This window comes from Chlorocebus sabaeus, chromosome 17 (genome assembly GCF_047675955.1).
Source record: "Chlorocebus sabaeus isolate Y175 chromosome 17, mChlSab1.0.hap1, whole genome shotgun sequence".
In the NCBI taxonomy this organism is placed as follows: Eukaryota; Metazoa; Chordata; class Mammalia; order Primates; family Cercopithecidae; genus Chlorocebus; species Chlorocebus sabaeus.
In genome coordinates this window covers 3,118,053-3,406,410 of record NC_132920.1, presented here as the reverse complement: position 1 = coordinate 3,406,410, position 288,358 = coordinate 3,118,053, and the positions used below count along the sequence as shown (strand labels likewise).

Below are 288,358 nucleotides of genomic sequence, written 5' to 3'. Positions count from 1 at the left end.
AAGTGTTCTCATCATCAAAAAATGGTAAACACATAAGGTAATGCATATGTTCATTAGTTTGATTTAGCCAGTCCACAATGTATACCATATATAAAAACACCACATTATACATCATAAATACATACAAGCTTTATTTTTCAATTAATTTTTTAAAAAAGGAAATGGTTGTCAACCAGTGGGCAGCAACCCCTAGGGGCTGCAGCAGGGCCAGGTGTGCCCTGAGAGAGGTACTTCATTGAGGCTTCTGGTCACAGAACAGCAGAAATTGCATGCATGCACATTCGACGGCCTCCCTTGGAGTTCTGTGCAGTGGGGCCCAGTACCCCAGGACCTGTCAAATGCAAATGTTTCTAGCTTTGCAAAGGAGGTGAGGAGGGGTGCAATGCTGACACAGGCCCACTCCACCACCACCAAAACACACACAGAGCTCCCCCAGGCCGGCCAGCTACCCCAGGATCCCAGCTGACTTTATTCCGCCCAAGACGCCAGAGCCTAACTCAAGGATTGAAACCCTTACATTATAACAATCATTGGCCGTCCTCCCCCTAGGCCTTAGAGCATCTGGTAGAGGTGCAGGAGGACGCCCTGAGTGCAAACGGAGACAGATCACCTCTGAGGATCCTTAAGACTCTACAATTCTTTCCTCGCAGAGATGCACCAATCAAACTGATTGCAGCATAATATTTGATCATGCGAATCTGATTCTCCCACTAGCTTCCCTTATAAAATCTAAGATGTGTCCCCACACAGCCAGAAACTGTCCCCATAGACTGCAATGAAGGCACTGATGAGAAAATCTTTGTCAAGCAACTGCCCTTTCTAGGAGAACTTGACCACGAGACATGTGCTTGGCTTCCTCCAGGACCCCTTCCCCTCCCTGACAGGGAAGAGCTGGCCTTTTGCCCATTTTTCTGTGGTACCCATGCCCAGCTGGCTGCTTCCTCTCATCAAGAAGTCTGACTTCATTTCTCCACTGCAGTCACCACTCTCTCTCCCCACCTTGGGTTCCCCAGGGCCCATCTGACCCTAAATCCAGGTTTTAGCCCCTGCCACACTCCTGCCTCCTCACCAATTTCAAATGCACATATTCTTCATCTAAAAATAGAGCTGATTTTAACATTGGCTTATTCTGCCCGTCTATTTTAGCTTCTAAGTAAGTCTAGAACACATGTCCCTGTCCCCACCTCTGGTGGTTCCAGCCTCAAGCCACCATCGTCTCTCTTGGACTGATGCACAAGTCACGCTGATAACATCCCCTGCCCTGCCAGTCTTGTCTCTGCAGCACAAGTTGATGAATTTTTCTTCACATGCAAAGCTAGTGATGCCACTTCTCTCCATCACCCTTAGGACGAAATTCAAACCCGTTCAGTGGCTTCCCAGGCCCTGCAAGCCCTCTCCTCTCTGCCCAGTTCATCCCTCACCACTTGCCCGAGGATTCGGTGCTTCAAACCTCAACACTTCTTTTCTGTCTCTCAAATTCATCCTCTTCGCTCAGATGGTCCCCTTTCTCCTCTCCAGCTGTCCTCCCTGGACAGCCTGGCTCACTCTCCCTCTTTCTTCCAGCCACAGCTCTGTTGCTACCTCCTCCAGGAAGCCTTCCATGACCTCTCAGCTCTAGTGTAGAAAGTCTTTCTCTGTGCTCATCTAGCCTCACACAACCCCATCCCAGGCTTTTCAGGTGGTGTTGTGACAGCCTTTCATTTATCTGTGCCTTCCACTGCACCTGACTAGAAGCTTCATAAAGGGAGGACTGTGCCTGTTTTATTCACCATTTTACCTCCAACACCTAGCACAATTGTTCATTTTAGTGTCCACTTGACTGGGCTAAGGGATGCCCAGATAGCTGGTAAAACACTATTTCTGGGTGTGCCTGTGAGGGCACTTCCAGAAGAGATCAGCATTTAAATCAATACACGGAGTAAAGAAGGTGCATCCTCAGCAACATTAGTGGGTGTCATAGATAGACGCCCTGCCTGGTGGGTGCCCAGATAGAACCAAAAGGCTTAGAAGGAGCTCATTCCCTTTCTCTCTGCTTGAGCCGAGACGTCCATCTTCTCTCGTCCTCAGACATCAGCACTTCTGGTTCGGGCCTTCAGACTCCAGGGCTTGTTATTAACTGATTGATGAACTAATTATTAACTGATTTATACCACAAACTTCCGCAGTTCTCTAGCTTACTGACAGTAGATCAATGGACTTCTGAGCCTCCATAACTGCCTGAGTCTCCTCTTTCATCTCCCCATAATAAGTCTCCTCCTTCATTTCTCTTCCTATATATGTATCCTATTGGTCTAGATAACCCAAAGTTCTCCAGGTTTTGGAGAACCCTGATTAATACAACAGTGCTCAGAGCATAAGAGGTGCTCACCGAAAATCTGTTGAAAGAATGAGTGACCATTGGGCAGATTCAGTAAGATGATATGTCTGAGAGAGCTTGCTGTCATTTAAGTGCCACGCACAGCACCCAGTACACCACGAGTGCTCAGCCCTATCTTCATTCCTCTCTTCACTTCAGCCTTATAAAGTAGGGATAATTCCCTGCTTCACCGGGATATTAGGAACATTAAATCAAATAAAGGATATGGCAAACTGTGGAGTGCTCTTGACATGTTAATGAGTATATTATTATAATGCATGTTTGTCTTCTTAGCTCGGCTAGGCGGAAGTTTCTTTAGGACTGACAGTCTTAGGGCAGCGAGGATGCCTGGAGTACATGCAGTGAGGGGCAGAGGAGACCAAGAGGCCAAGCGGAGACTTGGAGGGAAGCAGCGCAGGGGGAAGTGGTGAGGGTGAGGATGGAGACAGCGGCCACATCAACAGAAGACACTGCATTCACCGTAGTCACTCTGTGCCCGCCACCATGTTGTACCTGGCATTGAGGATACAATGATAAACCGGAGAGGTGGGACCTGCCTTAAGGATTTACATCGAGTGGGCGGAAGACACTGAGCGCCAGCCACCTGTATCCACTCACTCATTCTCACTGCAACCCCACAGGAGAAGTGGTGTTAATTTTTTTCCTTTTACAGAGGAGGAAATGGAAAAAGGGAGAGGCTAAGCAAAGTTCCAAAGGAAGGCCACACCGCTAATAAGTGACAGAGCCAGAATTTGAACTCAGGCAGTCTTGCACCAAGATAAATGATAACATTTAGAAGAATAAGAATACTTACCAGCTGAGAAAAGCATCTTTGAATCATTTCCTAGCAGAGGCAAACAGAAGAGGAACCTGGGAGCCTGTTGGGCACGGGAAATGATGAATGCTGGAATAACCCCCGCTCAGAGGAAGACGATGATCCAAGCTCCATGGAGCTGCAGCACTTCTGAGAGGGTGTTTGGTTTTGATGAGATTTCTGTGTATCTCACCCTAGAGAACAAACTGCCTATTAAGAATATGTGCTATGTATCAAGACTCAAAACCTTCTGAAGGAGTGCAGTCATGTACTTAACAAAGGGGACACCTTCTAAAATATGTGTCGTGAGGCAATTTTGTCGTGTGAACATTATAGAGTGAACTTACTCACACCTAGATGGTAGAACCTGTTACACACCTAGGCTGCACTGTACAACCTAGTGCTCCTGGAATACAAACTGAACAGCAGGTCACTGTACTGAATACTGTAGGCAATTGTGACACAATGGTAAATATTTGTATATCCAAACATATCCAAACAAAGAAAAGATACAATAAAAGTGCGTTTTAAGGCTGGGCATGGTGGCTTACGCCTGTAATCCCAGCACTTTGGGAGGCTGAGGTGGGCGGATCACCTGAGATCAGGAGTTCAAGACCAGCCTGACCAACGTGGAGAAACCCTGTCTCTACTAAAAATACAAAATTAGCCGGGCATGGTGGCACATGCCTCTATTCCCAGCTACTTTAGAGGCTGAGGCAGGAGAATTGCTTGAACCCAAGAGTCAGAGGTTGTGGTGAGCCAAGATAATGCATTACACTCCAGCCTGGGCAACAAGAGTGAAACTCCCTCTCGAAAAGAAAAAAAAAAAAAGTGCAATGTTTACTCTTATGGGACCACTGTCCCATATGCAGTCCATTGTTGACCAAAACATCAATATGCAGCACAGGACTATATAAGTCACAGTCTAAATCTAAGATCAACAAACCATAGGCCTCTGTAGTTTGGTCTCTCATCATAGGCCAAATCCGGCCCACAGTCTGTTTTTGTAAATAAAGTTTTATTGGCACACAGCCATGCCCATTGGCTCACGTATGGTCTATGGCTGCTTTCCTGCTTTGACTGCAGAGTTCTGCTATTGTGACAGAGACCATCTGGCCCAGGAAGCCTAAAAGAATTACTATCCATCCCTTTGTGCGAAAAGTTTGACACTCCCCCACCCTACTCCACCCACCAGCACAAAAAGGTCTGACTCCAAAACAAGAAAAAATGTTTCTCAGCCTGGGCTCCACTGTGGGAGCCCTCGCCCAGTTAACTCACTCCGCTACCTAGGGATTTCTTTTGTCTACATTATCTAGATAATCTTAGCAACTATCCCCTCCTTAAGATCCTTGGCAGTAAATCTCTCAGCTACGTGGAGTTAATTAACCCTTTCAGGCTCTGTAATGGCCCTGAGAACCCCCTTACCTGGAAATCTAACAGCAAAACTTTTGTTGGAAATTTTTTTAAAGGTGAATTCAACCTTACGTGGCCCCCAGACAAGGTTTAAATCACCTTAAAAAAATTCAAACAAAAATAAAGCCTGACTGTCTCATGTCCCCCAGGCCAACAGACTCGAGGCAAGTCCCTTAGCTAGGGGCTCAGGGAGGCCTGGGGAACCCGGGGTGAACCCATAGCTGAGTAGGGGTTAAGAGCAGTGGACCTCAGCACCTGGATGCTCACTCACAGCTCAAAGCTGGGCGAGTCCCTGCACCAGGAGCCGCATGTCCACCTCTGCCCATGGAACGCACAGGAATGTGCATGTTGGGACCAGGGTCGATATCCAAACTCCCCCTGGAGAATCCTGCCCTCGGCAAGTTTTGTTTCCTGGTGTGAACAGCCCTCTTCAGCAGCACAGAGAGAGGGGCGTGGGCTAGAAGGAATTGTTCAGCAAATAAACTCAAGACTGGCACAGGCAGAGGGGGCAAACAGTGGCATTCTCACTCCCATTTCTCACACACCTGCTCAGGGTGGGGTGAAGACAAGGACCTGTTGAGGCAAAGATAGTGAAGTCCCTGTTTGATCTCTGTGGGCAAAAAGCACAAGAACGAGATGCAATTCCGTGGCTATTAAGTTCGGGAAGAGGTTTTCCCAAGTTGAAAGGACAGTGTATCACCCACTGATGCCAGACACAGGCTACAGTTGGTTCTAGTGTGTTTGTGGGAGATGGGGAGTGTTAGTTTTGAAGTGCCAGCTAGTACCCATAAGGTTGCTTGTGTTTTGGGTTTTTTTTTTTTTCCCCCCCACTTATTTTGCTATCTGTCTGTTTTTTTGCCATGGGTGTGTTTTCCCTATGAACGGTCTCAGATCATCAAAATATTAAAGGTGCTAGAAGCGTAAAATGGGAGTAGCAAAGTCAGGTGGCAGGGAAGCCTGCACGCTCCCCTCAGCAGGCAGCTGGAGCCCTCCTAGTAAAACAGTGGTAGATGGCGTGGGTGGAGCATTTGCCATGGCTGCACCTGTGCAAGATGTTTTCCGGGCATTACCTCAGTTGGCCAGGTCATAGGGATTCTGCAAAGTAACTGTGAGTGATGCATGTGCCCCCATAACACAGGTGAGAAAACCGAGGTACAGATAAGTGAAGTAACATTCTGAGTCCGGGCTCCATCCAAAGCAGAGCCTGAGACAGACTTGGGTACAAGTAGGTAACTTGGGAGTTGATCCCAGGAAGCATGAGGGACAGGAAAGCAAGGGACATCAACATAAGGGTGTATGAGATGCATGACGTCCCCAGAATTGTGCAACTAAAGGAGAACACGTCTGCACCAGCTTTCAGTCTGGTGTTACCTCTTCAGGGCAGAAAGTAAAAAGGCCTGCAGGACACTCTTAAGGCACAAGATGACCACATCCTCCTGGGCTGCAGTCACAGGGCTGAGGTGGTAAAATGTGGGAGCAGCGGTGTCTGTTGCTGCAACACGTGGGGAAGAATTCAAATTTGGGTCTCTAACTCAGAGATTATTCTCTCCATTACCACCCTCCCATTTGGCTGGCCCTGGGGAGCAGAGCTTTTGCTGGGCTGCCCAGAGGACAGGAGTCCTCTGCCTGATCTTGCTGGGCTCATCACCTGCCTCCTTGGGCACTTGCTTCCAACTGTGGTGGAGAAGTCTGGCCTACATGCCCCCATGAAAATGCAATTTGTCCTGCTAGCAGGGTGAAGATTGGCCACCTTGATGAAGTGAGACCTGCAGAAGTCCAAAGCTGCATGGTTCTGCAGGCTGTGCACTGTATGACCCCAGAAACACTGTTCCCTGTACAGCAAAGTGAATGGTGCCCCCTAGAGTTGTGCAGTGAACAACAAGAGACTCGTATAAAGTGGTTCTGGACCCAGGACTTTCACAGCCAGAGGTTTCCAAAAGTGCATCTGTTCTCAGAGGCTCTTGGGGCCACTTGCTCTTGGATGGGGCCCGTCAGCATGGCGCCTTGGCCATGGGCCCTGCCCACCCTTGAGGCTCTCAGCACTTGCTTAAGTCTCAGTTGTCTGCTGTTTTCCATTAGTTGTTGAGACCCTGTTTCCAAGCAGCAGTGATCACCCATTTGCCTCCCATGAACACCCTTGGAGTTTGCAAGAACGGCTGCATAATGTGACCACCACCACTGGAGAATGTTCTGCCGTTGGACAGCCCTCTCTGATGAGAATCTTGATGGTCTCAATGCTCAGTGGAGTTAGGGGCAGCTTTGCTGGGAGCATCACATTATTGGTTGTTGGTTGTCCCTCTCTCCACAACCAGCATTAGAAACTGGCACCAAAGTGAAGAGAGGTAGGAATGTGAGTATCAGGGATGCCTTTGCCTGTAACCCACGTGTGAGACCAAAGGCCATCTGCCTCCTTCTCTCAGAAATGTAATAACTATGGTTCAGGATCTATAATTTAATTATAGATGTCATAGGATGTAAGAGAAACATGAACACTCTTCTCAAATGCCAAAGTCTGTGCCTTAAGTAAAAGAACTTTCTAAGAGACTTGAAAGGTAAAAACGAGAAGCTCATGCTGCAAACACTTCTGTGCTGTTTCTTTTCTGCAAAATTTCAGTTAATCTCTGTGACCTCACTGGTGGGGAATAAATGTGCACAGTTAATGAAAGACAAGAGGTTGTGGACCTAACTGTGCGATGGAATCAAACCTTTTCCTAGACACCCATTGCCTCACTGATTATCTGACCATCCTGGAAATATTCAGAGAATCTGTGGATGCTCACTTTCATGTCAGAGGATAGTCACTCATTCACTCCTCAAAGGTCAGGTGCCTTGATGCAATTCCCACCCTCAGGGGTTCACAGCTGAGAGTCAGGAGAGAGAACAAACCACATAACAGTTACAACACAACGGGATGAATGCTATGATGGAGAGAATTTTGTTCTATGTGCAACAGGAGCACAGAGAAGGGGACCCACTTGTACTGCCTGGGTGGGTTGCGAAAAGAATGAGTCAAGAGATAACATACTAGTTGAGTCTTAAGGAAGAGTAGTTTTCCAGGGGATGAGCTGGAAGGGGCATTTCAAGCACAGCAGGGAGAATATGCTAAAGTTTAGAGGCTTAAAGCGTTGTGCCATGTTCAGAGGGCGTATGCGGTTTTCTGTGACTGAAGTATGGGGTGCAAGAGGCAGGTGAGGAGAAATCAGAAGAGGCTGCATGAGCTGAGGCTGAAACTAGGCTGGAACCCCACCACGGTGACAGCTTTAGGATGCTGCCTCCAGGGACCCTTGCATTAATTGTTTTGCGGAGACCAGGATTAAGCTTAATGAAGTGCTTAGTTTAGCCAAGCTTGCAGCCTTTGCCTCCTTAACCATAAAAGGAGGTAATGTCTCTCACTTGATGAGATTTGAAAAGTAAGGGACATCTTGCCCAAAATATCTTCTCTACTAGCTTGACACAAGACAGGAAATGTCACTATATGAATGTCATCCCCTTGGATCAGAAAGGCCTCTTGGCCTTCAACATCCCTTAATAAACATACAAATACCCTAGGAGGAGAGAACACCCTGAATCTTGTAGTTTACTGTGCATTTTCCTGGTTACTAATGGGATGAGCATCTTTTCATGTGTTATTGGCCACTCATGGTCCCAATTCTCTGAATGCTTGTCCCATGCTTTCCCTAACTTTTCTGTTGAGTTATTTCATATTGGCTTGTAGCAATTCTTTATGTCCTTTGGTTGCTAATCCTTCATCAGGCGTATGTGTGACAAATATCTTCCCCCAGTTTGGCAGTTTGTCGTTTTATGAACACCGGAGAGACGTGTTAGTGTATCTCTCTGCTAACACCTGCCTGGGAAAATTGATCACGTTTGTGCCAGACAAATGGTCAAGAGCTAGGTTAGGACCCAAGACAGAGTCTGAAGAGGAGGGAGGAATGTGACTCTAGTGAACAGGGTAGGGCATTGCAGAGGGAGGATAACGTCCCAGCACTTGGCTTACATTCCTTCCAATGGATCAGGCAGGCACCTGTTACTGCGTCTGCCAGCAACCTCCTCCGCCCGCATGGTCCAGCCATAATAAACCACCTTTCAGATCTCAGGATTTGCCATGATCTCTGCCTCTGGACTTTTCTCATGCCATTCCCTCTAGAAGGGTTCCACCTCTAACCCCTTTCCAGCCTGCTCTATCCAGAAAATCTTGCTGGTCCTCTAGCCCTCTCCTGGCGTCCTCACCTTTGGGGGCTTCCCAGTCACATCAGGACCCAGTTAGATCCCAGTTAGAATCCCTCCCCTAGGCTCTCATGGGAATCTTAACTCAGCCCTGCCAAGACTCTCACCTTTTACTCATCACAAAACTATGTGTTTGTCCAGATAGATCCTTAACTTTTGTGGGCAATGCCTTCTACATTCCACACATTGTCTAGCACAGTGCTCGATGCCTAACTATGTGACACATTTTTTAAAGAGTGAAATGACTTGATAAAGGCAGTTTGGAATGCAATGACACTTTTTAATTCGGCTTCCCAGATCTAGCATAAATATAGTCATTTTTAAATCAACATTTGCGTGGTAAATCTAGCATTTTTTGTATAAGACACAAGATACTTCCAGTTGAAGTTAGAACTTCCATAATCTGTGTTTCACTGTGAGGAGGACCTCACAGACAACCACCTGTGGCTGGTGCCCTGACAGCACCAGCCCAGACCCAAATCACTGTTGGAGGAGGTCCACTCTGGGCCCACACCGGACTATGATGTAATTGCAAGGCAAACCTTGATTATGTTAAGCCTTTATCACAATCAGTATTCATTTATTTCATTTCCCTTGTTAAAACAACCTCCTTTTGGAATTGGCTTTGAAATCTGTTTGGAATATATTCAGTGCTATCCAACTATTATCCTTTGAATATGAATGAACTGATCCAGTCACTTCAACAAATATGTGTTAAGCACCTAGTATATTCTAGGTAGAATGACAGGGGCTGGGAAACATACCAAGAAAAGTCTCTGCTCTGCATGAGCTCACAGTATGGTGCACACAGTAGCGCTTCTGCATCCAGCAACTCCTCTAAGGCTGGGTGCAAGAAGTGGCCTACAATGGCATCAAGTAGAAAAACACTTGAGTTTTAAGTCATAAAGCTTTTTCCTTGGAAAACACTGTAAACAAAAGTAACTGCTATCCTGTCAGTGGAACTGCATGTTAAATCCATAACCGTCCAAACAACAATACTGAATAGCTCCGTTCTCTGACGGAGAGGCCCTACTTCCTAGCTTTGGATGAGCTGTGACGAGCCTGCCGGAGGAGCTGCACAGTCTGCAGTGGGAAGTGACACGCTTGGGACTCTCGGTGTCTCAAGATGATTCCTGGGTTGAGTTGTTGAGTTGTTCAGTTGTCGAGTGTCTTTTTGGTAAGCAATAGGCCTCTTTTTGTGCTTCTATCTCCCCATGTATGACCCAAAGAAGAGGATAAACACCCTTATGCTGTGATATGGTTTGGATCTGTGTCCCCGCCCAAATCTCATGTCAAATTGTGATCCCCAATGTTGGAGGAGGAGCCTGGTGGGAGATGATTGGATCATGGGGACTGATTTCCCCCTTGCTGTTCTCATGATAGTGAGTGACTTCTCACGAGATCTGGTTGTTTAAAAGTGTGTGGCACCTCCCCAGCAACTTTCTCTTGCTCCAGCCATGGAAGATGTGCCTGCTTCCTCTTCGCCTCCTGCCACGATTGTAAGTTTCCTGAGGCCTCCCGAGCCATGCTTCCTGAATAGACTGTGGAACTGTGAGCCAATTAAAACTCTTTTTTAAAATAAATGGCCAGTCTCAGGTACTTCTTTATTGCAGTGGGAGAACAGAATAATACACGCTGCTTCACCAGGCTGTGTAAGGATAACACGAGGATGACAGCAGCAGGCAGTGGGCTCAGAAGGTCTGTTGTGATGAATAAATCATGGTGAATATTTATGATGCTAGGGCCCTCATGGCACTTACTTTACTAGGTTTTAAAAACATTCCTCCCCCGAATGGCATATTTAGGGAGAGCGAGAAGGTCAAACTAATGGAGAAATGGGTTAATACGAAGACTGCCCTATTGGGATAAAGAAAACAGTTCACACAAATAGAATTGTCTTAGGGTAAAGGCTGAAGCCGCCGACTGGTTTCAGACCCTGTTTTAGACACTGGCTGTGGCATCCCCAGCCAGCTCTGACAACTGTGTTTATCAGATGAAATGTAACAGACTTGCCCGACTCAGACTCACAAGCACACTGCACAGTGCCGTGTGGTCTGCAGTCCCACTGCAGGGTCCATGTTTCCACTCTGGGCACCATTCATAAATCCCATCACCTCACTCTCTCCTTCAAGGCAGGCCGAGCTTTTCTGGGCTCCAGTTCCATGGTTCCTGTGTCATACATAACATAGGATCAGACTGATTCTAAGCTACCTTCCAGCTCAAGCATTCTAAAATTCCAGTCATAAGGAATTTCCCAACAACAACGGAGAAGAGCGTAACCACAAAAAGCACATTTCAAAAATCAGTAGCCAAAGAAAGAAGCATTAGATTCTGGAGTGGGACCAGAATCCCAGCCCGGCACAGCAAGGTCTTCAGTAGTCCGCTTCTCATCCCCAGAAGTCCCACTGGTGACCCTCCAAACCCTGAGAGCCAAGCTCAGAGGAGAGCTTTGTCTCACTCCTCTTCTGACCAAGGAGCTGGGGAATCCCTTGTGAGGACCAAGTAGTTGCATCAGGGAAGAGATCTGAACCTCGAGTTTCCCCATGGGAATGGGGTCTGCTCTTGGGAGACATAGAGCTGGTCCCAATACTGGACACATAACAAAATTTCCTTTCATGAAAGAAAGTCCAGATAGACGAACAAATATATCAAATCGGAGTGACTGAATTCTTTCCTTTTATCTTTGCAATTCCCTAAGCCAACAGAAAGGAAAACAGTCTTCAGACTGCTCATAGAGAAAAACAGCTTGGCCTCGAAGGAGTAATGTCAAATTACTCTAACTCAGAGCAGACAGAATGTCTGGAGAGAGCCACCCAAGCATATGTTAGATGCAAGGAATGGCTGAGCAATTATGCAAACATATAGCCAAGGAAAGGGAAGAAGGAAAGGGGGGGGGGAGGGAGGAAAGGAGGGAGCGAGAAAGGGAGTGGGGAGGAGGAAAAGGGAGACTGTAGACCTAAGGAAACAGGTGGTGAGCAATGAATCTATTGAAATATACAACATACTTACATGCCAATAAGAATTATAGTTCCCGAACTGAATGTGATCAGTCATGTAAACCTGGTCAATGTGAAAATGTCTGTTTTCATTCCCTAGGGCTGCCATAACAAAGCACCACAGACAGGGTAGTTTTAAAGTAACAGAAATTGATTGTCTCACAGCTCTGGAGGCCGGAAGGCAGATCAAGGTGTCGGCTGAGTTGGTTCCTTCTGAAGGCTCCAAGAGAGAATCCGTTCCACGTCTTTCTTCCAGCTTCCAGCAGTTGCTGACAACGCTTGGCATTCCTTGGCTTGTAGCTGCATCACTCCAACATGGCTTTGTCTTCATGTGACTTTCTTTCCTCTGTGTGTCTGTGTCCAAATTTTGCTGTTATAAGGACATTAGTCACTAGTTTAGGTCTCACTTTAATCCAGCCTGACCTCATCTTAACTCAAGGACTTCTGCAAAGACCCCGTTTTCCAAATAAGACCACATTCACAGGTCTCAGGACTAGAATTTGAGAAAATCTTTTTGGGGGATTGAATCCAACCAGCTCTAACATAACTTACTAAAATTGAGACGAAGAGGAGGGGAAACGAAAACACATGAGAATGCCAGTATCCTCTTCTTTCTTTGGAAGGAGACAATTGCTTTGTTCTAAAATTGAGACGCACATTGTATGTGTATGTGCATGCATGCATATATAAAATCCCAAACTGTTCATGTTATCTGTAATCTCTTTCCTTTGTAGTAAAGAAACATTTACTTAAGACTCAACGGCTTCAGTTTATTTTTGGTCTTTTACAAAATAAATAAAATTTAAATGTAATGATTTTTATTCTTTTAGAGGTTATAGTGACTATTTAAGCAGTTATTCAATGAAGCAGTTACAATATTGACTTTCTTCCTGAAAACCAACAAAATCATCTGAGAGCATATGACCATGTCAGTCTTAGTCAGAATGAAAGCTCCAGCAATGGGCCTGGCACATCATTTCTACTTAATAAATGCTTGCTAAATTGGACTATTTTCTTGCTAATTACACAGAGCACACACATCCAGACCCCTTCAGAATCTTGCACCTGTTGAGTTAAATATCCTAAAACTGCATTTTTCATTTATCTTTTGCACCAAACAGCCTAACTCTGGGAGATTAATTCCAGACATAGCTGAGGGGGAGAGGGCACACTTCTCCTCAGATGAGCTGACCCTGTACTGAAGGGGAAAATGAATTCCTTCTTTCTGTCTGGAATGTATTTAGAGCCCTCTGCTTTAAAGCCATGTACTCTGGCAAAATAGTAATTTTGTCCTTAGACTACAGGATCTGCTGGTGAAAATCTGAGGATGGCGTCTGCCAGCTCCCTGGGCTCAGCTCCTTTCCCTGCAAAGGACACAGTGGTTGCTGACGAATGCAGCCTGGCTCAGAAAGGAACGAGTGCTGCTGCTGACAGCTGTGTGCAGGTGTGCTGGAGGGTCCATAGCCCACCGCCAGCTTTGCACCTCCCCATCCTCCCTGCTCCTCCCATGCCCGCTCACCTCCAGCCTATTGGAGGGCAACAGCAGTGACTCAGGGTGTAGTGAAAAAACAACGTGCACACCTGAAGACTGGCCTTAGCTCTTACTATCAGGCTCTTGGAAGGGAAAATCAGGGCCATATGCCTCCTGCCTCTTTCTCTGCCTCTGTCTGGTGTGCAAGCCTCTCTTTCTCCCCAGTCCTTCTCTTTCATTTGCGCCCCAGGGCAATCAACATTCTCCATAACAGGCCCACGGCCTGCCAGGCCGTGTTTGCCGCTCCCCTGCTGACTCATCCACAGAGCCCATTCCAGGCCAAACATTCCCTCTGGCTGGAAATGCAGCTTGGTGTATCCTTGGCTCTGGCTCATGTTTGCCCCGGTCAGTTTCCTATTTCCTCTTCCCCAGATGGCATATGGGTCCTGCGCTGTGCCCTGCCACCCTGGGAGTCATAGAGAGATATTCACATAGGCTTGGGGTCCTGCAGGACCACCTTTGGGAGGGGCACAGAACAGCGCTGTCCTTTGGAAGTGTCAAGAAGCAGCTGCTCTGGGGCCAGGTCTAGAGCCAGGCTACACACTATAGACAGCTGCAACCCCAGGCTGGTACTGCCTGGGTCCAGGTTTGGCTTAATTGCCCTATTCTGTAACCTAACTAGAAGAACTAGGTGGGCGAAAAACAATAAATGCTCATTTAAATTCTGTCCTAGCTGTCCGTGATAGAGGTTTAGAGCTGCTTAGACCTCAGAGATCACTGTTTTCAATTTCCTCTCTCCAAAGAGGAGACACGGATGCCTGAGATGGGCTATGACTCCCTGAGGTCACCTGGGAGAGCAGAGTTCCAGGGTTCTGGTCAAGGGTTACTTCTTTGCCTCCTGTAAGTGCAATCTGTGTGCTACCATGTGAATTTTGGACACTATCAAGTGCTTTGCTCCAAAAGGCTGTGTCAGGGTCCACTGACAGCCATGCCAGTAGAGGAACTTGTTTAGGAAGGGAAAAGCCACTTCCATGTGGCAGCGATGGAGTATTATACCAAGACAGGTGCTCTGGGTAAGCCAGGGAAAAACAGCAGGATAGACCTGGACGGAGCTTCATAGTGGACAATTCCCTGGGGATTACAGGGATTAGCTCTCATAATGCCTCTCTATGACAGCTCAGTGGCAGAGGACAGAAAAAAACAAACAAACAAAAAAAAACAGCTTCACACAGGGAGATTTTGAAAAGGTAATGAGCAAGGTGGCATTTTGAAACACGGGGTCACAAAAGCAACATGACTTCTACTAAAAACATGTATTTTGACCTCAAGGAAATCTCTGCAGACACACTTGCTCCCTCAGCATCCGTGAATTCCACTCAGCTGGACGGCAGTGAACCACTGCAGAGAGGATGTTGAGAGAGTGGAAGGAGATGATGGGGACTGGAGGAGATGATGGAGAGTGGGGGAGATGATGGGGAGCGGGGGAGATGATGGGGAGCGGGGGAGATGATGGGGAGCGGGTGAGATGATAGGGAGCAGGGAAGATGATGGAGAGTAGGGAGGTGACGGGGAGCAGGGGAGATGACGGAGAGTGGAGGAGGTGACGGGGAGCGGGGGAGATGACGGAGAGCGGGGGAGGTGACGGGGAGCGGGGGAGATGATGGAGAGCGGGGGAGATGATGGGGAGTGGGGGAGATGATGGGGAGTGGGGGAGATGATGGAGAGTGGGGGAGGTGATGGGGAGTGGGGGAGGTGATGGGGAGTGGGGGAGATGATGGGGAGTGGGGGAGATGATGGGGAGTAGGGGAGGTGATGGAGAGTAGGGGAGGTGATGGGGAGTGGGGGAGACGATGGAGAGTAGGGAGGTGATGGGGAGCGGGGGAGATGATGGAGAGTAGGGAGGTGATGGGGAGTGGGGGAGACGATGGAGAGTAGGGAGGTGATGGGGAATGGGGAGATGATGGGGAGTGGGGAGATGATGGAGAGTAGGGGAGATGATGGAGAGTGGGGGAGATGATGGAGAGTGGGGGAGATGATGGGGAGTAGGGGAGATGATGGAGAGTAGGGGAGGTGATGGGGAGTGGGGGAGATGATGGAGAGTAGGGAGGTGATGGGGAATGGGGAGATGATGGGGAGTGGGGAGATGATGGGGAGTGGGGGAGATGATGGAGAGTAGGGAGGTGATGGGGAATGGGGAGATGATGGGGAGTGGGGAGATGATGGGGAGTCCAAGGCACTGTCTTCAAAGCTGGGAAATCATAGGACTGTGACCTCAAATCTGAGTCACCTTAGTGGCAGTCTGCTCATTTATGCAGCCTGTGTCCCAATCTCCACTGTCAGACCTTGAACAGACCAGGAGAGAGAGCTCCCCTCCTCCAAGATCCGCCCTTCCATCTGAGGGAGCTCTAACTGGTCAAACATCCATGCTACACAGGTCACAGCAGCCTCCCTGTGTCTTTTCAGCATTGTTTAATCCTGCCATAATTCTCAGAAGTCTGATTATTACAACTTGGTAACACATTCGAGAAACTGTGCACAGGTGCACACATGTGTGTGTGTGTGTGTGGTGAGGGGGAACTTCCACATTATTTAGATTTAATCTTGCTAATTACAGACAGTTACCAAGGAAGCCAGTGATTTATTCAGTTAGAGGTTACCAATGACAAATTCTAAACCCCATATATTTGTTTCATAAGTCCATTTGAATTTACAAATCCTGAATTTCACACTAGGAAAACAAGCTTAGTCAACTTTCAGATGCTAACACTGCAAATATTAAAAGTAGAAGCCTGGCACAGTGGCTCACACCTGTAATCCCAGCACATTGGGAAACCAAGGTGGGAGGACCTCTTGAGGTCAGGAGTTCGAGACCAGCTGGGGTAATATAGCAAGACCCATCTGTACTAAAAATTTAAATTATCTGGGTATGGTGTCACACACCTGTAGTCCTAGCTACTCAGGAGGCTGAGGCAGGAGGATCATTTGAGCCTAGAAGGTCGAGGTTGCAGTGAGCTATGATAGCACCATTGCACTCCAGCTTGGGCAACAGAGCAAGACCCTATCTTAAAGTAACTAAATGGCCCAGGTGCAGTGGCTCACACCTGTAATCCCAGAACTTTGGGAGGCCAAGATGGGAAGATCACGAGGTCAGGAGATCGAGACTGTCTTGGCCCACATGGTAAAACCCCATCTCTACTAAAAATACAAAATTTAGCTGGGTGTGATGGTGCGTGCCTGTAGTCCCAGCTACTCAGGAAGCTGAGGCAGGAGAATCACTTGAACCCAGAGGGCGGAGGTCGCAGTGAGCTGAGATTGTGCCCCTGTACTCCAGCCTGGCGACAGAGCAAGACTCCATCTCAAATATACATACATACATACACAAATACAAACAACATACATAGAAGTCAACCTTTTCCAAAGATGTATGCCCATCTTTGATAATGACACTTTTTTCACTGTCCCTGTGTCCAAAACTTGGAGTCACCTTCAGTGCCTGACTTCCTTGCATCCCCAGCTTCAGGCTTGCTGGACACCCCTTGCCCTGAGACTTTGCCCTCCTTCCATGTGACTGCAAGTCTCCATCAGCCCCTAACCGTGCCCTACTTTCCTGCTCCAGCATCCAATTCCCCTCCATCATCCCTGGCCCTTCACAAAAGCCGCCTGTTCCATCACCAGTGAAAGGCCGACACCCAACCCTCTGGTCAGCAGCCCCAGCTTCTTGCTGTGCTCCCTCGCCTGCTCCCTCTCACTCCCTGCTCCTCAGGTCCAAAGCCAAGGTCATTGTCCAGTTCGCCCAGTGAACACGGCCTTCCCCCAACCTCCCCTTGAGCCGTCTTTGGGTGTCAAACAGTCTTTCCTGTGCAAGAGCCATGCCGTGCCTTTAACCTGCCTAAGTCCTTCTTTCAGAGCCTCAGCTTGACGATGATGGGACCCCTCCCTCGCCTCAGGACATGGCCCCCCTTGCCCTGCACTGGGGGGTCCTCACTTGCCTTCTGTAATGCTCATCCCAGGGTGAGATCCCAGCAATGCCTGTCTCCTTGTGGGCTGAGATCTCCACTAGGACGGGGCCCCCTGTGTCATCCCTGCCTCCTCTCCTGTATCTAGCACAGTGCTGGGTCCTAGGAAGCACTCAGCACCTGCTCGAGTGAAGAAAAGTGGCCCGTGGTCTACAGAACCCAGCTCCAACTCCCCTAATGCCCGGCCAATGGCATCCTGAGCTTCCTCTGCACGCTTCTCTCCACTCCAGGTCCCTGTGCACACAGCGGACTGACTGCTCTTCTCATCCCCACAAATCTGGAACACTCCCATCTCACAGCCCCTTGCTCATAATAATGTGTACTATGTGTTATGCATGCTGCAGAACATATTGATATGTGGTAATATTCAATTTGACAAATTGAAAATACTTGTCTGTTAACTTAATATGCAGTATATAAAGTTTAGTAATATTGGATATGTATTTCATAATAAATAATAAATTATTAGGCAGGGTGCAGTGGTTCACACCTGTAATCCCAGCACTTTGGGAGGCAAGGGTGGGAGGATGGCTTGAGTCCACGAGTCTGGGACCAGCCTGGGCATGGTAATTATCATACATACCATTATAATTACATATAATGTATTAATGTAATACATTTTATATATTGTTGTATATTATTTAATAGTGTATTATCAATTATAATAATTATTTATAGTAACTAAATATTTAAAGTGGTCTGTAAAATTCTCTGTGTGTGTATGTGCATCTACAATAATACAATATGCTTTTTCTCTGGATCGGTTATTCTTCCAAACACCTGGCAATCAGTATCTCACTTAATATTCACAACAGCCCTCTGATGTGAGTATTGTAATCACTGCCACTAATGAAACCCATGCTCCCATTCTGCCTCCTCATCATCCTCTGAGTCCCTGCGGCAGGCCGCTCACCCAGTGCTCTGCCAGGCAGGAGTGGCTCTCATCCTCACCTTCACCCCACCAGCACTTTCTTTCTGCCTCTCTGCCACTGAGCAGGTCTCAGAGCCTGCCTTCTCCAGCCGTCAGGGCACATTCAGGACTCTCCAATACACAAGAATCCTGGCAGGGCAGGACAGAGGCAGGCCTGGCTCCTTCTGTGTACCTGCAGCCCAGGGGGACGTCCACAGCTGGCCATGTCCCCTCCTAGCAAGCCAACACCGAGTCTTGAGAACTGGCATCCACACAGATGGACGGGTCATAAGCCTGGCCATTTCATTGTTCCCTGCAGCACAATTTGCTCAGCCACGTCTTCAGCACAACTGTTAAGACCCACTCATCAAATGCAATGTGGCCTGTGGATTTCCCCATGACACAGAAGTTCCACCAGAGCACAGGCTTAGAAGACAGAGTGGGCAGTGGCTGGTGTGGAGGGGCTGGCTCCTGATTTGGAAGCCCTTAAGCTTCTCAGGCTGCCAGGTGGATGGTCACGGCCTGCCTGAGGCCCCAGGTGTGACTTGTCCTGCTCCAACCAGGGAGAGACAGCTCTGGCTCCACCATCCAGTTCTCCCCCAGGCCATCAGGAAAGGAATCCAGAACATCCTGCCCTGCAGCCTCTCCCCTCCTTCAAGGACACCTCAGTGCCACACACAGGGCCTTAAATCCTGGCAGCCTATTCCTTTCCTAGTTCCTCTTCAGCAGGCCCAGCAAAAATCCCTCTTCATTCTCACTAGGAAGCAGGTCAGTTGGAGGCAGTGGGTACCTTGAGAAAGCTGCCATCTTTCACAAAATGTAACGCTATTCGCTATCTATTTAGAGGAGGAGCCGAGTGCCACGCCCAGCTCTCCTCCTCCCTTCCCCTCCAGCCAAGGCTCAAACTCCACACTTTCATCCCAAGCAGTTCCACTGAGACCCCCAATTTACATATTTTGACCAGGAAACCAAAAAGCCCACAGGTGACTGGACTTGCATTCCTTAGAGGGCACTTTGGTCAATTTATTGGAGAGGAAAGGGCTCATCCCTTGCACCAAAGTCAGTATCCAAGGATTCTCTCCAGCCACATGGGGTCATCTCTCTGAGCCATGATCAGGTGGATAAATGTTGCTTTTCTCTTGCCCATTACATTTCAAGGACTGTGTTAGTGGGTGCTGGAGATCAGTCTCCTCAGAAGCAGACTTTGAGACCAGAATTTTTGTGCAAGCAATTTCTTCAGGCAGTTCTCCTGGGAAAACTGATAAACAGGCAGGAACGGCATGGCAGGAAGGGGAGGCACCCAAGCCAGGTGGTGAAAGCATTTTCTGCCTGAGCCTGCAGCGGAATTTGGAGTGAAAATTACACCTCCTCAGAGTTTGTCCTGTGTCATAGCAAGGAATCTGGGCTTCCACATTCCTTCATCAATTAGTCATTGCCAAGGGCCACCCTCAAGGAGCTGTCACTCCTGGATACTTTCAGAACTCTAGGAATGGAGGCAAAGTGGATGTAGTTGGGACACAGAGCAGTTGGGACACAGGTGCTGGCCATCAGAAGCAAAGCACAAGGATGCTAGGTGTCTTCATCCATTTTTGCATTGCTATAAAGGAATAACGGAGGCTGGGTAATTTATAAAGAGGTCTACTTGGCTCACAGTTCTGCAGGCTGTACAAGAAGCACCAGCATCTCCTTCTGGGGAGGGCTCAGGCGGCTTCCACTCATGGCGGAAGGTGAAGGTGAACCAGCGTGTGCAGAGAAGAAGCAAGAGAGGGGAGGAGGTATCAGGCTCCTTTAACAACCAGCTCCCTCAGGAACTAACAGAGCAAGAACTTACTCACTCTGCTCCAACGGAGGGCATTATCTACTCCTGAGGGCTCCAGCCCCAGACCCAAACACTTCCCATTACGTCCCACCTCCAACATTGGGATCAAATTTCAACATGAGGTTTAGAGGAGTCACACGTTTAAGCCACAGCCCTGGGGCTTGGGCACACAGAAAGCAGGAGAGGGAGCCAAGGGGAGCTAGGTGGAGCACAACAGTGCTCATTGCAGTAACCCATGTTGAGTGGCGCTTTGGGCAACTGCTGTCCACTGGCCACTCCTTAATCTGGCTCTGCCTAGGGTTGGGGTTTAATAACCTAGTAGAATCCAGTTAAGAACCTGGTATCATTAGGTTAACAAGATGAGCCCCAATCTCATCTCTCTTTTTTTTTTCTCTCTCTCTCTCACACACACACACACACACAGAGCACAGCAGCAGAGCAGTCAGGAAACACAGGGCTTCATTTATAGATGGGATCCAGAGAGCTGGCCCAGGTGGGAGGCACCTTCCTCTCCCTGCTCAGTATCATAGCACCCCTCAGCACCCTCGCCATCCCACAGCTCCTTCCTGCTCCCACTTCCCAGTGGTTCCATGTTTGTTTCAAAAAGAGCATCTGTTTCCTTTTGTCACCGACCCTCTGTCTTCTGAATCCATGGGATTTGTGAATCCTTTCCTGGAGCATGCATAATTTGTGTACCAACCCTTCTCCCAGGCTCCCAGAGGCTGTCTTCCTCGCCACCCAGGGTACTGGCTCTCACAGGGCATCAGTCTGTGCTTTGTAAGGCAGGAAGGACTCTGTTCCGAGGATTATTGGTGTTTCTTTCGGTTTTGTTGTGGCTAGAAGCCGGACATCCTACTGGAGATCGCACTGTGGCACGAGCCCTGAAGTGCACTGTGCAACCGTGGGCATTGCAGAGATTCCACTGGGCACACAAGGAGGTGCGCTCTGGAAGCAGCCAGCCAGCTTTGAGTCCCGTTGCCACCACTCACGAGGCGAGGATTAGTTCATTTTCCACATCTGTCAATGGGGTTAGTAATAGAACCTCCATATGAGCTTGGTCTGAGAACACAAGGTCATGCGGACAAATAGCACCGCACCTGCCTGGTCACCGGGAGCACTCCATCAGTGGTGGTGGGGCCCTGGCAGCAGCAGCCAGTGTCGTTCCTATCATTGCCGGCATGAACCCAAGGAAGAGGCTTAGGGAGAGTCCCTCTCAGCTTTGAAAGTCAAAATCAAACCTCATTTTCTGGTCGCTGACACCAGGAAAACCCCAATAACAGCAGCAAGCCCTCTTCCGCTGCATGTACCCTTGGTCTTTGTAAGAAAGAAGCGCTCAGCCCATGGCAAACACCCAATAAAACTGGCTGCCTGGACCTGCTGCGTGATGAAGGGAACTTGTGACTGTGACTGTGTGTCATCAAAATAGTGATGATTAATTAAGGGAATAAAAAAATAAGATTGACTTCTATGGATTAATTAATAGATTGATATTCTTCTGGGTTTTTGGACAATGTGTTAAAAAGCAGAAATCAAGCTCAAATGGCTAAAAGCAGGGAGGAATTCGTATCTTTTAACATCTCTTCTCCCTATTCACTCACACAAACTTTCTTTTGTTTTAATTCTATTCATGAATAATGTTATAGCTACAGAAGAATTGCAAGAATAATATCAAGAATTCCTATATATTCTTCACCCAGATGACCAATTGTGAAGTTTTGCCACATTTGCTTTATTATTCCTCTCTAAACACATGTGTGTATTACTATTTTTTGAACTATTTAAAACTTAAGAGCAGACACCATGCCCTTACTCCAAAATAGCTCAGCATGAATTTTGTAAGAACAATAACTCTTATATAACCACAGTACAATGATTAAATTTAGGTAACTTAGCACTGAGACAATACCATGACATCATCTACAGTGCATATTCAAGTTTTATCAATTGCCATATCCATGTCCTTTATAGATATTTTTTCTCTGATCCAGGATCCAAAGGGGACCACACAGTGCATGGAGCTGTCATTTCTCCTTCGTCTCCTTTCATCAGAACTTCAGCCTTTCATTGTCCTTAAAGATCCTGGAAGTTCTGAAGAATACAGGCCACTGCTTTTCGAGAATGCCCCTCAATTTAATTTTGCATGACATGCTCTCATATTAGATTCAGGGCCCGCATTTTTGGCAGGAATCCTGCTTGAGTGATGTGTTCACAGTGAATCCCTGAGTCTCCATGAGTCAGGAGGCATCTGTCTCACTCCATTCGTGCTGCCATCACAACATACCTGGTACTGGATAATTTATAAAGAACAGAAATTTATGTCTCATAGTTTGGGAAGTTCAAGATCGAGGCGCCAGCAGTTTCAGTGTCTGTCAAGCGCCTGGCCTCTGCTCCCTTGTTGCCGCGTCCTCCAGAGAGGACGAACACTGTGTCCTCATGTGCTGGGCAGAGGGCAAAAAAGCCCAGCTTGCTCCTTCCAGCCCTTTTATGAGGGCATTAATTCCATTCACAAGGGCAGAACTTTCCTGGCCTAAGCAAAGGCCTTACCTTCTAACAGCATCACCTTGGTGATTAGATTTCAACATACTAATTTTGGAGGGCTCCATTATACATTCAAGCCATAGCAGGGCCTGATACTAGTTAATCCCATTGTTGTGAATGATAATTTCTCTTACTTGGTAAGGTAATGCCTGCCAGGTTTCTTCAAAAATCACTGTTTTAAAGAAGAAAACAACTATATTATAAAGATTTGAGTCTTCCAGAAACAAATATACAAATTTAACGCAATCTCTTAAAATTTCCTGGCAAGTTTCCTTCCTTCAGAAGTAGACAAGCAGATGCATTCAAAAAAAAATACAAGCAGGCATAGCCCAGGAAAACTCTAAAACAGAAGAAACATGAGGAGGGATTTGTCTCCCCAGCCTATAAAACTCATCATATGGCCTCAGTAATTAGTACCGAATGGCACATGAATAGACAGCCCAATGGAACAGAAGAGAAAGTACAGAAATAGACCCAAATGTGGCCGGGCACAGTGGCTCATGCCTGTAATCCCAGCACTTTGAGAGGCCAAGGTGGGTGGATCACAAGGTCAGGAGTTCAAGACCAGCCTGGCCAATATGGTAAAATCCCATTTGTACTAAAAATACAAAAATTAGCTGGGCGTAGGGGTGCACGTCTGTAGTCCCAGCTACTCGGGAAGCTGAGGCAGGAGAATCACTTAAACCCAGGAAGCAGAGGTGGCGGTGCACCGGGATGGTGCCATTGCACTCCAACCTGGGCAACAGAGGGAGACCCCGTCTCAAAAAAAAAAAAAAAAAAGACCCAAATGTATGTGGGAAATTAATATATGGTAAACATAGATACTCTCATCAGTGCATAAAGGTGGACTTTGTAATAGATCGCACTGGGACAATGGATAGCCCTTAGGGAAAAGGCACAGTTACGGCCACGCTATACATAGTACATCAGGATAAATGCTCACGGGTCAGTTTCAAATGCAAAAAAAAAGTAAAACCATAGAAATACTACCACCAGAGGCACCTCTTGCAATTCCCCCTGACCACCATAGAGTTCAGGTCCACTCTCCCACGTCTTCAACCCTGGAAGGCCTCCCTAAATGGGGCCAATGTTGAGCCACAACAATACAGGGGAGGGAGCGCGGGAGGCGAAGGTGGGGTATTTATTTTCCTGGGTTTTTCCTGCAGGTCTGTATTTTTCCTGACAGATGCCCTGCTCCTCTCTGGGTGCCCTGGTCTACACAATTCTCTCTCCTTCCAGGCTGCAGTAACGTCTCCGTGCCCTGGGGCCTAGGAGTCATGACTCTTCTGTTGCTGCTGTGTCTTGATTTTAGCACCACCCCCGGGAGTCCCCTAAAACTTGTCCACACCCTTGCCATAAACTTTTGTAGGGTTTATTAATTCATCCTTTTGTCTATAAACCTCTCTTGAATTATCCTAACTCCAGTGTGTCATTTGCTTCCTGTTAGAACTCGGATTGATAGAATAACCTTGGAGTAGATTGGCATATTTAACTCTGTCTCAAAATCTAAAAGCCATAAAGGAAAGAGTAACAATTGTGAATGTAGATTAAAAAACTAAAACCTGTATAGAAAACAAAAACCAAAGCACAACACAAACAGAAAAGACAAAAACTAGGGAAGTGTGTATAGCTCAGGACACAGAAAAGTACTTTTCTCCAAAATACACGAAGAGTTCCCAGAAATGAAAAATAGAACGACCACAGATTAATTTTTTTAAATAGGCGAAAGTCATGAACTGTTTACAGAACAGGAAATACAGATGATCTGAAATCCTGGCAAGCATTCATAATTAGAGACATGAAAAATCAAAACTACACTAGGAGATGACTTTTCCGTAATCAGACTCATAAAATTCCAAAAGTTTGACGAAACCCTTGGTTGGCTAGGCACTCAAAAGGCAGGCACCAGTGTCCGTTCTCAGTGAGACTGCAAAATGGGGCATTCCCTACAAAGGGCAATCATCATCAAAATTTCAAGGGTCCTCCCTCTGACACAGCAACCCCACTCAGAGGATTATATCTGACAGGTATGAACTGATACATGACAAGATTATTCACTGCAGCCTTGTTTGTGATACTAAAAACTTGGAAACCACTCAAGCGTCCATGTCTAAGGAACTGTCTAAATAAACCTATGATTTGCTCACACAGTGGAAAGCCCTGGGAATCTCAGGTTTTGGAATAAAACTGAGCTTGGTTTGAATCTCAGTGTTCCTTGTTGGACAAATGACAACCTCACTGAGCCAGTGTGCATACACATACACATACACATACACATACACATACACATACACATACACATACACATACACAGGATGTCAGCGGTGTTCACTTCATAATGTTATTGTGAGGACTGAGTTAGGTACTGTATGCCCTTTGAAAGTGCTGGCTCATAGGAAATACAAGACATTGTTATTATTTTTACAGCTTTTAGGCAGATACATTGAAAGATAAGAATTTAATGGCCGATGTAAACCCTTTTTACTAAAAATCCTCCCTGGAAAATGAAATTACTGCCTTCCAAATAAATACCGAGCCTTCTATTTTGAGATGCATTGCTGAGGCCTCTTCACTCTGACGTAGTTCTGGCATTTAATAAACCTCCATCAAGGATATAAAACATCAAGGCATGTCCTTTATTCTCAACAAATACAGCACTGGGTTTTCTTCTGTCTCCCCCTGTTTTTCCTCTTTCTTATTCTCTCTTCAGTTCCTCCTTTCCCTTCTCTCCTCTCTCATTTCTGTTTCCTCTTCTGCTTTTGCCTCCCTTTCCCTGGGCCCCTGTGGCCATACATGACCCAAATGTTAAAAACAGAAGTGACCTTGGGAGGCCACCAGTCCAAGCCACTGGTGTGGCAGATGAGCAAATCAAGCTCCAGAGGAAGCCAGGGTTTACCCAAGGCCACCCCTCCAGGTGGTGGCAGACAGGACCAGAGCCAGCTTCTGCATCAGTGTCCTTGTCACTCAGCCTCTGGAGGTCACCTCCCATCAGCGTTGTCCACACCGTGTCCTGAAGGGAGACACCACTCCTTAATGTCTCCTTCCATGTTCAGAGAGTAGACAGGCAGGAATCACTTTTTCACTTAGGAGTGTGAGATCAAACACATGATACTTTTGCAACTTCAGCAGTTAAAGTGTTTTTCAAGGTGATGGATACAAAGCACAGGGCAAGAGGGTGCTCAGGTCTCCAAGGTTCAAGGGTGTGGACAACTGCATCTCATGGGGCTTTCCAGCTTTATGCCACAAGCAACAGAAGCATTTTCCCAGCACCATCTCCTCTCCCTAAAGACTTGGCTACTGTATCTTGAGTGCTCAGCCTGGAAGCTGTGGGACAAGAACCAATTTTAGAGTAGAGAAGGGAATGAAGAGCAGCCGTAGCGGCCACGTCTCCAGACCAGACAGTTTCTCCCTGCCAGCCACTAGGCTGTGGGTTTTACACAGACAGCAGGTTACAGTGTCACAGGGCACAAAAAGCACATGTGCCAAAAGGTCGCATTTTCACTTTAACTGCATTTCATTTCTACCTCGAGCCTCCATTCTGCTCAGAGGCAAAAAACGCAATGACTCCCCAGATTTCTCAGTCATTTCACGTGAATGCAGCCAATCCAGTGCTGACTCCTTCTCTCCCAGCATATGTCAATGTTCTGAGCGAGCAGGAAGCATTCAGCTTTTGGGAGAGGGGTCTGGTTGAGCTCATCTCCCGCTCTGCTCCCATGCACACTGGGGTGTGTTTCTCCTGATTCACCCTTGGGAGCTAGAATCCGTCCCCACTGGCATCTCCCAGCAAATCTGAGAGCCTGGCAACCTCTTACATAGCAGCCTAGGCGTTCTTCTGTTTGCTCTCCCCAGCCTGCAGGGGACTGTGGCTTTGAGAGGTGAAGTCAGCTGGACTTCCTGGGTCTAGTGGGGAGAACTTTTCTGTCTTACAAGAGGATTGTAAAACGCACCAATCAGCGCTCTGTAACTAAGATTGTAAAACGCACCAATCAGCGCTCTGTAAAATGCACCGATCAGCAGGATCCTAAAAGTAGCCAATCACAGGGAGGATTGAAAGAAGGGCACTCTAATAGGACAGAAAGGGAAACAGGAGGGGACAAATAAGGGAATAAAAGCTGGCCACCCCCTCTCCCCACCCAACCGCAGCCAGCAGCAGCAACTCACTGGCCTGCCCTTCAGTGCTGTGGAACTTTGTGCTTTGGCTCTTCGCAATAAACCTTGCTACCGCTGGGTTTCTACCATTTTTTATTATTTATTTATTTATTTATTTATTTATTTATTTATTTATTTATTTTTTCTGAGATGGAGTCTCGCTGTGTCACTCAGGCTGGAGTGCAGTGGCTGGATCTCAGCTCACTGCAAGCTCCGCCTCCCGGGTTAACGCCATTCTCCTGCCTCAGCCTCCCAAGTAGCTGGGACTACAGGCGCCCGCCACCACGCCCGGCTAGTTTTTTGTATTTTTTAGTAGAGACGGGGTTTCACTGTGTTAGCCAGGATGGTCTCGATATCCTGACCTCGTGATCCGCCCATCTCGGCCTCCCAAAATGCTGGGATTACAGGCTTGAGCCACCGTGCCCGGCCTCTACCATTTTTAAGAGCTGTAACACTCACCGCAAAGGTCAGCAAGACCACGAACCCACCAGCAGGAACCAACTCCGGACACAGCTTCACCAGCTCTCACTCAGGCTCACTTCCAGCTCTCCTCTTCTAGGTACATAGATGACACTTCTCTTTGAAGTTGGGTGACCTTATGTCATGTTTGGGCTGATGAGACATGAGCAGAGACATCTCATCGACCAAAACATGACATAAGGTCACCTAACTTCAAAGGGATAGGAAATGTATGTGTGTGACTTCCAGGTAGAAGCCTGTGAGAACCAAGGAGTAAGCATCCACCTTCCTTTCCCTGTGTCTAGGGTATGCAGCGGCTCTTCTAGCTTCCTAGGTCTTTGGATGAGGACAATGTGAAGCAGACACAAGATGTAGCAGGAGCAAGAAACAAAACCTCATTGTTTCAAGGCACATGGGATTTGGGGGCTGCTGGGAACCACCTAATATGGGGGATAATGAAGTGTTCAAATGTTCTCCTGTGCCTTTTGGGGCCAGGGGAGATAGGAGAGTTCTTGGGGACCCTCCATACCCCAGTTACATGTCCATCTTGTACCCTCTGCTGCTACCGAGGGGCAGAGGTCTTCTCTGTACAGTTTACTGTGATATTCAACTTCTGAGGTATGGAACACAAGGCCCCCAGACTCTCAAATTCTGAAAGTCTTCCGAGGCTTCAATTATCATTTACCACCAGTGGCAACTTGGTCTACAAAGTGGAAAGATAGGCAGGGCACTGTGGAGTCCACCCTCCTGGCAACACCGGGACCTACCCCTCTTGTTCCCTCTCCACCAACTTTGTCTCAGACATTGATCTAGATCCAAAGGGTGCGTTGGGCTGCTAGCCATCGATTCTCTTTCTAATGCGTTGTTTATGGCATGAACTTTATGGCTGTCTTCTCAGAGGGTAACCTTTTTAGATTCTCAAGCTTATGTTCTTGCAAGTCCAAAGCATTTTCTCTCAAGACTGTCCGTTTCCTTTTTCTTGACAACTTATTTTTTAAAATCATCCAAAAAATACATGTACATGATTAAAACCAAAGAGAACCACAAACCTTGTGATGAAAACAGACACTTTTACCTCTTTGCCATTTTAGTATTTACAGCCTTAATTCTAAATAATATTATTAAAGCATTATTTCTTGATTTATCCATTTTAGACATCATCCAATGACTTTTCACTATGGAAAATGAGCATTTAGTATCTTGCATCTTCTCAGTCCCTCAGTCTGCAGTCCCTCCTCCTCTACCTCCCCAATGCTGACTAGATCAATAGTCTTCACTTAACCGTATGATGGTCAGGAACTGTGATTTCATTTATTCCTTACTTACAATTTTAATTTTTCCCCTGAATCTAATAATCTAATAACACTAATAGTTACCATTTGGGTAACTAATCATTTTGTTTGTTTGCTTGGTTTGTTTGTTAATTCTTCCTTAATCCTTCAACAGAATTATAAGACCCTTCTGAATATTATTGTCTACCTACATGACCAAACACATCAGGTAACTGATCCATTCCATCTTTTTCCAGTATATTTCTCTCCTAAGCCTTCAGTCCTTCTACCGAGAAAACTGAGAATGTGCTTGTCCCCACATGCCTCTGCTGGGGTGGCCTGTGCTTCTGTCTGCTTTGGGATGCTCTGTTCCCTGGAGCCCCTGTCTTCCTCATTCTGGGTATACTGCTTTATTTTCCTCTAGTAACTCAGTACAGGAGAGTAGATGTTTTTAAATCATGCCTCACAAGACACAGGGCTAAAGGCTTCCTCTGTCTGGATGGATAATTTAGTAAGATAAGAGTCATTTTCCCCTGAATTTCTGGCTTCCATTATGGCTTTGAGAGGTCCCTATGAAGTTCCAATTCTCTTGCCTTTGTATGTGACTTTTCCTTCTCCCTTCTGGAAGCCTTTAGTACCGTGTCTTGTTATTAGTGTTTCAATATTTCAGCAATGTGTTTTAGTGAAGGTGCTTTCTCATCCACTCTGTTGGGCATTCTGTGGGCCTCTCAGTTTAGACATTCATGTATTTCATAATCAAGCTGTGCACTTCAGATTTGCGCATAGGATTTGTATTTGCATGGCATTGTATTTGCGTATCAATAACATTTTTAAGAACCGGAAACGAGAAAGCCTACTTGGAGCTCAAGAGCTGAACTGTTAACCCTTTTGTATCTCTCCCCCACAAATCCCTCCCCCAAGGCCATACACTTTGAGAGAACAGAAGGCAAAGGTGGTAGAAATTGTGGTTAGCAAGGAGCGTGCATATGGGGAGAAACTTGGCTAATATGGCAGAATTATGTCTTGCCATGCTTACCTGGCTTAATTAGGCCTTACAGTTGCTTATTTAGGCCTTACAGGTGTTGGTGTTATTATCCCCAGTTTACCAATGAGAAAATCAAGACTCAGACCATTTGAGGAACTTCTCTAAGATCCCACTGCTAACTCAGCTTCAACCTGATTTGGAGTCTTGCTGACCCTGAAGCTCTTCTTCTTCTTCCTCTTCTCCTTCTCCTTCTCCTCCTTCTCCTTCTCCTTCTCCTTCTCCTCCTCCTCCTCCTCCTCCTCCTCCTCCCCCCTCCCTCCTCTCCCCCCTCCTCCTCCTCCTCCTCCTCCTCCTCCTCCTCCTCCTCCTCCTTCTTCTTCTTCTTCTTCTTCTTCTTCTTCTTCTTCTTCTTCTTCTTCTTCTTCTTCTTCTTCTTCTTCTTCTTTTCTTCTTCTTCTTCTTCTCCTCCTCCTTCTCCTTCTCCTCCTTCTCCTCCTCCTCCTCCTCCTCCTTTTTCTTCTTCTTCTTCTTCTTCTTCTTCTTCTTCTTCTTCTTCTTCTTCTTCTTCTTCTTCTTCTTCTTCTTCTTCTTCTTCTTCTTCTTCTTCTGTTTTTGGCTGAAAACGTTTCAAGTTTTATAAATCCACAGATCAAAGGCACTGAATAAGCAGCCTAAGCACATAGTGTAAACACAAAGAGAACCTCACCAGGGCACTTTGTAATCCAATTTCTGAAAACCAGTGACAAGGAGAGTATCTTCAAAAAGAGCCAGAGAGGAAAAAAAAAAAAAAAAAAAATCATACTGAGGAGCAAAATCTCAGGCAAGAGGCTGCTTATCAGAAACTAGCAAGCCAGGGGACAATGGAATGATATATTTTGTTTGCTTTTTAAATCTCACATTCTTAATCAATAGAAAGAAGAGGCCACCAGCTGCTGAAAGGAATGTTCTGTGAGCACCACACGTCAAACCCCAGACTTGAGATCCTTTTGTTTTTTATTTTCTCTCTTTCTGTTCCCTTACAAGGATGGTGAATCTTCTAGGTAGACTCAGATGAAAACCTAAGCTCTCTGAGGCCAGAAAAGTATTGTTCTCTTCCACAGAATCCAGCAAAGATTAGTAATCTAGAGAGTACATTTTTAATTGACTAAGAATGATCTTGTTCTCCTGTCCCCTGTGATTCTAAGCTTATATTGTATCGGCATTGACTACATCTCCATAACTTCGGAGGCTGGCAGAGAATACCCCGTTGTATCCCCTTCCTTTTTAAAAACAGATTTCTTTTGGGGGGTGATCTGGGACTCCTTCACACAAGCAGGAAGCAGGAACGAACCTGCTGAGTCCCCGTGGGTTTTCCCCATTGGGCTGGTTGTCATTTTTTCAGCTGATTCCCAAGTAATCTGTCTGTTTCTTTTCCAATTCCATGGTGAAAAGTAAACTAAGCATTTTGATTTCTCTAGTAACACAGAAGTCTCAATGAAGTAGGACTATTCATTAGTGTAATAAAAATCCAACGGAAATGGAGGTAAATATTTCCCTGATAAATGAAACCTGCAATTGGATTCTCTTTCCACAATTAAATTTGCTAGCTTAGTATCCTGGTTTTGCAACATGGTGATTAATACATTATACCCATTAAATCCTAAGTCACTCTTTACATCTGTTTGCATTTTTTTTTTTTAGAAGCGCACACAGAATTAGTCTGAACCAAAGGTGTAATTTATTTGTCTGCAGTCTGAGTCACTGAGTTCCCTCAGGGTATCTTTCAACTTGGTTTTTTTTTTTAATCTCATAGAGTACTTTTTTTTTTTCAAACCATGTGATCTATTTAGAAACAGGCTACCCAGCACAGAACCAAACCTGTTCTATTGTTTTCTATCTCAGAATTTGCTTACATGACTTAAAAAATTTTAAGGCTCTGTATTTTACATGTTTTCACAGCTCTGAATTGAAAAAAGTAATGCAAGCTTGCCTGACCCATGGCCCACCGGCCACATGCAGCCCGGAACAGCTTTGAATGCAGTCCAACACAAACTCGTAAACTTTCTTAAAACACTACAAGATGTTTTTGCGATTTTAAAATTTTTTTTAGTTCATCAACTGTCGTCAGTGTTAGTGTATTTTATGTGTGGCCCCAGATAATTCTCCTTGTTCCAGTGTGGCCCAGGGAAGCCAAAAGATTGGACATCCTTGAAGTAGTGAACGTTGATACCATGGCTGCTTTATGGCAGAAGTCAGAAATGGCCTCCCTCCCTTGATGTGCTTGTCAATATTGGAAAGGCAAATCAAGAAACTAGGAGAGGTTGTCTTTACACAGCCTTTCAAATGTATGAAGCGTTATGGAATTACAGTGTTAGATAATATTTTACTTAAAGTTCCAAAAGAGTTTTCTTCCTATTTACTTAGCATTTAGCCTTGAGTTGAAAGAGAATCAAAGATATACACAATTATTAAAACCCAGATATAAGACCGCAGTTTTTTTGCAGACAGTTCTAGAATATTCATGCAACCCTGTAGTGTGTGGCCAAGAAGACACCAGAACTCAAGCTGTAGGTTCATTACCAACTTACCCTCTCTGGGCCTTAGTTTCCTCATGCAGAAATGGGGATAACACCTGGCAGGTCCCTCTGCCCCCAACTTACCTTGGTGCTTCTCTATGTGGCCCCTATCGCACGGCATGCCCCCTCCTCTTAGGAACTGTGATATAAGCTTTGCTTTTTTTGTTTGTTTGTTTGTTTGTTTGTTTGTTTGTTTTTGAGACAGCGTTTCGCTCTTGTTGCCCAGGCTGGAGTGCAGTGGCACTATCTTGGCTCACTGAAACCTCCGCCCCCAGGTTCAAGTGAATCTCCTGCCTCAGCCTCTTGACTAGTTGGGATTACAGGCACACACCACCACGCCCATTTAATTTTTTTTTTTTTTTTTTTTTTTTTTTTGGTAGAGATTGGGTTTCTCCATATTGGTTGGGCTGGTCTCAAACTCCTGACCTCAGGTGATCAACCCACCTTGGTCACCTAAAGTGCTGGGATTACAGGTGTGAGTCACCCGGCCAATAAGCTGTCTTTTCAATGCCAGTTGTCTCCTGATCTGTTGTTCTAATCCAGTTGGATCTGAATCAAGTCTTTGATTTCATCTAATTTCAGTCTTTTGCTGCTTTCCAGCTTCACCTGAGGTGGCTCGGAGACATGGAGCGGGTGGTGGGGGCACAGGCAGCCTCCTGACCAGTTCTCAGCCTTACTCCTCCACTTTCTCCACTGCCCTGACATGAAACAGAAACACAGTGCCTTCCATCAGGAGGGGAGGGCGAACACACAGCCCCCACAGCTCTTGTTGGAAGCCCTCTCCCAGGCTCTTCTCATTTTATCACCACCTGAATAGGGCAGGAAGTGGAGTTGTACGAAATGGCAGAGTAGAAAAAAAGCTGTTCTCTCTCTGTCCCTCTGTGCTCCAACCTGGCTCATAAGAACTTATCCGTGTGTGTGTGTGTGTGTATGTGTGTGTGTGTGTGTTTGCTTGATTTTTTGTTTGTGCCTTTGGTTTTTCTGGTTTGGGGTCAGAAAAATGAGAAAGTAGGAAGAGTGGTATTTCAACATGTTGTGATATTACAATCTTTTGCTCCTAGCTCAAAACACTTTAATGTTCTTTCACAAATGTATTTTTCTGATAATTCTTGGAGGTAAGCAGGTTCTTGTATTCATATAACTCCTATTTTTTCTGTGAAGAAATCCAAGGCTAAGGGAACTTAAAGGACTTGCTGGAGATTACCTAGGGAGTTATTACCTAAAGCTCATTTGCACTCAACATTTTTGCACTTCATTTTAATAATCCATACCTACAAAATAATGTTGCCCTTTCAATGTGGAATATTGCGCTGGTGTAACACTATCAAGATATAAACAAGATTGGGAACGGGTTATTGTATTAGTCCATTTTCACGCTGCTGATAAATACATCTTGGATACTGGGCAATTTACAAAAGAAAGAGGTTTAATAACTTACAGTTCCACATGGCTGGGGAGGCCTCACAACCATGGAGGAAGGCAAGGTGGAGCAAGTCACATTCCACGTGGATGGCGGCAGGCAAAAAGAGCTTGTGCAGGAAAAATCCCCCTTATGATAACCGTCAGATCTCATGAGACTTACTCATTATCACAAGAACAGCACAAGAAAGACCTGCCCCCATGATTCAATTACCTCTTACAGGTCCCTCCCACAACACATGGGAATTCAAGATGAGATTTGGGTGGGGACACAGTCAAACCACAGCAGTTATAAACATTGCTCATAGCATGGTGTGTGGAGACATTGCTGCCAATTATGACAGTTTTTGCTGATTTGTAACCCAAGCCAGCTTGTGTCATGCTGGCCTTTAACCTTTAGTATGCACTGGCCCAAATCCCTGTTCCAAGACTTGTCAAAGGCAATGCCACCCCAGAAGTTTCCATGGTTATCTCTGGTCCTGAGTGCCTGTGCTTTCCAGGCATATTGATCCTGGAAATAGCTCCCACCTTCTGGACCCATGTCAACCTGTACGTGGGTGTCAGGCCCCTTCTGTGACTGTTATCAAAGAAACACCATTCAGACTAAACCTTTGTGTCTACAACACACTTTCTGAGGATTTGAGGACAGGGAGGAGATTTCTACCAGAATAAAGTTAATGTTCCCATTTCTGAAGTCCTTTCAGCCTCTTCCAGACCAGGCACTGCCAGCTGGCTGCCACTCCATGCCGTGTCCCAGGCTCCCCAGCCACCTGGTCAACTCATCTTATCTCTTATCTCTTCTCCCATTTTGCCACATCCTGTCCTCTTTGGTTGTTGCTGGTAACTCTAAATTCTTCCCATTCCATGTTTTAGACGGTGCTTCTGTAATAAAATACCTGATACTGGGCAATTGATAAACAGCATGAAGGTATTGCTCAAGTTCTGGAGGTTGGGAAGTTCAAGATCAAGGCACTGGCAGGTTTGGTGTCTGATGAGGACCCTGTCTCTGCTTCCAAGATGGCGCCTACTTCCTCCACTGTCTTCACATAGTAGAAGGACTAGAAGGGCAAAAAGGCCCAGCTAGTTCCCTCCAGACCTTTTATAAGTCATTAATTCCATCTATTAGGGTAGAATCTTCATGACTTAATCACCTCTCAAAGGCCCCGCTTCTTAATACTAGTGCATTGGGGGATTCAGTTTAAACATGAATCTGAGAGGGGACACAAACATTCAAACCATAGAATTCTGCCCCGGCCCCCAAAATTCGTGTCCTCCTGACATACACAATGCGTTCATTCCATCCCAATGGCCCCAAAATCTTAACCCATTCCAGCATCAACTCAAATGTCTAGGTTCAAAGTCTCATCTAAATGTCATCAACATCAGATATGGATGAGACTCAAGGTACACTTCATCTTGGAGAAAATTCCTTTCTAGCTGTGAACGTGTGAAACCAAGCATGTTATAAACTTCCAAAATACAGTGGTGTTAGATATTCTCATTCCAAAAGGAATAAATAGGAAAGAAGAAGGGAGTAATGGGTCCCCAGAAAGTCCAAAACCCAACAAGTCAAATAACATTAAATCTTGAGGATTGAGAACAATCTTTAACTTTATGTGCTGCCTTCCAGACAATTGAGGTATGGATCGGGCCCCCAAGGCCCCAGGCAGCCTCACCTTCACGGCTTTGCTGGGTTCAGCCCATACTGAAGCTCTCAGGGGTTTGAGTTGGGTGCCTGCAGCTCTCCTAGGCTGGCATTACTCACTGATGGCTCTCTGGGTCTGTTTTCTCGGGGGTGGCCTTGCCAACAATGATCCACTAAGCATTGCCCTACTGGGGTCTCCCTATGGCAGCCCCACCTTTGTGGCAGTTATCTGCCTGGGCTCTGTGGCTCCCCAAGGCATCCTTTGAAATCTAGGTGGAGGTAGCCATGCCTCCACAACTTATGTACTCTCCATGCCTGCAGAGTTGACATCATGAGAATTTTGGCATGGTTTATGTCCTGTACCTTCTGGAAGGGCAGCTCAAGCCACACCTGGCCCCATTTGAGTCATAGCTAGGGCAACCAAAGAGTGTTGTGCTTGAACAAGGGAGCAGAGACTTGAGGCAGTGCAGGGCAGTGAATGCTGAGTTCCCATGCATCCTTGAGTCCTCTCTTTGGACATAGTTCTGTCCCCTAGGTCTTAGCACTCTGGACTTTGATGAGAGAGGTGGCCCCAACAATCTCCAGATTATCTTCAGGGTCATTCTTCCATTGTCTAGATGAATAGCATCTGGCTTTCTTCTATCGATACTAATGTCCTTATCAAATTCTCACTTGGTTACACCCTTAGTGTTTTCTCCTCAAAATACTTCATAATTTGGGCAGGCTGAGAATTTTCCAAATCTTTAATTTCTGCTTCCCTTTTAATTATAAATTGCATCTTTGACTTGTTTCTCTCTTTTCACATTTTACTATAAGCAGCCAAGAGAAGCCATTCTGAATATTTTGCTTAGAGGTTTCTTCCACCAAATATCCTAGTTTATTGCTTACAACATATGCCTTCCACAGGGCATTAAGACATGGTCATAATTCAGCCAAGTTTTCTTTTTGCCGCCTTATAACAAGGATGGCTTTTCCTCCATTTCCAGTACTTTGTTCCTCATTTCTGTCTAAGATCTCATCAGAATTTCCTTTATCATTCATATTTCTACCCACAGTCTGATCACAAATTCATGCTTTCCTTACAGCTCTCCTCTTTTTCTGAGCCATCACCAGAATAGCCCTTTATGGTCCAGTCTCTACCCATCACCCAGTTAGTTCCAAAGCCACCTCCACATTTTTAGGTATTTGTTGTAGCAACCTCCCCCTTCTGGTAAGCAATATCTTAATCCATTTATGCTGCTATAACAAAATGCCTCACACTGGGTAATTTACAAACACCTTAAATGTATTCCTCACATTTCTGGAGGCTGGGAAGTCCAAGATCAAGGCACCAGCAGGTTTGGTGTCTGGTGAGGGCTCTATCTCTGCTGCCAAGATGGTGCCTTGCATACTACTTCCTCCAGAGGGGACAAATGCTGTGACCTCACATACAGAAGGGACAGAATGTCAGAAAAACCCAGCTAGTTCCTTCCAGCCCTTTCATAAGGCACTAATGCCATCCATTATTAGAACCTTCATGGTCTATTCACTTCCTAAAGGCTCTACTCCTTGATATTGTTGCATTAGGGATTCAGTTTCCACATGTATCTTGGAGGAACATAAACATTCAAGTCATTGCATAGAGCTACTATTCAACTCTTCCAGCCTTTGTGCCCAAAGTAAGCTCTGAGCTCTCATCTAGAAATCCAAAATCAAAAGACTCAGTGAAATAAAGGGAAGGAGGTTTTTGCTTTAACAGTACAGCATTTTGTGTTCACTCTCTAATGCATCCTTTAAGAGAGTCTCTCCTCCTTAAAAAGCAGATATGACTTAATTTCAAATAGCCATTTGTTTCCTTTTTTATATACATATGGACGTAGGCCCAATGAGATATCTACTTGGAAAGATTTTATATTTCAACGGGTAAGATTTATGTGAGTGTTTTAAATTAAGAAAGCGAAGACCCACCCCTTACCCCAGAAATTAATATAACATTGTTTAATTTGCTAAGCTAGTCTACAGATATCCTTAACTTTGTCAAGATGCTACAGCTAACGTCTTATCAACTGTTCTTAAAGGAAGGATGAAGATTTTTAAGGAGAGACATAATAAACAGAGTAAAAGAAAGTAAATTTTATTTTGTATTCATCCAGACTTCATTGTGCTCACGAGTCTCCCTCTCACCTCTGATTTGAGCCCTGTTTATTGAATAAAGCTCCATTTTTCACTCTTCTCTCATGTTGCCTCTCAGCAAATTCCCTTAAGACTTCCTGGGGCATCTCTTATAAGCTGGAAACAGCGTATCCTATTTTGTTGTTAGTCAATCTACTCCCCTATAAGCCTTCAAATTGGTTACTCAAGTTTGCACACTTTAGGTGTCGGTTTTCCTGGTAGACACCGGAGTTCACTCATATACAATGGTCATTCTACAGTACAAATCTGCTTTGCTGGTGACTGTCAAGATGGAAAAAAGGGTCAAATGTTTGAGAAGTCAACTAGCTAGCACATGATCTCTTCTTTCTTTCATTCCAGGTTTGGGGGGTTTTGCTTTTGTTTTTCCTGATTCCAGTTTTCATCTCTGCTCTTGAGATTAATTCCCCAAATTAGTGTCAAGTGTCTTCTTTTAGTCATTTCAAAAATAATGATACTAATGAAATTGGAATGCTGAGAAGGAAGGAAGGAAGGAAGGAAGGAAGGAAGGAAGGAAGGGAGGGAGGGAGGGAGGGAGGGAGGGAGGGGAAGGGAAGGGAAGAAGGAAGGAAGGAGAAGGGAAGGGGAGGGAAGAAGGAAGGAAGGAAGGGAGGGAGGGAGGGAGGGAGGGAGGGAGGAAGGAAGGAAGGAAGGAAGGAAGGAAGGAAGGAAGGAAGGAAGGAGAAGGGAAGGGAAGAAGGAAGGAAGGAGAAGGGAAGGGAAGGGAAGAAGGAAGGAAGGAGAAGGGAAGGGAAGGAGAAGGGAAGGGAAGGGAAGGGAAGAAGGAAGGAAGGAAGGAAGGAAGGAAGGAAGGAAGGAAGGAAGGAAGGAAGGAAAGGAGGGAGGGAGGGAGGGAGCGAAGAAAGGAATAGAGAGACAAAGGCAGGGGGTGAGATGGCCAAGAAAGTAGCATTAAAGCAAGCCAAGCTTTGAGTGTTTCACTCGCTCATCATGGCACAAACTGCAATCTCCATCCAGAAGGCCTTTCCCCATCAGTGACCCATTGCATTCAGGCTATAGCTTTGTGTGGAAAACAAGTCATTTAGGGGCCGCATAAAAGCTTATTGATCATTAATGCTCCATTATGTGCTAGGTACTTAGACAAGGGGGGAAAAGGAAAAACATAAATAAGCCCCAAATTTACCTCTGCAGAAACAAATGGATGAAATACCAATACGGCACCTTCCCAGCTTAGATCTTCTCTTATACTCATTAAAAAGCAGTGGTCCAAGTGTGTCCTCCAGGAAGCTTCCAGTCCCCCTAATGGATCTTCCTAACCTTCCTAACCTTATTCCTCCACCTCCAGCAAAAGTTATCTGAGACATGGAGGGAAAGAAAGGCAAACACCGAAGGTAGTGGTTCTCAACCTTGGGCATCCATCAGAATCACCTGGGGGACTTGTTAACACAGCTCTGGGCCCCACTCCGGTAGGTCTGAGTCAGCCCAATAATGCATTTCTAACAACTTCCCAGGTGTTTTAGTTTATTCGTGCTACTGCAACAAAATACCACAGACTGGGTTATTTATTTATTTAGAGACAGAGTTTTGCTCTTGTTGCCCAGGCTGGAGTGCAATGGCACCATCTCGGCTCATGGCAACCTCCACCTCCCAGGTTCAAGTGATTCTCCTGCTTCACCCTCCTGAGTAGCTGGGATTACAGGCATGCACCTCCACACCCAGCTAATTTTGTATTTTTAGTAGAGATGGGGTTTCTCCGTGTTGGTCAGACTGGTCTTGAACTCGCAACCTCAGGTGATCCACCCGCCTCGGCCTCCCAAAGTGCTGGGATTGCAGGCGTGAGTCACCACACCCAGCCCAGAATGGGTAATTTATAAACAATAAAAATGTATTTCTCATGGTTCCAGAGGCTGGGAAGTCCAACGCCAAGGCACCAGCAGGACTAGTGTCTGGTGAGGGCAGCTGTTTCCTTCCAAGATGGTGCTTTCTTGCTGCAGCCTCTGAAAGGAAGGTACACTGTGTCCTCACATGGCAGAAGGTGCCCTCATGACTTAATCACTCCCAAAGGCCATACATCTTAATACTGCTGCATTAGGGATTAAGTTTCAACATGCATTCTGCAGGGGACACTATTATTCAAACCACAGCCCCCAGGGATGTGAGGGCTGCTGGTCTGGGGACCACTCTTTGAGAACCACTGGTTACACTGGTTACAAGGCAGTAAACCATCATGGTGATGAACACAGACTCTGAAAGACCACCTCTATCCAAACCCTTGCTCCACAGCTCACTAACTCTGTGATGCTGGGCAATTACTTATTGGTGCCTCATCTTTAGAATGGGAATAATGGGAGCCCTTCATAGTACTGCCTACTTCATAGATTGTAAAGAGAACTGACTGAGTTAACAGGGATAAAGCACTTAGAACGATGCCTGTCACATGGTAAAGATAATGTACAAACATTAGCTAATATCTATAAAGTTTTAACATTTTTGTTGTTTGTTCTATGATTCCTTCCTCGCCCTGAGTGAGCAAACCTATTCTTCTGAATGTCTTTTGTGTGAACCCGCATTGTCCTCTCAGCTCTGCAAATTATTTGCTGAGTGACTGAGACAAGTCAAAGCATACCTGGGCCTCAGTTTCCTCATCCATAAAATAGGAGGGTTGGCTGGCTGACTTTCAAGGTTCCTTTTTATAGTAAATATGAGATGACTTCTCTAGCTTACTGGAGACCCATTGAATGTTCTGGGCTGTAACAAGCTTCTGAGTCAGCACATCTTAAGGAGTGCTGCAGAGCTGATTGTGCGTGGATTGCTCCTGAGTGTCCCTTCTCCCTTTCAGGCATGTTCCTTGCCTCCCCCATAATCATGGAGGAAGGAAAGGAAAGAGGGCTGAGCCAACTGCTGTGAAAGCCCCTGACAAATTCCTTAGGGCATCGCTTGTGGGCGGGTGGCATGGTCCCATTTTCCAGATGAGTAAATTGAGCTTAGGAAGTCGCCTGCCCAGAGTTAACCAGCTGGCATGGGATGGAGCTGAGATCTGAGCCTGTGAAAGGTACTGGGGGTGGAGAGTTGAACATACAAACAGCCAAGACCAGAACACCCCCAGAGGATCCATCCAGAGTGCACACACTCCCAGGCCAGCTGCCAAACCAGTTCTCAGTGCCTATTTGTCACAGTCCTCCCAGAATAATCGACATTTTATTTTCTTCCATGGTCTTGGGAGGCCAAGTTCTCCTCTTCTTCTTCTTCTTCTTTTTTTTTTTTTTTTTCCTGAGATGGAGATTCACTCTGTAGCCCAGGCTGGAGTGCAGCGGCGCCATCTCAGCTCACTGCAGCCTCCGCTTCCCAGGTCTTGATTCAAGCAATTCTCTTGCCTCAGCATCCTGAGTGGCTGGGATTGCAGGTATGCACCACCACACTCAGCTAGCTTTTGTATTTTTAGTAGAGATGGGGTTTCACCATGTTGGCCAGGCTGGTCTTGAACTCCTGATCTCATGATCTGCCCACCTCGGCCTCCCAAAATGCTGGGATTACAAGTATGAGCTATCATGCCCAACCGGGAGGGCACGTTCTTAGAAAGCTCAGGATGACAGGCAGTTCCTATAGGTAGGCAGTACCCAGGTGTGGAGAGCCCAGAGTTCTGTTAACTTCCCCAAATTTTACAGGGAACAAGAGCACCAGCTGCTCCACCTGTACTTTCCTCCACACACCTATTTCCCCTTCTCATGGTTAGGACACCTCTCCACTGCCCTCCCCCAGCCCCTGTGCCCAAGCGAGTCATCACTCATCTGTGATGACTTGGCCCATCACTGCCCCTCCAAAAATTCTGAGACCTGTGTTCTCATTCAGCAATGCCTGCTCCTCCGTCCTTGCACCCTGCAGAGCACCCTACCCATCTCTACCTTAGCCCTGGGACATCTTAAAGTACTCTTACCTCCTCCTGTATGATTCCATCTATGATATGAAGCTGTGTTTCACGCCCCAAATTCATGTGTTGAAGCCCTAACCCCGAGGGTTAATTAGGATTAAATGAGGTCAGCCAGGTGCAGCGGCCCACACCATAATCCCAACACTTTGGGAGGCCAAGGTGGGTGGATCACTTGAGGTCAGAAGTTCAAGACCAGCCTGACCAACATAGCAAAACCCTGTCTCTACTAAAAACACAAAAATTAGCCACGAGTGGTTGTGCATGCCTGTAATCCCAACTACTCGGGAGCACAAGAATCGCTTGGACCTGGGAGATGGAGGTTGCAGTTAGCTGAGATTGTGCCACTGAACTCCAGCCCGGGTGACAGAGTGAGACTTCATGTCAAAAAAAAAAAAAAGAGGTCATTAGGAAGAACTCTTATCCAGTCAGACTGATATCCTTATAAGAGGAGGAGATTCAGACACAGAGACACACACAAATACAACCCCTTCACCCCGACACCACCAATACTTGTAGCAAACAGCTTGGCATCTTAGAGATGGAGTAGTGTTCATCCAGGAACCGCTCACGCCCAGGGTAGCCCAACTCTTAGGAGGCCTTGGGAAAGGCATCCTGGCTGAACCAATGCGTGGGTATCCATCCTGCTCTTTCATTATAAAGCCCCTATTGTATGCCCCTTACCTGATACAGGGGATGCATGAGATAAACTGAGACCCCTCACCACAGCCTACAGCTGTGCATGAAAAATAATAGGTGAATGAAATTGGCTGAATGAATTGGTTTTTCTTTAATGGGATGCAGGGAAAATGAACAAATTGCAATCCCTGACATCCAGAGACTGGCCTGATACTCACAGCTGGGCATACGCTGCAGCACAGAATATCAACCTCAGATGCCATTCTGCATCCACGACACAATGAGGCACAGCAAGGCAACTGCATAAGCATAGACCAAAATCTAGGTCACCATGCCACCCACAAAAATATCCCCCGCAAGCCCTTCTTCTGGCTAAAATGAATGACTACCACTTTGCTGGTGACAGCTCTGTCTTGTTCTCGTCTCCCTTCCTTATAGAGAGTTGTTGAGACGCCCAGTCATAGACTTGCCCATCTTTCTGACCGCATCCAACCTAGAGCCAACCTCCACTTCCTGACAGCCTCCCCAAATCATCCAACCAAATCCCAAATCCTATCATGGAACCTTCCTAACACCCTCCTATGGAGACACCCCATGGCTCCCATGGTGGGCGTCATCCCCTGCTGCAACTCGTGATAAACCCAACTTGTTCAGTGGCAGGGGTGCTCCAGGGCTCTCAGGCTGGGCCTCCCTGACAGTGCCATTCAGTTGGTTTCTGTTTGATGACCCACAGGCCAGCTGCCAAATTTGTGAGAATGGGTGTCAAAAGGATGATAAAAAGGAGGCCCTGAAGATGAAGAAGAGGGTTTGGGTGACTCCTGTAGAGAAAGGGAGAGCGGAGTTTGGAGGGTGTGTTGGCATAGGTTTCCTCTGTAAGGCAAGGCAGCCCTTTCCTCCATCTCCCAGCCTTCGGCAAAGGACGGATGGTTCACTAAGCTCTTGAAGAAAGTCGGGTGTGGGGCAGAGAAGGGCTGGATCTTCAGTGGGATGAAGAGATTGCACTACAAGCTGATACCACAAGAGCGGTAGATGGCCCCAGAATGCTCCACCTATCAGGTTACCAAGATTTTCCCTTCACCATTCAGTCTGCAGATGTCTACAGGGCAGACAATTTAATCAAATTTAGTCCTCACATACCCTATACTGTGTACTGGCCGTGGTGGGTTCTCAAGACTTGGGTTCTAGGTGAGAGGGCCTCTGTGAGAGGAAACTCTCCCTCCTTCCAAAGAGAGCTGGCCATGTGACCCACTGCCACCCTGTCCACAGCCGGAGGAATTCACTCTGGGCTCCTGACCCGAGGAAAGCCCATCAAAAGGCTCCTGCCAGTAATTCTGCAGATCAGGGATGACAGTGGCTGATGGGCCCATTCTGGGCCTTTCTCAGGGCGTTGGCAGTAAAATAGAGAGGAGACAGTGTGAGTATATTCATTTCCAGTGGCTGTCAGGAACTAGCACAAACTGGTGGCTTCAACACCAGAGATTATTGTCTCACCATTCTAGAGAAAAAAAGTTCAAGATGAAGGTATTGGTGGAACTGACGCCTTCTGAGAACCACAAGGGAAGACTCTATTCCAGGCCTCCCTCCTTGGCTTGTGGGTGGCCATCTTCAGTCCACATGGCACTCTCCCTACACGTGTGTCTCTGCATCCAAATTTCCCCTTTTTACATGGCGTGTTCATACTCATGTATGGAAGCTTTTAAAAAGTCGATCTCATAGATGTAAAAAGTAGAACAAAGGATACTCGGGGCTGAGAAGAACGAGGAAGAGAGGATTAGGGAGAGATGTATTAAAGGATTGAAAATCACAGCTAGATAGGAGGAATAAGTTATCTCATCCCATAGTACTGTAGGGTGACTATCACTAACAATGCTCTGTACTTTCAAACAGCTAGAAGGAGAATATCAAACGTTCTCAACACAAAGAAATAATACATGTTGAGCTGACAGATATGCTGATTACCCTGATCTGATCACCGTACACCACACTTCCCCAATCTTTTTGGCAGCAGGGACTGGTTTCATGGAAGACCTTTTTTCCATGGATGGGGTGGTGGTGGATGGCTCCAGGATGATTCAAGTGCATTCCATTTATTGTGCACTTTATTTCTATCATTATTACATTGTGATGACATATAATGAAATAATTTTACAACTCACCATAATGTAGAATCAGTGGGAGTCCTGAGCTTGTTTTCCTGCAACTAGATAGTCCCAGTGATGGGAGACAGTGACAGATCATCCGGCATTAGATTATCATAAGCAACTCGCACGCACAGTTCACAACAGGGTTCATGCTCCTATGAGAATCTAATGCCGCTGCTGATCTGACAGGAGGCAGAGCCCAGGCAGTAATGAGAAAGATGGGGAGTGGCTGTAAATACAGACGAAGCCTCACTTGCTCACCCACAGGCTGCTCACCCCTTACAGCCTGGTTCCTAAGAGGCCATGGACCAGTAGCAGTCCGTGGCCTGGGGGATGGGAATCCCTGCTATGCACTATATGTATTGAAACATCACTATGTACCCCCCCATGAATATGTTCAATTATTACTTGTCAATTAAAAACATACAATATTTAAAAACCAAATTTCCCCTTTTTATAAGGACACCAGTCGTACTGGATCAGGGCCTACCCTAATGACCTCACTTTAACCTGATTACCTCTGTAAAGACCCTGTCTCCAAATAAGGTCAGACTCTGAGGTACTGGGGGTTAGAACTTCAATATGTAAATTTTGAGGGACACAATTGGACCTATAGCAGTGAGCCATCAGCAGACACCCAGGGCAGACCCTGAAAGACATCATCTGGACTGTCTCTTTCAAACCTTAGCGCACGCAGATTCTGATTTCTTCGTTCTGGGGAGGGCTCGAGGAGTCTTTATTTCTAAAACAAGTGGCCAGAGGATGCTGAGGCTGGTCCTGCTGGTCCCTGAATCCCACTGGGACTAGTGAGGGAGCGGGACCTCTCCTGGGGTCCCTACTGCCCCCTTGAACAGGACTTATGGACCTAAAGGACTAAACTGTTCTCAGCAGCTCCTTGGATTCTGTGAGCTTGAGGCAGCTATTCTCAGCTTCACAGCTCATTGGAACTACCCTGGGAGCTTGAAAAAAGTCATCATGGTTACCTCCCAGAGATCCTGATTTCGCATTGTTAAAAGCTCCGCAGGGGATTCGACCACTGATTTCCGGGATCCTTTCCGCAGGTCATAGATTTACATTTTAGCGGGCACACCTATTAACCAGTGACCCTTATTGTAGGAATTTCAACCACCGGGTTTCAATGGTGGGAAAATATCTATGGGCAGACAAGTCTTTTGTTCTTCAAATAACAACAGAATGAGGTCATTTTAGTGCTTTGTAAGATCACCCTTGTCAGAAAGTATGGGGTGGGGGGGTGAGAAGGGGCTAGAGTCTTATTTAGAACAGAGCAATGTATTAAATGCTTATTTTCCAAGAATGCATTGAGCACTCTCGAGGCGAGAGAAAGCTCTCACCTGTAACTGTCCAGGGACAGGAAAGAGGCTCTCAGTTGTTGATGATGCCTTAGCAGAATGAGAGTGTCTGGATGGGAGGGGCCTTCTGAGACCAGTCCTCTAGGGACTGTGACTCAGTAGGACACCTCCAAGACTAAGTGCTTGGAAATCATGAAATATGCTTATGAGACGATTAGCATATGTAGCCTACAGTGTTGGCCGTGAAAGCAGGAAGCTGCGATTGGGTAAAATAGGAGAATGTCATTTCAATGACACTATGAAGAAGGTTTTTTAAACATCATAAAAAATTTGAAAAAATAAAATAAAAACAAGCCGGGTGTGATGGCTCACGCCTGTAACCCCAGCACTTTGGGAGGCTGAGGCAGGTGGATCACCTGAGGTCAGGAGTTCGAGACCAGCCTGGCCAACATGGTGAAACCCCCATCTCTATCAAAAATACAAAAATTAGCCGGGCGTGGTGGTGGGCACCTGTAGTCCCAGCTACTCGGGAGGCTGAGGCAGGAGAATCGCTTGAACCAGGGAGGCAGAGGTTGCAGTGAGATGAGGTCACACCACTGCACAACAGTCTGGGCAACAGAGTGAGACACTCTTTTAAAAAAAATGCCCCGTTAAAGAGTTTTGTTTTCACTTTGTCCAAACGTATGAGCATCAAGTTCTAAATACTCATCGGTGTGAGTGCCACCCTGATATTGTAAATGCCTGCATACAACTCTTTCTTCCTGACCACAGTCCCTTGTCCGGAATCCTGTGCTGTCTCCATCAAGGAGTCTTTGGTGTCCAGCATGATCCCTGGCACGTCAGCCATCACAGACATGATGGACTCTGTTTGTATGGTTTGCTCCCTGCGGTCCCAGTGCCCTGCAGAGTGCCTGCACACACAGGTGCTCAGTGAGTATTTGATAAACAAGCATCAGCCCATGGAGAAGTGGAAAGTCAAGCTCTCACTAGCCAGAGGCATGCTCTCTGATTTTTCAGATTATTTCATTCACCCAGATTGGTGCAGCATTAGCAGGAGGGAGGGTGGGAACGGTGAGAGGTGGAGGCCGTGAGCGGCAAGCAGTAGGGTGATCTTTGACCCTGATCTTTACTCTTTTCCCTTGGAGACAGTCTGGGTTGCAGCAGCCCAGCCTCCTACCTCCCTGCTCACCCCCGAGTTCAGCGTCAGGAATCCAAGCTGCCTTTCCACAGAGCACTGTTTCTTCAGAAGATGCCTGCAGAGTCCTTGTTGTAGACACCGCCTCCGTCTCACACTTTTCTACTGCTTCCCACGCAGTCCTGCACCCAGCTCGCCACACTCCCAGCCTTGCCCTCAAATGACCCTGAAAGCTGCTTTTTTCCAAATGTGGAGACCCAGCACTTCTTAGCCACTGTCAGGACTCTCAGACCAGGACTACACCCACCAAATAGATTTAAAAGAGCACAGCTGACATGTGAAACTGATTAGCACTGTGACATTTGCTCAGCCCAGCTGCCTAAATTGAAATCTATTCACATCAATCAAGGAGTAGCTGTTGAATATCTCCTGGGAGTTTAAGATTGTGCTAGGTCCTGCTGCAGGAGACACAAAAGAAACACAAAATGGTCTGTACAGGGAAGCAATGTCCTCCTTTTATGGGGTGGTAAGAGTAATGCTGAGGAGAGCGGCCAGGAGCTTCATTGTGTTTTGATGTGGATGCTGAAGGTACAGCAGTCGAGGGCCAAGAAGAGGACTGGGTACAGGAGTAGATGGACAAGGTAGGGTTGGGACTTGAGCAGACAGAGTACAGAAAGAGGGAAGCATCCTTGTGTGGGTGATTGTGGGAGCAAAGGTACAGAGGTGAGAAAGAGCATGGTGTCTTAGGGGACGACAAGGAAGCTGGCCTACTTGGACGGAGGGCATGTGTTGAGACTTCTGACCAACCGGGTCAACTGGCTGGGGCAGGGCCAGTTGATGGGGGATGTGGAAAGCCTTGCTGTATAGAGCATGAGGACAGTACTCAGGGAAACCAACTTCCTCAGTAGGCCAAATAGGAAACAGACCAGAGGCTGCAGGGCACCAACCAGAGAGGAGCATGGCAGGCATGACGTGGTGCAGGCCTGGGCTGCAGTAGCAGGACTGGAATGGGGAAGGAAGGACCACTCTAAGCTAAGAATGAAGGATTTGGCGACACATTAAATGCAAAGAGCAAAGAAAAGAGAGACTTTAGGGTGCCAGGAGATAACAGGTAAAAAGTTTCAGGTAAATTTTAATGGCATAAGAATTAGTTGGAGAGCCGTTTTTCTTCTTTCTTTTGTACATTATTATTTACTAAGTTGTAGTAAAATGTATATAATATAAATTCACAATTTTAACCGTTTTAAGGGTGCAGCTCATTTCACCATGTTTTGAGACGGAGTTTTGCTCTGTCGCCCATGCTTTCTCCCACAACAAGGCTGACACCCACTGTGGTTAAATGCCTTCCCAAAGGGGCAGGACCAGGATGGGAGGAGAAATGGCATGTCTGGGTGCGTTCGCACTGCTGTGCAACCATCACCACTATCCACCTCTAGAACTCTTCATCTTGCAAAACTGAAACTGCATTTCCACTAAACAGTAACTCCTCATTTCTCCCTCTCCCCCACTTCCTGGTAACCATCATTCTCCCTCTGTCTCTGTGAATCTGACTACTCTAGGTACTTCATGTAAGTGGAATCATGCAGGGCTTGCCCTTTATGACTGTCTTATTTCACTGAGCATCATGTCCTCGTGCTTCATCCATGTGCTGGCATGTGTCACAATTTCCTTCTTTTTATGACGGAATGACATCGCACTCTATGTATTTTGTTCATTCATTCATCATTGATGGATACTTGAGTTGCTTCCACCTTTTGGCTGCTGGGAATCATGCTGCTATGGACATGGTGTACAAATATCTCAAGACCGTGCTTTCAATTCTTTTGGGCGTAGAGCCAGAAGCGGAATTTCGGGATCATATGGCAATTCTCTGGTTAATTTTTGGGGGAATCACCAAACTTCTTCCACAGAGGCTGCACCAACAGGGTACAAGCATTCCAGTTTCTCCACGTCCTCACCATAGAGGGCCTTTAAAAGGCAGATTCTCGGGACCCTTGGATTTTTGGTTCCAGAGTAGTGTGAGGGCCCACAATCTGAATTGCTAACAAGCTCCCCAGCTGATCCTGATGCTGGTGGCCCCCCAAACACACTTCGGTTGGGGTTCTATTAAGGTTCAGTCACTGGCAAGGCCTTCGGAAGGAGATTCCATCATGTGTATCCAGGGTTTGCTGAGCCTTGCACATGCCAGGCAGTTGGAGGTAGTCTGAATTGAGCCCTCTATTCCCCAACTCCAATTGGTGTCAATACAGCTTAGGAAGAATACATGTGACATTCCCTTACAGACTCTGATGTGGCAAGTGCAGGGCAGATAGCCTGTGGCCCTCAGGTTGGGAAGCTGTGACATCCTGGAATGGGTGCTGCATGCAATTTCCCCACCCATCCTAGTACTGCCCCTTTGGGCAGGCATTTAACCACAGCGGGTCTCAGTCTTGTTGTGAGAGAAAACGTGACCTGTTCTCAGTTGTACAAAGCGCTCTCTGATGAAGAATGTGGAGGCAGCCGGGTGCAGTGGCTCATGTCTGTAATCCCAGTACTTCGGGAGGCCGATGCAGGCGGATCACCTGAGGTCAGGAGTTCAAGACCAGTCTGGCCAACATGGTGAAACCCCATCTCTACTAAAACTACAAAAATAAGCCAGGCATGACGGTGTGTGCCTGTAATCCCAGCTACTCAGGAGGCTGAGGCAGGAGAATCGCTTGAATCCGTGAGGCGGAAGTGACAGTGAGCCAAGATTGCTCCATTGCACTCCAGCCTGGGCATCACAGGGAGACTGTGTCTCAAAAATAATAATAATAATAATAATAAAATAATAATAAAAAAAATAAAGGGGAGACACTTTCACACCCTGCATAGTTATGGAATTCCTAGCCACAGCTTTGCAGGCCGCCCTAAGTGGTCTAACAAACAACTGAAGATTCCCTGTTCTCTCCTCATCCTTTGGCAAATGTCTTTCATACTTGTCGCTTGCCTGCTATGAAGTGTGGGAGGATTAGTGTCCTCTTTGGGTGGCATTGTTTTGGAACAGAGACCAAGATTGGCAAATATTGTATTGCAAAGGATTCTCAGCTGTGCGCAGTCTCTGTATGGACAAACGCCTGATTGGGTGGCAGTGTCTGCCACGGGCATGAGTCAGGGGATATAGGGTGACAGAAATGTGTGATTCCTAACCCAGGCTCTGTGGGACTGTGTTCTTGTTTCTCAATTGATTAGGCTTTGGTGACCCTATCACCACCCTTCAGGATGGGAATCTGTTGTCCGAGGATATAGAGTCATAATGCCAGAGGGCAGGAAACCTACTTAATGATGAAACCCAAAACTACCATCCTGTCGATCTTCAGTATTTGCAGAAGCTAACACAGTGCCTTACACTAACTGAATGTTTGATGAATGAATGTCTGCGTTCACACGAATGCATTGCTATGAAAGCGTCCCTGGCATTGCACCTCCAGCAGCATACCTTGGATCACAAATAAAATAGAACAGCAGAACTCCACGTTTCATCTCAGATGAGACAAATATGTAAGACAGTTAGCTAACCAATACATAGTCACAAGCAGATTCACTTAGGTTTCCAGGCATCCCCCTTTAACATGTTCCAGCAACACTCTTTCCACTCTGCCATTGTATTATAATTACATGACTATGCTGTCGCTGTCACTACAGAATAAGCTCCTTGAGGACAGGGAGCCCCTCTTATTATCCTTAGTTGCCAAAGCCTGGCACAGAATCTCCCATATAGTTGCGGCTGCATGTGGGATGACTCAACAGATGAAGGAGGAGGCAAGCTGTGAAGCCTCCAGAGCCGGAGATGCTGGCGACGGCTTCCTTGTTCCCATTCCTTTTCCCATATCTCACCTAAGGGTAGCAGAGCAGGCATCACTTCATTTATTTTGGTCTTTGTGTCTGCGAAAGCGTACGTTAGCTGGTTTTTTAGAAAGAGTGGTTATTTGAAAGACTGGAATGAGATGTTTTGAATGCTTAGAGAGCTAATAATGGGATTAGAAAAATGCCCTCACCCCAAATAGGAATTGAGATGCCTTCTGTTTTTTGATGTAAAACATGAAATCAACATAATTCACTGTCATCTTTAATGCCCGTGCACATTAGAGACCCATCTAAGATAAATGATTCTCAAATGCCTGATCAGTCTGGTTTGAAAGCCTCTATGGAATTAATGTGATATAACGTATTCAAAGCATTTTCAATGCAGGCCCTGCTTCAATATTTGTTGCCCGTTGTCATCGTTGATGGAAATATAAGTCCACATAAATAGGACATTGCCAATGGGATGTGTTCTGCCCTGACTCAAACACTGGCCTTTAATCTGAACGCTCTTCCTCTAGCTCAACCCAGATGAATGGTGAGGTCACAGAATAAGCCTCTGGAGATGTTTATTGTGACCCACATGCAGTGAGGAGGGACAGAGGTGAGTGGCACGACAGTGCGTGGTTGTGTGTGCATGCGTGTGTGTTTAGTTTCAGATGATTGTATGTACCTACAGGGGCGAAATTTTAAAATCTGTTGGATGCAACAAACAGAAGTATATGCATGAAAAACATCTGATTAAAAAATCTGTACATTGAAAAGTTATTCTCCCACCTCCTATTCAGTAATTTCTAGTGTGTCTCTCCAACAGTCCCTTATGAATCTGTAGACATATCTTCTTATTTTCCCCCATAAAGGATATTATAAAGGAGAAAAAGTAAGGGCAGGTTATATGTATTAGTATTTACGACAGGCTGTAAGTATTCATTTGCTCCTCGAATCAATTCTAAGAGTATTAGTATTATTCTCACCTCATTTTATAAATGCAGAAACTAAGGCAAGTAGAAACTGAGTTAAGTAACTTGTGCAGGTGAGTGCGGAGGCAGAATGTGAACCAGGCAGAGTTGGAACCCCTGATCTCCGCTCCCTCCCCTCTCAGACAGAGAGAAGACTCTTTGGAGCTTCTGTTCTCACCAGTGGTGGAGTCTTCGCAGTAGCTGGAAAATGCTAAGGATCAAATAAACCATTGCTCTCCAGGTCCTAGAAAAGAGGCCAAGAGGTCCCTGGAATGTGAGAGGCAGGAGCTGAAAGGATGATCCTCAGCCCAGAGCCACCGTGGGATCAGTCAGTCCTATGGACACCTCAGTGTCTATGAAGGAGACTTGCGCTGCTCCAAGGCGTGTCCAGGGTGTGACAGAAAGCCAGCTCCACCTGGGTGGCCCTTCTGTCTCCCCAGCATGGTGTGTGTGCCACACAAGAGTGCCAGAGCCTAGCAATGACTGGGCACCGCTCTCTGTGTGTTCAGCACCTAGGGAAGTCTCTGACATACAAGGTGCTGAATGAATGTATGCCCAGAATAAGAGATGCAAACATTCACTGATCCATTTAAAAAAACTGTTGCCAACGACTATGGGCCAGGCACCCGGCTAGAATGGTGGAGATAACAGGGGTGACCACGACATGTTTCTGCCTCAAGGAGTCCATGGTTTAGTGAGGAACGTGAGCAGTTCACAGAAAGCTGCGATGTGGGGCCGTAAATGCTGCAATGATGGCACCACATGTGGGCACAGAGGACGGCCCGCTGTGTCTGCCAGCGTCCTGCTGGGAAACAAATTGCACACAGGTGACTTGTCTGAAAAGGTGTGGGTGGAGAAGGGGAAACAATTGGGGGTTGTGGTGTAAGAAAACGTGTGTTTGGTCTTTGTCCCCTGGTTCCTGGCACAGCGCTCCTAAAACCCTTGGAATTTCCTGAGTTATCGGAGTGTATTTTGTTGTACATAACAAGCCCCTTCTGACTATATCTGAGTTTTATGCTAATGAGGTAACTATTGGTGGGTCCCTGGATAGCTTTAGGGGAGAGGCTGCTAGCCAGGGCAGCCAACAACATGATTAAAGGGTTGGAAATTTCAGACCCACCACTGACGTCTAGGATGTGAAGGGGGCGGGGACTGAGTTCAGTCACCAATGGCCAATAATTTAATCAATCATCTCTAAGTAATAAAACTTCTAGAAAAACTCTGAAAAATGAGACTTGGGGGTATTTTCTGGTAGGTGAACATATCAATGTACTGGGATAATGGTGCCTCTCAACTCCATGGGGACAGAGCACCTGCACTCGGATCCTTTCTAGACCTTGCCTTATACATCTCGTGATTTGGCTGTTCTTTATATATATTGTTTATATTCTTTATAATAAAAATATATTATATTATACTTTTACATTCTTTATAATAAAAGTGTAATTGTAAGTATAGTGCTTTCCTGAGTACTTTGAGTCGTTCTAGTGAATTATGGAAGTTGAGGTGGGGCTGGGAACCCCTGAATTTGTAGCCAGGTCAAACAGAAGCGTGAGTCACCTGGAGACCTGGAACTTGCGGCTGGCATCGGAGGTGGAGGCAGTCTTGTGAGACAGAGCCCCTTAGGCTATGGGATCCGTGCTAACTTTGTTAGTGTCAGGATTGAATTGAATTTCAGGGCACCTACTTTGTGTGGGAGAAGCGGGACATAGGGGTGTCATGGCACCCAGAGTCTGGCGGCAGAGGGAAGCTGTTACCACCCCCAGGGGTGGAGGTTCAGAGGAAGGGAATGGCAACCAGGGAGAGCAGGAGACGTGAGGAGGAGAGAACCCAACAGGAGCTGTCATTGTGTGTGCAGCTGGAGCTGTACTCAGAGTGCTGAATGCAAAGCAGGGAAGCAGCAGAGATAAGACGTCACTTGATGCTGTGGAGAATGGAAAGCAGGCATTGAATCTGGAAATATCAAAGGCTGTCAGGTTGTACCAATGGCTCAGCTGACGGTGATTTGTAGTAACACCCACCTGGAGTGCTTTCTCCAGCAAAGCTTGGTAGTCTAAGTTTAGGAGCATGAGGAAGAGAAAAAGATTGATCTAGGGATAGGGTTTTGGAAGAATGGGGCAGAGCAGATTAGAAGAAGAACAACAACAACAACAAACACGGGGTTTGGGATATTAACCAGGTTTTGTGAAGGTGGTGGGCTGCAGAATCTAGGTCGGGGAGGAAGTGAAGGCAGCAGGAAGGGGGTGATAAAGAAAAAGGGATGCAAAGAGGAGATGAGCTACTCCAAACCCTGGTGAAGGTGAAGACAGGTAGAGTGGGTGTAACTGAGAGGATGATCTGGAGGAGACAAAGTTGTATTTAGAAATGAGATAATTGGTCTCAGAGTTTGGGGTAACAGTGGCATTAGGGCATTGCTATACACTAAAGTGTGACCCCCCCCCCAAATTCATATGCTGAAACTCTTTCAATGTGATTGTATCTGGAGATAAGGTCTTCGGGAGGTAATCAAGACCAAATGAGGGCTGGCCACGGTGGCTCACGCCTATAATCCCAGAACTCTGGGAGGCCGAGGCAGGTGGATCACTTGAGGTCAGGAGTTTGAGACCAGCCTAACCAACATGGTGAAACCCCATCTCTACTAAAAATACAAAAATTAGCTGGGTGGTAGTGGCATGTGCCTGTAATCCCAGCTACTGGGGAGGCTGAGGCAGGAGAATCACTTGAGCCTGTCAGGTGGAAGTTGCAGTGAGCCGAGATCGTGCTGCTGCACTCCAGCCTTGGCAACAGAGTGAGACTCCATCTCAAAAAAACAAACAAACAAACAAAAAATCAAATGAGGTCATAAGTGTGCTGCTTTAATATGATAGCAGTGTGGCCTTATAAGAAGAGGAAGATATAGAAGTATATCTCTCCTCGCCTCCCTCTTCCCCTCTTTCCCCCCTTCTCCTTGTTGTGTGAGGACGCAGTAAGAAGGCAACTATCTGCAAGCCAGAAAAAGGACCCACACTAGACCCCAATCCAACTGGTACCCTGATCTTGAACTTCCAGCCCCCAGAACTGGGAGAAAATAAACTTCTATTGTTTAAGCCACCCAGTCTGTGATATTTTCTTATGGCAGCCTGAGCTGACTAACACAGATTTTGGTACCAGAAGTGGGGTGCTGATACAAATACCTAAACACTCGGAAATGGCTTTGAAACTGGATGATGGGTAGAGGCTGGAAGAGTTTTGAGGTACCTGCTAGAAATATGAGCGTTAAGGGCAATCTGCTAAGATCCCAGATGGAAATGAAGAACATGTTATTGAAAACTGGAGGAAAGGTGATCCTTGTTACAAAGTGGCAAAGAATATGGCTGAACTGTGTCTAGTGTTTTGTGGAAGTATAACTTGCAAGCAATGAAATTGGATATTTAGTTAAGGAGATTTCTAAACATAGTGTTGATTGAAGGACAGGCTTGGTTTCTCCTTACTGCTTGTAGTCAAATGTGAAAAAAGGAATTGTAGGCTGGGTTTGTGGTAGCTGATGCCTGTAATCCCAGCACTTTGGGAGGCCAAGGCAGGTGAATCATGAGGTCAGGAGTTCCAAAACAGCCTGGCCAATACAGTGAAACCCCGTCTCTACTAAAAATACAAAAAATTAGCCAGTCATGGTGGTGGGCACCTGTAATCGTAGATGCCTGGGAGGCTGAGGCAGGAGAATGGCTTGAACCCACGAGGCGGAGGTTGCAGGGAGCCAAGATCACACCACTGCACACCAGCCAGGGCAACAGTGTGAAACTCTATCTCAAAAAAAAAAAAAAAAAAAGGAAAAAGGAATTATTAAAAAGGAACCAGAACTTGAAGGTTTGGGAAATTCTCAGCCTATTCGTATTACTGATGACCCTTCCAAACAGCTGTGCCAGTGGGTCTGGAAGGCAGGGCACAAACTAGAGGATTATTCTAGAGCCTTAAGATATAATGGGATTTGCCTAACTAGGTTTTAGACTTGCTTGGTTCCTGCTGTCCCTTTCTTCGGTTCAATTTCTCTCTTTTGGAATGGAATGTCCCTCCTATGCCTGTCCCACCATTGTATTTTGGAAACAGATAACCTGTGTGAGTTCACACATTTACAGCCAGAGAGGAATTTTGCCTCAAGATTCATCATCAAATCTCACTCATATCTGATTTAGATGATATTTAGATAAGTCTTTGGACTTTAGACTTTGGAGTTGATGCTGAAATGCGTTAAAACTTTTGGCGCTGTTGGGATGAAATGAATATATTTTGAATGAGATAAAAACATGAATTTGGGGGAGCTGTTGGGATGAAGTGAATATATTTTGAATGAGATAAGAACATGAATTTGGGGTGCAGGGGTGGAATGCTAGAGACTGAATTGTGTTGCCCCCCAAAAATTTGTATGTTGAAGCCATAGCCCCCAATATGACTGTATCTAGATATAAGGTTTTCAAGGGGTAATTAAGGTTAAATGAGATCATGAAGATGCATCCCTAATACAATAGAACTGTGGCCTTACAATAAGAGGAAGAAAGAGAGAGCTCTCTCCTCACTCTCCTAGGTATGTGACTCAGTGAGAAGGCAGCCACCTGCAAGCCAGGAAGAGGGCCTTCACGAGAACCTGACCATGCTGGCACCCTGATCTTGAACTTCCAGCCTGCAGAACTGGGAGAAAATTAATTTGTGTTTCTTAAGCCACTCAGTCAATAGTATTTTGTTATGGCAGCCTGAGCTGACTACTAGAATCATGGCTGTGGGAAAGATGGAGTGGAGAAAAAGGTTACAAGCTGAGGAAGTCAAGGAGCTGAGAAGTCAGGATATCAGCTGGGTCAGCCACACACACACCAAAGGCACCAGAATAACAGTTGGACTGAGAGTGCTGATGACAAGGGGCAGTTGCCAAACACTTTAAAGCACAAATGAGGGGGACTGTCCAGGAGGGTGTCAGATGACAGCACATCAGAGGGATAGGATTCGTTCTGCCTGGGAGCAGCAACGTCTGCTGATGGAGGGAAAGAAGACAGGTTCCAAGACCCCAACAGTGGGGTCCACAAGGGAACAAGGAGGGGAACAACCCACCTCAAAGGACAGATGATCTAAGAACATTTATACTATGTTGACTCCACTACCCAGATATTTAGTTCAGTACACAAATGCCTCCCACCAAACGCCCAAAATGTTTCTCTAAAGTTTCTCTGTATAAAAGAGACTGAAAGGAAAGGCAATCATTAACACAAGTGATAGAAAGTTACCAGAAAGAGAAGATGCCTAGGAGAGCGATGGTGTTTCTGAATGTGGGGATTCACAAAGAGCTCCAGGTACATCCTTTGGGGAAAATAATCTGATCTGCAACATAAAGCAGATGAACAGTGCACAAAATGGGGGAAAGATGCACTGTCAAAGAAACTGACACAAAGCCATGGATGGGAACAACAAGTGTGCCGGGTCAGAGGGAAGGCAGCCCAGCACAGGGCAGGTGTTTGGGCACCTGGGAGTGAGTCCACTCACTGTCCTCAGGAATCCCTGAGAAAATTCCAAGGGAGTTAGCCAATCCTCCAACCTCCCAGTGAGTGGGTACCAGTCAAAGTGGGCAATGCACTTAAAACCAGAAGAAGATTAAGAAGTAAAGAGGACCGCATCAAGACTTGCCTCTGTTTCTAACTGGAAGAATCTGCCAGTCCTTAAGAGCAGGGGTCTAACCCCTGGTACCGGTGTGTGGTCTGTTAGGAACCAGGCCACACAGCAGGAGGTGAGCGGAGGGTGGGTGAGCGTTACCACCTGAGCTCCACCTCCTGTGACATCAGTGGGGGCATTAGATTCTCACAGGAGCACAAACCCTACCGTGAACTGTGCATGCGAGGCATCCAGGTTGCATGCTCCTTACGAGAATCTAATGCCTGATGATCTGAGGTGGAAGTTTAATCCTGAAACCACCATCACCTCCTGCCCCCCGACCCCCATTCCATCAGTGGAAAAATTTTCTTCCACAAAACTGGTCCATGGTGCCAAAAAGGTTAGGGACTGCTGCTTTAGAGAAAGAGGGACGAAACAGGCCCACATGTATGTGAAGAGACATCTGTGTACTAATAGTTCAGAAAATTGTTAAGAAAACTGCAGTCAAGTTCACCCACAATATTGTATTAATTCTTCTCCACTGATTCTTATTGTTTACAAAATCCTGAGTTAGAATGCATCTTTCTGATTTCTTAAATAAGAGAAGCATAAACCACAACAGAAAAAGATTGATAAGCTTAACAAAATGAAAATGTAATATCTTTGTATAACCAGAGACACCAGAAACAAAGTTAAAGCCAGTATCAAGGACAAAAGGAGCCACAGATTGGAGGAATATATTTGTAATGCGTGAAACCGATAGAGAATGAGTATATTCAGGATACACAAAAATCCCTGCAAATCATTGTTTCTGAGAATGAACAATTAAAAATAACTTTCATATTCACCAGTAAGTAAATGAATGAATAAATTGTAATAAATTCACGGAAATAATGCAGAAATAGATGCTCAAAATGAATACACTAGATCTCCAACTATCAACTGAGACAAGTCTCGAAAACATAGAACTGAGTGAAAGTGTAAGTTGCAGAAAACTGTATGAAGTATAATTTGTATAAAATACAAAATATTACTAAATGTTGATTATGTACACCTATGCATGGGTAGAGGAGATACACGGCAGTATCAGAATGGGGGTTCTGCTGCAGAGCAGGTGAGGCTGGGAGGAGGGAGGAGTAGAAAGGAGTTTCCACCACAGTATCAGAAATCATGGAGCAGGCTAGGTGCAGTGGCTCATGCCTGTAATCTCAGAACTTTAGGAGGCCAAGCCAGGCAGATCACTTGAGTCCAATAGTTTGAGACTGGCCTAGGCAACATGACGAAACCCTATCTCTACAAAAATACAAAAAATTAGCTGGGCATGGTGGCACATGCGTGTAGTCCCAGCTATTTGTGAGGCTGAGGTAGAAGGATCACCTGAGGCCAGGAAGTTGGCTGCAGTGAGCCATGATCATGCCGCTGCACTCCAGCCTGGTTAAAAAAGCAAGACTCAAAAAAGAAAAAAAGAAAAGAAATCATGCAGCAGATGTGGTTAGAAACCCACATCTGTCAAATCTGTATAACAATTATTCTCTGAGCTTTTCTGCATGTCCAAAATATCTCAGAGGGAGAATCAAGCATCTGGAACAAGGTGACCTGAGCCCCTTTCTGAGTCATCTGAGCTGCTTGCAGGTTCATAAATGCCCACATCACCTGGCAGCATCTTGGAAATAAATGCACGTTCTCAGGCCCCCGCCCAGACCTACAGAACCAGAATCTGCATTTTCACAAGCCCCAGGCCATTTCTATGTACAGTAAAACCTAGGTAGGCTACACAAAACTGCTCCTGCTGCCTCGTCCCTCCTGTCCACTGGCCCTATTATTACCTAGATAACTCCAAAGGCTCTACCTGGATGGAGTTTAAGGATTGCATGTTCTAAGATGGCTGTGAACCCCTATCTAGGGCAGGAGTTATCTGTGTATACTGGACACTTTATTGTATCAAGATCTGCAGCATTGTTATCAGCTCCTAACCAGAGAGTGAATTCCATATTAGTCCCATTAACCTTTGGGGGGTTGTCCATCATCTTACATTATACAGCACATGGCATGAGTTCAATGAATGTTTTATGAGTAAAGGAGGAATCCACATTTTTAAGACACTGGTAAGACCATCGTCTATACTAAAAATGTTCACTTAGGGAATGGAATTTCTGATTCCGGAACACTTTAATATATGGAATTAATTTCTTATCATCTTTTAAAGTTCTAAATCTAAAATAAATTAAATTTATTTTAAAATTATTGGCATTTTTAAAAACTGTGCATGTTTAACATTTTGTAGCAAAGTACTATTTTTTATGGCACATCTTAATAAATTGATGTAAAAAATGTCTCCACTTCAGGAACTCTTCATCTTTCAAGGACTATTGGCCCCATTTGAAAGCCTAATGGCAGATATAGACCTTTTCCCCAGACAAATGCACATAATCAGCAATAGATAATTTCAGTTTTCACAAACCCGAGGCAAAGAGTATCTGCCCTAAATTCAACAAGGCTGTAGATGACACCCTTATCTTACGTCGTTCCAGAGTTTTCTACCGTGTCACGCGAATGAAGATGTGTCAGGCAGATCCCACCACATGACACCTTTCATAGCCACTTCATTCCTCTTGCTGTGAAAACAATCCCCAAAATGATGACCATCTTAAAAAACTCTTACGATCATTGACTAATAAAGTGGTGGTCAAGTGTTTCCGTGGCTGGGCGCGGTGGCTCACACCTGTAATTCCAGCACTTTGGGAAGCCGAGGGAGGTGGATCACGAGGTCAGGATATTGAGACCATCCTGGCGAACACGGTGAAATTCTATCTCTACTAAAAATACAAAAAACTAGCCAGGGGCGGTGGCAGGCGCCTGTAGTCCCAGCTACGTGGGAGGCCAAGGCAGGAGAATGGCCTGAACCCGGGAGGCGGAGGTTGCAGTGAGCCGAGATCGTGCCACTGCACTCCAGCCTGGGCAACAGAGCAAGACTCTGTCTCAAAAAAATAAAAAACAAGAAAAGAAAAAAGTGTTTCCTTTTGAACGTGCCCTCCCCACCAGGTTTCCACCTGTGGATGTAGAAGACGGGAAGTCCAGAATCCATACCGCTGCTCAGAGGCCGTCACACAGGGTACATGGGCCTGAGTGAGTGACCGCACTGCCCTCATTACCTGGATTAAATGATATTTTATCACATTTTGTTGCTGTTGTGTTGCTTTTTTTTTTCTTTTTTTTTTTTTCTTGAGACAGTTTCATTCTTGTCGCCCAGGCTGGAGTACAGCGGCACAATCTCAGCTCACTGCAACCTCTGCCTCCCCGGCTCAAGTGATTCTCCTGCCTCAGCCTCCTGAGTAGCTGGGATTACAGGCACATGCCACCATGCCCAGCTAATTTTTGTGTTTTTAGTAGAGATAGGGTTTCTCCATGGTGGTCAAGCTGGTCTCGAACTCCTGACCTCAGGTGATCGACCCGTCTGGGCCTCCCAAAGTGTTGGGATTACAGGTGTGAGCCACTGCACCCGGCTCTTGTTGCTTTTCTTAAGAGACATTTAAAAATGCCGTGGTAGCAGGTAGGAAAACAGCAGAAATATTTTATTCTATTTACAGGCACCATCAAACTACCACATGGTTTTAAATATAAACAACTATCAATAAATAAGTAACACCCACAGAAATCCAGAGCTAGGAGGAGACACCTGCATTAGGCTCTGGCGCTGAAAGAAGCCTCCATCACCAGGTCAAGCTTCCTTGAGTTTATTTGCCAAAAAGAAAAAAAAATAAGTAAGTCCACCATCCCATCCCTTCCGGAGCAGCATCCTTTTCCCTCCCCCTCCACGTTCAGTCACTGGAACTGGAAGTCACTTTCATGCCAAATAATAATGACAGCCAGGCACGGTGGCTCATGCCTGTAGTCCCAGCACTTTGGGAGGCCGAGGCGGGCGGATCACGAGGTCAGGAGTTCGAGACCATCCTGGCTAACACAGTGAAACCCGTCTCTACTAAAAATACAAAAAATTAGCCGGGCGTGGTGGCGGGCACCTGTAGTCCCAGCTACTGGGGAGGCTGAGGCAGGAGAATCGCTTGAACCCGGGAGGCGGAGCTTGCAGTGAGCCGAGATCGCGCCATTGCACTACTCCAGCCTGGGCGACAGAGCAAGATTCCATCTCAATAACAATAATAATAATGATGACGATACTAATTCATTATTAATGTCATTTAACAAATAATGAATTTGCACCACTTTTAACTTTGCAAAGCTCTTTCACTTTTGTTAATGTAGCATTTTAATTATGTTACCAGAAAGGAAAGAGTGAGCTGGAAGCTGGACCGCCTTCCTTCACTCAGCCCCACAGCCCATCCCAAACTCCTCCAAACAGCTCCTGCAGAGCACCCGCAGAAACCACCCACTTGTGTGTGTCTAAATTCGTGCTGAGTCATGGGAGCCAGTGTTGTGCATTGTCTGCTTGGTGAGGAACTCTCAGATGTTTGTGAAATGATCCTTGGGGGACATGAGTAAGTTCTTCCTAGACTCTCAGTGCTGAGGTCAGAGATTGATTTAAAAAGAATTAGAAATTTTGAAAAAGGCTTAGGAATTCCAAGCAGGGCAGAATTCCTAAGAGAGACTAGCCTTTTTAAAATTACTGACTCTCTTTTGAGGACTCATATCATTCAGGATTTGGAGATAAAGAGAAACTTTGGATGAGTAATACTTTTATTTTGAATTTTAAATATTGCACTGATGTTTTTAAAATAAAGCAACCTCATCAAAGTAATAGAAGTACAAGATAAGCTTCCCATAGTGGAACTTGCTTCCACCTGTGGCTGTTAACTACATTAGTTGGTTAACTAACAGGTGAGTCAATTTGGTCCTTGGTGGGATAGCTGGTTTCTCCTTTCTTCTTTCATTCACCATTTATTGAAGGCTAACCCTTCATTCGCACCATTTACTAGGTGCTAAATGTGAAGGAAGCACACTTGGACCTTCCCAGAGCTTAATGTTTCATGGAAGAATGCAGAGAAAACCCATTTTAATAGATTTAAGCCATCTGTTTCCAGAGAGAGGAAGCTGGGGATTGACCGTGTAACCCATCATCAGTGCAAGAGGGGAAAAGTACCCTATTGTCAGTCATTTCACTACTGATAAAATGAAGGCGTTCTACACAGATCTGGTTTGCAGGGAGGCAGCACGGAGAATGTATTGGCTGGGAACCAGAAGAAAACTGAGCTCTAGGACTGTGTCACCCTGTAATAAACTTTATTTTTTATTTATTTATTTTGAGACGGAGTTTCACTCTTATTACCCAAGCTGGAGTGCAATGGCATGACCTCAGCTCACCACAACCTCCACCTCCTGGGTTCAAGTGATTCTCCTGCCTCAGCCTCCCGAGTAACTGGGATTACAGGCATGCACCACCACGCCCAGCTGATTTTGTATTTTTAGTAGAGACGGGGTTTCTTTAGGCTGGTCTCAAACTCCCGACCTCAGGTGATCCACCCACCTCGGCCTCCCAAAGTGCGAGTATTACAGGCGTGAGCCACCATGCCCAGCTGCCTCTACTAAACTCTTAAATTTAGGTAAAAGGATTCCACTTTCCTAGGCCTCAGTTTCCTTTCTTAGAAAACAGTGGGGGCAGGGGGCTTCAGTAGATGGCTAGAGGCTCCATTTAGCTTCATTATTTGCTCTCACTCAAAAACCTCACTGTCCTGAGAAAGGGAGCCACGATTAATTCCTCGTTGTCTTGGAAGAGAACGAGTTGTGGTGCACTAGCCAACGCACAAGCAAGCTCAGCCCTGAGCCAGCGGCTGCCTTCCCTCTTCTACTGTGACTAACCACCACTGGACCTTAAGGCAGTTGTTGGAACCAATAAAAAGAATGTTCCTCCTTGCCCTGGCCATAAGTACAAGTGGTTATTTGCAAAGCTACATCATAGCCTTAATTAGTGAGAGTTCACACTTGGGCTTGATGTAAACAGACTCTCCTAGTAACGGAGAACTTCAAACAGCGAGGCTGAATTCCAGTGTAGACACTACCTAAGCAAGCGAAGAATCAATTTTGAGGGGAAAATTAGAGACATCGGGATGGAGTCCAGAAACCATGGGGTGGGGCGCGGTCATTGGAGGAGGGAGAGGGGCCACCTGAATAATTTTCCCTGAGCAGCTGATGAACACATTAATCTGGGCAACTGAAGAGCCCTAGCAAACTATTGGTACAGCTGTGTTTGGGCCCAAGTGTGCTGAATCTGTGCCAGCTCTTCACGACCTGAGATCTAATGAGTTGGGGACAGGAACTGGAACCTGACCCTTGTGGGCTCCTTTGAAGGAAGAGGGGGAGGAATCAAAAGTGGAGAAAAGACGGCTGGGCATGGTGGCTCATGCCTGTAATCCCAGCACTTTGGGAGGCAGAGGTAGGCGGATTACCTGAGGTCAGGAGTTAGAGACCAGACTGGCCAACATGGCGAAACCCAGTCTCTACTAAAAACACAAAATTTAGCTGAGCGTGGTGGTGCACATCTGTAATCCCAGCTACTCGGGAGGCTGAGGCAGGAGAATTGCTTGAACCTGGGAGCTTGCAGTGAGCCAAGACCACACCACTGCACTCCAGCCTGGGTGACAGAGCGAGACTCTGTCTCAAAAAAAATAAATAAATAAAGTGGAGAAAAGAGAGCCCACGGGAAGGGACACTGTTGCGACTTTGTTTTCTGGTTCTTTTACCTGCATTCGAAAGCTGGGCCTATCAGACTGGCAGCAAACATAAAACGTACCTTTACAGAGAGGACATATGGGTAAGGAATGATTTAAATTCTTAGCCAATTCCTCTTGGGGTTTAGACACATTGTCACTCTCGTTAAATGAAAATGTGAAGGATAAATTCTTAGCCAAGATCAAAAGGGAGTGGCGTTTCAAAGTAGCAATAGGCAAGAAAGCGGGCTCCCCCCCAGTCAGAGGCCTAATCTCACCCCGCCTCCACCCCGCACCCGGATGAGGGTTCCTTCCTGGAAGCTTTCATGTGTCTCAGAAGAAAATAATTACCATCAGAGCCACTTGAAACACAACAAAAGAAATCCTTCCTTCTTATTTTATAGTCACGGGTTATTTTAAACCCCAAATGGTATTTCTCAGTTTAATCGCTAAACTTGGTTTCAATTGACTTTTAGTCACTCTTCTTGAAGTCGAGAGCATAAAACATTTCTCACAACTGAGTATATTCAAAAGAATGTGTGGCAGACTCCAAATGCAATTTCAGGAAGAGAGGGCCAGAGGGGTTTAGACAATACAGCACCTTTTTCAGAAGTCTATTGTCCTCTGTTGAAGAGGTGAGGCATTTGTCTGTAAAAGTCCAGGCCTGCTTATTTTAAAATATCTAATTTTATACATAACATTCTTATCTGGTAGGCAGCATTAAGATCATCTTAAAATGAACTAGGTGGAGAGAAGGGGCAAAAACATGATATACAGTCACAGGAAACAGTTTAGATTTTCCTTGATTGGATTCCTTCTGCAGAGATTCCCTAGGACCTCCAGAGCCACACCTGGCTCCTTTCATGACTTTCCAACTCACTCCAGCCACCAATGGTCAATCCCCAAGGGGCCTCAAATAATGGTGGGTGTCCAACGAAAGGCCAAAGTAGTTTACCCGAGTGTCTAGTGAGTTCTGTTTCCAATAGTGGGGTTTTCTGAACATCTCACATAATGAAGACAGAGTGGAAGTTATAGAATTTTATACTCAAGAGGCTTTGAGACTATCCCAGAACCCGAAGCAAAAGAAAGTCAGGCAACTTTATAAGAAGCCCTCACTGTCTGAGGGTCTGTTTTGTTCAGGGAATAAGGGCTAATGCTAAAATGATCCTTCTGACTTTATAAATGATTTCTAGATAACTCAAGGGCTTAGGGATGTCTCCAGGGAGTACGCAGCAGATGACAGTATCGGCCTGAGGAGCTGGAAGTGGACATGTTCCTGGGAGGAAGTGATTTGGGGTTTCCCAAGGTCACTGGTATTGGGGCAGAGAGGAAGCCAGTTCCAGAAGCAAAGGTATGAGTCACAGAAGCCCACTGGGCCCAACTCTTGCTGAGAGGACAGGGAGAGGAAGGGGCAGCGGGCATGCATCCAGCTGGAGATGAGCCTTGTCAGATGTGGACATCTACCCCATGGAATCAGAAAGAGCTGGCAGAAGTTCCCCAGTCTTTCCACCCAGGAGAGGTGGCTAATTGTAGTGGATGAGAATCCTGGGCATCGGCATGAGACAGGTCTGAGTTTCTGTTTTGAATCCTGGTTCTGATACTGCGTGACCTTGGGCAAGTTACTTAACATCTTTTAAGGTCTGTGTCACACACATCCGTGTGAAGAGAGTCCAACAAACAGGCTTTGTGTGAGCAACAAGGCTGTTTATTTCACCTGGGTGCAGGCAGGCTGAATCCGAGAAAGGAGTCAGCAAAGGGTGGTGGGATTATCATTAGTTCTTATAGGTTTGGGACAGGCGGTGGAGTTAGGAGCAATTTTTTGTGGGCAGGGGGTGGATCTCACAAAGTCCATTCTCAAGGGTGGGGAGAATATTACAAAGTACCTTCTTAAGGGCGGGGGAATATCACAAAGTACATTATCGAAAGGGCGGGGTGGGTGTATTGCCATAAGGTCAGTTATGGGTGGGTAGGAACAGATCACAGTGGTGGAATGTCATCTTTTGTGGTTCTTCAGTTGCTTCAGGCCATCTGGATGTATACGTGCAGGTCCCAGGGGATATGATGACTTAGCTTGGGCTCAGAGGCCTGATAGTTTGTATCCTCATCTCCAGAATGGTGCAATGATCCCTCCTTCGCAGATGTGTAGGGTACTTTAAGTGAGATGAGATATGTGGAAAGGTGATTGCGTGCTCAAGAAATGCTAACTGTGAGGATAATTAAGGTTATTAGGAATGTGTCACGTTTCTGGTTCTGTCCAAGAAGCAGAGCAACATGTTTGCAGCAAGACAGGGCAAGCGGGAGAAGGTGGAGCCAGGACCTACCATTAGAGCTGCTGGGTGGATGAAAACAGGGACTGCCCCTTGTGGGGGTTCTGTGGGGTAGACAGGACACTGCTGGAGTGTGGCAGGCCTTCACTCCTGCTGCCCTTTAGCCTAGGGGACCACCTAGAAGGCCGGATCTCCTGCCCCGGGGCAGCAAGGTATTCAGGACAGCACAGGCCTGGCCTGCAGACATTCGCTACCAGGAAGTCTGATCACGGCAGCAAATTCAAGCTCTGGGTCGATCGGACTCTACTGTAGAATTATTTAGTAGAGCTAATGGAATGAAATGCCGCTGGGGATTCCAACCTCTTTATTTGATTGACAGTGGAATCTGGCCCCAGGTTTGTGGTGATAAGGAATCAGATAAACTCTACAGAGATAGTTTGAGTGGTTGGGGTCAGGATGACCACTTCTGATAGCAACTCAATGATACCGAATTCATTCACATTATCTCATTGGTTCTTCAAACCAACCTGTGTGATGGGCAGTAACTCAGGTGTGATGGTTATTCCCATTTTACAGATGAGGAAAGTAAGGCTGGCAGAAGTAATGGGACTTGTTCAAGGTCACACAACCAGAAGGTCGTGAGGTCTGGGCAAAGATACAGAAGGTCTGACTTAGATGGTCTACTTTCCCCACTAGGTCCTGTGAGGTGTTTCTTCGGACTTGAAACTTTATCCTCATGAATGTAGGCTTTTATCTTTAGAAGCAGATAGTGAAATAGGGTTTCATGTGCAAGGAAGCAGGCAATGCATTTGGGACTTTTGTCATCCGTGCTCACCTGTCCCAGGTTAAGGGGGAACTAAACTCCCAGATACTTTTTTTTTTTTTTTTTTTTTTTTTAAGACAGTTTCACTCTTGTTTCCCAGGCTGGAGTGCAATGGTGTGATCTCGGCTCACCTCTGCCTCCCAGGTTCAAGCGATTCTCCTGCCTCAGCCTCCCGAGTAGCTGGGATTACAGATGTGCACCATCACCCTCAGCTAACTTTGTATTTTTAGTAGAGACAGGGTTTCTCCATGTTGGTCAGGCTGGTCTCCAACTCCCGACCTCAGGAGATCCACCTGCCTCCGCCTCCCAAAGTGCTGGGATTACAGGCGTGAGCCATGGCGCCCGGCACACTCCCAGCTACTTCTTACTGTCCTGCAAATCGGCCAAGACAGTAGTAATCAAAGAGCAATGCTTTGAAAAGCAGGTTTGAAGTTGGGGGCTGATAGAAGTAAAAGCCCTTGAAGCTGGCCTCCTTTCCCCAGTCTGCAGACCCCCAAACTTCAATAAAGAGCCAGGAGGGAATGTGGACAAAGCAGCAAAATCAGGCCCTCCAGTGTGACCTTGGCCAGGAGGGCTTTGAAGTGCCCTGCATCCCAATCACATAAAGCTGGGTCATGTTAATAGCAAATCTTGGTATTTTTGGTTATATGAGCTAATCAAGTTCCTTTCTTGCATAAGCCACTTTACCTTGAGTTTCCTATAATTTGCATGTGAAAAAATACTGATGCTGATGCACTCACAGTACAGGTAATTTCCTGTAGATTTCTTGCCATGAAGTATGAGAACCTAATATGCCATCTAAAACTAATTTTCAAGCAAAGATACGTAAAGTATTCCCTTTAGCTTCAGACTCACTAACCAGCATACTGTGCCATCTCCCCATTGTTGCTGTGTCCTCAAAGAATGCGAACATTATTCAAATTTCCTAAGGTCGTAAGCTGTTCCTTGCCAGCTCAGATGATGCTCTTCCCAGCCCTGCTTTCTTTGTTCTATCAGCAGTCATAAGGACAATTTTTGTGGATTGGTGATCCACAAGGTGTCATTTTCAAAAAGTGAGAAATGACTTATCATACATCAATCCTACTCCTAGATATTTATCCAAGAGAAATGAAAACATATTCTACACAAAGAACTCTATATGAAGGTTTCTAGCAGCTTTGTTCATAGTAGCCCCAAACTGGAAGCAACCACAATGTTCATTAACATGAGAATGCATGACAAACTAGGGTCTATGCCTACAGTGAGACACTGCTCAAAGGCAAAAAGGAATAAAATGTTGACAGCAACCACATGGGCAAATCTCACAAGTGTTATGCTGAGTGAAAGAAACCAGGTGCAAGAGAGTGTGAGCTGCCTCGTTCCATTTAGTCCAAGTTCTAGAACAGGAGAAACTAATCTGTAGTGAGAGAAGACCTAGGGTGCTGTGTAGCGGGTTGAATGCAAAGAGCACAACAGATCTTTTTTGGGGAGAGTGAAGTGCTGTGTGTCTTGATTCAGGAGATGTTTTCAAAGGTGTATACATCACTGAACTGTACATTTAAAACGCATGTATGTAAATTAAACCTCAAGTCATTTTTTAAAGGTGAGGTATTTTGGGATTTTCTTAACTTCCTTTTAAAACTTGTAATGTTGCTGGGCACAGTGGCTCATGCCTGTAATCCCACCACTTTGGGAGGCCGAGGTAGGCGGATCACCTGAGGTCGGGAGTTTGAGACCAGCCTGATCAACATGGAGAAACCCCATCTCTACTAAAAATACAAAATTAGCCAGGCATGGTGGTGCATGCCTGTAATCCTAGCTATTCAGGAGGCTGAGGCAGGAGAATCGCTTGAACCTGGGAGGCAGAGGTTACAGTGAGCAGAGATCGTGCCATTGCACTCCAGCCTGGGCAAAAATAGCAAAACTCCATGTCAAAAAAAAAGTAAATAAATAAATAAAGTAAAATAAAACAAAATGTGTAATGTTTATACTTAAAACAGCATTATCCAATTTTCCTCTATAAATACTATAAGTAAATCATATTATGGAAATGCCGTGTACCAACTACCACAAACATGCACATCTGGTTCTTACCTTTGCGTTTCATTCTCTCTATTCCTTCTATTTGAGATATACTGTTCCCTCTTCTCTCCCTGGCAGAATCCTGTATAGCATCCCATCCTTCCTTTGTTCATTCATTCAGCAAATGTTTATTGAATGCCAGGCCCTGTGACCAGCGGTGGAGCTACTGAGACACATAAATCAGGGGCCCCGCTCTTTAGGGACACCTACTAGAAAATGGAGTTTTACTTGAATGCCCTTAGATTTATATTCCAAGCATTTTCCGGCTAATAAAAAGACTCCGTCAAAGATTGTTAACCTAGAGGGTCCAGCCTGCTCTGTTACATTACCTAAAAGTAGGCTGGTTACTCCATACACATGTATTTCACAGCCTCCCTAAAGGTTCTATGTTAACTTTTAAGACATGGAATCACTGAGAAAGTTAACAAGGCAGAAGAAAAAGCTCTAAGAAACCAAAGAAAAATTGGCTTAAATGTATTTCTAGGTCAATGATAAAAACACAATAGAATATGGAAATGTAAACACAAATGGAACAAGAGAACTTTAAAATAAAGTGATAGCTACCATGTGTCTCAGGGCTGGAGGACTACCTGACCTTGCTGGCCTCTTACACCAGAGCCTAGGCCATAGCTCATAATTTTGCTGATATTGGCATCTTTTAACCTTTGGAGTGTTTTTAAAAATCAGTTACTATAACAATCTCTCATAAAAATTTATTTTTCAATCAATTAAATTTTTGTGTGCCTCCCATCAATTTTGGGTTTCAAACCATTAAACCTTTACTTGGTTAAAAATGTCATCATATCTGGGTGCAGTGACTCACGCCTATAATTCCAGCACTTTGGGAGGCCGAGGTGGATGGATCACTGGAGGTCGGGAGTTCACGACCAGCCTGACCAACATGGAGAAACCCCGTCTCTACTAAAAATACAAAATTAGCCGGGCATAGTGGCTCATGCCTATAATCCCAGATACTCAAGAGACTGAGGCAGGAGAATCACTTGAACCCGGGAGGCAGAGGTTGAGGTGAGTTGAGATGGCATTGCACTCCAGCCTGGGCAACAAGAGCGAAACTGTGTCTCAAAAAAGAAAAAAGTCATCACAGAGATAAAAATCTATACAGAGAGATTACTGATTGTATTAGTTCATTCTTGCATTGCTATAAAGAAATACCTGAGACTGGGTAAATTATAAAGAGGTTTAATTGGCTCTCAATTCCAGAGGCTGTACAAGCAGCAGGATGGGCATCTGCTCAGCTTCTGGGGCGGCCTTGGGAAACTTACAATCATGGTGGAAGCAGAGAGGGAGCAGACATTTCACATGGCCAGAGCAGAAACAAGAGTAGGGGTGGGGATTCGGCTTCTGCTATGTTCAGAGAAGCCCAAAACACATTTTGAGTGGAGGGGTTGCTACACACTTTTAAACAAACAGATTCCAAGAGAACTCACTTTCTTGAGGACAGCATCAAGGGGATGGTGCTAAACCATGACTGAGAAACCGCCCCATGATCTAGTCACCTCGCACCAGGCCCCACCTCCAACATTGGGGATTACAATTTGATGTGAGATTTGATGGGGAAACATATCCAAACCGTATCACTGATTGACAACTTGAAATGAAATATTAATGTTTGAGATGTCATTTTTTTACAACAGTAAACTTTTAATTTTAGAATAGTTTTAGACTTATAAAAAATATTACAAAGCTAGTACAGAGAGTTCCCTCATACCTCACGCTCAGTTTGCCTTCTTAATATCTTACATTAGTCTGATACACGGTCACAATTGATGAATCAGTATTGATACATTACTATTAATCAAGGTCCATTGTTTAGTGCAATTTCCTTAGTTTTTCCTTAACATATTTTCCTGTTCCAGGATCCCATCCAGCACAGCCCATTACGTTTAGTCATCCTCTCTCCTGTAGGCTCCATTTGGACATGACACGTTCTCAGAGTTTCCTTATTTTGTGATCACCCAGACAGTTTGAGTACTGCTCAGGTATTTTGCAGACTGTCCCTCGATAGGAATTTGTTTGATGTTTTCCTCATGGTTAGACCAGGCTATGGGGGTTATGGGAGAGGTAAAGTGCCATTCTCACCATATTGTATCAGGGGTACACAGCGTCAGCATGGTTCATCATTGTTGATGCTAACCTTGATCACTTTGCTGAAGCAGTGCTTTTCACTGTAAAAGTTTTTCCACGGTAACCTTATTTTTCCCCGTTTCCATACTCTTTGGAAGGAAGTCAATTCGTGCAGCCCCCATTACAGAGCAAGGACTTCTACTCCTGCTTGAGGGCAGAGAATCTACGTAAATTATTTGAAATTTTATGCATGGGAGATCTATCTCTTCTTCCTCATTTATCCAATCATTCATTTTTCACATACGGACACATAGTATAGATTTTATAATTTGGGTTATTTATTATTCAATAGCACTTTATGTTTTGCTCAAATGGTTCCAGCTTTGGACTTTGGGAGCCCTTTCATTTGGCTCCTGTGTCCCTTCCACATACCCCATAATTGTGTGTGTGGAGGGGTGTGGAGGTATTCAGCTCTTCCTTACTTCTTGGCATTACACAAGATGCCCCAGGATCACCTTGTAGATTTCCTGCCCTGTCCTAGAATCAACCATTTATCTCCAGTGGGTCCTGGTTCCTTATATTGGAGAATGGTATTAGATACCAAGATCTGGGTGCTAGGTGTGCTTGTTGATACTAGGGTGTTAAATCACCTTATAAATAGAAAAAGTGCTTTCCTCAAAGTTCAAAATTCAAAACCTTAAAAATCTTGTTAACTTAGAATGTTTTAGTGACTTTATCCATATATTTACATATATTTTGCTATAGGAATGATAAATTTTAATTCAAAGCCCTCTTAGATGGCCTAGAATTTGGACTGAAAATAATATACATACACAGCCAATTTTTTAAATATGAAAAGTCATTTATGACTATCTAATGGTAATAAATTCAAACCAGCCTTATTAAAGAAAGAAGTTAAATAAACCAATGTATTGGTCAAAACAGCTTGTCTCAGAAAGTATATTCTGGGTCTAATAATCTGCCTCCTTCAGGAATATTCATTCCTCTTGTCACCCGCTAGCTTCCAGTCACAGAAAAAAAAATCCATTTAATAACTTTAGATTTGGTTACATCCATCTGTGAGTTTTTCTTCACCTCCATTTAGAATTAGTAGGAAAAGCATTAGGACAAAAAGGTTGTTTAAAGAACATTAGTTTATCTCTTTTGAAAAGTGAAACTTCTTTCCTCTAAGCCCTGCTTACTTCATTGTTCTTTCCTCAAGTCCTTCTAACAATGATTATCTGCAGTTAGCTCACCCATTGTCAAGAGCTCAGCATCCATACTTGAAACTCAAGGTTCATATGCCAACTTTGGGATGATTCTCATCAAACAGAAGAGGCTGTTTCCATGCTGGAATAAAACATATAATATTCATGTATAAGTCTTATCATTGTGTTATTTTCCTGTGTGTGTGTGTGTGTGTGTGTGTGTGTGAAAGAACATTCTTTTTTTCTTCTTTTTTGAGACAGAGTCTTGCTCAGTCACCAGGCTGGAGTGCAGTGGCATGATCTCTGCTCACTGCAACCTCTGCCTCCCGGTTCAAGCGATTCTCCTGCCTCAGCCTCCCGAGTAGCTGGGACTACAGGTGCGTGCCACCATACCCAGCTAATTTTTATATTTTTAGTAGAGATGGGGTTTCACCATGTTGGCCAGGATGGTCTTGCTCTCCTGACCGCATGATCCCCTCGGCCTCCCAAAGTGCTGGGATTACAGGCATGAGCCACCATGCCCGGCCCAAAGAACATTCTTAAGTACAGTAAGACAAAGATGACGTCTATGATTTTCATCAAACAAAAGCCAACATCAAATTTTAGATCAATTTGCTTCGCTAATTTTTTTAACTCAATACAAGAGTTCAAAATTAAATTTTGAGCAAACTTTGAAAGTAACTGGACCCTAGCCATCACATTTACAATGGAGTACCTTTTTGCATAGAAGGCTTATCTTCACTTTTTCTGTTTTCACTCAGCCTTTTGATGAATTTTGCTTGTATAGATGAGTAGGTAGTTTTTCTCAAGATATTACCTGTAGCTTTCCTTAGGATAGATTATGTGACATTTTTATTACTTCTGTCACTTAACCAAAGTTAGCATTTTCATTTTCATTTATGATAGGTTTTGTAAATGTCAAATTTCTTGTTAAAGAGTCAGACTTGACATTCCAAAAGGCAAAGGATGATATAAATAATATTCAAGTATACACAACTAGAGTTGGAAATAATTTTAATCACTTTCTCCCACCCTCCCAAAATCAAGGTAACCTACTTTTCAAATATTTATTTGAAAGGAATAAATCAAGCTTCAGAAAAAAAAAAAAGAATGACATAGGGTATTCTAAAATGTGATATATCTATCCATAATTCAAGTATAAAGACCATGCATAATCAGAGAAAACCAATGTGAAATCCATTTGGTATGACTTGTAGCATACATTTACAGTTAATTAACCCTGACTTGAATTCCTTAGAATTAACTTTTACAGAATTATAGAGGATTTAAAATTAGGTTTCCATCAATTTTAGAGGTAAGCTAAAAATTTTGTTCTTCTGTTATTTCCAAGGAAGTAGAACTGTTGAAGTGTATTGGTGATCAGGTTATGACTTTCATTTCCTTTCTTTATTTTCTCAATTTTTAGGAAACTATAAACTGGTAGATTCTTTAACATACTTTCAAAGGAAAAGGGAATGACTCAGCTTCTTTATGAAGATCACTGGGTTCAGGATACTCACACAAACTTAGGGTCACAAACACAGCTACTTTTGGGGGCAGGCAAGCTGGAGAGTGCCTGCTCATTTACTGCAGTCCAAGAAAGCACAGTCCTGCAAACATGGGGCATCAAAAGGACAATGGCTTCTGCTATGTTCAGAGAAGCCCAAAACACATTTTTTTTCTAAGTATTCAATCTCCCAATTTTGAAATGTTAGCAATTATTTTCCTGAAAACATTGCCTATGGTCTGTGAGCTGCATTTGGCCTATAAGCCACCATCTGCAAGCCAGTACTGCCCAACAGAAGATCATACTGGGAGCTAATCCGGTAACCACAATGCTTTACAACAAGACATATAATTGTCAAATTCATTTCAAGTCTCCTGTAGGCTGATCTGAGCACCATCTTTGAGAGACAGAACAAATACGAAAAGGTTGCTTGATGATTTAAGAATCAAAGTAAACAGTTTTATGATTTGAATAGACAGTATCGTCAAGTGATTAATAAGTTGATACACTCATTTATTTGACAAAGATGTATTGAGTGCCTTGCATGCACCAGGCACTGTTTTAGCCACCAGGCATACAGCTCAGTACAAGGCACCTATCCCCGAAGGTGCTTACATTCTAGAGGCAGAATGTAAATAAATACAGAGGTAATAAATAACTAAGCAAACAAGAAAAATAGCAGCTGATGATAATGATCATGCAGAAAATTAAAAACAGTAATTTGTCAACAGGTGTCTGGCTTTCCTATACTGGTCCATGGATCTCAAACCTCACCCCCTGAGACTGTCAGAGTGTCAAATTCTTCCTCTTTACTCCTTTTGCTCAGGTTATGAGATCACTTGTGGTATGTTTTAATAAATTGAAGGCCACTTTATTTTAAAGTAGTTACATTTTCATCTTCTTGACTAGATTTGGTGGAAATATCAATCCAGGAGGGATTTAGGGAAACCTCTAATCTAATCAACAGCTTAATTACAATGCCTGGGTCAGTGCTGCAGACGGTTAATTTCAACCATTTTATGTTGCCTCCTTTTAGCTTCAGTTTTAGAGGACACCATTTTCCAGTGTGTCCCTAAATTCTAAGAATGTATCATTTGAGGATTTTTACCACCTTTTGGGAACAAAGACTAATAACATCTTCATAGTGAAACTCTTTTCCTAGGGCCAGGGCTTTTCCCACGTAAAAATGCACACTAACAAACATCTTTGTAAACTCTTCCCTATAGTTGCCCCTGTATGATGAAATGGAGATATCCTGGAATGTCCAGTCAGAAAAACTGGGTTCAAAACCAGATGTTTGGCTCAGCTGTGGACCAACTCTTTGATCTGGTAGTCAGTCACCTGATCCTTGCTGTTTCTCTTTGAAAGCCCACTTCTTGGGGCGCTGAATGTGAGGACTGAGTGAGAGTGTGAATTTGAAAGCCAACTCTGAAACGCTGGCTGTGATAGTTATTCTGATTGGAAGGGCCATTAAGGTCAATGGCAATGCTCCTTTTGTGATCAGTTACAAGAAAACAAATGGGTCCTTGTGACTGTGGGGGAAGGAGGCAGAGCCAGACACAAAGTGGATCTCTTCTGGAAAATCAGCCGCTGAAAGGAAAACAAATAAAATCTGTAAAGTTATATTTCAATTCAAAAAGAAATGTGAATTGTATGTAATGGCAAGAGGAGCACTGGTAATAATACATGGCTAACATTCATCGCGAACTTACTCTGTTCCAGACATGGAGGTCATAACTTTGCATGTATTAGCTCTTCAAATGAGGGGAGGAGAGGGAAGGAAAAGAAAAGTTAAGCTAATAAATAATGTGAAGTTAAAAAAAATTACCGCGTACATAACGTGCACTATTGTGTCACCCCCAGCGCCCCCGCCCCCAGCTCTTTATACATGTGGTTTCCAGACCCATGTCTCAGAGGTTTGGTGTCTTTTGCAGCCCTTTGGGCCCCTTCCGCCCATTGTTATCTAATCTCCCCTTCTCGGCCACGCAGGAAGGTCCACAACCTCCCCTGTCCCCCAAGACCCGCCCCCCAGCAGCCTTCAGAAATAGTTCTCTCGTACGTAGGTGCCAGCATTTTATGCGGTAAACACATGTGGCCCTTAACACTGAACTGCAGGTTAAAAATGTGTTTCACTAAATTATGTAGCGGTTAGCTGAGCAAATAATGAAAATGCAAAAGAATACATTCAGTATATGGAGCTTAGAATATATCCTTTTGGAAAGCTAAACATTTTTTATTTTTATTTTTGCCCCAAATAAGACTAGAAATGGATTGCTCAATTTAAGACTTCCATTAATAAACTTCTCAGAATATGAAATGTCTCCAATATGTGGGGACGCTGGGGTGAAAGGTGCCGGATAATTCCCATTGGTGCGTGCGCTGGGTGCAGGAGGAAATATGCTAATGTAGCCGTTTGCCGCAGGGTTGGTGTTATTTATACAGCGCTGGCTGGGCAAGGTTGGCGCTGGAGCAGGAGAGGAGGGAGAGGTTTGTCTTCTTCTGTGAGAGTATAGATGTGTGCGCCTGTGCACACGGCGTTCCAAACGTGAATACAAGATCTTAGGGAGGGGGTGGGGAATGCCATCACGTTTATACCGTGTGTATTATAACTTGTGTTGGAGATCTATCCCAGCATCGTGCTTACATCGCATTCACTTAGGAGTGGGGGAAGAAATGGCGATTTGGGAGTGGGTGCGGCGGGTCGCAGGGGGCCAGACACTGCGGGGGACTGGCGACCTGAAATTGGCAAAGGCGCCTCCTTGACCCTGCTCCACGGACACAAAAATCAACCTTATTCGCTCCTGGAAAAAGCGCAGAGGGTTGTTCCCGAAGGCTGAAGACCCTCGGGCTTGGGACTGGGAGCGGGGCGCGGGCGCGGGACGGCCGGGCACCTCTGAAGAGACAGAGGTCACGGAGACCGGGCGCGCGCCGAGTGGGTGGGGGGCCCGCGCGGCTGCGGGAACCCAGCCTGATAGAAGACCCGGCCCACACGTTCTCAGCGCATGCCGACTTCGCCCGGACCCCTCGCCGGCCGGCGCCCCCTGCTACGCCCGCCTCCTCCTCCCCCGCCCCGCCCGGCGCGAAACGGGCACGGGCAGGGGATCCTCCAGCCAGGCGGGCCCGGGGTGTCCCGTTTCCCCCGCCCCCCCTCCTGTGGATCCCGGGCGGCGGCGGAGCGTCCGGGCTGGAGGGGGCGCTCGCGCGCAGGAGCCGAGCGCAGCAGGTGCCGCGGTTACCTCCACCTCGGCGGGGGGAGAGGGGGCGGGCCGGGGGGCAGGGAGGAGGGCAGGAGGAGGAGAAGGAGGAGAAGGAGCGGGGCCGGCTCCAGGAGCCGGAGAGCGCGGCCGGCTCGGCAGGCTGGGTCCCAAGCTCGCGGCTTCCGGGAGGCGCCCGGAGTCGGAGAAATACAGCGCGGCCACCCCGGGAGCAGCAGCAGTTGCCCGCACCGCCGCCCGCAGGGCCCTGAACCGCCGGCAAGGGCGCGGGCCGGGCGCGGCGCCGGCTCCTCCTCCTGCAGCGGCCGGCGCGGAGCAGCGGAGAGCGGCGGGCTCGGCAGCCGGCGCCCGGGCCGCGGAGCCGATGAGCTGCGGCGGCTGAGGGCCCGGCCGGCCTCTGCCCGCCTCTGCCCGGCGCCCGAGCGGGGCCACAGCGCCCGGGGCGCGGGGTCCGGCGGGTGACATGGGGGCGGCCTGACGCACCCGGAGCCGCCGAACGCTCTCTCTTGAGCCGTGGGCCCTCCTCGGCGGCAGCGGCTGCAGGCGCCTGGCCCGGCGCGCTGTGCCCGGGGCGCCCGCGGAGCCTCCGCCGCGCTCTATGCGCCTCTGCGGGAGCCGCGGGCCCGGGCCATGGCCATAGACCGGCGGCGCGAGGCGGCAGGCGGCGGGCCCGGGCGGCAGCCGGCCCCGGCCGAGGAGAACGGCTCCCTGCCGCCCGGGGACGCGGCGGCCTCGGCGCCCCTCGGGGGACGCGCGGGCCCCGGCGGCGGCGCGGAGATCCAGCCGTTGCCTCCACTGCATCCTGGAGGCGGCCCGCACTCGAGCTGCTGCTCGGCTGCTGCGGCCCCGAGCCTCTTGTTGCTGGACTATGACGGGTCGGTGCTGCCCTTCCTCGGGGGCCTGGGCGGGGGCTATCAGAAGACCCTCGTGCTGCTCACCTGGATCCCGGCGCTGTTCATCGGCTTCAGCCAGTTCTCGGACTCGTTCCTCCTGGACCAGCCCAACTTCTGGTGCCGCGGGGCCGGCAAAGGCACCGAGCTGGCGGGGGTCACCACCACAGGCCGGGGGGGGGACATGGGCAACTGGACCAGCCTCCCCACCACCACCTTCTCCACTGCCCCCTGGGAGGCTGCGGGCAACCGGAGCAACAGCAGTGGCGCGGACGGAGGCGACACACCACCCCTGCCATCCCCTCCGGACAAGGGGGACAACGCCTCCAACTGTAACTGCCACGCGTGGGACTACGGCATCCGCGCCGGCCTCGTCCAGAACGTGGTCAGCAAGGTAAGGCCCGCGGCCGCCCAGTCCCTCCGACCCTCTCCATGCAAATCGAGGTCCAAGCCCGAGACAGCTGGAGACCTGAAGTCCCCAAAGTGGTGGTGCTAGAGTGTGTGTACGGCATTCCGCACTGGCTTAATCTCCTTCCATCCCCCAAACCACATCCCTTTACTTGGGTGTAAAGGGAGCGCCATAGCCTTTACTAGTTTGCACCCAAACTCCTGTCCCAGTACGCGGATGGAAAGCGCGCCCTTCCCCCACCCTCGGGGCGAGGCAGCTGACCTGTCACCAGCCCGCTCTGGAGGAGTCGGACTGGCGTCGTTCAAGGTCTGCTGGGGGAGCCGGGACCACGGCCCTGTTCTGCCCGGTTAGTTGTCCCTGCGTCTCCCACAAAGCAATAGTCTCCCATCTCGCACTTGATTTTGACAGAGGTAAAGCCCACTAAAGAACTGGAGAGCCAGAGAAGCAAAGACTCCTGCAAATCTCCAACCCGCACCCGTGCTCAGTCCTCCCCCAAAGATATCTGACTTTAGACTTTACTGCCCCAGTGTCTCCTCCAGTGTTTTCTCAGCACTTCAGTAAACATCACTACAGTATAGGAAGGACGTGGAGAATATGTCATTTGGCTGTTTCTGGGCTGTTACCGCTCTTACACAGCAGCTGCTTTGGGCTGAGGCACTGAGAACGGGGTGTGCTTTAGCTGCAACATGCACCTTGTCCTCTGAGTCCTGTAGCTAAAGCTCCCTTGCAGAGGTATTGCATGGTGTGAAATGTAGCAGAAGGGAGTTGTAAGACAAGTGTGAGGGCCTAAACACAGAGTGGGCAATGGTGGACACTCAAAGCCCTAGGCAGCTATAATTTTATTCTTAACATACAGGAGATATCAAGACATTTGTAGTTTTGCTCCTTGTGTCTAAAATAATTCACATTTTAAAGTAAATATAGACTCTCCCCCACCCCACCCCCCTACCCATTCTGGGCAGTTCTGGCAGTTCTGAGTTTTAAATGCTTTGTCGAAATGTATGAAATGGGACAGTTTTACATAGTCAGTGTGCATGTAACCTCCTCCCCCCATGTGCATTGGTTAACAGTTGTAGCTCATGGATGTGTAAGATGAAACTCTTACATCATCATAATCATTGTTTTAATCTTGTACCAACCTGGCCAGAAATGCTCTGTCCTGTGGGAACTGTCTGACTGAGCTGCCCCTGCTGCCCTGCAAGGTAATGGGGTAACGTCCTTCTAGCTGGGTTCACCTTGATCCCATCCACCTCCTACCCCCTGCTTTCTAAAGGTGTTTCTGTGACTGTTTTCATTTCACGGAGGGCAATATTTCTTTTTTGGTTTAGCAGCACAGAAAAATTAAGAACAATGACTATTTAAATCACTGTGTATGTCTGACAGGCTGAGGATTTGGCAACATTGTTAAGTATTTTAAGTCCCTTTCTAGAGCAGAGGGAGAATAATGGATCAAAGTGAGTATGTGTGAAGAGTGCTGTGTCCAGGGGTCAAAGCAGAGGTGAACTTGAAAGTGACGAGGTGGGATAGAGTGCCATTACCTTGGCAGTGAGGACCCAGGAAACAGCTATTCACACTCAGCCATGCGTGGTGGGAGGAGAGAACAAAAATAGTTCTTAAAAGCAGACTATGGAGGCATATTGGAGAGCTGGGCAGTTTTTCTAAATTAGCGCTCGAGAGGGGCACAGACAGCACTCATGTGTGTGGCATGTTTTGGGTGATGCTTGATGACAGTTGCAGTTACTGGGCCAGACTGAGAGGGAAAACCTGGGAACAATAATTAGACACACATTTTCTTATACAGTAAAGCCTAGAAAGGACATATTGATTTTCACAGACAAAAAAGATCTAAATAAAGGACTGCCTTCCCAGTGTTCTGTGTGTTTCAAGCACATAACAAATGCTTCAAAGAGCTTTTCAAGCACATTTTGGCTTGTTGGAAGACAGACGTTTCCTGTGCTGCTGTGTATGTTGAATTCTGTAGCAGATGCACAAATGTGGGCTATACACTGTGATGAGTGCAGAAGTTCTAGGGGTCAGGTGCTTGTCAGCCTGTGTCCCAAGTAGAAGCAGAAGTGGAAGGAGCCTTTGCCTTCTCTCAGCAGATAAAAGCTTCGGGTTTGAGAAGTTGCCTTTTGTGCCTCTTTCCTGCTCTGTTCCATGATCTTTCCCTTGCAAATAAGCCTCATGCTGTCTTCAGCATGTATCCTGTATCTAGCATGTATCCTCGTGTGTGTGCCCTGCAATATATGCACTGTTTTGTCGCTAGGTGCCAGATAGGGAGAGGAAGACAAGAGCTACCAGGCACAGTTCTGGACCTCTTTCCCATGTGGCGGCTGGTATCCTAGCACCTACCTACACACGTGAAACTGTCAAGCCAGTTAGAATCCCAGGTTATTGTAGTGAAGAGGGATCTTAGGGCTAAGCCTCTCTCGCCTTCTGCGTGATGTCTCTGACATGAAGTGATCCATCCTAGTTTGAACACTTCCATCGATGGGAAGGGAGCACTTTGTTAACAAGGCAGCTAGTCCGTCCCGTAGTTGCTCTTCCTTGCAGGGAGGTACACTTTTTGGTAAATAAAACTCAGGTTAACTCATGCCTATTTGTGCCACTTGCTCCTCAGAACAATTGTGTTTTTTTAATTATTTCTTAAATAAAATGTGCTTTCAATAGCTTCTTTCCTGGCTGAAAAATCTACAGTAGTTAAGCTATTCTATACGTACAAAAATTTGCCATACTTATTGCTGTAGTTGGCATGCGTGTCTCTTACGCATGGCACCCAGAAAGCAACTCAGCCAGGCCCTGTGTGTTCTAACCCAAAGAGGGGATGGATGGATCCTGTCCTTCCCCTACTGCAACCTAGAGTTGATGCATCAGGCTTAAACTAGACATGACATACTTCAGCTGCCAGACCGTGATCACCAACCCCCACCAACTCCCACCAGTGCTGGTTTCCTGGGAGTAGTGGATGAAGTCAGGATTTTCTCAGTTTTAGGCTCATGTAGCATGACCATGACTTAGGTTTCATCTTAATCATTTTGAGTTCCTAGATCTCTCCTGTTAGGATCTTTTTGTTTTTATTTTTTGCCTTGGCCTTGGTATTTGTTATCGGTACTAGAATTTGCATTGCAGAATCTGCAATGCCTTCAAAATAATGACAACGCTAATGTCACTTTCTTTTGTGCAGCCCTTTACAGTTGATAAAACATTTCATATACATTATTTTCTTTAATTAAGGATAATAACCCAAGGCCAGTCTCCGGTGGTACGATCACAGTTCTCTGAAACCTCCCCCTCCCAGGCTTAAGTGATCTCTCTGCCTCAGCCTCTTGAGTAGCTGGGACTACAGGCATGCACCACCACACCTGGCTAATTTTTATTTTTATTTATTTTTTTATTTTTTTTTGTAGAGATGGGAGTCTTGCTATATTGCCCAGGCTGGTCTTGAACTCCTGGCCTCAAGCAGTCCTCCTGCCTCGGCCTCCCAAAATGTTAGGATTACAGGTGTGAGCCACCAGCCAGACTAATAGCAAGTGATAATCATGGATTTTAAGTCACTGAACACACATTTGAGTGTGCCATGTGTTCTGTACAAGAACGAGGTACAGATGCTCCTCTGCTTAGGATGGGGTTGTGGTTGTGTCCAGATAAACCCCTCATCAGTTGGAAATATTAAAGGTGGAAAATACATTTAATACACCTAACCTATTGAATATGCTGGCTTAGCCCAGCCTACCTTAGATGTGCTCAGAACACTCATATTAACCCACAGTTGGGCAGGATCATCTCACACTAAGCCTATTTTATAATGTGTTGAATATCTCATGTAACTTATGGAATGTAACTGTACTAAAAGTGAAAAAGAGAATGGTTGTATACTTCAGATACTCACACAACCATTGTGTTTTTCACTTCTGGTGAATAAAGCAGCCCTTATTGATACAGTTTCTACTGAATGTGTATTGTGTTCACACCATGATCAAGTCAAAATATCATCAAGTCGAACCGTTTTAAGTCGGGGACCATCTGTGTTCAACTTTCTGATGACTTTCATAAGCTCTGCATTTTATCTCCCAGCTCTGTTGAAAGGTATTGTCAGTGCCTTGCAGAAAAGAATCAAATTCCTTCCAAGTCACATAGACAGCAAGTTTTGGGGAACTAAGGACAAACAGGTCTGCAGCTCAGCTCAGTTGCCTTCCCTCTCCCACACCAGCATTCCCTGTGCAGCCCAAATTCTCAGATACTTCTGAGATCTTAGTCAACAAAGGTAAAACAAACAAAAAGAAACTCCATGGACTTACAAATATTGCTCTTAATGATTTGCACAGGCTGGGTGCAGTGGCTCACACCTGTAATCCCAACACTTTGGGAGGCCTAGGTGGGTGGATCATCTGAGATTAGGAGTTTGAGACCAGCCTGGCCAATATGGTGAAACCCCATCTCTACTAAAAATAGAAAAATTAGCTGGGTGTGGTGGCACGCGCCTCTAATCCCAGCTACTAGGGAGGCTGAGGCAGGAGAATCGCTGGAGCCTGGGAGTGAGAGGCTGCAGTGAGTGAGACAGCACCACTGCAACTCCAGTCTGGGTGACAGAGTGAGACCCTGTCTCAAAAAATAATAATAATTTGCACAGTGTATCCTTCATTGTTCTGAGTGAATCAGTTGGTTTCTAATACTCATCACTTTCTTGAGTAATCTCTGGAATTTTTGCCAATAACCAATGCCAGCTGAACTTCCCAAGCCCAGTTTTTTTCTGTATTTGAAGTGGAGGATGTTTGTCCAGCTCCAATCTTCTGGTAGCACTTCCTCTGTTCTCATGAATTTGTGACGATTTCTGACCCTTATCCTGAAAGTTGCTTAAATATCCTGGGAAGTAATTTGTATCCTTTTTCTAGGGCTAAAGAGTAGAAGTTATTTAAAGTGACTTTAAGTACAATTTAATTAAGACTAGAAATAATTATATCATTGCAACAGTAACACTTTTAAAAATAGCCCACAATTCCATGATCCTGGTTATCATATGATAACTATTTTTCACTTTTGAAATGCCTTACACACAAACCTGTTTTTACAGTTCTAATCAAAGTGTTCATTTAATGGAATCTACTATTTTCTTGATACCTTATCAAAAGTATTTGTCCAGTTCTTCCGAAACATTTTAAATGCATGATATTTTGCTGATTTATTAAAAGTTCTTAAATTCTTTACCTAATACTGAACTGACGGCCGGGTGCAGAGGCTCACGCCTGTAATGCCAGCACTTTGGGAGGCCGGGCCAGGCGGATCATGAGGTCAGGAGTTCCAGACTAGCCTGGCCAACATAGTGAAACCCCGTCTCTACTAAAAATACAAAAATTAGCCGGGCGTGGTGGCTCACACCTGTATTCCCAGCTACTTGGGAGGCTGAGGCAGGAGAATAGCTTGAACCTGGGAGGCGGAGGTTGCAGTGTGCCGAGATCGCTCCACTGCACTCTAGCCTGGGCAACAGAGCGAGACTCCATCTCAAGAAAAATAATAAAATACTGAACTGACTACCCTGAGGTCATCCCAGTGGTGGCTTTTGTCTAGTATATGCAACAACAGTGGATATATTCATGCATATCTACTTGAAAAAATTGACTATAGTAGGTAATACATGTACATCATACAGAAAGCATAGAGTAAAAGTAACATTTCTTTCTGTTTCTGCCCCCAGTTTCCCTCTTCAGAAGCAACCATGGTTAGCAGTTTCTCACACACCCTCCCAGAAATGTTCTACTTTCATTTCTATATTTTGTCTCAGAAACACTAGCGTACCCTAACCACTGTTTTTTGCCTTTTTTTTAAACTTATGCTGGAGATGAATACATCAGTACATAGAGGGACTCATTCTTTTTTATGTCTGCATAGTATTCCATTGTCAGACTGGGCTGTCATTTATTTAACCAATCACTCACTGAGGAAGCATTGAGTTTGTCTCCAGTCTTTGCTGTTATATTCACAAGATATCTTGAAATCTTGGCATACACAGACATTTGCACATGTGCAAGAAATTTTAGAAGTGGGAGGGTCAAAGTAGGCTGCATTTTTACATTGATAGGTACTGGCGGAGTGTTTCGTGTAGAAATCTTAGCTATGTACAGTTACACTAATAATGTGTGTAGTCCTGTTCCCCACACCCTCCCTGACCCAGGGGGGTTATCAAATGTTTACATATTTTCTAGTCCGATGTGCAAAAAATTATATTTGGTGGTTGTTGTGATTTGCGCTTCTCTTATTGTGAAGGAAGTTAAACATCTTTTTGAAAGTTTTTGAGCCATCCATATTTCCTGTTCTTTGAACTGTCTCTTCATTTCCTTTGCCTTTAGGTCTATGTATATGCTGTAAGAAGCATTATTTTCTTTTTTTTTTTTTTTTTTTTTTTTTTGAGACGGAGTCTAACTCTGTCGCCCAGGCTGGAGTGCAGTGGCCGGATCTCAGCTCGCTGCAAGCTCCGCCTCCCAGGTTTACGCCATTCTCCTGCCTCAGCCTCCCGAGTAGCTGGGACTACAGGCGCCCGCCACCTCGCCCGGCTAGTTTTTTGTATTTTTTAGTAGAGACGGGGTTTCACCGTGTTAGCCAGGATGCTCTCGATCTCCTGACCTCGTGATCCGCCCGTCTCGGCCTCCCAAAGTGCTGGGATTACAGGCTTGAGCCACCGTGCCCGGCCAGAAGCATTATTTTCTTATGTATTTATAGGTGCACTTTATGATGTGAATTAACCCTTCTGGATGACTCGTAACCATTTTCCTCGAGTTTGCTGTTTGGTTCTTTAAATTATGTATATTTTTGTTATGTAGAAACTTACGGTTTGGTTAGAGTTATATGAATTAATCTTCTTTTTTATTATTTCTTATGTTAGATTTAAGGCTTGGAAGATTCCTGGAAGAATGGGGGGAAATCCTATGTTCTCTTCTAATATTTTTATGATTTTATAACTTCTTTATTTTGGGGTTGGAGATATCTGTTTTGCTTTTACTGAGCTATTAGGATAAATTGCCAGAAAGGTCAGAGGATATAACCAGCATTTCATGCAGACTTTGACTTGGTCATGACAACATCCTAAACATTTAATTTGGCAGTGGCCCTTATTAATGCAAGGACTAGAGGCTAACCAGCTGTTAAGCAGCCTTTCCACCTCCGTTTAGGAGATAGCAGTCTTCCCAGGTCATAGGTCTCCCTTTCCTTCTTCATCTTCCTGTTCTGAACCATCTGCAGATCTCTCCCTCTCCCTCTCACTCTTTATCTTCCTCTCCCTCTCTGTCAGTAACATTTTTTGCAGGTTGCCTTTACTTTGGTCTTAGTCCAAGGTAGGATTGAGTCAAAGGTTGGTGTCATTTAAAAACATGGTGGACTTTCTGAATCTTTGTCCTGAGGTTGCCACAAACAGGTGGTGTGTGGGAGCCAGCTTGGCTTCTGCTGACTCTGAGCCCACTGCACGTGTCTATCCAACTTCACATTCATTAATGTCATGCTGGCAGCTTGACATTCACCATGGTGGGAGCATTGACACCACAGGAATTGGCAAACAGTACAGATCAGGGTTTGTTTTTTTCTTCATAGAGCCAGTTGATAAACATTCATCACACTAATGAGTGTGACCCTGGGCCACCTAAAACAATTTTTTTTTGCCCAGCGCAGTGGCTCACGCCTGTAATCCTAGCACTTTGGGAGGCCAAGGGAGGTAGATCACCTGAGGTCAGGAGTTTGAGACCAGCCTGACCAACATGGTGAAATCCCGTCTCTACTAAAAATATAAAAATTAGCTGGGCATGGTGGCAGGTGCCTGTAATCCCAGCTACTCAGGAGGCTGAGACAGGAGAATCACTTGAACCCAGGAGGCAGAGGTTGCAGTGAGCTGAGATTGTGCCACTGCACTCCAGTCTGGGCAACAGAGTGAGACTCCATCTATCTCAAAAACAAAAAAAAAAAGGGAGAGAGAGACCAGGTGCAGTGGCTCACGCCTGTAATCCCAGTACTTTGGGAGGCCAAGGTGGGCGGATCCAGATCACGAGGTCAGGAGATCCAGACCATCCTGGTTAACATGGTGAAACCCCGTCTCTACTAAAAATACAAATAATTATCCGGGTGTGGTGGCGGGCGCCTGTAGTCCCGGCTACTTGGGAGGCTGAGGCAGGAGAATGGCGTGAGCCCGGGAGGCGGAGCTTGCAGTGAGCCAAGATCGCGCCACTGCACTCCAGCCTGGGCGACAGAGCGAGACTCTGTCTCAAAAAAAAGAAAGAGAAAAAAGTTTCTTTCCTCTCTCCTCCTTTTCACAGATTTGAATGCCTGTTTTGAGCTGAGCGTTGTGCTATGTGTTGAGGATACAATGATAGGTGAAAGTAGACAGCTCAGCTTCCATAGAGCTTAGAGACTTCTGGGGAAGGCACACCCAAACTGATCAAGTAATAATCTTTTAATTACAAACTGAGTTAAGTGTGTAGAAAGATTGAGAGACTAGAAGAACAACAACAACAAAACCCTGACCTAGACAGACTGGTCTATGTAAGAAAGTGACATCTGAGTTAAGAGCTGAGGTTTGAGTAGGAGGTAGAGAGAGAGGCAAAAGAGGAGAGATGTGTGTGTTTTCCAGAGACAGCAATGGCATTTGCAAAGGCCCTGTGCATGCGGGGCCTGGAATTGATAGCAACTGATATGGGAATGGGGGGTGGTGACAGCTTATAAACTGTGCTAAGAACTTTTCCTCTAATTTCAGAGCAAAGAAAAACCATCAAAGAGTATTAAGTGGGATAAGGGATATGATGCAGTCAGAATTCATGTTTTTGAAAAGACCTCTCTGGCTGCAGTGGGAGCTCGTGTGGTGGGGGAGGGGAGGCTGTGCTGAGTGCACAGGAGAAAGCCAGCGAGGCCTGTAGAAGATGCTGGGTTATCCCAGGGCTGACGGGGAGGCAGACACTCTCGGGAGATACCAAGGAGATGCCCGCAGCCAGCTGAGGTGAGGCCTTGGGAATGGAGGGCTTCGAAGGAGGGCATGTGGAATGAGAAGACAGCCTGGGCCCAAACACTGCACATACGATGGACACTTGGGGCTCTGCAGCCACCCATAGGCAGAGGGGAGGGAGGAGAGCTTTTGACAGGGAAAGGCAGCCTGACCAGAGGTTCTGGAGGAAGCTGGGCCTATTTGGGAAGCAGACATGCTGGTCTGCATGGGGGTCCTGGGAATGAATGATGGGAAGTCCTACTGGAAGCTCAGAGGCCAGACAGGGGGGCCTAAGCCTGTTCCTAGGGCTGTCGATAGAAAACATGGAGCCTTTGGAGTGTTCTGGCATTTTCTCTTGCCCTCCTACTCAACAAGGGAGGAAGCTAATTAAATTTCCACACAGTTGAAAGACCCAGATATGTGAAACCACGGGGCTAGAATTTGCCTTCCAATTCAGCCAGCTTTGCCTTTGCTAATTGCTTAGTCTAGGTAAAAGATTGTCCTGGGCATGGCCATGTTTAATATGATCATCTAGTCCAAGCCTTCAGTTTAGATGAGAAGGCTGAGCTGGAGGGCCATTGGCTTGTCCAAAGCCACCAGCCTATTAGGGTTTGAATCCAGTTCTCCTTATCCTCTGCTCCAGAGTGGCCCTTACCATGGGAGAGGGGCCAGGAAGGGCTGCCAGGGGCTCCCACCCCTTGTGACTTCTCCCTGGCACTGGCCTTTCAGAGGTGGCCCTCCCGTTGTTCTTGAGAATGGTGGTTGCTGTATGTTCGGGTTTCTGGACAGTTCTGCTGTGGCTTTGCATGGGCTGGCTTCTGCAGAACATCTCTCTGGGCAGATTTCTCTACTCTCTGCCTTCTTAGTGCTGCTAGCCAGGCCCCCTGTCTTGTCTTGCTGCTGTTAACACCACAGGCCCAAGAGACAGAAAATAAGATGGAAACCTGCCCACATCACTCCCCTGCTTGAAGCCTTCCACAGCTCCCAATCACTTCAGCACCCAGCGAGGGTGCCCTCAGACCTGAGCCCCACGTGTCTTTCCTCTCCTCCCCTGCCACTCCTCCTTGTTGTAGGGGGCATCTTGTATACAGTTCCCAGCCCAGGCTCTCTTACTGCCTCGGTGCCTTGCTAATGCTATTCCACTTGCCCGAGCCCCTTCCCTCCTTCCTTCAGCCCCTTGGTTCCTGCTCATCCCTCAGGTCAGCTCAGTCTCCATCTGAAGGATGGCAACCAGCTGTCCCCTTATCCAAGCCCTCACTGGACCCTGATTAAAAGGATGTCTGGCCTCTCCCCTCCTGAAGGTCTTTGACTTTATGAGGTCAACACCATAAATGTCTGAACTCACCTGAACTTGATGTCATGAAAAGGGCAAGTGTGGCCGGGTGCAGTGGCTCATGCCTATAATCCCAGCTACTCAGGAGGCCGAGGCAGGAGAATTGCTTGAACCTGGTAAGCGGAAGTTGCAGTGAGCCAAGTTGGTGCCACTGCACTCCATCCTGGGGGACACAGTGAGATTCTGTCTAGAAAAAAAAAAAAAGGGCCGAGTGGCAGGCCCGGCTTGCAGCCCCGACGCTGCCGCTTGTCATGCATCTGTCTCCTGGAGCATTACTGTACCTGTTTCCTCAACGGTAGAATGGGGTCAGTGCTGCCTGACCTTGAGGGGCATTGTGAAGACAGAGGCAGAACGCTGGGAAGCGTGCCCCACCCCCACGTGCCTGGCAAACAGCCCCCACCCTGGAAGCCTCAGGTGCTTTTCTTCCTCCCCTTGGTGGGGTGAGGACGACCGGGGTGAGTCACCTGAGAAGTGCTTTGAGGGGGAGGAGCTGAAGGCCACACCTGGAAGGGCGATTTATTCCTTAGGCGCTGCCAGGTGTCTGCTGCCTTCGCCCAGAAACTGGTGATATTCAGAGCTAGGTATGCCCTTCAGACAGGAAGCCTGCATCCAGGGTGATAGGAGGAGCCCCACCAAAAAGCACCCTCCACAGGGTTTGTTTATGTGCTGAGTTCCAACCTGGAAACAAAACGGGTCACTGGGCCACAGGATTCAGAGAGAGGCCACGATCAGAAAGGAGGGACCTTCCTGGGGAGGCAAGGCCTGGTTAGCCGAGGCCGGGAGAGGGGGGCTCTGCCTGGCTCTTCACTGCCTCCTGGAGTTCTCAGGCCAGAAATCTGAGTTTATGCCATTTAGTGGAAGGTGAGCTTCATGTGTTTGCAAGCCTGGCTTGGGTGTGCTGCGTGAAAATATGGCTGAGAGAGAGTGGAATTCGAGAGAGGAGTTGATGGTGACGTTGAGCTCGTGGCAGCAGAGCTCAGAGAGCACACCTAGGGGAAAGCTGAAAACTGGAGACAGGGCTGGGGCCCCTTCCCACTTGCAGCTGAGATTTTATGGCAGGCCATGGACTTTGACCTCAGTATTGTAAAAACCTTAATCTTCTGCAGGCTGGGGTTTAGTTGTTTTGTTCTTTTGGTCACTACTGATGGGCAGATCTCTCTCCACACAAGTGACCTAGAGATTGACAAGGGCCTATTTGTCTAGGAAAGGGCAGGGGCTGTTGAGTGCATGAAGTGGATTCCTCTCAAATAAACCACTGCTGTGAGAGGATACCGCCAGCACTCGCCCGTCCATGGCGTCTGCATGGTATTGTATCCTGTCAGACCTCTCTTGGGACTCTCTTGGCTACAAGTAACTAAAACAAATTTAAATTACATTAACAACATATAAAAGGAATTTCTTGGAAAGATGCAGGGCAGGGGTGGAGGGTGGGATCTGAGATCCCAAAGTGGGGTGGGAGTGTCTTTTAGGACACTCAGAAGCCATATCATCTCATCCTTTTCTCCAGAAGTGAGCTCGGTTCCCGCTTCAAACTGGCTTCGCCTGATGCTTCTGCTCATGTGATCCCCGGTCAAGCAATGGCCAACACAGAGGCCAGCATCTCTCTGTCCGACCCCAGCTTCCTGGGTGCAAATCTGATGCCCAGCATGGGTTGGGGTGAGGAAAAGGAGGTTTTGGAGCAGGGAGTGAGGTTACCCGGGGCTGGGGACTCCTTCAAATGGTGTGACAGGATATGGTTCCGGCTGTTCTTCAAGCTGGGGTGGACGGGTTTATAGGCAGATGTCTCTGGCAATTAATTGAGGGTAATTGAGTATTGACGATTTAACCCCTAAATGCTTTAAACAAAGTATTCTCTTCTCTCCCAGAGACTCAGGATGTAACTGACCTGCTGGCTGCTTGAGCTGAGTGTGGAATTAGCAGGAACACTAACCTTCTGAGGCCTCTCTTCTAGGAATCATTAAACATGGCCTTAGATATTAGCTCCAGATCACCCAGGAAGCTTGGGAGGAGCCGTTGGACAGTCACCAACACAGTGTTGCCAATTGTCACTCCCACCCCTGCCTTCACACAGGGCCAGTCTCCTGCTTTCCAAACACTTCTTCTAGTCAGGGCCAGCTACATAATTCGCAGGTCCCCGTGGAAAATAAAAATGCAGAGTCCCTTATTGACAGAGCATGTTGTCACCACTGCAGAGCTAAGCAAGGGTTTCCCCAAGCCTCTCCCAGTCTGTCTTTCTTGTTTCTCAGTAACTTCTCTGCCTCTCCTTCATTGTATTTTGTATCTTTTTCTAGATTTCTTTTGGTCAAAAGCGAAACACACTTTTGGAGGGCCTGCTTTTCCCAGGGAACAGCTTTACAAAGCCCTAACCAATTTTGTTTGGGATGTTTGGTTAGCTCAAGGTGTGCAGTGGCGTGAAGGAGCCAGGGAGCCGTCTTCCATTTGAAAGTGCCGCTCTCTCAACGTTGAGACAGTTGTTTTACTTATCTGAAAGGAGAACCAAAGAGCTGAGTCACAGAGATGTCTGGTTAAGGTTGTTAACTCGTAAGAATGCAGTTAAGTGTTTATCAGGTGTTTTTTTGGTTTGTTTGCTTTGTTTTGTTTTTTATAAAGTGGGGAGGGGGGTCAGTCCTTTATATAATTTAATTCAACTAGCTAACAGTCATGCTTTATTTCTTGGAAACATTTTTTAAATAGGTGCAAAGGAGATAATGCTGGCTTAAAACAACCACAAGCATCTCAGTGGTCATATCGTATTATGGACGGGTTATGTACTTAGCATCGTAATTTGCACTATAGAGCGTTTCCTCCCAGATTAGATGAAAAGCTGCCTTTTGTGTGTGTTTACAAGATGCTTTACAAATTGGGTGCCCTTGATTGCTACGTGTTGAAGAACTCCACTGTTCTCAAATGGATATACTTTAGCGTCTGCAGTAAGTGGGTTGTCTTTGTCCTACTCTTTTAAAAAGTTGTCCCTATTCGTAATTGTGGTAAAACTATAAATTATAAAATGTACTGTTTTAGCCATTTTTCAGGGTACAGTTCTGTGCCATTGGGTACATTCTCATTGTTGTGCAGCTGGCACCGTCATTCATCTCCAGAACGATTCCATCCTCCCAAACTGAAACTGTCCCCATGAAACCCCAGCTCCCTGTTCCCCTCCTCTGGCAACCCCAAGCTACCTTCTGCCTCCTTGAGTTTGCTTACTCCGGGTACCTCATATAAACAGAGTAACACAGCATTTGTCCTTTTGTGACTGGCTCGTGTCGCTCAGCGTGATGTCGTCAAGGCTCATCCATGTGGCAGTGTGTGAGCGTTTCCTTCCTGCCTTAGACTGAGGAATACGCCATTGTGTGCCTGCACCACATTCTGTTTGTTTGTTCACCCATCGGCAGACACCTGGGTCGCCTCTACCCCGTGGCTGTGGTGCGTGTGTGGCTGGGAACTTGGGTGATGCCCTCCTTCTTGAAGACAGTCTGGACAATCCTTCCATCCCTCCCCTGCCCTCCCCTTCAGAGGCAGTGCTGCAGCCGCTCGCGTGGTGTCCCTGATCTTCCTCTCAGAACATCTGCCCTGGGCTGGTGTCACAGATGGGGTAGAAGACCATGTCTGCCCTGGAGAAGGGAGCTCTTCATATAGCCGGAGATGGTTGGGAAATTGAATATCCCTGGCATGCGGCATAGGACGAGCGGGGCAGGGAATGGGAGCCGAGGGTGTGGGGGTGAACTGAGCACATCCTAGGAAGGCAGGTGTGGCACACCATGAGGTGCCTTGGCCCAAGAACAGGACAAGGTGCAGGGGTGCAGAGGAGTTGCTTCTGTCAGTCGCAGGGAAGCCCGGGGACTGAAGGATTGAGAGAGGACCTCTTCTGTGAGGAGCTGGTGAAGACGGGGAAGGGACATGTGCAGGGTGCAGAGAGGATGTGGCCTAGAGGAGGGTATGAGTCCTGACCCCGCAAGGCCCCCTACAAAGCCATAGTGTCAGCCTTGGGCATAGCTTGATTTTTTCCTCTAGTAGACAATGAGTCTCCTGAACTTTGTAAGTAAGGAAATGATAGAAGAACGAGATTTTAGGACTTGATGGGAGAGATCCAGGAGAGAAGGGCTCGTGTCCACCCAAGGGGTCTGTCTACAGCCCCTCAAGCCAGCCCCTAAGGCGCTGTACCTCCAGGATATACCCATGTTACTCAGTGCCTCTTGAAAAACACCTGAACGAGTCCCTATCACAAAACACGGCCATCGTCCTACCCAGGGGCCACCGCCCTCTCCCTCTCGACATGTCTGAGCTCCTGCAAAACACCTCCTCTGCCCAGCGCCCAGTGCTCCTGCCTCCTACAGGCCCCAGCCCAGCACTGCATGGTCTCTCCCCTGCAGGGGCTGTCAGGCTTGCCTGATGCCAGACCCCACACAACTGCTCAGGGATTTCAGTTGACCTCCCTGGGTAAGTTTCTAGGGCTTCAGAGTACCACAGACGGGCAGCTTCAATAGCAGAGATATATTGCCTCACAGTTCTGGAGGCTGGAAGTCCAAGACCAAGGTTCAGCAGGGTTGGTTTTCCCTGAGGCCTCTCTCCTTGACTCGTAGATGGCTGTCTTCTCACTGTGTCCTCACACGGTTTTCCCTCTGTGTGTGTCTGCGTCCTCATCTCCTCTTCTTATGGGGACCCCAGTCAAATTGGATCAGGGCCCACCCTAATGGCTGCATTTGACCTTAATACCCTCCTTAAAAGCCCTCTCTTGAAACACAGTCACATTCTGAGGTCCTGGGGGTTACAGCTTAAACACTGGAGCTTTGAGGGGACATGACAGCAGAGCTCCAGCATGCACCCTGAGCAGGGTAGCTCTGATATGTATCTGCAGCCGGGATGTTTCCCTGAAGCCCTAGGCCTGTGCGTTCCCCAACCTGCTGGACTGGCCCTCTCCTGTGGCACCTGATCTTATCTATGCCTTTTCCCTAAATCCCAGTGTTTAGTTGTTGGACACTGTAGCTGAGCGGTTCTTTATCACTCCCTTGCTTCAAATCCTCCGTGGCTCTCCATGACCTTTAAGATGAAGTTGGGCCTGGGTAGTAGGTTTCAAGGTCTCTGCCTGCCTCTCCTGCCTCCGTCCCCATCATCCCCACAGGGACCTCAGTCCATCCCCATCATCCCCACAGGGACCTCAGAGCTCCACCCACCTATTTGTTGATTTCCCAAACAATGCTCTGTATTCCCCCATACTCTTCTTTCAGCCCAGAGTCAACCCCTCCATCCTGTTGCCTCCTTCAGACCTTCTTGGCTCCCTCTTCCTCCCTTCCCATTTCCCACCCCTGCTGTCCTGGCCCGAATATATATCCTCAGCCCCTGGGCCTAGCAAGTACTCTGTAAACACTTCCTACATGGTGCCAGTAAGGAGGTGGCGAAAGGATTTTGCTCTCATCTGGGTGAGGTTGGATGGTTTAATTCTGGGATGACAAGAATAAAAGAGGACAGATTCATAAGTCAGCTCAAACCTGAAGTCACATTTCAGTGAGCTATTGAAGATTAAGAAGAGTTATGTAGCTTATCTGAAATGGCAACTAATCAAACTTGGGCGGATCATACTGGGCTCTGGAGTCGATTATGTCTTTAAACCACTGCTGTTCAGAACTTTAGGTAGGTCACAGAGCCTTTTCTTCACGTGGAACTGGCCCATCTTCGGCCAGGGCTGCGGTGGCTCCAGTGCACTTAGAGTCACCTGGGGAACTTTCGGAAATGCCTGTAGGACCCCAGCATCCATCGTTTAAAGGAAGTTCTCTGGACGATTTCCACGTGGTATGATTTTGCTCCCAGAGGACACTTGGCAATGTCTGGAGACATTTGTTGTTGTTGTCACACCTTTGGGGGCATGGGGGTTGGGCGCTACTGGCATCTGGTGGGTAGAGGCAGGGGTGCTGCTAAACATCCTACAGGGCACTGGACCGTCCACATCACAAAGGATGATCTGGCCCCAAATATGCCAAGTTTGAGAAACCCTGGTCTAGACTAATAAAAACATTCATTGTATTTCCTGACCACACCCAACAGATGGCCAAGCCTGTGGGGAGGGACAGTGGGACCTCTGCTCTTTAACCCGCCGTATGGGGCACATGGGCGTTCAGGCCGAGGGCGTTTCATCCTGCTGGGAATGCCCACGAGGCAGCCAGGGTTCCCCGCCCTCTGTGAAGAAAGGGCTTGCTGAGCTCCTTGTGGGATAAACAAAGCTCAGCCCACCTGGGAAAGCATGTTTGGGAAAACGGCCATAGTGTATTTACGCAGGAATGAATGTTGCTAATGACCAAGTCACTCCTTGAAGTAGGTCCTTTGAACCTCTACTTAGAATAACAGTTAATTACTAGAAAAGGAAACGTCTGTTTGGAAGTAAAAGGTACTTATTTTCAAAATGTCTCTAATTCAAACTAGCCTTTTCCATAATTAATTCCTATTACGGGGGTTTTATAGTGTTGTCAGCAGCAGGAAACTGGAGCTCTCCCGTGGGACACAGACTCCAAACGCTGGAGGCCAGAGCTGAACATAAGCACTGTTTACATTTGCTGAGTAACAGATCGGGCTGGCTCCCTCCAGGGACCCAGGCATCGAGCCTGATGGATCATCTAGTCCTAGCGAAACATCTGCTACCTGTGCAGAGGCAGGCACCTCGTGGCTTTGCCGGCTCCGAAAGTGAGAGTGCTGGGTATTAGCTGGACCCCCTTAGGTCACCAGAGCGACCCCTTCCCCAGCAGGATGGGTCCTGCTTATGTGATCACAGCACTGTCTGCCTGTCCCACTCTCTTGGCCCTGGACTTGGTAGCGTTGTCTTCCTTTTTGAGTGTTCTTGATGCTCTTGGTGCCTCTAACACAGGGCTGTCAACAACGGTGGTGGCAGGGGAGACTTAGCTGGGTGTCCTGGCAGGGGCCCATGTCTGACTCTCAGAGCTGCTTTCAAGCATGCAACAAAGATGTTCAGTTGGAGCCCATCTGGCCAGAGGGAGTGAAATGCAAGAAGGTGATGGGTTCCCACAGGAGCCCGTCTGGGGCTTAGTGGTTTCTGGAGCTCTGTTTCCTGGAGTCATCAAAATCTTCATGAAAAATTAGCTGTGCGTGGTGGCACATGCCTGTAGTCCCAGCTACTTGGGAGGCTGAGGCAGGAGAATCATTTGAACCCTGGAGGCAGAGGTTGCAGTGAACCGAGATGGTGCCACTGCACTCCAGCCTGGGCAACAAGAGCAAAACTCTGTCTCAAAAACAAAACAAAACAAAAAAAACTAGTAGGTTCCAGAGTGGTTTTTAAAATTATGATTTCATTTTAAGAGAAGATTTATTTGTAATATTTTTCTGGGAAGTCCCATAAGAAACAACTTGTCAAAAATGGATATCATCAAGACTGAGGGAATTTCGACGTATGTGGTTTGGTTTTGTTTTGGGTTTTTTTTTTTTTTTTTTTTTTTGGTTTTATGTGTTTGTTGATAATGTGTTTAAGTATAAGCAAGTGGTTTCTCTGTTTAATTCATTTCTCATTTGCCTTCTTGTTGTTCATCGTTTATAATTCTTTTGGGGCAGAGTCTTAGATAAGTGACCAACGGGAGGGTGGTGAGGAAAGCCAACGGCAACTTTGATGATGAATCTCATTTTTAATAGCAGTGTTTGGGAAGCTGAAATGACCTTTGACAGCCAGAAGGTTACCAGGGAATTTGCAGACTGAGGATCTATGGATCATCTTACTGAAAAGAGGTCTTCAAATCTGCAGAAGGCATTTTCTCCTTGAGGGAAGCGACGACATACAGCAGCCTTTCTTTTGCGAACTGTTTGAATCTATATAGCAAACACTGCGGCCTCATCTCATAGTTCAAAATTATATGGGGGAAATACTGCACCAGGCATGTCCGGAGCAGCGTGTAATGTTCAGATGTTTACTGAGCCACCAGTTTGTGCACAGCACTGTGCTGGGGGCTGCTGGAGACGGGGAGGATGGATCTGTGAGTGTGTCTGGAGAACAGGAGGGGGTGGGGAGGGGCAAAAGAGTCAGCCTGGCAGAGGGGTGCACTGTGCATGGAGATAGGGAAGAGAGTGAGATGGGAATCCCTGGGATGTGTGCCCTGTAATGGGAAGGAGTGGGAGAAGACATTTCTTTCAGTTAGGAGGAGAGAATGGTACAAGGCTGTGAAGGGTTTGAAAGCTTGAGGGGGTCAGTCAGGATGCTGCAAGTAGCAGAAAACCCTGCATCAAACTGGCTTTAAAAAAATACAGAAGTGGCCAGGCGTGGTGGCTCACGCCTGTAATCTCAGCACTTTGGGAGGCCAAGGCAGGTGGATCACCTGAGGTCAGGAGTTCGAGACCAGCCTGGCCAACATAGTGAAACCATCTCTACTAAGAATACAAAAAATAGCTGGATATGGTGGTGGGCACCTGTAATCCCAGCTACTCGGGAGGCTGAGGCAGGAGAATCACTTGAACCTGGGAGGCAAATATTGCAGTGAGCTGGTATCACACCATTGGACTCCAGAGCAAGACTCTGTCTCAAAAATCAAAACAAATAAAAACACACACAAACAAAAGTATAGATGACATTTCTGGAAGTCCAGAGATAGGATGGGCCGCAGTTTCCAGTTCTTTCTAGTTCTCTTCTAGGTCATCCTCTGCCCTGGCTTCATTCTCACACTGTATTAGCTTGCTGGGCTGTATAACAAGTACCACAGAAATGTATTCTGTTACAGGTTTGGAAGTTGGAGGTCCTAGATCCAGGTGTGGGCAGGGTCAGTTTCTCCTGAGTTCTCTCTCTTTGGCTTACAGATGGCGTCTTCTCCCTCTGTCCCCACATGGTCCTCCCTCTGTGTGTGTCTGTGTCCTCATCTCTCCTTGTAGGGACATCAGTCATGTTGGATTAAGGTCCTCTCTAGAGACCTACTTTAACTTAATAATCTCTGTAAAATCCCTATTTCCAAACAAGGCCACAGTTTGAGGGTCTGGAGTTCGGATTCCACCACGTCTTGTTAGGGGCAGGGCGGACACAGTTCAGCCACAGGGCCCTTCAGGGAGGAGGGAGGGAGTTGCATCCCTGGAGCATGAGCTGAGTGTGTTCTCACGTCGCTGCTGCGGTAAGTGGGCTTTCCATCCAGTTTGTCTGTTGTAAATCAGAGATGTGCAAGTGAAGGCAACTGCTGGCACTTCCGTGGGAGTTGGCTGCTGTGTTCAGAATCCAGGTGGTGACAGAAGGGTGCAGGTACTAGAGGGAAGGGCAGGTTCCACCACTGTAGGAGAGGTCGCTGGGAGCAGGGGTGGGAGTGTGGATACCTGTCACAGAGGAGGAGGAGGGAAAGGAAAGGGGGAAAAGGGAGAGAGGGGGAGGGGAAGGGGAGCGGGGAAGGGGATCAGGGATGGTGGAAGAGAGGGAAAGTGGGGAGAAACAGGCGGAAGGGAGGGGGAAGGGAGAGGGAAGGGAGGGGGAAGGGAGGGGGAAGGGAGGGGGAAGGGAGGGGGAAGGGAGAAGTAAGGGAGAGGGAAGGGAGAGGGAAGGGAAGAGGGAAGGGAGGGGAGGAAGTGTTCGTTGCTGCAGGTTGGCTGGGCTGAGTGTTTTACAGATGCCGCGGCTGAATCCTGACAGCCCCCTGAGAAGTGGGCTTCTCTGTGGCTTATAGCAAAGCTAAGCCACCTGCTGGAGCTGAGATCTAGACCCCAGCAGCCTGAATCCCAGCCCCTGCACACCGCCCCTCTGGGCAGGGGACTTCCAGCATGGGCCCTTCACTCCCAGCACCGCTCCCAGTGCCCTTGCTGCCTGGGTTCTCCGCCCGGGTTTCTACGGAGCAGTGCGGATGGGGCGGGGCTGTTTTTCTTGCCTTTGGTAGAGTGACAGTGAGGCTCCTGTTTGGAAGTGACAGGCAGCCCATAAGCACACCTGTTAGGAACCTCAGGCCTTGACACAGCATCTGTGTGAACCGTTCACATCTCTTTTTTGAGCTCTCAGCCTGGAGATCTACTTCCTAAGCACAAGGGAAGATACGAGCAAACGCCCCTCTCCTGGAGGTTGATCCAGGCATTGCAGTTATTCTGTTGGTGGATTGGCCACACCCCTCGCATCTCCTCTCTTCTGCTGTCTGACCTTGTGCTGTTGGAGGAACAAAAACCGATGCTCCTCGCAATCAGATATTTCTGCCCTGTCTTTGAGACCCATTTAAAACAATTTCACAGGTTTTTTTTTTCTGAGGTGGAGTCTTGCTCTGTTACCCAGGCTGGAGTACAGTGGCGCGATCTCGGCTTGCTGCAACCTCCACCTCCCAGGTTCAAGCTATTCTCCTGCCTCAGCCTCCTGAGTAACTGGGATTACAGGCACCAGTTACCACGCCCTGCTAATTTTTGTATTTTTAGTAGATATGGGATTTCACCATGTTGGCCAGGCTGGTCTCGATCTCTTGACCTTGTGATCCAACTGCCCTCCCAGAGTGCTAGGATTACAGGTGTGAACCACCGCACCCAGCCCCTTTTTTTTTTTTTTTAAACAGAGTTTTGCTGTCTCGCCCAGGGTGGAATACAGTGGCATGATCTTGTCTCACTGCAATCTCCGCCTCCTGGGTTCAAGCGATTCTCCTACCTCAGCCTCCCAAGTAGCTGGGATTACAGGCATGTGCCACCACGCCTGGCTAATTTTGTATTTTTAGCAGAGATGGGATTTCACCATGTTGGTCAGGCTGGTCTCGAACTCCTGACCTCAGGTGATCCACCTGCCTCGGCCTCCCAAAGTGCTGGGATTACAGGCATGAGCCACCATACCCAGCTTTCACAGAATTTTTTAAGTGGAGGCATAATGACCACATAGTAAAATGGACAGTTGTTAACTGTATAGCTTAGTGGGTTTTCACTTGTATATATGCCCATCAACCACCCCCTAAATTAAGGTATTTCCCTCACCCTAGTGAATTCTATGCCACGCATCTCCAGTCAGCCCACCCCTTAGGCAACCACTGCGTTAATATCTATCCCCATAGCATGGTTTTGCCTATTCTGGAAGGTCATATGAAGGAAGCCTGTGGTCCACCGTGTCAGTCTCATCCCTGGATTCCTGCATGGTACTGTGTGCATTGACAGTTGTCCCTGTTTGTTGCTGAGCCGTATTCCACTGCATGGGTAGACCACACTGTGTTTCTCTCTCCACTGGTGACGGACACTGGGCTGTTTTCAGCCTGTGGTGATTATGCATAGACTGCTGTGCACATTATAAGCTGAACATTGTCAATCCTTTCTACTCTCGGCTACCCCTCTGTTCTCATATTTAAAAGTTGATTGGCAGAATCAGGGCAGCCAGTGAAAAGTCTTGACTTATTTATAAGCTAGGCAAGTTTCCTTCTTTGTCTTTTCAGAATTTTTCGGGTAGGAAGCAGGAGTGATGGGAGGAATGTGGGGAGGGGATTACCATTCGTTAGAGGCAGGGATCCCTGGCCCTAGAGTTGTGGCCCCTGTGTGACCCCACAGCTTCTGGGACTCACTCCCTAGGGCTGATAAGGCGGCTGTGGGAATGGTGCTAGTACCATTTGGGCGGGGAGCAGCCACCTGGAGGTGGCACTACCAGTCAGCTGCTGTTTGTGTCCCAAGGGGGACTGAGCAGCTGTTCTGAGGAGTTTCCTCCTGTCCCTGCAGCACACGAGAGTGGCTTTGGCAGCCAGGCCCTCCACCTCTCTGTAGGCATCTCTTGCATGTGAGGGTTTGAGGGAGACCTCTTTATCCTCCCTTTCTGTAAGAATGACCTGGGCAAGCCTTTTGAGCGAAACTCACACAAAACAGGTGGGGCCTCTGCTGTCATCCAGCCCACAGCTAACTGCAAAGAGCCACAGAGGCCCAGCTTGTAGGGTTTCAAGCCAAGGAGGGGAACTATTTTCTGATGGAACCTGCCCTGCAGAATGGTATGTTCCCTTCACAAGGTTCTGGAGGCCACTGGGGAAGTATTTCCCAACAGGGGTGAGTTAGTGAGAGAAGGAGGGCCAGGCCGTCTGATTTGCCTGCTCCTTGCTAAAAGCCTTAAAAAGAGCAATGAATTGTAGGCAGGCATTTCCACCACATTTAAACATACGAAAAGCTCAGTGATTTTTGTAAGATTTTCCCAGGGCTAGCCGGGCGCGGTGGCTCAAGCCTGTAATCCCAGCACTTTGGGAGGCCGAGACGGGCGGATCACGAGGTCAGGAGATCGAGACCATCCTGGCTAACACGGTGAAACCCCGTCTCTACTAAAAAATACAAAAAACTAGCCGGGCAAGGTGGCGGGCGCCTGTAGTCCCAGCTACTCGGGAGGCTGAGGCAGGAGAATGGCGTAAACCCGGGAGGCGGAGCTTGCAGTGAGCTGAGATCCGGCCACTGCACTCCAGCCTGGGCGACAGAGCGAGACTCTGTCTCAAAAAAAAAAAAAAAAAAAAAAAAAAAAAAGATTTTCCCAGGGCTTCAAGTTTGCGAGCCACTCTGCACTTCATCAGGAAGCATGTTTGTACTTGCGTGCGTGTGTCATCCTGAGACGAACTGCATTCCTCTGAAAGCAGGTTAAACAACTGATGGTGCGCTTTTATTAGGGGAACAGTTTAGAAATTCGAAGCCCCCAAATGTTCCGCATAAGTGATGCATTTATCATGATGGCTACTGAAATTACTGAGCCAAAGCGGAGAGCTAGAAGGAGATGCCTTCCTGGAAGTCCTTCCTCTGCCTAGTTTTACAGTGAGCTGAAGAGCAGTTGTACACAACGGCAAGGAAGGTTGGTTCTTTCAGGTTCTGCAAAAGCAATTTCAGAATTTGGGGGAAAAAACATTAAACATTTATTTTAAACTTAGGCTTCTTCAAAGTCTCACAGCCAGCCTACCCTCCAAGCCTGAGTGATTGTGGAAGGAGCCAGCGTTCACTCGGCAGAGGAACAGAGCTTTCCTGCCACCAGGGAGTAGAGGCGCGGGCAAGGAGCACTGGGCTCAGATGCAGGATAACCGGTTTGAACCCTAGCACTACCGCCTCTTCACTGAGGAACCTTGGGGATTACTCAGCCCCCTGGAACCTAATTTCCAAGGTGGAGATGACACCTATAGCATAAAGCTCTGTGGGGATTACAGGAAATGATGGAAGTGACGCTCCCTCTCAGCAGAGTGTGTGCTTTGAGATATGCATTTAATCTGAGCCCTTTTCTGCAAAGAGCTCCCAGTGGAGCTCAGAGGACAGTCATGTAACCAACAACTACAATGCATTATACAACGATCTGCAATCTTCTAACCATTAACTCTAGACTTCTAAAACAGAAGCATGGAAGCTCAGAGGAAACGACCGAGGTCAGCCCTGGCAAATGGCGGTCTTTGTGGCCCCCAGCTGGCCACCTGAGCTGTGGACACGTTTGTCTGCCGTGTGCCCTCACTGTCAGAACCCCTCTTTCTGTGGCCTCATATTGTCCCCAGCTATTCGACGTCTCCTCATTTAGGAGTGCTTCTCAGGTGCTCTCAAATGACCTCTTTTTCACAATTTCCTCTCTATTCCTACTTTCCAAAACCAAAATATCTGGGCAGCTAATTTTAGCTAAGAGATGAAAGCAGTTCACACTAAGGTACGAAGGACTGATAGGATTGACCCTACTCCCTCTGAGCTCATCCAGAACTTCAGCCTGTTCATCAACGACTGGCCAATAGCCCACACACTTCATGCCCACCCATAGGTGGTTTTGAAAGGCTGAACCTTTAACAGCCCTCCCTCTCATTCTCCCCTCCCTGTCCCCTACAGAGCCAGGCTCAGGAATTTGGTCCTCCTTTTCTGAAAGGCTGTGATCTTTGATCAGGATATTTCTAACAATAATAGCATCAACCGAAAGTCCCTAGTAAGGTTTGATTAACTTAACATTTCAGTTGCATTTTAAGGCTAGTCCTGATTAGCATTCCCCTCTGTGACATGGGAGCAGGATGTGCCCTCACAGGACCTGCCCCCACGCCCATTCTTACTCAATGTCCAGCCCAGGTGCAGGTCTCCCTCCTGGAAGCCTGCCTTGAGCCTGCCCCACATTTTTAAACCCTCCCACTTGCTGTGTTTTCTTTTTCTTTCTTTTTTTTTTTGGAGATGGAGTTTCACTCTTGTTGCTCAGGCTGGAGTGCAATGGTGCAATCTCGGCTCACCGCAACCTCCACCTCCCAGGTTCAAGTGATTCTCCTGCCTCAGCCTCCCAAGTAGCTGGGATTAGAGGCAAGTGCCACCATACCCAGATAATTTTGTATTTTTAGTAGAGATGGGGTTTCTCCATGTTGGTCAGGCTGGTCTCAAACTCCCCACCTTAGGTGATCCACCTGCCTCAGTCTCCCAAAGTGTTGGGATTACAGGCGTGAGCCACCACGCCTGGCCACATGCTGTGTTTTCTAACACAAAAAAACTCCTCTCCATTCCCCTCCAGCCTCATCCCTTCTAGTCTTCCTGGCATGGATAGGGCCGGCCAGGGCACACGCACAGCGCCTTCTATGTGTCTGCTGCCACTACTCTTTACCCCTCAGCATCGTCCTTTCTTAGACCTGCCCCAAACTCTAAAGAGCAAGGACAGCACTTTTTGCACTATTGTTTTCTTGGGGTCTGGCACTCAGTAGGTGACCAATAAATAGTCATGAAACACTTAAGACTGTGGCACTGCTCTGCAGTCCCTCCTGGGGCCTGGCCCACAATACTGGGGACTGGGTGGTGGCATGAATGAAGAAAACATATTTACACAAGGCCAGGACCTAAGAGCTTGGGGTGGCCTGCCTTGAACGTGTGAGAAGTCAAGGGGGTTGGTGACTGAGGGAGGGGGGACAGTCTGGTCACTCTTCCTTTTGGCTGGCAACGTTCCTCAGTCCTTTCACCCATTGACAAGCTTGGGGAGAAAGGATGTCTCGCTGCCAGCAGACATGAGACGTCAGATAGAGAGGCCTGCACCCTGGGGATTTTCTCGCGAAGATAACCCACAAGACGACAGGCAGGAAGACCGTGGCTGCTGTGTGCTTTCTGCTGCCCAATCCAGGATCCTCTTCCAAGTGCTCTGCCATCCATGTTTAAGTGAATTGGGATACTGGCTAGCCCATTTTCTGAAGATAACACTGTCTTTCAACTTTTTTGTGTGTGCATGTGGGAAAACATACGTAACATAAAATTAACCATTTTAAGTGTACAGTTGAGTGGAAGCCATTCACATGGTTGTGCAACCATCGCCACCATCCGTCTCCAGAACTTTGTCATCTTTCCAAGCTGAAACTATATCCCCATGAAACTATAACTCATCCCCCCTCACCCCAGCTCCTGGTAACCCCCATTCTACTTTCTGTGTCCATGAATTTAACTGCTCCAGGCACCTCACGTAAGTGCAATCATACCATATTTGTCCTTTAGTGATGGCTTATTTCACTTAGCATGTCTTCAAGGTTCATCCATGTGTAGCACGTGTCAGAATTTCCTCCGTTTTTTAGGCTGAATAATACTCCATCATGTGCACGCACCATGTTTTGTTTCTTTGTTCATGCATCAATGAACACTTGGGTTTCTCTCAGCCCTTGGCTACGGTGAATACGGCTGCTATGAATATGGTGTGCAAATATCGTTTTATGTCCCTGCTTTTGCTTTTGGGGGTCTACAGACTCTTTTTTAAAGAATAACATAGTATAAATCATTGCCTGTGTACTTCCTAGTCGGCCCCGGACTTGGGCTAATTGAGCAATTGTCCTTGCACAGAGAGGTGGGGACAGGCAGGGCAGCGATCTGTTCTCAAGGAAGTGGAATTTTACACAGTTGACTGCTTCTTGCTGTGGTTGACCTTTTGCAGATCATTTCCTTAGAGTTTTCAATGTTTGTCCATATCTTACCAATTAGCAGTTATAAACTCTCGAGAAGCCAGGAAAATAGTTATTTTTATTCTCTCGGATTAAAGGCAGAAAAACATTCCTCTGGTTCTTTTGAACATCCTTTGATGTACATGCATATCCCCCTCTCTTCCTTCAGGTGGATTGTCAGAGGTGACAGGACTGTTTTACCCCAGCCTTTAAAATCCCAGAATTTCCACGTTTATAATTTGCATTGTGTTCACATATTAGTTCGTGCAGGGCAAACAAAATATACGTGGCAACGTCTCTCGTACTCTGCAGCCCAGACGTGCCCTTGAAAGCATGTAGGAGGGAGAGGGTTTCTGAGGCCAAATACGTTTGAAAAATGCATTTTACAGAACCCCCTTTTCAGGATTCATGATGCACATGAACATATTAAAGGCTCTGAGAAGTCCTACAAATGAGACACCAGCTCAACGTTGTTTCACTGAATGTCATCGCTAATTAACTAGTTATTCCCTTTTTTTAGATGAACACTTATTGATACCCTTTTAGCCATGCCACCTTCAAAAAAAAAAAAAAAAAAAAGCTTCAACGACTGGCTTAGAAGTGAGTGTGTCTTTCAAATGCAGCTATGCAGGGAGGACAGTCCAGTTGTGAAGGGCTTCCTTACTGGATCGTTAATATATTTTTACTTTGTCTTTTGCTGTCTATTTGCCTTTGAGAAAGACAGAAGAAAGAACTGGGGAATGCTGAATGGATCGACTTGATTGTCCCATGGCAAGCTTTGTCAAGGCTGCTCTGCTGCATCAGTAGTTAATGGAGAGTATTATCATGGCAGGGCTGGGATGGAGTTCAGGTGCCCTGGCTTGTTATGCAAAGCCAAGCCCGTGAAGCCCCAGACACTGATTGCAGTTAGTACTACAGCAGAAAGGCCTTCTCACGTTCATCTTGGAGTTTCCCCAAAAGTTCACACCCTCCAAGTCCTGTAATTCCAACTCCACAAGTAACAGAAGGATGTCCCCTCAGGAGCTGGCCATCCCAGGCCTGTCACCAATATTAAAACATTGTACCACTCTGAGCAGCCTGGAGGGTGAGGCGGGGCAGGAAGGTCTGATCAGAGACTCTGTGGTGAGGGCCCCAACTTGGGCAGCTTTGCAGCCTCCTTGGCACGAGAGGGTCTCTGTTCCCTTTCTCTGTCCGCTTGCTGAGGTTTGAGTTGTGACATGTGTTCTCTACTCCTTTCCCTGTCACATACACATCTGGCCAGGCCCTGGTGAGTTCTCAGGGTAGTGATCCTGGCTTTCGCGTAAGGATGCTTTGAGGTTCTATCTGAGGAAACTCTTTTTTTTTTTTTTTTTTTTTTTTTTTTTTTAATGAGACGGAGTCTCGCTCTGTCGCCCAGGCTGGAGTGCAGTGGCCGGATCTCAGCTCACTGCAAGCTCCACCTCCCGGGTTCACGCCATTCTCCTGCCTCAGCCTCCCAGTAGCTGGGACTACAGGCGCCCACCACCTCGCCCAGCTAGTTTTTTGTATTTTTTTTAGTAGAGACGGGGTTTCACCATGTTAACCAGGATGGTCTTGATTTCCTGACCTCGTGATCCGCCCGTCTCGGCCTCCCAGAGTGCTGGGATTACAGGCGTGAGCCACCGCGCCCGGCCCTGAGGAAACTCTTAGAGGGCTGCCTCTCAGTCCGCTTGTCCCCAGAATGCTGGAGGCACTGAAGTGGAAGGTCGGGAGGCTTCTCGGCTCACCCCACCTCGGACCTTCTTCCTCTCCCGACCGGAGGGCAGGGGCCGGGAGCCAGACTGCACAGTCACATTCTGCTGTCATGCTGCCAGTTTGGCATGGTGTTTTTAGAAGATTAATAGTTCGTTCAAAGGAAGAAAATAAAAACACACTCTTGGGTTTAATAGTGTTGTCGGCTTTTGAGAACCATCCTACTTTTTTTTTCTTTTGGTCTGAAAAATAGTATGTGTAAGGAATGATTGCAGGAAGTGTTGGAAACGAAGCTGTGTTGCTGTTCCCAGGATGCTGCTGAGGAGGTCAAAATGAAGGTCATGGCATTCTGATAGGTAGTGGGAGGACCTGAAAGCACAGTAGAGCCCCGGGTAGACCTGGACCCGCTTCTCCTTCAGCATCTCCCAGCTGTGAATACAGCTGCTCCCTGGAGGGCGTCTTCCATCCTCGTCTGGCCCACTTTCTAATCTGGTGCTGACTGTGCAGACAGGATGTAAAACTAGTAAAATACCCCTTAATTTGGGTCAGTTAGGGGTGAGGCTAAAATGAATAGCTCAGACTCTAAGTAATCAAAACCCTTTCTGAAGTAGTTTTATTACTCTCAGATCCGAAATGTTACTTACCAACAGACATAAGCCCCCAAGGACCTGCTTAACTGACAGACAAAATTAATGAGTAATAATCACCTTGTGCCAGTTGCTGCACCAGGCGCATTCCTGGTGTTATTTTTGACTCTTGTAACAACCCTGTAGTGAAGGTTTTGCAACTCCTACGTCATAGATGTTAAAACTGAGCCCCCCGCAAGGTGAAAAAGCTTGCCCTGGCGATCGCGGGGTCAAACTAGAAATAAAACTGGGGTTTATCAGGCTCAAACTCCGAGCTCTTCGCCTGCATCCCAGCTGTGCTTGACAGCACATTCGCACACTGGCTCTGACCCCACTTTAGGCTCTGGATTCCATATGACCAGGCTCTCACTTACCATGCGATGCCCTTCCTCAGAGACAATGGTAAGCCAGAGCCTAGCCCAAGTGTAATGAAGACAAAGGGCAATTGGATAAAAACCTGAAGGATTATGCTGTCCTGTACTAGTCAGAGCTACCATAGTTGAGTAACTTTGGGATATGGAGTAGGCCCAGGGCAGCCTCGGGCTTTGTGTACCTTGTTTTTAGCTGGTTGGTGTTAGCTGTTTTCATGGAAAAGGTGATCATTTAGATCCATGGTTGTACTGGCTTCTAGTTTGAGCTAAATAAAGCAAAAAGAGAAAGAAAGAAAGAAAAAAAGAGAGAAAGAGGGAGAGAGAGAGAGAGAGAGAGAGAAAAGAAAGAAAGAAAGAAAGAAAGAAAGAAAGAAAGAGAGAGAGAGAGAGAAAGAGGCATCATATCCTCTTCAAGATGGTTAGACCAGTGTTGAAACAGTAAAAAAAAAAAATTGGTTTACCATCTTAGGTACTCTGATTCATATGTTACAAAAACAGATGAGTCTTTGTCAGGAAGCCTAAGAGTAGGCCTCAATTAAAATGTTAATTTTTTTTTTTCCTAATCCTTCCTATTGTAAGAGTTTTGTACTAGAATGAAGGTAGTACCACTACACTGACCATTAGATTAGCAGTTGTCCTGGCTTGGCAGTAACTGACTTGTGAGATTTGTTGGGAGAGTCATGTGTCCCTGTGCATCAGGTCACATCTGAAAATGACATTTTCCACGGCAGCTTGGTATGGAGCAACTGAGCCCAAGGAAACCTGGGCTCTGCTTAGGTCTGGCTTGGCTATAAGCTTTTTAAATTCCGAATGAGTCACTTCACCTCTTGTTCAGTTTCCTTGTTTTTAAAATAGGGGGTTGATCATAACTTTTTTCAGCATTTCAGTACTAAAAATTCTATTTAAAAAAGATACTAGGATATTAGTATCTTAAACAACCATGATGTGTCAAATATCTGCTATTCACAGACCCTGGACAAATTATTATTTGTTTAGTCAGTGTAACAATGAAATAACACCAAAACCTGTCCAGTTTTCAGTATGCTACTTTGCTTCTATACGCACATAAAGTGTACTGAATACTTGTCAAGACAAATGCTATAACCTATAACAAGTTAATATATACCAGAGAATTGTGTTTATTTGTATGAACTAGGGCTGTTTCTTTGAGTTTACTGGGGGAAAGAACCTGAGTTTCAATCAGATACAGATTAATAATTTACATAAGAGACACTCGATCTTGGACTAGCGTCGCTTCTCAGCCTCAGTTTCTTCAGCTGTGAAATGGACACACTGGTCATAATGCCCATGCAATGGGCCTGCTGTGCTGTCAGGGTGCTTAGTCAAAGCAGCTGGCAGAGTCCTGAGCACAGGGTAGATACTTAAGGAATCTTAGTTTCCTTTCTTCGCCTAAAACAATGCTTAATTTAATGTCATAGATTTGTTCTATTAAGAGAGAATTATTTGGCTGGGCACAGTGGCTCACGCCCGTAATCCCAGCACTTTGGGAGGCTGAGGTGGGCAGATCATGAGGTCAGGAGATTGAGACCATCCTGGCTAACACAGTGAAACCCTGTCTCTACTAAAAATACGAAAAATTAGCCAGGGGTGGTGGCAGGCGCCTGTAGTCTCAGCTACTCGGGAGGCTGAGGCAGGAGAGTGGCGTGAACCTGGGAGGCGGAGCTTGCCGTGAGCGGAGATTGCGCCTCCGCACTCCAGCCTGGGCAACAGAGAGAGATTCCATCTCAAAAAAACAACAACAACAAAAAAAGAATTATTCATTGTTTTAAATAAATTTCTCATATACCCAAATTTTCCATTGGGTTTATTATTATAAAAAATAAAACTAGAAATATCTTTCCCTGGAGGAAAATTACCAATAGAGAAAAGTTTGGTGGAAACATTTAAAAACTATATTGCTTATATAAATTTGGTATATTATGTATTAATTATTTAAACTAAGTTATACTTGAAAAAACAATCACAGAGGATTAAGATAAATAGCAGGGCATAGTGAACATAGGTGGACACAGGAACATTCTGACTTCTGGGAGGGTCGTTCCTACCTGACTCACACTGTGCCCCTCCCTCATTCTGAGCATTAGCTTAGGTATGAAGGAATAAGACATGGTCCCTTTCTTCAAGGAACTTGCAGCCTGGTGCAGGAGTCAGCAAAGTTTTTCTAAAAAGGGCCATATAGTAAATATTTTTGGCTTTGCAGGTCATGTGGGCTCTGTCTCAGTTGTTCGACTCTGCTGCTGTATTGCAGAATCAGTTGCAAATGAATATATGAATGAAGGAGCACCGCTGTGTGTCAATAAAACTTTATTTACAAACACAGACAGCAGGGCTGTGTTTGGCCTGTGGGCTACAGATTGCCGCCCCCTGAGCTAGTGGAAGAAAGACTTGTAAACAGGCAATTATGGTATATTGTAAGAACAGTCTACGTGTTTATCGTGAGTACAGGATGCTTCAGAGGCACAGAGAAGAGGTTCCTGATCCGGTCTTGGGAGAGGATACCCCTCAATGGAGTTTATTAAACTCTATAGAAATATAGAAGCATTTTCATTTGTACATTTGTAATTTTGTACCCCTTTCCCTTTTCACTTGGTTATGTGCTTGCAAAAGTAATATGTGTTGCTTGAAAGAAAAAATGCATACAGTACAGAAAATCGGCCATACTTTGACCGGCAGGTGATATACAATGTTAAATCATTTCGGTTTTGGTGAGGTTTGTCCTTTAAAGCAGGCATCAAGCCAGAAAAGTTGGAGTGGGAGAATGAGGGTGTTGTGGGAGTCGGGCACAGAAGAGCAACGTGGGCCAAGGGCATGGAGGCTCTGGGGAGCTGTGAGCACTTTGGCAAGGCTGGGTCATGGCAGGGGTTGGGGCAGGGGGCAGTGATGAGAGAGGTAGGTGGGGGGCAGCCACCCCTGGCTGTCTTCCAGAATTGATGGCAGCCAGTTTGCAAATGGGAAGAACAGAAGGTGACAGGTGACTCTGGCCATAAAGGGAACGTAACAGGGTCCTGTTACAACAAGGCCGTAGCCTGCAGCTGTGGGAAGCCACTGAGGCGTTTGTGTTCAGCCAGCGGCAGATGACTTTCCCTCACCCTGCACGTTCCCTCCAGGATGGATCACCTGGGCCGTTACAGTCTTCTCATTTCAAGGATCCCCTGAGGCTCCCAGCAGAAGCTGCCCACCCCTGGCCGTCTTCCGGAATCGATGGGGACATCTGAAATGTCGATGCTAGCTGCAGTCCAGCTCTGTTGACGCACTGTGTTATACTAGAAAATACCCTCCAGCAACACTCGAAACAACTTTTGAATTTCTCAGGTTAACGGTCTTCAAGTTATCTGGTATACATGAGTGTGCTGGAAGCCTGTGTGCTGACTTCTTGCAGGGCATTAATAGCTGCTCCCTTTTGATGCTTAGGGATCTGTGGGGTTCCTTCCTTCCTCCCTCCCTCCCTGCATTCCTCCCCACTTCCTCCTTCCTTTTTAACTTACAGGGCTTTCTCTTAATTTCCTTTCTTAGAGGTAGTTGATGAGGGCCGTTAGTAAAATACACATTTCAGAGTTTGGAAAGACTCTTCAAGGTTTTGGTAGCTATAAGGGCACTCCTTATTAATTATCTCTGCTGCCTTGTGGGCATCTATTCAGCTTCCCCAAATGCCACCGGACCCTGTACCAAAAGAATAAGAACGTTCAATAATGCAAACCTCTGCTCAGAATGATACACTTTCTTATTTCCTTCAAGAAAAAGTAAAAGAAACAAAGAAAGAAAAGTGACTCATGGTATTTTTTCCTCAGAGATAATCCTACACCTCACTGAGGATGTGCTCAGGTGGTAATTTTTTCTGTTTTTCAAGTTCTACATCTCTAACCCTTTAAAAATGGTCAAATTCAGTGAGAACCGGGAAAGTCCCAGTGTCAGTAAATGAAGCAGTTTCTATTTCTCTCCCACTGGGAAGGCTGCACTGCGCAGAAGAGGAGCAGGCAGTAGAGCTGTCGTTTGAAGAAAAAAAGACAAAAAAATAAATAAATAAATAATTGCTTAAGGGTTCGAATGAATCTAAAATTACTACATTACTCGTTAAAATGGGACTACGTGAAGTGTAAGAAACTTTACAGTGTGGCTCCAGGGTGGGTTTCCTTAGAGAGGCTCAGAATGCAGGTCTGCTAGAGTTGGGGTATATCTTCTATCTAGCAGGAATGGTTTGCAATCGATTTTTGCCCCAACTATTCCCCTCAACGTGCCGTGGTTATTATTTTAGCACTAAGGTAGAAAAAAGGAAAGATGAGGAGCAATTTGAGCAGCAATTCATATTCATAAAAAAAACAGAGAAACAAGATTGAAAAGAGAAAAAATTCCCCGGAGTACCCAAGGATGTCCATTATGTCATTCAAGGAAGCTTGCAATGATGCCAACTCTAATTGGCAGTTGTGTTGGCTACTGTTGACAGCAAACCTCCTAAAATTGGAGGATGAGCTTAGAGGCAAAAAGCAGAGAGTAATTTGAGGTTTTCAAGTCGTGCAGTATATCTTGAGTTTTGATGGAATCTTTTAGGGGAAAAAAAAAAATCTGTCAACTGTTAGATTAAAAATACTGAAAAACACATTTAGGTAGCAGAGGCTGCGTCAATGTTGAGAAACTTACTGTGGCGAATGTGCTTCATCAGCCTGGCTTGTGGAGGGTGTTTCTTTTGTTCGTCTGTGACTCATCTTCCAGGGTGGACTCTGTGTGTGTTCTTGCCATTTCTATTGTCTACAGTTAAGAAGTGCAAAGCACAGCACATCCATGGTGTATAAAACACTGGTTCATGAGAGGCTGCTGAAACTCTGTTTTAGGAGGGGGAATGCTGACTCTACATTTCTCTAAATTCCTGCGACCCAGTCAGGAACTTTGTTTTACTTAAGCTTTTGAAGTTTTAAGCAGTTACTGTCCTCTTTGTAGGACTGAACAGAAATATTTTCTTTTATCTCAACTGACACTGCTCAGCTTTAGAACAGACAGTGTGCACAGCGATTGGTAAAACCCTCGTGGTTTGCTGATAGAACAATTTCAAATGGGGATCTCCACTACAGAAGATGAAACTTGGGGGAAAATTGTCATTCACTTCCCTAAAAAACACTTTTCGCTTTAGTCAGTGGGCATTAACATGCATAATCTTCAGGCTGTGAAGACATGGTTTGTTCCCAGCCACTTTCAAAATAAGCTTCCTCTAGGCCTGATTTATAGGATTGTCTTAAAATACGTGTTTCCGAGAAGGCGAAAAGGTTTTTCCTTTGTTGGTTTGTTGTTTAATGATTTTGTCTTTGCCTCCCCACCGTCACTACCACTGTGGGAGTTTACATTATTTTTCCCTACATTTTTTTCTGTCATTTGAGGGCTTGTAGATTCATCGTAGAAAATTTGGAAAAGTCAAGAAAAGTATAAAGTTGAAAATAAAACTCGGTCTTATTTCTACTCTTTAGAGATAGTCCCTTTAAAATATTTTGGAAAAACTTCTTTTAACTTTCCCTGCTGGTACAAACATCCCTTCTAGTCACCGTTTTTCCATTCTGAAGCTTTATCATACAATTATATCATGAGCGTTTTCCTCGATCATTCATTTTCAAAGGTGAAATTTTTAATGACGCTGTGGTATCATTGACATTTAGTCAGGTTCTCAACTTTTGCTCTTATAAGTTACAGTGAAAATCATTGCATAGGGACCTCTGTGTGTGTCTCTGATAATTTACTTGAGATAAAGTTCCAGGAAAGGGAATTGCTGGGATAAAGAGTGGACCCCATTGAAAGTAATGTGCTGCATGTTGCCAAATTGTCTTCCAGTAAAACAGTGCCCGGTTTATGCTCCTTGTATAGGTTTATACCTCTTTGTTTCTCCTGCATCTTTAGAAATTTTTTTTTTAATTTTCTTTTTGAAACAAAATATTGCCTTTCCTTTTTTTTTTTTTTTTTTTGAGACAGTGTCTTGTTCTGTCGCCCAGGCTGGAGTGCAGTGGTGCAATCTTGACTCACTGCAGCTTCTGTCTTCCAGGTTCAAGCAATTCTCGTGCCTTAGGCTCCTGAGTAGCTGGGATTACAGGCACACGCCACCACACCCAGCTAATTTATGTGTTTTTAGTATAGGATTTCACCATATTGGCCAGGCTGGTCTAGAACTCCTGACCTCAAGTGATCCTCCCGCCTTGGCCTCTAAAAGTGCTGAGATTATAGGCGTGGGCCACTGCACCCGGCTGTCTTCATTTTCGTTAGTGAAATCAAACATTTCTCAAGTGTTTATTTGTGTTTCATATTTGGTTAATCATCTGGGCGCTAACTCAATTTCTGGTTGCAGTATTGGTGTATATTGATATGTAAGTAGATATATATTACAAATTTAGGTCTTTATAATTCTGCTTATTATATTTTTGATGTGTAGATTTTAAAAATAGTAATTAATAGTAAAGTAGTAATCATTAAACTATTACAAAATCTACCAGTTGTTTCCTTAGGTAGTTTTTCCTCCTTAGTTTTTCTCTTTAGAGATTTTATCTTCACTTCAAAATTAAAGAAGCAATCTATTTGCTTCCAATTTTTTTATGTTCTTGTTTTACATTTTATCATAGAATTCATTACCGTGGAAAACAAGATTGTTTTCTTTATCTGCCATTTATTTTCCATCTTCTTTAGAAATTTTCTGAGTTTCCTTGATGAATATTTCTCCACTCTGACAAGTCAAGCAATTATTCCTTTCAAAATAATATTAATGGTATTTTCTTTAGCTTATCCTTAAACTCTACAGGTCCAAAAACAGTCTACCAGATTTTCTCTGACTCCGCAGTTTTGTTTTGTTTTTTTTCTTATTTTGCCAGAACACATAGCAACTAACGTGTGTGAAACATAGACACTCGGGAGTCATTTGTCTCACCGCTTAGTCATGGCTCAGAAGCATCACATGGCATCATCATGAATGTCCCTGGTCTTGGAAGAATGACAAAGCAAGCAAGCCTAAGATTATGAAACGGGGCCATGACTTTAGTGCTTTTATGATCTTGTAAAACCTGCTGATGAGGTGTTAACAAGGTTAATTAAAGGATGCTTTTCATTGTTCTCTAGGGAATGGGTTTGAGGGAGATTGGAGTTCATGCAGGGAGACTCCTGTATTAGTTCAGGAGAGGGAGGAGGGCTGGTGACTTTTCCTTATCTTGTCTGCTTACCCCCTGCAAATTCCATCCCAAGGAAATTTGACCAGAGAACAAGGTTCAATTTGCAAAGAACAGAAGCCACTCTGGTATTTCAGGAGATAGGGATTGAATACAGGGAATAATGCTTACTGAGTTGCTAGAGCAACTGTAAACGGGCCTCTGGAAGGATTCCTGGAAGAACTCTGGAGAGCTAGCCTGTCCAGGGAACTGTGCCTCTATTAGGAGGCTGAAGAATTAGAAAGTCACTGTCCCAACCACTGGTTCCAAGATCACACCTCCTTAGCCACCTCCAGAACTGTTGGCTCCCAGACCACCCAACCCTTGCCAGATCTGACCAGCAAAATGGATGTCTCGCTTCCTCCCCTCTTAACTCTCTTCCTAACTCCAGTCATCCAGAAATTAGAACAAGGTTGCACACAGAAAGTTATTTTGTGATGTGCACATAATTGGCAGGACCAAAATCACATTTGAAACTGTAGGTGTACCAGAATCTGGAAGTATTGTTTTTGGCCTTCCAGCTCACACTATAGGAGCACACACCGGAAGGAGACTGGAATCACATGAGTGAGCGCCTACCCCATCCCTATAAATCGGGGTGTCTGTGGGGGCAATGGAGCATGGATGGTATGTTCAGGACATATTTGAAAGGTAAAACCTGCTGGAATTGGTGATTGATTTGATGGGGAGGGAGGTGACAAGGGTAATGTCAGAGACAAAACCTATTATATTAAGTTCTGGTTTTGTGCTTTTTAAAACATTACTCCTGTTATATATTTTTTTAATCTGAAAAATTATAAATTGCTTTAAACATTGCTTACCCAACTGGTCAGTGAAATGACCAGTTGCCATATCTTATCTAGAGCAATGTGAACAAATTTCAAGAGCCAGGTGACCTCAAAGCTTCCTCATACTTCTGAAATTCTTTAGGAGATTATACTGTGTCTGAACATATTTTCTTTTCCCGGTACATTTTTGTCAATACCAGAAGTAGAAGTCAAACAAGGGTGTCGGCGCCATGGGTTCCCCCAGCCCCACCCTACCCTGCTAAACGGCGGTGGCTCCAGGATGGCAAGGGTGGTATTGCAGGCAGATCCCCAGGCATGAGTAACCCTTATCATGGTAAACTTGCTGGGCCTGGGAATCCAGTTGGTTTACTTGTTGCTTCAGATATGCTGTCTATTCTTGTGCCTAGTTCAGGAGGGTTTAAGGCAGCAGGTGACTGCCTCGCCCTGGGTTTCCTGCCCCCCTCCCCAGGGGGAAGCCCACAGGCTGGGAACTGTGGAGCCAGCCATACTTTTAAGCAGGCTTCCTCTCCCTACCAGCTGTGTGAGTGGCCCAGTCTCCCTCCACTGTCTTCGTTTTCCACTGTGGCACTGCTAATGGATAGGGCTGGCCACTGAACATCTTATTAGCTAGCACCTTAATGGGGTCGTGGCTGCCGAGGCCAGGTCTGATCATTGCTCAGGTGGCTGAACTCACAACAGTATTGGCAATTTCCTCCAGTCCCCTGAATGCTTTATTAAAATTTCTTCTGCCTCCTGGCCATCTCACAGAAGCATAATATACTCATTTGCATCCTTTAACCTCAAGTAAACTCATCAGTGGGAAGTCTTGGTGAAGACATGAAAGCATTTCAAATGACTCCCTGCCATTGAGACAGCAGCTGGTGCCCTTCTTCCCGGCAGCAACCTGGGGTCGGGACGTGTTCCTCTCCTGCCGAGATTGTGCCCAGCCGAGGCTCCCAAAGGCATGATGCAACTGGGAGATGAGTGGTTACAGGTGTCGTGAGCACCTCCCCTGCCAGAGTGTGTAAACCAAGCTGGAAAAACAGAATGTGCACCCACTGTGATTTATGAAGCTGTCACTCACATTTTAAGGCAAAACCTGCATTCCTGAAGTTAGAAATAGGTTGCGTGGTGAAAGGTTTTTATTATCAAAAAAACATTTTTTCCTAGAAACAGCATACATAGGTGGATGTTCGTTTTCCAGGCTTGCCTGCAAAAGCCCACTTAACTCATCACCTAGCTGTACAACCCTGTGGGGCCGAGCAACAGCAGCCAGTCTTTTGCGTGGTTCCCATGGCGTTTTCGCTTCTCCCTGCTCTTGGGAGTTGTTTGAACCCCAGCCCAAGACAGTGAAGCTCATTCCTTGTCTTCAAAATGGCGGGGCAGTGTCGGCCAGTAGTTCTGAGTCGCGGGGCAGGCTTGCTGAACCACACTGCTGTGCTTACCTGCAGGAGTTTTCATCCAGTGGGCCTGGGATGGGGCCCAAGAACTTGCCTTTCCTAACTAGTCCCCAGGTGGTGCTAACGCTGCTGGTCCCTGCTGTGCAGTTTGAGGACCACTGGAGCAATCATGGAAGGAAGTTAACCCTGTAAGGAGCTCCTGTGTCTGAATTCTTAATAAGAATCTGTGCAACCAGCAGTGTCCTGCTTCCCAAATTCATGAATAAACCCTGACAACAGCAAATTCCAAGCCGTCTTTTATTGACGAGGCCCTCGTGCAGTCTGTGCTTACATTCCCGTCTTCCCTTTCTTTCTGGGCCTAGCGTTGCAAATCACTCTGGAAGCAGATGGGGTAGAAAAGAAGTCACCCTCCTCGAGTCTCTGGAAAGCCATACCTGTGTCGGGGCATCGGCGAGCCAGTGTGTGTCCCAAGGAGTCCAGGGCAGAAGTGGGGACATTGTGACAGACAGTGCTTTTCTCCTTATCCCCGCCGGGCACCTTTCCCTGCATCCACTGACACAGAGCGTGGCTTTTCCTGAATTTTAGGGACGCTAAGAACCACAGCTGTGGCCTCCGGGGCCTCGATAAGACTCTGGAAGTTTGGAAACACGGGGCAGGGCCTGAGCTTACAGTGCTCTCTACGGATCCCCTGTGCTGCAGTCTGGGGTGCACAGAGACAAGGGGCCAGGGGAGACATCTAAGAAGACAGAACTAGGATCAGGGGTCAGCCCACCACCTTCCATGTGCCCGCCCCCCTCCAATCCTGCCTCTGCTCCCAGAACACCTCCCGCTCTGGCATTCCCAAATGCATTGGCGTGCGTTTCTCCAGCTGCTTGCCCGCACCACCCCACCCCCGTCTCCACTGACCTGGAGTTGCGAGTCCAGAACCGGAAACTTTGTCCACTTCTTTGCAGCAGAAGCGGGACATCTAGACCCCCAGCTCTGCGTCTGCATGACCTGGTCAGCGGACACCCTGCTTATTGCCCCTCTGGCCGAGATGCCAGCTGCATGTGGATTTGAGTCCACACTTGGACACGCGTCACTTAGAGGGAACAAACAGGGGTTGCTCTCCTGATTCTGCAAGTGGAGAAAAGAAAAATGAGAATACTTTTTGTATTTTTCTTATCAAACAGTACGATAGTCTGAATGTTGTATTTACTAATTGACCGACTTTCTCTCCAAGTAGAGCAGATGGCTTTAGAGGGGAAATAGGAAAACACAAGGGACATCTCCAAAGGGCAAAATAGAATGTTTATATTTCATATGTACATTTAATTACATGGAATTATAGTTAAAGTTCATATTTCAACATTCACGACTAATGCTCACCTTTATTTTTAAGACTCTCGTAAAGTCTGGGGAATGTTTTGGGGTGAAAATGCAGAAGTTACTGTTAACCTCCTCATGTCACCATGATGCCCATGCAGAAAGTCGTCGGGGTCTCCCAGCCCCTGGGCACTCGGAGCAGCTCGTCATGGTGAGGGACCACTGGTCCTCAGGGACGCCTGGTCTCCGTCGCTGCCCACCTCTGCCTCAGTTTACATTTCCCGTGTTGGTTGGGACAGAAGAACACACATCCCCAGACTTCCTGCATCGTTCTGTGCAGACTTATAATCTGTCCCAGACTAAAATGTTACATTTCCTTTTGTGGGCAAATTAAATGTCTCATTGGATTTTCAAAAATGTGGAAGAGACTCTGAATGGCGTATGTGGCATGGTACTGGCAACGGTGCCATGGTCCCTAGAGGGTTATTGTATTGCCCTTAAAATTGAGTACGACGAGCTCTGTGTATGTTTCTCTCTGATTTATTTTCTATTTGCCCCTCTCTAGTGGGATCTTGTGTGTGATAATGCCTGGAAGGTCCATATCGCTAAGTTCTCCTTACTGGTTGGATTAATCTTTGGCTACCTAATAACTGGATGCATTGCTGACTGGTGAGTACCAACGTGCCCGCCGCACGAACCTTTGGAGGCCACAGCACGCCTTTGCTGGCTAAAGAAAAGTAGTCAGTGTTAGCTTACCGTGGCCGTCTTTTCCCAGTGCCAGAGCAGAAGACCAAAGCCGCCACGAGGAGAATGCAGAGCTCAGAGAAATGGCCCATGCATGTAGCAGATCATTTGGAAGTGTGCATTTACACTCAAAGCAATTCTCTAGCTTCTAGAATCTAGCAAAACCAGCCTGCAGCCCCATCTACCTCTAACCTTTGATGTTTAGTTAGAGCTTGAAGACTTATGTGCGGGGCTCCAGGGGGTGGATGCACTGAGGGGCGGATGCAGAAGATGCGTTAAAAAATAGGGGATGGGGGAGCTAAAGACCCTTCCCCCATGCAAGCTGAATGAGTCAGGCAGTGCTGATTAGCACCTCTGAATGTCATACAGATTTTAGAGAGGGACAGTCCTTGGCTTGGCCAGGAGATGCCTCTGTGGGGCCTGCGGGGAGCTGCACCTTGAGTGATAAAGAGCATTTGGGTAACACACATGGGCTCTGTGGGCAGGGGAGGGTGATGGCCAGAGGTGAGAATGCATGTGCTTTGTGTGGGTAGGAGAGGAAGTCCGGGTACCTGGAGCAAGGCAAGCAGTTCAGGATGAAGGGATGAGGTTGGTAGGCCAGAGGTCTGCAGGTAAAGATGGTGGCAGAGACAGTAATAATGATCACATTAGCAGCTGAAAGATTACCATGTAGCAGGCACTGTGCTAAGTAGTTCCATCCATTAACCTCTCCTTACAGCACCCCTAACAGGAGATGCTCTTATTACCTGTGTTTTACAGTTGAAAAAGCACAGAAGAGTAAGTCAAATCTCCAAGTTCACTCAGCTTTAAGCTGGAGGGCCAGGACTTGAAACTCAGCCACGTGGCCTCAGAGCCTGCCCCTCCACCAGGCTACTGCAGCGCTTTTATTTAAGGCACTCTGTGGTCACAGGGGCAGCAGTGGCGATGTGTCTAAGCGGGAGGCAGTTGCACAATGTTGACAGGTTTTTCAAGTAGCGGGATTGCTTGGGAGAGAGGCGTAGTGTAACGGTCTCCCCAGCTTACATTCTTTTATCTTTTTATCTTTAAAGGATTCTTTTGTGTGTGTGTGTGAATTGGGACTTCTTGGCCTTGATGAAATAAGGGCCCAGAGTGATATGGAACAAATTCTATAGGTTCTGTGACCTCTGCCCCTCAGTTAACTGAGAATGCTGGCCAAGGCAAGTGCCTCGGTGGACAGCAGCAGAGGGTCACATTATACATGTGGAAAATTTCCTCCAAAACCTAGCGTCTATTTGGGAGTTCCTTGAGCTGACATGTAATGTGATTTCCTGTGTGCTTGACATCTGCCTCATCATCATTTGCAAGTGCTTCTCATGGACACGTTCTCTGTGGACAGCAACGCAGAAGCAGCCAGTGACCTCTGGAGACCTAGGCAGGGAACCCCTTGGGGGCTTTCTTTGGTAGAGGCAACACAGGGTTTATTTTTTAAACCGAATACTTGAGTTCATAGGTTTCTAGTGTGAGCTATATTGGTCTAAAATATACCGTTTCCTAGAAATCTACATTGAAATAGGTTAGAAAAATATACTAATATAATCCATGTCACTGTCTTTCTTAAAAAATGCAGACTCGACTGGGGTTGTAGTGTCCTTATTCAATAAATGATTTAATAGAAAAGTAAAAATCGACTTTTATGGATGAACCACTCTGTAATAGTTTAAATTGTTTCAAGGTTGTTTTCTTAACTTTCTTCGTGTACACACGTGTGGTGTGGCCTCCCTGATCACACACAGGCCTGAGAACAAAAGAGTGTGGGTCTTGCTCTTAGAGTAACCAGAAGTCTGACATCGCAAACCGTTTCTCTGCAATTGCTTTTCTGAGGGTCCTCCTCAGATGGGCAAGATTGAGGGCGTGCCCTGGGAATCAGGGGCAGGCTGCCTGAGTGGTAGTTTTTGAACACTTTGAGTGGGCTTCCCTTTCAGTTTGAAAGCTTGGTATTTTCCAACCCCATTTTCTGGCATTTTACTCCCTGCTTGAGCCTTGCTTAAAAGGAAATAAACCCATTTAAAGGGAACTCCAGACCTCTCGGATGTGGGCCCTGTTTCATGGCTGCAGGGGAAGTAGATCAAGTCATACAATACGCTTCCTGGGGCTGCAGTCAGCATTTAGTAACATTTAAGTAGTACACTTCTTTATTTAAAAAGTTACTGTTTCTGACACCAAGTTTTGTCTGGGGATGTTCACTGGGTATTGGTATAGAATCCACTAGCTCAGGTGGGTAGGAGGGCCAATGGCCAGTGGCCCCAGGGATGTGCTCCCTTCTTTGCTGTGTTTGTCACTGCAGCAGCCCTCTGCCTCCTTCCCCAGCCCGCCCTGGGATGCTGGCCAGTATGAGCTTCCCCAGAGGACCCCTTGCCTGCCAGCTCCTGGCCTAGTGTAGCCAGTGTGGGGAGCACCAGCTGTAGATCCTCAGGGGAGAGGAGAGTGAGGTCAGGCACTTTTATGCCCAGCTTGCTCTCTGCCAGGCTGGAGGGGCCAGCCACCTCCTGTCCATGACCTCCACACAGCACCTCTTTCTCTCTGGGGTCAGGACCATGCATCCCCTGCTCCCGGCCACAAGGTCCAACACCATCTCTTGTGGGTTCCCTCTCAGCTTGTTCCCTCTTCCGTAAATAATCCCTTTATTAAAATCTCCTCCAGTCACTTCATTTGAGTGGGACCTCTGTTCCCTGTTGAGACCCTGTGTCAGTTCTCTATGGCTACTGTTACAAATCACTACATGCTTGGCGGCTTCGGTACCCCAAATGATCTTACAGTTCTGCAGTTCACAAGTCCAACAAAGGTCTGACTGGTCTAAAGTCAGGGTGTCAGCAGGGCCGTGTTTCTTTTTACAAGATCTAGGAGACCTTCTGCTTCCCTGCTTTTTCTAGCTTCTAAAGGCCACCTGCATTCCATGGCTCATGGCCCCATCCTCCATCTTCAGAGCCAGCAATGCCAAGTCAAGTCCTTCTCACACCACTACGTCTCTGGTTCCCTGGAGCCAGGGGAGGTTTTCCTTGTCATTAGATTGGACCTACCTGGAAAGTCACCTCATCTCAGGGTCCTCAAGCTTAATCTCATCTTCAGAATTCCTTTTGCCATGAAAGGTAAAATACTCACAGGTTCTGAGGATTAGGACATGGACAGATTTGAGGACCATTGTTCTGCCCACCACAGATCCTAAGTGACAAAGTCCTCTGCATTACAGACAAGGACTGTGGCTTTATCAGTCCTCTCTGAGAGGGTTCTGTCCTGGGAGCCAGTTCCTAGGAAAACTGTCCATACTTGTAACTAACATGTGTTGAACGCTTGCTGAGGCATTTGTTCATATCCACTCCTGTCGACAACATTATGAAGTGGACATTAATTGGCCCTTACCAAAGGGAACTCCAGGCTCATTTGAACAAGCCCAGCCTTACTCCAGATCACATAGTTTAGAAGTACTGATCCTGGATTCAGAACCAGCACGCCCTGGCTTCAAAGACCGTGTTTGCCCTGTAGACCTTGATAAGTTTTACTTGTTGATTTTAGCAACCATTTTTTGGGAGGCAGGGACTTAGAATGGTTGCTACACGCTTAAAAAAATCAAACATCTTTTCTAAAATATCAGAACAGAGCAAACATTGTTTGGTAGGCGTCAGGGATATAGAAATGCAGGAAGGAATGAGCACTAAAACATTTCATTATTTATTTTGTGCCAGGCATTGCATCTGTGCCCATCAACCCCCCAGTGAAGGATCTCAACACTCCACAACGTGGGATGCTTATCCCCATTTCATAGACCAGGGAAGTCAAGTGTAATGCAAGATGTTAGAGTTAGTTCATTTGTCTTCATTTTAGGAGAATGACTAAAGCTGTATTTTAAATTTATTTTTGTAAATGAATTAGATTTGGACGAAATCAGCTCACAGTCTTTCCTGGTAAGGGCTTCCTGACCCCAGTACTGGACAAGGCAAATTAATGGCTAAAATCTCTAGGTGAGATTATTAACTTACGTTGAGCACCTAGCCTTGGCCTTGTTTCAGTAAACCAAAGTGACTGATGGGAATGGTTAGAACTAAAAGTTCTGAGTGTAATTTCATCCTGTTGTTCCTTTCCCTGTATTTTCTTAAAATTACATCTATCTCTATAGGGTAAGGCCATGTCTTACCTTTTTTTTTTTTTAACAGTTTTATTGACATATAATTTGCATCCCATAAAACTCACCCATTTTAAGTGCACAATTGAATGAGTTTTAGTATATTTGCAGAGTTGTACAGCCGTCACCACACTCTGAATGTAAAACATTCCCATCCCCTCAAAGGATGATAGAAATATCACCCCCCAGTCCTGGACAACCACAAATCTACTTTCTGTTTCTGTATATTTGTCTTTTCTGGACATTCTACTTGCATGTAGATGCCTTGTAATAAACACATCTAGGACAGTTCGAGCCCCTCAGCTACCCTTTGTGGTATTGGGGACACTAGGTCTGGATTTTCCCCCTTTTTTCTCCTGGCAAATAGCATCCACTGTGCCTCTGTTTCTCTGAGTTATCCTTTAGACCAAGCCAATCATGTTTGATGGAGAGTTATTGTCGCCACTTTATTTCTGATTGGTTAATGAAGGAAAGATGGAAAGTTAGCATGGGGCCACAGGAACTGGTGACTTCCCCATTCTTGTGGACCACCCTCTACTGTCCTCCCAGGCACTCTAGAAGCACATCGCCCCCTAGTGGTCACTGATCTGGAACTGGCCAGCTCCAGGACCCACGAATTGAGGGTGTCTGTGGCCCTTTCCAGAGAACCATCACAGCCTGGACTCCCTGCCCCTCAGTCCAGCCAATGGACTGCACTGTCAGCTCACTATCAGGTCACTGGGCATTTAAAGTTCACGCTATCTTACCTTAGTTGTGATCCCTTAAAAATTACTTCTCGTCTTGTAGCTGAAACAAATTGGCAGATGGCTTGGCCCTGGCTCGGATCGGCTGTGTGTAGGATCAGGTATCTGACTTAGTTAACAACCTGCGGAGAGGAAACAAATCTGCTTTGCTTGGTGACCATGTTGACTTTTGATCCAATCCCAAAGGTCAATGATTTCTCAAGACTTTTTATGCTGGGTGTATCAAGGTTCCTGTTTGGAAAGTTATTAATTTTGTTCCTCTTGCCTTGAGTTATATCACTATACACTCAGAAATAGACTCAGCAACAGGACTTGGGCTAAAGTGTGAATTCTCTTACTCTGTAGTTGGTTGATCCCTGCTCCCTTAGCTCGAGAATTAGGGGGTTGGGCTAAATCTCCCTTTCTACCCCTAGTAGTCTAGGATCTGGTGAAGTGGGTATAGATAGCACAGGACTTTTTGCCCAGTACTCATTCAGCATATATTGAGTACCTGCTGGACACTGGGTTTCAGCATCTAGCATCACTGTCTTGTTTCACAATGATTCCTAACTTTTTCCCTCTCCATATGCAGGGTCGGCCGGCGGCCTGTGCTGCTGTTTTCCATCATCTTCATTCTGATCTTTGGACTGACGGTGGCACTCTCAGTGAATGTGACAATGTTCAGCACACTCAGGTTCTTCGAAGGATTTTGCCTGGCTGGAATCATTCTCACCTTGTATGCATTACGTAAGTAGGAGCCTTCACGACTAGTCTTGAAAGAATTTAGCAAAAGTATGATTGCCTGGGAGGTTCTGGGGAAGATACTATGCATGTGCTCGTTTGGGATGGCAGTTTTGTGGAAACACAAACACTAAAGGCCTCAAGTGTTGTGAAAGAGGCTTTTCAGGTGATGTCGTGAAACGTCTCACTCAATCCTGATCTCCAGCTTGGGCTCAGTGCACATCAAAGGACATGGGAGGTTGCATAATTGCTTGGAGAAGTGGCGATCGGTTCTTTCCTGATATGGAGAGGCTTTGGCTTTTCTCCAGAATTTTCTGCATTGACATTCTATATGCTTCTATCTGGTGCATAATTGGGTATCCATACAGAATCCAAATTTTCCACATTCTCATGTCCACAGATGTGACCTTAAGAGGTCTGGAACTGAAACCTAAGCATTGGCACTGGAAAAGTAAATGGCAAAATTTGGTAGTTTTGGTCTTTTTAGGAGGATGAGACGTTTCTGTCATTGATGTATCTTGTTTGTTGGCTGTATTAACTCTGCTGAATATAGTCAGGTTTCACTTATTTGTAGGTAGCGTTTGCTAGAACACAACCACAAACCCATAAGGAGAAGAAGAGTTTGAGGCATGGATATTTTACTTATTTGCTGGCTTTATACTTTTAGTCACTTTGTGGAAAGATCTGTTGGGGATACTGTAAGATTTTCCATATATTTTGTCTTTTTCTCTTTCTTTGACAGCATGCATAAGAGTCAGATATAGATTAAGTAGCAATTTCTAGTATGACAAAATAAGAATAATTCTAATTCTTTTAAATTTGCGTTTTAAATACTTCTTTTAGATAGCTAAAATTTTTGCTCCACTAGAAATCTAATCAATTCAGGACATAGTTTTACTGTCACAGGAAGGAGCAGACACAGAGAAAGGCCACCGGCATGTTCTTCTAGATTCATAGTTGGCTGCTTTGTCATCAATGTTTAACTGAATTGTAGTTTCTTAAAAATCACCTTTTCCGGTTTACTTGCATTTATCTTTGAACTCTTGTCTCTTGGGAAGTTCTTTAGGAAGATATGAATGACAAGATGAGTGGGCCTGGGTGATGGTGGTTGGGGACTTTGTTTCTTTGAATAAATAATGTGAGTATTGGGCTTGAATCTCCCCAGGCAAAATGCCTGTGCCATTGTCTATGGCCCTGACCCCTGTCAGTCTGTGCAGAGGAACAGGTCTAAGCACTTTTCTGCAGAAGCCTCCTGGTCCTGCCCTCAGGCAGCGCCTTGGCCCACATGTGTGCAGGTGTGCTGGGAGCATTGCTCCAGGCGGCCGTCCTTGCCAGGAGTCTGTTCTCACAGGGAGAAGGCAATCCAGTCCTCTCACATGGATGACCATAAAAGGGGACAGCTCGGCACTGGCACAAAATGGAATCGCTGTGCTTCAGGAGCTCTGCGGAGAGTATAGCCTCAGTCTTGCCACCCCCAGGCAAGAGAGTGTTCATGGAAAATTGCCTTACCGCAAATATGGTATATTGGTTTTATCTTGCATGCCAACTACTAATGACTGGCTGAAGCTGCCAGAGAACGGGGAGAAGAGTTCTGAGATGACTTCGGGGCTCAGCAGAAGAGAACACCTTGATCCATTAGCCATGTCTGCTAGTGGCAAGGAAGGAGGGTAGGGAAGGGCTTCCTGTGTAACTGGCATTTGCCATCTGGAGAGACTGTCCGTGAATGAAGCCAGACCAGGAGTAAATTGTACCTGAATGGCATTGTTTCCACCTCACATATTCATAGAATTGTTTTACTGACTTGCACTGTGACATCATGCCATTGACCTCTGACTATAAAATATTATGTTAAAGATGTGTTTTCACTAGATTACATAGTGAGCTCTTTATAGCAGAAAGTTCTCTTCCACTTCAGAACCATACAAAGAATGTACTTACCCTAGGAGATTGCTTTGCTCCAGTCTCCTAGGCACAGAATCATATAACCCAGGGCTTAGCAAACTTTTTCCGTGTGGGAAATTTTTCAGGCTTTGCAGGCCATATGGTCTGTCACAGCTACTCAACTCTGCCATTGTAGCCTGAAAGCAGCCATAAAGAATATGTAAATGAGCAGGTGTGGCTGTGTTCTAATAAAACTTTATTTATAGAAACAGATGGTGGGCCAAATTTGGCCAGTGGGCCATAATTTTTCAACCACTGATGTACGTATTTGTGTGCGGGCCTGATAACACAGGCTTTCAATTCTGGCCTCTCTCCTAGTTTCGTCTTAACTTCCCTACTTTAATTTCTGCTTTGTCCCGTTTTTTCTTTCTCCATAATTTGCGTTATTTTGTGTGTATCTTGTTAGTATAAGCAGCCTTAGGTTTTTTCCTGCAATAAAGCAGGGCATAAATAAATGGTCATGTTTTCTTGGCTTGGGACCACAAATTAAATAAACATCATGACAAATGCCATTGCAGTGAAAATGTCCCAAAGTATCAACAAGTGATTGACCCACTGTTAGACCTAATAAAGTATCTGGGGTTACACAGCTAAACTAAACTAAACCAAAGGGCTGTGAATGATGACTCGGAGTTTATTGAGATAATATTTAAACAATGAGAATTTGGGAGAGTTGGTTAAGAGATGGCAAAAGAGCAAAGCTTCCGAGAGAATCATCAGAAGGAAATAAAGGGAGAATTTAAAAAGGAAATAGTCACAAAGGGCAGGTGGCATTGGGGTAGGATATGGTTGGGATGACTCACGTCTCTGCACATGTGGTAGTCTTAGGAGAAGGCAGAGGCTGGTGGCAAGAAGTTAAGACAGGAACTCCCAGTCAATAAAGCTGAGTCAATAAAGCAGAGTCACTGAAGATCCAAATTAATGTACTTGCTAGCATTTTATAAACAGTAGTATTTATGCCTAGGTAATGCTTGGTAATTTGTTGTGCTTGAAGCAAGTTATTGATAAGCCAGGTCACAGGGTTGAAGTACTTCTTGACTCTAAAGGGAAGTTTAAAACTTTGATTTTTAAAGTTTTAAATAAAGCATTGATTATTTGGAAGTTCCATTTGTAATGGCCCCAACTTCTTTTCTTCCTCTAACCATAAGGTTTTTATCTCACTTAATGCATCTGCTGGAAAAGCCTGTGCTTTCTCAGAACAGAACTGGATAGCATTCTTTTTTTAGTCTTGCAGGTGCTTGGCAATGTAAGTAGGGAAAGTAATGATTTTTGCAGTTTTAGTTTCTTGTATGGCTTGCCGTAAGGGTGGACTCTTCATTTAGAGAAATGCTGCTGACTTGTGGAAGTTTTCTGCTTTATTCGCAAGGCTGCTGAAAGTTTTTTTTCTGCTTTGGAGTTTTTCTAAAGTACATCGAGTTAAATACTCTACACTTTACGTTTGTTTCCCTTAAGTCGCCAAAGGGAGATGTGGTTGTGTAATTAGTACATAAAATAGAGATTACTGGCATCTTCCTAAGGAGTGTTTGCATGGAAGCAGAGTGCACGTTGGCAAGAGCAGGAGAGAACAAGCCAAGCTCAATGGATTTCCCAGGCACAGTAGTGGCCTCTAAGACGTTTGTGAGACACTGAATTCATTTCTGAATACACTGGGGCTGGATCAGTGGCCTCTGGACACACACACACACACACACACACACACAGAGAGGCAGTCAAAAAACTGACTTAGCAAGGCAAAGGGCACGGACCAAGAAAAGAAGCAATAGATCACATTTTCCTATTTGTTTATGAAAATACAGTCTTGGCCGGGCGCGGTGGCTCAAGCCTGTAATCCCAGCACTTTGGGAGGCCGAGACGAGCGGATCACGAGGTCAGGAGATCGAGACTATCCTGGCTAACACGGTGAAACCCCGTCTCTACTAAAAAATACAAAAAAAACTAGCCGGGCGAAGTGGCGGGTGCCTGTAGTCCCAGCTACTCGGGAGGCTGAGGCAGGAGAATGGCGTGAACCCGAGAGGAGGAGCTTGCAGTGAGCTGAGATCTGGCCACTGCACTCCAGCCTGGGTGACAGAGCAAGACTCCGTCTCAAAAAAAAAAAAAAAAAAAAAAAAAAAAAAAAAAAAGAAAATACAGTCTTATTTTCAGCCTGAAGAAATGGGCACTTCTCAGCCCGGGCGGACGCGATTTGTTGTGGTATGCATCCTTTTCCTAACCAGGATCCGTAATATCACAGACAAGGTCATGTAGCACTGTGAAGAATGTGTCTTTCTGCAAATGGAGCCATGAGAGATGATGGTTTTTTTAAGTTGATTTGATGTTGGACGTAGTCAGTCCTGTGAGAGAGAATTTTTTTTTTTTTTAAATAAAAAATACTGTTTGAAAATGTCTCTTCTAACTTCATCTCTGCCTTTTCCCTCTCCACTTCTAACTGCCTCCCCCAACGACACTTTCCCAGTTTGAAATCATGAACAATAACTTTTGCTGATAGAGAGACCAAACCTTAGTTACTGTGGGCAAATGAGTTTTTTTTTTTCCCCCCTAACAATGAACCATTTTCTTGAAAAAGTCTCTCAAAGATGTTCTTATTATAATAACCCTCCTTAAACGTAGACAGCCTAAATAATTGGATAAATGTTACACAAGATCAAGGAGCAACCAGAAATTTCACAGCGACTCAGTTACCGATTACTTTGCAAAAATAGAAACCAACTCTTGACTTAACTGGTAATAGACTCAGAGTTTGAGTTTGCTCTGGGCGGGGTGCTGGTCCCTTTTTCACATGACGCCAATGGTTTTAGACACTTACAGAAGTGATTGAGTAATTTCTAATGTGCTGGTGTTGGATGGCTTTTTCTTTCTCACTATCCCATATATTTTTGTGCTTTGATATTTCCCTGAACTAATATTGCTTGCAACATATTTCAGTCAACAGGATCGTTAAGCGTCAGCACTATGCTATATATGTTTAAAAAAAAAAAAAAAAAATGGACTGAACCAAATGGCTCCATGGAGCGGGTTGTCAAAGTGTGGAATGAAGAGAATGGAGATTGCCGATGTCAACTAGAAATGGCTTCAGCTACTTTGTGGGCTTCTGGGGAGCAAACATTTGCTGTGCATTTGGTTGAAGGGAAAGTTTCACAAGAATATGTGCTCAGTCATCTCTTTCTCTCCACCCAGTTTCCCCATCTTCAGATACGTGGGCCTTCCCAGTAGCCGCAAGTTCTCAGGGCAAAAAGACCTTCTCCCGGTAGGACCAACTCCATTCACAAGGCTTTTTCCACCAAGGAAATGAGTCAGAGTTTACCGAAGGCCTTTGACGAACTTTTTTTTTTTTTTTTTGAGACAGAGTCTCGCACTGCTGCCTGGGCTGATCTCAGCTCACTACAACCTCCACCTCCCGGGTTCAAGTGATTCTCCTGCCTCAGCCTCTAGAGTAGCTGGGACTACAGGTGCCTGCCACCACGCCTGGCTAATTTTTTGTATTTTTGGTAGAGATGGGGTTTCACTATGTTAGCCAGGATGGTCTCAATCTCCTGACCTTGTGATCCGCCTGCCTCAGCCTCCCAAAGTGCTGGGATTACAGGCGTGAGCCACCGTACCCAGCCGACAAATCTTTTTTTTTTTTAAGCTTCAAAGGAATTTTGGTTTTACTGAGGGTCAGATGGGCACAACTGGGAAATCAGAGCAGATTGAGGTCTCTTCATTGGTCATTTTCTTCACTGGAAACACGTTACTAACCCTGTAGGCAAACTGCGAAAAGCAAAGGAATAAATTTCTAAGCAGAAAGTAACGGCATTTGCTCTGTACCCTACAGTCTTCCCTTTCCCACCTCTGAGCAGTCAGAGCCTCTGGCCTCACTGCAGGGTAAGTAAGAATAGAAGTGTCTGGTGAGGCAGCTCCAGCCCTGGGAAGGCGAGGATGCTGCGGTGGCCAGTTAGGCAGGGCCACTGGTCATGGGTCTGAGCCTGGAGGGGTGAGCCATACAGCAGGGAGCCACGACATGCCACTGAAGACTGGTTTTTCTCAAAGTTGTGCCAGTCTTTCAAATAAAAATGTGCTCAGGCCTTTCTCTCTATCTCTACCTATATGTTAGCCAAAACCTGGACTTTTCTTTCTATAGACATTTCTCTGGAATAAACGCAAATGTCTCTAGGGCATGTAAGGATATGTCATCTCACCTGCATATTAAAAATGGAAATATGAGGACAGAGAAAGAATAAGTGGCCGGTGGCATCACTGAGACCCATCTGCCTAGTCTTGTGTCCAGAAGTTTGTGCAAGAAAACATGTAACTATTGCCTAAATGTACAGATAAGCTTTCCAGTGCACATATCTTTTGGTGTTTTGAATTTGGTGAAGGCAGATCTATGTCCAAATCAGAGGAAAATAGTAGCAAATATTCAGAGATATCTGGGCATCTTAAAATTAGAGTATTTGGATGCTTTTCCCTACAGGGGAGGTTGTTCTTAAACTGTGCATCAAAACCTTACGGACTAGGTTTTTTCCAGACTGGAATTTTAGTAGTGTGTCTGTGCTTCATTTGAAACAAAGCTGTTCAGTACTCTAAAACAGGAACTGAAAAGATCTGGAAATCAGGAGATCTGAGCTGCACTGCAGACTCCACAGTTGACTGACAGTCACCGTGACAGATTGTGAGATCTCTCTGAGCTTGTGTCTCCATCTCTATAAAGTAAGGGGATGAGATTTTAAACCATGTTTTGTGTAGCTGTGCGATCCCTTCCTGGAATAACTCATGGAGAAAACGAATGGAAAACAAAACAAATGGAAAACTATTGAGGTCCAATATAACTTCCAGTTTTAGAATTATATGACTTTTGAATTCTTAGCTTAGCCTTTAGCCTTCCTCAATGTTGAAGATTTCTTGGGGTGGGAGCGGGGGCAGTGAAACCCGGGGTGCTTCCTCTTACCTGCCCCCCAGATGTGCTGGTCTCAACTCCACACTAGTAACTAGAGCTGTTGGACTTCCATCCTTCCTCACTGTGTGGCTGCTGCACCAGTGCAGCTCTACAAAGGTGAGCTGGGAAGAGATGCTGTGATAGGGTAAGATTAATGGTTAACAGCTTCCCTTTCCCCAGGGTTCCAGACCCTGCCCTCATGTCAACAACCTTGCCCTTGCTGGCCCCTGCTGGGAAATCCTTTCCTGCTTGCTCCATTCACCTCTCTTACCACATGTTTGCTAGCTGGAATCCTATTACACTCCCTGGAAGTATTGTTCCTTTTTTTTTTTTTCACACCTGGACAGACAGGATGGGACCTGAAGCTAAAAGCTGAGTCGACCAGAAAAGAGTGTTCAGGAATGTAAGAGAGCAATATTGGGCTGAATTTGTTTTGTTTTGTGTTCTTAAAAGCAAATTAAAAGAGGAAATAAATCAGTCACCTTGAAAACAAGTTAAAAAAAAAAACCAAAAAACAAAAAACATTAGGCTTCTTGAAAACATCCAAATGTATCTGGTGGGAAGCAAACATTACTGGTTTGCCAAGACTTGCTGTTAGTGAAAAGACAGACTCTTGGCTGAGAGCACAGAGAGAAATATAACTCAAGTGGTGCAGAGCCATGAAAGTTTGTTGTCAATAACTGTTTCTCAAATCAGCGCATCCTGCCAGATAGGCTCTGCTACAAAGAGTTTAAGTTTTAGTTTTTCATGACCTGCACGGAAGCACAATTTTCTCCTTTGCTCATTTGCTCCATGAACATGTGAGGACCTGTCGGGTGTCAGGGGATGGACAGTTGGTTCCTTGATTACGTACTAAACCCTCGCCATTGTTGAGTGTTGGGGACACAGAGGCTCACTCAGAGTTTAGTGAGTGAAGAGGCAGGGACACACCCTGCTGGGACGATGGGCACCAGAGGAGACTCCTGAGCTGTGAGTTCTTTGGGGTCAGGGAGAATAGGTGTTTGCTATCTTCAGTGGGTGCTCAGATCCTGGAAGAGCCTAGTGCACTCTGGGTAGTGTGGGTGATTGGGGTGGGCTGGAGCCTAGTGCACTCTGGGTGGTGTGGGTGATTGGGGTTGGCTGGAGCCTAGTGCACTCTGGGTGATGTAGGTGATTGGGGTGGGCTGGAGCCTAGTGCACTCTGGGTAGTATGGATGATTGGGGTTGGCTGGGGCCTAGTGCACTCTGGGTAATGTGGGTGATTGGGGCTTACCCGGGGCCTGGTACACTCTGGGTAGTGTGGGTGATTGGAGTTGGCTGGGGCCTAGTGCACTCTGGGTAGTGTGGGTGATTGGGGTTGGCTGGGGCCTAGTGCACTCTGGGTAGTGTGGGTGATTGGGGTTGGCTGGAGCCTAGTGCACTCTGGGTAGTGTGGGTGATTGGGGTTGGCTGCGGCCTAGTGCGCTCTGGGTAGTGTGGGTGATTGGGGTTGGCTGGGGCCTAGTGCACTCTGGGTAGTGTGGGTGATTGGGGTTGGCTGGGGCCTAGTGCACTCTGGGTAGTGTGGGTGATTGGGGTTGGCTGGGGCCTAGTGCACTCTGGGTAGTGTGGGTAATTGGGGTTGGCTGGAATCTAAACTATGAGTAACAAAGCCAAGGAAGAAGGATGGAACAACACACACAGACCTGTCCTCCATGACGTTAAGGCAGTGGCAGGCCACTGAAGGATCTCAATTGAGAAAGAGAAACCTTTAGATGAATGTTTTGGAGGAATGTCTCAGGCTACAGTGTGAGCAGGCTGAAGAGGAAAAGAAGGCCAAGCTAGCAGCTGGGAGGCTGCTGTGATAGGGAGGCAAGGAAGAAGAGCCTGAATGAGGGTTGTGGCCATGGGGCAGGAAAGACTCTGAGGAGGCAGAATCGCAGCCTCAATGACTGAAGAATGGGGAGAAGGGTGAAGGAGTACCAGGGGACTTGCCTGGATAGCTGGAGAGAGGGGATTTTTCTCTGAATGGTGAGACAAGGGATTCGGCCCAAATAGTCTATTCTGATTCTAAATCCTATAGAGTTTGAAGCTACTGACCACTCCCTTCCTCCCATGAGTCTGCCAGGGGAACATGATGACTTCTGTTTCAGACCTGGTAACCTGGTGGAGCCTTAGGGCATCTGAGAGGATTGATTTGCCAGGAGATTTGTTATTCAGAAGTTCAGGAGCAAGGCCCCTGTGTCCTCAGGATGAAGGTAGCAACTAAAGGCTACCAGAGCTGAGCTCACCCAAGGGCTCTGCAGCTGAGTAACAAATGGGTGGAGTAGAAGAACCAGTGGAGAGAGACAGGGAGGAACCGGCCATGTGGTCAGTGGAAAGTCAGACCAGGCCGGTTACCAGGGAGCCAAGGAAGGGGCTGACAGCAGAGTCAAGTGATATAGAACATTGAAAAATGTCCTTTGGGCATAGCAAAGATTGCCCAGTAGGTCAGAGGTAAGTGTGGCAAAGCAACTTTAATTCCATGTAGTGATTAATGTAATGTGAATTATTTCAAGTATAGGTTTCAATTTGTGTATGCCCCAGAGAAGCACTGTCTTGTCCTATGCCAAGTATGTTAGAAAGTTATTCTTTTTTTTTTTTTTTTTTTTTTACTGTGGTAAAATATACATTATATATAGTTTACCATTTCACTTTGTTTTTTTTTTTTTTGAGATGGAATCTCACTCTGTCACCCAGGCTGGAGTGCAGTGGCACAATCTCGGTGCACTACAACTTCCATCTCCCGGGTTCAAGCGATTCTCCTGCCTCAGCCTCCCAAGTGACTGGGACTACAGGCGCTGCCATGCCCAGCTAATTTTTGTATTTTTAGTAGAGATGGAATTTTGCCATGTTGGCCAGGCTGGTCTCAAACTCCTGATCTCAAGTGATCCATCCATCTCAGCCTCCCAAAGTGCTGAGATTACAGGCATGAGCCACCATGCCTGGCCCATTTCAGCCATTTTTAAGTGTGCACAATTTAGTGATATATTTCCATTGTTATGCGAGAAACTGCTTTTTTTAGAGTGATAGATATTCATTATTATTGAGAGAAAAAAACTGAATGGGAAGGCAAGTCGGTAATGGCTGTTTTTGCTTAAAGTCACCTGAAACGTGATATTCCCATGTCTCAATAACTGGATATTCAGTTATATTTAATACAGTTGAGTCGAGTTAGAGATGCAGTTTTGTTCTGATGTCCCGCTGTCCATACTGAAAGGCAGCATGTGAAGACTTGCCATATCCCCTCCCTCTTTCTCATCAACACACACCCAAGTGCACACACGTGTGTGTGATCATGCAGAAACAGTTGAGAAGATGTTTGGGTGGAATCCAGGCTTGGATTGGAAGCCAAGCCCCCCACTTGCCAGTTGTGACCTTAAACTAGGTAGCTGACTACTCAAAGTCATTTCCTCACCTAGGAAAGATTGGGCAGGTGACTGACAGGATGACCATGATTGTCATCTGTAAAACCACGAAGTTCTAGGGAAATGTTGGTGGACATTTGCATGTTTGTGACATGACGGCCACCATCCTACTGCAATCGCCAGTGGTCCACTGAGAAAATCAGTCCTGTCCTCTTCCACAAGGCCCACTCATGTGAGGGAATCTTCAGGCTCACAGCAAGCTTGGGAACTTTGGACTGTGGCTGTCTAGTAGCTTAGGGCTGAATAGCAGAACAACTGGTGGGTGGGGGCAAGAATCTGCTTCATAATTGTTTTTCCAGTGGCCAGCTTAATAAATTACCTCTCTTATAGCATCCATTTAGAGCTTTTAAAATTCATTTTAAAATGCAATCATAGGCCGCGCGCAGTGGCTCACGCCTGTAATCCCAGCACTTTGGGAGGCCGAGGTGGGTGGATCACTTGAGGTCAGGAGTTTGAGACCAGCCTGACCAACATGGTGAAACCCCGCCTCTACTAAATAGAAAAATTAGCCAGGCATGGTGGCGCATGCCTGTAATCCCAGCTACTTGGGAGGCTGAGGCAGGAGAATCGCTTGAACCTGAGAGGCGGAGGTTGCAGTGAGCTGAGATTGTGCCATTGCACTCCAGCCCGGGCAACAAGAGCAAAACTCCGCCTCAAAAAGCTAAATGCAATCATATATTGCATTTTGAAAGTCTTAACAATGTCAAGGGTAGGAGAGGACAATAAACTCAAGAAAAAATTCTCCTGGGGAGATCATTCCTAGGGCTCTTCCATCCAACTCCCTGAGTATCCGTCACTCACAGAATGCTTCATTAATGGGTAAGAAAACCCACTGAAGAAATAGAATAGTGCTACTCATTGTCAAGATTTATCTTATCTGTATGCAACCTCTCCCTTTCCCTTCCTTGTATTAATCCCTAAAAACGCCTGTAAACGTTTTGTTCATATTGTTAAATATTAACTCAGGACATTGCTCATTATCTGTAACACAGCTGTAGGCCTGGCCCTGTTGTTTGCCGTGTTCTGCCATAAGGTTTCACTGCCTGCCTTCTGGAGGGCTGGATGGCAGTTCCTGTTTGCGACGTGGCTGCGTGAGAATGTGTGTTTTCAGGATGGACATGAATGGCTGCTTGAGGAAGGGCCTTGACTTTGAGTAACACATGGTTCATTTTTTAATTGTATTTTCAAATGGCTTTTCAGGGGGAAAAACAGTTCAGGAACCACATTCCACTTGCTGGCCCAAAATCCATGTAAGACTTAGCAGGTATTTGGGGTGAAATGCCCAGCAGTGCCTGTTTTACACATTTTATGATGTGAGTTTGTGGTCCGCTCTGAAGAGGCGTTCCCTCTGCATGGTGAACAACCTCCAAAGTCCAGCAGCCAGGCCTGTAGGAACCCAGCTCGCACTGGCCCAGACTCTGGAAGCAGGGCCTTGCTGGCGACTCTCTAAATGGTGAAGTCAGACTCAGGGGTCTTCTGAGTGTTTTTTGGGGTTTTTTTTTGGTTTTATTATTTTATTGTATTTTTAAGAGTCAGAGTCTTGCTCTGTTGCCCAGGCTGGATGGAGTGCAGTGGTGCGGTCACAGCTGACCGAAGCCTCGACCTGCTGGCCTCAAAGGATCTTCCCTCCTCAGCCTCCTGAGTATCAGAGACCACAGGCATGCACCACCATGCCTGGCTACTTTTTAAATTTTTTGTAGAGATGAGGTCTCACGATGTTGCTCAGGCTGGTCTTGAACTCCTGGCTCAAGTAATTCTCCCATCTTGGCCTCCCAAAGTACTGGGATTACAGGTGTGAGCCACCACATTTAGTCCTGGGTGTTTTTAAAGCTAAGATCTCTACCCCAGTAGAAACCAACGTGAAGGAGCCTGCAGAGGCAGGGAAGGCTGCAGCTGGGGTGAGACGCTCTTGGGTGAAGCTGCAGGGCCTCCACTTCAGGGCAATGTTCCCAGGTGAGAGAGTGGGACAGCTCAGAGGACCTCTGAACCTCCTGCACAGAACACCGAGACCAGAAAATGGGTCTCTGATTAAGAGCTGTTATTTTCATGTTCATTTTTCCTTCCACAGGGCTTTTGATGATTCTTGTAAAAAAAAAAAAAAAAGAAAAAAGAAAAAGAAAAAAAGAGTGCTTTGTATCCAAGCAGAGTTGGCTCTGCCTGCCCCTGTTTGCTGGCTGAAAGGTGCTTGTGTCCTCTCTAACCTCCGCCTTTTGAAAGCATGCCTCGCTTGTTGTTTGCTTTGTGTCAGTTCTGGGAAGAGGCTCAGAACTCCCTCCAAACCAAAGTCAGATTGTCAGGGTTGGGGGCAGGGTTAGGAATTAAGGGCTATTTAGTTCTAGTTCATTTCCCCATCCATATCAGTTTTAAATAATAAATAAATTTTGCTAAGTTCCCATGGGACGTAGAGTTTTTCACTATTTCTTCCTTGACATCAGTTTAATATGTCAAACTGGCATTGCAAAGTGTGCAAGGCTCCCAGGGTGAACAAGGACTCTGAGATGGAGAAGAATGCAAGGGAGAAGATGATTTCTCCTCTTTGGTAAATAGTACTGGCTCCTTTGTGTTAAGGTGGGGGCATGTGACTACCCTCACTGCACGGGAAGTGCTTGCTGGGAGCCCCCAGGCCCCCCATTCTTGGTCATTTGCTCCCCGTTAGGCTGACATCAGTGCTTGGAGCATGATTGTGTCTCATATCTCATTATGTCATTCCCTTACCTCTTTTTAGAAAGAACCATACACAGCCCTGGAGTGTAAGAGTTAGACCTCTAGTAGCTGCAGTGAATCTTGGCTTGAGACCTCCGTTTTGGCACCCTCCAGCATGTGTGCATGTGTATAGCATGGTGCTGTGTAGCTGAGCACTGTTTTGATATTAAGGAGTAAAAAGGGATTGAGGCTATCATGATAGTGCCTTGATAACCATGATAATCTATTTAGTAAGCATTTTCTAAGTTCAGAAACTATGCTGAGTTATATACATACATACCTACATACATACCTGTACACAAATATATAGAGAGAGATGTAAATTTCACAGTGACCATGTAAAGTAGCTCCCACAAATAGCCCCATTTTACAGTTAAGGAAACTGAGACCTCTAATTCCTGGACCTTGTCTAATTTGCTGGAGATGCCTTTAAGCCAGAGATAACACTTACTGAGCTTGTACACTGCACCTTCCCTGAGCCCCTCTCACCAGGAAGCCTGGCCAGCCAGGAGGTGACGCCATAGGTGACACGGAATTGTCATGTGGGGACTGTGCAAAGGTGAACTTTTTCACTGCTGAGTGCTATGGAACTATTTAATCCACCTAGTAATTCTGTGATATGAGCACTCATTTCACAAACAGAAACCTGAGGCTTAAGGAAGGTAACTTGCCTAAGGTTACCTACTAATTAAATGGGAAAAGTTACCTTGTCCCCCTTGCAGGGTGTGGGATGGGGGAATGGGTCACTCCTCCGGTGCCCCGCTGCTCAGACCTCTAGGGGAGCATAAAGCGGGCAGGCTGTGGGCGTCAACCCCATAGCAGTGTCTATGGGTGGATGTTTACAGCTCCTGAAGCCCCAGTGGGCATGTGTTACAGGGTGCTCTTTTCGTTTGGCCATCGGTAGGCAGCTTGTGTCAGCTCACTCAGACCCCTGCCTTATTGCAAGGACAGAGGCCTTTCTGTATCCCGGGGTTCTTGCCTTGGTGTACCGGAAGAATCGGATCAACCTGGGTTTGGAGAATGAGTGCAAGGTTTTATTGAGCGGAAGTAGCTCTCAGCAGATGAGGGAGCCAGAAGGGAGATGGTTTTTCCCTGGAGTCGGGCTGCTCGGCGGCCTGGGCTCTCCTCTGACTGCCCCACCAAATTCCATGTCATTCTGCTGGTCGATGGCCTGCCAGCCTGCCAGTGCATGCCGGTGCCTGCCGTGCATTCCTCTCAACGTCCAGCCGCCCGTGTGTTCCTCTGCTGATGTGCTCCTCTCAATGTCCAGCCGCCTGCGTGTCTGCCTGCTAGGGTCTTGGGGTTTTTTGTTTGTTTGTTGTTGTTGTTGTTTTGTTTTTGAGGCGGAGTCTCGCTCCGTCACCAGGCTGGAGTGCAGTGGCGCGATCTCCGCACACTGCAACCTCTGCCTCCTGGGTTTAAGTGATTCTCCTGCCTCAGCCTCCCGAGTAGCTGGGACTCCAGGAGCCCAGCTAATTTTTGTATTTTTAGTAGAGATGGGGATTCACCATGTTGGCCAGAATGGTCTCGATCTCTTGACCTCATGGTCTGCCCACCTTGGCCTCCCAAAGTGCTGGGATTACAGGCATGAGCCACTGCGCCCGGCCACCTCCGGGGTTTTCATAGGCACAGGATGGGGGCGTGGCAGGCCAGGGTGGTCTTGAGCAGGAAATGCCTGTCCTCACCTAGGTCCGTGGGGGTGGAGCCCTAGCCAGGGACCACGCCCTCCTCTACCCAGCTCTTCCCTTCCCAGCACTTCCATTCGGTACCACTAAGAGGTGGAGGAAACAGAACTCCTCGGGTCCCGAGTCCACCTGGCTCCAGTGCCCTGTTTATACTGCTGTGTTGTTCCCAACAGCCCCTCTTTCTTTGACTTAAAATATGTTATTAGAGTATTATTTAAATGTGTACAATCATCTTGTAAGGAATTTGCATGAGTTCTCATAACTTCCAAATAACTATAAAACCAAAATATTAACAACAGACAGTTTCAAAACCTGTGTAATATAATTTCAATCCAGGAGTTCGTGTGATGGACGTCAGTCTTTTCCTGAAACACAATTATCCATTGACTCATGTTGGGTTGAATAGCAGAAAGATGCAGCTTCAGATTCAGATTAATATTTCATCTATTTTGGCATTTTGACTTGAGTAATTCCAGAGTACGCCTTTTTGCATAATTTTGCCATCTGAGATGGCAATGATTTTAAGGCTTTGCTGATGTGGAATACTCAAGCTTTATGTATTTCACCCCGGCCTGCTCCATGAGCAAGCCTCAGTCATTCGCTGTAATGGGGTGTCACTTGATGGCAGCGCTACTCTGTCTCCTGAAGATAAAGTTAGATTTGTGGCATTACCTTAATAATTAAATATGCATGTAGTCCATTTCTGGCTGTCATTGAGACTGGAAGCATTCGTTATTGCCTGTTACTCTTCTTGCTAATGAAGCTGATCTTTACAAGATGGATGGGCAGAGTCCTTGTGCTCCCCCGCCTGACGCTCAGGCTCAGGAGGGTTTGCCGTACACATGTGAGATCTTGATTCTGCTACTACTTTATTCATACCTGTTAGACTTGCATTTGTGCAGCCAATCATGGTGACATGTGGCCTTTGGTGAGTGTAAATCCAGATGAAAATGTGGGCTCCAAAATCTTATTGTAGGTTCGCACTGGACTACAGGCATCCCATCCAGATGATTGAGAATACCCTTGTATTAATATAAGACTAAGATTTTCACTGACATGAGAGCATACGATTTTAAAACTTCTATAGACTGCCAAGAACACACCCAGAGAGGGCTGCAATCTTTGCACCCACTTCCAGAGCCGGCATCCCGGAGCCCAGCCCCACCTTGGTGACCCATCTCCCTGCCTCATACCTGCCCGCCTTGGTGCCTGCTTTTCATCACTGGGTTGATGGTGTGGTTTAGACCTGCCCCCTGCCCGTGACTCCATGGTCCAGCTGCCTCTGTGACTCGCTGGCCGCTTTCTCCAGCATCTGAGGATGAAGTCCCTTCCCCAAGTCTTAGCCCCTGTTACCAGGGAGCCTGGCCAGACAGGATGTCACTCTCCCCAGGGGACATGGGATTATCATGGGGGAGCTGTGCAAAGGTAGTCCAGAGCAGGGCAGGCCTCAGAGGGACATGGAGACCTCAAGGGGTCTGTTCTTTACCCTGTGGACTGTGGAGAGACACTGCCAGCTTTTTGAAGTACAAAGTGATGTGCTTTGCTTTGGAGATCATTTTGTTTGGGGGAGATCATTCAGGGGATCACACCCTTCTGATTCTAGGAGCTGCCATGAAACGGTTATAGTTTGTTCAGTTTCACAAATTCAACCTGATAATTTCCTCTTTGACGCAATAGGCATCCCTGGAAAAAGTTAACTGGAGAGCTAATCATTCCAATCTATATTTCCCATAAATGAAATGTACCAGAATCCTTCCTCTTCTTGACAGTTTTGCCACTGAAAAGATGGTCTTTGGAATCATCGCTCAGTTTTCTTGTGTTTCACCAGGGCTTCTTGAGTCCCGTGAGTCTAGAGTCCACCAACCACATACAAGAATTACTGTGAGAACTTTCATGTGTGCCCGGAGTTGCTGGGGGAGTATCTGGTGACTCTGTGATACACGGATCTTGTTCTTTGCGAGGATTTAATTGAATTACAGAATGCACCACCCAGAGAGTGCAAGCTGCAGTCCTGGGATATTACAGTGCCCGATCCCCCTTTTCCTTTGTAATTGTTACCCTAAAACACAGTGGTGGTCTCTGACCCGTTCTGGGTTGGATCTTATTTTCCGTTTCTTTAGTGGGGTCACTGCTGGATCTTATTTCATGTTCTCTGCAGGAGGTCATTGCTCTTCTGCTGTTTTTCCAAGCTCTCCTTTTTGGCATTTTTCCTTTTCACCTTGTGACAGTGGAAGCGAATGTTTGCACAGTTGGCTTTTCCGTTCGTGATGCCTGTGTGGAGTGCGGGGAGAGGAGGGAAGGGCACAGGGAGAAGCCACACCATCTCCAGGGCCTGAGAGGCTGTTGCCTCGTTCCTGTCCTTTTTTCAGAGGGCTGAGGAGGTAACTCTGAATGAAGGAACAATGGAAAACCTGAGAATAATTACCTCCTGAGAAGCTATGCAGACCTCTGCCCTCTTCAAACATTGAAAGTTATTATAAACAGTTTGTAAACATGAACCCGAAGAATTTAGACAAAGGCATGGAGCAATGGTTGTCGCATGTCTAAGTTATAAAAGGAAAATCAAGCCGGGCGCAGTGGCTCACGCCTGTAATCCCAGCACTTTGGGAGGCCAAGGCGGGCAGATCACGAGGTCAGGAGATCGAAACTATCCTGGCCAACACAGTGAAACCCCATCTCTACTAAAAATACAAAAAATGAGCTGGGCGTGGTGGCGGCACCTGTAGTTCCAGCTACTCGGGAGGCTGAGGCAGGAGAATGGCGTGAACCTGGGAGGTGGAGCTTGCAGTGAGCCGAGATTGCGCCACCGCACTCCAGCCTGGGTAACAGAGTGAGACTCCGTCTCAATAAAAAAAAAAAAAAAAAAGGAAAATCAAGTAGGAAACATGCCTTTCTTCTGCCATCGTCCCGCTCACATCATCCTACGAGGCAAACCAAGCATAATAAACAGTTTTAAAGAGGAACTTAAAGGAGGAGAGTTTAGGTCAGAGCCGCCTAAGAGAACCTGCAGCACCAAGGGAGATTTTCTCTCCCTGCACTGCCCGATAGTCCAGCACTAGGCATGTGTGCTGTTGAGTGCTTGAGATGTGGCAGGAGTGACTAAGTGACCGATTTGTCATTTAAAACCATTTTAATTAACGTAAGTAACCACATATGGCTTGTGGCTGTTATATTGGACAGGCTCAGTTCAGGCAGCAAGTAGAATTAGAGACAGCAGTGTCATTTCTCCCTTTCACAGCAACACTTCTCCAAACACGAGCCCCAAGCATTGTCTCTGGGGCCTTGCTTCCCATCCTTGCCTCAGTCCACTCAGGCTTCCATCATCCCCGCTGCTCAGGTGGAATTCCCTTGAGAAGATAACCCACAGCCTCCAGGCTGCCACAGGCTTGGTCATTTTCTCTTTCGCTTATCTGAACTCGACTTCTCAGCAGTGTCTGACCCAGCTTGAGCACACCCTCTTCTTCGCTTTCATGACACCACACCCACTTGGTTTTTCCCTTCCTTTGGCCTCCCTGCAAAGGTCGGATCTGGGACTCCTGACATTTCTCCATCTACACCCTCTGCATGTCTGCTCTGCTAGAAACATGGCACCAGTTCACCTCTCCATAGGCCAGAGACTTCCAGGTGTGTATCACCAACTCTGACCTCCCTGCTGACTTCCAAAATCGCATACCCTACTGCCTTGTGGATGTTCCACTTGGATGTCCAGTAGGCATTTCAGGTTGTGTGGCCAAAACAGAACCCTCCTTCCTCCCACATCCTCAGGGCCATCCTTCCCTAGAACCATTATCCATGCAGTTGCTCAAGCCAAAAATGGGTAAGAGTCACTCTTTCTTGTCTGTCTCTCCCTTGATCAGCAAATCCTCTCAGTTCTTCCTCCACATTACATTCTGAGTCCCTCAGTTTCTCTCTGTCTCCACCGCCACCCCTTGAGGCAAAGCCTTTTCATTTCATGCCTGGAAAACTAAGCACAATGGCTTTCTAACTGATCTTCCTGCTTCCTGCTCAGACCTCTACAGCTCATTCTTCACTTACAACTAGGGTGATATTCATATAGCCTGAATCAGAGCTTATACTCTCCTGCATCAGACTGTCTATATAGTTAGCAATAGTTTCACTTCTGAAAGCACTTAAAACCAGAACAGGGATTTAAACAAAGTGAAGTTGATTTCTATCATCAGTATAGTCAGTCCTGGGCTGCTGTGGCAGTCCCATGACACTGGGAGCCCAGGCCCCTTCTGCTGCCCTAATCCAGCCAGCAGAGTAGTGGAAAAGAGGAAGAAGGAACACTCCTTCCCCTTCAGGTCACTGCTCAGAAGTCATGGGTACCGCTTCTCACATCCCGTAGGCCAGATCTATCCACACCCAATTGCAAGGGTGGCTAGAGAACATGGTCTTGTTTTGTGCAGCTATGAGCCTGTGGGAAGAAGGGGAGAAGGGTCTTGGACAATGACTGGTGGTCTTTGCCACACCCTCTAACAGCTTCCATCATGCATTCCAAACTTCTCACTGCAGCCCATGCTGTCCTGCATGGTTTGGACCTCCTGATCTTGCACTGTGTCCAGCCAGATGGATCTTTCAGCTCCCGCTTGCTCCGTAGTTCCTTTGTACTCACCTTTCCCTCTGCCTGAAATGCTCCCCTCCAGACCTCTGCAGGCCTGGCCAGGTCTTGTCACTATGATCTCTGTTCAGCTGATGCCTGTGAAACTTTCTCAGGCTAGCTAGTCTAATCAGTACCCAAACAATTTCTTTAGACTCACCCAGCCTTTTTTAAAGCATCTACCACTACCTTAAAATACCTTCATTTATTTGTGTATTTGCATCTCCGCATACCACTCAACCACTCTGGAGGAAACACCTTGAAAGCAGGGTCCTCATTGTTCTTGTTCTCCACTCCATCTCCAGTGCTTGGATTTGCAGCTGGCACAGAATCGGTATCTAAATACCAGTTTGATGAATGAATGAATTCATGGAACATGATGAAAATCTGTGCCGCAGTATCGCAGAAGAGATATACATATGTGATTCTAAACTGTTAAAGCTGGGAGGGATAGACTTTTTAGTCCAATTCCCACATATTGGAGATGTATCATAAGTGTTTTTAATAGTAGAGGGAATTTGCTGAGATTTCTCACAAAGCCTCATGACCCAGAAGGATTTGGCATGGACGCCAGAACAGTTGGTGGGATTCAAAACCTATTGCTCAACCACATCCTACAGGTGTTGATTAATGAACTGATATAAATCAGAATAAAGTCTCCATGAGTCGGTGGGGACATTTGTGTGCAAATCACATCTTCATGAGCCCACAAGGGGAATGGTGAATAATGGATGATAACCTAGAATCACGCTCTCCCTTCTTACCGTTACTGGTCGATTCCCGGAGTCATTGCTGTTATTGTCATTGTAGCTCCGTGAGAGAAGGGACAGGGCCGATCTTGTATACTCTCATCAGGGGCATTTTGGTAAGTTTGAGAAATTTTTCATCACTCTAATGAGTCAGGATATGATTTCTCTTCATTCCATTCAGGCAGTTGACCAAATTCATGGAAAAAGAGGCGCCAACATCAACAGTAAGTGTCCTGGTTCCCTCAGATCTCTGGGTGGGACTTCGAGGCAGAACTCCAGCTTCCGCATTGGAAGCCAGTGGTTTGGCAGACAGGCAGCATATTATTTAAGCCTGTAGGGCCTGAAACTGATGTTTAGAATATAAATGTTTAGTGATGATGTTTAGTACACTCCATAGCCCCACTCGGGGTCCACTGATACGTGCCAGGCTCAGAGATGCCGAATGGCAGCCAGCTTTTGGTGCATGGAACTGATTGATAGTGAAATAGAACCAAAGTGGCCCCAGTGTGTACATCTCTGCATTAGGTTATTCTTAGATAACATTTAAACCTGCAAGTGAACCCTAAGTGTACTGCAGAATGCTAGGCCCCCCGGGAGCACTAGGGTTCACTCCAGCTGTGTGGATTTCTTCTCGTAAGAGACCCTGTGGACTAAGGTCATGGTAGATGTGAACGGAATTCTTAGCCTTCTTATGTTAGGTTGGCACTTGGACTTAGTTGGACTTTGGGGAGGGAGGAGAGAGGGAGCGGGGCAGAGAAGAGGGACGCAGGATCTACTTGATCTCTCTGCGTTCTGACAGAGGGGCATCTTTTAAAATCTGATTGAGTAGTACTCTGTGATTGAGGCCAATTACCTGAGATGGCTGAGTGTTTGTAAAATTTCCAGGCAGTCCTGCTTTCTTTCTTCAGTGCCTTTTCCTCCTCGGTGTCATTGGATGTGAAGTTTAATGTGGGCCCGGAGGTTATGGAGAGAGCCTCATTCCTTTTCCTCACTGTGGCCCACCGCTGGTTGCTGTTCCGGATGAACCCACAGACAGATGGTGGCAACTGGCCCAGTGATGCTGTGCCGGGAGAACTCTGTTCATTTCATCCCAAACCAGGCCTTTTTTGAAATGCAAAGTGATGATGTCGCTTCTGTATTTTAGCCCATCCTTTGACTGGCTGAGTATTATTTTTGGAGGATGGGCACATCAGCTTTGCAAAGTGAGCCAAAAGGCAACAATAAGAGCGAATCTTTGAGACCGGTTCCAGCACGGCCGTTCTCCACTAACAGGTGTGGTGCTGTGCCGCGGATTTCCAGCAGCCAGCAGCAGGCTGAAATGCACATACCAGCTCCCTTTCCTCTTCTACCTGCTTCGCAGGGGTGATTCTGATCCTTCGGTACGTCAGGAAGGATAACTTCATCCCTGTACTTTTTCCTCCACAGGCTCTAGGCCATCTCCATGAGTGACTCCACCACCCTGAGGAGTTTAGAGCGTCATGGATGGGAGGAGGGGTGACTGTAGTGAGCCTGAAAAGGTGGTGAGGCAGGGCAGTGAGAGAGCAGGAGACAGAAAGGATGCCAAGCACTCTGTGGAGACATTGACTCTGTTCCTCGCCCCACCTCGCTGCTGAGAGAGGCCTTCCCTGACCGCCTCGTCAGCGCTCACCAGCTTGTTTCTCTGGTCAGTCTCCTACTCTAGTTTTCTGCATAGACTTCAATTTCAATTATGGTAGAAAACACATGCCATAACATTTACCATCTTAACCATTTTTAAGTGTACATTTCAGTAAAGTTAAGCGTATTCACGTTGTGCTTCTGTCATGCCATTCAGCCCCAGAACTGTGGTGGTGTTGCTTTTTTTTTTTTTTTTTTTTTTTTTTTTGAGGTAGAGTTTTGCTGTTGTTGCCCAGGCTGGAGTGCAGTGGCACAGTCTCAGGTCACTGCAACCTCCACCTCCCGGGTTGCAGTGATTCTCCTGCCTCAAACTCCCAAGTAGCTGGGATCACAGGCATGCTCCACCACACCGGTTAATTTTTATATTTTTTGTAGAGACGGGGTTTCGCCATGTTGGCCAGGTTGATCTCAAACTCCTGACCTCAGGTGATCTGCGCACCTTGCCCTCCCAAAGTGCTGGGATGACAGGAGTGAGCCACCATGCCCAGCCTCCCCAGAACTTTTTCATTTGCAGACCTGAAACTCTGGTCTGCAAAATATACTAACTCCCCATTCCCCCTCCCCACAGCCCCTGGGAACCCCCTTTCTGCTTTCCGTCTCTATGAATTTGACAATGCTTGGTACCTCATAAGTGGCATCAGATGATATTTGTCCTGTTGTGACTGATTTACTTCAGTTAGCATTTTGTCTTCAAGGTTAATCACACTGCAGCACATGACAAGATTTTCTTCCTTTTCAAGGCTGCATCATGTTCCACTGTATCCATATATCTGTATAGATGGATCACATTTTGCTTATCCATTCATCCGTTGATAGGCACTTGAGTTGCTTCTGTGTTTTGCTGTTGTGAGTAACGCTGCTATGAACTTGGTTGTACAAATATCTTTCTGAGTCCCTTCTTTCATTTGTTTTAGATATATACCCAGAAGCGGGATGGCTGAGTCATATGGTAATTGTATTTTTATATTTTTGAGGAACTGTCACAGTTTTTCACAGTGGGCGGCTGTTCCATCTTACATTCCCACCGACAGGCCACAAGGGTTTCAGTTTCTCCACATCCTCGCCAAGACTTGTCCTTTTCTTTTTTGTTTTTGTTTGATGGTAGCATTGTGATCTGCATACACTTTCCACTCTGATGTTTTTGTTTATGGCATTTTGTTTCTGTTTATTGCATTGTGTTGCATTTCTGCCCTCCCCCATGAGGATGTACGTGAGCTCTGTGACACCAGCACTTTCGCCTGACCTATGGATTCTCCCGTTCCAAAGCACTGGATACATTTGTTGGATGAGTCTCCTTTGTTCTTTGTTGAATGAACCCCCTTCTGTGTTTCTGTGGCGGGCTTGTCCTCTCCCTGCCTCTAGGCCAGTAAGCCATTTTGGTTTTACAAAGTCAAGGGCTGTACCAGTGATTTGGGTGCTTGGTCGTAGACTGCATCCGGTTTTAATTTGATTTTAGGTTAACTGGTGGGAAAATTACATTTGCCAGAGGTGCCTTGTTGGGCTTCTCCTTCAGGCAGCAAGAACAGCAAGAATTCCACCCAAAGGAGGTGCTGTGGCACTGACTGTCATGGACTGTGGACTGCCAGAACATCCCACCTGTGGCCTGCCTTCTCCTTTCCTGCCGCTCCACCCTCAGAGAACTTGATCAGAGAAGCCCACAACTCTTGAGTTTCATTAACTCTTTGAACGAAATATAAATATACTTAGTTTTTCATCATATTTTAAAAACATTTTAAAGTCATTTTAGACTTATAGAGCAGTGACAAAGGCAGTACAGTTAAAATAGTTTTAGACTTATAGAGGAGTGGCAAAGGCAGTGCAGAGATTTCTGTAAGCCCTTCACTCGCCCACCTTCCGCTAACGTGAACTCACATCACCACGCTACAGTCCCCAGAGCTGAGAAACGAACTAACTAAACGACGGACTTTCCTTGAATCTCATCAGTGTTTTCTCTACGGTCCTTTTTATGTTCCAGAACACTCTATTAGATGTAGTTGTGTCTCCACAGTCACCTTTGATCTGTGACAGCTCCTTGGGTCTGTCTTTTGTGACTGTAACACTGTGATGAGGACAGTGTTGTAAAGGGTTGGTATTTTACAGAATGCCCCTCAGTGTGGGTCTGTCTGATACTTTCTCTTGATCAGACTCGGGGGAAGAGCACCACCCTGCTCGTGGCAGGGTATCGAGGCAGGGGTTGTGATGTCAGCGTGCGTCATCACTGGTCACGCTAACCTTCCTCAGTTGACACAGGGTCTGCCAGGCTTCTCCTCTGCAAAATTACTTGTTTTCCCTCTCTCCACTTAGTTTGTTAGGAGTAAGTCACTTACTTTATTTCTTCATCAAAGGGACTCACCGCTATGAAAGGCAGAGGATTCACATGGCTAGGTACACAGCTGTTTACCTCCTCACTCCTAAAAAAGCTGTCTCTTCTAAATGTGTGTATTTTTTTTAAAGGTTACTAGGATTTTTCTGAGAAACAAAGGTAAAAAACTGGGTGAGGTTGGAGGAGAAGAGTTGTGTGTAGTGGTTGTTGATTTCAAAGGCTGGAGTGGTGGTCTGAGTGATGAACCAGAGAAAGGCCTGCTGCACCCTGGGGTGCCTGCCCTGCCCTGGGTGCCAGCCCCGTGGAAGCAGGTCCTTGTTCCCCATGTTGCCGCCAGGTCCATGTATCTGCATCAGAGTCTACAGACTCTCCAGATGTCCTTCCAGTGGTGCCCTTCGGGGGAGACCCAGTCCCACTGCCGTGTCCACCCCTCCCAGGCTGGGTGACCCTGGGGCAGGTCCCCAGCAGTCCTGGATTCACTTTCTTCATGTGTAGAGCAAGAGGGTTGGCCCTGGAAGGCTGTTCGGAGCTCTCGGGCTGTCCCCGGCCACGCTTGGCACTGCTACTGAGGACCAAGTGGCCTCCGAGCCCGGCGGTGCCAGCCTCCCCTGTGTCTGGAAGAACAAGGCCGCCTCAGAACCCGGAGCCTCCTGGTGGCTGCTTTATTCAGACCCTCCCCCGCTTTCCAGAGAAGCCAACTTCTTGAGGAGGAAAGAGAAGCACCAACTCCTGGTGCCACATCCAGGGACCCTAGGGCTGGTTGCGCGTGTGGCGTACACAGAGCAGGCGCGCTCTCCCTTCTCCTTCGCTCTCCAGCCTGAGGCTTGTCTGCTTTCCGGCGTGGGCCACCGCCACCCTCAGCAGCCTTGTCTGCCTCCCCTTCCTACCTCCCCTGCCTTGGGTTTAGAAACCCCTAACTGTGCGCTGTCGGGGCACACTGGCTTCTCTCTGTGATGTTCCCAGCTAACGTCAACCCAGATCATTAATAAATCCACTTTACCAGATAATGAGACACCCGGGAGAGGTGTGGAAAGGTGTGAGTTCTTCAAGCCAACTGAAGTCCCCTCATCAGCGACCACAGGAATGGGTGTGAGTGGGGAATCCGAGAGCCGTGTCATTTAGAGTGAGATGTGTCGCATCTGGCAGCGTCCTAAATGCGCGGCTGGGGCGTTTGTTGCAGTATCTTGGCAGCCTAATAGGCTATTCTGTGGATGTTCTTTATGGAAAAGAACTGTGAAAAAGAATGAGATGACCAAATTTCCCTTTGCAGCATTCCAGCTCTAATACATCTCTCTGTCCTGGCAACAGAGTGCTCTCTGAGGAATGCTGTTTGTTTTGAGAACAGGGAGTTTTTGGTTTTCATACGGGCCAGTTGCAGGCACATGTGCTTGTGGGCAGCCCTGGTCAGGCATGGCTGGCACTGAGCACAGGCTGTGACTTCACAGGACTTCCCCGAGGAGCCCAGACTCGTAAGGGAACTCAGACAATTAGCTCCAACAGTAGGGGACAAAGCTAATTTTTAGTAAACTTGTCAGTTGTGTGATTCAGCTAAGGTGCCTGTGTTTTCCAACTTTCTGTTTGATCCTGGTAAAATACACATACTATAAAATTTACCATCTTAACCTTTTTTTTGTTTTTTCTGACAGAGTTTTGCTCTGTCACCTAGGCTAGAGTGCAGTGGCACCATCTCGGCACACTGCAACCTCTGCCTCCCAGGCTCAAGCACTTCTTGTGCCTCAGACTCCCAAGTAGTTGGAGCTATAGCTGCAGGCCACCATACCTGGCTAATTTTTTTTTCTTTTTTTTTGTATTTTTAGTAGAGACAGGGTTTCGCTATGTTGGCTAGGCTGGTCTCAAACTCCTGGCCTCAAGTGATCCACCCACCTTGGCCTCCCAAAGTGTTGGGATTACAGGTGTGAGCCACCACGCCTAGCCCATCTTAACCATTTTTAAGTCTGTGGTCCCGTGGCATTAAGTTCACTCACCCCGTAGGGCACCCATCACCATCATCCATCTCCAGAACTCTTCATCTTCCCAAACTGAAAGCGCACCCATTTAACAACCATCTCCAGAACTCTTCATCTTCCCAAACTGAACGCGCGCCCATTTAACAACCATCTCCAGAACTCTTCATCTTCCCAAACTGAAAGCGCACCCATTTAACAACCATCTCCAGAACTCTTCATCTTCCCAAACTGAACGCGCACCCATTTAACAACCATCTCCAGCACTCTCTTCATCTTCCCAAACTGAAAGCGCACCCATTTAACAACCATCTCCAGAACTCTCTTCATCTTCCCAAACTGAAAGTGCACCCATTTAACAACCATCTCCAGAACTCTTCATCTTCCCAAACTGAAAGCGCGTCCATTTAACAACCATCTCCAGAACTCTTCATCTTCCCAAACTGAACGCGCACCCATTTAACAACCATCTCCAGAACTCTCTTCATCTTCCCAAACTGAAAGCGCACCCATTTAACAACCATCTCCAGAACTCTCTTCATCTTCCCAAACTGAAAGCGCGCCCATTTAACAACCATCTCCAGAACTCTTCATCTTCCCAAACTGAAAGTGCGCCCATTTAACAACCATCTCCAGAACTCTCTTCATCTTCCCAAACTGAAAGCACACCCATTTAACAACCATCTCCACAACTCTCTTCATCTTCCCAAACTGAAAGCGCACCCATTTAACAACCATCTCCAGAACTCTCTTCATCTTCCCAAACTGAAAGTGCACCCATTTAACAACCATCTCCAGAACTCTTCATCTTCCCAAACTGAAAGCGCGTCCATTTAACAACCATCTCCAGAACTCTTCATCTTCCCAAACTGAACGCGCGCCCATTTAACAACCATCTCCAGAACTCTCTTCATCTTCCCAAACTGAAAGCGCACCCATTTAACAACCATCTCCAGAACTCTCTTCATCTTCCCAAACTGAACGCGCGCCCATTTAACAACCATCTCCAGAACTCTTCATCTTCCCAAACTGAAAGCGCGCCCATTTAACAACCATCTCCAGAACTCTTCATCTTCCCAAACTGAACGCGCGCCCATTTAACAACCATCTCCAGAACTCTTCATCTTCCCAAACTGAACGCGCGCCCATTTAACAACCATCTCCAGAACTCTCTTCATCTTCCCAAACTGAAAGCGCGCCCATTTAACAACCATCTCCAGAACTCTCTTCATCTTCCCAAACTGAAAGCGCGCCCATTTAACAACCATCTCCAGAACTCTTCATCTTCCCAAACTGAAAGCGCGCCCATTTAACAACAAACTCCCCTTCTCCCTCCTCTCCCCAGCCCTTGGCAACCCCCATTCTCCTTTCTGCGTCTGTGGATTTCACTACTTCAGTGCCTCATATAAATGGAATCATACAGCATTTGTTTTCCTGTGACTGGCTTATTCCACCGAGCATATTCACCCAAGTTGCAGCAGATCTGAGAATCCCCTTCCTTTTGAAGGCTGAATGGTATTCCATTGTATGGATAGGCCATATTTTGTTTACCCATTTGCACTTACATTGCTTCCACATTCTCGCTATTGTGAATAATGCTGCTGTGAACATGTGTGTACAAATGTGTTTTTGAGTTCCTGCTTTCCGTTCTTAAGGGACTATACCCAGAAGTAGAAATGTTGGATCATATGATTTGGGGGACTTTTAATATCACTGTATTCTTTGGAGGCTATCTGTGAGGTTCTGGCTTAACTTACCATAAGCATAAATGAATAAAAGTCTTTATTGGCCTCTTTGAAAATAGAAATAACAAGAAGCAAAAAGAATGTGGTAATTATTTGGTAATTAAGGTTCAAGTTCAAACTAGATAGTGTGATGATGAGACCAAAAGGCAGCTCTGTTCCGTGTTTTATTTTCTTTGTATCATTCTTTGTATCATTATCTAACTCCGTGTTTATTCTTGCCACCAGGAAAGTGTGTTTTTTAAGTGATTTTCCCACTGATATAATTTAGAAGTATTTATAAAGTGTTTACAGCATTCGTAATTTTTACTTATCTATACTTTTAAAGGATTAAGAAATATTCTTAGACAGAAATGCTTATTTAAAATGAGTCTGAGATTAAAAACTATTTTTATAAAGCAGACATATGATAGGAGATTAATTTGGAGAAGGAGCAACCACTTTGCAAAGATTCACTGTGAGATGCCTTTACAATTGCAGCCCTACAGGTGCACGAATATTTAATGTACAAAAAGTCGATCTACACAAAAATGTTTTCTCCTGCTTATAGTAGTCTATAAGCATCTACTATGATAATGAAGAACCTCATGCAATTTTGGCCTTGGCACCGTCTTTGTTTTTCTCAAGTAATGGGGTGTACATCGTTACTGCAGACATCCAGGAACGGGCACCAGTCTCAGCCCAGCAGAAACCTGAGGGACTTTACGATACCAGAGGAAGCTGTTGTTGCCGCAGCCAGAAGAATCTTGTAAAAAGGCAGCTCTGATCTTGTGACCATAAATCTTTCAAAGGCTCTCATTGCTTTTAGAATAAAGGCTTCCTGTGGATGGTCAGGTGCATAGTAGGGCCCCAGGGGTCCCTCTCAGCCCCGTCACCCGCCCCCATCTCACTTGTTCTGCCTATTTTGCTGAGCTGGTATCAGTTCCTTGAAAACCTTGCAATCTGTGTCATCACTGGACTTTAGCCAGAACACTGTCCTGTGACTTTTTCTCAGGGTGAAGTTTGCTCATAAAGTCCTCAGATGAGGTTGGTGCCACTTGTTCTAGGGATTTTCTTCTGACCCCTCACATCAGAGTCAGCGGCCCCTCCTCCGTGTGGCCGTAGCACTCTCCACTGTCCTAGTCGCAGAATCATAGCGCTCGTCACACTGACTCTGTGTTCAAAATGGTTTGGTTTTATTTAACCATGGAGCAGGTATAAAAATACTAATAAGATATATATTAGCTATAAAGGATTCTACAGTGTGCACGTTCATGTACTCAGTACCCAGCTTTGGTGCCTTTCAGGCACCCTAGGTGTCCCTCCCCAGTCCCACCCTCAAAGGAAAACCAGCCAAAATTTCGTGTTATTTGTGCCCTTGCTTTTCTTAATAATTTTACCTCATCTGTTAGTATGCATAAACAGTACATCATTTAGTTTTGCATTTTTAATAAGTCAAATCATATTACGTGTATTCCCCCGTACATTATCTTTCACTCAGCATTATTCCTGAGATGCCGCCTGTGTTGATCTTTATAGCTTTATCATTCGTTTCTTTGCTGTCTGAATATGCTACTATCATTTGGGCTGTCATGGCTTTTATACATCTCTGTATTCCTTCTCTTTTCCTTACACCCTCATCTTCACCCCAACACACGCTTTCAGTCTCCAAAAGGGTAGAGTTTATCTTGCTCGTTGTTATGTCTTAGGACCTGGCATAAGAAAATGTTTGTTAAATGAAGTGCATACCCTTTGGTCTGAGAGTCTGCCTGCAAACAATGAGTGAGTTTACCATTCCATGGCAGCAATGACCTTCTTTGACAAGAGCTCTTTCCTCCCCACACCTTCCCTGGCTATATTACGAGACTAGGGCTCAACAAACTTTCTCTGTAATGTCCCAGATGGCAAATATTTTCGGCTTTGCAGGCCATATGTTTTTTGCCACAGCTACTTAATCCTACCACTATAACATAAAGCAGCCATAGATGATGTGTAAACAAATGGGTGTTACAATAAAGCTTTATTTACAAAAGCAGGCAGTGGGCCAAATTTGTCCCATACGCTGTAGTTTGCCAACCTCTGCTCTAGATGACTCACCTGGTTGGAAGGAAGGACAACATTGCTACTAGGTCAGAGATGGGAAACTTTGATCACAGAGTCCAGGGGGACTCACCCAGTCTATTAATAGTACAGGCAAGGATAAAGCTGAGCTTGTGGTACCTCATAAGGCCATGAGGCAAAATAAAAGTCAAGGGAGAAAGGTAGCAATTTTCAGACGAGGGCGTGAGTGCATCTTAAGAGTCAGTATGTTATGCATTGTAGACTACATTACAAAGCCACAACTAAAAATACTACCATAAGATTTGAATTTTAGGCTGGGACAGAGTTTAGGTATTCATCTCACTGTCTTTCATTGGACGCTTTCTTCCCTGATTCATCTCCAGCATCTAAGGCTTGAGCCCGGCTGGCTATGCACACTGAGGACTAAGGGTTGGTGGCTCAACCCTGTCACTCTGTCAAGCATGCAGAATAGATTCTCATAGAGAAAATACTGACTTATCTTTGCTGAACTGAGAGAGCAGAGCAGCATCCTTGAAGAGCTCTAAGTACAAGTGGAGGGTTCACCTTCACTGAGTTATTCCCCCTATGTTAAAGCAGACTCCCTTGTCATCGTGACATCAGTGTAAGCGAGGTGGAACATTGCAGGGAAAGAGCACGGGCCTGGGGCAGACAGATGGGAATCTGGGTCACTCATAGTCTTCTCATTCTTTAAGCAGGGTACATGCCTGTCTCACAAAATCATCGTGAGGGATGTATCTTGCACATGGTGGCAGCAAATGAGTCTGAAAGGAGCATGGCTGAGGGAGACCAAGAGGATGCTGATAAGAGAAGGAACTAGGGACTTTACTGTGCACTGCCAGGCATTGTTCTAGCTCTTTTCTCCTCATTCCATTCTCACCATAAGCCTGTAAGAAATAAATTCCACTACTGTCCCCCTCACACAGATGGTAAATGGAGCAGAGAGAAGGCAGGGCGCTGGGCCAGGCTTGCTTGGCTAGAAGGCGGTAGAGCTGGGATTGGGAGCACAGCATGTCTGGCTGGAGAGTCCCCACGCTTCTCCGCACCATGGTTTATCATAGTGGCAATGCTGATATTTTAAGCCTGGCTGTTGTTAATTTTTATTGAGGACTGGTCCTGAAGCTCCTCACCACTGAGGCTACTCAGCCCCATTCTGCTGTCCTGTAGTTAGTTGATCCTGCCCAACCTATGGCAGAATAGACAAAAGGTGTCCTAGGGAAAGGTTCCTGAAAAAGATCAGAGTATAAAGTTGAAGACGGCTGAGCCCCCACCGTGCTACAGGTGCTGTGATTAGTAGGCAGATAGACCTCACTAAGGCAGGGTTCTCTTCCTCACCTCCCCACAGAGAGGCCCCAGTAGGCTGGGGAGATGTGGTGTCCCCATACCTGGCAGAGATAGCCATGGTAAGGGACTTCAGTTAGTCCTTTTGATGGTTCTTGGGCTCTGATGAAGGAGACACAGAAAGTGGCCTGGAGACATCCACCATTCCCCTAAGGACACAAAGCACCCAGGACGTGGTGTCAGTGCCTTCACATACGATGCATCTTTGACGCAGTTTCAAAATGTTGAAGAGATTTTAAAATGCCCATGAGGCTGGGCAGATCTGTGCGACTGATCCCGACCAATGAGCTGCGAGTGGAAGTGACCTGTCACTTCTGGGCTGGAGCATTCAGTTACCTGTGAGAGACCTGCTAGGCCTCCTGGACACCGGCCAGCAGCATTCACAATGGTGGCCCCTCCTTCAGCCTGCACCCCCATGTGACAATGACCAGCAGAGACCCACCAGCCCTCAGTAGGCCTGTAGTGTGAACAACAAACAAGCTGTTGACATTTTCAGCTGAGATTTTAAAAAGTTGTTTGTTACTTCAGAGCAACACAGCTTGTGGCTGATACACAAACTCACTGCAGTTTTCCCCGGTCCTTGCTAATAGCTTGATTTTTTAAAAAAATAAACTTGATGTGAGTTCGTAATAGCATGAAAGGATGTTAGGGTTGACTTTGGGTGTATAGAGTTTTGTAGAGACCAAATAGGAAGTTCCGAAATAGAGTCAGGTTTCACAGGACTTTGTACGTATTGATTTACATCTATCGGAGTGGCGAGCTTCATGATAATGTCAATAAATGTTTGATTCATTGGTCAGGCCATTGTTAGGCCACTCAGATGTACGGAAATACTATTAGCTGATGCATCCAAATTAGTTATTCCCTGGAATATTCTTCTTACCAATTCCTTATTATTGTGGTTTGAAATAGTTCAGCCTTATACTAGCATCTTATCCAACTATGTCAAGATAGGTTAGTCGAGGTGTTATAATTAAGGCTATCATTCCTGTTTACCCAAACTGATTCATTTCAGTTTCAAGCTTTCATCTAAATGTTTCTAAAGGCTTCTCACCTTGTTGAGTTTGGGTAAGCCACTCACCCCTATGCAGTCAGTGTTGTTCAGATATCAAGCGCTACTCTGGCTTAGAATTCATATTCTATTTTTTATGTCTTTAACAGAATGGGATTTCTCTACCCTTCACCCTCTAGCCCCCTCATCCCTCATTATTTTCTCACGTTTCCTCTCTTTATCTCTTCCACAGGCATGTGTACACATGTATGCATGCGCGCGCACGCACACACACACACACACACACACACACTCCTTTCTCTCCAAAGATTTAAACTGATCCTGTTCTAAGATCCCTGATACTGGGCAAATGTGTGCACAATATTTATCATCCCTAATGAACAAAACCACAGGAACCCTTTGAAGCCCCTGCTGGGAGCTGAGGGCAGCTCGTTGAGTAGTCGTCAGGTAACCTGAACGCGCCCCAGCTGCATGACTTCTGTTTGAATTGCATAAGTTTCTGCTTAAGCATGTGCTGCAAAGGTTTAGGTTTTCAACTTGTGTTCAAGGTGATACGAAGCGAGGGTAGACTTGGTGGAGAATTTTAGTATTGGTGGAAAGGAAAAACTGGCAGCATTTCAGTCCCTAAAAGGTCTGTTTGCCTTTCTCCTTCACTTAAGCTAAACTATCCAAAAAATGCTGTCTATCCTTCTCTCTGCCCAGCCTTGCACACCTCCCAAATCCCCTGGCTAAGCCCTGCAAGTGTAAAGCCTGGAATTTGCTGCGTGGTGTTTGATAGTTCTATGACAGTGTTCCGTAGCAGGAGATACACATCTCATTCTGGACAATGAGAAGCACACTCCAAACTTTATCAGGAGCATTACGTGGTTTTTTGAGTTCATAGATAGTCATTAAAAAGGTAGACCATTCCCTCAAAGAACTTCCAATGCAGCAGGTTTTTAAACTACTTTTACCAAGAGGAAAGAGCATATTTATTGGGGTGAAGCTGAAGTCCCACTGGTGGAGGAGAAGGACATTTTAGAACTGCTGCTATGGTCTAGACTGAACATCAGAGATGAGAACTTGTCTCAGAGACAGGCCAGGCATGGGAGAGAATCTCCAGAGAGCTCATTAAGGGCACCAGAATTACACTGTGGAGAAAACAGAGCAAAAAGGGGCAGGCTGGCAGGGAGGCCCAGACAACTCTCCCATAAAGACAGGTTTTGCCTGACCTGCAACTTAGAGCCCAGGCCACGATTCAGCTCCTCCTTCGTGTTAAAACCTGACACTGAGGCTGGGCAGTGGCTCATGCCTGTAATCCCAGCACTTTGGGAGGCTGAGGCAGGTGGATCACCTGAGGTCAGGAGTTCAAGACCAGCCTGTCCAACATGGTGAAACCCCATCTCTACTGAAAATACAAAAAATTAGCTGGGCGTGATGGTGTGCACCTGTAATCCCAGCTACTCAGGAGGCTGAGGCAAGAGAATCACTTGAACCCCAGAGGCAGAGGTTGCAGTGAGCTGAGATCATGCCATTGCACTCCAGCCTGGGCAACAAGAGCAAAACTCCGTCTCAAAAAAAAGAAAAAAAAAATCTGACACAGAGGGAGGTTCAGAGATGTGTCTAAGGCTGGACAGATGGTATCTGAGCCAGGGTGAGAACTCAGACCTCCAGTCTAATGCCCTTCAAGTACTGAAAGCCAGTCACAGTCGACAGATAAGAACCACATAAAATAGGAAAGGAAGTGATGGCTTTTCAAGGGAAACAGGCACCTGTTGCCTCGGTAGCAAAAGCAGCAATGGTTGCTTTGTAAAAAGTTTTAAAAATACCCCTCAAGTCTTTCAGGAGTAAGCGCTGCTACACGGGCTGAGGTCTGCAGGTGCTTCCACCCTTGTATTCCTAGGAGGACTGTCCTGGTTCTCACCCCCCATGCCAACGGACTTTGGGCCATGTTGACTTCTGGCCTCTCAGTGCGCCCACCTGACAAACACGGGCCCAGCTGGGAGGGAAAAGGACCAAAGGCTCCCAGGTCAGCTGAGCAAAACGTACAAAGTGTTCGGAGCCATTGGTGATATTAAATGTTAAACGCGGGCGTGTAGAAATCAGTCATGCGTGCCCTAGGTGTTCTTAGGTATGTGGCGTCGTGATGGTTTCTGGGTAAACAGATTTCATAACAACTGTCGTCCTGCCCGGCAGACACCTCGGGACTCCTGGGTGTCCTGTTCCCTGGAGGAATTGCTCTCAGGAGCTGTGAAACAGAAACATCCTCAGGCTGGCAGAACTGCTGATGCCTCAAATGCTCTGTTGTTCTTGTGGTGGCTTCTGGGCTGTGGAAGGGGCACGATCCCCTCGGCAGCGGCTGTTCTCTAGAGGAGCTGAGACTCCCTGTATAAGATGTAAGTACTCCCCTGCCAGGGCCACTGTGCTAGTGTCATTCCATCTGGGGATACTGTCAGTAGTCTCCTCACTCGTTTCCCCGCCTACAGCCTCTGCCTGGCCCAGTGCTGCTCTCGACTGCTCATTGTCTTTCTGTAGCACAGCCTGAGTCATGGATCTGCAGCCTAGACACGTTCAGTGCAAGACTTGGAGGGACACAGTTTACTCATCAGGTCCTGTGGATGCAGCTGCATGGGAGGGGAATGGCATTAAAGCCATAATGGTGCTTTCTGCCCTCACGCTGCCCACAGACTAGAGAGAGCACACACGTGGCACCCAGTCACTGCACCATTCAGGCACAGCAGGCTGGCCTGCCCAGCCAGAGGGTCCAGGAGACCTGGCGGAGGTCTGGCAGTCGGTGGTCTCTCTTAGCATTCATCCCACTGCTTTCCATCCGGTGTTCCCTCTGTTGACTCTCTCCGTTCCATCATTCCATCAGTAATCAGCAGCAATGCCCTTCTTTGGCAAGAGCCCTCTCCTCCCCACACCTTCCCTGGCTACAATACTAGACTAGGGCTCAGCAAACTTTTTCTGTAATGTCCCAGATGGTAAATATTTTAGGCTTTGCAGGCCATATGTTTTTTGTCACAACTACTTAATCCTGTCACCATAGCATAAAGCAGCCACAGATGATATGTAAACAAATAGGTATTACAATAAAGCTTTATTTACAAAAACAGGCAGTGGGCCAAATTTGTCCTACAGGCTATAGTTTGCCAACCTCTGCTCTAGATGACTCACCTGGTTGGAAGGAAGGACAGTATTGCTGCTGGATCAGAGATGGAGCTCTTCACCCAGCCCTTCCCCCAACACCTTTGTGTGGACCCTTTCCTCCATCTGAAATGCCCTTCTTCCCCCATCTGCCATTTGTATGGCTACATTCTGTCTGTTTCTCAGGGACCAACTCAGAAGGCCCTTTTTCTTGAAAGACCTTCTTCCCATCTCCCCCACCCTCCCAGCCAGGAGGCCAGCCTGACTCCCCAAACCCCTGCAGGACCTACTTCACTTTTGCCTTTCTTACGGGATGCCTTCTCACTCCAGCTAGTCTGTAAGATAAGCATCTGTCCTGTCCATTTTTGTCCAAATGACCTAACACAGTGAACTGTGCCTAAATACACTGAATGATATGTATTCGGCACTTAAAATGTTTGTAAAATAAGGGAATGGTGTAAGGATTGATGCAGGGTGGCTGAAAGTCTTTGGAAATTTAGGAGAAGGGAAAGAAAAGCATGAACTTTGAAAGACAGGAAAGTCTCCCTATGGAAGGAGGGACTCGAGAGGGAAGTATTTAGTTGGGCAAAAGGACAAGAAGGCACATTCTGGGGTGAAAGAGGCACAGAGCTACCGAAATGGGAGCTACAGGATGTTGGTGGGGGTAGGCAGAGGGGGAGGTGTGAGGTGATGGGGCAGTAGGGACTATAACCGAGCTCGGAAAGGTCACCTTCAGAGGAGGACAGTGGGAAGGTTTGCTTTGCTCCGTGATACAGAATCAGCTTCCTTTGGCTGAGGCACAGCAATGGGCAGATGCGTTGCTCAGATCAGACGGTGAAATGAAGAAGGAGGAGGAGGCAGCTGGGTATCCAGTCTTCTGTCTGGTTTCCCGCTAATGGATAGAGCTCTGCAATGACTGCACAATAAACCTTTTATTCTGAAGCCAGCATTGGTATTTACTGATATGCTTTTACTGGCACAGTTGTTTAATAAAATCTGCAGGATCTTTATTGCCTCAAAGGCAATGTGTTTTTCCAAAGAAACGTATATGGCCATAAAATATTCAAAAATGAAATATGGAAGAGGCTTCCTAATGCCTTCTAGAAATAGAATGGAAATACACATGGCACCAAATGAATTTATTTCTACTATTAAAATTCCTGATTTACCAACTACTTAAAAGGTAACTTCAAGTAAGCAGAATAGGCATGTGTTTTCCTCTGAGGGGAATATTTTAATAAGAACAGAGACAGTTGATAGATAGACATTTGTATCTGGATCTCTTCTTTCTGCCCCATTAAACCAGAAATTGGTCTTTGCCAGTAGTGACCATGTGTATGTGTCCACAGCAAGATGATTAACTGGAAGGGGGCCAATTGCGGAAGTGCTTATCCTGTCGTGTTTAATACCCACCTTATATATTCCACACAGATATACACATTAGAGGCTTTAAATCCCCTCCCTGGAGAGAGAGACTATACACAAAGCAGTAAATTACATCTACTGAAAATAGGTTGAGCAGTTTCTCCCCAGAACTCATATCCCTGCCTACAGTGATGGTCTCAGCACTAGCCCACTGGCCCGCATTATTCTGGCAATAAAGCTCACTGTAGTGCACCGCTAGCATAGAGAGCGAATGGTTTAGTTGGATGCATAACTGTGCTGAATATATTGAAAAGCAATTAGCTTCCTGAGGGTCAGTAGCTGATATTCCATTTCAAAACACAGAATGTCGTCAGATATAATCATGAGAATTCTTCAGACTCCACAGCAGTTTATAAGCAATATTTTGACAGGAGGTGGTTTGTTTTGAATCTGGGAGTACTGAAAATGTTAAATGATGAATAGAGGTGAATAAACCAACTATCAACTGGTTCATTTTTTTCATAGGCTTGTTTGTAATTTATTTCTGCTAATTTTTTTCTTCCTGTAGCTTATTGTCATTTAAAGGCTCACTTCTTATAACTATGGAGATGACTGTTTTCCTTTATGCATAATTTTGTGTGAAATAAAGAATGTGTTTGGAGTTTCTTCCAAGACATCCTTACCCCCATCATCAGCGCCATTATTCATTCAGTTTTCTGCATTTACTCTTCAAAGACCCCTGCCACTCTTAATTAGCTACCGGAGTCCATCAGTTTCCTCTTTAGAAATGGTTCTTAAAAACCACAGCCACCACTCAAACTCTAACCTAAATGTATTAGAATCCTAAAAGGGTAAAGTGGGAAAGAATGTCAGAGATGGTTCTCTGAGGTCTTACTTGGACAGATCTAGCACTGAAACTGCCTCCAGTTTTGGGTTTGGCCTGTCCCCAGGGCTGGCTGTGCTGCGTGACATTGTGCTGAGATTCCTGCAGCAGCTTGTCAGCTCCTTGCTCTGTTTCAGGGCTTCGGCCCAGCTAAGTCATCCCTCTTTTCTGCCCCCAGATTCATCTTCCCAAATCCTCACTTCCATTATGGTCACTTTCTTTCTCACTGGCTGCCAATTACTTGCAAACTTTTTAGCTTTTTTACTGAAGGGTCATCATAGTTTCAGCCCCCCCAGGTTCTCCAAACATGCCCTTTATTCCAGCCAGCCTTCTTTGGCTCCTCAACTTACCGCTGTCATCGCTGGCTCCAGCACTTCGCTCATGTTCTTCCCGTCATGTAGATTGCTTGTTTTCCCTTCTCACTCTCCAGGATTTACCTTTGGGATCCATCCTCCATGTGCTTCCTTCTGCCTATCATCACAGGCCTCCCAGTCCCCAGCTGGCATCCAACCGCTTGCCATGTGCATGGTGCGAGGGAGGGGACCCAAAGATGCACCAGGCTTGAGCCTGGACACACAGCTGAGAGCCCAACATGGACATTCAGACTTGCACACAAATCATTCTGGTGCTGGAGAGGATGTCATAAATGCTATTTTTAAAAAAGAAAAAGATGCAGTAAAGTTGGGCCTATGTTTATGCTAGTGCAGACCTCTCTCTATGTCCAGAGAAAGGCAGTACGATATAATGGTTGAGAAGTGAGATTTTGAAACCAGAGGATGTGTTGCTGATAACTAGCCTTGTGACCTTGGGCAGATACTTAACCTTTTTGTGTTTAGCTTCCTCGTCTATAAAGATGGAGATAACAAAAGTACCTGCCTCCCAAGGTTGCCATGAGGATTACTGGAGTTAATGTCAAAGTGCTTAGGATAGTGCCTGGCATGTAGTAGGCACCAGATAAATGTCCACTGGTAACTGTTACTGCCATCATCATCATCTCCATTGCTGCCTCCTTTACTGGACTGTAAGTTTCTGAAGGGCAGCGATCACAGTGTCACTGTCCCCTGAGCGTGTAATGGTTGCCTGGTCAACACTGAATGGAACGATAGATAACCTGCTATTGCTGCTGCTTCCTCCTCTTCCTCCTCCTCCTCCTCCTCCACCTCCTCCTTCTCTTCTTTCTTTTTCTTCTTCTTCTTTCTTCTCTTTTTCTTACCAGCTTCTTCTTCTTTTGATTTAGGATGGATATAGTCAGAGCCCTCCGCCTCTCCCCCAGGCCTTCCTATGCCTCACAAAGCACTACTCCAGAAGAACAGTATTCTAAAATGAATTGGCTGAGGATGGCTGTGTCAGGGGTCCCCAAGACCACCCCTGGGTTGGCTGAATAACTGGGAACCACAGCACTCAGCATATAGTTGTACGTGTAGCTATGATTTATTACAGCAAAAGGACACAGAGCAAAATCAGCAAAGGGGAAAAGCAGATGGGGCAAAGTCCAGAGGAAACCAGACACAAGCTTCTAAGAGCCCTCTCCCAGTGGAGTCACACAGGATGTGCTGACTTCCCCCGCATGGGACAGCACGTGTCCAGGATTGTCTACCGGGGAATCGCGCTAGAGACTTAGTGCCCAGGGGGTTTTGTGGGACTGGTCACACAGGCACAGGCTGCCTGGTGCATGCCAAAATCCCAGACTCCCAGAAGGAAAACAGATGCTTGGCATAATCCACATTGTTTGTGAGACATCTTAGGGAAGATTCGTTAGGAGATGGTGGGAACCCTTCTGGAATCCAACTTCCCAGATGCCAGCTGAGAGCCAGCCTCGCAAGCAGGTCTTCCTAAGGAGAGCAGCCTCAGAACTGCTGGGTTCATTCTTTCCTGCATGATAACATAGGCTGAAGGCACAGACTGGGCAACCTTTTGGCTAACTGGAGTTTTACAGGAAGAATCCTGACTCTCACTTAGCATATTTTAAGTATTTAATAAATGTTTGGTGATGAAATATAATGAAGAGAAAGAGAGATTTGAGATCAACATTGTGAAATAAAAACAAGTCAGAATTTGGAAGAGAATGTTAGCCTAGATTGTCCCATGACTTGCACACCCAGAGGCTCCATACCTAACGCCCAGGCTGTGCTCCCGCTCCCTGAGATGCTCATGGTCTCACCTGCTGCCCACAGCTGAGCTGGGAGGCTGCAGTCCGTGCTGAGGGCCCTGTGTGTGAGACACGAGGGGAGCCACAGTTTCCTCAGGCCACGACGCAGTACATGACCAAGCTCCAGGGTGGTCTCTGGCCCCTGAACTCCACAACCCACATGTGTTCCTTCCACACAAGACAGTAAAGCTTAAATGTAAGAAAGATGTCCCTGAGCTTCTCCTCATGCCCTACTCTGTCCACGTTATGTGCTATCAGCATCCACTCCCATTCTCCCTTCCCAGCACAGCCATCAGGAGGAACCTGCAGGCTTAGACCTTCCTGTGTCTTGCTACTTTTATTCCGTATTTTCGAGTCCCTGTTATCTGTTACTGCATTCATACCCCACTTTGAAACACCAGAGGGATGAGATTGACTGGCCCGGTGGTGGTCACCCTGTTTCAGACTTCCTTGCCCTTCCCTTGCATATTCAGAGTCCCAAGTGGTCCAGCCTCCTCACAGGAGTCTGTGCCCTTGAGGCAGAGCTCAGACCCTGGACTAGGTTGCCCAGGTTCACAGCCTCAGCACGGATGCTTCCTAGCTGTTTAAGCATGGGCCAGGAACTGCTCCTCAGTTTCCTCAACCGTACATTAGGGATGATGAGAGTACCTACCTCCTGGGATGGTTGTGGGATTAAAAAAGATACCATATTGTATTGATTCTAAGATGCATCCTCCAAAACACACATACTCTTGAGCATTTGTGAATCGGGATCTTACAGTCGATGCTGTGTCAGAGGTTAACTTGCAGCTTTTCCTTTCTCAGTGGTACATTCAGTAATGGTGCATCTTAAAATCGATGGCATCTTGGGTTAGATAAAATACTGTAAAAAGTAGGTAGCACTTAACACAGTGCCTGGCAGGAAATAAATATTCAGGAGGGTTAGTTGTTATTGCTGTATCAGTGTGGTTATCATCATCAAGGAAGGAGGTTAGCTAACGTTCAGTGTTTTCTGTGTTTCAGTATCTAATTCTTAGAACCCACAAGACAAAGATTTTTATCCCCATTTTACAGATGAGAAAACTGAGGTTCAGGAAGTTCAGGCAATTCCCCTCCACTCATAGAGCTGGTAAGGGGCAGGCCTGAGGGTCCATCCAGTAGTCTATGCCCCCGCCACTAGCCAAAGCGAGCTGCCTGTTTTCTTTGCTGCCTGGAAGCTATGAATGGTTTTTACATTTTTAAACAGTTGAGAAAAAAAATTAAAAGTTCAATGTTTTGTGACACATGAAAATTTAGGAAATTTCCATTTGAATGTCCACAAATAAAGTTTTATTAGAACACAGCCCTGGCAACCCTTCACTTAATATCGTCTATGGTGGCTTTTGCTTTCTAGCAGCAGACGCCATGTGGCCTGCAACACCTAAAATATTTGCCATTTGGCTTTTTTTCTGGAAAAGTTTGCAGATTTCTAGTCTAGCCCTTGGCACTCGGACTTGTGCCCATTTGAGGAAAGCAGCATCTTATTTATCTTATCTTCCACATGTGGTAGGCACTCAATAATTATTTGCTATAAGGACTTTCCATAATCACTTCTGAGTCTGAAAAGTAAATCTCAAGTCATGAAAGTTACCATGGCACCAGATAAACATCAAAATAAAATGTTCGTCAGCTCAAGGAGAGGAAAGTGAGGTGCAGAGGCTCCCCAAGACTCTTTTTCAAGTAAGTTCATATTCGTGTTGTGGTATCTCTTGGAGATTAAGTAAAATAAAGTGATTCTGAAGAACAAGGCCACGTCGCTGGTTGCAGCTGAACGGTAAATAAATCTCAGGTAGGAAATGTTTTCAGGAAATTGAACACTTAATAGTCCCTGCTTGTCAGCCCTTAGGCCTACTGTGCCGTGGTAGGACCAACGCAGGTGGCAGTGGGGCTCAGCTGTCAGATACCCCTCAGCAGGTCTGCAGAGAAGTGAGTCGTGATGTCCTGCCTTTGGAAGTCCTATTGGTTTTAAGAGATCAATCAAGTTATTGAAGCCAAACCACAATTGACGTTTTCTCTGCATTAAATGTTTGCAGGGGAAGCAGGTGTAGGCACACTCAAGGTCATCGTGAGGACTTGCTCAACTTGGAGTTTGAGCTGGCCTTGGGCACACAAGCCTGAGTCAGGTAAGAGGCAGTGAGGGGAGCCAGGAGCTCCCACCACTGCATGCTGAAGGGGCTGGGCACCAGCTGCCCCTCAGGCCACCTGGCCGCCACCTCAAGGGCGTGTGTGTATCTGTGGCTGCAGCAGCCTAAGAGCAGCAAAGCTGGCCGTTGCAGCACACCTGGAGGCTTTGTCTCTGGTGTGAGTGAGCCTTGCTTTCCATACCTGTGCAGAGAAAGCTTTGTACGAAGTGAGAACCAGGCGTGGGCCAGCTGCTGTTGGAAGGCATGTGCATCCCTGCTGCCCAGGTGAGCCTCGCAGTTCCTTGAAGACCCACAGTCACGGCTCTCCAAAGCTTGTTTTAAGCATTTTAGTTGTACTGTTAAATAATTTCCCTTTCAGTCATTTCCCACAGAAGCATAATTCTTAAAAGGTTTTTTGCCTTCCTATATATGGCTAACCTGTTTTTGTTTTTTAAAAGAAAATCCAAGGAAAAAAATAAATTTAGGGGAAAAAAAATCCCAGCCAGGAATTTGTTTAATAGAAATGTATATTCCAAAAAGTGAAATTCAGCTATTGTAGCTGATTTTCTAATAGTCAACCTGATAAAATTGGATCTATTTTCTTATAATTTGCCTCTTCCTCCAAAAAGAAAAGTGTGATGCTCAACAAATCTTAATTGTGGTTACAGCATACTGAGTTTTTGATTATTATTTTTTCTCTTGAATATGAAGATATACCTACATGTAAGAGAAATTTTCACAAGAAAAAATAGTCATGCTTAAGATTCATTGAAAACCATTTCTAAAACTGAAGCCATGTTTACATATGCATGTGCACGCACACATTCTAAGTATGAAGCATTTCAACAGTTTTTGACTTAAAATGCTTATGTGGACTAGTCCAGGGTCTCTACAAATGAGAACCTAAACATATGTTTATTCCATTACTTTTTTTTTTTTTTTTTTTTTTTTTTTTTTGAGATGGAGTCTCAGTCTGTCACGCAGGCTGGAGTACAGTGGAACAATCTTGGCTCATTGCAACCTCCACCTCCCAGGTTCAAGCCATTCTCCTGCCTCAGCCTCCTGAGTAGCTGGGATTACAGGTGCGTGCCACCACACCCAACTAATTTTTGTATTTTTAGTAGAGATAGGGTTTCACCATGTTGGCCAGGCTGGTCTCGAACTCCTCACCTCAGGTGATCCACCCTTCTTGGCCTCCCAAAATGCTGGGATTACAGGTGTGAGCCACCATGCCCTGCCTGTTCCATTACTTCTAATCAGTTATCCAAGGACTTTTAGAAAACATTTGTGGATGTGGATACTACCTTGAAGGGTTGGAGAAAAATTGTAAGGAGGTGGTGGTGACCTTTAGAATGCTAAGGCTGTAGTGCTTTTTGTGCCACCATTATTTTAATAGATTTAACTAGGCGAGCAGGGGACAAGAATTCACATGGTTGTTACCAGTTCCCTTCTACCCAGGAATGTCACCACATCTTTACACGAAATGCTTGAAGAAGACTAGAGGAATTATCAGCGAGGCTAAATTATTCATGAGAATATTAAGAAGGAAAAAGTATTTTCATAAAAAAAAAGTAAACCTCACACTGTAGTGACAGAATTAGGTTAAAAATAGAGCTGTCTCTGGGAAAGACCATCGAATTTGAATTAGCTCATCACTCTGAGCAATTCTGGTGGGTCAGCAGGTTCTTCCTTGCCATATAGTCATTTTTGTAGGTTTAAGTAAAAATAGGAACTGGTACCCAGCCTAAACAAGCTGCATAACGAACCCACTTTCCCGGCCACTCACATCTTGGGAAGAGGTTGCTGCTGCCTGGCCTGATAGGACTTCCTCTCCTGTTTGGCATCTCTACTAATGCTTGCTGTCTTTCCTTACTCATACTGTTCTTGCCCACCCCCATCCCTTTCACAGCTAATGATTCCCTGTTCTATTGGATTTCTTTTTTTTTTTGCATAACTTATTGCATTGGAGGATTTGTTTCCATTTCCCTGAGATCTTACAAATTAAATTGCCCATCCTTAACTTTTTCAGCTTTTCATCACCCTGACCCACTTTATGTTGAAATGTGGCCAATTTGACAGAAGTGAAAGCTCCTTCTAAGGCAGTACTTCTGAATCTTAGGAATATTTTTGGGTCAGAGACCCCCTTCCAGAATTTGATGGCCTCTACGGGTCCTTCCCCTGGAAAAGTGCACATCTCTTACACATACATGCACACATGCATAGAGTGTCACATAAAGTGACAGAGGCTCTGGTGTCCCTGAACACATTCATAGATCTCAGTGTGAAAATTACATGGCCAAGGAGCAGCTCGGGTTGAGCATGGGGTGCAAGGGCTTCGCAGGGAAACCTGGCCTGCGTCTTTGCCAGCACCGGGACCACGTGGAAGAACAGGGTGTGAGGGGCTGGAGGGGGGAACGTGTCCCCAAGATGCAGATGCTATCAAGCCCTTTGTCATGGAGGACCAAGGATGCAAATAAACCTTCTGTTTCCAGAAAACAGCATTTGTCCAAAAGGGTGGGAAACGAGCGGTTGTGACTTCCCAGCCCAAGGCCACTCTCCTTTGCTCTCTGCCTTCAGTCACCTTGACCTTGCTCAAGTCCGGCGATGGGTGCTGGGCCTCTCGGTCTGCTGGTGAAGACACAGAGAGATGGACATTTCTGAGTGAGGCTGAGACAGCAGAGAGGACTCAGTGCTCAGGAAAATGAGACTTGACCTAGTGAGAAAAGCACAGAGTCCAGTGTCGGGTTTTTCCCTGTACTAAGCAGAAGGAAACGTTGTTACTGATTTGGGTCCCAGTCAGGGCCACTGGGTGCGTTGATGGAGGCTGGTTCCTCTTTTATTTCATGTGACTAGTCTTTAAGTGCTAACAAATAGTTAGGAGTTCTTCCACATAGAAGCCACTGGAAAACCTCACCTAGAATTCACTCTAAGCCCTTCTGCCGCCCCTGTGAGCTGTGTGACTTTCGGCAACCTAACTGACGTCCCTCTGGCTCCTCATCTGTGCGATGGGAACTTGAGTGTTTTCCTCTCCGAACTGTAAAGTCGTGGAGTAGCTGCCTCGCCCCTTCTGTGTACTCTCTGAGACCCAGATGCATCTCAGTCCTGACCAGGCTGCCATATACCTGCACTGATTTTGGGGAGAATTAAGGAATGAGATACAGGCACTGCAGAAGCCTGTTCCTAGGGCAATGGGAGAACAACCCTGTAGGTGCCATCATCACATCCAGCTTGCTAGTGCCCAAGATGATGGCATATTGGAATAGACATTTCCCATTACACAGTAAAGCATGAGCAAAAAGACAGAGACGTTTTCAATGATGGCCAAAGAACAGGCTTTGAATACCCAACTAACTGAACCAGACTGACCCTTTACCCTGCCTCAAAAATTTGATTTCTGGACTGTTTTGGAAATGTACTTTGGCCTTCTACAGGCCATGAGACTGATACTCTTGCCACTAATGCAGTTATCACCTCAGGGAAGCAGAAAGCTCCAGGGAAAAGAGCATTCCTTTTAAAATACACACGCACTTCCCTCTAAAGGTTTGCTCGCAGATGTTTGGTGGAGACAGAAGGCATCTCCTCAGGGGCTGGCGGGGTGCTTGCCATGATTGATTGCCATGTTTGCACATAAGTAAGTTCTTGTTCATCTGCTCACTGCCTAAGACCTGGTGTTAATCCCCCCTGCCCTTCCTTCTGGAGGAAAATGATTTCTGCCGGGGGAGTTGAGTAACACTGACAAATACCAACTAAGTTTTCCTGTTGAGTGGAGGGTGGGGTGGGAGACAGGCCACTGCCTGAACTCGGTCTTACCCACCATTGCTAGGATCCTGCCTGTCCAAGGTTCATGGTGGCTTCTGCCGGGGATGAGGTTGGGAGGTGAATTATTAAGCTCTGTGCTGTAAGTCGCTCTCTGAGGCTGATATTTCGGACTGATGTTTAGCTTATGAGAGTGGTCTGTGAAGTTTTGTGAAATTCAGCAATCACATAGATCGCATAGAAGTATTGTCCACATGAGATAGCTTGAGTAGCAATAACTCAGGAATAGTCAGTTTGCACGTACTACTGGTGGTAAAAATACTAATAAAGTAAGAAGTGATTTGTTGAGTCAGGAACTGTACTAGGGACTGAGCATGCATTAACCCATCTCCCCACAACACTGTGAGTTAAATAATTAACACCATTTAACAGAGGAGAATACCATGGCTCACAAGGTGGACTAAGGCTACACAGCCCTAACATAGTGACATCATACCTCATACCCTTCTCTTTTCTTGTTTTTTCTTTTGAGACAGAGTCTCACTCTGTCACCCAGGCTGGAGTGCAGTAGTGTGATCTCAGCTCACTGCAACCTCCACCTCCCGGGTTCAAGTGATTCTCTTGCCTCAGCCTCTCTAGTAGCTGGGACTACAGATGTGTGCCACCACACCTGGCTAAAATTTTTTGTATTTTTAGTAGAGACAGGGTTTCACCATGTTAGCCAGGGTGGTCTCGATCTCCTGACCTCGTGATCCGCCCGCCTTGGCCTCCCAAAGTGCTGGGATTACAGGCATGAGCCGCCGCGCCCGGCCATACCCTTCTCTTTCTGGTGCTGACACCACACCCATGGTCCTTCCACCGTGTCTTCTGCTGTTGCATGATACCATGCACATTCCAACGCAGCATCATTACTGTGACAACTTAAACGATCCAGAGAGAAATTAAGTGAATAGCAGATAAGAAACTAACATGTCTTTGGTTAGCAAAGTATGTCAGCCAGAAGATAAAGTTTTCTGCTTTCCTTTTTCCTTCTGTTGCTGATGTTTCCAGTAGACTTAGTTTAAGGATGCATGCATTAGGGACATGATGACTATGTTTTTAATGTTTTAAAATTTTTAGGAGGAAAGACTGCACGTATGGTTCAGCCCTTGTCTATAGGAACAACAGAAAAGAATATTTTTTAGTAGGATTCTCCTGGAAAATCCAGGAGGATCATTTCCAGAGTTATAGGTCTAATTTGTTTTCTTTAGTGTTAGCTCTTTGCCAGAAACACTATTAAATAGAGAATGTGCTATACAAGGGCACCAGGTCTGCCCACTGCTTCATCCCCAGCACCTAAACGGTGGCACTCATTCAGTCTCGGCAAGACCAAGTGCCTGCCTGGACTGGATCTACAAGCCAGTATTTTAGGAAATTCTGTTCTGTGTCAAAGCAGCTTCACTGTAGTCTCCTCCTGTGTTTTCTCAAATTAAACAAAGAACAGAGGTCATGTCCGTCTGGAGCTAGGGCGTTTATGGGTTTTTTATTTTTATTTTTTATTTTTTTTGAGACAGGATCTCACTCTGTCACCCAGGCTGGAGTGCAATGGTGTGATCTCAGCTCACTGCAGCCTCCACCTCCCGGGTTCAAGTGCTTCTCCTGCCTCAGCCTCCCTAGTAGCTGGGGCTACAGGTGCGTGCAACCACGCTCGGCTAACTTTTTTTGTATTTTTAGTAGAGACAGGGTTTCACCATGTTGACTAGACTGATCTCCAACTCCTGACCTCAGGTGATCTGCCTGCCTCGGCCTCCCAAAGTGTTGTGATTACAGGCGTGAACCACTGCACCCAGCCATAGGGCAGTTTATTAGTTAATAAACTATACAGCAGACATCTGTGCCTCATTCTCTCTGCCCTTTAATGTCCCCTTGGCTCCCTGGGGCTCAGATCATTCCAGGGACCTCTGCCCTTTTTTGCCGTCCCCCTACCCCCTGTCCACTGCACTGCCAGAGTGAGCTTTCCAAACCCAAACCCATTGCATCACTCTTCAGCTTCATGTCCACTCAGCTGCTCTGACTGTCCCCAGGCCAGATTCCAAGTCTTAGCCCCCACGTCCCGGATGGTGGACAACACCAGCTTATCTCCCGCCACTCTCCGTGCTGTGCTTCTCCTGTCAGGTGCCTCCTGCTCCTGTGTGGCTGCCTCAGCTGGGAGCGAACTGTCCCCTCCAGCTGCGCCCTGCATGCGTGAGACCTCTCGCTGAGCCTGGAAACACAGCGATAGGATCACTTCCCTATGCCCCCCTCACCTCTGTGTTGAATTTACATGCCTCCTATGTGACCTCATCACATGGTGTGAGCAGGGCACCTGGGCCAGGTGTGACCTCATCACATGGTGTGACCAGGGAGCCTGCACTTGGTGTGACCTCACTTTTTTTTTTTAAAGAAGGGAATGATTTTTTTTTTTTTTAAGGAGGGAACAAATATAAAAACTCTTTGTCCTAGAGTCAGAAAACCTAGGCTCAGGTCCTAAAGTTGAGGCTTTCTTAGCTCTGGAACTTTGAGTAATTTACTGTAGAGAGCTGATGTTGGTTCCTTGAAGTATAACATGGGAATTGTGCCTATTATGTCTTACCTAGTTGCCATGAAAATCGAATGCACTCATATGCATGGAGAGGTTTTAGAAGCTATAAAACGCTGTCACGTGTTTGGTGGCACCATAAGAACAGTTAGTGTTAATTTCCAAGCAATACAATATTGCATATTTGTGTGCAGATAATGAACTTTCTACTACCTTTGACTCATCCCAAAGAGGTTCGTGCAAGTGCCCCGGGAGAGAGGGAAGGCAAAAGCTATATTGGGTAAGATGCCCAAATGTCAGACCGTGCCAGAGCTTTCTGTTGTGTGGGCCCATGGGCCAGGCCAGATAAAGTCAGTACCGTTTGGGGCCACCAGCTACACCCAAATGTCCTTCATGCCTTTACCATGCCCAGAGGCAACTCATGCCTGTGAGGATCGGCCAGTCCCTGGCTCTGCTCTATGTCCTGTCTCCTTTTGGAATGTAGAGCTAGTGCCCCAGAGAGTACCAGGACGGGGGCAGGGGCGCCAGAGTAGAGTAGATGGTTGAGCAGAGGCCAAGGAGGCAGCTCCCACCACCGCCCCAGAAAAGTACCCCCTTTTCTCTCCAGAATGTGGCAGTGGTTGAAGCCAGGGAGGACCAGGCTGGAACGCAGTGCTTTTTCCTTTATGGGGTGGCATTGTCCTCTGGAGAATCGCAAGCAGGCACCTTAGTGCTGAAGGTGCTGTGTCCTAGTTTGGGTGTGACCGCCAGGTGCCCATACTGGGCCCAGGGCCGGCCACGGGCAGCAGCCTATCACATCAAGGTGAGCAGCAGGCCACGGGTGGGGGCAAAGCCCATGACCCATATCCCTGCTCATTCCTTTCCATCCCCTCCCCTTCTCCCTCACAGCCTCTCCTCAGCCTGTCCTGGGGCATTACAGTCCCCCAAGGAGGAAGCCTGGGCCTGTCTTAGGTCCTGTTCTGGTGGTGGCCTGGCCCCTGGGACAGAGCCCTACAGACCATTGCTGACCATTCAATCCTGCTGTGGCACATACGCTGTGCTACCGGAGCTCACCCATGCTGCTGCGCCTGGTGAGGACAGGCCAGCCAGGGCTTCAGGAAGAGAAAACTGACTTTGGTGGAGGGGAGACCCAACTGCTTTTGTATTTTGTGTTCATTTAAAATGGCAAAGACATAAGTCACAAAAAAACATGCCCCTGCCTAAGCGTGCTATGCCTCACGTCCCAGTTGAGTGGAGAGCCCGTTTCTGACACTCATCAGAAGTTGCAGGCAGGGCTGCGGGATGTCCTGGGGTGCAATGAAGGGTCCTGGGTAGATGTTCTCAGGCAGGGGCATCACCTGCTATAGGCACAGGGGCCGGGCTGCCTGGGCTGGCTGTGGTGGGCACAGACCCAGCCAGGGTGGCCAGCTTCCAAAGAAGTAGGGTCAGCAGGACACTCACGTGGTGATAGGATGCTGTGCCTGCCGAGTGCTGAGCAGGTCAAGCGGGAATGCAAATCCAAACTCTCTTCCTCGGGCTCTGAGCAGTCTGGAGTTGAAAGGCTGTTAATTGGCCAAGCCTATTTAATATTTCATTCACGCACACATGGAAACAAAGAGGCGGTCATGGCAAAAGCTGGCACAGGACATTCCCCTGTCCCCACCACCCCATTCCCCTTGCCCTCGAAATCTTTATTCGATGGTCCTTGATATCTGCATTTCATTCATGCTTCCTCTCCTGGGTCCTGGAGGTCTGCATGCTTCTGGGACCTGCAGCCTTTCTCCATGAGAAGAGCGGGGCTCTGGTTCTCCCAGCCTCACTCTGTGTGGTGGAGACACGGAGAGGCCAGATTTGTAGATGGCATCTTGGGGGTTCTGCCTGGCCCCAAAGTTCCATTCTTGTGTTGCCTTGCTAAAGAGATGGGACGGGGGCTTTGCTGTGCTCATTAATCTCAATCCCATGGAGCCCAGGGCCATGGAGAGATCCCAGAAAGGTCATGGCGTTTGCCTGGGTAACAACTGCTTGGTTCAGGAAACAGTATCCTTGGTGGGTGCTTCAATCCCTGATTAAAATGCATGCTAATTTTTATAAAGTTTGCTTTAAAAAAAAAAACAACAACTTTATTTTTCCCTAGAGGACCTCCCAGAGCCTTTAGTTTGCTGACAAGCACATGAATCTGAAGGGAAGGTGTGTAGAATGACCTAATGGGTTTCCTCTGTGTTTCTACAGCCCTTGTGTGCACTCTGGCGTGACCATCAGCACGTGGCAGTGTGGTGTTGGATTTGGAGTATTTTCCATGCCTGATTGTAAATCCCTCAGAGTGGGGACCGTGTCTTTATCTCCCTAGGTCCTAGCATGAGAACGTGTTTCCCGCCTTACCGGTGTTCCAGGCGTGGATGCCTTTGCGATCTGTTGAGATGGCCTCATGTTTCTTCTTGCCCCAACAATGTGATTCAGCAAAAAGACAGCCGGGTAACAGATGCATGGAGCAGTTTTTCTTGGATCCCATGGGGCTTACTGCGTTGAGACTGGGCTTTCGAGTCTGAATTCAGATGAGAGTGAAGCATTGCTGATGCAGAGAGACTAATGGGCCCAGCCGCTTGTCCTTTGTAAAACTAGGGACAGAAGCTAAGTCTGGAGACTCGAACCCCAGAGTTTTAGAGATATAACTGATGGCAGGCAGGTCGCTGTTCTTCTGGGACCCCAGCCTTTGTGGCCTTTCGCAGCAGCTGAACTTTGGGCCCCTCTCTGTGTGACATCCTGCTCCTAACCTGGCCACACCATGCTGCTTGAGGCAGCCACAGCCTGAGCCAGGACAGCTCTCGAGAGAGGAGAACAGGCTGTGGGATGAATTGCCATGGCCACAGATGGAAGGGACCCAACTCCTTAAAAAATAAGAGTGATATAGGAGTCTTTAAGCTTCTCTAAAGGGAGGGCAGGACTTTGGGGTCCCCATGTCCCTCTTATTGAAGCACATTTTCCTCTCTCTTTTTTTTCAGTAGAAAGACGGTCGAGGGGATGTATTCTGTGTGACGCTGCTACAGGCTCCTTTGGGGGAGAAACCCTGATCTAAGTCACAGCTGGCTGGGGTCTTAAGTCCTTGAACAATTTAACGTGGGGTCAGGCATAAAATGGGAGGGGGTAGAAATAGAAAATATACAAACAACAGGAATATAAAATGTGGGACACTTTCTGTGGCCTGGACGTCCCTGCTGCCTCGAGTTCCCCGCAGCTGCTGATGCTCACTAGCATCTCTTGTCACCCCAGGACCCGCTCTGACCTGTTCCTGCTGCACCCGTTCCCCACCCCAGCATCTTTGCCTGAAGGAAGGCTTTGTCCAATCCTGTTCCCACCCTGGATGACCACGCCACCTGTGGGCCTGCCTGGCCGGATGCAGGTCTCCATCAGAGGGGCCTGTCTGCATGGGGGTGCCTACACATCTGTCATGTCGACATCACTGAGGACCCCTTAGGGGCTCAGGCCAGCTCGTGGGCCTCTTTGTCTCCTAAAGAACTGGGACAGTATCTGGGGCTTAGATGTGCAGTCAACATAGCAGTAAGTGACCAGAAATACAGAGATGTGTGGACTAAGACTGTTGAGGTTGACTTGGATGTGTGCAAAGGCCCCGAAGTGACCTCCCTCCACTGTTGAGCCGTTGCCTGAAACCCGACTATGAGAATGCAGTTCTGTATTTTAAGGCACATGAGACAAATGCCCCCAAGGATGGTAATGCAGTGAGCTCTGTGACTCACCCCACCTCCTGGTGATTGAGCTTATCTGATCCTCCTGAGTTTAAGGATCCTTGGGTGGATGGGTGGGCGGGGCACAGCTGAGGCCAGAGCTCTCAAAGGCCAATACTACGGACTTGCCTTTTTTGTTGTTGTTTTATTTGGAGGGGGTGTTTGTTTTATCATGGTAAAATAAACACAACATAAAAGTTACCATTTTAACTATTTTTAATCGTACCTTTCAGTAGCAGTAAGTAATTCTCATTTTTACACAGCCATCACCACCCTTCATCTCTAGAGGTCTTTTCATCTTCCCAAACTGAAATTCTGTCCCCAATAAACACCCCCCATTCCCATCCCCTAGTCCCAAGCAGCCACCCTTCTACTTTCTGTTTCTATGAATTTGACTACCTAAGAACCTATTTAAGTGGATCATGCAATATTTGTCCTTTTGTGATTGGCTTACGTCACGTAGCATACATAATGTCTTCAGCACAAAAAAAGAGTGAAAATTAGAAAAAAGAAAAAATGCTTCCTACAGTCTTGGCAGCACTTGTTATTTTCTGTTTGTTTGACAGCGGCCACCATCCTGATGGACGTGAAGGGGTACCACATTGTCGCTATGACGTACATTGCCCCGATGACGGTGATGCTGAGCACGTTTCCATGTGCTTCTTGGCCATCTGTATGTCCTCTTCAGTTTTTGTTTTGTTTTAAACTTGCATTCAGATGGATAGTTACATGTGTGACCTGAGAAGAACCACTCAGTGATGAAGAATAAATGTGGCAACACCAGCTAGCATAGCTTAGCAGCATCTGTTATCTGCCTGAGGGCGGTGAATTCCCAGTGAGACGCTCATTCTAGTACTGTCCTACAATGAAATGAGTCTCAGCTGGCGTGTTCCTCACTCTCCTTCTCAGTGCCCATCTTTTGCTTAGTTGAAATGATCTGTGATTCTGGATGCAGCCTGTGTTGTTCTGGACTGTCTCTGTGTTGCGCTAAATTAATAAAGGAGCTTTCATTTTTGCAGTTATGTATTTTGAACTCCCTGTTCTCTCTTCATCCTGAATGACTGAGACGTGATTAGACATTGGCAGAGCGCACCTGACATGGCGCTGATGTGGAAATGCAATGGGCGGCAGCTCAGGGTGCAGACACCACCCAGGATGCTGTGCCGAGGGGAACCAGGGCTTCCCTTTGGAATGGCAAAGGCTCCCACCATCCCTCCAGCCCCTGATGGCAGATCCCTTCTCACTTCTTCCTCACTGGAGCTGTGGCTCCTTCTGGTGTTTTCCCTGGGTGGATGAAACAAAAACTCTCCTGGGGCCTTTTATTTTATTTTATTTTATTTTATTTTATCTTATCTTATTTTATTTTATTTGTGGTAAGAACATTTAACATGAGACCTACCCTCTTAACATATTTTTAAAGTGTATAGCACAGTATTGTGAGCTATAGGCACAATGTGTGTAGCAGAGTTCCAGAGCTTCTTCATCTCGCTTGACTGAAACTTGATTCTCGTTGACTAGCAACTCCCCACGTCTCCCTCCCTCTACTCCCTGGCAACCATCATCCCACTCTTCGATTTTCTGAATTTGCCTATTTTTACATGCCTCACGTAAGTGGAATCATGTAGTATTTGTCCTTCTGTGACTGGCTTATTTCACTTAACATAATTCCTCCAAGTTCACCCACGTTGTCGTATGTGTCAGAATTTCATTCGTTTTTAAGCGGAATCATATTCCGTTGTATTTCTCACTGTGTTTTGTGTGTCCATTCACCCATAAGTGGACCCCTGCACGTTGTTTCCATACCTTGGCTATTGTGGATAACGCTGCAGTGAACATGGGAGCGCTCACCTCAAGTGCTTTGAGATCCTAATTTCAGTTCTTTTGGATAAGTACCCGGAAGTAGAACCACTGGATCACATGGCAGTTCTAGTTTTAGTTTTTTGAGGAACAGCCGTACTGTTTTCCATAATGGCTGCGGCATTTTTGCATCCCTACCAACAGTGTTTAAAGGTTCCAGTTTCTCTCCATCCCGGAGACTTGATACTGAGAACCTAACCTGTCTAGCCCCTTCTGCACTGGCCGCCTTTGCAAGAGCTGGTTGCCTCTCTGAAAACTCTCCTCCCAGGACGCTTCCCTTCCCCTCACCCACAGGGCAGGGCAGTCCTACTTACTTTTCCCTTAAGGGAAAATCCAAATGCTGCCTCTTTGGTGAAGTCTTCTCCAGGCCTCTTCCCTTTCTTTGCATTCCTGCAGCACAGGACCCCATCTGTGTCTTACAGGCGCGTGTCTCTTCCATCAGACTGTGAGCCCCTTGAGGCCGGTGGTGTGGCTTCATCATGGCATCTCCTGTGGCATGGTGCTAACTCATCCTCCTTGCTGAATAAGTGAATGAAATGCATTCATTATGCACAGCCTCCTTCTGTTTTCCATGATTTGTCATTATTCAGTGTTTTCTGTGAACCAGGAGCTGGGCATGGCTTGTTAAGTAAAGACACAGTCCCTAAACTAAGGAGCTTTCAGGTTGGTAAGCAGAAAGGGAAATTCTACATTTTTTATGGCAAGCTTTTAGACATCTTTTTGATATTTAGAATGAAGTCAACACAGTCGATGTAGTCCAATTCTGGAAATCATTTAAGACCTGCGCCTGATTCAGCAGGTAGAAAGCCAGGAAGAGCACACCTACTTTGTATTTGCAGTCCTTTCCTCATGCTACTTGATAAGGGAATTAATCCCTTATCATACTATTGCTGAGCCACACCCCCATTTAAAAATAAAAATGAGGAAAGCTGTCTGGATAATTATTAGCAAAGACTTTACAGAGGCTGGGATGAGTCCTCCAGCCGGTTGTTTGCACTGGGAGTTTTATAGTGTACTTGACCTTTGCTTAAGGTAAGGGAGTTTGTTTGGCAAAAACAACGATAAATATTCCCATGGCATTGGAATCCTGCTGGATTTCTGAGACTCTGGGAATGCAGATGTGGGCACTGGAGTAAATGTGAGCATTTCATTACAGTGCCTGCCTTGTTTTGGGGTTTTTTGGTTCTGTTTTGGTTTTCTCTTCCGGGCTGTATTGCTAGGTTTACTGCTTTAAAATTGTCTTTATGGTTCAGGCTGCTGCAGCCTTTAGAACAAACCACAACAGTTGGGATCTAGAAGCCTGCGCCTCTCCTGGAGGCACCGCCCGCATCACGGTGTCCATGGCCTGACCTTTGAAGGGGCTGTTTCCCATCTCGGAAATGGGGATACTACTTGATATTCTTATTTGTAGGATTTGGTGAGGGCATAGGAGGTAACACATCCACAGATGCTCTGAAGGGCTTGAGCGTGATTGTGCACCTTATTACAGGTGGTTGTTGATATCCTGGGCAAGTTTCAAGACCGAGAGGTTGAAGCCAGCCCATCTCACCGCTGAGCCAATAAGAATGAAGACAACATGGTTACAGCAAAGCTTCAGGCTTAGGAAGAAATGTTTCACGTGGATGGTGTCCTGGCCAGCGGGTTGGGTTCTAAAATAAACACTACTGTCTCTGGGGCTGAAGATTTGCCCAGGGCAATGGAGAAGCCAGCGGGGAGGGTAGTGTGGGGAGGCTAAGTTTAGGGTCAGCTTTATTTTCAGAGGCAAATGAGGAAGTGAGAGGCTGCCAAAATCACTCCTCTGAGGCTTCCCCTGCCCCTTGGATGAGGTTGCTGCCATCTCTGAGACGGGACTGTGGCCTTTTACCCTTGTAGGCACCGAGGTTGGATCTAAGACACTGTTTTACCATCCAATTCTGTCAGCTGTTCCCATGGCCCACCGTTTCCTTTTGAATGTTTCCAGGAGCCAGAAGTCCAGATCCCAAGGGCTGGCACGTGGAAGGAGAGCCCTCCGGAGAGAGCACGCATGCTTCGGTTTCTTTCATGGTTAACTATGAGATGTTTCTGATGTCATGTGTGTCTGCTACCCGGACTCAGAAACAAGCCTCATTAATAAGTCCCACCCTCACGCCCCAGGCCGCCTCCCTCTCCCACCCCACGCCTCCTCCCTCTCCCCCTCCCCTGTCCACAAGTCTCCCCACACGCTATTTGCTGTTTTTCATCCCCATGAGTTTTCCTTAGGTTTTACCACATCTAGAACACTGTGTTGTATGGTTTTGCCTTTTAAAAAAACTTTCTGGCCGGGTGCGATGGCTCATGCCTGTAATCCCAGCACTTTGGGAGGCCGAGATGGGTGGATCACACGGTCAGGAGATCAGGACCATCCTGGCTAACACAGTGAAACCCCGTCTCTACTAAAAATACAAAAAATTAGCCGGGCGAGGTGGCGGGTGCCTGTGGTTCCAGCTACTCAGGAGGCTGAGGCAAGAGAATGGCCTGAACCCGGGAGGCGGAGCTTGCAGTGAACCAAGATCACGCCACTGCCCTCCAGCCTGGGTGACAGAGCGAGACTCCATCCCCCTAAAAAAAAACAAAAAAAACAAAAAAACAAAAAACTTTCTACAGATGCTGCCCTACTGTGTTTGTTTTTCTGAACTTCCTTCTTTTTTTATACCTCAGCATCATATCCAGTGGCTCCTCCATGTGAGTTTGGAGACAGGGAATGAGTGAGAGCAAGGCTGGCTTTGAGAGCTGGGGTTTGTGTAGGGCTGAGTGAGACCTTGCGCTCCCGTGGCCCAGGACTTGAGAAATAGCAAAGGAGAATAGTAGATGAACCCGAAACTGAGATTAAATTTGGGAAGGCACAGAAAGGACTGACCAGGCGTCAAGTGGCCTAGCTCTAGAACCTGGGAGTGGGACAGATGCAGCGAGCGGGGCGGGAGGGCCCAGACCAGGCCCAGACCGGGCCCAGACCAAGCCCAGACTCAGGAGAACAGTAACCTTGTTATGACCTTGGCCTTCACACAATAACTTCCCTCTGCCCAGGAACGTCCTGTTCTCTTATTCAGATGGTAAGAGGGAAAAGATCTATCTATAAATACATTGATATTTCTAAGAGATTGTCACAGAGATGTTTTTTCTCGACCCAGGGAGGGTTGCTGTGCTGCATAGAATAGGATGTGAAGAACCCATGCACAGCATACTTGTCTTCCTCCTGTCTTTTAAGTTCAAAGGCTTCTCACTGGACCTAATAAGTCAATCTCTTTACTCTGATATTATTTCTGATTTCCAGTTTGAAGATGAGAAAACTGATAGTATCAAGGCCTCTCTATTCATCCTATTTTATTTGAAGAGCTACTGGATAGTATTTGGAGGGAGACTTTTTTTTTTTAGTGGGGGAGGGTGGCAGCCACAAAGAGGGAACCGTTTCCAAGTGGATAGAGGGCAGGAGCCCAAAGATAAGGATTTGAATACTGCCATCTGGAGAGGCGCTGGGTTTTTTGTTTGTGGTTTTGTAAACCCGGTAGTAGGAGGCTCTTTTTGTTTTTCCTGTTGCCTGTTTAGAGGAAAGACTACAGCACAAATTGTCCAAATGCCTTGTGCTTTTAGGGGCAGAGTTGATACTGTCGCCCTCTGGCCCTCAGGTCCTACTTTGTCTGTTCTGCGTGCTGTCTACCCATGAACTAATGAGGCTGCCTGCGTAATTGACATGGAAAGACAAGTGTCAATTGAAGAAGGTGATGTTGAATTATGAGATTCAGCAACCTGTTATGTGGCCACTCGGCCCAGTGTAGTACCTTCCCCATTTGTTAGACATTCACTATTTGATTGATTAGTAAGCAATTAGAGATGGTGTGGATCATTAAAATCTACAGCAACCCCTCCAACACCTTGACTTCCCCCTAACACTCTTACTGGGACCTCAACTAAAAACAGACTGTGTTTCAGTTCATCCATTACTTTACTCACTAATAAATGGTTCATCCATCCTTTCTTGAGTGACTGCTGGACGCTGGGTCTCTTGAGGATGGAAAGACATTGCCTTGCCTTCGAGGCACAGAGTCTCTACTATATGGATGGATCTGACCACAGCACAGTGGTCACTACGGTAGAGGCACCTACTAAATGCAGCAGGGACACGGAAAGAGAATCTGAATCTTCCTGAGATTTTCTTTTGTTTGCCCAACCCACCTCACGTAAAGTTGTAAAGCCACACAAGTAAGAGAAGGAAGAGTCCGTGAGTGCCTTTAGTCACTTGCTCCTCCATAAATGTGCATTTCCTGTTGAATTTACCTTTGAAGGGTCTTGAAAGGAGTGTCTTTGCCCATCCAAAGTCCTGACTGCCTCTCTGTTGGGGCTGGGCCATGCTGTGTGTTCTGTATGTGAGCCTGTATGTGTTTTTTGCTTAGAAGTTGCCTGTGACTCTTGTCTTGGCCACGCCAACTCTAAGGAGAAAACACATGTGATCACCATCTAAATGTCCACAATCCATTCAGACCTGCCGAGGAGGTTTATGTGTCCAGATAAGTGTCTTAGCTACCTGTCACATCAGGATTCAGTCAACCTGCCCAAGGAACAGCGTTTTTCCTTGTGCCTTCTTAGAAAAAGTAAAGCAGCCCACGCATAGGAGACCTGGAAAAGTTGGTAGTCTGGGATCTGTAAGGAGCCTCTGCATGAGGCTTCCTCAATGCTGTCATGCTCTGGGCCAGAACTGGGGTCCTGGGAAACACTGGCCGTAGAGGGGAGAGTCTGCCTCTACTAAGAAGGTGGGAGAATGGTGTTGCTTCCTGAGGAGGGAGCCTTTGGGAATAGCAACCCTGGAAGTTAGAAATCACATGAGTACATTTGGGTGGTAGTGCACAGGGCAGTAGAGCCACATCACAGCTTCAGTAAGGGGACAAGGAGAGCACATCCCCTTACCTGGAAAGGTATCGCTTGACTGATCTAGTGATTTGGGAACAAAAACTCCAGTAGCCCTTGTCTTGTGATTTTCAGCTGAACTGTTTTTGTAATCGTCTTATATATGTGATTTTGTAAAGCATAATGAACACCTGAATCGAGCAGGTGACGTCGTGAAGCCCAGCACGAGGGTCACGGCATTTCCCATTGAGTAGGATTCAGGCCTGAAGCCAAACAGCTCAAGCCAGATGTTGAGACACAGGAAGTTATTTTAACAAAAATGACATAGAAGAGGGCAAGATTGGCAGGCGGGAGCACCAGGCAGCACCTCTTCATTGGGGTTCTGGCTGTGGTACAGGGAATCTAACATAGACACAGCTTCCCTTTTTTTGTTCAAATGCTGGAAAACCAGGTTTCGGTTTAGGCAGCCAGGTAAAGGCCCACAGTTATGTGCCTTTTATGGCCCTTTGCCATCTTACCTTCAAAATCTCCAAGAGTAACAGATTATTCCTGTGAACAAGGAAGTAGTAATACTTATATGTAATTTTAGATTAAGAGGAAGACTCGCGGGTGAGACTTTGCATCCCTTGGCACAGTCTGGTCATTGCTGAGGAACAGGGTACAAAGTCTTAAAATTTAAGGCACAAAGTGAGTATAATCACTGTATTAATCAAATGTTGACCTTGTTCCTCAGCAACAAAGTCCTGTTGGGACAAGCTGACCACGGGGGTTCTGGTAGCAATGTGCAGGTCACAGGAGCCACCAACCTCCTCCCAGGTGTTTGCAGGGCGTGCGGCTTGTCCATGCGTATCCAGAGAGCATCTCTAAACTGCTGTTGGCTGTGAGTTTGCACTGTGTGCTTTTCCTTCACGTAGATTAATAAAAGAGTTGTCATTTTTCTGCTTTTTGAACACCTGTAAGCAACACCATTGACTCTCAGACCTCCAGGAAGCTCGGCAGTTTTCATATGCTGTGAGAGTGTGATTTAAGGACTCAAGTGAGTCCATTTTCCACGATTCAGGTGACACCCAGTAGCAGGTTTCTCATTTTCAGATAGAGAAACAAGAATGAGGCAGAGATCAGAGCCTTTGTTCCCTTTTGTTATGGCTGGGGTTGGTGTGTGCTCGTATGGCTGAGGCTCAGCGTGTGCTCACCTGCTCTTTCTCTCTGTCTGTATATGTGTGTGTCTGCGAGTATGCCTATGTGTGTATGTGGCTGTGTATGTGAATGTGTCAATATGTGTCTGTGCGTGTCTGTGCATGCATGCTGATGAGCTTCAGTGGCTATGTCCGTGTGTGTGTGTGTGTGTGTGTGTCTACGCATGTCTGTATGTGCTTGTGTTTGTGGCTGTGTGTGTGTGTGTGTGTCTGTGCGTGTCTGTGTGTGCATGCTTGTGAGTGTCTATGGCTGGCTGTGTGTATGTGTGCATCTGTGCATGTCTGTGTGTGTATGTTTGTGAGTGTCTGTGTGTCTGTACATGTCCGTCTGTGTGGTTTTCGCTGTCAGAATAGCAGGACAAGAGGCACTCTCACATCTCCTTCCACAACCTGCCCTGCTCCTCCCTTCCTTATCTGTGGTCCTGGCGGGCCTGGTTTGCCCATGGCCTCTGCCACCTCTCAGCACTCCAGCAGCCCTGTCTGGGGAGGGGAGGCCATGGAGTGCTTTCGCCTTGACTCCCATTTCAGAAACGGAGCAGCCTTGCCAGTCAGGTGACAGTCATCCTCCCAGAGCATCCTTCCCTGCTCTCCTGTTTGGTGTGGCCTAGATGGGAACTTCATCTGCCTCAGGGTGGTCCCCATGACTGCAGCAGCTGAGGCCTTGGCCCTGCTTCCCATCCTCCTGCTCACATGGGGGTCATGTACATTGGATGAGAATGCGTTAGAACCTGGGTTTCCTGGCTCAGTCCTGAATGAAGTAGCAAGTCTCCATGGGGACAGTTTTGATACCAAACAGCAGAAATATGGCATCCATAGGGCCCACCCTGTGGGACAGTGTGGCTAGGGGAGGAGACGTGTTACAGAATCTTCGAAGTGGCCAGTGACGTGTTCTTAGGCTAAAGCCAGGAAAGGTCGAGGGGAGAGAGGTTTCCAGAGCAACGGGTGGGAGGGGTGGGCGGGAAGCCACACAGAGGGCTGTTGATTGAGCCTGGATGACTGCTCATTAGTCCTGACCATCCTGTACTTGTGGGCTGAACGTTCCCCGCTGCCTGGCACGCTCAGGGCAACCCCCAGGATTTGTGTTCATTCCCCAGCTCAGCCACCCCCACCCCATAAAATCTTGAGACTTGTCTTTTTGCCAGTACTCGCTGATAACATCAGATTATTTTTCCCCAACCCTTTTCCTTCGCCCCTTCATTTTCCACCCCAAGAGGCTAAATTGCCTGGCATTTTCCACCGCACTCCGATTACACTGGACAAAGGGCCATCCAGCTAGAATGCTAATAGGGAGATTTTTTTTCCATCCCGCCTGAGCCTCACAAAAGCTGGGGGCTTTAACTGCGGGGCCTCTCTAGCTCTCACTTTCTTTCCTGTAATTCTATACAAACGGCATTAGCCTTTTATGAGGTCTTTGTTTGTGGCCATTCTGAGGGTACTTTTCATCTCACATGGGTTTCTTGAATTTTAAGTGGAATTTGTTCAAATCGGCCTGGCCTTGCTTCGCATAGAGGAAATGCAGGCTCACCATTATAAGTTAGTAAATTCAAAAGGGATTTTTTTTTTTAAGAAAAAAATCTTTCTCTTTCACCACAAATTAAATGCCTCAATAAGAGAAGATGATTAAAAATTCAAGTGCCCTTTGAAGACACAAGATGATTGACCTCAGAATGGGAGTGAGAAGGACAGCGAGACCAGCTCCCCATTACCCCCAGGAAATTCCATTTGTTTTCTCTCTCTGATGTGAAAATAACTCAGTCTCCCTTGAGGAATCTGCTCTCATAATAAAAATCACCATTTGCATTTTTTAAGTGATAATGCCTATTTTTCTGTTAGAAACTGAAGGAAGACTAAAACACGCTGGCTCTGACAACCAGTTTGACGAATGGATCAGTTAATCCAGCCTGCAGCTGTCAAAGCCTCAGAGCAGGCATGGGCCAAGTTTTCTGCAAAGGGCCAGAACATGAATATTCTGGGCTGTGCAGGCCAGACGGTCTCTGCCCCACCTACTCCCTGCTACCACAACAGCAGCCATGGACAATCTGAAAGTGAATGAGTGTGACCACATTCCACAAAAGCCGCGTTTATCGACACTAAAATTTCAATTTCACGTACACTTCACGCAAGAGATATTATTCATCTTTTGGTTGCCTTGAACCATTTAAAAATGTCAAAACCATTCTTAGGGACAAGCCGAATAAAATCAGGCAGCGATCAGGCAGCGCATGGTACAAAAACAGCAGCCTTCAGCAGGATTTGGCCTGAGGGTCATCGTTTTCCAACCCTACTTTAGAGCAGCTTTTAAAACTGTAGTTTATGACACATTAGGGCTTGGGTTAAGGGTTATAGAATCCATTGGGTGGGTCCTGCCCAGCATTTTTAAAGAAAAAAAGTAAAATTAAGTGCATCACACACAATAAGGGTTAAGTATTGTTTCATGAAACTTTGGGGTGGGTGTGGGTGTGTGTGTGTGTGTGTGTGTGTGTGTGTGTGCATGCATACTGAGTCACTATGCCGTCCCGTACTGGGAAATAATTTTCTATCAACCATGGTCCTGCTCATCCACCAGACTTTTATGTGCTTCAAAGAACACAAAGACCAAGAACCAAGGGACTGTGAATGTACTTAGCCCACAAGAGGGGATGGAGGTGACCGTGATCATCTGCCTTCACGTATCACAGGAACCAAGAGCCCTGGAAGAGGTGCTCTGTCTCGGGTCTGTGATCAGAGAGCGATGAGAGCAAGAAGCCACCACTTTATCTTTCCTGAAGATATGAGGTTGCTTGAAGCACTGCCCACTCAATATGAATTTCCTGCTTTCATGTGAAGCTTATTTCTGCGTAGTTCAAAGAATTCATCTTCTCCACTCTGCTCTTCCACCTCCCAAGATTCAGTGATATTTAAAGCACTTGGGTGGTTGAGTATTCAATATTCTTCACCAAACAGAAATACAGTAGTGTGTGGGAAGAGGGGCCACGCATTTTAATCTGATGAAAACAGCTCATGCCAGCCGTGACGGTTAGCCTAACTGCAAGCCAGGCTGTGAGGAGGTGGAGGAGGAAGGAAGGTATATTTTGGTACTATAATAATTCAGGGCCTGCAGGGGATGCCCCATGGGTGAACTACATTCTAGAGAGGGTTCCAGAAACTCCAGGGGCCACAGGGCTTGCCTGGGGGTTGGCATCGTGATTTGGTGGTGGGAGTCAATTTGGCCGAAGAGTCCTCGGATAGGTGGGATAGGGAGAGAGAGGCTGCCTCTTAGGTCCCCAGGAAGTGAGGAGGAAGAAAGACAGGTAGGAGACAGAAAGGTGTTTGGGGCTCCCACTGCCCAGTCTGAAGCCCCAGCTCAGTGCTGAGCTGCTTGGTGGCTAGGGCAGGCTTCCTCGAGGGCTCTGCAGGGAGAAGTGCCCAGAGGCCAGTTGGCCCCAGTGGGAAGCTTCCCATCGCCCAGCTGTTTGCAGAAAAGGCAGCTGTCCTCGAGGGCAGAAGCAGAGGAGTTTCCCCCTTCCCTGTCATCCTGCTCAGGGGAGGCTTTGTGACTTTCTGGTTTACCCAGAGGGAAACACTGTTCACTTGTCTGAAGGGGTAATGAAAGATGAGTGTCTGTTTCCAGAGTGGTGATGAGGGCTGGGGAGACAGGTGGAAGGGAAGACAGTACCAGTTGACTCTCCTTTGGAGCAAAGCCCCTAAATTCCTAAGCCCTCCCTGTCCTGGCTCTGGGTCATGGGAACCCAGTCCGTTGGCTGGGAAGGGTTTGTCTCCTTGTGACCCAGGATGCTTGCTGTAAGATTCGGTGACTTTCTGCGGCTGGAAGGTTTGAAGCTCTGTTTTCCTTGGACAGTTTGGTGGTTGGATCTTGGGATGAATGAGCAGCTGCTAGGGTGAAGTATCTGGCCTCAGGTGTTGGGTGGGTCAGGTCCTAGGAGTTGGGAAGGGCACCACACCCAGCTCAGTGCCGGGAATGTGGTGGATGCTCGTGTGATTGCCAGGTCAGCAAGTGCCGAGTGCTGGGCTGCGTTTTTCCATCAACAGGGCCGGATTCTACAGTGGGCACTCACTTAGGTGCAGACAGGACTCAGTAAGAAGCAGTGGCCTTGCTAAATAAAGAACCTGAGAGCAAGACAAACACAATGCAGACTGCTGTTGTCACTCTGAGCAGATGGCCACAAGTCACCCAAAGCTCAGGTAAGAAGAGAAAACAGAAGCTTGTAGAAAATACAGCTCCTGCCCCGGGAAAGATGGCGCCTAGGCCTTGGCTCAGAGACCAGAAAACACAGCTCCTGCCCCGGGAAAGATGGCGCCTAGGCCTTGGTTCAGAGACCAGACCCCTTAGTTGTAGTAGTTGTTCCAGGCCATGGTCAGAAACCAATTCCCTCCCTCACCTCCCCTCGTCCCCACCTCCTTCCGTCCACAAGCATGGAGTCGTGGAACGTGCAGGCACCAAGGATTAGAGGTTTGGGACTGAAGAAGACACAAAGAATGTCTCTTTCCTCCTGGAGCCTTCCAGAGCAGGAGACACACAGCACGCAGGTAATTAGATGGTGTATCCCCCGCAGCTGGGACAGGTGCTGTGAAGAAGCCTGCAGTGAGGTAAGAGAGCCAGGGAGGCCTGAGTTAGATGAAGGAATGGAGAGCAAAAGTCTCCATGAGGACACGTCACCACGCAGGGACAGGAGGGTGTCCAGGCTGGGGCACCAGCCACACGCCTCCCAACGCTGGGCAGAGCTTCATCTCTAGCAGTAGAAGGAAGGGCTCTTGGCCGCAGCCTGAGGGCAGGGTAGACTCCTGTGCCAAGCCAAGACTCAGGAATCATGGATAAAGTGAGTCTCCGGTGGCGATTAGATGAATAATGAGACAGTATCAGACTTTTAAAAAATTCAATATGAAGTCATAAAAAAATCAGATTTTTGGCCAGGCGCCGTGGCTCATGCCTGTAATCCCAGCACTTTGGGAAGCCAAGGCGGGCAAATCACGAGGTCAGGAGATCAAGACCATCCTGGCTAACACGGTGAAACCCTGTCTCTATGGAAAACACAAAAAATTAGCCGGGCATGGTGGCGGGCGCCTGTAGTCCCAGCTGCTCGGGAGGCTGAGGCAGGAGAATGGCGTGAACCTGGGAGGCGGAGCTTGCAGTGAGCCGAGATCGCACCACTGCACTCCAGTCTGGGCAACAGAGCGAGACTCTGTTTCAAAAAAAAAAAAAAAATCAGATTTTTATCCTAAAAAGTATAGATCAGAAAATATTAAGTAGGAGGAGAAAGAGAAGGCCATTGAGAAGAACCAGGAGGTAGCCAACATGAGCGATGAATGAGAGAGGGAGACTGGGAGAGAAGCAGCTTAGGAGACCCAAGAAATCAAGCAGAGACCTGAGGCATTTGGCAGTTCATTGCATGACTAGGCCCTGCCTCCTGTTACCCAGGGGAAGGAATGACTAAGTGCTCCTGTTGTGATTAAATTCTCCTCTGCAGTTCAGCTCTCCGAGGTCAGCTGTCATGACGCTCCAATGTTGGGGGTGGGTTGCTCAGGTCAGCCGCCAACACTCACCAGAGCCTTCTCTGTGTCAGCTCTTCACCATCCTGAGGGGTGCGAGGAAGTGTGAGAGAAGGACATGGCCCACAAGAATGCTAGGGTCCAGTTGGGGGGACAGATGCATGTGTGTGTAAGACAACGCAACCATACAAAATAGGAAGCCATCGAATGTCCAGCAGTGATGCGAGGGGTTAAGTCCATGAGTGGCGTAACTACACAGTCAAATTTCGGGCACTCACAGGACATCACAGCGTGGGGGTAGTTAATGACTTGGAGAAATGTGTGCAATGTAATGTAAAATAACAAAAGCAAACCGATAACCATTAAAAAAAAAAAAAACTTTTTGAAAGATTTGGAGGAAATATACTAAAATATGAACACTGGGTGTTTCAGTTATTGGTGATTCCCTTAATACATATCTCTGTATTTTCAGAGAATTCCCATGGTATGTTTGTTTAATGTGAAAAGTTAAAACATACGTATGTTGTCCTTTAGATGCTACTAGGGGGTATATGCTGTGTGTTATATGTGTGCCCTGACCCAAGACAGCTTTGCCAGGTCCTAGGTTAGAATTCATCCCGGTGTCAGCAAGGGCAGAATATTTCTAATAGGACTGAGCTGAGCAAAGGCATGACAGGAAACCATGCGGAAGGTGGGTCCAAGGAACGGCCAGGGAATGGGCACAGCTCCCGTGGACTCCCAAGAGGCTGTGGGAGGGTGCAGCTGGGAGTAGCTGGAGGTGTTGCATGCCTGCCCAGGATCTGGATGTGATGACACAGGAATGCAGTGCCAACACAAGGGTTTAAAGAGCCACTTGCTTGCTTGGGAATGCCCTTGTAAGCGGTGTGGCAGCAGATATGCAGGGGACCCTACCCAAGCTGGAACAGAGTAGCAGCAATGGGGGGAACAAAGAGGATTTGTAGGGAGGAAGCTGGCTGGACCCTGGGACTTCATCCATGCAGGGGGGGAAAGGGGTTGCTGCCTCCAGTTCTCAACCTGGGGTGACTGAGGGAATGCATGGGTCATTAGCAGACAGGAAGTAGATGGAAGGGCTGACTTTTGTGCGGAGAGGGGCAGGGGTGAGCGCAGCTTCAGATGTGCAATGCTGGATTTTAGAGGTACATGAGCATGTGAGCAGGTGAGCAGAGACGTTGAGCTGGGACCCGGGCAGAGGTGGCGCTGGCCTCTCAGGTTGGCATTGTGCACATCCAAAGAGAGTCCGTGCCCTTGAATGGCCAGGAGCCCGTCTGGGCTTTGAGCAGTTTGAGGCAGGAAAAGTTTCAGTGGCACCAGGCTGAATCACCCGTAGGCTGTAAGTGGAACACTTCAAATGCTGAAGTGGAAGCCCTTTAGTGGCAGTATGACAGCTGACAGCAAGCGTGTGTACCATGTCGCCCAGTGTATTCTGCAATACCAAGGAAGACCATAGCGGCCAACACTCCCGGAGAATGGGAGACACCAAAATAAGAAACATGGTTATAAATGTAAAACAAAAACAAAAACAAAATCTGTTTAGCAGCAGGTAGGCCAGTTCTACTTCATGATTATTTGGAGGCAGAATTGGTTTTACATAATGATAGAAATGTATTGCTGTAGTCAGCAAGCATGTGACCATCTCAATTCCATATAAATACAAGTCCCACGTTTCTCTTATCCTCTTGTCCTGGGAAGGGCACCATGTTTTTAGAAATACAAACTACTAGGGCCACGTGTGGTGGCTCATGCGGTGTAATCCCAGCACTTTGGCAGGCTGAGGCGGGAGGATCACCTGAGGTCAGGAGTTCGAGACCAGCCTGGCCAACATGGTGAAATCCCATCTCTACTGAAAATACAAAAATTAGCCAGGTGTGTTAGTACATACCTGTAATCCCAGCTACTTGGGAGGCTGAGGCAGGAGAATCACTTGAACCCAGGAGGCAGAGGCTGCAGTGAGCCACAGTCGTACCACTGCACTCCAGCCTGGGTGACAGAGCAAGACTGTCTCAAAAAAAAAAAAAAAAAAAGAAAAAGAAAGAAAAGAAAAGAAAAATAAACTACTGGTGCTTTCTTTGTAACTTAAAAGTGAGTGCTTTCCCTCTAAGAAGTTGTTTTCTTAAGTTGACTGGAGATGGACTATATAAGACTCAAACATGTGTCTTTCGTTTCTCAGTCATTTGAATGAACCTCGGTCCCCATTGAAACAACTCTGTGTGCTAATCCCCTGCATGCTGATGCCAGGAGTCTACTGAATTTGAGAACGTAGTGGAAGTAACACTAAGATAAAAGAAAGTGAAGAATTCTGACAAAGCCAATTGTTCTTTGCATTCGGACATAGGCACATATTTATTACAGTCTTAGCCATAAGTCTTTTGTCTAGTTAAGTACTGGATACCATTTTCTTTATATAAAGGAAGTTTGCTCAGTGAGGAGTCCACTTGTTTCCTGATACTTAAAATTTCTTGAACAATTCACCAAGACTAGGAAGATGGTTTCCTCAGCCCAGGCTGCCAGTGCTGCCAAGGAATGAGTTTTCTCCTGTGTTTACTTCTAGCTCCAGAAGTACTTTTACCCTATTCTAAGGAGACAGCAGGAGGATAGTTTGCAAGAAGCTTCCTTCTGAAATTATAAGGACCAAAATGTGATACTGAAGGAGTTCGTGGTTGCCTAACGCTTACATATTTCAATATGCTTAAAGTTTGGAATTGGTTCTTTCAAGACACTCTGTTCATTTCTACCTCCAGAAAAAGGATCTTTATGCATCACTCTGTGTGTACAAATTTGTTTCACTTTAACCTTCAATGAAATCCCAAACATTTTAGAATGGCTTCTAGTTTTCCAGAAAACTTAGAACCCAGGCTGTTCAGCTCCAGAGCCCAGATTCTTAACCACATGGTCACGTCAGACACTATCGCTTGTGTCCTTTGAACTTTTCAATAGAGCCCTTTGGACTCATCAAAGGGATCCAGTAGAGCTTCTGCTAGAAAAGGGGAAGGAAAGAGGGGAGGAGAATATGGCACATGTAGAGATTTGGCCAAGCTGTTTTGGGTACACAAGTATTCTCTATTATTTCTTATGCTTTTTCTGTATATGTGAAATATTACTTTTTTTATTTTAATTTAAGTTTGATTTTCCCCTCCTTCTTACTTACATGTCATTGAGAATGCTAGGAAGATGTTTTCATTTTGACACGTTAACATCAGATTCTAGATCAGTGCTGTCCAACAGAACACTTGAAGTGTGGCCAGTGCAACTGAAGAACTGAAGGTTTACTTGTACCTACTTTTAATTAATTTAAGTTTAAATAGCCATATGTGACCACTGTATTGGACAATGCAGTTCTGGAAGAAAAAAACACAGAAACCAAGGCATTCTCCAGTGCTGTCAGAGACTGGACAGTAGATTCTAATTCGTCTACCATTCCCCTTAGCAAAAATCCTCTGAAAATATTTTCCAACTTAGGAATAAGTGAATCGAGTCTAAAATTTACTCGAGAAAATATTCTCAGTATTTATAGAATGTAAGTTCCTTCTTCTGCCATCCTGTGCCTTCTATCTTATCTTTCCCAAATAAAACATTGTTTTTTCCTTCTTGTGTGTATGTATTTAGGTCTGGTCGGCACCAATGTTTGACAGTGATTAGCTCTTCTCTAGGTTTAAATACAGCCGACTCCCCAAGGTCATCAATCACCGTCATGTTTGGAAGCAGATGGACAATTCAAGAACAACCTAGGGTCTTTGGCTGGTTGCTGAGTATTTAATTACGTCTCGACAAACATGGGAGACAGCCCTCATTGATAAGCTTAGCTTGTTAAGGGCCACTCTCATTAATGGTCATGGTGATAAATTGTGCTAGTCTTATTGAAAAACAAGATGTCTAAAAAGAGGATATTATGTCTAAATGATGAGGATATGTGTGTGTGTGTGTGTGTGTGTGTGTGTGTGTATTTGCCGGGCCTGAGGATGTTTTCTTTGCTCTTAAAGGATAAATCTGGTGTTTAAAATCCGAAGATCTGAATTCAAGTCCTGGATACTATAAACCATATGACCTAAGGCCTATTTGGTAACTAACCTCTTGGGTCCTCCCTGTTAAATGGGATTAGCACTTGTTTACATGGCAAGAGTGTGGTTAGGAATAGATGTGGAAATGCAGTGACTCTGTTTGCTACTGAAATGGTTCAGAATATGCCACTGGCCGTACGGACTATTTTGAGCTGACAGCATTTGAGAACCATCAGACGCAGGACAAGGGTTTGTCGGAACTCCCCCGTCTACCTGGAAACAGAGTTTTCCCAAAGAATTCAACTGTCGTAAACCCCCTTTAAGGGAGATTTCTCCCAACAGAGGCAAAGATGAGAAGTTGGTGCAGGATGAGAAATTGCATAAACACACCTTACTAAAACAAACCTTCCCTTATGTTATTTCCCCGTGTATTTCTCAGTCATTTCCCACTATTTACTGTCTCTTGAAATCCTAACCTCTCCTGCACTAGGATGGTATATAAAGCCCCAGATTCCAACCTCTTCTCTGAGCCATTTTTGGCACACCCCTGCGGATATATGTATGTGAATAAACTTTGTCTTTTCTCTTGCCAACCTGTCTTTTGTCAGTTTAATTCACAGGCCCCAAAGCACTGACCCTAAGAGGGTGGAGGAAAAGATTTTCCTCCCCAACACTAACGTGAAGATGCTATTTGTGTGATGGCAGTTTCAGGCAGATGAAAAATTCCAGCAGTTTTGCTGACATTTGATGGCAAAAGTTCCTCAGGGTTTGAATCTCCTGGGCCCCCCATCGACTGGCTTCCTGGGCTCCATCTGGAAAACATCTGTTTCTGGGAATCTGGGCTCAGGGCCTCAGGGGACTCTGATGCTGTGGGCCAAGGAAGCCCCACGTGGAGAAGCACTGATTTCAGGGACCTCTGCAGATTGGAAGAGAAAAAGGTGTGTGTGTGTGTGTGTGTGTGTGTTTCAAAGGAGGTGAGCCGTGAGCCCAGGTGGCCTCACTTCCATAGTTTCTGAGGCTGTACTTCATTATGAATTTCAAATTTCAGTATTCGGTTGCCTAAATGAAGTAAGGTATTTCATTAAATTTTGTTTTATCTCAATTTGTTGGCCAATGACTTTTTGAAAGAGAATTATGTTAAAGAGACACATAGTCTTAAAACAGCAAACCACATGGGGCTGGATTTCAAATTCAGGCTTCCATCTTAAAACAAAATGGTAACTGAAAAGAAGTTTTCATTTTCACGCAGACACACCTAAAATTTAAACCTGTGGTATGTCCCTAGAAGAACAAAATGCTAGTTTAGGTGCTGCTGAACCGGGATTATCTTCTTATTTATTTATTTATTTATTTTTTTTTTTTATTTTTTTTGAGACGGAGTCTGGCCCTGTCACCCAGGCTGGAGTGCAGTGGCCTGATCTCAGCTCACTGCAAGCTCCGCCTCCCAGGTTCACGCCATTCTCCTGCCTTAGCCTCCGGAGTAGCTGGGACTACAGGCGCCCGCCACCATGCCTGGCTAGTTTTTTTTGTATTTTTTTTTTAGTAGAGACGGGGTTTCACCGTGTTAGCCAAGATGGTCTCGACCTCCTGACCTCGTGATCCACCCGTCTCGGCCTCCCAAAGTGCTGGGATTACAGGCTTGAGCCACCACGCCCAGCCCGGGATTATCTTCTCAATGCTACTGAACAGATTTCTTCCTCTATCCGTGAATCGAAATATAGATAATCGCTTGGGCCCTAGAATTTGTTTAGGAAATGAAAGAAGTACCAGAAGATTTAAGTTGTATGACTTTTAAAAATCTGTTAACTTTTCTTTTAAAGGATTTACAGGCGTGGAAAGGATGGCCCCGGCCTGGAATTTTATTCCCAGCTTGTGTTCTGCCTCCTGCGCTCCCCCACCCCACCCCCCTCGCTTGACAGGGAGGCTTCGGTCACAACAGATGACAAATGAACTGTGCGTGTGGTTTCTTCTCCTTTGCTTCTTTTCTCTTCTGCCAACTCTGTCAAAGGCAGCCCAACGTGAATCAGAAGTGCCGGCTGAACACTTTCCCCCAGAAGAAGTCTGAGACGGTGTGGTAATCACAGCATTTACATTTGAATGCCACCTAACCCCGGAGCGGTGATTAACCAGTGACTGCAGAGTCACATCCTAAGTAGAGTAATGCTGTGATTTTTTTTCTGGGTTTTCATGTTCTGGACCCAAGGAGTTGGAAGAAGAGAGAGAGAGAGAGAGAACAAAACCCATCCACCTCGGAGTTTTCCGGTGAGGTCTGACATCTGCCATTCTAAAAAGTTTCAGTTGTGTCCTCTAAACTTCACCTTGAAACGGCCTCTTGCGCTGTATAAAAGTTAGCTTTTGGAACAAAGTCTTTTGAACAACTACAACCAAAAGTATGCTTCAATGGCATAACTTTTTTTTAACGTTTCAATCCTTCACATTTAACATTTTTCCTCTCCACTTGATCCGAGGGAGGGCTTTCTGAGAAACCCTCTTTCCACTGAACCTCGAAACAGCTTCTGAGGTCATCTGTGACTCGGGCCAGCCTCTCGACAACGTCTGTGTGGGGAGTGAGTGTTTCTCTCTATTAAATGCTGTGTTCCGAATGTGTTTCCTTCAGAGCCAGGAGCTCACAGGAGCCCTGTGACCCCTGACTTCACAGCAGGCCACCTTCAACCCTGTGAAAGGAGGGGAAGGTGCCACAGCAGGCATTGGTGTTGGGAATGCCAAAGGTTATACGTAACATGAGAGACCAGCCCCTCCTCATTCAACCTGAACCTGAAAGAAGGAGCAGAAGCGTGAAGACATGAGTCCTTTAAATATCCATCCCTTAAACCCATATTGCCCGGGTTTCTGTTTCCCCAAACGGTAAATGTATCCTTTCCAGACAGATCCCATCAAAACCCACAAGTACCTAGGAGCCGACTCTCGGTTCTCACGTCTCCAGCACGTCACAGGGCTGCCCTTTTCCCAGTAGCCCCATCTGTTTTCTATAAGGGCCGCACTCTGTCACTTTATAAACTTGCTATGGCAATTGTCTCCTGCTTTTTCACATGGGACCTTGAAAATCGTTTTTGGCCTTTACACAAAGGATCGTTTAGAAAGGTCCTTATACTGTGGTTAGAAATCGGGTCACTTTGCACGTTGCCATTCTTATGCAAAATGTTCCCAACTTTTGCAAGAATTATAAACGTTTGCAAAAGTTCATTTATATCATGGTTACCTGGAACTAAAGGGGGAATTTGCCATAGATTCTGTTGTGGTTACGCATGGGTCCTCAGGCCAGCCCACAGGGCTGCTTAATTGTGTCCCTGAATTATTATACTAATGTGCTGTTTGAAGGCACTAGAGAGAATGTGTCGTCCGGGCGTTTTACCTTATATCATCACTTTCTTTGACTCTCACAAACAGTTCTTCCAGATAGTACCTCTTGCCATTTCAGAAGAGAGCCATAAGTATGTTAAGCCTCTTGCTCAATGTCATTCATATAGCTGGTATTTGGAAAATGGAAATTCCAACCAATTTCGAAGCCCTTGCCCTTGCCACTCCCTTCTCCAGGCCATCCCTCCTGGATGACACTGCTTTTGTGGGAGCGCTCTCTGGGCTAGGAAACACCTCCCCTGTGGGGAGAGGAGAGGAGGGAAGGTGTATTCTCATGGACACATTTTAAATTTCACATGTCTACATAAGGAGGCTCAGATGTTCCTCAACCGTTGTTGTTACAGGAAAGGGGTCCTGATCTAGACCCCAAGAGAGGATTCTTGGATCTCACCCAAGAAAGAATTTGGGGCAGGTCTGCAGTGCAAAGTAAAAGCAAATTTATTAAGAAAGTAAAGGAATAAAAGAATGGCTACTCCACAGATAGAGCAGCCCCAAAGGCTGCTGGTTGCCCATTTTTATGGTTATTTTTTGATGATATGCTAAACAAGGGGTAGATTATTCATGCCTCCCCTATGTGTAGCGTAACTTCCTGACGTTGCCGTGGCATTTGTAAACTGTCATGGTGCTGGTGGGAGTGTAGCAGTGAGGACGACCAGAGGTCACTCTTGTGGCCATCTCGGGTTTGGTGGGTTTTGGCCGGCTCCTTCACTGCAACCTGTTTTATCAGTAAGGTCTTTATGACCTGCGTTTTGTGCTAACCTCCTGTCTCATCCTGTGACTTAGAATACCTTAACCATCTGGGAATGCAGCCCAGTGGGTTTCAGCCTCATTTCACTCAGCTCCTGTTTAAGATGGAGTTGCTCTGGTTCACGTGCCTCTGACATTATGAATTGGAAAGCTGAGGCTCTCATCCCAGGAGGGACAGGACCAGGGCTTGGGAATCAGCTGCACCTGGGGAATGAACAGAAAACAGAAAGCTTTTTAACAAAGCTTGACAAAGTCTTTGAAGACAGATCACCATCTGTCTCCATCTAAGGCCTGTGTGCCTGGTGGTAGATTGTCAGATTGGGGGTGGGGGAAAGCACACTGTTCTAATTTTTATTAAAGTTGGGAGAGGAGTTTTAAAGGATATGAAATCCTGATTGGTAGGAGACTGACATGGATTTTAGCTGCAATGGCAGTAATAGACACAGAGCTATTGCATCACTTGAGGAATGACTGGCTCCTCCCTCCCCTTGACCCTGCTATTCCCTCTGCGGCTCTGTGCTCTCCACACACATCCCATCTTCATCTGGCACCTCCACCAAATTGTTCAGGCTTCAGCCTAGGGGTCACTTTCTCTGTTGGGCCCTCCTGGGCACCTTCTTTGGACCTCTCTTGCTCCACGTTCCCCATCTGGTCAATGTTGATGGAATAGTGGTTCTAGATTAGAAAGAGTTAATGTTCTCAGACAAGAGCAAGAAACCCAAAAGGTGACATCATCTTATATAATTAAACTCTTAATGCTGTATAGGCTTTTAAATCTCTAATAGCATTGTTCTTTTTATTACAAACATTATCACATAGTTATGAAATGGTACAATTTTAAGGACACAACTCTAAGGGAAAAAAAAATGTTTTCCTCTATTTTAGGTTTAGAACCTGGGACCCTGTCAATAAAACTGACTAAAGACAGATTAAGTCTGGGCGCAGTGGCTCACGCCTGTAATCCCAGCATTTTGGGAGACCAAGGCAGGCAGGAGTTCAAGACCAGCCCGGCCAACATGGTGAAACCCCGTCTCCTAAAAACACAAAAATTAGCCCAGACGTGGTAGCATGCGCCTGAAATCCCAGCTACTCGGGAGGATGAGGCAGGATAAGCACTTGAACCCGGGAGGTGGAGGTTGCAGTGAGCCAAGATCACACCACTGCACCCCAACCTGAGTGACAGAGTGATACTCCACCTCAAAAAATAAAAAATAAAGACAGATTAACAGGAGAAAAGGGCATACTTGTACTTGATGTCAATATTTTAATTTTTACATGTACAGGGGAGTCTCACAGAAGAAATGAAAGCCCAAAGAAATGGTTAAGCCTAAGAACTTATATACCATTTTAACAGAAAGCAATATATGATTTGTGAAATGACAAGACAAAGGAAAAGGCTTGGGGGCTTCTAGGAGCAGTAAATTGTGGGAAGGTAAATATATGGGGAAAACCGATGGAAGATGGGGCTATTTCGTGTGGTTTGTTTATGCAGATTCAAGTCGGTAGTGTCCCCAGTGATGAGTCATCTCACTTCCTCTTGCTCCTGTGGGAGAAGGGAGGGAGTTTCGGGGTGACAGCTTCACAAAGGGATATTTGTGCCCTGCCTCTAAGCAGAAAGGTGGGTAGAGAGCTTTTCCTGCATCTGCTCTTTCTCCAGTTGCCTTCAACTCAAAATAATCCTTATGCGAAAGTAGCATATTTCCATATTTCAAGGTGACATACTCTGAGCCCCTTTACAACTTTGTGATCTTGTTCCACATTCCTTTCACGAATTTGAAAACCCAGGACCTGAGGGAGTCCCCGTGGATCACCAAGGCTGAGCCCAGCCTGTGGCCTCTGTGCGCCTGTCGCCACACCGGGCTGTCCTTGCCCTCTGTGGAGCCGAGCACATAGTACACGGGAAACACTTGCCCAGGTCCTTGCCCTGTTGCCTCTTGTTACCTTCCCACCAGGGCTCTGCAGGAGCCCGGGCTTGAAATCTAGCTTTTCCTTTTACTACCTGCGTTTACGGGAGTCAATGCGTTCGTTTTTCCTGAGCTTCAAATAAGAATGTTAACACTGGGGGCGGGGACAAAGCAGGATTTAAAAAAAAAAAAAAAAAAAAAAAGGAATTTTAACACTTATCACAGAGCTTGTTGTGCAGATGATAAAAGGCACTGTGCCCAGTACCTGGCACCTACACGGCCTCCCTGAATACTCACCACTCTCCCCAGTGGCCCCATTGGCAGCTCTGTAAGTGGCACCTCCGCCTTGGGCACACATAGTCACTGAGTGCCACTGTGTGGGGTGGGCTGGAGATTTGCTCCAACAAATAGGCCTCTTGGCTGTCCTGTGGTTGAGGCAGCGCTGAGGAACTCTGTGCCTCTGTGTTCAGTGCAGAGCCCTCAGAGGCTGCCTTCATGACGGATACTCATGCCCTTGTGTAAATATGCTTAATGAAAGCTAGTCTGCCAGGAGCGGTGGCTCACACCTGTAATTCCGGCACTTTGGGAGGCTGAGGTAGGAAGATTGCTTGAGCTCAGGAGTTCAAGACTAGCCTGGGCAATGTAGGAAGACCTTGTCTCTACTAGAAATTTTAAAAATCAGCCGGGCATGGTGGCGTGTGCCTGTAGTTTCAGCTACTCGGGAGGCTGAAGTGGGAGGCTCATTTGAGCCCAGGAGGTCAAGGCTGTAGTGAACCGTGATCATACCAGTGCATTCCAGCCTACATAACAGAGGGAGACCTTGTCAAAAACAAAACAAACAAACAAAACTACAGTCATTTCTTAATTTACTCAATTTGTTAGCTGAACACTTTGGGTAATAAATTTCCACATGGCAGTTGTGCCTCTCTCATTTCTGTGGTCTGATTCAGGGAGTGTTAGCATCTGGTAAGTGCTGGATACAATGCTAGATGTTAGGAAGGACACAGGTGAGAGAGTAGTTTTCCTTTCCAAGGAGCTCGCTGCTTGGCAGTGTAGGGCTTACAACCATCTGGCTTGCCAGGAACATTGAGTTATGTGAGAAGAGCAGCCTGTGAGAAGGGGAATAAGCCTGGGACAAAATCATGGAGGGCCGTGGTTGGTGGGCTCAGAATTTGGACTGACATAGCATTTTTAGCTATTGAAATAGAACAGAGCTGGGCTTTAGGGGCAGTAACCTTCCAGCAGGGTGTCAGATGGATTAAAGGGAAGAGCTATTTGGCAGCAAAAGCCCTCGTCAGAGGTGACTGTGGCAGTCCAGGTGAGAACAATGTGGACGTGGTGTGGAGGTGCTGTCTCTTCCTTCCCGCCACCCAAGTGAGTGATCACACACACATTCTGACTCGCAGCCTCCCACCTTGTTGGGAAACATTTGCTTAACTGCTGAGTTAGGTGAGGTGCAAATCTGCGTGTGTGCATTTTCTACAACTTCCAGCAGCTACTTCTAGGAGAAGAGTCCAGATTTCAGTCAACTCATTTATAAACTCATATCTAATTAGGCTGGTGCAAAAATAATTGTGGGTTTTTTTTTGTGCAAAAGTAATTACAGTTTTTACCATTAAAAATAATGGCAAAAACCGCCATTACTTTTGCACCAATCTATAGAACTGGAGGGAGAGATGGAGCCCCTAGGTAAGAAGAGCCCCCAGCTCGGCACGTATCTGCCAGCTCCAGCTGTGCACGCAGCAGGGCATGGGTGTGATACACGCACTGTGACCCGTCGAGTCCCCTGCGGGGGATGTGAGAGCCTCACTAAGAGCTCACTGAGGCTTTGTCCCTACCTGATACGTGGAGCGAGAGGAATTCACCACTGAGATGGCTGAGACTCAGGGAGGACGCTGGCACTAAATTCCTGGTGCAGGACTTGGCTGAGAACTCGTGTTCTGTAGTGTTAGAGTCCTCACGGCCTTGTCCACAGGGGCAGAAATTCAAAGGCAGACACTGTGTGAGACAAGCTCTGTCAACAACAAGATGGCCCAAGAACAAGATGGCACCAGAGCAAGACGGCATGGGTGTTAGAAGGTCTCAGAGCCTCCGCCGCTGCAGAGGATGCACCATTTCGCTTGGTTTAGAGGAAGACCACTTATTGCTCCCACCTGCTAGTATCTGCCTCAATCACAGACCTGTTTCTTGAAAACCCCTTTCCAGTTGCTGGCCTGATCTGACCCTTTGTTTCATTAGCTGGTGCTAATAGAAATATGAAAGAACATGAATAGAACGTGAAAGGACTCTCTGGTTTGGTAGAGGAGGAGGAAGCTAATTTTAACTGCTGTATGTTCTATCAACTTCAACTTTTGTTTTTATTGTAATCTCCATTTTTACAAAAATCCAAAAGTAATCCTAGGGACTTGTATTCTCCAAAGGCAAGGTGGCGAGAGGCCCGGAGAGCCCCTGGTGTGGAAATCACAATTTGCTTTTGCTACCAACTAACTCTGTGACCTTATTTTCCCCTTGAATAAAATGAGCAGGTTGGACAAGGATCAGCAGCTGCAGACTGGCAGTGTGCAGTCAGACCCTGACCCTGCTCATGTTCTGTGTGACCTAGACAGTGTTTTGTTTTCTAATTGAATTTAAAGGCCTTTAAACTGGGCAAGCGCCAGGCGATGTGCCACAGGCTCCGCCCCAGCACCCGGCGGGCTTCACACGTTCCTTATCTGCCTGGCATTTGACTCTGCCAACCCTGGTGGGCGTTCTCTGAGTTTCCTTTCATCTGAAATAGGCTGAGAAATTTTGAATTTCTTTGCAACTTCAGGTTTCTTGTGCTTCTGCCTGCCTTGCCCTTTGGGTGTTGGAAGCAGTCTTTTTTTCATTGGGAAAAAAAAAAAAAAAGTTATCTGTCTGTTATTGGTAAAAAGCCAACATCTAGGCTGGGCACAGTGGCCTGTAATCCCAGCACTTTGGGAGGCCGAGGCAGGTGGATCACCTGAGGTCAGGAGTTCAAGACCAGCCTGGCCAACATGGTGAAACCTCATCTTTACTAAAAATACAAAAGTTAGCTGGGCACAGTGGAAGGTGCCTGTAATCCTAGCTACTCGAGAAGCTGAGGCAGAAGAATAGCTTGAACCCAGTAGGCGGAGGTTGCAGTGAGCCAAGATCACGCCATTGCACTCCAGCCTGGACAACAAGAATGAAACTCCATCTCAAAAAAAAAAAACCAACATCCAGTTACCCCAAGGCCAGTCGGCCAATAGGCGTTATAAGCTCTAAAGCAGCTTTGCTTTGTTTTATTTTTAATATGCTAATGCTACAATGGAAAAATTAATTATGGGATCTCAGGGCTGAGATGTATAAAACTCTGCAGTGTTCAGAACACTGCTTTTCAAAGGGTGTTCCCTGAAGCAGCATCATCACCATTCCCAACCTCATCCGATATGAGGAGAATTCGGTGGCTAATATTTGCAGAGTACACTGCAGCGGTTCTTCAGTGGGGCCAGTGTCAGAATTACTGCACAGGTTGTTGACCCGGATTGCTGGACCCAACCTCAGTTTCTGATACAGTAGGACTGAGAAGGGCCCTGACTCTGTGTTTCTGAAATGGTGGCCCCAGGTGAGGCTGCTGCTGCGGGTCTGGGCCACACTTGCAAACCACTGTCCGGGAGGCACTCCTCTGTGTGATCGCAACATGGTGAAGCAAGAGGGCAGGGATTACCATTTTTTATAGCATGGTCAGGGCAAAGTTTCCAGGCAATATTGTGCTTAGGCAGAGACCTGAGAAAAGGAGGAGGGAGATATGCAACTCTCTGGGGAGGACAGACAGGGAGTGCACAGCCCAGAAGGGGAAGTGCTCACTGGGTTAGAGGAGCGGCAGGGAGGGCCAGTGTGGCTGAAGTGGAGCGATGGGGCGGGGAGGGGCAGGAGATGTGGTCTGAGGGATGTGGCGGGGGTGGAAATCATGTGGGTCACTGTGAAAGACTGCTTTCACTCTGAGTGCAACGGGAGCCCTTGGAGGGGGGCGTGTGGTGTGAAATTATCCATCACCCAGAGTGATTGTGATTTTATGGTGCTGCCACTTCCAAACTGACCATATTTCAGGGCAAAGAGCTGGCCCTTGTTGCTGAATACAAGTTCTTCCTTCCAAAGTAATTCAAGGTGAAAACAGTGCACCGTGAAGGATGGAATTCAAAAATCAAATCACCATTTTGCACTCCCTAATGAAACCTTTAGGGAAAATGTTGGCAAACAACTCTAGGACGCGAGACTGAGGCACCGCCACTTTGCTCCATGGATCAGTGGTGGCGTCATTCCCAGTAGGTGACCTCCTGCAGGGCAGCACCGTGATGCACAGGCACCAGCTGCAATACGCTCTTCCAAAAACCTGAACCTGGGTCTCACCAGACATTAGGTGGAACTTCCAGTGTAGAGAGTAAAACAGGGCATGAAGGGACACGTGAACGACATCATGGGAAAGTCACATAAAACCAGCGGTTTCTTCAAGTGCCATGGGGAAAGAGGGTGGGGGGAGGTCTGCTCTAGATTGAAGGAGAATTAAGATATATAATATGTGGATCTTGTTTGGATCCTGATTTTTAAAAAAAAGGCCGGGCACAGTGGCTCAAGCCTGTAATCCTAGCACTCTGGGAGGCCAAGGCGGGTGGATCACGAGGTCAGGAGATCAAGACCATCCTGGCTAACACGGTGAAACCCCGTCTCTACAAAAAACTAGCCGGGCGAGGTGGCAGGCGCCTGTAGTCCCAGCTACTCGGGAGGCTGAGGCAGGAGAATGGCGTAAACCCGGGAGGCGGAGCTTGCAGTAAGCTGAGATCCGGCCACTGCACTCCAGCCTGGGCGACAGAGCGAGACACCGTCTCAAAAAAAAAAAAAAAAAAAAACAAAAACAAAAACTGTAAAGAGACTGTTTTAAAGTAATTGAGTAGGTTGGACACAGACTACATATTGAATAATAATATTAAAGAATTACTGTTAATTTTGTTAGATGTGAAATGTCTTTTTTAGAAGAGACATATTTGTATTTAAAAGTAAAATGACATGATTTCAGGAATCTGATTTAAAATATAACAGGGAAGAGAGAGAAAAAGGCAGAAGAACCACAAGGGCAAAATATCCAAAATACTCATGACATGATTCTCTCTTCTTTGTGAATGTATGAACATTCAAAAGAAAAGTGTTTTTAAATCCAGATGCAAGAGAAGATGGGAAAATGAGAGAAGAAGAGAAGAAGAGAAAAGGAAGACTTACTTAGAAAGACTAAGTTGCTAATAATTCTTCTCTATTTAGGAGTATTATGCCAAAGAGTAAAATGTATTTACTATTACTAGATGTTACACAGTAATGATGCTATGAGCTGGTATTGAGATGTATTCTGTTTACCATACGCCCAGCCTTTGATTCCCTGATGCTTGCCAAGCTCATAAAATAATGACAATTGATGATGGCACTGATGATGAGAAATAAAAGTCAGATAATCTTCCCTGCCCTTCGACAGCCGGGGAACTAAGAGCAGGCTGTTATGGGACAGAGCTTGAAGTAATTTAGGGCTCATCTATTTGGCCACATGCCTCGGAGGTTTCAAATCTGAAGGCCTGTGAGGCTTCCATTTGCTCAAAAGCGTGATACAGTTATACAAACATGGTCACTCACTGCATGTGATTTTGATCCATAGAATGGATAGCACCAGAAAAACTGAGGATTGGGAATTGTCACTTTGGAACTGGTTGTTGGAAAACCAGGGTGGTAAACTGCTCTCCATCTTAAAGCCACTCTGTCCCATCCCTGCTCCTTCACTTAGCTTGAAAATGAACGACAGACCTGAAATGAAAGAGTTCCAGTGGCTGGGAGGGGATTCTGGTATTTGAAGTCACTCCTCTTCTTGGCCTTTTCTGCTGTTTTTAAGTACTAGGAGACTAAAAGTGTCATTAATTTAAATTTGTAAGCATGTGCTGCTGAGCGTCAGTCTTTGTTTTTAAACAGAAGAGGTTGCTGAGCATTTAAATCCCTATTCCTCGTTTGAGTCATTATAATGTTAGTTTTAAAGAAAAAACAGAAGGTAGTAGGAATCTGAAAGGAAACCGAACTCTGTGGCTCATGTTGGGTTTTATGGTTGATTTTCCTCAAATTATCATCCACATATGAACATGTAGAACCATGATGTAGACTTTGATGAGTTCCCATGTAGGGTGCCAGGCCAGCTTCTACAGATTCGCTGGCCGGTCTCTTCCATGGTGACTGTAATTGATTGGGGGGCACAGGTAAAGTGACAACTAGAGAGGAAAAAACGTTTACGTTTATTCATGCGACAATTATCTGAGCTTCTGGCATGTGTCAGACACAGTCCTAGGCTCTGAGGAGCAGCAGGAGGCAAAACGTAAGAAGCCCTTCCCTCCTTGGAGTTTAGATTCTGGTGGGGCACAGAGGAGCTTCTGCCCACAGAGATGTGGGGTAATACAGGGGAAGCTGGCTTCAACTCCCGTCTTGTTGATTTCTTAGCTGTGGGATCTTGGACCAGTCACTTAATCACCCTGAGCTTCAGGGTCCTCTCACGTAAAATGAGCATTAAAAACAATACCTACATAAATGCAGTCATTGCACAGATTAAATGAATGCATGAAAAATACCTCCCAAAGCATTTAGCTTTCAGCAAGTGAGAGCTGTTAGTTCACCTAGTACTGCAGACATGATAGGTATTCAATTGATAATTAATTCAGTATTTCTGCATTTGAGCATTTAATGCCCATGTCCACATGTCTGGCAGACACTGGAATGTGATTTGTAAGAAATACTTAAGATATCTCTGGTGTTTAAATTTTTATTTCTCTAAATGGAGAAAACTACTCTTTCAGATTCTTCTGACCATTCCTTTGGGTTGGGAGGTCCTAAGTTAAGAGGAAAAAGGATGTCTTCCACGTGGAAGGGGAGATGTCGAGCTGTAATAGCAACCTTTTACAGTCATACCCTCAAATGCTATTTGGGTCTCCATGACTGGCAATTTCAGGCGCTTCTGCTATAATAAGGAATTCCACAATCACATGTCCCAAAGTCTGTTTTCCAGGATTCTGGGGGCCATGCGTCCTTGCCTGTGGCAGTAATTATTGAGTGGTGTGAACTTCTAGGCCCACTTGGGGAGTGACAGGAAGGAGGGAGGGTGCAGGGAAGAGGAAAGAGGCTGGCATGGTGGTCCGGGAGATGGTGAGGCCAGCAAGGAAGCTCCCTGCAGTTCTCCACCTTGCCAGGGAGGGGCACAGTCCAGGATGATGGGGCTGTCTTCAGAGGACTCTCCAGGTGGGCATCAGCAGCCTAGGGCCGAGCCGGAACCAGGCTGGAGGAAGCCCAGCGAGGCAGGCAGCATGGCCAGCCCTCCAGTCTCTGTTGAGAAAGCTGCACCTCCTTCCTTTCCACATTTTGCCTCTGCTGGTGGAAATGGGCTTCTAGTCTATTGGATAATAGAGGAGGGTTGGGAGAGGGGAGGAGGGGGGTGGTCCACTTGTAAGGACAGCGGGTTTGGAGAAGTGGCCTCTTTGAATCCTGTGTGTTCTGGGGTTGGGCTGGGCAGTGGGATCCCCAAGGCCCCGTGTCCTAGTGGCCCAGTCGGCCTTCACAGAGGCTTGCCCTTGGAAGAGGATGGCCAGGCCATTCGGCAGTGGCCTCTGGATGGATTTCTCATTCCGCAGGCCTGTTCCGGGAATTGTGTTTAATTTGGGAGCCTGAGCAGTGTGGGCATTCGCTGTCCTTTCCTGAGCCCGTCTCACCTCCCTCTGCCGGTGAGTTGCACAGACTCTCCCTGTCCCGAGAGTGGCCTTGGGCCTGCAGAGTGCCCAGGGCAGCACAGCTGGGACGTCACAAGGGCTGGCTTCTCTCACAAAGGGATTTGGAGGTGGAAGGTGCCAGGGAAGTGGGTCCTCCGTCCTTGCTGGGCTCATCGGGAGCTCTTCTCTCCTGAGAGCCTTGCTCTTGCTCGACTCAGACCTCCCTGCGGCTCTGTGGCTTTCCTCAGAATTCCATGTATAAATTAGTGAGGAGTAGTGGGGGTCTGCGCATGGCTTTCTGGCTGAAATGAAGCCCTGCAGAGGGAGATATGGCCTGTGGCAGGCCTGTGGCAGGTCAAAGACCCTTCCCCACAAGACACTTATCTTTCTGAGCAGCCTGGCCAGCCCTCCCTGGACAGCAGAGGCCCAGAAAGGAAAGAGTGCTGTCACGCGGGGTTGGCACACTGCATTGTCTGAGTCCATTTTGACCAAGCTTTACCTAAAACACGGTGTAGTTTAGGTCCCAGATGGAAGAGCTTGATCGCTTAGCAGGGTGGCCCTGGTGTCTGTGCGGAAGCCTTCCGTGGCTTCAGTACGAGCCAGGTGCACTCGAGTGCTTCGGGAATGTTGTTTGCTCATGACCACCCTATGTGGTAGGTACGATCGTTATCTACCTTGGATACAAGGACACAGAGGCTCAGAGCTGCTGAGTAACTTCACACCGCCCAGCAGAGCCCAGGGAGGAATCTAACCCCCACCGCTGGGCCGGAGCTGGCGCCTCATCCTGTGCCCTGCGTGGCACGCTGTGTTTCACGGGCACGATTCTGCAAATTCCTGTCCTCTGGCTTAAGTATTGTCAGTCAACTTAATATATTCCTTTGTTCCTAGCCAACTCCAGTCCAGAAAAATCCTGTACTCTCATTTCAGAGAAGCCGGGAGCACTTAGCAATCCCAAGAAAAGGTATATTCTCCCTACGGTCACAAGCATTCAAGGGTTTCTTAAACGTATTTGAGGAAGAGTAAGTGCTGTGTTTTACTCATTTGTGCATTATGGGAGGATGGGCCCTTTTTTTTGTTTGTTTTAAGATTGGCTTCAAAGGGTTTTTAAAAATTTATTTATAATTACTGAATCCAACAAACAGTGAGATCAGTGTGTGTGTTTGTGGGGGGTGAGGGAGGTGGGGGGAGAATGTTAAAACTTTGGTCACTCCTGGTATGTCGGTGGGCAGATGCCTTAGCCGCTGGAGCTGGGGCCGAGCCCTGCCCAGTAGCACAGCTCAGAGCTTTGCGTTTTCCCTGGGGCTCCTCCCTGGGTGCTGCAGTGTTTTGACAGACGGTCCCTTGAGCTTGGTGTTTTGACAGACGGTCCCTGTGAGGTTGAGACCTGGTCCAGGCTGGCCAGGGAAGAGAAGCAGGGACAGGATGAGAGAGTGAGGAGTAAGAAGGGGAGGGGAGGGGGGTGCAGCTTCGGAGACAGGCTTTGCGGGAGGCCCCGTGTGACCCTGTGTGATGTGCAGGACTGACCTCTGTCTCAGAGTTCAACCAGAGAGAAGGAAACAGCAGGAGATATCTATTTCGAGATTTTCTGTGAGGAATTGACCCACACGACTGTGAGGGGTGGCTAGGCTGACATCCACGAGGGGCCAGCGGGAGGGCCAGCCATCAGGACTCGAGGGCACGGGGGCGGGCACTGCTGTCCACTGGTGGAATCTTCTTCCTCCTCAAGGAAGCCTCGGCTCTGTGTTCAGGTCTTTCAACAGATGAGATGAGACCCACCCAAATTATCTAGAAGCCCCTCCCTCAAAGTCAGCCCTCTCTTGGCAGCACCGGGGTTCGTGTTTGAGCAAATGCCTGCAACTGCAGCCACCACCACATGACACGTCAGACCCCCACACCCCACTCCCTCAGGCCTTCCTCCTCCTTCACATGAAGGGACTACCCTGGGAAGTACAATGTTCTTTTCCTCCTGAAAATGTGTAAGAATCTCACAACTTCTGAAAAGCAAATCTCCCAGAGCTGTGGCCTCCTAACAATGTCACTTTTCTATCAGAGCCTCCCGGCAGCCTCTGTGCTCAGACTTGGTCGTGGTCCGTGTTGATTCACTGACCAAATGCCTCAGTTCAGTCTCAGCTACGTACTGTTTCATCCTCACAACCTTCAGTAATTTCTCTGCTCATCGACAAAGTGTATCTAGTTGCCAAGAGTAGCTTGTAGGCATTCTTCATTAAGGTGTTAGGGGAAAAGTAATGGTGGTATTACTTTGTTTGGTTGTAATTGTTTGGTTTGGTTGGTTGTTTCTTAGAGACAGGATCTCACCATGTCGAATGAGAGCAAAGAGCAACTTGGCAATAATTATATGGTTATGCAGGTTGGATATTCCTAATCAGAACATCTGAAATCTGAAATGCTCTAAACTCTGACATTTTTTGAGCACCTAAGTGACATCACAAGTAGAAAATTTCACACATGACCTTATGTGAGGGGTCACAGTCAAGATATTGTTTCATGCACAAAATTTTTTAAAATCTCTTATAAAATTACCTTCAGGCTATGAGTATAAGATTTATATGAAACATAAATGAATTTTGTGTTTAGACTTGGTCCCTTGTCCAAGATATCTCATTATATATATGCAAGTATTCCAAAATCTGGAAAAATAATGCATGAGATTATAACACATAGCACTTAAGTTCTAGCACTATATGCTGTTTAGTGCTCACAACACCCCATTTTGCAGACAACAAAACTGAGGCACAGAACTCCTAACTGACTGAACCAAGGTCGCAGCTTCTAAGTACCAGGAACAGGATTTGAACTTGGGCACTCTGGCTACAGAGTCCAGGCTTGTAACCACAGCAGTGGAAGTGCTACATGCTGGCCACTTGAGATAGTTCAATGTTTGAATCTTTGCTGCATCACCCAGGACATTTTCTTGTGGCCCTTAAATGTTTTACATAATCAGGGGGACTCTTGCTGCCCATAAATGAAAATCCACTCAAAGGATTTGGGTTTGGCTCCACTGGCAAATAAATTGATTCTAGCAAGTACCGGGACACAGCTGCCAGCCAGGGTCTTCCACGGGCACTGTGGATGCCTGCCCGTGAGTGATCTACTCTCCACAGTAGCCAGGCCCTGAAGGGACAGTTGGATTGGGGACATCATTCCCTGCCTTTCAAGCCCAAGGCCAGTGGCCCCGGCCAGGGAGCCGGAACCATCTTCAGGGTGTGGGAGCTGCTGCCCCAAATGCTGCTTCTGCTTACAGAGCCCAGCAAAAACGATCTACCTGCAGTCCCCGTCCCTCCTGATGGATGCTGGGACTCCAGGCTTAAATGTCCTCATGTGTTCTTTCCTCTCCCACTTCCAAAAACACTGATTTGTCATCTTCCAGAGAAACTTGTGATTAATGGCAATCCTCAAGTGCCTGCAGTTTCTTAATCATTGCTTTCTTTTACAAAAACATCTTTATAGCCACCTTCAGAATGTAGTTAGATTCAAGCTGTTTGGAAAGATTTTCTGGAGAGGCAAGACAAAAAAGGGAGTTAACTGCAGATGGCCACACCTGTGTCCTTCCATCAAGCCACTGTGTTTTCCCATCGCCTCTGCAGGAATGCTAAAATACCAAGTCTGCTGGAGTGCCCTGCATTTTTCTACCTGACGAAATAAAGTCAAGGCCCTGCTAGGATTCCTAGCAAAAACAGAAGGAGTGGAGAGGTCAGAAAATTATTCCACTTCTTCAGCTCCCACAGATGTGTCTGCCAGGCAACACATGCTTACAGTTCGGGAGAAATACAGTGAGCCAGTGCTTCTCAAGGAGTTGTCTGGGGAGCTCATTAAGATGCAGATGCTGATTCTCTGGGTCTGGGTGGAGCCTAAGAGGCTGCATTTCTAACAAGCTCACATGTGATACCAACACAGCAGGTTCACACACTACAGTTTAGGCAGCAAAGAGTTAGGGGCCACACCGACCACTTACGTATAGGAGAAGATTGAGAGAACCTTTGGAAGAAAAACTATGACCATTTAATAATTGTCATATTGACAGTCACACTAAGAGATATGCCAGCCACAGCAATTCACTTGTAGCAAGGGGAGACTGAAGCCAGACTGGCCCAGCAAGGGACCATTTTCCCTGCTCATCTGCAAACCTAGAACCTGGTCTGGGAAGTGGCTTCATGATCCCTTGTGTGACATCACATCAGTGTAGATTAGGATGTGGGGTTAGACATCCCAAAGGGGGACTCTGGTAAAAGAAGTGTAGTTGCAGATATTTTGATTGTATCATGTCACTAAATTGAAGAGAGGTATTGAAGAGAAAAACAGCAAGCAATATATATATATGTCTGCTGTACCAGGAAACCATTGATACGACGCCATCATGCTATTTCCACATTATCTCTTTGACTTTGTTTAAAGGCTACCTGGAAGGCCAAGTGCTGAATTTCTTTATCTGATACTAGCCCATGCCGAGCTTCCAACACTGAATTTACCATGGCTAATGTAGATTTCTGGTTTCCATAGCAGCCAATTTACTGCTTGTGCTTAATAAATGAAAACAAGACCTACAACTGTTAGTCTTTTCTTAAAAGACCTTGTTTTCTTTATTGTTTGTAAGAGCAGAAATGCCAGATCTGGACCCTGCTAAGTAGTGATCTTTTAAGTGAACCTGACCTATGGTACCAAAAGGAACAGCATGGCAGCAAATGGCCAGGAGTGAGCCATTTAATCTTGTTTTCCTAATTAAATGGTAGAAGCCTCTTTATAAGCAATCATCAGTGAAATCTGGTTTCTCTCTTGTTCACTGATAGCTATGATGATGATCTCTTTGCTTGTGGCTGAGCAGGAATGGAAATTCTGATGGCATTAGTATTTTTTTCCAGCAGATGAGCTGCTGTAGGAATTGGCGGGCATAGCACCCTGTCCTTGTTAGGGCTGGTGATATCCTTGTAGCCAAGCACAATTCATCTGTTCTCTCTCTAGTCTGCTTCCCTTATTGCCTTCTGACCTCCTACCTCTGCCGTGGTCTCTAGACAGCCAGCAGATGAGCCGTCACAGCTGATCCATGAAGCCCACCGTCCGAACAGCCTCCAACACACAGGCATAAAAGTGTTCTCTCCGAAGGGTCTGTTTTCTTCCTCCTCCTTCTTCTTCTTCTTCTTCCCCCTCTTCCTCCTTCCTCTTCTTCTTTTTACCTTATGTTTAAAAGAGCAAGCAAGCAAGAAACCTTTAGAGAATACTGCGTATAGCAGGAGAATAGCAAATAAACATACATGCTCTGTAGGGAAATATATATATACATATATATATATATATAAAACTCAGCTGCTTTTTCTACTAGGGCTTTCATTATGGTGATTCATGTAGGAGGTCTGTATTGGCTGTCACTTGGGTGCCACAGATTAAAGTTTTCTGATCTTTTTGACTCAAGGTCAAAGTAAAAGAATAGATTCTTGCAAATAAGAGGGGCCGTGGTCCCCCCTCTATTCAGTGGGCATTTGTAGAAAATAGATACTGTTTTTGGTTTTGGAGCTACAAAGATGAATTAGACATGGGCCTTGCCCAGGGGAAGTTGTCCAACAGGGACAGAGAAAGGATGCGCGACTCAACCGTGTTGCAGTGGCCCGCGGAACTCCCACATGGAGAAGGCGCTTTGTGGTAGGGTCATTGCTGTATGATCTGAGTCAGCCTTATTGTTGGTTTCTGTCTTGTTTAATAGACAAACTGGGACTCAACTCAGTCTCCCTCCGTCTCACAGTGTGAGTAGGCGGCTGGAGCTCGGACTGCTCAGGGAGCCCTGGAGTGAGAAGCAGAAGGGGCAGGTGGTGCCTGTGGGTAGTGAGTATATGGACATGCCTGGTATCCTGTCTAGAGGTCGAGATGGCCCCTGATACGGCATCATGGACAGGAAGGAATGGCAACAGGATGGGCATGAGGGGGGAACGTGCTGGACAGCAAGCTCAGTGACGTCTGGAGAGCAGAGGAAGCGGGAACAATGGGTTATCTGTCCCATAGGCAGCACAGTTTCCTGGTTTCTGAGCTAAACTGCTCTGAATTATAGCATCCCTTTGTCGTCGACTAGCCCTGTGGCCTTGAACCACCATCTCGCTTCCCTTCCCAGTTGGAGCCTCAATGTGCCCATAAAACACTGGCACACCACATAGGGCACTTGTGGTGGGCAGCAAATGAAAACAATTTCAGTCGTCAGTGGGTTGAGCAGTGCACTGGCCCAGGTGCACCCAGGATTCCTCGGGCTGTTGAGCGGGGCACTCATCTCTCTCTCATTGGTTCTGTGTTCTAGGAATAGAGCTGTGCCCCCCTGGAAAACGGTTCATGATTACGATGGTGGCGAGCTTCGTGGCCATGGCGGGCCAGTTCCTCATGCCCGGGCTAGCCGCCCTGTGCCGGGACTGGCAGGTGCTGCAGGCCCTCATCATCTGCCCCTTCCTGCTCATGCTGCTCTACTGGTCGTGAGTATCCTCTGCACAGCGCGCTGGGCTGGCGCGTCTGCACGTGCTTCCTGAAGGCCCAGCCCCGGGCAGGACACAGGATCCCCACACTTCCCGCTAGTTTCAGCTTGTGGTTCTGTCTGAGAAGGTTTTCCTCTCTTTTTAAAAAATGTTATTTTTTGAACTTTCTGTCTTGGAAAAATGTTCAAATATACACAAAAATAGACAGAAGAGTGGAATGAGTCCCCCGTGCCCTTCACCCAGCTCCAAAAATCTGCAAATCCACTGGCCAGTCTGGCTTTATAACTACTGGCTACCCACCCCACAGGGTTATTCTGACATGAATTTTTATGAATGGATTTGCAGGGAGGTGGGGGTCTTGTGTTAGGAGGGGGGAATTTGGAGATAATAAAAGAGTGATTTAGAAAAGCCTCCCTATTTCTTCTAGGTGAGGGGTGGGCAACCTTCAGCCTGTGGGTCACATTGGGCCCACTGTCTGTTTTTGTAAATAAAGTTTTATTGGAACACAGCCATGCTCGTGTGTTTACATGGCTATACACAGTTATTCTGGCTATCCACAGAGTTGAGTGGATGCAGCAGGATGGTATTATATAAAGCTGAAAATATTTACTATCTGGTCCTTTACAAAAAAATAGCTTGCCCACCCTGCTCAGTATCAGTCCAATATGCCTTTTTGAACTATGGGTAACCTTAAGTCTTTTGAGTTGCTGGCTTCCGAGCAGGGGGCAGGGGGGAAGGCACTAAACACACTGGTAAAGGGGGTTTGACCTGGGCCACTAGGTTTTTAAAAGAACTCTCCAGGGAATTAATGTTGAGTCAAGACTGAAAACCACTGCTCCATGGATAGAGCAATGTTTACCCTGAAAATGATTGTTTTCCCCTTTTGTAAATGCTGTTTCTCTTCCTTTCCCAAACTTCCTTCCCATCCCCCTCCATGCTGATACTCTCACCTTACCTATAAGTAGATTATGGATGTGACCCTGTGTTGCTACTGTTTAGTCAACAATGAAAACCAAATTTCTGGCCATGCAGTCAGTCTTATCCTTGCTTTAAGGGTTCAGGGGAGCTGAGCGTCCTTTGCTCAGGTGCCTGGAAGGGAAGGGGAAGAAAGCACCTATCTTTTGGCTTAGTGGTACTGCCTCCCCGCCCCTGCCCTGGTAGTAGATGCCCCGCGAGGGTGCGTGTGTGGGTAGTAGAGTCACCGCGAGGGTGCGTGTGTGGGTAGTAGATGCCCCGCGAGGATGCGGGCGCGGGTAGTAGAATCCCCGCGAGGGTGCGGGCGCGGGTAGTAGATGCCCCGCGAGGGTGCGGGCGCGGGTAGTAGAGTCACCACGAGGGTGCGGGCGCGGGTAGTAGAGTCACCGCGAGGGTGCGGGCGCGGGTAGTAGAGTCACTGCGAGGGTGCGGGCGCGGGTAGTAGATGCCCCGCGAGGGTGCGGGCGCGGGTAGTAGATGCCCCGCGAGGGTGCGGGCGCGGGTAGTAGATGCCCCGCGAGGGTGCGGGCGCGGGTAGTAGAGTCACCGCGAGGGTGCGGGCGCGCGTAGTAGAGTCACCGCGAGGGTGCGGGCGCGGGTAGTAGATGCCCCGCGAGGGTGCGGGTGTGCCCCGCGAGGGTGCGGGTGCGGGTAGTAGATGCCCCGCGAGGGTGCGGGTGTGGGTAGTAGAGTCACGGCGAGGGTGCGTGTGCGGGTAGGGGATGCCCCGCGAGGGTGCAGGTGTGGGTAGTAGATGCCCCACGAGGGTGCGGGTGTGGGTAGTAGAGTCACCGCGAGGGTGCGGGGGTGGGTAGTGGATGCCCCGCGAGGGTGCGGGCGTGGGTAGTAGATGCCCCACGAGGGTGCGTGTGTGGGTAGTAGAGTCACCGCGAGGGTGCGGGTGTGGGTAGTAGAGTCACCGCGAGGGTGCGGGGGTGGGTAGTAGATGCCCCGCGAGGGTGTGGGTGTGGGTAGTAGATGCCCCGCGAGGGTGCGTGTGTGGGTAGTAGATGCCCCACGAGGGTGCAGGTGTGGGTAGGAGATGCCCCACGAGGGTGCGGGTGTGGGTAGGAGATGCCCCACGAGGGTGCGTGTGTGGGTAGTAGAGTCACCGCGAGGGTGCGTGTGCGGGTAGTGGATGCCCCGCGAGGGTGCAGGTGTGGGTAGTGGATGCCCCACGAGGGTGCGGGTGTGGGTAGTAGATGCCCCACGAGGGTGCGGGTGTGGGTAGTAGAGTCCCCGCGAGGGTGCGGGTGTAGGTAGTAGATGCCCCGCGAGGGTGCGGGTGTGGGTAGTAGATGCCCCGCGAGGGTGCGGGTGTGGGTAGTCCGCGTACCACGAGGGTGCGGGTGTGGGTAGTAGATGTACCGCGAGGGTGCGGGCGTGGTTTCCCAAGAGGCTGGTTCTTGCCGACTGTGTCATGAGGACCTCGGCAGCAGCAGGGGCCAGCAATAGCAGATAGAAAAGGCCACCTGCCGGAGACGCCATTCAGCAGCCACCGCTGCCAGAACTGAGCTCCTCTGCTGGGGCTACCTCCAGCTCTTGTCCCAGAGTGGGATGTTCAAACCCCTCCCACAGCACAAGCGCGTTCCGGGACAGCCCTCCTGCCCCAGCAGGGCGTTAAGGAGCAGAGAATGAGCAGTGGTTTGTCTGGAGAAGGATGGAGTGGCAGCTTTCTTCCTTTTATCTCCTAAGGAAGCCTTTCTGCTCCCTCCCTTGTGGCAGCCTTTGCTGGGCGTAGCTGTTTCGGAGTTCAAGGGTGCTGATTTGTCTAACAAATGCTTCTCTGTGCTTCCCACTGTACCAGTCACAGATGGCAAGCACTTTGCAATAGTAAATGGTTCCACCCTCATATCTCAGCAGCCCATCCTATAGAGGACAGAACTGCGGTCCCCTGACCCCCACTGGCTCATGTCAGAGCCTGGACCTGAAGTGGCCGACTCTTGCCACACCTGGTTCCTGTCTTCCCCTGCCTGGCCCCTGTTCCTTGTTTGCTCTTTAGAGATACGGTACTCCAAAGCACCACGTAGGCTGCTGGGCACCCTGGTGCACGCAATAAATACTTGCTCGTTAAAGGAAAACAAGCAACTCTCAATATTTTGCTACCAAAAGCTGGTCATACGGGTTGGTGCCACAGCTCACCCCCTCTACCCAGCAGGCCCCTGTCTTCCCTCAGCTTCCATCCTGCGTCCCCACCCCTGCAGATTCTCTCTGCCACTTCCTCTGCTGCTAGCCTGCACCGGTGTTCTCTCCTACACTAGGAGAACAGGGCACAGCCTCCTGGCGACTCATACTCCTGAGAGCAGAGGTCAGACAGGGTTGTTTCCCTCACCCCAGGCTCTGCTCCCACCTGTCGCAGGCAGGAGGACACCTGACAAGGGAGAAGTGGCAGAGGAGGTCTTTCCAGAGCAGCCGCAGTTATGCAGGTATGCAGGTATGTGGTTATGCAGTTATGCAGGTATGCAGGCTGACCCATGTGAGAAGGGCCAGGTTTTTGTTTTTTTTTTTTCATTTTAGAAACATACTGAGGTTTAGTGATAGGCAAGGTAAGGCATTCATTTATTTAAATACACTCTAAAACCTCAGAAAAATTCTTTGAAATACGCAGTTTTAAAAACAAATTATATAGCTTTTGAAAAGACATCCAGGGGACTTGCAGAAGTAAACATGTGTGCATGTGTGTGCGTGTATGTGCATGTGTGTGCATGAGGACAGTGGTCCTGAGGTGCTCTGCCTCCCGCTCACAGCTCCAGCTCTGCAGTCTGGGTAGAGCTGGCCCAGCGACTGGCTGTGCTGCCTCCAGCCCGCTTCACACCTCTCTGAGCCCGCATTTTCTCATGTCTGTAAAAAGCGGGTCATAATAGTTCTTATTTCGTGGGGTTATTTTGAAGACTGAAATAACGCACGGAAAAGATATGCATGGAGGGGCAGTCTGAAGGGAGGCTCGGACACGGAGCCTGGACCTCTGCTACTTAATAGCTGTGTGACCCTGAGCAAGTCATTTAATCTCTCTGTGCCTCAGGTTCACCAGCTGTGAGTCATCATGGTCAATAATGGGGTTGGAAGGAATCAGTGAATTAACGTATGAGACATTTAGAACGGTGCCTGGCACTTAGTGCCATATGTATGTTAACTGCCATAATAATCATAATTATTTTCATATTTATATTACTATTAAGGTGGTTAGTACATGTCTGCTCTGTAAGTACTCATAAATATTAAATATTAGTCACTATTATTATTATTATTGCATCCTCTTAATATATGTAGGAGTCTGGGTGTTATGGGAGCAGGTTAAAAAATTGGTGGTGAGAAATGTAAACCACCTTTGCTTACCAGCCTTGAAAGGCTCCACTAGAATTATTGGCTTTAAAAGCCAATAATTGCCTACCCTTTTTTATCATCTTCCTCCCATCTGCTGCAGTGGGCTCTGTTGTTTGACAGGATGTGAAGTGGCCGGCTGGGGAGAGGGGGTGAGCTGTAGCACCAGCCAGCATGACCAGCTGTTGGTAGCAAAATATTGAAGGTTGCTTGCTTTCCTTTAATGAACAAGTATTTATTGCATGCACCAGGGTGCCCAGCAGCGTGCTTGGTGCTTTGGAGTGCTGTATCTCTGAAGAGCAGACGGGGGAGCACGTACATTAGCAAGGACTAGAAACCAAGCTGCACGAGGCACCGTCCCCAAGGGGCTGCTTCTTGGGGTAGGGGTAGTAAAGACAAACGTATGGGGACTGGCCAGAAGGAATCTTCTGGTTGAGCTGGTAGACTGAACAGACGTGGACCCCGCCACACACACACATAAATGCTGGATAAAATACAGCATTTTTTAGAAGTACAAGGCTGAGCTCCAGTGCAAGAAAGGGAAGTTCCCGGGGTCAAACCCAGGAGGGAGTCCCAGCAGGAGCAGACACAGAGGCAGCTCCCGGGCATCTGAACCAGAGAGAAGTGTGAGGAGCCTGGCTTTCAACACCTGCGCGGGGGCTAGAGCTGAGCTCCCAGGCCTCTGATGCAGTTAGAACTGAGCTCCTTCAGTCAAGCCAGGAGTCAAAACTGTCAATGGCCACAGGACTGGGAGATCTTTGCCTGCCACAGGGACTCAGCCCAGAGCTGGCGGACTGCCTTGGACCGTGAGCAGAAAAAGATTCACCCCGAAGAAATTGGAGCCTTGAAGTCTGCACCACCCAGGGCTGTGTGTTCCAAGTTCCAGCTGCTCCCTGAGGCTGAGATATCAGTGTAAGAACCAGTGAAGCGCATTGGACCCCTCAGGGTCCAAAACACAGCCTCCCACAGAGGCATTCAGGACTCAGAGGAAGAAAATTCTCGTTAAAGAAGAGCTCACAGGCAAAGGTCACAGATCCATGGGGAATCCACTAAGAGGGCCCAAACCTATAGACTGGGGAGTGTGCATCTCAGCAACTGTGGAAAATAGAGGAATCCGAAAGGGCAGTGAAGGGAGCTGGTATTTGTTAAGCAGCCACACTGCCTCATGCCAATGCTGTCGCCGGTGCCAGGTATTCTAGATACATCTCCAGAGCAAGCCTCTGATCACCTGAAAAGCACATTGCGTGGCAGAGGCGGGCGGGAGCCTGAAGAACCCAGACACACGTGAGGAACATGCTTTTGAATAGTGCTGTGTACCGAGTAGGGTGGTCAGGAGAGACCCCTCTGAGGGGCTGATGTTCGTGCTAAAGCCTGAATGTTTGGAAAGAGGAAGTCAAACAAACTTCTGGGTGGAAAAGTGTTCTAGGCAAAGGGGAACAGACAAGGCAAAAGCTGGCTTCCGCTCGGCTTCTCCCGGATCCGAGAGAGGAAGTCCAGTGTGGTTGGAGCATGGTGGACAAGAGAGGACAGAAGGTGACTTGGAAAGGCAGGTGGGGTCAGGCACTATGGGGTCTGAGGAGCACGGGCTTATTCTACAAAGACATAAAGACGCACTGGAGGGTCTTGAGCAGGGGACTCCTGTGCCCCAGATTGTGCTCTGTGAGGACCCATCTGTCTGCTTGGTGGAGAAGGCGTGGCGCCGGGCGAGGGCCAGGACAGAGGCAGCACACACACTGGCCTGTGTGACATCCCGGTGCCTGCACTGGGGAAGGCTGGGTGTCACCTGCAGAGGGCTGATTCGAGAGATGCTTTGAGAGTGGCCCGGGTGAGACTTGCTGATGGATCTGAGGTGACTCTTAAAGGTGAGAGAGGAGGCAGTGATGGCAACTGGGTCCGTTTCCTGAGATGGGGAGGCCAGAGCTTTAAGAAACATGGAAGCTCAGGAGGGTTGGAGGCTGAAGCCCTGTCCTGCCATCCTCCTATGGAGGGTGACAAGATGAGGTGACCAAGAGACTTGACTGAGGCCGAGCCTGTGTTAAGTTGTGAGTTTTATTATGATCCAGGTATAGTGAGGTCAGCAGGCCAGGACACAATTGCCATTGGAAGATCATTTGTTACTCTCAGTTCCCAGGAGGAGGGGGTAGATGGGGCCACACAAGGCCTCCTGGGAAGCACCAGGGTGGGTCAGGAGGCAGACAGGGAGGCGAAAACGTGGGCAAGAGCCTTTATTGTGGTTTCTGCAGGAGGAGCAGGTGGGGCAGGCTGTGCAGGTTGAGTTTTGGTAGTTTGATCATTTCTGCAGCTCGTGGGCATAGGGCCGCCCCTAGCTGTCTGGAAGCTGGCCCCAGGGTGACTGAGGCAGGCGGATGGTGGCCCACGAGTGAGAGCCCGACACCGGAAGTGGTTGGGGTATCGGCTCTGGATGGGTTGGTTTGTGTGTGAAAAGTACACTTGCAGGTGAATCTTTTACTCTGTCTAGGAATTAGCGAACCCTGGGAGGAGCAGCCTCTCTAGAATCAGCAAGGCTCCAGATGTGAAAACATTAGGAAATACAGAAAATACAAAGGCTTGGTTAATATGCGGCAGCTGCAGAGTTCCAGAGTTCTGGAATGAAGTGACCGCAAGGGTGGAGACGCTGGCCAGGAAGAGGTGGCAGCGGCAGCAGCATGATGCACCCAGAGACTGGGCAGGGACTTGGCGGGGGTGCAGTGAGCACAGGAGGAGTCTCTGGTGACGTGGGGAAGATGGGACGTGTGAATGATTTATGCCCCAGCAAGTGGAGCCAAGATAGGTGAGCGATGGCATTGCACGAGCTGCCTGGGGATGTTTATAATATGTTGAGCCTTCTGGGCCGTGGCAGGACCAGCTGGGCTTTAGGTGAAGAAAGAGCTGCAGCAGCTGGTGGCCAGAGAACGGGAGGGTCCGCTCACTTGGTACTCTCGTGTGCTTTGCAGAGTCACACTTGAGCACTCGGTTGTGAAGGAGGAGCAGCAGAAGAGAGCACTTGTGTTTTTCACCCGAAAGTAAACCCTGTCAAAGCGCTAGGTCGTTCCACTGATGGACGCAGATGCCTGAAGAGAAATGCATCTTTAGTCATTTTGCTCAGGCATACAGCAGGGCTTTAGTGCTCATCTAGAAGGCAGTCATACTGACTGATCCTTCTTCCAGAAAAAACATGAAATCTTTCCAGGGTCACAGCCAACAACCGAGGGGTTGGGGGGGAAGATGCATGATCCAAACCACAAGAAGAAGGGAGTAGTATCTAGGAGCATCTAGGAGGAATCCCGCTTCGATGCGCTGGGAAGACAGGAGGTGCCAGAATGGAAGAGGGAGCTGGGTGCAAGAGCTGCTCTGAAATTGTACACACTGGGGAAAGGTGCCCCTGCCAGGTGGCTACAGCCTGCACTGGGCGCATAGCTTAATGACAGAGCTCCTTCCTCAGCTGGGAGCCCTTGTGCAAGACACAGCCTGGTCTTGTATTTGGAGGTCCAGGTCTACGTTACATTAGAACATCCTAGAAAACCGCAGCATGGAAGATCAGGAAGGTAATATGTGGGACAGGCTGACATCAGGTTTCCTGCCCAGGAATTCACTGTTGAGGAATGACAAGAGAAGGAGAAGGCTGTTGGAGAGGTTGCCCACATGGTGTTTATCTAAAGTGGTTTGGAGGAAGTCACAGGAAGTAAGGACTTCTGGAGATAATGGAGATGTGAGTGCCACTCTCCCAAAACATTGGTGCATGCCATCACCATTCCTCATCAGGTAAATTAAGGGTACTGAGTACACATTATCATTTATAATGCAAAATTTGCAGCTGGGCATGGTGGCTCATGGCTGTACCCAACACTTTGGGAGGCTGAGGCAGCAAGATCACTTGAGCACAGCAATTCGAGACCAGCCTGGGCAACAAAGTGAGACCCCATCTCTACCATAAATTTAAAAAACTGGCCACACATGGGAGCATGCAGCTATAGCCCAGCTACTCAGGAGGCTGAGGTGAGAGGATCACTTGAGCCCAGGAGTTCAAGGCTGCAGTGAACTATGATTGCAACACTTCAAGGCAGCCTGGGTGGCAGAACAAGAGCCTATCTCTTAAAAAACAATGTGCTCGTCTGCTCTAAGAGCAGGTGTAGAATGTTGATGCTAATTCAACAAGCTCCCCAGTGAGGGCTCTCAGCCCAACATGTGAGTGCTTAAAACAGTGTTCTCCAGGGATGGAGGTGTCATCGTAAGCAAGACAGACAGTCCTGCCCTCATGGAACAGAGGGGCAAAGAAAGAAAACATTGCACTTGACGTCTTACGCCTCCCTCGTGGCAGACACATGCACTGTGATGTTTGCTGATTGTGTCTTCACATTTTAGAAATATGCTTTTCTTCAGATCAGTTGCACACTTCTTACATGTGAAAATATATTAACCATAGTACTCACGGATTCCTTAGCTCTTCCTGGATCCAAGGAACCAGAGATTGGTAGATTTATTCCTATTTGTAGGTGGGGAAACCAAGAAATGAAAAAAGCTTCACCAAATCACTCACAAATGTGGGAAAAGCATTCAAAACTGATTTTCAAATGTCAGTGGTTCTCAAAGTGCAGTCCCTGGGCCAGCAGCATCAGCATCACTTGGGAACTTACTAGAAACACAGATCTCAGGCCCAGCCCCAGCCCCAGCCCCAGGCCTGCTGAATAAAAACGCCTGCAGTGGGCCTGGCAGCCTGTGTTTTGAGAAGGGCTCCGGAGACGCTGCTGAGCCCTGCTGTTTGGGAAGCACACAGAAGACTTAACATATTTTGAAAAAGGATGATAAGAAGTTGCAAAAGAAGATCCTGTGCCGGGCGCAGTGGCTCACACCTGTAATCCCAGCACTTTGGGAGGCCGAGGTGGGCGAATCACGAGGTCAGGAGATCAAGACCATCCTGGCGAACACGGTGAAACCCCGTCTCTACTAAAAATACAAAAAATTAGCCGGGCGTGGTGGCGGGCGCCTGTAGTCCCAGCTACTCAGGAGGCTGAGGCAGGAGAATGACGGGAACCTGGGAGGCAGAGCTTGCAGTGAGCCGAGATCGCACCACTGAGCTCCAGCCTGGGTGACAGAGCGAGACTCCGTCTCAAAAAAAAAAAAAAAAAAAAAAAGAAGAAGATCCTATGAGTCAACTGCATGGAACACACTTTTCTTTTTTCTTTTTTTCTTTTTTTTTTTTTTTTTTTTTTTTTGAGATGGAGTCTCGCTCTGTCGCCCAGGCTGGAGTGCAGTGGCATCATCTCTGCTCACTGCAAGCTCCGCCTTCTGGGTTCACACCATTCTCCTGCCTCAGCCTCCTGAGTATCTGGGACTACAGGCACCCTCCACCTATGCCTGGCTAATTTTTTTGTATTTTTAGTAGAGACGGGGTTTCACCGTGTTAGCCAGGATGGTCTCGGTCTCCTGACCTAGTGATCCGCCTGCCTCAGCCTCCCAAAGTGCTGGGATTACAGGCATGAGCCACCACGCCCGGTGGAACACACACTGTTCATACATAAAAGAGGATTCGAGATTGTGTAGTGAAATGAAACAGATGCCATCCTCGAAGGGCCTGTGAGATCTGATGGTCCTGTCCAATTCCATGAAGAGAGCAGATATCTTGACCATCTTGGACAGCAGAAGTCATCAGTATTCCTGGAAGTGATGAAAGAAAGTAAAACAAGCTTGGTGCTGGCTCTATGCATTTCCCCTGCACTGTGGGGACCCGCACGCATGCAGGCACGTTGAGGAGTCTTCAGTCACGGCAGTGTTCCAGGTTCACGAGCAGGGAAGGTCTCCCCAGCCCGCTCCCCCGACCTCCCCGCAGGCACAGACAGGGCATCTTGCTGGCAAAGTGCTTTCCACACCCAAACCCATCCCTCCAACCCCGCGGGAAGCAAGTGTGTGCAGTTTTCTTGCTCTTTCCCCCAAGACTTCTAATCAGGTCCACACCTAGTAGAAAAATATTCTCACCTCGAGCCCACCTAACGTGTGTGTTTTGCATGAAATGCGTGGAGACAGAAACGCAAAGGGCCGAATGTGTGAAGCTGGTGAATTAGAGGAAAGAGCTGCTGGCAATCAGCGCGATCATCAAAAGCATCTGGGAAAGCAATAAGAAGCTAATAAGCAGTATGGGAAATAATGAGGAAATTAGAGAAGGATCACGCTGCACTGCGTAACATTGGAGAGTAAGGAACAGAACCGATTCCCCAAATGAAGAGGTAAACTGTAGCGCAGAGGCCGTGAGTGTGCTGCGGTAAAGGACACTGGCTGGGAGAAGACACTCCAGAGGCTGGCCATGCAGAAACCTTTAGGAAAAAAATGGACATGCTACACGGAGTTTTAATTTTTTTAATTTCATGAAGAAAGCTATTATAAAACATTTAAATGACCTCAGGTTAAATAAATGCCTCATTTTAAAAAACACACACACACAATTCCAATATGTAAATAGTCCTAATTTTTTGGCTCTTTTATATATCATTAAAATTATTTTGGTCAGAATAATACTGATTTTTAATATCTCTTGAGGTTTGTTTCTTAGACTCTGCTAAGCACTTTACATAACTTAGCTCCTTAAATCTTCCTGAAGACCCTCTGAGGTAGAGACCAGGACGGCCTCCAGTGCAGATGAGGAAACTGAGGCACAGAGAGATGCGGTGTTGCTGAGGCCCCATGGCTAGTAAGTGGGGCTGGGGTCTGAATTCCAGCAGGTGGACTCCAGAGCCACAGGGACCACCACCTGCTGCTCCGCCCAGTCACACATGCCGAGCCGGGGTGCTGTGGCCCAGGGACCCGGAACGCCGGCAAGCGGAGGGCCCTGGGCTGCTGAGAGCAGCATTTACTTGGCAGAGCTACACTTCTGGGAGGAATCCTCAGTGCCCTCTTTCTTATTTAAGTACATTGTTTAACATTGACAAAAACATTTCTTAAAATTACTGGGTTATCAGTACCTGCCCTAATAGGGGTTCAATAAAAATGGGTTAAGCTGATCAATTAGTTTTCCTTCTTGTTATCATTGAAATGATTTTTAAAAGACCATTTAAGAATTTTTTTTTTGAGACAGAGTTCTGCTCTTGTCACCCAGGCTGGAGTGCAGCGGCACAATCTCGGCTCACAGCAACCTCCACCTCGTGGGTTCAAGCAGTTCTCCTGCCTCAGCCTCCCCCGTAGCTGGGATTACCGGCGTGCACCACCACGCCCGGCTAATTTTGTGGAGACCGGGTTTTTCAGCAGAGACAGGGTTTCTCCATATTTCTCAGGCTGGTCTCGAACTCCCAGCCTCAGGTGATCCGCCCACATTGGCCTCCCAAAATGCTGGGATTACAGGCATGAGCCACCACGCCCGGCCAAGAATTTTTATACAGACATAATCCAGCAGGTATCAGCCTTTTTTTCTTGCCCAAACACACTTGACAGGCACAACAACTTCTACTAAAAACAGTTTTATTTCAAAAGGGGGGCAAAATTCAGCTTTAAACAAAGAGACTGTATTACAGATAAAATAAGTGCTATGGGTTCCCTGCATGAGAGGAGGGAAACTGAATTCAGTTACAGCAACAGTTAAGCACACAGGAAAATGCTTTCTTCAAAGGAAACTGGAAGCGGTAAGTCACGAAAACCACACAGTCTCCGGGAGCTTGAATCAATAGGCAATAATTATTTTTACAAGTTATCCAATAATCAATTTGAGAGATCGATAGGAAACATTTAAAAAAAATTCTTGGTCAAATCTGTTTTGCCTACAAACTATCTAAATGGGAGAAAGATTGGTTAATACTGACAAAAGGCAGATGTGGAAATAAAATGGTAACCTATATTTCCATCATAAAAATGGAGCAATTAAAAGTGAGATTGAAATGCTTTCTGTAAGTGGGTATTTTGGGATTTGCTGATGGCATGGATTTTAGGGAGCCCTCAGGCAACACTCCACAGAGATTGTGTAAGACAGTAGGAACCCCTGCGTCAACACAAATGCCTGCGAGTAGAAGCGGAGAGACTCCTGCGGAGGGGAAAGTGACCACTGAGCTTCTGCTGTGGAGGCCAGTGTGGCTATCCCCAGTGCCAGCCTTCGTCCTATCCCCAGTGCCAGCCTTCATCCTTCCTGTCCCCCATGCTAGGATGTGCCCCAAGAGTACATCTCACCACCCTGCTCCCACCGGGAAGCTGGGGTTGCTCCAGGCCAGTTTGAGATGCACATGCGCGCACTTTGTGGGGTGGTGGGGCTGGGCTGTTGGCAACTGACAGAGACCAAGTGGGTGGGCCTCTGGTGACAGGTGTCCAGGGTCTGTTGCTAGGGTGTTGCCATGCTGGCATCTGGCAAACGTCTACATGGTGGCTGGAATGAAGGCAAGGGGACCCAGCCGCCCATCTGCTTGACCCTGGGGACTCTGGCAGACCACACGGCCAGTACTAAAGAGTGGCAGTCCTGAGTGTCATTCGGACAGCCTCACTCAGCCATCAGAACTGGCTAAGGTGTTGTGACTCGCTTCATTGGGAGGTGAAGCCGCTAACATAGAGGTGTCGATAAAATTCTGCTTAGGAGCAGAAGCAACCGAGTCCCCTTATTCCTCTGCCCACTTACCTCCTCACATTGTTGTACAGCATCAGACTTCTTAAAAATCATTTGCAAAAATGCCAAAGTAATCCCCCTGCCACATTCTGTTTTGAAGGCTCTGTGTGCCTTATATTTTCTGTAGCCTCATAATTGCTTCTATGGATAAACAAGTGAAAGGTGCAGACAGAGGGAGAAGGTTAACCCAGCTACATGGAAGGTTATAGATTGTAGATGAATCTGTAACTGGACTCCAAGTATTCATCTGCCTCTAATATGAACTGAGGGATGTTTTAAATGTATGCCAATTGTTATCCATTCAGAGCTGGTTAATCATGAAAAATCTGACTCCAAAGGCGTTTTAGGCACTGACTTCATTTGGTCTGGCAAAAACCTAAAGAAGCATAAGCACATTTATTCAGTGTGTTGTCAGGAGCAGCATCTTCTTCACCTTCCAGAAGGAGGCGACAGTGAGCGTTAGCCCTTAGTCTAGATGGAGAGTGTTGAAGCCAGGCCAGACCTTGATGCTGTTCCACTCCCCGGTCTACAGGTGTGGGGAAACTGAGGCCCGAAGGAATAAGGTGACTTGCCCAGGGCTACAAAATTGGCACACAAACCCAGGGCTCCCAAGAGATTTCCACCATAATTTTTCTAGAGCAGAATTTTGGAGCCTCAGTGTATATCACTTCAAAAGATGAGACACAAGGTTGTGAGCTTTTGTAACAGATGAATTAGCAGCATAGTCATTTAAATTATGAATGCACTTTTTCTCCCAAGAGATTTTCAAGGAATTCCTTTGCCTTAGGAAAACCTTGGGTCTAACTATCCTCAGAGCCAGTCTTTGTTCGATTTCATGATACTCATCCCTTCTCTCAAAATTCTGAAGTTTAATGAAAGCCCCCTTATTGTTTTAATACCAAACAGAACTAACGTTTAAAAAATCCAAGTGGAAGAGTATGTACAGAATCCAAGCTTATATTTTTTGCGAAAGTTTTGATGCTTATATTTTTTGCAAAAGAAGCTAAAGATACTCCCCAAACTGGTACTTAATTCAACTTTAGCCTTTAATTTATTATTATTTTTAGAACCTCTTCAGAATCTCATAATACTCTGATACTTGGCAACACCCCAAAGCATCAGTGGCTAGAATCACCCCTTTAGATCAGAAGCACCCTCGCTGCCGCCTACAGCCCTTCTCACATCACATTCAGGGAAACCTTATCTCCACGATGCCTTTTGAGATTCTCCTCCCTCCCCCCAGTCCCTGCTCTGTGTCCCCCACTCTGTGATGGGAAAGCCTATTTGATAGAAGTTCCTCCTTTATTAGGCATTTATTAATTTACACATTTTTCCCGAACTAGACAGTGAGCTCCTTGGGGCCCAGACACTGTGTGTGTTTCATCTCCAGGCCAGCCCGTCCACAGCAGGGGGATGGTACTCGGTGCATGTTTAGCCCATGAATGGCGTCATGTGGAACCACAGACAGGAAGGCACGCCTGTCTGCACAGGTATCGCCCTACAATTAAATATTTCGAAAAACAAATGAATGACTTGAGGGTAAAATTAATTTAATAAGCATGGGCAGTTCATCTTATTTCCTTCCTGTATTTTCTTTGTGAGTAAATGTGCTAGTACAGCACGTTAAAGAGGGTAGATGTGCGTCTCATATAATTGCCAAGCTGGCATTTCATCAGAGCGGGTGTTAAGTGAACTGGCAAGAAGGCAGCCAACATAGTATACTTGTCTATGTCAGAGTCTCCAACTGGATAGAGGAATAATTTATTTTATTTTTAGATGTCAAGGAAAAATGATCAACCTTACAGGGTTTCACAGTATTGAGTTTTAATTACAGATTCTACTGAGCAATTACTCAGGTTACAGGGACTAAGATGTAAAACAGATCCATGAAATGTAAATCAGACGGGCTTGAGACTTAGCCACATCTCCACTCCGGAAAAGAGGACAGAGACGGGGATGTGGACCACAAGCAACACGCCGCTGTTAAATCATCAGTTACCCTGCAGTGCATCGGGTGCCAGAGGAGAGACAGGGCGCTGCCACTTGAACTGCGTGCCGACACTCAGCTTTGAGGAGTGCCGATGTGGTGGTATTAAGGAAACATGGAGAAATTTTCCTGCCTTGATACAGTAACATCATATACATGATACCACTGGGGAAAAGTTCCACAGAAATACATTTACCATATAAATCTCTAAGAACCAGCATTTCCGCATAGCTAATTTGGGTGGGACTCTTTGTAGAACACATTTTTCCTGCTGTAGAAGCAATACTGCAATCATGGCATGATGTAGGAAAACTCCACTGGCCTAGGGGCCTTAAGCCCCAGGTTCCAGGCCTGCCTCTGCCATTCATGAAGCCCCGGGCAGGGCATTAGCATGGCCAGGCCCAGGTCACCTGCCATGCAGTGAGGGGCTGGGTTAAGTGCAACCCGGAGACCCCCTTCTGACTGTAGTTCCGTTTTGTAATGTTGCCTGTCCCTGCTGAGCAATTGGAGAGCCATCCCTGTGGCGGCAGGTACTAATGTGTGACTGTGGTGTAATCCTTCAGAAGCATCTGTGTGTGAAGCTCCTGTACCCCCAAGGAGGCTGGAATGCCTGTGTACAGCTGGCCCGCTGCCTCCTGCCACCTGCTTGTCAGCCCGCAGTCCTTATTACAGTCAGGTGCCACCCTGCTCTGAGGCCTCTGCCCAGCGCTAGTGGCCTGGGGCTTTCCCAGCTAGGATTCAGTTGTCTAAGTGAAGACCCTGGGCGCGCCTCTGTGAAGCAAGTCTGTGTTTTCAGTGAGTGGACTGAGTTACCTCTGCATTCAATCAGAGACCCCTTTTACCTAATTTCAGATTCTTGGCTCTTTTCTTGTTTGTTTTTATTTTCATTTGGAGACAGGGTCTCACTCTGTTGCCCAGACTGGAGTGCAGTGACACGACCTTGGTCCACTGCAACCTCTGCCTCCCGGGTTCAAGCGATTCTCCTGTCATCCTCCTGAGTAGCTGGGATTACAGGCGACCGCCACCGTGCCTGGCTAATGTTTGTATTTTTGGTAGAGATAGGGTTTTGCCATGTTGGACAGGCTGGTCTTGAACTCCTGGCCTCGAGTGATCCGCCCGCCTTCGCCTCCCAAAGTGCCCAGCCCTTGGCTCTTTTTAGATTAATTGAAGCCATAGGATAAGGGACCTGCCGATCCACACTGTGGGTTTGTTTTGTTTTGTTTTTTGGTTTGTTTTTTGGTTTTTTGGGTTTTTTTTGTTTGTTTTGGTTTGGTTTTGGTTTTTTGGGTTTTTTTGGGGGGGGGGGTTGTTTGTTTGTTTGTTTGATTGTTTGTTTGTTTTTTGAGACAGAGTCTTGCTCTATCGCCCAGGCTGGAGTGCAGTGGCATGATCTTGGCTCACTGCAACCTCCGCCTCCCTGGTTCAAGCAATTCTCCTGCCTCAGCCTCCTGGGTAGCTGGAATTACAGGCCCGTGCCACCACACCCAGCTAATTTTTGCATTTTTAGTAGAGACAGGGTTTCACCATGTTGATCAGGCTGGTCTCGAACTCCTGACCTCATGATCTGCCTGCCTTGGCCTCCCAAAGTACTGGGATTACAGGTGTGAGCCACCATGCCCAGCCCATGCTGTGGTTTTTTGTTAGGTTTTCTGTCCCAAGTACATTTTGGAAAATGGCATGGTTCACGTTTTTGTGAGGTTCGATCGGCCTTGAGTTAGTGCCTTCTCCTCACGAGTAGGAATTAATGTGCTTTTATTCAAGACCTCAGGAGACGAGACATTGTGCACACCTGGGGACCTGTCTCTGAGCACCAGGTGGGCAAATGTGTGCCAATCTAAAAGGAAGGGAATGTTTGGAGTGAGACTGGCATTTTTCACTGAGATATGGGGGCAGTGTGCCATAGTGGAGGAGGTACCTGGAGATGCAGGCACGTGTCGGTGCCCTGAATACGATTGGGAAGGACACGTGCCCAGCCAGGGAGGGCTTAGCCCTGTAGGATGGGAGGGTGAGTGCAGGGGCACTGGGATTGGGGTGAGTGGTATCGGGGGGAGCTTTTGTCTTCTAATATTTTCTTTAATTGTGGTAAAATACACATAACATAAATTTTTCCACTGAAACCATTTTTAAGTGTACAACTCAGTGACCACATCCACAGTGTTGTGCAACCATCTCCACTATCCATTTCTAGAACTTTTTCCCGTTCCCAAACAGAAACTGGTTGCCCATTAACCACTAGCTCCCCCTTCCCCTATCCCAGGTCCTGGCAGCCTCTACTCTACTTTCCGTGAATTTGACTCCTCCAGTGCCTCATGTGAGTGGAACGTCAAGGTGTTCCTCCCTGTGCAACTGGCTTATTGCACAGAGCACGGTGTCCTCCAGGTTCCCCCAGGCCGTAGCAGGTGTCAGATCCCTTCTGTTTAAGGCCAAATCATACTCCATTGCACAGGTGGACCACATTTTGTTATCCATTCATCCATTGATGGAATCTGTAATATTTTAGTTTTTAAGTAGAGAATGGGTTTATCTGTGATTTGCTTAATTAATTCCATAGCCAGACTCAACCCTGGCATCCTCCATTGTAACTCACAGACGGTCACCGCTTCCAGCTGCTGTGGACAGTGTCGCGAAGGGGGCTGTCTCAGCAGGTGTGCCCAGCACGCACCGTGGTGTGGTTCCTGCGCAGCTCTCGCTGATCCGAGATACGTCCATGTTGGACGCCAGCAGGGCCTGGGCCTCAGTCTGTCATCCAGCATGTGACTATCCTGCAGTGGAACATCTGCAGGGCTCTGTGAGGAGGGACAAGTGAAGGCTAAAGGCATTGGTATCCCAGTTGTGTTCTGCCTGCATTGAGTTCAGGCCAGTTCAGGTATTATGACCAGAATGCTTTGGGGGTTCCAGAATCATTAATGAAGATTGTGGACATTCTAACCATCCCAAAGGGGTTTCTGGAAAGGGCTGGGGTCCAATCTGTCATTGACCTTTAGACGAGAGATCCGCTAGATGTGTCGTCAGGAGGAAAGAGCCGTCTCCGCCGTCCCTGAGTTCTGCTGGAATGCGGGAGGTCCGAGCGTCGAGATGCTGAGACCTGGAGCCAGTGAGGACACCTGCCCGGACGTGCCGCTGAGAACGCGGGCTTTGTGCCTACCCTCAGCTCATCAGTAACCAAGTGCCACCTGTGCATGGCATAGCGCTGCTGTATGCCATCCGCTTAGCATGTTCATGGCCCATCAGCGAACATTTGCTGTGAGATCCTCCAAGTTAGCAAGCCTCCTACTTACCCTAGAGGAGGAATCCTTGTGCCCCTCCATTGCTGTATCCACACCACGCTGGGGGTGCTGACGCCTGCTTAGTGGGGAGGCAGCTATCTGCCTCTCTCTACCCTGGGGGGCTGCATACACGCACAACCCAGCAGTGCCTCTGCCCACTCCTTCCTGGTCCTGGGTGACCTCAGCTTGAACATTCTGCTCTAGACAGCATCCTTGTCCTGAACGGCTCTTCAGAAGCAAAGAGGAAAATACTCTCCACTCTCTGTTCTTCTCTGCTTCTCACTCCCCACATGGGGTTTAGGGCTTGGAGGGTGAGTGGAGACTTTTAGTTCTGCCCGCGTCCTTCCCACAGAAGCACTGGGGGTCCGTGAGCCAGCCAGCTTAGAGCAATCACTTGTTAGGTGTGAAGACTGGGCTCCTCTAGGTCTTCCCAGCCTGACAGTCTGTCCAGCCAGGCTGTCTGGGTTTAAATCCCAGCTCTGCCATTGAATTGCTGTGTAATCCTGGGCAATGTATTTGAACATTCTTTGCCTGAGTTTTCCCATCTATAAAATGGGGATAATGATAGTACCACCACAGAGTAAAGACTTAAATACTTACAGCTTTAGAAACTTCCTGTTCCACACCTGTGGTTTCAAGCAAGGCCTTTGCTGCATGAACCAAATCCTTTTTCCCTTACCTGGGTGATACAGTTTGTTCATGAGTCCCTTCCAAATCCCGTGTTGAAATCTGACCCCCAGTGTTGGAGGTGGGGCCTGGTGGGAGGTATTGGGTCACGGGGGTGAATCACTTGGGCTTGGTGCCCTCCCCACGGTAGTGAGTGAGCTCTCTCTATTAGGCCATTCAAGGGGTGGTTGTTTGAAAGAGCCTGTCACCTCCCCCCTCTCTTGCCCCCTTTCTCACCCCATGACATGCCAGCTCCCCTTGCCCTCCACCATGAGTAAAAGCTTCATGAGGCCTCACCAGAAGCAGGGCAGATGTTGGTGCCATGCTTCCTGTACAGCCTGCAGAACCGTGAGCCAAATAAACCTCTTTTCTTTCTAAATTACACAGCCTCCAGAGCCTCCAGTGTTCCTTGATAGCAACACAAACAGACTTAAGATAGTGGGACTTCTCCAGCTTGCACCTCTCCTCTTGCACTGCCATCCTGGTCACAGCCACTCTGAGAGCCAACTTCAAGGCTTTCTCCCAGGGAAGCTGCTGTGGTTTTAATGCCTGGTTGTGTTTTATGGTTGCAGAAGTCATCCTCAAGGTCGCTTTTTGGTCATCTACACGTGAGGATGCACCAGGCAGATGTGGCTCCAGCTACCCACCGTGCTTCCTGATTTTTTGTTGAAAGTGATCAATTTCTCTGAGGCTCAGTTCTGTTCCTCCCAAGTCCTGAGCCCTTGGCTGGCTTTTTAATTTGCATGGCGTTATTACATTATGTACTTGTCAGCAGAGATTTCATTAAGTTCCCATAATATGGCCACGCTGCACATTATTCCAAACTAAAACAGCCATCTCTGGGCTTGCTCAGAGGCTGACAGGCCAATGAATTCTTAATGATTTTGCAGCAAATTTAAATTCATGGAGTGCCTCATAAAACTTAAGTATTCCCTACACATACCGTTTGGGCTTGTGGCATTCCAGAATGCCTGAGGACGCGTCTCTGGACCGGTACTTCCCAACTTCAGTCACTGGAGTGCCATCCAAGCAATACAGGTTTGCTGCTGTGCTTTGTCCACAGAGGTTAAGGGTGTGGGCTATCTCATCAGACTGCCTGGGTTCACATCCCAGCTCTGCCATTGAATAACTGTGTAATCCTGGGCAATGTACTTGAACTCTCTTGGCCTGAATTTTGCCATCTGTAAAATGGGGGTAATTATAGTGCCACTATATAATGGACTTGCAAGCATCAGACACAGGGGAAACTGGTGGAACAGTGCCTGTTAGTCGTAAATCCCATCGGGGGAAGGTGGTGAGCAGTGCTGCCTCCCAGTGGAGACAGTCGTGTAGCTAAGGGGAGCCTGTCCCTTGCCTCGCACCCCAGTCTCCTGGGGAGTGCTGTGTCTTTTACTTCAGTCCACTCCAGTCCCGTGGCTGCTGCTCTTCAGAGCCCATAACACTTAGGATCTTCCACTACCTGGGCCCTGCGTCCCTCTCCTCCTTGTGTCTTCTCACCTCATTCCTAGCATTCGGGTGTATCAGCTTGCAGCTCTCTGAACACAACAAACGCACCATCCCACACCCCTGGGCCTTACCTCTGGATCCTGCCCCACTCACCTCCAGCAGTACGAGGGGATGCAGGGCCTGCCCCGCAGCTGCTCATCTTCCAAGACGGCCCAAGCAGAGCCCGGCCTCTCCAGAGCCTCCCGTGACCAGCCCCTGGACCAACTGCCTAGGACTGGCCCCCATATAACCCATACCATACAGGCTTCCATCCAACGCGATCCATGGATTCGTCACTACATCTGAAAAAAATGGATTTCAGATGGATTTGTAGTGACAATGGTCAGTACGTATAAGAATAAAAACAATTTGGGGACCCATTGAAAGCTTGGGCTCCCAAAGAGGCCCATACCCACTTCTTAAATCCTCACACCACGCCTTTGTAAACAGTAATATCCTTGAAATCTTTTCTATGAGCTTTGCAATTCTCAGAGACTCTCTAGAAAGGGGACTTGCTCATCATCACTTCTCATAAAGACATTTATTTGTTGTTGTCAGTTTGTAGGTATCCAAAGTGTGTCATCTTTAGACCCAGTTGGAGGATGACAAAGACGAGGGAGTGGTCACTGAGGAGCAGCCAGAGTCTCAGAGGCCTGTCTGCCCTTGCACCGCTGGGCTGCACACACGCCCTCCTGCCTCAGGCCTGGTCTGCGCCTGTGGCTTTGAAGTCTGAGACAAGGAGAGACTTTTCTCCTGAAGGGCAAGGGCTGTGTGGGCCCAGATAAGAAAGGGGAACAAGCAGAATTGAATCCTCTCTAGGATTCAGTGCCTGGACTGATGGGATTCCAATAGCGTCAATGTCTGCCTGGTATGCGTAATGCAGGGCTTTATCTTTGTAACGGCATCTGTTCAATTGACACATCAGAATTGTACATATTTACAGGGTACATAGTGATGTTACCCTGCGTTAAATGTATAGTGGTCATATCACAGCATGCAGCATGTCCATTCTCTCAAATGTTTATCATTTCTTTGTGTTGGGAACATTCAATATTTGAAACTATATGATATGTTATTAACTATAGTCATCCTACAGTGGTACAGAACACTAGAACATATTCCTCCTATCTCTTGTAATTTTGTATCCTTTAATCAATCTCTCCCTATTCCTCTTCCCCCTACCCTTCCTAGGATACTCTGTTCTACTTTTCACTTCCATGGGATCATCTTTTTTTGAGCTTCCACATGAGTGAGAACATGTAGCATGTAATTTTCTGTATCTGGCTTATTTCACTTAACATAATGTCTTTCAGTTCCATCCATGATGCCACAAATGACAGGATTTCATTCTTTTTTTTACAACTGAATAGTATTCCATTGTGTGTATATACCACATTTTCTTTTTCCTGTCATCTGTGTTAGACACCTAGGTTGATTCCATATCTTACCTACTGCAAATAATGCTGCAGTAAACTCACGGTGCAGATGTCTCTTTGACTGATTTCCTTTCCTTTGGATAAATGCCTGTAGTGGGATTCCTGGATCATGAGGTGGTTGTTTGTAGTTTTCCAGGAACCTCTGTACTGTTCTCCATAGTGGCTGTACTAGTTTCCATTCCCACCAACATCATATAAGAGTTCCCTTTCTCCACATCATTGCCAGCATTTTTTTTTTTTTTTTTTTGGTCTTTTTGATAATAGCCGTCCTAACTGGGGTGAGTTGATACCTCGTTGTGGTTTTGATTTGCATTCCCCTGATGATTAGTGATGTTGAACTTTTTTAAATATATATTTGTTGGCCATTTGTGTCTTCTTCTGAGAAATGTCTATTCAGATTGTTGCCCATTTTTAAAATCAGGTTGTTTCTTTTTTTGCTGTTGAGGTGTTTGAGTTCGTCATATGTTCTAGATGTTAATCCCCTGTCAGATGAATAGTTTGCAAAGATTTCCTCTCATTCTGTAGGTTTTCAGTCTGTTGATTGTTTCCTTTGCTGTGCAGAAGGTTTTAGTTTCTCCAGGATCAGCTGTATGGTAGAACACAAAACAAGTCTCAAAAACATTTTAAAAATCAAAATCATGCCAAGTATCCTATGTGACCGTAATGGACTAAAACTAGAAATCGGATTACAAGAGGAACGTTCAAAACTGTACAAATACATGGAAATTGAACAACATACTCATGAACAATCAACGGGTGAAGGAAGAAATTAAGAAAGAAACTAAAAAATTTCTTGATACAAATGAACATAGAAACACAATATATTAAAACCTATGGGACACAGCAAAAGCAGTATTAACAGGCAAGTTTATGGCAACCAATGCCTACATTAAAAAACTAGAGAGATTTCATATAAACAACCCAATAATGTATTTCAAGGTACTAGAAAAGCAAAAACAAGCCAAACTCAAAAGTAGAAGGAAAGAAATAATAAAGATCAGAGCAGTCATACATGAAATTGAGACTAACAAAACCACAGAGACGATCAATGAAACAAAAAGTTGGTTTTCTTGAAAAGATTTTTAAAATGCATAAACCATTAGGTAGATTAAGAAAAAGACAGAGAAGACCCAAATAAATAACATCAGAAACAAAAAAGACATCACAACAGATACCACAGAAATACAAAGAATCATCAGAGACTACTATGAATACCTATATGCCAATAAATTCAAAAACCTAAAGGAAATGGATAAATTCCTGACACATACAACCTCCGTGATTGAGCCAAGAAGAAATAGAAAGGCTGAACAGACCAATAACAAGTAATGAGATTGAATCAGTCATAAAAAGTCTTCCAAAAAAGAAAAGTCCGGGACCAGAGGGCTTCACTGCTGAATTCTCCTGAAACTTTAAAATTTTAATACCAACTCTTTTCAAACTATTCCCCCAAAAAATGAAACAGAAGGAATTCTTCCAACTCATTTTACAAGGGCTTTATCTTGAAGGCAAAATGGCACCACTCAAATGTCCATACTCAAATATGCCGCATTTTGGATCTTCCCTGAGCTGTCACCTCCTATCCTGACTTCAAAACTGTGTGAAGTGAGCACGTCTCCACGGTTCTCCCCTCCCTGTGGGTAACACTTGAGGATAAATCAAGGAAGAGGACTTGAGATTGCCGGGGGCAATGAAAAAGTTATGTCCTCTTGTGGAAGCTCTGCCCTGCTCGTTCACACCACCTGTGCCCTCAGCCCTGGGCAGTGGCGCTTGGGGGTCCTGGCCCTGGGGGTTGGAAGGTGGGGCTACAGCTCCTCCTCTGTTGTGTCATCTGGGCCTTGTTCTTCATTTATGGTCTCGATTTTCAAAATCCATTTCCTGCCATGGAGTTCCACAAGCATTTGATATAAATTTTAATTATTTTGAAAGGACACAAATTTCCACGTTGTAGGCCCTATTTTAAGACTGCAGAGACTGCCTGCAAAATCGCTTGTGCTGTCATATTACCATATTTATATATATTCATATATTGTTTCTTAGGTAGGCAAAAATTCTCATAGAAATCACAAAATATTTAGAATCAAATCACAAATGTATTACAAATGATAATACTTAGACAAATTTTGAAGTCTTCAATACACTTATGAGAAAAATTAATAATAATGACCTCTGTGTCTATCCCGACAAATTAGAAAAAGATATGAAACCCGAATGCATCAGAAAGATGGAAATACTATAGATCAGAACTTAAACTACGGGGAGTTGGCATTTGTGTTGTTATTTTATTATAAAGAAAAGATCTGATTTTTAAAATACAGCAAAATGTGAATACTATATCATATTAATGTCAAGTATCTGAGGTTTCTATTTGCTTGTATTATGTTATTCAAAATTAATTTTTATAGCTAGAGGCCAGTAAAACAAACATTAACTTTGAGTATTTTAAAAAAAAAAATCAGTGCCTGCAAATGCATTTGGGACTTCTTGTGAGATGACTGGAGACCTTCTGTCCATTCCACACGGCCGTCCTGCATTCCGTGCACCTGCGCAGTAGGACAGCTTTTAACTCTTCAGGAAGCTCCCAGAATGAGTTACCATTCAGGTCAGACCATCCCAAAGGTACCACCGAATGGTACCACCGAATTCAGGGGGAACCACCTCATCATGTAAAACGCAGTCACAAACAAATAGAAAGTTGGACTTTTTTCAAATAGGTAAAGAGGAGGCAGTAGTTATTAGATATCAATAATGATATGACTTTGAAATAAAAATTTTCTGCTTCTCACAGTCTGTTCCTGCTGCTTCAACAAAACACCTTAGCCTGGATGATTTATAAACAACAGAAATGTATTGCGCACAGTTCTGGAGGCTGAGATGTCCAGGGTGAAGGCACCAGCAGATTCGGTGTCTGGCAAGCGTGTGTTGCTCATAGATGGAGCCTCTTCTATATGTCCTCACATGAGGCAAGGGGCAAGGCACCTCTCTTCAGCCTCCCGTTCTCATGACTTAATCACCCCTAAAGGCCCTATCTCTTAATACTATCACATTGGGGTTTAGTTTCCAATATATGAATTTGGGCCGGGGTGAGGGAAGCACCATTAATACTTTTTCTACTGTTAGATTCATTTTAAAACTCTCCTGAGGCCGGGCACGGTGGCTCACGCCTGTAATCCCAGCATTTTGGGAGGCAGAGGCAGGTGGATCACGAGGTCAAGAGTTTGAGACCAGCCTGACCAACACGATAAAACCCCGTCTGTACTAAAAATACAAAAATTAGCCAAGCATGGTGGTGTGCGCCTATAATCCCAGCTACAAGGGAGGCTGAGGCAGGAGAATCGCTTGAACCTGGGAGGCGGAGGTTGCAGTGAGCTGAGATCACGCCACTGCACTCCAGCCTAGCGTGCAGCAAGATTTCATCTCAAAAAAAAAAGAACTATCCTGAGTTTGAGTTTGCAAAGCAGATGTTCGGTAGTTACAATAACCTCTTCTTTTTTTTTTTTTTTTTTTTTTGAGACAGAGTCTCGCTCTGTCGCCCAGACTGGAGTGCAGTGGCCGGATCTCGGCTCACTGCAAGCTCCGCCTCCCAGGTTTACGCCATTCTCCTGCCTCAGCCTCCCGAGTAGCTGGGACTACAGGTGCCCGCCACCTCGCCCGGCTAGTTTTTTTTGTATTTTTTAGTAGAGACAGGGTTTCACCGTGTTAGCCAGGATGGTCTTGATCTCCTGACCTTGTGATCCGCCCATCTCGGCCTCCCAAAGTGCTGGGATTACAGGCTTAAGCCACTGCGCCCGGCCACAATAACTTCTTACCAGCATCCGTGGTGACTTTCCTGACACAATTTTAACTAAAATAGAGTGAAGTGATAACTAGAACACTGAGGGCTACAAGAAGCTAGGACTGTCATCTTGAGCTTTGATTTCTACTTTTTGTCTCTCCCAAACAGTCAAGGGTCAGCTGCCTGTTTTGCAATAAAGTATTATTAGCCCATAGCCACACCCACTCCCGTACATCCACCCTCAGGCCACAACGCCAAGATGAGGAGAGACCATTTCACCCTTAAAGTCTAAAATATTGATGACGTGGACTTTTGCAGAGATAGTATGCCAGCTCCTGCTCTGTGCAGTCACGGTGTTCTCTTTGAGCAGCTTGTAAATATTGTCATAAATATAAATTTATAAAATTAATTGATAATAAAACGCTGGTTTTTTTGTATTAGGGTGCCTCACAAGATTCCGTCTTTTAAAAAAAAACATAGATTCTGTTGCTTTGGTAAAACTTGAAAACCACTGTGATGTGGCATTGTCTGAGGGCAAAGTGACCTGCAGTTAGCAGTAACATGTGAATAGCTCTGAAGGAAAACCCCGGGAGACTGAGCCTTCATGTTCCACAACTGAAAATAACTGCAGGTTGGTCATATTTGGAAGTAATTTTTTAAACGTAAAATCATTCTATTACTATTTATTGTGACAAAATACAACCAAAGCAGCAGCCTTCCGTGAGTTGTTTCTCCATGCGTTACTTTGAAAGGTATACACTGATTTCTTGACACAACTGGTACGAATGTTGTTCATATCTGCTACTCTGTGACATTGTTTAAATTATTTTTTATTTTTGTAATTGATACGTAGTAATTGTACATATTTATGGGGTATACAGTGATGGTGCAATGCGTAGAATGTAAAATGATCAGATCAGGGTAATTATCGTGCCCATCATCGCAAATATCACTTTTTCGTGTTGGGAACATTTAACATCTTCCTTCTAGCTATGTGAAACTGTATATTATTAGTAGCTATGGTCATCCTGCAGTGGCATAGAACATTAGAACTTGTTCCTCCTACCTAGCTATAATTTTGTAACCTTCAACCAACCTCCCCCTATCCCATTTCCCCTGACCTTTCCCAGCCTCTAGTATCCTCTGTTCTACTTTTTACTTCTATGAGATCACCTTTTTTTAAGCTTCCGTATGTGGGTGAGAACATGTGCTTTTTAACTTTTGTTAAGCATTTTAAGGTCTCGATTTTTACACTTTGGGAAAGAAAATTGGGAATGTTTCAGTGCCCTGGGTTTCATCTCCCCTGATGAGGCTGATGCCTAGCTGGAGACTGACCGCCACCTGCCTGGGAAGCTCCCGGGCCACACCTAAGCCACACTTCCCGGTGCCGTGCAGAATCGGAAGACATACACCGATCCCTTTGTGTCTTTAAAGGATATTCCCCGAGTCCCTCCGGTGGCTGATGGCCACCCAGCAGTTTGAGTCTGCAAAGAGGCTGATCCTCCACTTCACACAGAAGAACCGTATGAACCCTGAGGGCGACATCAAGGGTGTGATGCCAGGTGAGTACACCACAGGCTGGCCAGGGCAGGAGGTCATGCAAGGCTCAGAGAGGCTCCACGGGGCAGGTCCCTGACACCTGGGCTGGTTTTATTGCACAAGCAGCTGTTTTAACCAGCTGTGCAATTCTCCTCTGACCTTTTGGCCTGCACAAGGGCAATGTAGCAGCCTTGACATTCTCTCCACTTTCTAGGTATTGGTTTCTTTCATGATCAAGTACAGCACACTCTGGATCTCCTCCTCTCCTGCCTAAATCCAGAAGCGAGCCATGAGCCCAGTATACACTGTTCAAGGGAATATCTGACTATCTGGCCCATAGCCTGCCAGGTCTAAACACTGCCAGAGTGCTGGTTCAGGGTGTAGATGGGCCCCATGACCTCACCTTTCCTAAGCATGACCTTCAAAGAGCCACCACTGTCTTTACCTGGCCATGACCTATTTGTTGGGCAGCTGAAGACAGGAAAGGTGAAGTGTTTTTGGATAGTCGTTCAGATCCATAGAACTCCTGTGTGTCAGAAGCGTTACCACAGCTAGGTGGGGGTTCTCAACCTGAGGATCCACATTTCACCGGGAGGTTGTTAAAATCCAGATTCCTGGGCCTCTCCCTGGAACCCAGAGATTCTGACCTATTTGATTTGGGATAAGCCCTGAGAACTTGCATTTCTAATAAGCACTAGAAGAGATTCTGACGCAAGTGGTATACGGATCTCCGTTTGAAGGTCACTGGTGGGCTCCACGCTCTGACTCACTGCCCTCACTGAAGACCTGGGATAGACAGTTGTTATAAAATTCCCTGGGAAAATAACCTCCAGGCCATTGTCCAAGAGAGAATGTGCTCATTTTCCCCCATGACCAGAAATGCTTGTGATGACGATTCATTCATTGAATCAGCAGGTGTTTACTAAATGCCTGCTGTGTTTCAGAGCAGAGAAGACACAGGCAAAGCCTTGCTCTCATGGAGCTTGCAGGCAGGTGGGGCACGCAGACAGGGAGCTACGCGTGCCTACGTCAGGAGGAATGAAACAGCAGGGCCGCGGGATAGAGGGTGCCAGGGAGGGACTGCAGTCAGAGTGGCTGCGGAAGCTTCGCTCTCAGGGCGCAGGTACAGGAACCTGAGTGAGGTGGGAGAATGTGCCCTGCAGGTATCCATTTACGATGGGAAGGGATGCACAGGAACCCCAAATCAGAGAAGCCCTTGGTGCCTGGACAGGCCTCTCGTTAGACTCCCAATCCAGAAGATCGGGGACGGTAGGTCACTAGAAGCTCCTTGGTGCTGCCGTAGCTCAGCCAGGCTGTCATCCTCTGCCTCGACTTGTGCAGTGACCTGAGAGTCAGGACAGCCAGGCTGGACCTGGGCGGGGCGGGGTGGGGCCTAACCAGGGACACCCGAAGCTTTTGCTTCGCTGGACCAAAGAAGGATGTTTGCCGGGTCTGGTTGACATGAAGGGTGCTGAGTGTTGGTGTATCTGTGGTCCCTTTTTAATCCAGGGACAGTGACGAGAAACAAGATGACACTCACATGGCACTTACATGTCAGCTACTTTTCTAAGTGATTTGCAAATATTAACTCATATTTAATATTTAGTCCCAAGCCCTTCACGTGTGTTATTTCTCCATGACAGCCTATGAGAAAGGCACTATAATTAGCCCCATTTGCCGATGAGGAAACGAGAGCATAGAGAGGCTAAGTAGCTTCCAGAGGTCACACAGCTGCTAAGAAGCTGAGCGAGGATTTGACCTGCCAAGTCCAGCGGGGTGGCTTTGCCACGCTGCTGTAACATGAGGGAGAGCTCCGGGTAGATACGAACGTCCCTGCACTGAGCAGTGAGTGCTCAGCCAAGGTGTCTCCAGCGGGGCCGTGCTTGCTGGTTTTGGACGGTCCAGATGGCTTTCCCAGATTTCCCCAGACCTCACTCGTTAGCAGGTTAATGCTCTTAGGCTTACAGTACAATTTGTTTGTGGCATTTCCCTAATTAAGCCATCACACTCCGCTTCTTTCACGTTAAAATATTGTCTGGGAATAGCTTGTTTTCTCAATCCTAATTACATTGATTCATTTCCCTCCTATATTTGGAAAGTAGTATTAGATCCTTTTTAAAAATTTATTCCTTTGCTCATGAGTTTTGCTGGTCCTTATTTCCGTTCCAGAGTCCCAGGCAGGAGGCTGGGTGAGAGGTAGTTGGTGACATGTGACTTAAGAAAGAGGACAGAGGCTTCACCTCCATGGGGAGCGGTCCTCCGGCGGTCGCTCTGCCCTGCAGCCCTTCACGGCGGCCTCTGCTCTCTGCCGCCCCCGGCTGTCAGATGTGTTGATGGCAGCACCATGGCGGGGCTGCTGAGTGCTGGGGGAAGGCAGCGTGTCTTTCAGCTGCTACGTCTCCCACTTCCGGCTTCCTCCACCCAGACTCAGTTTTCTGCATGGAATCTTCCTCCCATCACCCCATCTAATCCCACAGCCAACACCCGCTCCGAGCCTCGTGTCTGTCACCCTCTCGTACCCTGGCCGACTGGCTGGGCTCCCAGCTTTGTTCCTTCCTCCCTGCCACCAGGTCACACAGGATCTGATCACATCACCACCGGCTTCAAGCCTCTCCAGTGCCTCCCAGTGCGTTTCGGGTAGACCTCAGGTCCTCCAGGTCACTGTAGAGGCCCTCTCTGGTCTCTGCCTCCCGCCGCCTCACACCCTGGCCTTCATTTGGCTCCCAGGACACACCACCATCTTCCTCTCCACAGGGCCTCCCCGTGCACACTCCCTGCCCTCTCAGCTCCCACTCTTGCCTTGGCCAGCTCCTCAGACACCAAGTCCGCCCTCCAGTTATTCACTGTTACAGCTTCAGCACTTCTCCCCGCTTCCCCTCATCCCAGCTATGACGAGTAATTGCAGGGTTCCTTATTAATGCCTGTCACCCCTGCAGAGCGGCAAGGCCAGGCGAGGCATGGCCTCTGTCTGTAGAGCCAGACACTTCTGTACCCCCAGCAGCAGCCCAGCCGAAGGCCTGACACGTAGCAGGCGTGCCATGAATATTTATGGGCTGAACGAACCCAGGACTCCTGTGGTAAGGAAGGGTTAGGACTGTGGTTGCATCGTCTCTGGGTAGGTGAGCGTCTCGGGCCTGGCTGGAGGTATATGTAGGGGTCCAGCGGGGCTGCTCGCTGCCCCGTCCGTACATCCTAACCTTGGATTTATGCCAGGGAAAAACCTGGTGTTCCCAAATTTCTTATTTCCTTTTCTCTTTTAAAGCTGTCCTTGGTTTATCTTCTAGCAAGTCTGACGTTCTCAGTGGCCTGTGTAGCTGAGTTACTTTAGATGTGTGGGTGTGTTCCTGAGCATCAGTCTCTCAACGTCAGTCCTGCAACCTTCATATCACAGAACGTGCCCAAGTGCTGGCAGCACTCCCGTGTCATAATTCCTGAGGTTTCCAGCATTTCTAGCAGGAGTAAAAGACCCGCTGGTTCCCAGTGTGGCTGTGTGGTCAGCAACCTAATGCAAAAACGAGACCCAGGATGAGTGCCACACACAAGACTGTGCCTTCAGTTCTGCAGGCTGAGCATCCCTTATCCAGAATGCTTGGGACCAGAAGGGTTTCGGGGATTGGATGTTTTGGGATTTGGGGATATTTGTATTATACTTACTTTAGGTTGAGCTTTCCAAATCCAAAAATCCCAAATCTAAATGCTCCAATGAGCATTTCCTTTGAGAATCATGTGGGTGCTCAAAAGATCCTCAATTTTAGAGCATTTCAGGCTTCGGATTTTGGGATGTAGAATGCTCAGCTGGTGGTAAGATAAGCAAAAAGTCACTGGACAGCAACTGCCAGGCATGGGAGGAAGCGCTTCATGTGCATGTCATCTGCATCTGAGCTTCACAGGGGAGAGGAGCCATTCTCCTGCTTTACAGCTCAGAAAGAGGCTGAGCACTGGGGAACAGTAACTCCATGATCCCTCTCAGGGTCAGGCTAGCCCCAGAGGAAGGACAGCAAATGTGCTCCTGTGTTCTCTCCTTGTGGGGAGCCACGTGCAGGGTGCAGGCATCCTCTGTCCTCAGCATCAGTCCTCTCCGGCAGCCTCACACCTTACCCCCGAGAAGCCAACCTGCCCAGCATTGCCAGGATGCACGGCTGAGTCTGTGTGATCCGAGTGTCCCCATCTTAGCCCCGTGTGGGGCTCCCTGCTGCCCTTAGCAATGACAGAGCTCGGGTTTTGTCCTGACCTGCCTCACTGTGCCTTAACAATCTGTTCAGATCCTGAGATGACAAGAGGGTGGATGTGTCAGGCCACCTCCACGTTCCACACTAGGTACCTTACCCAAGTCACACCATCCATAAGTGATGAAAGCAAGATCTGACCCCAGGCAGGCTGCACGGGGCCCTCGCTCCGCAGACGACCGCCACGGCTCACTCAGAGGGCTCGGGTTAGGTGGAGCCCGGGTCTGGGCAGACGAGGACAGAGATGACAGAGGTCGGCGGTGCCAGGTCAGTTGCCGAAGGCTTGGCTAGACGTTGAAGACTGTGCTGTCTGAGGTGACTTCGTGATAAGATTCCTATGGATGCTTATCTTCCACTTGCTTTCAAAGCACAGTTATTCAAGCGGCCGAGTGGCGCCATCTCAATCCGTCCCGGAGGGGAGGAGGGCTGCGTGGAAGGGGCAGCAGCTGCTTTTTCTACTTCCCAACACGGGCGTGGGGCTCAGAGCTGCCTCCTTGGAGCGTTTAGTGTGCTTTTTTAATGACTCTTGTGGCAGAGATGGCAGCATCCCTTCTTCCCCTTCCTTTTCTCTTTTTCTCCTCCTCCTGCTCCTTGTCTTCCTCCTCTTTCTTTTCTTGCTTTCTGTCTCTATAACTCATGTTTTTCCAATTTCACCCCTAATGCACTAGCATCGTCCACTAGGATGACAACGAAGCCGGTTTATCTCACACCCCCACGCAAGCCAATTCCAGTTCTCCTCTGCGTGTTTTCCCTGCTCCTCCAAGCCTCGTCTTGGGCAAGGGGCCACTGCCTCCTCTGCTGTCCTCGGAGGCCTGATTTACCTCTCACACCAGACGGCCAAATGTGGAGAGGCCATGCCCTCCTCCCAGCGAGTCAGCAGGGTCGTCAGGGCCTCCTTTCCCTTCCTGTGTGGTGAAGAGAAGGTGGGAGATGTTGGGTTCACTGAGCCCGGGGCAGGAGGACATGTGCTCCCCGAGTGCTCCCGGAGGCCGCACTGAGTTCTCTCCTCCGGCCAGGCAGCGCTTCATCCTACTTCACAGATGAGCAGCTGGGCTCAGAGCAAGGACAGCGTAGCTTTTCCAAGGAGCCAGCCAGAAGTGCAGAAGCTGTGTTCCTGCCCGGGCTCATCGGGCCCAGACCTCAGCCCCGACCACACGAGGATCCGTGAAAATGCGGAGGCACTGGGGCTGCAGGGTGGAGCTGGACAACAAAATTCAGTAGGCTCGACGTGGGTTTTGGTTGGAAAATTTTCTGATGGCTCTAAGTTGAGCAGGCCAATGTGTCCTCCACCTCCTCCTCTGTCTCGAGGAGCGCACGGGAGCCGGGTGCTCACAGCAGCAAATCCTGGGTGCCAGTGCCCCACAGCCTGGCCGGGCTCCCTGTTGCCCATTCATTTCCATGTGTGAGGAGTTCAGAGAAGTCCCTAGATGTCCATCTGATGTCTGGACAGACAAAAAGGCCTCTTGGATTCAGCTGCTGGTGTCAGAGCCATCTGAAGTGTCCTGTAACATAGAGCTTGTGGATTTGGGGCCCAGAAGAACAGACGATGCTGCAGAAGCTTCATGTTCTTGTTGACAGGCTGGTGATGTGAGTAACTGGTAGTAAGATAAGCAAAAAGTCGCTGGACAGTGACTGCCAGGCATGGGAGGAAGCACTTCATGTGCTTCCTGACAACATATCAATAGCCCTGGAAAGGTTAATCTAATTCCACTTAGAAGAATTCAGTTACCTCTGCAGACTACAGTCAATTTTTTAGACTGGGTTCTAGGTTTAATTTTATTTAAAAAGCTCAGGTCATAATGCAATTGTTATTGCTTCTTTAACATCATACTTCATAAACAATAACATATCAGGAGTTCAGTTTGGGGTATATATTTTTTAAACTTTAAACTTATATGGACTTGCTAATGGACATTTAAATTTTCTTCTCGGAAGTCATCCATGGTGATAAAACGTAGCTATTAGAGTTGGTGTCTGATGAGGTCTGTAATAGCAAAGATACTCAGATCATCGGATCCAAGGTTTTCTGTTAACCATGATATTTTCAAGCTCTTTACAAAATTAGTTTTTTTAACCATAGAGAAACTGTGCCTGTAGTCAAAGTAGCCCATTTTTGCTAAGGAAAAATAATGGTCAGGAGACCTTGGGAGCTGAGAGGGTCCGTGGACCAGCAGCTGAAATGCCGGCCCTGTGGGCTTGCATACAGACCTCAATCTTTGCACCTAAGTATGGGAAGGAAGAAAGTTCTGGAAACTCAGCAGACATGATACCCCTCAGACAAGGGAAAGGTTTCTCCTTCTCCCTTCTGTGGCCTGGCTGGTGACACTGAGTTCAAAAACAATGTTTGAATAAAAAGTTCCTAAATCCCTAGGATTTAGCAACACATTTTTTCTTTAAACTATAACGAAGGAGCTTTGTGACCCTCCTGCCGCTGGATGGCAGGAAGGAGGTGGAAGAGGAAGGTGGAACCTGAGCCATCTCGGGTTCAGGGTGGCCCTCGGAAGCACAGGGCTGGGGTCCTGGAGACACAGCCCCCGAGGGAGCAGGAGGGCTCCTCCAGAGGCAACTCCCAGCACTGAAGCCTTCCTCAGTAGACAGAGGCCTCCCCATCTCCACTGCTTTTCTTATTTTATGAATATATTATTCGGGGATAATTTTAGATGTACAGGAAAGCTGCTGAGATAGTACAGAATCTCCGTATACCCCTCACTCGGCTTCCCAGATTGCTAATGTCTGATATTGTCATGATACTATTGTCAAAACTAACAAAGTGACATTGGAACACTGCTATTCACCAAACCCCAGCCTTTATCTGATGCCTCCCATCATCGTGCTTTCCACGATGCCTCCTCCCGCCCCGGGATGCCGCCCAGGACTGCGTCTCGTTCTCCCCTCTCCCTAGTCTCCTGGTCTGACAGCTGCTCAGTCTTTCTTGTTTCTCGTGACCTTGACAGTCTTGAAGAGTCCTGGTTCCCCTCCGCTTCGGGAAGTCTCCTTTTTCTTTTTTAGCTCCCCAGTAGGGGATGATTCCATGAAGACATGCCAGGCTAGGAAGGCAGAGAGGCAACAGAAGGCTGCGAGTGGCATTCCTGCTCCCAGACGTGCAGGCAGACAGCTCCTGGAGGCCAGTGCCTCTGCCGCATTCTGAATCTTCCCTGTAACTTGCCAAATCGACGCCAGCGCCTCTGCAGGCCCCTGTAACACTGCGCTGGTGGACTCCCTCCAGAAGGGCTCTCAGAGCTGCTGGGGCCGCACAAGAAACCCAGTCTCATGACTTTATGGTTGCTCACATCCCTTGGAGCCAAAACATTGTCCAGCTCCCAAGGACTTCCATTAACTAAAACGTGCACACGTATACACATGCGTATGAATGCGTGCATGTATGCGTGTATACACATACATGCAGATGTATTCACTTATGTGTTTGTCTTTCAAAGATTCATGTGTCCTAAGGGCAGTTTCAGCAGAAGTAGCTACAGCCATGGTAAGTTCCACCCCACAAGGCTAAGGAGCATATCTGCATGTGGCCTTCCCAGTGTCCGAGCCGGGGGTGACACAGGCAGATGCAGAGGGGACAGAAAAGAACTGCTTGTTTAGATTTGCCCAGGGCCTAATGAGTGCCTCAGCCACCTAGAATATCATCGCTGGGCTCTGTCCTCAGACAAAAGTGAACTGAGTCGACACTGTTTGTTTACTTGTGTGTACTCTGCCTGGTTCCACAAAAAGGGTTTGTGATGGAAACTTCTGCTGACGGTGCACCTTGTGCCCTCTCAGGCACCCGAGGGAAACCAGAACTGCAGAGCTGGAGTCTTCTGAGTGCCTTTCTGTCCTGGAAACCTAGACCCTCTCCACTGGCAAAGAAAAAAAAAAAAAAAAGCCTTTCTCTCTCTTCCGTGGTGCCCAGACTGGGGAACCAGGACTGTGCCTGCAGCTGCTGTGCCATCCTCCATGGCGGCCTGCCCAGGGCTCACAGGGTCTGTTTCTTTGCAGAGCTGGAGAAGGAGCTTTCCCGGAGGCCCAAGAAGGTCTGCATCGTGAAGGTGGTGGGGACCCGGAACCTGTGGAAGAACATTGTGGTCCTGTGTGTGAACTCGTGAGTCACAGAGACAAGTGCCAGCCGGGTGGGAGGGGGCCAGGGAAGAAGGCGGGCAGCGGTGAAGCCCAGGGCCCTACTCCCCACCCCACTGAACTTGGAATCCTAAGGGTGTGTGTGAAAAGTGACACGGGCTAGAAGATACTGGCCTCCCCCTCCCGGAAGCCTCAAGCAGCCGGTGCCCCCAGTCCAGGCGTGTAAATCCTGTGAGCAGAGCCTCCCCATGTGCCCATGAGGTCCAGGGAACCAAGATGCACATGAACGCACCTCCTCAGGGGCACAGTGGGGACTGCTACAAGGCTGGGACTTCTGGGCCCTGTCTCGGGACAGGGGATTTGAGACCCATGAGACCTTGGCTGCAAAGTGGCCGTGGCCCCTGTGTGTAGCCGGCCCCGCCCTTCCTGAACCTGCAGCCAGTCTGGCCAGAGGCGCCAGGATGACCGCGGGAGGAGGCAGGTGGGCCTGAGCCAGGCCAGTGAGCCCAAACCTCCTCCCAGGGCCCTCACCGGCCCTGGTCACCCCACCTGCTGGGTCCTGCAAGGGCTGGGGACATCGTTCACGCAGGTTCTTCGCAGCCCAGTCCCTGGGCTTGGTGTGTACCTGGAAGGTCACTCCTGTCTTGACTGACAGCTCAGTGGCCCTGACTGCGCAAGGCGGTCCCTTGTTCAGGGTCAGAGGTCACCAAGGTGGCGGAGGGGAGGGATTCGACTCATTTGGGTTAGGGGTCATCTGGGGTGTGGCACTCCTTTGGGAAGGGTCTCGAGCTGCCACAGGTAAAGACGGAGGCCCAGGGTGAGGGCTCAGGGCCAGGGTGACCGCTCAGGGTGACCGCTCTTGTGCCCACACCTGTCTACTAAAGCCACGGCAGAGGAGCATGAGCGTGGACCCCCACCAGAAGGAGCATTCCGTATTTCTCTCACGTCTCCTCGTTTGCATTTGCTCTGGAATCTGCTCGGGGTTCGGTCATGGCGGGCTTTTCTATGACACATTGAGTTGCTTCTTCATCTCCTGGTCACCTGACACCATAAGCTCCCGGGAAACGGCACAGCCCCTGGCATGGGGGCCGCCCACCCACCACCGCTCGGCGTGTCTCCACAGGCTGACGGGGTACGGGATCCACCACTGCTTTGCCAGGAGCATGATGGGCCACGAGGTGAAGGTGCCGCTCCTGGAGAACTTCTACGCTGACTACTACACCACGGCCAGCATCGCGCTGGTGTCCTGCCTGGCCATGTGCGTGGTGGTCCGGTTCCTCGGGCGCAGGGGAGGCCTGCTGCTCTTCATGATCCTCACCGCCCTGGCCTCGCTCCTGCAGCTCGGCCTCCTCAACCGTGAGTGGGCCGGGGAGGTGGGCTGTGTGCAGGGAGGGGGGCTGGCAGACCCCCAAAGGCATTGGAAAGGGCTGGGTAAAACTCCAGCAGCCACTCTGAAATCTACCGCTGGAAGGAGCTGCTTCGGGGAGGACAGAGCTTCCGTGAGAGCATCTGTGGATCCCGCCTCGGAGGGCCCTGGGCCTCCCCTCCTCCCCCTGCCCCAGCCCGGGCTGTGCCGTGATTCCGTCCGAGTCCTGGTGGCCGGGTCTTCACTAATGGGGCAGACTGCTTCTGTGTATGACAAAGAAGAACAAAGGATTGTTTCTTTCTAGTGACATGAAAGGGGAAATAAATCTGTTTTGTCACCCTCGCATTAGGGCCCTGCTTTTCAGCAGATGTTCCCCAGTTCATCAGCTTCTCTTTGGACCAAAGAATTTCTCAGTAAAGGTTAAACATAATCTGGCCAGATGCGGTGCCTCACCTCTATAATCCCAGCACTTTGGGAGACCGAGGCAGGCGGATCACAAGGTCAGGAGTTCAAACCAGCTTGGCCAATATGGTGAAACCCCATCTCTACTAAAAATACACAAAATAATTAGCTGGGCTTGGTGGCACATGCCTGTAGTCCCAGCTACTCGGGAGGCTGAGGCAGAAGAATCACTTGAACCTGGGAGGCAGAGATTGCAGTAAGCTGAGATTGTACCACTGCACTCCAGCCTGGGTGACAGAGCAAGACTCTGTCTCAAAAAAAAATAATAATAATCTAAGGCAAAGCTAGAGAGTCCGTCTGGCCCTCCAGCAAGCTCTGTATAGCTCCTCACCAACAGATACCCCCGTGTGTGGACAAACCACCACAGCACCTCCGTGGCCGGCCCAGGGCACGACATGAACAGGCAGAGCCGCTGAACCTCCTCTCCCGCCCTGGCACGGTCCTCCTGGGACAGGCTCGGGACACTGTGGGAACATCGACCCCACAGAGCTCCCCTGTCTTTACAAAGAAAATGAACGCAGGCTCTCAGAACTAGATGCCAGGGCTGTCCACCACTCCCAGGTCAGAGCGGCCTTGTCGTGCAGCCTGGGTTAGAGAGGGCTCACTTCCAACTCAGGAGCGGCCCTCTAGCTTGGACAGTTCCTGTGCAATCTGTACCTTGCTGGGAGACTGCTGGTACGCTTAGCTAATGGAATACACACGTGGTGCCTGTCTCCCTCCATCCCCGTTCCCCAGCTGCCCTTCCGGGGAGCCTCTGCCCTGCTCACACAATTGGGGCAGAAGTGGCGGAGTGCCTTGGCCACCAGGTGTTGCCATGCCCCTTTGGCCCTGAGCAGGAATGCACAGGAGCTCCAAGTGAACACCAGGCAGCCGTGAGGAACAGAGCTGGGGCCAGCAGGGGTGCCCCACAGTGCTTGATGCTGCTTGAGTGCAGACCGCAGTGGCCAGTGGGCGACTTTATATGCAAGGAAGCTCACCCTTTGCACCTGCTAGGGTCTCGCTGTGAAGGTTCCATTTTCTCCCCAGGCTCTGAGGTCAGCGGGACCTTACCCCTGTCTTCCTAACAAAAAGATCTTTGTTTAGTGCAGTATGAACTCCACTGCCCTGGCAGCCAGCGCCATCCCAAAAACGGAAGGGAGTTTGCTTGAACCAAGTCACATGGGAACACACTGAGCTAATTCCACACCTAACGTGCTCTCTCCTCTCTCCTCACTTGCTTTGCCCTTGTCTGTGTGGGTGCGATCATGTCCGCGGGCCCAGTGATTGGAAAGTACAGCCAGCACCCAGACTCAGGTGAGTCCCAAGCGCGTGGGCTGTGCTTCCTCATCTTGTATTACATCTAAACGGGCGTTTTCTCCAAGACTCACGGACCTGTGGTTTCCATTTCCTCTCTTTCTCCCCCTTGCCCTCCAAGAACTGCAGCTGAAGTTGGCCGTAGGTTGGACACTATACGGATACATTTGTATTCTCCCTCTTGCCTCTAGAAAGAGCGACTGGTGCTTCCCTGTTTCTGTGCTGCTTGGCACGCATGCCCCGCCCCTTCCCCTGGCACCGGGCTCAGCACAGGCCCTGGCCCGGCGCCAGCTTGCTTTGTCTTATGGACAGCATATGGGTGGGGGAGAAAGGCCGGGAGTGCTGGGGCCCGGCCATCTGTGCTGCCAGGGGAAGCCGCTGTCCCCCTTTGACCCATGTAAGCTTGCTGCCCTCCAGCTCTGGGGACAGCAGAGTGCCGCCCTGCACCTTGAAGCTGCTGCTGCTCCCGCCTGGCCTGCCCCAGCCCTCGCCCATGTCCCTGGGGAGTGCTTGCCCTCTCTGCAGCCTTGGGGGAGCTGAGCTGAGCCCCAGCTGTGTGGCCCTGACAGCATGTCCATGCACGGTGCCAGACACGGCCCTGGTTCGAGGTGGGTCTCCGGTGCCATTCACGAGGGTTTTGATGGGTTGAACACTTTCCTTCTGGGCCCATAAATTCTGTGGCTTGAGTTTTTGTTTCCTTAACCCTTACTCAGCTCCCCTGTCCCACGTGTTGGGCACATCAGACCTGACTGGAGCAAACGTAGGCCAGGACAGAGGGATGTTGCTGTGGCACCGGGGACATGCCAGCCTGCCCTCCCACCAGGCATGGCTCCCGGCTGAGGAATGCCAATAGAGGCTGCCATGAGCTCCAGCATGCTTGATGCACAGGGACTCACAGGAGCCCCACAAAACCTACTGCGGGGACTCTGGGCGTCTAGTCCTTGAGGGGCTTGGTTCCCAGAGGGAACTGCACACCCATCCATGCCGCACGCTGGGCACTGGGGAGGAGCCGTGCCGTGCAGCCCCGGGCCTCCCTCCCACCCTGGCCTGGCTTCCTCTCTTCCCTCACCATCCCCTTCTTCTGACCCTCCCTCAGGGATGAGTGACAGCGTCAAGGACAAATTTTCCATCGCGTTTTCCATCGTGGGCATGTTTGCCTCCCACGCAGTGGGGAGCCTCAGCGTGTTCTTCTGTGCGGAGATCACCCCGACGGTGATAAGGTGCGTAATGGGAGACACCCCGGGGAACGCCGGCTTCTCGGGACTCAAAGACAAGTCCCTGGCTCCAGGCTGGTGTGGGATTAACCAGCATCAGCTCTGTCTCTGGCTCTGGGCACATTGGCTTCATGGTTCACAGCCGAGGTGGCTGTTGTACCCAACCCCGAGGCGCCCGAGAGTCACAGAACGTGGCCCTGGGGTCCTGTCCAGGCAGCAGCAGGAGGAAGGGGGAACAGGGAGCTACTCTGGTCCCAGGAAATATGTCAGTGACTGGCAAGGGGGGAATTTAGTGGATCACTCATGCCGCACTTCCACCAGAACCTGTGCCGCCAACTCTGCTAAGAGACCTCACGGCACAGCTATTGCAGAATGTTTTAAAAAGTAGAAAGAGCCTTTCCCCCCCCTCCCCCAAGATGGAGTTTTGCTCTTGTTGCCCAGCCTGGAGTGCAATGGCATGATCTTGTGTCACTGCAACCTCTGCCTCATGGGTTCAGGCGATTCTCCTGCCTCAGCCTCCCGAGTAGCTGGGATTACAGGTGCCCACCACCACGCCCAGCTAGTTTTTGCATTTTTAGTAGAGACGCAGTTTCACCACGTTGGCCAGGCTGGTCCTGAACTCCTGACCTCAGGTGATCCCCCCCACCCCAGCCTCCCAAAGTGCTAGGATTACAGGCATGAGCGACTGTGCCAGGCTGAAAGAGCCTTATTTTATACTGACCTGAGAAGTTGATGTCATGAATCCAAAGAGAGAAAGCCCAGCAAGTGAGATCATTGACTCATGTAAGAAACATGGATGGAGAGCCCGCTGCGTGCCAGACACTAGGCCCAGAAATCACAACAGCACAGTCCTGCCCTCGTGGAGTCTGTGGCCATTTCACACCTCCCGAAAAGGTGTGACTCACTTGTGCTCAGCCACTTTTGTTTTAGTTCAGAAAGTGAGGCTGACCCCTTCCTGGTGCCGTCTCTGTCGCTGGGTCGTGGTTCCTGGGTGCTACACACCATTTACTGTCGCCATGCGTATAGGTTAAGAAAAAGGCATGCCTCCACTAAAAGAGCATCCCTCAGCTGCAGTCATTTTCCTGCACTGTTTGTGACTTACTGAGGAGCTTAGCTTGAGTTATACCACACTGAACTTCTTAAAGGAGTGTCATTAGCATTTCTCATGCATGTGCCTTCATGAAACAGAACTTGAGAGTAAGGCCAATAGTTCAGCCGTGAGTCAAAACCCAGGTGTCCGAATAGTGACACCCTTGGGAAAATCCAGTAGAGGCCACCCCAGTCCAAGGTGGGCTATGTGGACACTAATGATTTCAGCCCCTCTGCTGCTGGGGAAGGCTTTGGGAGCAAGTAGGCAAGTCCGTGGACTTTCTTACTTTCCACGTTTCCAGTAGCCATGCTAACAACAGCATCTTCACATCCACACTTTGATTCATTCTCTTGGATCTGTATCATACAGGCCCAGCCTGACAGCTACTGGGTACCTGGACAGAAATGCCGAGGTATTGTATGATTAAGCACCACAGAACTCATCCTGTCCCTACCTTCTGCATAAGCCACAGGGGAGAGATGAGTCAGGAGCTTTTTTAGTGCTTGCAGTTGCAAGATACCTCAGGCAGACCGCAGGCTCACTCCCTGTCTAAAGGGGGGCCAGTGAAATTTCCCTCCTTTATCAAAGAAAACAGCAAAGGCGAGTCTTTCAATAGACCAGAAGCCGCAGTCAGACCTTCTGGGTTTCCAGCTGGTCTCTTGCGCCTTTGCGTGATTATGCATTTGGTGGGGGGAGGGGTGGCTAGCAGGGACCCCTTAACTCTGGCAGTTGGTAGGATTATTATTCTCTGTTAGATTTGGCTTAGCAAGCTAGACTGAAGGAAATGCTGTATCCTTTTCCTCTTTGATGCAAACCTGGAAAGATTTGGGGATAGAAATTCAACAAACATGTTCTCAGATTCAGCTTGCCAAGATGACAAACTGGAAAAAATATGTGACCCTTGGTGATGTTTTTGTGCCTGCGGAGGATGAAAGGAAATTGAGTCCAAAGGGGGTCCCTGGGCCAGGCTGGGAGAATGTCTAGCGTTCCTGATAAATCCCTCTTCTCGCTGGGAGCCCTTTTCACCTGTGCCATCGGGAGGCCGCAGCTCTTTCTTGCAAATGCACTCAGGAACGATTCCCATGGAGGCGCTAGGATAGAAGTGGACTCCCCTGCCATCCCCCCACTTCACAGAGAGAAATCCACGATAAGCCGGGATGGACGGCCTGGGGCCCATGAGCTCCAGCGTAGCACAGAACTAGCCTTTCCCTGTGACACTCAACTACAGACAAGCGTCCTGGCAGCAAAGGGTAAGGGGCCACCAGGATGGACTGCCTGGAAGCAAATATGAGGTTATGAAATTTTCTGCAAAAAGTTCAAAAAATGCTTTTATACTTTTCATACTTGTTCCACAACAAAAAGCAACAAAGGCTTGCAGAAATCTATTGCCCCAAGGATGACAGAGGCCAAGTAACCTAAATATTGTTTCATGAGGTTCTGTCCAGACCTCACATCGACAGAACCAGCTACCCGCTCAGGCCACACCAGGTGGTAGTTCTCATCAGCCAGTGCACAGCTCATCAGATTCATTGGTAAGACGTTGGGAGTTGGATGACTTTGCAAGTGTATCTGACTGTGTCCACCTCCCAGCTTGACATGGGCAGAAGTGGCCTGGGGTCTTGGGTGGATCTGGAAGCAGCTGCTGGCTGTGCTGGGGCTGATCTTTTCTATCCACTGTCCATCTGGATGTTCCAGGTGGGTTCCAAGGCTTCCTTTGCCCTCACACGGGGGTCCAGGTGGAGAGGACGCAGGCGCTGGGGATCATGACACCCGCCTGTTTTCTCCTGCTCTGCCCACTCCGGCGGCCCTGGCCCTTTCTAGGTCATAAGCCGGACGGGCCTCCCTGAGACCCTCCCTGACTGACGACTCCCTGACATCTGTCCTCTGCTTTAATGCTGCCTCAAGAATAGGCACCGAGGGCCAGGATGACCTGGGATTAAGGGAGCATCAGAGTCTGTTCAACTTCTTTAAAAAGTTGTATCTTAAAGGCCAGGGGCGGTGGCTCACGCCTGTAATCCCAGCACTTTGGGAGGCCGAGGCGGGTGGATCACGAGGTCAGGAGATCGAGACCATCCTGGCTATCATGGTGAAACCCCGTCTCTACAAAAAACACAAAAAATTAGCCGGGCGTGGTGGTGGCGCCTGTAGTCCCAGCTACTCAGGAGGCTGAGGCAGGAGAATGGCGTGAACCCGGGAGACGGAGCTTGCAGTGAGCCGAGATCATGCCACTGCACTCCAGCCTGGGCGACAGAGCAAGACTCCATCTCAAAAAAAAAAAAAAAAAAAAGTACAAATATTTGCTCATCCTCGACTTCACAGAAATGTAGTCAAGTCACATTAAGTAATATAAAAGAGGAGGTGGAACGGGAGGCTCACCTCCGGTGTTTCAACGCGAGATGGTAACGTCACATGGCTAACAGCAATTTGATTCTGGAATCCTTAATTCAATGAAGTTTACCATTTCTAATAAGAAGTCGGCCTGCATATCAGTCTACTTTATTTAGATCCTATTGCTAGTAAAATAAAGATATCCCGTGGATATTACAATTTTGTGCTCCTAAAGCACAAGGAGGCAGTGCCTGCCCTTCGTTCTCTGTCCATAAATGAAGCAGCTCTGACTTGTCAACACGGGCCTATGCTGCCCTCTACTGACAACCTAGAGAAAAGCAGAAAAGGCACAGGCAGAGCCCACATTTCAGGGGCAGGAAATGAACCTTAAAACCAAGGACGTAACAATCTCTTTCTCTAATCTGAGATTTCAAGAGAGAAAAACAAAGCCAAAAATGGCATCCCAACTTCTGCCACAGTTTTTCCTAATCGTACTGAATAATGTCAAGGAATCTTTTTTTTTTTTTTTTTGAGACGGAGTCTTGCTCTGTCGCCAGGCTGGAATATGGTGGCGTGATCTTGGCTCACTGCAACCTCCATCTCCCTGGTTCAAGCAATTCTGCCTCAGCCTCCCGAGTAGCTGGGATCACAGGCACGTGCCACCACGCCCAGCTAATTTTTGTATTTTTAGTAAAGATGAGGTTTCACCTGTTGGTTACGATGGTCTCGATCTTCTGACCTCATGATCTGCCCATCTCGGCCTCCCAAAGTGCTGGGATTACAGGCGTGAGCTACCATGCCCGGCTATGTCAAGGAATCTTTGCTAGAAAACCAGATAATTGCTTCCGTAGAAAAAAATAAAAAGATATATTCCATATTCTATATGCATGTGTATATTTGTTGCATATTATGTATACACATATATGTAGACATTTTTCTAATGATCTGTAAATTAAGTATATTTCATTTCATTTTATTTGGCATGGTTAACAAGATAGATCAGTATGATGTGGTTCACCAGGCACAATGCAAGGCTTTTGCTGCATGCAGTTTGCCCTTTCACAGTGGCCCTGTGCCCACCCCTCCTGGGGGTCTGTACTCTGCACTCCTGCATGTGACTCCCATGTGAGTAAGGGGAGTCCTCTCACTGCTTGTCAGTGCCGTCCACATTTAATGCCGGGAAGGTCAGGCAGAAACCTGGGAGGTTTCTGAGAAAATGATGTCCCCATTAAGATCCTGTCCATTATCCCTAGCATCTGATATGCCCTGTGGCTTCCTGAAAGAGCCAGGTCTACCAGAAAGACTTAATTGGCTATTTTAGGTGTTCAGTCTTCATCTTACAGAAGGATTTTATCTTACTGCTCATTGCAGTGGTCATCTATATTTAACCTGTCCCATTCATCTGGGTGAGCTGACCTTCCTACTCAGGAAGCCAGTGTGATCTGCAAGCATCCAGTATTTATTAAACACAAACAACACGTGCCTGTTGATGTCCTAGAAAATAATTCTTGCCCTTGAGGGGCTCAGAGACTAGTAAGGCGACAGGCACGTGAACACATACTGACAGAAAGATGCAGTGTCTTTGAATGGTGGTCTGGGACCCTCAGCCTGAAAAGAGTGTATCTGGGAGACATCCCCTAGATTCTTGCTCTTCCTCATCCATATCCCCCATAAACTATGAAGCACAGTGGTGTGGCTATTCCTGCAACTCTTTCAGCCTCTCCCCGGGAAGGGCTCTCTAATGTGAAGTGCTGATGACTGTCATAGCCTGCATGAGAGGTGGCTGTCAATCTCCCTCCGTGGCTAAGGCTGGGGAATCTGTCACTCACAGAGTATCTTGGTTTTCTATTGCTGCATAACCAATGGCTCCGAAACAGGGGCCTGAAGCAGCATGCATCCAGTGTCTCATGGTTTCCATGGCTCCAGAGTCTGGGCATGGCCTGGCTGGGTCCTCTGCTCCGGGTCTCTCACAGGCTACCATCAGTGGGTAGGGTCCACCACTAAACCAAGTCAGGCACTGGTAGGCTCTGCTTCCTCACGGGCTGTGGGGCTGGCAGCCTCAGCTCCTCGCTGGCTGTTGGCCACAGTCACAAGGCAGCTCACTTGGTCAAAGCTAGCAAGAGTCTGCTAGAATCCGCCTTTTGGAACCTTGTTGTGGAAGGGACAGCTCACTATCCCGGCTCTATTTTATTGCTAAAAAGTAAGTTATCTGTACCTTGTACCTCGAGGCCCAGCGCACACTCAAGGCACAAGGGTGGGAATTGCTGGGGCCAGTCTAGAAACCCGACTATGGTGCTGAGTAGATGCCCAGGTGCCAGCCAGGTCTCAGTGGCTGGGCAGGTGCTGGGGACAGCACATGGAGTGGAGCCTGGTCCTGCCCTGGTGACATCTCATGTCTATTAGAGACACACGGACACGCAATGCACATGTGTCTTTGGGCTACACAAGTGTCCTGAGGATTCAAGGGAAGCACCCAAGAGAGCCTGCTCAGCCTGGACTCAGGAAGGGTGGCTGGGACTGAGGATTCCCGGGGTGTGGACTGGAGCACCGCACATAGCGGCTCTAGAGGGGATGTGTGTGCGGCACGTGCACAGCGGCAGGAGGAGGCGAGGCAGGATTCCCAGGGCTCGGGGAGCAGGAACAGAGGTTCCTGAAAGGCTGAGGGTAGGCGAGTATGAAGCGGCTTGAGGAGGCAGTGTTTGCAGAGCTTGGTGCCTCACTGAGAGGAGGGCCAGGGCGGAGGAGAAGAATCCCAGTGGCACAGCCCCCTCTGCCAACTTTTAGGACTCCATTCCATGCCTGGGGGCTTTAGGCCCATGGGGGAGGCCCATCCTGTTCGCCTCCCAGTTCTTGAACCTGTCCAGCTCTGGTTCCTCTACACCCAGCTGCCCCCTAGACCCTGAAGGACTTGGGTGGCCCCTCCCCAGCACTCAGTGGATCTTCCTGTCCCCGTGCTAGTCACATTCATGCTTTAACCTCCACCACATTTGGACGTTGGAGCTTTTCTCATCCCCATTTTACAGATGCAGACCGAGGCTTCGGGAGGTGAAGCTGGTGGATGGGGGTCCAGGATTCTAGTTCAAGCTCATGGGCTCCAGAACTCCTGCTCCCAGCCATGGCACTCACACCTTTGTGGCAGCAGAAGTCTGTTCTGTAGCTCACGTTGGGCTGGTCCTTTGTATGTGGGTTTACTCAAGGCTTGAAGGCTAATGGCCGATGTCCTGGTCTTGACAATAATCTAATGGAACAAACATTAACAAAGCCCCTGTACCGGAAGGCAGTACTTCCTCCAGACGTGCACAGACGGCGCCCTACCCAGGTAGCCCGTGGGAGCTCGGCTGAGCCAGCATAGGTGAACCTCACAGAGCGAGCACTGGACAGAGCTGAGGGACCCGGCGCTGTGAGCAGTGAGACTGAAAGGGAGAGGACAGGATGAAGAGGTGGGGCCCCCAGGATCTGTGCATCACCTTGCAGGCAGGAGGGAGCCACTGGAGGACTCTGAGCAGCCAGGTGACATGATTAGCTCTGTGTTCTAGGAAAAGTGGTTTGGCAATAGTGAGGAAACAAAGTCCAGGGGGTGCAGAAGATGCAGCAGGGAGGAGCGCAGACCCAGGCGGCCTGGAGTGGACGCCCTGAGGACTTGGTCATGGCTGGACAAGCAGCAGCTGGGAAAGGGAAGAATCCAGCAACTCTTTATCCCCTAGGGCTGCAAGCCTGGCAAGGCTGCCCCTGGGCCTATGGTGGATGCAGATAGGTGGACTGCAACCTACAGAGAGGCGGCCATTTCTACATTAGAGGGAGAGAAGGGAGAGAGAAGTGTCTTCTATTCTTTTGTTATAAAATAGGACAAACCCCCCCCAACACACACACGCATACACACACACAATATCACCATGCTTCCATTGCATTCTGAGAAAAAGGCTCCGAAGCTGCAATTCTTCCTGGGGTTATTAGCATAGACCTGTGTATGTCTGGTTTACGAGGGCCACCTGGGAACCCTAGGACTCCCATCCTCCCTGCCCAGGTCACCCCTGCCCAAGCCTCCTCCATTCACGTCCCCCCATGTCAACGCAGGTCATCCTGAGAGGGTCTGTGGGAGCAGGCATCAGGTCACAAAGGCAGGGATGCTCTCCCGGTCTGAGCAGCAAAGCCTGAGAAGACGCCAGCACGAGGGAGCTGCTGCTCAGTGCTGCTCAGTGCTGCTCAGTGCTGCTCGGTGCTGCCCGGTGCTCCTCGGTGCTCCTCGGTGCTCCTCGGTGCTGCTCAGTGCTGCTCCTCAGTGCTGCTCAGTGCCACAGGGGGCAGAGCAGAGCAGAAACCCTGGCCACAGGTGGCGGTGGAAAGGGGAGTCATGGCTGGTCTCTTAGTTCCTGGAAAGAAGAGGCAAGGCCTGGGTGCCTGCCCAGAACTAAAAGCTTTAGAGATTTGTAGCAGCAGGGGGAGCAGCCCCCACAACAGGAAGTTTTGTTGTTTTAAAACAAAACAAAAAAACAGCTTTATTGAGGCATAATTCACAGGACCATAAAATTCATCCATTTTAAGTAAACAATTCAATGAATGATTTTTAGTAAATTGACAGCGCCATGCAACCACTGGCACAATGCAGTTATGGAACATTTCTTTCTCCCCACAAAATCCCCTTGTCCTCCTCTGAAGTCCATCCCTACTCCCAGCCCAAGCTACCATGAATCTGCTTTCTGCCTCTACACATTTGCTTTTTTTTTTTTTTTTTTTTTTTGGAGACAGAGTCTTGCTCTGTTGCCCAGGCTGGAGTGCAATGGCACGTACTCGGCTCAGTGCAACCTCCGCCTCCCAGGTTCAAGCAATTCTCCTGTCTCAGCCTCCTGAGTAGCTGGGATTACAGGCTCCTGCCACCGCACCCAGCTAATTTTTCTATTTCAGTAGAGATGGAGTTTCACCATGCTGGCCAAGCTGGTCTTGAGTTCCTGACCTCAGGTGATCTGCCCACCTCAGCCTCTCAAGGTGCTGGGATTCCAAGCCTTTTTGACTTTTCATATAAATGGATTTATACCATCAGTTAGCATTTGTATAAATGTAAACATTTATACAATGTTTTTGAGTCCATGTTGTAGCACGTGTCAGTACTTAATTCCTTTTTATGGCTAATATTCCATTTATATGATGGGCTGCATTTTGTTTTTCTGTTCACCAGTTGATGGCCATTTGTGTGCTTTCAATTTTTTTTTTTTTTAATAGAAATGGGGTGTTATTGCCTATGCTGGTCTCAAGTGCCTGGCCTCAAGTGATCCTCCCGCCTTGGCCTCCCAAAGCGCTGGGATTACAGACATGAGCCGCCGTGTCTGGCCTGCTCATCTTTTTACTGGATTTTCTGTCTTCTTTTTGAGTTGTAAGAGTTGCGTGGTGGCTCATGCCTATAATCCCAGCAATTTGGGAGGCCAAGGCGGGTGGATCATGAGGTCAGGAGACCAAGACCATCCTGGCTAGCACGGTGAAACCCCGTCTCTACTAAAAATACAAAAAATTAGCCGGGCATGGTAGCACGCGCCTATAGTCCCAGCTACTCGGGGGACTGAGCCAGGAGAATTGCTTGAACCCCGAAGGCGGAGCTTGCAGTGAGCCGAGATGGTGCCATTGCACTCCAGCCTGTGTGACACTCTCAAAAAAAAAAAAAAAAAAGAGTTATTTATATATTCTAGTTACAAGTCCTTTATCTGATATATGCTTCACAAATATTTTCTCCCAGTCTGTGGTCCTTTTCTTAAACATGTAACTTTTGAAGGGTAGGAGTTTCTAATCCTAATGAAGTCCAGTTGATCAGCTTCAGCTTTTTCTTTTATGGATCCTACTTTTGATGTTATGTGAGAAATCTTGGCCTAACACAAGCTCATAAAGCGTTTCTCTTGTTTTCTTCTAGAAGCGTTATAGTTTGAGCTAAGTTAAGCACTTAGATTTTGTTATCCACTTTGAGTTCATTTTTTTACATGATGCGAAGGGTCAACATCATTCTTTTGCATGTGAATATCCTGTTGTCCCAGCACCACCTGCTGAAAAAACTATCCCTTCCCCCTCACTGGATTTACCTCCATCTACAGTCAGTTGACCATAAATGTGAAGGTTAGTTTCTGAACTCCCAGTTCTGTTCCATTGATCTATTGATATATACACCAATACCAAACTGCCTTAAGTCGTATGGCTTTATAGTTTTGAAACTGGGAAGGCAAGCCTTCTAACTTTGTTCTTTTCCAAAATTGTTTTGGACTACTCTGAGTCCTTTGCATTTCCACACAAATTTTAGGATCGGCTCACTGTTTTCTCAAAAAAAAAAAGTCACCTGGAATTTTCATAGGGATTATGTGGAATAGATAGATTAATTTGGGAAAAATTACCATCTTTACAATATTGAGTCTTCTAATTCATGAACATGGAATGTCACTCCATTTATTTTTATCTTTTTAACTTTCAGCAATGTTTTCTCTTTTTCAGCATACAAGTCTTGCATTCCTTGTGTTATTTATTTCTAAACATTTTACTCGTTGGATGTTATTGTGAATGGAATTTTCTTAACTTCATTTTTGGGTGTTTTGTTGCTAGCATGTAGACATATAATTGACTTTTGTATGTTGATCTTGTATCTTGTGACCTTGTAGGACAGTCTTTTGGTGAGTTAGGAGCTACCTATAGTGCCAACCAAGAGAACCACAGACTGGTCAAGAGCTGGAGTTATATACCTGCCTCCTACCTGTCGCAGGACCTCCCTTTCAGCCCACTCAGCCTCAGCAGTTCCAAGGACAAAGGTCTCTTCACTTCAGGGAGTGCCTAACACTTGAGCAGCCCCACTAGAAAGCTTCCCCAAACCAAAGGGCCACTCTTCCCGCTGCCCTGGGGCCTGGCAGACAACTCCACGCCCCGTTCTCGGGACAAGGCCACCTCTGCCTGCCCGCTTCAATGAGGCCCCAGAACTGGGGACCAGGCAGCCCTCTCTAGCCTGGTCTGTCACCTGAGCGCCACGGTCCCATTGCAGCCTGGCACAGCACTGCTTTCTCAGGGGCCACAGAACACCTTTGTCCCCGTAATGTGTTTTTAGGTCAAAGTGGAGAGGTTTGAGGGATAGGGGTTTTGTAAGTGTTGTGTATCTACTAATCCCTGGGACTCTTGGCCGCTCCCGTACAAGGCAGGGAGTGGAGATCAATGGCTGGCCTTCTGGACTTTGGCTGTCCTGAGCTCAGAGCTGCAGTGAGTTATTCTCTGTCAGTGCACAGCTTCATTTGGAGGACCCTTCAGGCACAGTCTTCAGAGATGGAACCGTTTCCACTGGTGGTACGCGATCAATTTTAGGAGACATGGGGGCCATCCACTCACAGTGAGGAAATTACTCTTTTAAAGTATCTTGCTATCTCTCCAGTTACGACAAAGAAAAAGTCTCTGTTCGTGCTGATATGTCCTTAGTACCCTCTTTAACCCTTGGTGATCCCCCAGGTCTTGGGGAAATGGCATAATTTCGTTACCTTTTATTTTTCCTTGTATATTACTTATGGCAAGTAATACCGGCTTCCCATTTACAGTAGTATTATATAAAGCTGCCTTTCAAAATAAAGTTCTCATGGTCCCCCAGCCCTGAAAAAACAATAAAAATAGGAAACAGATTAAAGAAAAAGATAATGTAAGTAAAAGCTTTTGAACTGATGAGGAAAAATGGCCACTGCCTCAGAGTAGCCCTGAACAGATGCAGCCGGGGTGCAGGTGATATGGGATGTGTGAGATCGGGGTACACTGGGCAGTGCCCAGGGCAGCAGGGCCCCTGCAGAGGCGGCTTCCTGGTCCACCCCGAGCTCTTCCAGGATCCAGCCACTAGGCCACGGCAGCTCACCCAGTGCTTGCCTCCTCCTGCAGGTGCGGCGGGCTGGGGCTGGTGCTGGCCAGCGCGGGCTTCGGCATGCTGACGGCACCCATCATCGAGCTGCACAACCAGAAAGGCTACTTCCTGCACCACATCATCTTTGCCTGCTGCACGCTCATCTGCATCATCTGCATCCTCCTGCTGCCCGAGAGCAGGGACCAGAACCTGCCTGAGAACATTTCCAACGGGGAGCACTACACGCGCCAGCCGCTGCTGCCGCACAAGAAGGGGGAGCAGCCGCTGCTGCTCACCAACGCCGAGCTCAAGGACTACTCGGGCCTCCACGATGCCGCAGCCTCGGGTGACACACTGCCCGAGGGTGCCACGGCCAATGGCATGAAGGCCATGTAGCCTGGTCCGCAGCACCCGGGGCTCAAGGGTTTGGGGCCGCTCGGGCACAGGTTTACAGACCAGGGACCGAACGCATGGCCCGGAGGGGGAAGCTGCCCCACCCAAGCCGAGCCTCTCGAGGGTGTGGGGAAATCCTGTCTTTCCAAAAGTCCAAGGAGCACGGGTCGGAGGAGACGAACTCTTTGGAAATAACCCTTCCAAGACTTTCTTTTCTGCCATTCAATGTTTGTATTTATTTTGGTCATTTTTACGAGAAGCACTTTATTCCCTCCCCCTCACTGATCACAAATGGAATCACCTCTTTCGGCAGCGAGATGCAGTCACTCTGGGAAGATGCCGCAGTGACCATGGTCGCGGCCGGTTCCTCTCGGGAGACGGGACACGGCTCCTCGCAACACCCAGGAGCCCCCCAGGCTGCCTGCCTGTGTGCAGAGGCAGGACACGCCCGTGGAGCGTTTCCAGGACTGCATTTTAGATACAGTGAAATGTACATGAATTTGGCTTTTGCTAGAGAGTCTGTGTGCGGTTTTTTAAGGTCCTTTTTCCCTTTCCATTTGCAAGGTAAGAGCTTCTATTCCGTGTGCAGGGAAAGCAGCTCACAGACGCCATTAAAACCAGCTTCATCTTTCCTTCAGGATCATCCTTTTGTACTTGATGCTGGACGCTCTTGGAGAAAAAGCTTAAACATTTCACCAGAAATCTTAATTGAGCAGCGGTCATATCGCCATAGCTTTGTGAGTACACAGCTAACAGATGCGTCGAGGCCTGAGATGTGCTCGTTTTTATTCTTCCTCTCCCAGATTGGCTCCAGCAGAAAAGCCCCCCGTGCACAGCCAGCTCTTGTGCCGGCACTACTTGAAAACACGGCCACTTTCTAAGCTACAAACAATGAGAAAATAACTCGAAAAGATGGCAGAGGCAAATCCACAGAACGGGGGACTGCCCTCCACACGCGCCCGTCACCCACACGTCGAGCACACACCAGGAAGAGCACCAGCTTGGATGGCCGTCACCTCAGACATCACTCCAGGAAGCACCCGCAGGAGCTGGGCCCCCCACGCCTGCCTTCCTGGGCCAGCTTCCTGCTTGTAGTCACTCGCTTAGCACAGAGGCGGGGCTTCCAGCAGGGAGCGGAGATTCCTCATAGGTGAGTCCAAATGACCTCCAGCCTCTCGAAGGCATCAAGACAAATTGAAAGAAAGCAATAACTCACCAAAGCTCAACGCTGCCCCTGCCCCGACTTCCAAGGGTTTCTTCGTGTTCCTCGTTTCACCCCAGAAAGTAAAGGTTTCCTCTTGGCATTTTCGGAGGAAATTTGTAGGACACCCAAGGCCACTAAGAGACAGCCTCCTTGGCAAGGGCAGGCACCACTTTGTAGCAACTTGGGCACCAGCTTTTCTGGACAGCCTGGCTTCTTACTGGGATTGTCCAACTCATCCCTTCTTGAAGCGTGTCTTTGCCATGGACTGTGTCCTTCCAGGGAAATCGTGGTCTCGGGCCTGGGTGACACAATGAAGTGACTTCCAACCGACATTGCTAGAATTCACAGGGCAGAAAAGGGGTTGACCTTCTCCCTTTCCAGCTTTCCACCCAGCCTGCTGTTTGCTGTCTCCACCCATGTCTCCTCCACATGTGGTCCACACATCAGTAGGAGCCTGGTGATGTGTGAAGACACAGCAAGGGGCAAGCAGACTCATGGCCACGTGTTTCCAGTGGCTGGACCACGCCGACACCTGGGATCTTGAGGTACCCAGGAAGGGAGGCTGTCTGGCCGGCCTCTCCCCACCTCCCCTTGCAACACGTCCAGCTCATCCTCCCTCTTTTTTAAAGTCACGTTTCCATGTTTCAACATTAGTTTGCATTCACCTTTACAAAGGCCTTTCTTTAGATCTTGTGCAGCCTTTGCGTGCCAAACTTGTGAAATTCCTTTTACCTTTTTTGGAGTACTTGCTACAAAGCCACCTGTCCACAAACCCCCGTTACGTACAGAATAGGACCTGTCCAGTAGCCAGGCCCGTAGGCAGTTGGGGAAGGTGGGAAGGATCCAGCGAGGCCCCTGAGCCCGCACCTGGACAGGTGTACGTCTGCACCCATCACCCCCAGCACCAGGCCACCTGCAGTGCAGTCCACGTACTGTACCGTGTTGCGGAAGGATTCGCTAAGTGATGAAAGTTGCAAGCAGCCTCACGCTGGTCATGTAAACTTTTTTTTTTTTTTTTTTTTTTGGGAAATTGAAGCTGTGGAGTGCTGCCCGAAATCTCTAGGAAGGTGGTGGCAAGGGACAGTACTCACACTCTTCTGGTCATGGTCTCTGATCTCCACCTCAAATGACAATAAAAAACCGGTCCAATGAAGACAGTGCTCAGCACTTCAGCCATCAGGACTAATCCATCAGTGACTGGAAAAGAGGCTAGCGCTGAGGCCTGGGCTCCTGGGACCAGAGTCCAGAGGGTGTGAGTGAGGCTGACTTGCCGACGGCCAGCAGGGGATGTCTCTCAGCCGGCAAGGCGGTCCCACAGCTGTCCTCCCACGGCAGCCTCAGGAGGAGGCTGGGTGCCTGTTCTGTGGCAGCTTCAGCCCAGGGATATCAAGCTGTCGAGGAACACCTTTATGAAATGTTGCCAGAGCAGCAACACTTCCCGCTGAGCACAGCCCCGGGAAATCTGGTACCAAGTGAGCAAGGCGGCAGGGTCCACCCAAGCCCGCCATGCGTCTGGCCCACCTGGCTCTGCAGGGGAGGCTGCTACGGCTGCCCACTTCCCAGCACAGTCTGTCGCGCTTGAACCCCTCAGTCCTGTTCCCTTCCTGGCTAATAGGGAGACCCTTCTCAGGCACCCACTGTTCCAACTTGACCCTCCCACCCCCTGCTCCTCCACACACCCCTGCGTCCTGCTAGCCTACCCTGTCAGCTTTTCAATAAACGTGATGCACAAATGTGGACACCTGAGATGGAGATGAACATTTCTTCACTTTGTTCTTTTCCTGAAGTCAAACTCTTATCAAATACTCTAATTATTACCACCCAAGAGAAACAGGAAAAAGGTTTCAATGCTTTTGTTTACTGCGAGTAAGAGCACCTGCATCTGGAAGATGGGCTGGTAAGTTGGTTTGGCTACAGAACAGAAAGAAAACAAAAACAAACCTCGTAGGGGAAGTATTGCACTCAGACACCACCACTTCCTAGAGCCAAATGAGCGATCCCAAACTGGAAGTGCCATAAGCGGGCCTGCGACATCATACCGCCTGGCCCCAGGTATCGCATGTCCTCTTGTCTAGAAGGCACCACCTCACTTTCGTGTACCGTGTGTTTTGGAAAATCAGTATGGTGTGTCATGTCTAGTGGCGAACACTTCCCTCCCTCTGTCCTTGAGGTTGTAATATAAAACCCGTGTTTCTGTACGTGTGGGTGGGGCTTCTCTGACGGTGCTCGTTCATAGCACAAGCTTACACTGAGTTCTGAACTCGTTCACAGCTGCGTGTCTGCATGGTGTCGCATCTGTTGTACCTTTGGGGAAAATTTGTATGTAAATGTACAGAAATAAAAATGTTGCCCCATTAACAGATTTCCTCTGGAATGTCTTCCCTACCTCACCTGATGGTATCCAACAAAGGGCATTTCACTACCATTAACGATGAGTAATAAAATCCTCTGTGTTCATTCAGACCTCGCTGCGTCACTACTTTTCATGCCTCTGTAAGCTGTGTCTGCACTCGCCCCGAGGTGGGTGGAGGGAGGCCTCTCACTCTGCTTCGGGTCCTGGTCTTAAAGGTAGTCAGAGGCAGAGGCTGGATTAAACACAAACTGTTTACCAAGTGCCACTCTCAGACCACCTGGGAGATGGGGGCCATCAGTAAAATTAAGAGGAATTTTTTTCCCTTGTTCGTTTATGTTCTGCTGATCCATGGCCTGAAGGTTCCTAGAGACGTCAAGAAATGAGTATCTTACACTGTGATTCTGTGAGGAAAGACTGGTAACCCAAAACTCTCTTCTCTAATGTAGTATTTTTTAATGAAAATGACAATATTTCTTTAATAAAGTATTTATACCAAACTCTTCTCTCCATAGCCCTGATTTTGTGTCACTCGCTATTATATTCCTAGAGGTGTCCACTCAGCTTTGCAAGCTGTGATGAGGCTGGCCGGGGCCTTGAGGTTAGCACGGAAAGTCTGCAAAGGAGGGAAGCACCTGCAACCACAGACTCACTCCTCTGACGTGCCTTTCCATCCTGGCCAGGGTCACCACCTTCACTTGCCTGCTGCCGGCTCAATGCAAGACTTTTGCCTCTGGATGAACAAAAAGGGTTCTGATGGACCCCAAAGGTTAGAAAGTTTTTTGCCAGTGGTCCTCAATCTTGCCTGCACAGAGGTACCAGGGGAGCTTGCAATCCTGCCAAAGCCTGGGCCCCAGACCGTCTGAACCTCTGGAGAAGGCCCAAGACTGCAACCCACTTCAAGCGGTAGCATTAAAGATTAAAGGCTAAGGAGTACAAATGACCAAAGCAGGTACCTGAGGTACTCTGGATTTGAGATAGAAGAGAGGGGAGAAGGGAAGATGATGAAATAACAGGAAGAGCAAGAAGGACCTGAAGCCTTTGAATCCATAAAAAGGAAGGAGATAAAACCATAATTGACATCTAACTGCCATGGTACTTATAGTTTGCAAAGCATTGCTATCTACCTACTTAATCCTAACAAGAACCTATCAAGGTGGGGATTACTCCAACTTTATAAATGAGGAGACAGAGCCTAGAAGTCAGACTTCACAAGACCACAAATGTAGTAATGGGGCAATGTAGGGAGGTGCTCAAATGTAGGCCCAAGAGAGAACACAGCACAAAAGGAGTGCCCAGAGGAAGGGTTTAGGGAGAACACAGCAAGAAGAGAAGTGCCCTGGGGTTTCACTGCAATGAGAAGGAGATAAATGCATCAATTCACAAGACAGAATTCTGAGGAATGCACACACAAACCTAAAGCATATTTACACATCACTTTAATTCTAACTGAGGATGCACATGAGACAGTCATGTCTGACTGAAACCCTTAGATTAGATTACAGCCTTCAATCCCAACAGAAATCCCATTTCGTCCCTCTATCACTCACAGCCAAATGAGGAAGTGTGTACTGTCCACTTTGCCTCTCCTTCACCAGGTGGGTCAGTGTGAGCCTTTTGGTCCACACACTGCTGAGAAGGAAGCTCAAAAGATTAACCCCTTAAAAACAAAACGGGAACGCGGCCTGACAACAAACTGAAATTCAATCCATTTATTTACATGTACATTGTACATAAGTTAACAAATTCTCACTTCTGCCACTCAGCTAGAACTTTTCGGGGAAAGCCTCCATCTCTTCCTTGATCCTGTTTTCTACAAGTAATGCGAAGTTACTGTCTGTGTTTTGAAGGTTATAGCTGACAAACACCTGTTTGTTGGTCTTCCTGGCTAAAAAGAGAAAACACATTGATACAGCCACTCCTGAAATACAGCAGACCCCGTGTTCCTCACACCCACAAGCCGCTGGGAAATGCTCAGAAAGAGGATGGGGTTGTAGGGAGAGAATAAAGCTCTGTTCGCGCCTCTCTTCAGACAGGTGCTGCAAAGGCAGACGAGTCACTCAGGCCTCTCCCAGTCTCTCCACCAGACCGGAGTTCCGAAGGGCAGGCCCCACCTCAGCAGCCTCCCTGGAACTTGTTCGAGAGGCAGCTCCTGGGCCCCACCCAGCCGTCCTGACCCAGAAAGCCAGGATGGGGGGCCAGCTGTCTGCGGGAACAGCCCTGCACCTGCCTGCACTGCTTAAGAACCTCTGCTCTGCACAGAGGCGTTTCTGGTGTTCTGATTTTTTTAAAAAATTTTTTTAAACACAAAAAATAAAGTATTTAAAATAAGGCCAGGCGCGGTGGCTCAAGCCTGTAATCCCAGCACTTTGGGAGGCCAAGACGGGCGGATCACGAGGTCAGGAGATCGAGACTATCCTGGCCAACACAGTGAAACCTCGTCTCTACTAAAAAAATACAAAAAAAAAAAAACTAGCCGGGCAAGGTGGCGGGCGCCTGTAGTCCCAGCTACTCAGGAGGCTGAGGCAGGAGAATGGTGTGAACCCGGGAGGCGGAGCTTGCAGTGAGCTGAGATCCGGCCACTGCACTCCAGCCTGGGCCACAGAGCGAGACTCCGTCTCAAAAAAACAAAACAAAACAAAACAAAACAAAAAGTATTTAAAATATTAAAGTTCTCCTTCAGCACCACCCCACCCCTAACCAGTTCCACCTCCCTCCCTCCTACATTTCCATGCATTTGCATACATGTGTACACACACAAACATATTCACGTGTGTGTGTGTGCGCGCGCATATACAGATAGGCATATATATGGACAGACATGTAATTTTCTACTGAATGTAAGTTTTAGTCCCTTTCTACAGAATCGGTAATAAATGGTTGAGGTGCGCACTGGGTCAACTGCAAAAATCAAGTAGAGTCACATACCCGGCAGCTAAAAGCCGATATCCTGAAAACAAGTGGGCAAGAAGGCTACGGCAGTTCCATGCTGCCTGCCCCACTGCGGGGCCTCCTTTAGCCTCACCCACACGCAGGGCCAGTGCAGAACTACTCACCCCTGGAGAGGCACTGACCCGCCCCCACCTCAACATACGGTGACCATGTCCTGAGCCTCATCACCAAAAGGCTGAAAGGTGGTGCAGTGAGGCTGAGGGGCACCAGGCCACCCGCACCATTACTAAAGCCCGACTTAGAACACACGTCACAGGATCTCACCTGGGCGGCAATTCTGTCCTTTCCGTTGCTGCTGTCTGAGCTACGGTCCCACCAAGAACCCTGAGAGGCAGTGTGGCTCGGGGGCACAGGCACAGGCACAGGCCCCACTGAGGCCTAGAAACCTCTTCCAGCTTCGTTTGTAAATTGAGAAAGGGTAGAGCCCAGGACCCCAAAGGCCTGTTTTCAGCTGTATAAGGCTGTGTGATCTTTAGGGCTGGAAGGGTCTTGGGTATTATTTAACTGACTGTCCTTACAAGGCAGCCAACGCACCTATAAGAAAGCAAGACGACGAGCACAGCCTCCACCTGAGGACAGCTGCTGAATTGTATGGTGCGTGTTTACATCTCGGGAAATCTTTTTTTAATTAAAAAAAAGGAATGTGTCTGGACAAAGGCAGCTGTTAGGTTATTCCAAGAGCCGGTGTTTAAAGAACAGCTTTTACAGTACTTAGCAGAGAGCCTCCCACCAGCGTGCTGGGTGCAGGGTGCCCCCGAGGCAGACAGCTGTGCCCAGTTATCTGCTCAACCCTGTGGGGGGTGAGGAAGCCTCTTACGCTTCCCCGACCACGAGGGACCAAACTCATCCTTTCCTAGCTGCGTTAGGCAGGCTGGGACCACTCATGCAGAGGGTGATATGAAGGCAGGCAGTGTGGTAGGAAGCTGGGGCTCACCAAGGCTGGCCAGGAGGAGCCCAGAAGTCACACCCTCTCCCAGGGGCAGGAACATCCCCTTTACCCCAAGGAAGCCCCCTGGGATTCCAACTGCTCTAAGTGCAGCGATAGGACTTCCGGGGAACAAAGCTGTGTCCGGAGGCACTGTCCCCCTCAGACCCAAGCTGTGCCCTCCAGAGCCATAGGAGGTTGGGTCCCCTTGGCCACACCAACTCCTGCGACGCTTCCAGAGCTACTGAGAACCCCCCAGGCCTTCTCTTTCCCTACTTGCTTTCATCTCTCATATAAGATGCTGATTCAGGACACCTCTCCCTTTTCATTTTAGTGCATTAATAGTGCACTTTCAACTTTAGGGCCCAGACCCAGGCTGGAGACAACTGGCACAGCACAGGATTTTGTTGGAAAACCCCTTCTTGGTCTGAGCTCTGCAGCACCAGTCCCTTCAGAGATGCTGGAAGTCACAGCATACCCTTGACTTGTCAAGATACTGAGAACCCCTCTTTTTTTGCATATAGATACTAGGCCTCCATCTCATAGATATTCTGGAGCCGAATTTACCTTATTGATCTAAAAGTTATTCACGGCCTGCAAGACACGCTCACATCACCTTCTCTATTGGAGTGTGCCTTGGCAATCCCACCCAGCTTTCTGTCTGTATAAATATGAATACCTTCCTGTGCCTTCTCCCACCAGGCACGGGCACACAGTAACCTGTTCCACATAAGTGTGCTACCCCTTACCTAGTCACAAACACAAAGTGACACAGAGACACAAAAGGGGGCTTTTACCTTCATGTGGCTCAGAAAAAAAAGATGTAAACACAAAGAGGGAAGGATGGCAAGTGGGAAATCGGGGCGAAAGCTAAGCAGGAATTCTATCTTCTTTGCAACTTTTCTGTGAATTTTAAATTATTTCCTAGTTAAAAATTACCAAAGTAACTTACAAGTCAGGTCTCTACCTCCAAGGGAGAGAAAAAGAATCCTGCGAGTTCCTGAAACCCTGACCTGTGCCCTCCCTGACCTCTGTCCTAACCACACACTGCCGTGGGCCTGCTGGTGACACTCCACCCTGCCCTGCCTTGCCCCTGGGCCACGTGCCCCGCTGTTCGTGTGCATGTGCCTCAGTGTGACTGACCCAGAGGTTCCTGCTTGTCAGGGACCAGGTCCTTCTCTGCCTGAGACACAGAGAGGCTCCGTGACTAACTCCAGAGCTGAAGCAGCTGGGCCTGCTGGAGAACGCCTGACAGGCATCCCGTGCACACCAGCCACAGGCACTGGGGCTGGGGTTGGGGGTCATAGAGCACATGGAATCCTTACCTGGCCCACAGGAAATATGTGTTGGGGTGTGGGAGGCGTGGAGCCTTCAATCTCATGACCTTTGCTGAATCCCCACTCTACGCCACACTCACAGGCCAGGCCAGTCTTCCCTCTGAGCCCTGAAGAGCATCACACTGTGAGTGAAGGACAGTCCTTCCTGCACAGAGGTGACACCTGCTCTACCAGCTGCACTGACTCCTCCAAAGGCCCAGGAGGCTACCTTGAGCCACTGGCCATAGGGGCTGTAGGCACTTCTCACTCTCTTCTCCCAGAAGGAGGTGATGCACTTACAGAAGGGAACTAAATCAGCTCATGGACTCAAGGACACAACCAAGGACAAGGTGGGAGTCCTTTGGGAACAGGCCGGCCCTGGGACGGTGGTGGTGACAGGCAAGCATGGATGTGCCCTTTAAAGAAGACCCCACGTGCAAAGGTCTGTGCTTCCCAGCAGCAATGAGGTGACGGTTCTTAGCATAAAGATTCTTTACTTCCAAAGGGACTTGCTTCATACTTCCATTAAAGAGTGGGGCTCCCGCCTGGCTGGCCATGCAGCACCAGCTGTGGGTACGTACCTAGGCGCTGGGCAAGGCCAGTAGAGGTCGTGTCGGAAGTGTCTCCGAGGAGGGAGGTAGACACGGGGATGGAGTCCTAAAAGAAAAGCAAAGGGCACACTGCGGCTTCTCCACCCACCGCAGGCCACACTTCTGGCTGCGGGGCTTCTGATCCTTCACGAGGATGGCAGTGGCAGGGTCTGAGAGGACAGACGCAGGTGCCGAGGGAAAGAGGGGGTGGCATTCATCAACAACCAAGTAGGTGGACCCCATGTCACATATGAGGTCGGTAGAGCTGGGAAAGATGAAGTTGGAACCACAGTGCTGTTAATAAGTTCTAGGACCAGTTTCACACGAAGGCTCGTTTTAGTGTCTGAAACTCCAAAGCATGCTGAAAGGCAACATTACAACCAAAAGGGAAGCAAACAAGATCATGAAGGCCACAGCAAGAAGCAAGTGACTCACAGTCTGGGCACCTGTGCCCCAGTGCCTCGTGCCCCACAGCTGGCTCAGAGGCAGGACGCCTAATCTCCCCATCTCAGCCTGTGAGGCGGCGTGCTGCTCCAGCCCCTGCGGGCTCCTCGGGGTCGGCGAGTGCCCTGTGACTTTGAGAAAGGGCACCAGCCACCAGCATCCAAACAGGGAGCATAACAACGTCTGAACAAGCTTGGCCAACCTCATTTCGGACCAGAAGCAATAAGGTGAAACAAGCAGTACAAATGATGCTCAGATCAACAAATGGGCCCTTCGGAGATGTAGGCGTAACTGCTCCCAACGACTTGGGGAGTAAAATCTCACCATGAAAAATGTCTAGCTAGTCCCGTAATCCCAGCACTTTGGGAGCCTGTGGGGGGAGGACTGCTTGAGACCAGGAGTTGGAGACTCACCTAGGCAATGAAGTGAGACCCTGTCTCTACATTTTTATTCAAAAAAAAAAGTAAAGTAAAAAGGTCTAGCTTAAAAAAAAAAAAAAAAAAACTTATTGGTAATATGGCCAAATTGCTTTTATAAAACTAGCAGATTTCGAGGAGAAGCGGCCTGGCTACAGAGGTCTGAGAATCTCGGGAAGTGGCAACATTTACAGAGGTACAGAGACTTTGGGGTTTGGTCCCCCTGCCGCCAACTGTCCTAGCGGGGACAAGTGAACTGAACAAACAGCTACTACGTGCCGGACAGCATGGCAGGGCACAGAGCACAGGCGCTGCTCATCTCCTAAAGGTTCAAAGCCACTTCCACAAAAGACAGTAAAAGGCAGGAGATCAAAAAACATAGGAGAAGAATGAAAGCGTTTACTGTATGCTTTTCATTAAAAATGATACAAAAATATCATCTTACTGAGCCTGCTGTTTACAGATTCCTCAAGTTCAACATTTAGCTGCATGGTAACAGTATTTACAGTTAAACCTTCTAGAAAACAGAAAATCTACCTTAGCTAGGGTGGCCTTTTTCTACCAAAAGTAAAACGTAAAGCCCCATTGTGTTACTCTTAAGAGTTCATAACTTTTAAAACCACACTAGGACTGTGGTCTCCCAGCAGATGCATGCCCAGAGAGTTTTCCTGCAGCTGAAGCACCACCTTCCACTCCTAGAAGCCAGCTGGGGGGCCCAAGAATCCCTGAGCAGGCAGGGGCCCAGGTCCCAGGCCAGCTTCCCTCAAGCTGGTAGGACTCAGTGTCACTAGCCCTGCAGGCTCTCTGGGCACCAAAAATCCCTGCTGAACTCAAGGTCGGCCAGCTCGGGGTGCATGGTGTCTGTTCTCTACAGTCTGACACGTGGGGGTTTAGGGAAGCAGGAGTGAGGAGAGCTCACAGACTGGTGCCAGTCTCCACGCGTGGGCTGGCAAAACTCCCGACAGGGACCAGACAATAACTAGTTCAGGCTTTATGGGTTACAAAGTCTCTATTACAACCGCTCAGCCCTGCCACCAAAGTACAAGAGCTCCACAGACTCTACCTGCGTGGACGGGAGATGGAAGGCCAGCCCACGGGTCACAGGAACCTTGGGCTTCCTGCCTTAAGCTATGGCCTGCACCTCTTTTCCCCGGCTGGCTCAGCCCTCTGCCCCTGGAAGGAACATCCAGGCACACTGTGGCCAGGGAGTGGGACTGGACTTCCGACAGGTCAGGTCACTCAGTCGGTCCCCTGTTCCTTCTCCTGCCTGGCCTTGCTGGAGGCGCACTTTCCAGATGAGAAAACACACCCCACTGGGAGCTGTGACCACCATGGGACTGGGTGCCCAAAGCCACCCACAGGACGAGCCTACTTCTTCCACACTCACTAGCCCAAACCAGCACTGCACAAAGGGGCACAAGGCAGTGACACCAGAGCTGACCAGTGCCCAAAGCCTTGCCCACTATGACCAAAGCCTTGGGATAAGGAAAGAATGCGAGGTGGCACAGAGCACACAGCCCCACCCGTCACCCCTGGTCCCCCAGGCCTCTTCTGCTGCCGCCTGCTCAAAGGCCCACTGTCAGGACCCTCCAGAAAAGAAAAAAATAAAAAAGGAAACACCGAGGGAAAAAAAAGCAAGAAAGGAATCCAGATGCCATCTCCTTCCTGAGGTCTTTCCCGGTGCTGTTGTGCACAGGGAAAGGGCTCGCCCAGGACTTCCCGCCCCCAGCACCCTCAGTCATCACTGCCTCACTGGCTTCAGAAGAGTCTCACTGACGGGGCCTCACTCATTCATTCCACAGGGACTTAGAGAGTGGTGCATCAGGAGCTCGAGATACACACGCTCACCCTGGGCAAGCAGACAAACCTCACCGTGAAACACTCAACGGCTGAGAGAGGGAGCTAACGCAGCTGGGAGACCAGCATTGCCAAGCTGGAGGACAGGGAGGAGCCGTAAGAGGTAACAGAGCCTGAAGGTCACCGGAGTCTTTGGGTGCTCTGAGTTCACCTCGTGAAAAGTTTTGAGCAGAGAAATGAAAATATCCAACTTAAGTTCTTAAAACTATCATTCTGTTGCGCTGGTTACAAGGCAGTGTTGTGGCTCGAATTGTGTCCCCGCAAAAAATACGTTGAAGTCCTAACCTCTGGGTACCTGTGAATGTGACCTTGTTTGGAAACGGGGTCTCTGCAGATGTAATTAAGATGTAATTTAGGCCGGGCACGGGTGGATCACGCCTGTAATCCCAGCACTTTAGGATAAAGATTAGCATAAAGATTCTTTACTTCCAGAGGGACTTGCTTCCCTTTGGGAGGCAGAGGCAGGCAGATCATGAGGTCAGAAGTTCGAGATCAGCCTGGCCAACATAATGAAACCTCAGCTCCACTAAAAATACAAAAATTAACCCGGCGTGATGGCTCGCACCCGTAATCCCAGCTACTCAGGAGGCTGAGGCAGAACTGCTTGAACCCAGGAGGCAGAGGTTGCAGTGAGCCGAGACCACGCCATTGCACTCCAGCCTGGATGACAGAGCAAGCCTTCATCTCAAAAAAAAAAAAAAAAAAAAAAGATGTAATTTAAGACAAGGTTATACTGGAGTAGGGTGGGCCCTTAATCCAACATTACTGATGTCCTTATGAGAAAAGAGTCGGGCTCACTTTGGGAGACTGAATAAGGAGGATCATCACTTGAGGCCAGGAGTTCAAGAACAGCCTGGGCAAAATAGTGAGACCCCCATCTCTACAAAAAAGACAATTAGCCAGGTACGGTGGCACATGTCTAGTCCTAGCAACTCAGGAGGCTGAGGAAGGAGGATCACTTGAGCCCAGGAGTTTGAGGTGACAGTGAGCTCTAAGAATGCCACTGTACCCCAGCCTGGGTGACAGAGAGAGACCTTGTCTACAGAACTTTTGAGAATAAACCTCTGTTGTTTTAAGCCACGCGGTCTGTGGCACTTTCTTACAGCAGCCTCAGGAAACCAGGGGAAATCCAGGCGGCGACGCGCAAAGCCAGAAAGGCGGGAGAGGAGGGGAAATGGTTAATGTCCCAGGCTTGGCCCAGCGTGGCAGGGTGAAGGAGGTGAGGGCGGCTTGGGTTTTGTCTGCTGTGACTGGCGGCAGTGCCTAGGGACTCAACGCGTGGAGAGCTGAGAAAGAGGAGTGTGAAGAAAGAGGAATCCAAGACGACTGCGAGGCTCCGAGCACACAGCCAGGAGGACGGAGCTGCCATCCCAGCGCCGGGCAGGCGGAGGAGGGGGCAGGCTTGGGGAGAGGGCCTGATGTATGCCCTAAGAGGGCCTAGTGCGAAATGCCTGAGACAGCAGGTGGAGACGCAGGAGTCCCCAAAATATGATCAGTGTGCTCAAAATCCACACGGCACGAGAGCTTCGAGGTAGACGCGTCCCCCAGCGCGCGTGTGGCGAGGAGGGGCCCAGGACATTCCGACCTACAGAGACCAGGGCGGGACGCAGCTGCGGGCGGCGGGGCAGGGAGAGGGGCTCGGGGCCCGCGCGCAGCTCCCGGGTGGTGCAGGCCCGGGCGCCCGGGGGTTCCCAAAGACACCCCGCGGGAGGGCTTCGGGGGAGTCGGGCGCCCCGTGGACCCAAGAGAGGCCTGGGGGGCGGCAGCTCGCGCAGGCCCCGCGCCCCCGCCCCGCCCCGCCGCCCGCACCCGCCCGGCACTCACGTAGCGGCTGCACATGGCCACGGCCAGGTTGCGCAGGTGCGGCGTGGCCCCCACCCACAGGAACAGCGAGTCCGTCAGCCGCATGACGTGGAAGTGGACCAGCTGCTCCCACAGCCTGGCGCTGAAGTTGTGCAGGGAGACGTCCCCGCCGGCGGCGGCAACCAGCCCCTCCATGCCGCCCCACGGCTCCCGGCGCTGCACCCGGGTCCTCGCCGCTGCCGGCCCAGCCAGACCCGATGGAGCGAGCACCGAGACACCGAACGCGCTTCCGCTTTCGGCCCCGGAGGGGCGGGGATGAGGGGCGTGGTCGGGGAGGGGCGGGGTGAGGGGCGTGATCGGGGAGGGGCGGGGTGAGGGGCGTGGTCGGGGAGGGGCGGGGTGAGGGGCGTGGTCGGGGAGGGGCAATCCGGGCTTGGGTTGGGGGCGTGGTCGAGGCGGGGCGGCTGCCGGCCCTGGGCGGAGTACTTGTCCCGGGTGGTCCTGCCGGCCTCTCCCGCGCTGCAGCACCTCTCTAGACTGGGAAAACCCACTTTAGTCGCAGAGTCCGACAGTGACCTCTAGGAGCCCACGGGCGCCCGGCAGAACTCGCCCTCGCTTTGTTTCCTTCCACACCCTAATTATTATTGACGTGGGGCATTCAAGGGCTGAAGCCAGCGGCACGGTCCTCCCAGGCCGTGACACTTCGCCCGACAGACTTTCACTTTTAATTAGTTCTTTAAGCACTCTGAAAACGGCCACCTTCCGTCCCACCTCCTCCTCCTAGCAGCCCTTTAACTCCAGGGAGGCTTCGACTGCACCTAGCCCTAATTAAGAATGGCAACGGTACTGGCAGAAAGCCTTTAGAAAGGAAAATTGTGTCAACTAAGTTGGCAGGAGGGTGAGCAGGCACCCTTTTGGACGCCGAGCCCCGAGCTGCAGTCATGTACATGGCCTCGGGCTACCCCTTTAACCTCTCTGAGACTCAGTTTCCTCATCTGCAAAATGCAAATAAGAACAGGAGCCTTTCCGAGACGTGGAAAGGATGGCAAGAGAGTTTCATGGGAAGCACCATGAATCATCCCATTGTCATACCTATGGAGAGACCCCCAGTAACGAAGGCTTCAATGGGTTAAGAGAGAAGGTGGTAAAAGAAAACAGCCCATTTTGTCAGATTCTGTTACAACTGACTTTAGGGATTTAACTTGGAACTATCAAAGGTCTGCTTTTTAAACCTCTAATAGATCTAATTGAAATTTAAAAGGACATTTTCCATAGTTTCGTTCTATTCACTAATTATCGATGATTCAATAATACAGTTAATTTTCAGGTCACTATTTTAACAGCTTTATTAAAATGTGATTAACATACAATAACTGCACGCATACAAAGTGTACAAACTGAAGTCCTGACACGTTATAACCAGTGAAATCATCATCACAATCCACAGACTGGACGCATCCAGTACCCCTCCTGCCCTCCGTAATCACTCCTGCCCCCAACCACTGATCTGCTTCTGGCCACATAGATTAGCTTGCATTTTCCGGAGTTTTATATCAGTGGAATCACACAGTAAGTACTGTTTTTTGTCCGGCTTCTTTCCTTCATCATAATTATCTTGGGTTCATCTGTGTGCGTGTCAATAGCTTGTGTCCTTGTATTGCTTAGCGGTGTTCCATTGTATGGCTATCCATGGTTGTTTATCCCTTTACATTGTGATCTGAGAGACCAAAACAGATGGCTCTTCATCAGCTAGGAGGACCCAAAGATTAAGGAAACAAAGTTACCTACTGGTGGAGAGTTCGAAGCCTGGCTGGCATGGCAAATTTCTAAATCTGGATTGTAAGGATGGTTTCACTGGCTATACATGTGTCAAAACTTCAGTGCTCCGCTCTCTCTCCAGCTTTGCTCTGTCACTGCTGGGGAAACACACAGGAGAGGGTCACAGCCAGTCATGCCCAACATCAGCGGCCCTGGCACACTGCCCTGCAGTCGCGGGACAGCGTCCTCTCTCACTCCCCTTGACTATGCCCCCCAGGCTGCGGGACAGCGTCCTCTCTCACTCCCCTTGACTATGCCCCCCAGGCTCCGAGCTGACCCAAACCCAGGTTGAGCAGACGCCCTTGCTTCTGATGGTATGAAGAAAATAGAGGTGACAAGGCCGGATCTTCCCAGCCCCTGGTCCCTCTCCTAAAACGCTTGTCTTCATTGGACCCTATCTTTCCTCCTGCTCTCTCTGTGATGGTGAAAGATAAAGACATCCCTCCTTGCACTGAAGGTCAATCCATCCACCTGTGCTTTGACCCTGTCCTTTCATGTCCTCAAGAACCTCCCTCATTATCTGTGATGGCGTCTCCAAAGAGCCTGCGTGTGCCACCTAGGTCCACTTCAAGAAAGGACTTGTCCCAACTGCTAGAAATCCTACCTTCTGCCATGGCCTCCTTCAGAGCCTGCACACCCTCCCCAGGGCAGCCCATATCCAGTAACTGATGAGGCAGAGTATGAAAGCCAGGCCAGTTTGGCCCAGTGCAGGTCAACTCACAACTCTGAGGGGCCATTTTGGCTCTGGAGTGCCCATGGAGTCAGCCAAGCCTGCATACTGCAAGGGCGGTATTTACCTTACACCATCAAAAGAAATCAAGGATGGATGGTCAAGTGGCTGAATGTAGTCACCCCCCAAAAATATTATGATGCCTTGCTCAGTTCCTGGGCCTGGAACCCAACAATTAGAGAGGTGACCAGGTCCCCTGCACCACCATGTGCCATAACAACTGCCCCAGCCATTCCCTCAATGACCAACTGAGTGGCTGGCCACACATCAGAGAAAGAGGAAGATGCAAACATTTCAAGGGTTAGAGCTGGATTGAGATCCAGGGGCCTGAAGTGTCATCACAGTCCCTCTTTCGAGTGGGCAACCATCCATACAGGAACAAAAAATAAATGGAGTCCCAGCCAAAGGTCCACTGGGTCTGTGGACACGTCAGGGGTCATTTATCTGGTCCTCAAATATATAATTGGGATATATATACCTAGAGATTGGCCCAGCACCCACATTGGATCTGTGGCCTATAGGGTTTAGGAGCTATCATAGTGGAGAAAGCCAAATGGAAGCTTCTAAAATTATGGCCCTTCCCCCCAGCCAAGCAAGCAAGTCAAAAACAGTATTGCATCCTGGGGTGAAAATCAGTGCCACTCTTCAGGAGCCAAAAGATGCAGTGGTGGTAGACTTTGTGTCTCTATTTAATTCAGCAGTCAAGTCCCGGAAGATTGCAACTGACTTCCATAAACCCAACTAAGAAGCAATCCCAATTATGGCTGCCACAGCGGATGTGGGATCTTTGCTAGAGTGGTGTGATAAGGCCTCAGGTACGTGGTATGTGGCCAAGGATGCAGCAAATGCGTTCTTTTCTATCCCAATCAGAAAAGAGGAAGAGAAACAGTTTGCATTCCCGTGAGATGGACAATATTCATTTACAGTTTTGCCCACGATTCTGTCAAATCTCTGCCCTCTGTCTGAAAAGATTGGGACTGTCTGGACATTCCACGGAATATTACATTGGTGCATTTGCCATTGCCACCTCTGTTTTATCAGTGCCCCTTCTTCAGTTCATGCTCTTGGCCACATGGGGGATCTCATAGGAATCGCTTAAGGTTCTTGGATGGGTCAGTGTGTGGGCGCAAGCTACAAATGGATTGACAGTTGCACTATGGCCTCACTCAGGCAGTGGGTCTGGATATCCATTTCATGTGGACAGAGCAGTGGCCCAAGGTTGAAGTCTATACAGACTCATGGGCAGTGGGGAATGACCTGGCTGGGCTGGTCAGGGACCTTTGGGGAGAAAGACTGGAAGATAAAAGGGAAAGAGGTCTGGGAAGGGGCAGTGGATGGAGTGTCCATGAAGTGTGAAAATGCTTGTGTCATGTTATCACTCAGCAAACAACATCCACCACAGAAGAGAGATTAAGCAACTACGTAGACAGAATGACTGGGCCAGTTGCTGTTAGTCAGTCTCATCTGCCACTGTCCCAGGATGGGCACGATGGGCCCGTAAACAAAACAGCCATGGTGGCAGAGATCATGCGTGAACCCAACAGCAGGTTGGTGGAATTCTGCTCACCAGGGTTGATTTTACTCCTGCTGCCACCAAACATCCTAACTACCACCAGCAGAGAGCTCAGCTAAGGCTTCAGTATGGTCCTACTCCTCAAAGAGAATGACCGAGCACGTGGCAGGAATTTGGTGACGTTGGGCTCCTTCTACCCAGAGGAGTCAGCAATGTTCTTACAGGAATAGAAGCACATTCCAGGAGTGAGTTTGTTTTTCCTGTCCACAGGGCATCAGATAGCGCCCTTCTCCCAGGGCTGCCACATGGAAGTGGGTGAAGGCCGTGGGATCCATGGCCACATCACATGCTCCACACCACTCAGAGGCTGCTGCCCACTGAGGGCATGGCTGAAGCACCAGCTCAGAGATGGTAACTATAAGGATGGGGAGTCATCCTCCAGCCTCTTGTATGTCCCCTGAATTAAAGTATTTTCTAAGGTGCTGTGTCCCCAGTGAAAAGACCACATGAATCAGGGAACCGAGGAGTGGAAGCAGGAATGGCCGTCACTTCCACAGTCCACTGAGGACACTGGGCTTCCTGAACCCGCACCTGTGGACTGCGGGATTAGAAGCCCCATTTCCCGAGGGGAGAATACTTCCACCTGGGACACAGCAAGGGCCCCACTAAGCAGTAAGCCATGGCTGCTGCAGGGCACTCTGGGCTCCTTGGTGAGCTGAAAACAGTCACCATCCTGGCAGGGGAGATCCACCCTGGTCATCAGGAGGAGGAGGGCTGTTGACACCCTGTGGGAGGAGCAAGGAAGGTGTTTGGTAACCAGCTGAGCTACTTGGGTGCTGCAGGGGACTCCCTCGCCCAACTGTGACAGTAAATGGAGGAAACAGCAACTCCAGCCTAGGAAGGGCAGATCCCCTTGTCAGGGAAGAATTGTCACCCAGCTCCTGGGGGCACAGGGCCCTCGAGTGTCATCCCCCGTAGGGATTTCTTCAGCTACTGAGAACTGCCTTGTCCAAGGTCCTTCCTGTGGGGACTTTCTGATGAAGACAATGGATAAAAGACATGGCCACTGGAGCCCAATGTGCATGGTCAATTCTGACAGCCATTTTCGCCCTTTCTGGCTGATTTTGTTCCTCACCTAATCTCTAAAGTGTGAATCTGTGGCCAGCATTGCTCTCAGAGCCACAGGCACACCCAGCCGCCTGCAGGCGTTCCCACCTGACTCTTTCACAGCACCAGCCCCTCGGCACAACCACACAGAGCTCCTCCTCCCTTCCCGTCCCTCTGTCCTACCCCCAGGCCAGCTTGCCTGACTGTGGTCCGGACAGTGGGGCGCATACCAGACGCACTCATTTCCCACCTATAAACATGAGACTCTTCCCGGTTACTGCAGCAGCGTTGCCTGCTCGCATCTCCCAGGCTGGCCTGCACTGCTGCTGTGACATCCTATTGTTTCCTTGCTTCTTGTTGCACTGGCTTCCAATTTTTCTTTCTCACTATCGCCAGAGAGATCTATCAAACCAATACGTCTGATGATGCTACGCCCTGTAATAAAAATTCTTTGGTGATGTGTAGCCCAAACACCTTTGCAGACACACCAGGCCCCTCACCTAGCTGCTGGTCCCCTTCATGTCTGTCCCTGATGTCACACTCAGGCGATGACTTCACAGTTCAGTATCTGCCCCGTGCACCACCACACACACGGCGCCACTGGACCTGGGCCTGCCCTACCTTACCTGCCTGACAGACTACTCCTCCTGAACTTCACCCCAACACCATCCCCCAGGGAAGCCTTCCCTGGCTCCAGGCAGGCTGGCGGCAGCTTCTCTAGGCCTTCACTTTTACCTCCATAGAGCAATCATTGTATACAATGTAAAATAAGATGCATTTGATGTGATGGTCTTTCTGCATGCCAGGAAGCTCCTAAGGATAGCGACAGGGGCTTTCCTCTGCAGTGCAGTGCACAGCCTTGGACCCTGCGTGTAAGGCAGATAGCAAAAGTTGACTGAATGGCTGAGTGAGAGAACACAGAAGGGCCTCACTGCAGGCCTCATCAGGGTCTTAGGCTCTAGTCCTAGCTCCACCACTAATTATCTCTATGCCTTTATTCTAGGTCTCTGTTACCTTAGCTGTAAATTGAGAAGATTGGCTTAGATCGTTTCTAAGGCGCCTTCGCGAGCTAATACCCTGTGAAGACCAGATAAGAGAGCCGAATGGTAACTGGAGCCCTTCACTGCCGCCCATGTCATTCTGCAGGGGGCCACTAGGTGGCAGGTGGGAAGGAAGCGGGCAGGGTGAGAGCTGCTTTTGCTTTCAGAAAGCGATGGGAGTTCTTGGATTCTTACTCCTGCAGATCTTCAGCCAGGACAGTTTTTTTCTCCAGGTTCTGCAATTGCAGAACGCTCAGATGAAGCACGGGGGTCCAGGTCCCTGGGTAGGCCACAGCCCACAAATGCAAAACCACCCAGCAGCAGAAGGCGAAAGAGGCCACTTGGAAGAGAAAAGGCAAGGTTGCCTACGGTGTTTGATCCACACCCCCTCCTCTTTCTGTGACCAGGTTAGATTGTGAGCCTTTGTCTGGCATGAATTCCATTAAGAACAAAGATCCAAAGATGATGGATAAGAAAACTGCTCTGTGACCAGCTGGGCAAGGTGGCTCACCTCTGTAATCCCAGTGCTTTGGGAGGCCGAGGTGGGAGGACTACACGAGGTCAGGAGTTTGAGGCCAGCCTGGGCAACATAGAGAGACCTTGTCTCTACAAAAAATGAAAAACTAGCCAGGCGTGGTGGTGTGCACCTGTAGACCCAGCTACTTTGGAGGCTGAGGTGAGAGGATCACTTGAGTCCAGGAGTTCCAGGCTTCAGTGAGCTATGATTGTACCACTGCACTCCAGCCTGGGCGATAGAATGAGATCCTGTCTCAAATCAGCAACCAAAATCCCCCTTCGATCATACATTCCCTCTGATTACCTCCCCAGATCTCTGCTTCCCTCTACAGCAAAACTCCTGGAAAAAGGCTTCATGTGTGCTGTCTCCAGTGCCTCTCTTCCCTTGCTCTTGTGAACTCGCTTCTTTCCTGACACTTCACTAAACTGCTTCCACCAAGGTCACTGCGCTACATCTTGGTCTCTTCCTGGCTCAGTGGGCAGCATTTGACTTCCAGGGCGCTGCTCTGTCTTGGTGCCTCGTCCCTCCAGGTCCCTCCTCCTCAGGCTCCTTGGCTGGTTCTTCGTCGTAGCCCCGCCTGTGCAGCAGAAGCATCCAGCGTCCTGTTCTCTCCAGCTCCCCAGCCCATGGCTTAATTCCTTCTGCACGCGGATGACTCCCACACTGGCTTCTCCGGAGCCAACCTCTCGCCTGAGCCCCAGTGCGGATGGTCAGCTGCCTACTCAGCATCTCCATCAGAAACCTCCAACTTACTGTGGGATTTCCTTCCCAGCCTGCTCTCCCACAGCCTTCCCATCTCAGAAAGCAGCACCTGCATTCTTGCAGGCGTGGGTCCCAGCTGTCCCCACTCACCCTTCACAAGCACAGACAAAACACTTTGGCCAGCAGCAGCCATTTCCCAGCACACAAAAGAAGAAGCTTTGCCCAAGTTCTGATGTCATCAGGCCCCGGTTCAAAAGGAAAAATCGGATAATCCTGTTTGGTCCAGAGGGAAAAAGGCTTAAAGTGGATGGAAACAAGTTAAGCCTCACATCACTGTGATTCACAGGCAGAATCAACCAGGATGAGATTTTTCTACAACTCTTCCTAAAATGCCAATACAGTTTTCTTAACTGAGCAAACGTCAATACAGCCCTGCCCTACGCAGAGGACAGCTCTGGCCTTAGACCCTGGACAACCCTACGAAGGGCATTAAGGAGGCACCCTGTCTTCACTCCACCCGACCCCTGCCGCTGGGGGGGCCCGGGTAGCAGGAGCCCACATTTTACCTTCCCCACCCCTGCCCCTGCGGTATAGAGCCCGCCCTGGGCTGTGGCTCATGAGGAACCATGAGTGATGAATAAAAAGATTCCTCCCCATCAGGCTAGGCCTGGGGAGCAGCCCAGCTTTTTCACCTACTTGCTTTAGGGAAGAGCAGTGACAAGATGGCAGATTAAGCACAGCAAAGCAGAAAAGAGCTTTCCAGCATGAGAGCAGTTGGGTAGCTGGTCCTCACCTTGCTGACCCTTTCTTCCAGCAGCTTTTCCATGCACTGAGCTCCAAGCACACTATTGTGTACTTGATTGGCTCTCCAGGCACAGACAGCTTGTTGCAGAGACAAGACCAGCAAACGCAGAATGATAATCAACAGTAGAAGACGGGCAGCATTTGATTTCCATTTGATTTCCAGGGCGCTGCTCTGTCTTGGTGCCTCATCCCTCCAGGTCCCTCCTTCTCAGGCCCCTTGGCTGGTTCTTGAAGGTTCATGAAACACCACACAGTTCAGGTGTAAGAAGGGGCTGAGCCAGGCTGGTCAGATAGCTGGGCCTGGGATGTCAGGGTGAGTTAGGCTAAAGGAAGAGAAGAGTGTGTGCTGGGCAGGGGAAACAGGGGTGAGCAGTGCCCTAGGGCAGCATGGGACCGGGGGTAGAGTAGCCCAGTGGGGTAAGAGTCAGCTCATATATTTGAAGAGCCTCACAGAAATCCCAGGAAAGCCAAACATAGTGGCATACACCTGTAGTCCCAGCTACTCAGGAGGCTCAGGTGGGAGGATCGATTGAGCCCAGGAGTCAGAGGCTGCAGTGAGCTATGATCCCACCACTGCACTCCAGCCTGGGCTGGACCCTGTCTCTAAATAAATTAATTAAATAAAATAAAAATTAAAAATAAAATACAAGTCCCCAGGCAGCAGGTATTATGACTCACTTTTCTTTTTTTCTTTCTCTTCTTTTGTTTTGTGTGTGTGTGTGTGTGTGTGTGTGTGTGTGTGTGTTTTTGTTTTGTTTTGAGACGGAGTTTAGCACTTGTTTCCCAGGCTGGAGTGCAATGCGCGACGTCGGCTCACTGCAACCTCCACCTCCTGGGTTCAAGCAATTCTCCTGACTCAGCCTCCCAAGTAGCTGGAATTACAGCCACGCGCCACCATGCCTGGCTAATTTTGTATTTTTAGTAGAGACGGGGTTTTGTCATGTTGGTCAGGCTAGTCTCGAACTCCTGACCTCAGGTGATGCACCCGCCTCAGCCTCCCAAAGTGCTGGGATTGCAGACATGAGTCACCGCACCCAGCCATGACTCACTTTTCAAAAAAGGAACTGAACAGTGAATAAATAAAGAGCCCACAAGGCACTTAGTCACTGAGAGTGGAGCTGAGGCTTGGATCCTGGACCACCTCCCCGCACCTCTCACCAGGTGGAACAGTGAGGACCCGGGGCAGGATGGAGGGTGAGGATCCATGCGGAGCTATGGGGTACGGAACCCAGGACCTGAATTTAAGTGAACACACAGCAGGCAAGGTCAGGCAGCATGCACACAGTGGCGAGGAGTGTGGCCACCACCCCTCCCCAAGTCAGCTCCAAACAGGTCCTGCAGGTGGACAGCAGTCCTGGGGCCATATCACCAAAGCCAGTGGGAACTCTTCCACCTGCTCACTCTGGGTTTCTTATCCCAGACCTCAAAATCTCCAGCACAACCCCAAGGTCCAATGTTTCCATCAAAATGTAGGTCTCAATGTGATTGTATTTTGTGACTGTTAATGCTTTTTAGCTAAACGAATTCACGCATGTGGGAAGGGGGAATCCCTCCCCAGATGGTGTGTACCCTCATTTGGGTTGGAAAATATGTGGTTGCACATATGTGTGATTGTGGAGGGGGCTATCTGACAGCTCTGGAACGCACGCATGATCCATGGGGCACAGTGAGACTCCCCAGGGATGAGCAAAGACACAACTCTCCCGTCCCACGAAAGAGCATTTATATCCTGGGTCCAAATCATGCCTAGTAAAAGAGCACCTTGTCTTCCGGGTAAAGCTTCCGATGTTTTATTAGAATCCTCAGCCTGACTTCATAGCCTTGTGCCTACGATACGCAATCATGGAGGTTGGCAGAACAAAAGGCTGT

General features: G+C 47.7%; 2 protein-coding genes across 6 annotated transcripts; one reads left to right on the top strand and one right to left on the bottom strand.

Annotated features, from left to right (window-relative positions):
- The first annotated feature begins 76,623 nt into the window (after window positions 1-76,623).
- On the top strand, window positions 76,624-268,455 carry SLC22A23 (solute carrier family 22 member 23). Of its 5 annotated transcripts, none has more exons than XM_007973822.3 (10): window positions 76,624-77,823; window positions 117,856-117,959; window positions 123,487-123,641; window positions 212,937-213,105; window positions 240,023-240,150; window positions 248,344-248,446; window positions 249,545-249,777; window positions 251,510-251,542; window positions 252,639-252,762; window positions 264,047-268,455. In XM_007973822.3, exons 1-10 carry the CDS (start codon window positions 77,170-77,172, stop codon window positions 264,402-264,404), a joined length of 2,061 nt encoding a protein of 686 aa, XP_007972013.3. In that variant the 5' UTR covers window positions 76,624-77,169; the 3' UTR covers window positions 264,405-268,455. The 5 variants fall into 5 exon arrangements, with proteins under 5 accessions (XP_007972013.3, XP_072861727.1, XP_072861728.1 ...); XM_073005626.1 differs by lacking the exon at window positions 264,047-268,455 and adding an exon at window positions 254,216-256,699; XM_073005627.1 differs by lacking the exon at window positions 117,856-117,959.
- A 1,197-nt stretch (window positions 268,456-269,652) lies between these two features.
- PSMG4 (proteasome assembly chaperone 4) lies at window positions 269,653-278,553 on the bottom strand. The gene is given in 5 exon segments (XM_007973823.3): window positions 269,653-269,843; window positions 273,158-273,176; window positions 273,179-273,276; window positions 273,730-273,805; window positions 278,280-278,553. Coding segments are annotated over 5 exon segments (489 nt in total). The 5' UTR covers window positions 278,454-278,553; the 3' UTR covers window positions 269,653-269,721.
- Between the last annotated feature and the right edge of the window lie 9,805 nt (window positions 278,554-288,358).

Bases quoted from the DNA above. Each gene is read 5' to 3' on its own strand.
- SLC22A23 (XM_007973822.3), top strand. From the start codon at position 77,170: ATGGCCATAGACCGGCGGCGCGAGGCGGCAGGCGGCGGGCCCGGGCGG. The intron at 249,778-251,509 runs GTGAGTGGGCCG...CCGCGGGCCCAG, and splicing joins GCAGCTCGGCCTCCTCAACC to TGATTGGAAAGTACAGCCAG. The intron at 251,543-252,638 runs GTGAGTCCCAAG...ACCCTCCCTCAG, and splicing joins CAGCCAGCACCCAGACTCAG to GGATGAGTGACAGCGTCAAG.